The 260,408-nt window shown below is 37.1% G+C and overlaps 3 protein-coding genes across 4 annotated transcripts in view; 2 read left to right on the top strand and 1 right to left on the bottom strand.

Annotated features, from left to right (window-relative positions):
- The window catches only part of ATP13A4 (ATPase 13A4), a 112,259-nt gene extending 18,286 nt beyond the window's left edge, over positions 1-93,973 (top strand). Inside the window, exons 2-30 of the mRNA XM_039850710.1 lie at positions 14,639-14,812; positions 26,251-26,397; positions 30,322-30,392; positions 30,486-30,566; positions 31,769-31,838; positions 32,928-33,062; positions 35,941-36,010; positions 43,104-43,238; positions 43,932-44,102; positions 44,966-45,123; positions 45,723-45,911; positions 48,384-48,445; positions 52,112-52,262; positions 53,854-53,940; positions 54,170-54,323; positions 55,478-55,589; positions 60,297-60,421; positions 64,690-64,853; positions 65,681-65,800; positions 67,004-67,083; positions 68,556-68,598; positions 69,000-69,109; positions 71,015-71,111; positions 72,781-72,853; positions 82,803-82,974; positions 83,675-83,865; positions 84,963-85,051; positions 88,407-88,487; positions 93,720-93,973. Coding sequence (XP_039706644.1) covers positions 14,639-14,812; positions 26,251-26,397; positions 30,322-30,392; positions 30,486-30,566; positions 31,769-31,838; positions 32,928-33,062; positions 35,941-36,010; positions 43,104-43,238; positions 43,932-44,102; positions 44,966-45,123; positions 45,723-45,911; positions 48,384-48,445; positions 52,112-52,262; positions 53,854-53,940; positions 54,170-54,323; positions 55,478-55,589; positions 60,297-60,421; positions 64,690-64,853; positions 65,681-65,800; positions 67,004-67,083; positions 68,556-68,598; positions 69,000-69,109; positions 71,015-71,111; positions 72,781-72,853; positions 82,803-82,974; positions 83,675-83,865; positions 84,963-85,051; positions 88,407-88,487; positions 93,720-93,932 — 3,525 coding nt within the window. The 3' untranslated portion in view covers positions 93,933-93,973. The remainder of the gene's footprint in view (positions 1-14,638; positions 14,813-26,250; positions 26,398-30,321; positions 30,393-30,485; positions 30,567-31,768; positions 31,839-32,927; positions 33,063-35,940; positions 36,011-43,103; positions 43,239-43,931; positions 44,103-44,965; positions 45,124-45,722; positions 45,912-48,383; positions 48,446-52,111; positions 52,263-53,853; positions 53,941-54,169; positions 54,324-55,477; positions 55,590-60,296; positions 60,422-64,689; positions 64,854-65,680; positions 65,801-67,003; positions 67,084-68,555; positions 68,599-68,999; positions 69,110-71,014; positions 71,112-72,780; positions 72,854-82,802; positions 82,975-83,674; positions 83,866-84,962; positions 85,052-88,406; positions 88,488-93,719) is intronic.
- Positions 93,974-108,234: 14,261 nt separating this feature from the next.
- On the top strand, positions 108,235-205,615 carry ATP13A5 (ATPase 13A5). The gene is made up of 30 exons (XM_039850642.1): positions 108,235-108,383; positions 122,062-122,235; positions 122,937-123,083; positions 123,305-123,375; positions 123,481-123,561; positions 137,445-137,514; positions 140,278-140,412; positions 145,159-145,231; positions 146,121-146,249; positions 151,881-152,051; positions 154,289-154,446; positions 157,291-157,479; positions 162,321-162,382; positions 164,366-164,516; positions 166,803-166,889; positions 167,544-167,700; positions 169,690-169,807; positions 171,441-171,565; positions 172,353-172,513; positions 174,533-174,658; positions 175,718-175,797; positions 178,202-178,244; positions 181,170-181,279; positions 184,466-184,562; positions 186,578-186,650; positions 193,030-193,204; positions 195,639-195,841; positions 201,154-201,242; positions 203,534-203,614; positions 205,142-205,615. The coding sequence occupies exons 1-30, from the start codon at positions 108,321-108,323 to the stop codon at positions 205,400-205,402; spliced, it is 3,660 nt and encodes a 1,219-aa protein (XP_039706576.1). The 5' UTR covers positions 108,235-108,320; the 3' UTR covers positions 205,403-205,615.
- A 3,236-nt stretch (positions 205,616-208,851) lies between these two features.
- PLAAT1 (phospholipase A and acyltransferase 1) lies at positions 208,852-225,931 on the bottom strand. Of its 2 annotated transcripts, none has more exons than XM_039850677.1 (4): positions 225,722-225,931; positions 218,957-219,095; positions 215,076-215,344; positions 208,852-209,253 (listed from the first exon to the last, which is right to left on the bottom strand). In XM_039850677.1, the coding sequence occupies exons 2-4, from the start codon at positions 219,093-219,095 to the stop codon at positions 209,152-209,154; spliced, it is 510 nt and encodes a 169-aa protein (XP_039706611.1). In that variant the 5' UTR covers positions 225,722-225,931; the 3' UTR covers positions 208,852-209,151. The 2 variants fall into 2 exon arrangements, with proteins under 2 accessions (XP_039706611.1, XP_039706612.1); XM_039850678.1 differs by having other exon boundaries at positions 225,750-225,931.
- Positions 225,932-260,408: the final 34,477 nt, after the last annotated feature.

Below are 260,408 nucleotides of genomic sequence, written 5' to 3'. Positions count from 1 at the left end.
CTTCCTTCCTTCTTTCCTTCCTTCCTTCCTCCCTTCTTTCCTCATTTATTGAGCATTTATTATGTGTGACTCCTTGTGCTTGTATTCTTAAGTATACAAAGAAAAGTTCTATTGCTCAATATCTGGTGGAGAATAGGGTTCATTTGGCTGATGCTATGTCAGCAGTGTATGCAAGGTGTTGTGAAAACACAGGAAGCTACAGTCAATTTCTGGATGACTTTAGTGAAAAAGTACAAATTGAAAAGAACTGAGATGGATAAATAGGGGATTGCTAAAATCTAGATAAGACGAAAGACATTATAAGTCAAGGAGACACAATGTACAAAGGTACTGAAATGTAAAGGAACAAAGTACATTCCATTTAGAGAACTGAATGTAGCTTGGCAAGGCTGGTGTGCAGGGTGTTTGTGTGCGTGTGGTGGAGTGCGACGGGGAGAACAGAGAGTTGAGGCTTAAAAAATAGTGTGAGGAAGATTAGTAAGAACTTTGCTTTTCATTCTACAGGGATTTAGGGGTTTTAAGTACGTGATCAACCATTCTGGTTTGCCTTGACTTTCTGGGCATTAGTACTGACGGCCCACATCCTGGGAAATTCCTTAGTCCTAGACAAACTGGGAGGGTTGGTAGCTCTAGAAAGGAATTGAAATTGGATGCCATTCTATGAAAGTAACTCCGTAGCAGTATGAACAACAGTCCAGACAAAGATAGAAATAGAAACAGCAACTCTTGAAGTGAGTCCAGAGAGAATACAGTTTGAACCAGGAAGGCAGTAAGTAGTACAGGAATGTAGCAGAGGAGACCAAATTGAGGAATGTTAAGAAAACACAGTCAATAGACTTTAGACTAATTAAATGTTTAGAAGGAAGGAAGAGGAGGATATTAAAGGGAATTTTTAGATTTTTGAGTCATATAACTGGATGTATAGAGGTTGTGGTGATTCGGAGAGAAAAGAGAGTGTGGGTAAATGAGTTTGGTTTTAAAACTGACATTAATTCTCATTGAAGAGACTTCACAGAGAAGATATTAAGATATTAATTGAATAATGCTTTTAGAAATTAGTAGGATAGGTTTTGGTTTGTTTGTTTGTTTGTTTTGTTTTGTTTGTTTTCCGGGAAAGGAAACAATGAGGTTGAGGCAGGCATTTGCAAAACAAAGACAAATTTAAAAAACTCTGCTTGAATAAGTACTGGTGGGTAAGGTAGAGCATTTTTAGGAATGCTGAGTAGTTATAGCACGTATTCATTTTAGGTGCAACATTGCTAGATATGACTCTGATTAGACTGAAGGAAATAAGAGAAAGGTATTATTTTCCTATAAATATAAGATAAGGCAAGGCTACCCAATTGGGGCACCATGGATGGCACTGGGATGCTGCCGATGGATTATAGGGATCTTTAGAGGAGTGTTGAGCTATTGATTCCTTTTGAATTTAAACCTGATCAGCATTGTGCAAATATTGCTATAATATGGGTATCATATGAAAACCATTTGGAAGCACTGTGCTAAGAAAAACCCTTTAACTGGTTTGGAGTCAAACTTAAATTGACATGAAATTACATTTTCATTTTTATTAGAATGAAAAATAAAACAAAAATTAAGTTTTTTTTTTGTTTATAGCTTTATTTTTTCCAGCTTTACTGAGATATAATTGACATATAACATTGTGTAAGTTTAAGGTATACATGTAATAACCTGATATACAAATATATAGAGAAATGATTAAGTTCTTTATAAATAAAAATTAAATTTTTTAAAAAAATTTCTTTGTGGGATATTATTATTTAAAAAAAACATGAAAATAAAAGTAGCTGGAGATTAGGTTGTTTGTTGTTTTTGTATAACTTCTGAAATCAGCGGGGGTGTAGCTATCAGCATATGGACTCTCGCAGAATGACTGACCCTTCAGTAAGTCATTATCATGAAATAGGGAAAGAACCAGCAAAAGTACAATGATATTAAAAGAACCAGCAAAAGTACAATAAAAATCATATGAGTGTGTGACATTTCTTCTTTCTTTTATTGTGAAAAATATTATTGTATATATTGATTTATACATTATAGCTACATAAAAGTGCACAAAGTATTTCTGTACATCTTAATGGATAATTATAGGATGGACATTCATTAACCATCATCTTAACCATCTAGGTTAAGAAAGAGAATAATACCAAGCTAGTTTAAAAACATAGTGAATATTAGTGAGTCCATTGGTGAAATTTGAATACAGTTGGGTATTAGTTGAGATAAAAACTCATTGACTTGGAAAAATGAAGCTATTAAATAAAAAAACACATTGTAAAATAGCATTTACCGATTGGTTTCCTTTTAGTAAAAGAAAAAACATATATGCAATAAATTGTTAATTGTGGCAGTCTCTGGGTTGTGGGAATATAAAGTTTTTATTTGTATTTTATTTTATTTTTTTTGTTTTAAAATGTACATGTATTACTTCTGTAATAACAAATTATAAAAAACTCGGAGATGATGTGATCACTATCTGGCCTAGCATTTAATGTCCTGAATTACCCTGTATCAGTTGAGTATGGCATTCCAGATATTTGAAAAAGGTAGAAATTCTGGTCTTCCTTATAGCCCAAAACAATTTTCCATTCTTAACAAGTCACCATTTCCCTATTACCAATTCTAATTTAACCATCTTCCACTTTTGTACATTTGCTTGAAATTCTCCAGCAGATTAGGGGACTCCTGTCAATGAAAATCAGAATCATGAATGATAGCTTAATGATGTCATCTTACAGATTATGAGAAACCTTCTCCAAGGCTGTGCTCAAGACTGAATATCAGTTATGGAAATGAATCAAGTAGTCTTGTCACACTGGGGGATTCTGATGCTCAGTTGACGAACTGATGAACGGTGGCCAGAGAGTCACACAATGACAAGCTAGCGACCATTCTTGGGGCCAACCATGGGGATTTCTGCATGAGGCATTCTCCGTTTTCCAGAGGGGGCTGTATATGGTAGTTTTCAAGCAGGTGGTGTGCACATTATGCTGACACCAGTTTACAGAAGTGGTGCAATAAAAACCACCCTTTATTTTTCCTTAAAAGAATACTCAAGCTTGAGTAAAGGCCATGTAGACATGGCTTATGAAGTGGAGGCAGACATCTCCATGGGAGGGATTTATGACCCTAGATATGCACCCATGAGGGGACTGCAGGCTGGCACATAGTTGATATTCAGGAGGTTTCTATTGTTACAAGAACTATAGGTATCATAATTTAGGAGGACTCAAGAGATCACATAATTTAAACTTCTCTGTTACACATGGAGAAACTGAGGCCCAGAAAGGCAAAAGAGACTGTTTAATAAGATCAGAGTTTACACTAGAAACCAGGCTTTCCCATCTCCAAGCCAATGCTTTCCCCTCATCCGCCTCCATACCCATGTTTGCAAACCTGTGGGCCATGACACTTCTGGTAAATCTTAGGGTTATTGCTATGGGTTCAAGGATTTATATGCCCATCAAGCATTGATATAGCTTCCATAAGCAGTAGAGGTCCATCATTGGAGAATACGTGGCATTATTTTTGAAATGTCATATAAATGTGCAAAAAACATACACAAACAATTTAATAATGAATCAAAGCCGATATGATCATTGCCTAAGTCAGAAGATAAAACACTGTTAACATTCCAGAGGTTCTCCTGAGCTCTACTTACCTATAACCCATTGCCGTTGTCCTCTACCACCTCAGAGGTAACCTCACACCTGACTTTTGTTATTATTTTGCCTTTAAAAGATATTTTTTCCTAAATTCGTGTGTATCCCATAATATTTTTGAAGTTTATATAATTGAAGTACACTGATTATATTCTTTCATGTTTTACTTTTTTGCTTATTATGTTTTGTGAGATGTATGCATATTATTGCATAAAATTATAATTTATTCATTTTCATTATTTTAGAATATATCAATATAAGACTACTTTTTAAAAAATTTTTTTTATTTTTTATGGTGGCATTTGTTGAGGAAATCCAATAAGTTTCAGCTGTACGCTTTAACAATAAGGTATATATATTTACATTGTGTGTTCACCTCCCACAGTTAGATTTCTTTCTGTCATCACATATTTGACTCCCTTTACCCCGTCTGCCTCCCTTCTCCCCACCTATACCCTCTGGTAACCACTAGTCTATTGTACATGTCCATGAGTCTCTGTTTGTTTGTCCTGTTCATTTGTTGCTTTTAGGTTTATATCCCACATGTAAGTGATATCATGTGATTTTCAACTTTTTCTGTCTGGTTTATTTCACTTAGCATGATTATCTCGAGGTCCAGCCATGTTGTCTCAAATGGCAGTATTTCATCTCTTCTTATGGCTGAGTAATATTCCATCGTATATATGTACCACAGCTTCTATAGCCAATCATCTATTGTAGTATATTTTGGTTGCTTCCATGTCCTGGCCACCGTGAATAATGCTGCTATGAACATCGGTGTGCAAATATCTTTTCAGATATTAGTTTTCAAGTCTTTGAGGTAAATACCCAGTAGAAGGATTGCTGGATCATATGGTAGATTAATTCTTAGTTCTTTGAGGAACCACCATACTGTTTACTTTTAAAAAGTCATTTTAATTGTTGATGGACTTTTAGATTGTTTCTGGCTTTGGATTTTTCTTGTTTGCATTTCCTGGTACATATGTAGAGAAGATACAAGTAAAATCCTGGATCACACAGTATTGCATATCTTTAGCCTTATTATATAATGCTTTCCAAAGTGGTTTTAACAATTTATCTTTCACCAACGATATTAAGAAAGGGCTCCTCATTCTAAAAAAGCAGGGTAACCATTGTTTTAAAGCATGCTTTTCATCTACTTCCATTATATAGAAAAGATTTCAGGCCATCGCAACAAGAGAGATTGGTAAGATAATGATTTTCTAATAATTTTATATACACAGGCCTTTGTTTAGGCATAAACTTGTAATGGAAGATCAATCTATTTCTATTGATTTTCTGTTGTTTAACAGATAAAAATAGAGTTGTCATGGTAGAAAGGGAAGTGTTTGTGTGTGGGCATGTATGTGGTGAGTGGGAAGGAGCTCTAGCCCAATGTCTGGCACATGGTGTAATTATTAATAAGGCTATCTGAAAATGGAACAGGCTTCCCCAGGAAGTAGAGTTTGCTTCATCAGAGGTTTGAGAGTTTCATGTTGTGAAAGAAATAAAGGACCAGATCATCTTTGATCCTTCCCTCCCACAGAGTTCATGATAGCATCCTTCTCCCTCTTTCATTTTTTAAAATCCTATGATAAGTGACAAATCCTATGGTAAGGGGATAAAGACAAATAATACTTGGGGATACAATTTATTGTCAAAATAAATTCCCCATTGATCAAAGAGTGGAAGTATGACTTTGAAATGAGGTCATTGCTTTTCCTATGCTTTCTCTCTATGTGTTCTTGTTTGAGAATTCTTTTACGATCTCAACTTTCTTCTCTGCAAAATGATGTTTGACTGTTTGTATGTTTGTTGTTTCATCAGAAGCTAACAGTCTATGCTTGTCATTATTAGCTTCTCTGTTTACCAGTCTAATAATATTCTGATCTACTTCCTTAGATTGGAATCCCTATGATGTAATCTGAGCCATTTGTTCACTCGAAAAATATTCGTGAGCCTACTATGTGCCAGAATCCAGCAAGGAACAAGACAGATGAAAGCTCTGCTTTTGTGAAAATTAGGTTCTGGTAACAGATCATACAAAACAAACAAGAATAGTATTAGATAGATATAACGGTTTATAGAGAATTAAAATAACATGACATGCTAGAGAGTGACTGGGTAGCTACTTTAGACTGTGTAATCAGGGAAGCTGAGGTCTGAAGGAGGGGCCAGACATATCAAGGCATCACTGAGGGCTTACCAATCACCTTTTAGTCTAATTTCCTTCATAATAAGAACAGTTTATATTAGAGTAACACTTTCACCACTGTTATTCCATTTCATTGTCATAACAGTTTTGTGAAGTAGGTATTTGTATTATTTTTTAAGTGGGATAATGTTTTCCAGATAAGAAAATTCATAAGTGACAGAACCAGGTCTTGAACCAAAGTGTTTCATCTTAAACATGGCCTTTTGTCTTTCTGCGCCCTATCTTGGGTCTTTATCCTGTGCAGTGAGTAAGGTCCCAGACAGGATAGTAGTTCCAAATACTGCCCTGTCTGTTCTTTGACTGTGTTACACAACTCAGACATCACTAGCAAAAGAGGTTTTAATTTCAGCATTACATGAGAACCTAGAAAGTGCCTCTTGCCCAAGATTGCCTGATCAGAAAGTTAAACATTGCTTGTAGAAACCTCCATCTGGTTGCTGGGTGGAGTCCCTCTTGCCTATTTCCTCTTGCTCTGAAGTTTGCAGCTTGTGAAAACGTGTTTAAAGGGAATCTAAGAATTTGTCTGAGCAGTAAATCCATTTGTTCAAAAGTGAGTAATCAGCAAAAGTTCAAGTACGGTCCCCTGTGACATCTACCAAATGAGGATATCGGAGAGCTAAGGAGGAAGTGTCTGCATGAAAGGCAGCCTTCTTGGGCACAAAGAGATAAGTGAGAAGGACCCAGCTCTGTTACATACCAGCTGCATAGCTCTGGGTACATCTTTTAAACCCCCTTGAACCTCATCTTCCTTATTCCTCACCAACAGCTAATAGTACTTTCCTTATAGGTTGTGAGAATTAAAGCAGAATATGGAAAAATACATATTTAGGGTGACTGGGACATAATAAGAAGTTATTCACATGTACTTTGTGTTGTCATGTGGACAATTATCCACAGGACATAGTGTTGCTAGCCTCCCGCCATGGAGAGATGAGAGAGGTCGCTTTTCTGCCAGACGACCCATGTGACAATGAGGAGTTTTCACAGCTCAGGCTGGCAGCTTCCTGGGCTGAGAAAACAAAACCCTGGTTAGTCAAAGGACACTAAAGTCCCAGACAAGTCTGTAGTCTTGCTTCCGTAATCAGACTGCTGCCTAGTCAGAATAGCTTGAGTCAGCGGCCTCTGCCCCTGATTTCACATGAGGACGCCAGCTTTTGGGAAGCCAGGTGGATCCACCGGCTGATAGTGGAGATGGAAAGATGGAGGTACAATTTTTAAGGGTTCAGCAAAGTCTCTTTTGACTAATGCCTAGTTGGAGTAGAGTACATATTCTAATATCCCAAAGTGCCACCAAAGGTTCATTATTTGGCCATACATGATTGGGTTAATTGTAAAACCACAGCACACTGACATGTAATACCTTAAAGTGACATTTTGTCCTTAAATACGTTCCATATTTTCAGACTCTGTGTCTTTGCTCAAGGCTAATTCTTCCACTTGGAGCACCACCTCTCCTACCCACATTTGCAACTATTGAAATTTTGACAATTCTTTCCAAGTTCACCTGAAGTAATAGTTCTCCTAAAAAGCTTTTCCTTATCATCTCAGTAGGATATCTTCATCATTTGAAATTAACAACATCCCTCCGTACCCTCAGTACTTTTCATATGACACAATGTTTTCTGCTCTGAATTATAGTTATTTTAAAATTCATCATCTCTCCTGTCAGACCCTTGAGGCTGAGAAATTTATCTCTAGTAGACCTACTTTACCCATGGCCTCAGACACTGTAGCAATTTGCATTGAACTGAAGCATTGACATCTTGAAGACTTCATGCTGGGGATGCAGCACCTAAACATTTTCATTATGAGTTCCTTAGTTTGGGGACTGGATACCTGACACAGGTATCATTTCACTGTTTCCCATAGCAACCATGTGAGGTAATACTATGGCAAGAGAACCAAGACTCAATGGTGAGAGAGGCGGGATTCTAAAGCTAGGAATGAAGAGAAGTGAAATGCCAATGCTAGGAATGAAATTGAGCTAAATGACATTCTAATTGTCTGTCATGGGACAGAGAATGATGGCCAGGCCACTTGACTCCTAAGGATCCCTCCAAGGCTCACCACTCAACAGATGTCAACATTTTTAATGAAAGATGGGACACAGCTGTTAAGTAGTCATCCTTGAAGAACATTTCTTTTTCTTTTAATAATTTTGCTTTTGAAGTACTTTGGAAGACTGGGAAATTAGATTACCCTAAGGCAATTGTGAACACAACTTTCAATACAGCACAGGAGCCTGGGCGGCAGATATCCAAATTAGTTTGTCCCTTCTAGCCCAGACCTTGATTTGTCTCTGTTGAAAGTAAGAAGTTTGTGAAACTCAGTCTTATCTCTAGCAAGTTTTGAACTTCTGGAGACAGACTATAAGGAGGAAGGAAAAACATCTGTTCAAGAAACCTAGCCTTAGAGGTTAATGAGTATGATTCAAATGATAAGACTAGTTAACATTTTCTAATTACCAAAGGCACAGAGCTGTATCTGGGGATTGCTTCCGTTTCCTTACTTGTCACCCCACCGTAGACTGATTTAATTTTTAGAGTGTTCGAGAACAGGACATAGTTAAACTTATTGAGCTAGGAACAAGGAGAGTAAGGGTTTATTAATTTCTATTCCTTCTCTCCCTCTGTCCTTTCTTCCTTCTTTCTTCCTTCTTTCCCTTAGTACAGTCATTCATTTATTTATTCATTCATTTAGTAAATATTTGCTGAGTGCCAACTACATGCAAATAATGTACTAGACGCTGGGTAAACAGTATTGGAGGAAACAAACTTGAGCGGATCCTAAACTGACAAAACTTAAAGTCTTGTTGTTGGCGGGGGGCGGGGGTGGCAGAAAGGAGTAACAGTTAGAAAAGCAAGAAAAATACTAATTGTAAATTGTGAAAATACTAAAACTGTATTTGCAAAGGGTGAGATCAGGGGCTTATAATTAAAATATAGGAGATTAGCTGAAACCTCTCTGAGAAGGGAACAGTTAAAGGAGACTTGAAAGGATGTGATGGGAAGACCCTGAGGCAGGATAGGGCTCCCTGAGTTTAAGCAAATGTCCTCATGGCTGGGGCAGAATGAGATATAGTGGCTCAGGTCAGGGAAAGAAGTGGGTGCGGACAATGTGGGGAATTTGCTTTGTTTCTTAGCAACTCAGTTTCCTCATCTGCAAAATGAGTTGCTGTGACTACTGTTGACTTTAGTGGTCATTTGGCATTAAATGTGAATCCTTTTAAGCCTTAGATTTCCATATCCAAACTTTCTAGTTCTCTGGGTGCTGAGGATGACATCCTAGGCACTAGGACCAAGAGACCTGCTTAATTTAGGTGGGGGAAATTCAAATGCCTACAGCAAGTTTATCAACCTGGGCACTATTTTGGGCTAGAAATTTTTTGTTGTGGAGTTTGGGGGCAACTGTTCTCTGCACCGCAGGATGCTTAGCAGCATTCCTGGCCTCTACCTGTCAGTGAATGGCATCTTTCACGCAGTCGAGGGTGAACAAAAATGTCTCCATTTTTGCAAATATCCCCTGAGGGGCAAAATCACCCTTGGCTGAGAACCAGTGGCCTACAGGATGAGGCCGTAACTCCAAGGAGCGGGTCTGATCTAAGATAAGAAATGGAATCTGACATATGGCCTCAGTGTAGGGGAAAAAAGAGAGCACGGCAGAGGCCCTGGGACATGAGAGAGCACCTGATCTTTCAAAGAGGAGCATCTCTTACTCGCTTTGGTTGATTCTTCCTTTCTTTTCCCCTTAGACTTCAGTGCTTACAATTAGACTGTTCAAAATTCTTGGTTCATGACACACTGTTATTATTTGCCTATGCCATGTTGCATTAATTTCGTTAGTTATTTAATTAGATCTTTATAATAATATGATGACTCTATCTCCCCAAACAAAAATTAGAACCTTGACAAAATTTACATTTGATAGTGAAGCCCCTCATTTCCCTGCCTTCCTCCAAGAGAGGTAACCATTGCCCCGAGTTATATGTCCGTCATTCCCTTGCTCTCCTTGCTATAGAGATTTCTCTGACCGAAGTGTAACCTAAAATATGTATTTTAAATTTTAGTTGTTTTTAACCTTATGAAAAAGCATGTTTTGGGCCAGAGAGCCATTTATTCTCTTTATGACAATTTTGCATTTCTCTACCGGCTTTATTAAATATTTGAAAGTTTAAACGATTCATATTTTAAAAGTTCTAAAGATGTGATCCTTCACACTGACTTTTTTCACTTACTATTTATTATATTACTAAGAGTCATCCATATTATTGGGTGTTGCTGGAGCTGATTTGTTTGCAGTGCTGTTTAAGATCTTCCTGCGTGAACGTACCTCATCCTCCTGTCACTGGATGCTGTTGGGTTAGTTCCTGGGTAATTTTGTACATGTCTCTTACTGGTTTCCAGTTCATTCTTACAGTGAAAGAAAGTGGGTACAGTGTTGTCATAATTTCTGATTTATTCTAAAGAAAAGGTAGCAATCAGAATTTTCATATGAAAATAGCTAGAGGGCCAATTTAAAGTTTTAAGAAATACATCTGAGGCCATCAAGAAACCAATGCAGGCCATTATTTTTGAGCCTCCAATCTAAGATTTCTGGGTTAGGTCATGCATGTTGAAAATTTCTCACCCAGTTCTAGAAGTCAAATTAACTTACAGAATTCTTAGGAAATCATCTTTTAGCAGAAAAGAGTAGAAAACAAGAAACTACTAAGGCAGAAATTTGATTAGGGCTTGGGATTGGGCTAAACAGTGAGGTAAATTGTATTCCTTCGGCATAATTTGTTGTAGTGTATGGAAATTATAGTAAAACATTTTCTTCATATACAAAATAAGGGAAAATAGATTATCTTTTAAAAAAATGAATTATTTAAACTTTCAAATATTTAATGAATCCAGTAGAGAAATGCAAAATTGTCACGAAGAGAATAAATGGCTCTCAGATCAACAGGATTTGACTGTAATTTGATTGAATATATTACCATGTTTAAAGAAAGCATGTCAGTCAGGGTAGAAGATGGTCAGAGAAGGTTCCAGAGCCAATTTGCAGCACTATGGTTGCATATTGGCTCCATGGCAGGACAGTCACAACTGTGAAGATGGTACCATTGGGGAGAGAATAAATTCTTAATGCCTACTCTTAATATTTATTTGGATGGTGTGACAGTCACACACATCTCACTCTCTCATTATAACCTGGTCTGTGAGACCTGGTTAACTTGTGTTTTCTTTGCTGGCTTTGGGATGAAAAGGTTGATAGCCTCTCTCAGGACCTGATGAGTCCCAGGTGATGACATCACCTTAGGAAGCTTCTTGCAGTAGGCCATTGTCCTGCTCTTGTTATCACCCTCTTACCCTTACCTGCATGAGCCCCTATCTTCATATTTCTACATGCACTAAGTGCTTATCTAGTGTCATATCCTAAGTTAAAGAGTGTAAACTCTGAAAGATCAGTGTTGATTCACCTTAGGAACTCACTAAGGCAGGGTCTTAGCTAGGCTCTGGAAACCCCCTGAATCTCTATGGAGAAGTTTATGTGTATGTGTCTCTGTATTTTTCTGGGGAGAGAGTTTATAGATTCTTAAGGGATTTTTGGCTTTAGCAACAAAGTTTAAACAATTGTTTTGGGGAGCATAATTTGACTTCTTGAGTATAGGGGTTCTGCAAGGGAGAAGGCTTCAATATCTAGAAGCCAAAGTTTAAGCCCTTAGTGATGCAAAAAATCTAGATGCCCAGGGACAGAAGGAAGACTGGTAAGAGGGAGATAAAGGGACAGTGGGCTATTTCAGAACACATGTAGACTACCATGAGTGTAATATTCATTTGATATTTTCTCAATATTCTTTTTCTTTTTTTGACTGATTGATTCCTTTTTAGGAGAAATAAGGATGGATAGAGTGCAGAGTAGCTGGGATAGTACTTCAAGCCTATTTGAGGACATGGAAGGCACTCCATAAAGTATAAGTAAATTGGTATGGGGTGATAAACAGTATATGCTAACTTTTATAATTTTAAACCCAGTATCTATTAATGTCCTTGCAATGCAATTCATTTCAAGTTTAGTATAATTCAACTCACTTCAACAAGCAATAATTGAACATTTCTTTTCCACATTATTCCAGCATTTTTACTGAAAACTTGGCAATGGATTATGGGTCATGGACTAGTAACTGGTGTCATGGTGTCCACAGGAATGAGAGCAGGCAAACTTTTAGATACCACTCTGTTATAACTAGGGCAGTAGACATCTGGCAGGCCCAGGATGGTTCTGGTCTACCCCTGTCGTTCCAGTGTCACTAATAGCATCCCATTCAGATGACAACTTATATAGTCAGCCCTCTACATAACCCTTTTATTGCTCTAACCTTGTTTAATCTTATCTGTTTATGTGTTTCTCTTCCCACTAATGAGCTTCTTGAGACTAGAAATGTGGTCTCATTCACCTCTGTGTCTAACACATGCCTGTTGTTTGATGGCCACTTAAAAAAAACATTTGTTAAATTGAACCAAAATTCAAGACGGAACAAAGAGCCTTAGAGTAGAAGTGGCCAGCTCACATTATCTTTCATGCGCTGCAAAGGTCTAGACTGGAAGCCCGGTTTTGAGTTACTGGTGAGCTTTTGCCTTGGGGAACTTATTTAATCTTTTTCAACTAAATGGGAAAGTGTGTGTAAAGTGATTGGTGAAGAGCTTTTTTAAGTGCGCAATAACTGCTAGCTGTTCTCATTGTTACCAAACAGTTGCTAATAATAACTATTACACCAACATCTCTATCTTTCTTGATAAAGACTACATTACCAGAAAAACTTCAGTTTTCTTAGCTGGAAAGTGAAGACAATAAGTTCTACCAAATTTGTTTTGATAATAAACATGAAGACATTTTGGAAACTACAGAGGGCTTTCATTGTATAGCTTGTAAAAGAACATATGGTGACAGGGAGGTTTGTGCTAAAGAACTGGCATAACTCAGGCAGATCGCATGAGGCACAATGGCAAGAAAAGGAAGTTTTTAAATATAACATGTCGTAAAAGGTGATAAAAGGCGTTAGTTGTATGGGAGAAGTTGATCTATTCCAAAGTGTTGGAACATAAAAAAACACATGGTAAAAGATGGTGGGATGGACTCAAGACAGGTATGAAATTTAGGATTGGGACCCTGCTCAATGTGGGATCAATAAAGCATTGCAACAGAGCCATTCCAGGCTTGACATCTGTAGAGTAATGGCTTGGGCTTGGGACAGAAGAGTTTTCATGTCAAATTAGACATTCTACTTTGCAACTTTAGTCAAAAGCTTGTGTTTCTGAGTTAATGTGAACTTTTTATCACAGGCATGCCAATATCTATGGAAGCCATTCAGCACCTGCATGTGTTGTTAATGAAAGGAGGAGCCTGATAATTACACTTGAGAGCCGCTTTCATCCAAGGATCACAGAACCTTTTCTGATAATGTAATCTTATCAAGAAAGATAGAGATGTTGGTGGATTTAAAGTTGCATGTCCCTGCTCCTTATTATCTTAACAGGCAATTCTAATAAGAGCAGAACTATTGACACTAGGAATTCTGAGATTTAAACTCCAATAAACAAGGCGATAGAATTTCAGGTCTATGTTTGGGGAAATGGTAAAATATTAGTGATAGCAGCAGCAGCAGTAGCAGCAGTAAATGCTTACATCGCATTTACCTATTATTAGCTAATTTAGACTTTACAGCAACCCTGTGAGGTGGGTACTATCATCACCCTCATTTTGTGGATGACAAACTGAGGAATAAAGAGGTTAAATAATTTGCTCAAGGTCAAATTTGCTCACCCAGTGAGTGGCATAGCTAAGTTTTGAACCCAAAGTGTCTTAGTCCAGTGAATGGGCTTTTAACCAGAACTCTCTACGTCTTCTCAGTTTGAGCCATTATAACCAGTGTAAAGTATACCTATGGCTTTGTAGGATATAGCTGTGGAATTAAGGCACATAGCAGGAACTCAATAGGCATGCATCGAAGTAAACCAAATAGTCTCTATGATTTTTTTTTCTCCTGCTGTAAAATTATTTCTGTAACTGAACAAGAAGGAGGAGGAGAATGCATAATTCTACTTCAAACTCCTAAAGACAAGTTGGCAGTTAGTCGTTCATCCTCTTGTGGCCAAACACTTTCACTAAATCTTGACTCCAAACTCAAGGCCAGGCTCTAGTCCTTCCTGTCCATGAGGCTGCTGGTCCTAGTTAAGGGAATCATTGGTTGCTACCATCACCTAGTCCCATCACATGTCTTATGATCATGTCTATGAAAGCTGTGAATCAAGCTCGAGACTTGGAGGCTGACAGACCTGAGTTTAAATTTCGAAGGCCAAACTTCCTAGCTATGTGGCCTTGGATAAGTCATTCCATTCAGTCTTTCTGAGCTCAGTTTCATTATTTATGAAGTGGGGGTAATATCTTATTCAGGGGATGACTGTGAGAGTTAAGCGAGATAACACATCATCCAGCACAGTGCTTGGCACAGGGTAGCTGATGCTCAAATTGCAGCAACTAAATTTCCTAGTTAGATTGTGACTTTTCGGAGGCCTGGGAGTATGTCTTACACTTTGTCAGGGATCCTTCTCCATTCTCTCAACCCCTCGGTTTGTCTTCCCTTCATCCTGTTCAACTTCTTTACTTTCTGCTCTGTTTTATCATCAAAATCCCAATTTGTTCATTTGTTGTTTATTATGCTTAACTGATATTTGGGGTCATTTTGGTTCTGTTTCAGGAGATATTTGGCTACCAGACTCACCGCTGCCGGAAAACCCTCTGCCTTGCTGGATCTATCCTCTCATTTGGGGTCCTCCCTTTGGTGTTTTACTGGAGACCTGCTTGGCACGTGTGGGCAAATTGTGTCCCGTGTTCCTTGCAAGAAGCGGATGTTGTGTTGCTGAGGACAACAGTAAGTGCGTTTTGATTTTGTACCTGGAGGCACTTTCTCCTGGACATCATGTTATGGGATGGCTGTGGGCGATGTGCACAAAGCAGGTGATGGAAGGAGGCTCTAGCCTCAGGTTCTGTCACAGCCTTGACTTTACGTATTTACTAAGAATTCAATCATTTGCATAGGTTAGGATTTGATTAAGAAGACCAATTTCACAGGGTATTCCTTTTAAATTTGTGAGCTTTGTGAATATTAGAACAGAGAATAACAATGTTAACAGTTGAAAATAATAGGTAGTGGGAAGAAAAGTCAGGCTACAGCTACAAAATCCACACCAATCCTTCCCCTTGCATCCTGACATATCTATGCCTATCCCAGGCCCACTCCACTGAAGCAACTCTGTCGGGAGGAAAAAGGCAAGGAGGAGATGGGGACCACTCCTCTGAAGAGGATGTTGTCTTCTCTTTTTCATTTGAGAGAGCCACAGTTATTGATGGGGCATGTTGCACCCTGCATATGTGCTAGGATAAGAAATGCAGCCATCTTATCCTAGGTCATTGCCTCTCTTTGCTAATGCAAGGTCCTGGCATAGGATGGCTTTCCCTGACTTTGCTCCCATAACACTTCTTCCTAGCACTCATTGCACTTAGGCCAAGGGATCCCCAAACCCTAGCTGCAGACCAGTACCGATCCATGGCCTGTTAGGAACCAGGCCGCACAGAAGGAGGTGAGCGACAGGTGAGCCAGCAAAGCTTCATCTGTATTTGCAGCCGCTCCCCAGCACTAGCATCACCACTTCAGCTCCACCTCAGATCATTAGTCATTAGAGTGTCATAGGAGCATCGGTCCCTAGTGCCAAAAAGGTTGGGGACCACTGACTTAGACAATGTGCTTTCTGCCTGCCAGATTGTCAGTTCTACAGGGAAGGGACCATTTCTAACTCAGTTGCTATATCCTTGGTTCCTGCGCATGGTAGGGATTCTATAAACAAGTGCTGGCTAAAGGCTGAAGTAGACACTCCTATTGATGGGTGTCAAAAGACAGTCTCATAGACTGTCTTTTTAATGCCTGATTTTTACTGAGTGTTTCTAACAATGCATCAGCCCAAATGACCCAGAATGACAACCAGATTTTTGATAAATCAATCTCTACTGGGCTGTTAGCTTCTTTTTATGTATAGCGATCTCTCTATTAAACATTTTATTTAATGTGGCAAGGAGGAGAGATAGCAACTAGTCTTATAACTGGCACCCCACAAAAATTTCACATTTCAGTTTAACAGAATCGGGAGCTAGACCTTAATGAAATTGCAAATTGGATGAAATTTGTCTTTGTTGTTTTAGTCCACTAGTGTCAGCCCCATCTCTTGTTTTAAGATCTTGGTTACTTCAAGAACCACCTGTTGTATGTCCTAGCTTAGTTGACATGTGAACCATGATGCAGGTGATAGCTGAGGCACCTCCTCTCAAGTTCAACTATATTTTAACTCAAGATTCTTTAAGAATAAACTTCAAGACTTCAAGAAATCAAGATTATTGTGGAGTAAGAGCAAGTTGTATTGATGATTTGGGCTGTGAGCCGAACTCCACGCTGCATCAAACCATACTTCATAAAGGCTCACAGGCAGTGCATGAGAGAAGAGTGCCTGGCACTTACCAAGGAGGACTTCACCAGAGAGCTAAGGAGGAAGTGTCTTCATGAGAGGCAGCTTTCCTGGGCAGAAAGAGTTAAGTGATAAGGACCCAGCTCTGTTGTCTACCAGCTGCATGACTCTGGGTACATTCTTTAAACCTCCTTGAAACTCACCTTCCTTATTTCTCACCTACAGCTGATATTACTTTCCTTACAGGGTTGTGAGGATTAAAGTAGAATATGTAAAAGTTTCTACTTAGAGAGACATACTTCATCCACACACTTAGGTGTGTGAGGGACCTAACCAGGGCTAAGTCCCAAGTCCTAGCACTGTTCCCATGCAACTGTACTTAGACTAGTGGTTATCAAACTTCAACCATATCAGAATCAGCTGGAGGGCTTTATAACAGAGATTGCTAGGCCCCACCCCAGAATTTCTAATTCAGTATATATGAATTGGGACCCAAGAATTTGCATTTTTAACGAGTCCTCAGTTAATACTAATGCTTCTGGTAAGGGACATTGCTTTGAGAAAAACTGCTGTGTATAGTTATCACCTCCATTTATGAGCTCACTTGGTCTTTGAGAGAGGACTAAAGCCCTGGATATATGCATTATGGTTCAGCCATTATATATTTTTATAGTCTCAAGTGAATGACCCAGATTTAGCAAAGTGTTATAAGTGGTCTTTCCATACAAAGCCTGAGTGTCTTGCTGGATCAAGAGTAGAGAGAGGTTTGCTTCCTAGGGTTCAGAGTAGGGACATAAGAACATACGGGATCCTTTCATAGATCAATCTCTTCCATGTGAACTTAACGACCTATGAGATCCTTATTTTCCGGCATAACAGGAGGATTTGGGAAAGTACTTAAATTTATCCTGCAGGTACTTCCATTTCCCCAAACTAGTTCTCTAAGGCTAATGCTTTTGCTGCAGCAGAAACATCCTCAGAAACGGAAAAACTTTATGCATCACCAGACTCTCCAGATCTGAGAACATCTGGTTGGCTGAGCTATACTCTCTGAGGTTGTTGGCAAAGTCAAAGCACAGATAGGAATAATAGGAAATGAGCTGGAAATGGCAGGAGAATGGAGAAAAATGAAAGAAATAGAGAGGGAAGTAGGTTAGAGGGAAATGAAGAGGGAGAAAAGAGAAAGATCTAGTAAAAGTGAAGGAAATAAAAAGTGTTACCAACAGAGAGATGGTGTATTTTGGGATTTGGAGTCAAAAATTTTGACTTATAGTCCTAGCACCTTACGTTACACCTTAGGTTTGTAATCTAATCTTTCAGAACCTCAATTTTTCCACTTAAAAAATGGATCTAGTAAAAGTACTTGTTCTTTCCTCGGCTGGTCCAACGATGAAGTGAGGTTATGTATGTAAAAGCCATTTGCAAACCGTAAAGTGAATTATCAAAGATCATTTGTGTGTGTGTGTGTGTGCGCGTGCGTATGTATGGGTGAGTGTGTGTGTTATTGTTCAAGCAACTTAACAAGCTTGCTCTACCAAAGAGCTTGCTAGAGATAGACTAGGTGCACCCATGTGTAATGACCCTGCTCATTGGATGCTGCACCTTCCCCTTATTAGCCAGGAGGACTGGCAATCCCTTCCAGGACAGGAGACATGCGGTTTCCTGTGGCTGGGACCCCAGCACTCATTCATATTCAATCAGGTCACCCCTCCTGGGTACAGGTGGTCAGCTTTGCAACTGGACATATACTAGAAAGATTTAAAGAAAAAGCACTGTGTTCCACAGATATCTGCATTCCATCATCCTGCCTCTTTCTTTGCCTCTTTGAAAATCTATCACTCTCCTGTTTCACTGCCCTTCTCAGCTAGCTAGAGTGATTGAAACCAGTTTCAGTCTTGCCTTTTCTGTCTTGATTTCAACTTTAATTTTTAATTACTTTCTCTTGTGTGTCATTTTAAATGGATTTACTATGGCAGAGACTCTCCAAATAAATGAGGTTCTAAATTAGTCGTTATGTAATTAGACAAGAACTCAACTATTTCAAACACTCTTGCTATCTGAACCTTAGATAAAAATAAGCTTTAGGCACCAAGAGTTTAAAAGTCTGCTGATATATTATTTGCATTAAAATGACATCTTAAAATATTTTATTTGAATTATATTACAATAGCTGGGCTGTGAAGACTTCCCATTAAGGAGGACTGGATGACCCCTACTTGAAAATATGTTGTATATCTGTTTTTTATGTTATTAAAAATCAGTACTTCGTATTTATCATTAATCTCACAGTGGTAAGATTATAGATCATTAACACAGATACTGATTAGGCAGTAATTTCTTAACATTTTTTAAAAAGGCCATGATGTACTGACTGAAAGTCTTTAGCACCCAGTTTACTTTCAGTTTTCCTTCTGTCATTAAGCGCTTTTAGGAGCGAGATTTTTCCAAAAGGGAAGAGCAATTACATTTTATTTAATAATTTTCAAAGTGGAATTTTATCCATTATTCATCTACTTCTGAATTTTAACCAATGTCTATAGTGATGCCACATTTCTATGCAAATAACATGATTTATATTCATTGCCGTTTTGAATTCAGATGCTCCTGATGATTTCTAGTTTTCATCTTTATTGTAATTACAAACACATTCTTTCCTTCATTGCCATCGTATGTCACATGTTGTCAAAGACCTATGTTGTATAGAGGACGACTCTGTGATGATTGATTATGAGGCCTGATTCAGGGCATATCATTTCAATGATTTAAGGAGGAGCATTTTCTCTTCAGTTTCACCTAAAGATGCCAGTACTGGGGACTTTAGTTTGAAAACTCAGAAATTCTGCAAATCAGCCATGCAAATGGGCTCTAAAGTCCATGAGCCTACCATGATATTCACCAGCCATCAGTGTTTATGTTCATGTTTTCTGGATCTCGTAACTCCTCTCTACCTTCCTCCTCTGCAAACTGGTCAATCCAAGCCCAGGCTCCCCAGCAACACCATTTTTTCTTTGTTTTGTCTATGCTTTTACTTATAAAATTTCATCTGATATTCCCAGTCTCCTCTATTCATTTTATTATTATCGATTCATTATTATTTATTCATTCAATAAATATTTACTGAACTTCAATCATGTCCCAGACATTATTATAAATACTGAGACTATAGTTATGAACAAAACAGGCAGAAATCCTTGTCCTTACAGAATGACATTCTGGTGAAGAGTCAAATCAAAAACACACAGAAACGTACACATGCACACATATATCCATGCACACATGCACACACTCAAACACGCGTTCTCTATAAAGTAAATATAGAAATATGTTCTGTATTTACTTATTAAAACCTACTCATTCCTCAGGCACATACAACCTTCTCTATTAAGTTTTTGTTGATATATTTTCTGCCTCAATTCTGGAGGGAATTAATGACCATTCCTTCATTCTTTTTAGCTCTGTATTTTCATCTCTGACTGCTATCATGCCTTTAGCAGTCTACCTTGTATTAAAATGTTATTCATTTAATATTTTATAAAATAGCATCTCATTGATTATTTAATTCTCATAATAACCTTAGAAAATGGGTGTTATCTCCATTTTACAGGTGAGTGGACAAGTAACTTTACAACCTAGTAAATGTCACCCATGTCCCTCCCTCCCTCCCATTTTCCTTCTTTCCCTTCCTTCCTCTTTCATAAATTTGATGAGCATAGGTTGTGTGCTAACCACAGTGGTAGCTCATGGGCAGGGGGCAGAGAGTATAACCATTAATAAAATCAGGGTTCTTGACATCATGGAGTTCATTAGACCATTACACAGATAAATGTAAAAGTCCAATTGTTGTAAATGCTACTTAGGAAAGGTTCGTGGTTATGGGAGGATTATAGAATAGAGATTTGACCGAGTCAAGAAAACCAAGATAGGCTTTCCTGAGCTTCACTGGATAATAAAAAAGAGTTAAAAGATGATGGTGGCTGGTGGGGAGGAGCACATGGAAACCACCTAGGTAAAGGGAATAGGTGGGCAAAGAACTTAAATCTGTCTTTTGACTCCGTAAATCCAGAGTTCCCCCTCCCACTCCCCAAGAAGGGCACATTTCTTTTTGTAGCTTTTTCTTCTGTTAGATCATAAACCTTTTGAAGACAGCAATTGTGGCTTATTTTTCATTTCCCATAGCATCTAGCACATGGCTGCAGTTGGCGCTCAATATTTATTTAATTCAATTAAGTACATTGAATGAAATCTGCAATAAATGGTCTCAAGGTTTGTACCAGTATTTTATTACAAAGCCACTAAAGTGAAGCGTCATGATTGAGAAAGTAAGAGAAGATTGTGTTATGTTTCTTTTAAGTACAGTTTCCCTCTTCTGGATCCTGGCCCTCCACCCCACATTCCAACCTGGTTTTTCCTTAGATATCCAGCTAAGAATCTCTGAGATCTTTTGGTCTGACCTCTCAGAAATGATTCTATGTTAAGGCAAATAGTTTGAGGCCATTATTCTTTATAACACAGGGCTATTCGTATTGTGATTTACAGTTTTCAAAGTATTTGCATGTATGTTACCTCATTTGGTCTTTACTGGTAGAGATTATTTTTCACCCATTTTATGGATGTGGGCATAGAGAAACTGAAAGAAATGTTCAGGGTCCCTAGCTATGAGGAGAGAAAGCAAAACTACCAAGAGTTGAACTAAAGTCTAAAGTGAAGATCTTCTTGCTCCCTGTCCAGTGACCAGACTCTGCAGAGACATATTTTGAAGTGGTTTAAGAATAAAGAATCTGGAGCCTGACTGCTCGAGTTTGATTCCCAGTGTTGTGTTTGACCTACCTTGGACAATGTATTAGCTTGGGCTGTGGCAGGGTTGGTTTCTAGTGGAACCTTCCTTTGTGGCTTGCAAACTGCCAGCTGCCTTCTCTCTGTATTCTCTCATGACAGAGAGAGAGAAAGTGTGGGGAATGGGAAGAGGGGAGAAGGAGTGAGAGAGAGAGAGAGGGAAGGAGAGAGAGACTATCTCTACCTCTTCTTATTAGGGCACTAGCCCTATTGGATTAGGCAATACTCTTATGACCTCACTTAACCTCAATTGCCTCCTTAAAAGCCCTATCTCCAAATGCAGGAACATCGGGGAAATAGGCTTCAATATATGAATTTGGGGAAATTCAGTCTATGATAGACAAATTACTTACCCCACATCTGCCTAAATGAGGTGGTATATGTGTAAGTGCCGAGGCGAAACTATGCCTGGCACGCAGGCGTTCCGTGGGCATTGGTTACTACACACATTTTAAAACCAATTTTATCTTTTTATTCATTCCTTCTTAACTACACATCGCGTCTCCGGATATTTCAGACAATGAGCCAGCCAATTCACTACTCCCTCTCTCTTCAGAAAACAGCTATAAAAACAAACAAAAATACAAGTCTCCTCAGAAACATACACTGAGTTGTTCAGGATTTTCTTTCTTTTTTCTTTTTTTGCCTACAAACATAGACATACCTTTTCTTTGTCACATAACTTCCAGATCACCTTGTTTTCGCCCCCCCCTTTTTTTTCGTCAACATGTCCCAGTAGTACTGAGAAAACAATTAGTGTGAGATTTTTTCTGATGCTTAGAACTTTATATAATTTATAACTAAATCCTGTGTTCTAGCCAACGTCAACTCTTTGCAGCTAAGCAGCTTTGGGAATATGAAGTCAAGGTGTCTGGAGTATCAATGGGTCTGGCCAACAGAGGGAAAGAGAAAGAAAAAAGTGATAATTAAATACAGAAAGAAGAGTACTTTGCCAGAGTTAGGAGTCTGAACAGGTAGTGCAGTGTTTTTAAAAGAGCCGGAGAAATGTAAGTTACTACGTTATTGGTAATTCTCTAAGTACTTCAACTCAGAGTCCAACTTTTTAGCATTGCAATGTATCCATCTCCAAGTGAAAAGTACTGATTTTCTAATGTCTCTTAAGAACTTTGCCATGGGTTACTTTTTTCTTTTTAAGGCAAACTCAAAAGTACATGGTGATGGAGTGAACTTCTACACAAGAGGATGTCACAGCACGGCCTTAACTTAAAGTGACCATTACACTGCTTTTAAGTTCTGAGAGATGAGGTGCTTATAGCAAAAGGTTGGAAGAAGATGAGTAAGGTCATTCACTTCACTCAAATATAAAAGTCTGTCATTTTCAGGTTCAGGAAGTGCAAGGCCGCAGGAAATAAAAAATGCCCAGGTTTTCTTCTCTATCTTTCTGTTCAGGTCAAACATGGGTCCTCTGTGTGCATTCAATTCTTTGAAATGCACTCTTGAATTATTTTAAATCCTACTCTTAAGAGTTCAAGGACTGATCTGGTTAATTCTCTTGGGAAAGAGGAGGTAAATCTGCTAAATGAGACATGAGGTGTTCAAAGTCTAGCTTTACCAGGCACACAGTTTGGATTATTTGTACTACAAAGCAATTATTTAAAATGGTAGCTCCTCTGGTACGTGTAAGTATTTTACAGATCATTAACTGCTTGAGAGAGCTGGGAAATAGACTGAAGTGGAAATAGCCATTTCCAGGTAAAGATGTTTCTTTTCCAAAAAGGAAAAACAAATAAAAAGACTCGCAGAGATTCTAAAGTTTCCTCAAAGGGAAAGTAAGTTCCTGTTTACAGAAAGATCTCAGGAACACTATACTGTGATAAATGAGGGACAAGGCTATACCCAACTAGTGTTTGTTGCACTCAGCTATAGGCCAGACCTGGGACCAGGGGCATCATGCATTATTGTGTTTAATCCTTCAAACATCAATGAAATGTGGCATTATCATCTCCACTTGTCATATAAAGAAAATTAGGTTTAGAGAGTTACAATGATTTTTCAAGACTCTTTGGAGCTGAGATTTGAACTCAGGAAGGCGTCGTGCTCTTTCCATACTGGACCAAACTGAAAACTGAGAGAAGTTAATTTTGTTACTTGGAGTGACCACTTCACATTGACATACTTTAAACACTTTTTCTTAATTTCTTTGCCCTTTTTCTCCCCTTAAAGAGTTGGGTGAATTCCTTTAAAAATATAGATGATTTTATAGAGTTTTTAATAGGATAGTAAGCAAGAAAAAAGTCTTCATCACTACCTTACTCTAAGAAAAATGGTTGCCTCATGTATTATCTTTATTTAGTCTATAGAATTCTACTTTGAATTATGCAGAATTATGAGTTATAGGGCCCAAGGCTCAAGGGGATGACAGAAAATAAGCTTAAAGGCAAATATATCCAAGCATCGTCATTTTAATATGCTATAGGCTATAATTAAATGGAGGCATACTGATGAATTTCAGTCTTTAATACTCACCTAGACTAAGACATACAGTTGGTGCATTGGATTAATATTGGCTTGTGAGAGCTTGGGAGTTCCAATGCTTAGCTTTGCTTTTCCCTTTTTAGGCATTACAATCTAGACATGTATTTTCTGTCACTCAGGAAGAGTAGTGACAGCTTGATTTAGAGAATCAGATTTTCTGTGGCCAAGAGAGCAGAGATTCTAAGAATTGGGTATTATTTGTTACAAAGTATGGAATTCAAGGTGATTTTTATACATGAGCCACAAACTTCATGGAGAACTTGTCAAAACAAGTTGAAGGAGTCAAGATTGGAAGTAGGAAGACCTGACTTCAGATCTCAGTTGTCCCTTGCTACCCATACCAGACTGGCTTGAACAGGTCTTGGTCTTGCTGATGGAGAGTTTTTTCACCTGAAAAATGGAGATAATAATACTAACTTTGGAGAACTGTGACTAAAATGAGATAACTGACACAAAATTTTTTTATAAAATGCTAAATAATGATGAATATTAGTAGTTATTATTTTATTTCACTTAAGAGGACCAAGAGTAGCGGTTTTCCTACCTGCCTTCACTTGGTGGCCAGTAGTTCTCAAAATCTTTCTCATAACAAAGCCCCCTTTGATGTGCTCAAAGGCAAAGCCCTATAATGATGAATTATGTCAAGGTGTGTTCAAGGTCTTTGGTTCCACAACACCTAGAACATGTCCACCAGTTAAATGAGTCAGTCATTGGAAATTTAGCCATCTTCAGTCATTCTTAGGCTTGGAAGGTAATTCCATACAAATTTGATTTGATTTGATTTAGTAATTGTTTTTTTTTTTTTTTTTTTTACAATGGGGTAATAGCCAATTTTACTCATTTAAAAATTAATTTATTAACTTTCAGATTTCTACTGAGGTTTTTTTCTCTCTTCCTCTCCTCTCTCTCTTCCTTTCCCCTCTCCTTCCCTTCTCTTCTCTATCTTTTCCTCCTTTCTCTTCCTTCCCTTCCTTTCTCTTCCCCTCCACGTTTCCTTTGCTTTGCTTTCTCCCCTCCTCCCATCTCCTTCTCTCTCTCTCTCTCATGCGTGTGAATGTGCATGCGTGCGCACGCGCACACACACACACACACACACACACACAATCAGCACTAGACCTGGCTGGAGTACAGACATACATCAGACACATGTCCACCCACAGTCCAAGAAGAGTGATAAAATGAAAGGTAATACAATGGGTAGAATGTGATTAGAATCTCCATATCCTGATGGTTTAGAGGAAAGGTCCCCCAGAGAAATTAGGGGTCCCAAGATATAAACTTTAAGATAGACCCTGAAGGATGCTCAGGATCTAGCCATATGAAAACCTAAAGAGAGGAATGGAGGATGTGAATCCCAGGTTAAGGAAGCAGCAGGAGCAAAGTTATGGAGATGGGCTTCTCTTGAGAATCAGTGTAAGAGATTTAGCTACAACAACTAAATATCTTCTCTCTGACTTTTGCAGAGTCAGCTCAGTCTTTATAGCAAAAGTGGGTGTGGTAAAGACAATTCCCAGCTCTGACTTATATCCCCCAGGCATCAAATTGTTTCCTAGGTTTGACTTCACCTGCTATTCTTCCTAGCTCCTGAGGTTTACCAAGCATTCAAGTGGGTTTTATGTGTAGTCATATTTACCCATTTAACCACTGTTAATTATCACTGTTATTGTATAGATCTCTAAGGAACCCTTGTGGCATCTATTACTCAATCCAGTACTGCTCTCTTAGTTTGATCCTGTGATGAAGTCATCAGTGAACTGCAAAGAGAAGCAGCTTCAGTTAGGGTCAGGAAAGAAGGTACTTTCTTTAATTCTACCTGCGCTAACAGCTTGACAGTTACCTTTGGGCATGTTCAGTCCATACATTCAATCTTTTTTCCATCAATTCATTAGACTCTCACTGAGCAGATTGCAGTTGTCCACATGGATGGGATATAAAGGTCACTACCTTCAAAATAGTCTAAAAGAACCAAGATAATATTAGTCAGAAAGGAGTTAGGAGCATAGGAGAGGGACAGTAAGAATCTTTTGAAGTTAATATAATGGCAGTTCCCCCCGCCCCACACCCAGTGAGAGGTATTCTGGAAGAAGTGGAATTGAAGTCAAGCTATTAATCCTGGAAATGGGATGGTTTAGTTAACCAGGTTTCCTCACCCTCAGAGACCTACATAAATCTTTGAAAAACTTTTTTTTTTTTTCCTGTGGAATTCTGCTTCTGGCTGTAGCCACATGTTTGAGGAATACTCAAATAGGGAAAACTAGCTCTTACCTGCGAATCTGCCTCTCGACTCGAGCTTTGCTGCTTGTGTCAGTGCCTCATATTCACATCCAGATTGCTCAATAAGTGATAATGAGACTTTCCCTTCAAGGCTCTGTATCTACCAGCTTTCAAAGTTATATAATTCTGTATAGAATATTTGTTAACTCCATAAACTTATCGAATTATGTTAAAATGATGTTTTTCAGGTTGAATTTTAGCCTAATGACTTCACTTAATTTCACTGGGGTTGTGGTGTCTATTTCCTCAGGATGAATTCCAAACTTACTCTTGGAAAAAAGTAATGTGGATCTACCTGTCAGCAGTAAACAGCGCATTTGGTCTCACTCCTGACCACCCTCTCATTACAGATGAGGAGTATATCATAAATAGAGCCATCAGAAAGCCAGACCTAAAGGTAAGTACATTTATGGCTACTGCTGATGCTAGATAAATTTATTTTTCTCTAAAAAACTATAAAGTTAAATTCAGATTCTCCACTGTGTCATCCTTCAATTGACAGTGTGGAACATTATAAATGACTATGTGCAACCTCGATGACAACCTTAAATCAATTATTAAACTCTGCTGAGCCTCAGTTTTTTCATGTGTAAAATGATGAGCATGCCTACCTGTAATATTAATTGATGAAATTTAATAAATTCAGGAAAACAAGATCAATATGGTACCAAATATGTAGTAAATGGTCATAGATATTAGCTCTTAGTAGCATCAGGCCCTGCATCATAATCTATATAACAGGGTTTATCTTACAGTAAAGGTAATCACTCAGGAATATCCCAGGGAGTTTGCTATGCCTGCAAGATGACTTTATTTTGAATCTGTCATTCAAATGTATTTGAGTTACTCCCTCTTCTCCATAGTAAATGGGTACTACTTAGATTATGATTAGTTAACATTCACATAAGAACATATTTATAGGACAGACTGTTTTCTCTTAAATTTATATATGTGTAGTCAGTTGTTTAAATTAGTTTTAGGAGCTCAAGGTCAATTTAAAACAATAATAATAGTCAATTGCAGAACAGTTTTTGTATTGTCAGTTGTTATTACTCAATCATCTTAACTGTCAAAACAAACAAAACCAAAAGAGGTCAAGCACCTGCAACTAACAGATTGCTTAATCTGTTAGGTGGCCATTCAACAGCCTCATTGACATGGCCTCAGAGTATTACTAATTTCCAGTATCTTTAATTGCATCATACAAATAAGTGGACAGAGAAATGAAGAAATGTTCAAGTAAACAAAGAAAACGTGAGAAAAGGGCAGAAGTCTCGAAGTGCAACATTCTCGCATCCAAGCTTGATATCTTCATTTACTAGCATATGGTATGGGGAGTTTGGCTAGTTATAGCCTGTCTGGGCCTTGAATTTCTTATTTATAAAATTAGAGCAATAACTCCATCTTTGCCTGTTTCTCAGGGCTGTTTGAACCTAAAATGAGAAAATGGATATTAGGGTGATTTGTGAACTGTAACAAACTATATTCATAAAGGACTGAAACCTTCATTAAAATTGGAGATCTCACAGCCATGACAACAAATAACAATAATAACAATACCAAAATGATAACCATTCAGAGCCATTTAGGGGGAGTGTAGAGACAGCAGCAAACAACCTTGTCAAGTTAGCAAGCACAGACTAAGAGGAGACTCTAAGTACCATCTTGTAGGATTACATGCAATACTGAAACCCAGTGGCTAACCTGTTAAACATGTTCCAATTAGAAATGAAGAGCAGGAAGCCTGGGGAGGGGGAAGCTTCCTGGTTCTGAGCGGAAAGATGAAATTCACTCTACAGCGGATCTCTGGTTTCCTAATTATTGTTTCTTGGTCTGAAGTTCTGGGAAATGGGCAAATAAACTTCATCTCTTGCAAATATTATGTTGAATATCCTCTTACCAGTTTCTAGAGCCTCTGAAGGGGCTAAGGTAAGCAGAGAAACTCTGTGAGGAATTTGTCAGGAGTTAATGAGATTTTCAATTTTCTGACCTAAGGTAAAACTTATCAGTAACCTCTTTATTCCTTATTATCGCTGCCTTCATCTGCTGGTGTTTTGTTTCTATTATATTCTATAATTTTGTCAATCTCAGCTTGTGGTTTCACAGCCTCTTGATCTAGGTTCTCTAACTTGGCACTGGCTTCATATTTTATCCTCATTTGTCCTGTAAATTTTTTCCAACATGAATTTTGAACTTATAGACTTAATAATGTAAGAAACCCTCCCTTTATACAACTTGATTCGTGGAAGTTATAGGATTTTTAGGCCTTCTTCTCAGTCTAGGTTGACTATTAGTTCCTCGGAGACACTGGACTTTGGAACCAGATGAGTTTGAGTTTGAATTCCAGCCCTGCTTTTTAATAGATATAATCTTGGGCAAGTTATTTAGTCAAAGAGAACGTGAGGGGTGAAGTGAAGATGAAAATAATAGCTGTCCTACCACAGGGTGATGAAAAAGACTAATGATAAGGTGTGAAAAGCTCCCACATACTCAAAAAACAATAGTTGTAATTATAGTTCAGCTCTATTTGCAGAATTGCTGGGAATACTGGAAAGGAAAGAAAGATATGAGCAAAAAACTTGAGTTTCCAAGGTGGGCTGTGACAATTAACACACCCCAGGCTGATTACTTTCAAACACTCTTCCTCACTCTTAATCGCAGCTTGTGAAGGAAGAAGAATCATTCCCACTGGCAATTAACTCCAATTTAATACTGAAAATCAATTGGAACATAGAATTTATTTTTATAAAATTTATTATGCAACCAATCTCATTGAAATAAATTCATTCTGTAAAAGAAAAATACAGGATTTAACACTCTTACTTGGTGACTATGAATGTGTGCATGGGAGTGCACTGTGTACACACACACACACATACATATATTTATTAAACAGGATTAAGATTCATTTAAGGTAACCCAGATCTTGAAGCTGAGGAATTTAGGCTCTATTTCTAGCTGACCTGTGGTCATACAAAACAATTTTTCATTTAATAAAAAATGTATTGAGCGCTTATTATGTATCAGCTATATGTTCTTCCCAGTTTTAGCATTTTATCTAATGGTTATACCAACTATAATATTTATAGGTAGAGAACATATTCAGAGAAGTTGCAGTGGAAGTTAGAAATAATCTGGCCAGTTGCCTCAACTTATTCATTGAGAAACTGATTTGCAAAGAGATTTAATTTCTAAAGGACACAATCATCACAGTAGCTGTAAAATGAAGTGTTGACTGCTGTTTCTCAACTTTGGCTGCACGTTAGAATTACTTGAGAAAATTTAAAAATATTTATACTCAGGCTGCACCTCAGACAAATGAAATCAGAACCTCTTAGAGGTGGATATTTTTTTAAAGCTCCCCAGTTGTTTCCAATAGGCAAAATGATGTTATAACCATAGCAATATGACAGTCTCACTGTTTTTCTTTGTGCTTAATTAGATCACTAGTTACTGAAGATTCAGATTCTTATATAAAGTTGCTTTAAAAGATCAAAAACAAAGCCATAAATGTCATAAGTATTAACATTTCCTTTCTATTCCATGGCCACTACCCTCAAACTCTCACTTCCTAGAGCACATTTTCTTGCAAAAACCTCTTAGCTCTCTCCTAGTACCTACTACCAGCCTAATCTTTTCTGGTGTCTCTTTTATAGGTTACTCTAAGTTTATTGCCTACAAGATAAAGTCCTAAGTACCTCATCTTAGCATCTAAATCAGTATAGTCTGATCCTTAGTTATCTTTCTAGCCTCATTCACCATTCCTCAAACAGGCCCACTCACTCGCCCCTTGCCGCAACTAACTAGTGCATCATTTCTCTGAAATGCCCTCTTCCCTTTTCATCTGAGCAAAATTATTGCAGTCCTTCAAGGCTGCAGCTCAGATCTTCTCCACGAAGCCTTCTGTCATCAACCCTCTCCATATATCTATAGCATTTCAATACTATACTTTTTATTTTATTATATTTTTATTTCTTTGACATGTACATATTTGCTGTATGCTACGGTTTTCTTTTTTCTTTTTTGTAATGCATTTTTTCCATTGGTAAGTTATAAAGCAGTAGAATGCAGAGACCGAGTTTTATTCATATACTTACTCATATAGTAAGCCCACGATACAGGCTACTGAATGATGACTTCTAATAAAGAATGCCATTTATGTAGTAGAAAAGAATAAGATAAGTAAAGAAAAGATAAAATTTTAAATAAGTATAGTAGGGCTTTATCTTTACTTCTTCCACAAATGCTTCTTTAGCCACTGAATTGCTATATATTTGCCGATCCTCAAACTAGAGACTTCCTTAGTACTTTTCTTTTGTAGGTGAGATGTATAAAAGTGCAGAAAATAAGATATGTCTGGAACAACTTAGAAGGACAGTTCCAGAAAATTGGGTAAGTTGTTTCAGCAATTGCATCCAAAGAAAAAAATATATCATCTCCAAAATATTATGGCTAAATATGTCTTTCTCATTATTATTATTTTAGATCTTTGGAAGACCAGCTCAGTTCTGCCAAGATACACCTAAAATTTGGATCAGGTCTGACAAGAGAAGAACAAGAAATTAGGTACCATGCATATTGTTATCTATATCACCTCAAAAGAACACTTACAAGTTAGCCAAATAGAGAGCCCAGTTAATAGTTATCTTAACTGATCAATATCAGAAAACATTGTAATACTTAGTATTATTAAATAAAATGTCTTCACATATATTTTTATCTCACTTCTTCAGAGCAACCTTCTGGGAGAAGTAGAACAGACACCCTCTTCATCCCAATATAACATCCTAAGAAATCTGAGGCTCAGAAAGGTTTAATGGCCTGGACAAGGTCACACAGATGGGAAATGATAGAGAAAGAACTAAGTCTCACATTCCTTACTCTAAGTTCAGTGCTCTTTCTACTCTATACAAGGCTCCTCAAAGTTGTTGTAATAATAAGGTTGAGCCAGTTTTGATTGTAATCAGGAAGTATATATTATACTAATATAACAGAGTTAAATGATAATTATGGAGCAGCAGAAGAATATCATGCAAGACCTGTAGTTCCACAATGCCAAATCAGTTACTGATTAAAGTTTGAGAAGCACTTCTCTAATACATTTGGCCAAGCTATTGTATTTGAATGTCTAGAAGGCACAGAGAGAGTGGTTAGTGTTCTCAATAGCAAAATAACTCATAAAAGGTCATTGCTGTACATTATCAAACAACAACAGCAACAACAACAACAACAACAACAAACACACCTCTTGGTTTTCAATTAAAGGGCTTTATAACTCTGTGTATAGAGCTATTTTTAAAAACCCAACACCTTTCACTCACATTGAAACACATTTTGCAGCTTTCAAGAACAGAACAGGAGTAGGAAGGTGAGTACAGTATTCATTATCAGTAGCATTATTCTCTCCTGTTGACTTCTCTTTCCCACTTCTATGGAGCCAGAGTAGGGGAGAATCAGAATTGAGAGAGTGTCAATCCTGAAACACTCGAATGAGACAATTGCTAATAATAAATACCCAAGTTACCAGGAGGGGGATATTTAGATCTCAGAAAGTGTTCAGTAGATGTAATATGATTATGTTTATTGCTTTTGCACCCTGATAATCCTCCCCAGTTATTTTGAGGACGGAGGTGTTACGTGGCAAGAGAGGTTTATGCCGATCTCATAAGTAAGACAGTGAACATGAAATAGAGCCTTTTTTGAATGGGTAAGAAATGAGTTTCATTTTTGTTTTCAGTAATTGAGTGATCTGTGATCTCTCCCTGTAGGAGGTTAATATGTGGACCTAATACTATTGATGTTGAAATCACGCCAATTTGGAAACTGCTCATCAAGGAGGTAATCAGTACTTTCTTTTGGTGCTGGATAGAAAATAGAGAAGCTTGGTTCTAGTCAAATGGTCAAGAATGCTACTTGTTAATAAGTAATTGTAATTTGAGATAGTTTTAAAAGAATGCCAAGCATATTGTCTTCATATATCTTCACTCTTCTTTCTTGAAGTCAGTCTTTTGTACACATTGCCTGACAGTATGGGATAAGATGCTCACGTGCCCGTGTATCGTCTAATGACTGGATAAGCTCAAATTCTCTTTCTTTTTTAATCTTTTGCCTCTTAGTCTGCCTCAACTTCATGAAACTAAAATAATAATAAAAATTTGAATCTACATTCTTTTCTTACAGGAAACATATACATTTCTCAGCATCCAAAATTCTAGGAAGAAAATCGTGTGTTCAGACTTATTAGTTAGTTCTATTGATCTCTCCCACAGTGTTCTACATGTTCAGTTATAGCTTATCACTTTCAGCTTGGCTCTTATAAGTAAATGTAGCCTTCAACTCATCTACTAGTCTAAAAAGCACTTTAATGGCTTCAAATATGGCAGATGTGTCATAGAGAACAATAGACCAGAAAGCATTTAACTTTGAAAACCTGAACTAATACGTCAGGCTGCCAAAAGTCCATAAATTAGAAATGTTAGTCATGTAAATATCTACTCTTTACATACTGTTGTGATGGTCAACATGAGGATACATGAGATGTTACTTTTTAAATTATAAGGTGTAGCAGTGATTTAAATTAGGTGCTCTGAGGCTAGGTTGCTTGGGTTCAAGTTCTGGTCTGTAAGTCACAGCTGTGTGATCCTAGGGAAGTTTCTCAAGATCTAAGGTTCAGTTTCTTTATCTTTAAAATGGAGATAAGTAATGACATGTGGTTAATAAAGTAACTTTTGGAATAAAATGAGCAAATTCAGGTGAAGTTGCTTAGTGCAGTGTCTGGCACAAGGCAATTGCTGAATAAATGTAACAACAGTATTGTGTGGGATGATTTGTGTCATAGAGATGATTATGAAAACAAATAAGTCAATGAATAGCTAAGTGTAAAGCCTAAATATCACCCTTGCTTCCTGTTTTTATGTCTACCAACAGGTTTTAAATCCATTTTACATATTTCAACTCTTCAGTGTCTGTTTGTGGTTTAGTGAAGATTACAAGGAATATGCTTTTGCCATCATACTCATGTCCGTCATTTCCATAGCTTTGACAGTATATGATCTCAGAGAGGTAAGTTTTCCCACCAATCCAATGGTCTCAGAAAGAGAGCAGTAGGAACTTTATTGAAATTTTGTTAGGAGAATCAGGAAATAGCCATTGTCTACTCCATAATAAATGAGACCAAGTTTGTAAATACTTAGCACAATAGTTGATGCTCAACTGTAAGTCTTTTTCCTTCTCACATCCCAGGTCTTAACTTTTAAAGTTACTTTTTCCCTCTCTTTATCTTACTCACACTGATTAGCCAGAAAAAAATGCACATATTTATGAATCGTGATTAAGTGAAAAAAATATATCCAGAGAATACTGTTGGATTTTGAAGATGGTGGAAGGGAAGTGGAAGGCGAAGGAGTCTCTGTATAATATTAACTCCTTTGTCCTTTATGTTTGATTGATACTTATTTGTAAAATCCAACTCTTGGCTTTCTGTAGCCTACATAGGGTTCTAGGTGCTCTTGGGGAAAAACCACATAGAACGGATTGTTTGATTTCACGAGAAACCATGAATGCCAGCCTCATCTGAGGAAGCTTTCTATATGTCTCTGGCCAATGTGCTTTCCTAGTCTTTGAAATTAAGGTTTACAAACACATCTCTCTTTAAGTTTCTGAGATGGCCAACTGCCCATGTTCCACTTTTCCTCTAATTAAGCAGATAATCTCACTGCTTGTTTCACAAAGATAAAAGCCATGAGACAGAAATTTGTTCAACTGATTTCTGACTTGTTCAGAAATTTGTTCAAAATTTCTGACTGCCAAATGACCCATGTCTTCATCTCCCTGCTGCCCTGACATCTCATTACAGAGAAGGAAGTGTCCTTGGCCTGTCTTGGGAGCATACTCTCTTGCCTTCTTAGAGTGTTTATTCAGTTAATGGATGACCCCTTCTTGCTCCCTCTCCACAAGAAGCTTCTCATCAGCACTTAAATATGCTTGAGCTTCTCTCAGCTTAAAAAAACCAAATGAATGAAACAATCCCTTCTCTTGACCATGCTCCTACCTTTAGCTGCTACTTTACCTTTCTTCTCCCTTTTACAGTAAAACTTCAGTTCTTTATGCACATTGTCATCATTTACTCATCTCCCTCTCACTTCTCACCTATACTGATCTGGATTCTTCTCATGACTCCATTTTAACAGCTCTTTTTAAGGTCACCACTATGCTCTTAAGGCCCATAGATAGTTTGAAATTATTTTTTAAATTAACTAGTTATTTTTCTTAATAAAAGGAGCAATATATGGATAAAAGAAAAGAATTTCAAACAGAATAAAACTGTGTAAATGAAAAGTAAATAATCCTCCTACTTTAGTGCTCCCAGTGTCCAGGTTGTCTTTCAAGAAGCATCTACTGGTACTAGATGTTCTATGTACTTTCAGAAATATTAAACTCATACATGTTAATTTATTTTACACAAATGGAAGTACACTATGTACACTGTTGGCATTTGCACTTTCACCTAATATGTCTTGAATTTCTTTCCATAGCTGCATAAGTATTTTTTTCTCTAGGTGTACCATAATTTTTAAGCCAGGCTTATATTGATAATATTAAGTTGTTTCTGGTCTTTTCTACTATTAAAACCATCTATCTTTTCACACATCCACATAGATGTGTGTTTATAAATATATATAAATTACAAGTATATCCAAATGTCTCATATATTTCATGTATTCGAATAATTAATACTATGAGGAAACAGCAAGAACCACCAAACTTCTTAAAAAGTTATAGATTAAGAACTTTCATATAGGATATCCCAAAACTCAAATAATGCTTAGTTTTTGAAGCTATTTAGGTATAAACACATATAGTATTTAAAAAGTTTAGTATTTAGTATTTAAAAAGTCCTTTTATTTTAGTATTTTAAAAGTCCTTAAAAATTTCTTGAAACATGCTACAAAAATTGGATAGATGTAGTGGCATTGTGTTTTGAGAGAATTTTTCTTCTAGTTTGCTATTGTTTTCAATTTTTTTAAAACAATGAAACTTTATTACTTTTATAGTGAAGAAAATGCCTATTAGAGAAAGTATATAGCAATATCTTTGGCAATCTTTATTTGATAGCTGTAAATCATTTATCTGCAATCAAAATAAATTTAGCAGGTGTGATGTGCTGTATGTACCCTAGGTGGGGTACTTTCTTTCTATGACTTATATTTTTCCTTTCCCCTATTACTTATTCACTTAATTGATTTTTTATTTTTTATTTTTAATTACAGTTGACTTTCAATATTTTTTATATAAGTTTCAGGTGTACAACTTGGTGTTTAGACATTTATGTAATTTGTTATAAAGTACTGCCTTCCCATTAGTCTGGAAGCCATCTGACACTATATATAGTTATTGCAATATTTCTGACTATATTCCTTATGCTGTATTTTTTCGTAACAAAAACAATTTGTACTTTTTAATCTCTTCACCTTTTTATCCATCCCCCTAACCCTCTTCCCATCTGGCAACCATCAGTTTGTTCTCTGTATCTATGAGTCTGTTTTGGTTTTGTTTATCCATTTATTTTGTTATTTAGATTGCACATATAAGTAAGATTATATGGTATTTGCTTTTCTCTGTATAAATACATATTTTGAATGATCAAAGTCCTTGATGTAATTTAAGAATTAAACACAAATTTATGGTTATCAAAAACTCTTGAGTGGAAGAGCATGCTGGGAAATTCGTTTCTCCTGAAAAACATATACACCTTATTGCTGGGTGAACAGCACAAGTTAGATGCTTTTATAATTGAGCAAGAAGCTGTTCAGTCTTGTCTTTAGCAAGTACATTCAGTTAGCAATAAGACGTCATTAAAGAAGGCTAGCAATTTACTGAGTAATACCTGGTACCTAACCTCAATTAGATAAGACTTTTTCTATGTTCCCTTCTTTTTCAGCAATCTGTAAAACTCCACCATCTAGTTGAGTCACATAATAACATTACAGTTTCTGTATGTGAGAGAAAAGGTAAGTCTCATTATTTTAGATTTATATATTGTCCATATGGAATCAGAAAAGGATTTAAAATTATATTTCTAATTGTTCCTAATTGTACTCTCATCTTTATTTGCATCTTTTCCTTTATTTGCATCTTTTACATTTACTTAGAGATGAGAAATTTGAGATCTCACCTTAAAAAAAAAAACTTTATTGAGGTAAAATTGTCATAGAATAAACAAAACGTATTTAAAGTATGCATTTTGATAGTTTTGACATACGTACACACCTGTGAAATTATTACTGAGATAATGATAATGACAATTATCCCCAATAGTTGCCTTGTGCCTGTTTATAATCTTCCCTCTTAAGTTCTTTCTACTCATCCCCATCCTCAGGTAACAAGTGTGCATGTTTAGAATTTTATATAAATGGTATTGTACAGTGTGTGTTTTTTTGTCTTTTATAATACAGTAAAGTTTATAAACTTTTGAAATCTATACACTTTGTTAAATATATCAGTGGTTCATTTCTTTTTATTCCTGAGAAGAATCCCATTGTATGGATTTGTCCATCCATTCACCTGTTGATGAAAACTTGGGTTATTTCCAGTTTTCGACTGTTACAAATAACGCCACTGTGGGATTTCAGTCTTTGTATGGACATGCACTTTAATTTCTTATGGGAAAATATCTAACTGTGGGACGGCTGGATTATGTGATAGAAAAATGTTTAACTCTTAAAGAAATGGCCAACTGTTTCCACTTTACATTCATACCAGCAGATGAAAGCTCCAGTGACTCCACATTTTTGTCAACATTCAACATGTCAATCTTTTAAATTTTAGCCATTTTAACAGATGTATGGTTATAACTCATCGTTGTTTTAATTTGCACTTTTCTAATGACTAATGGCATTAAACATATTTTCAAGCACTTATTTGTTATTTCTATATCTTCTTTGGTGAAATCACTGTTCAAATCTCTTCCTTATCAGATTGTTTTCTCATTAAATTTTTAGATTTCTTACTATATCCTGGATACAAGTCCTTTATCAGATATAATTTGCAAATATTTTCTCTCAGTCTATAACATCTTTTCATTCTCTTCACAGTGTCTTTCAAAGGGCAGATGTTTTACCTTTGTTAAAGGCCAGTTTATCAATTTTTTCTTTGTGGATCATGCTTTTTGTGTCATATCTAAGACATCTTTGTCTAATCCAAGGCTATCAAGATTTCCTACATTGTCTTCTAGAAGTTTCATAGTTTTAGGTGTGTGCGTTTTTTTGTTTTTTGTTTTTTGTTTTCTGAAACAGATCTTCCAAATGTTTTAATTCCATTTGTTGAAAAAAACCATTCTTTTTCCATTGAATTGCCTTTGCAGCTTTGTCAAAGATCAGTTATCTATACATGGGTGGATCTATTTCTGGTCTCTCCATTCTATTCTACTGATCTATTTGCCTGCGTTTATACCAATGCCACACAATATAGTTTTATAATTAGTCTTGAAATAAAATAATGTTAGGCCTCCAGCTTTGTTCTTCTTTTTCAGTATTGTTTTGGCAATTTGGGGCCCTTTGCATTTCCTTATGACTTTTAGAATCAATTTGTCAATTTCTACCAAAAATCATGCTGAGATTTTGATTGGAATTATGTTGAATCTATAAATCATTTTGTGGAAAATTGACATATTAACAAATTTGGGTCTTGTGACCCATATATATAGTATATTTCTCCATGTATTTAGGTCTTCATTGATTTCCTTCAGTAATGTTTTACAGGTTTCAATGTATGAGTCTTTTACATTCTTTCTCCAATTTACTACTAAATATTTCATATTTTTAATGCTATTGTAAATGATATTTTTGAATATAAGTGTCCAATTGTTCATTTGCTAGTAGTTCCCTCACATTCATGTGCTGATTATTAGTCTGCTCAGTACTAAAGAGAGGCCTCTGCCGGTCTTTGTGGCTTTACTTCTGGGCAGTTGTCTTCTCTCCAGTACTCTGTTCTGTGAACTCAAGCCATCTTAATCTCCACAGACTCTCATCTCTGTACTGAATTCAGGGAGTCCTCTGGACTTTATTTGGGTCCCCCCGTCCTCCATAGTGGCCTGAAAAAACTCTAAAGGCAGTAAGCTGAGCAACTGTAAGACATCTTCGTTTGTTCCCCATTTCTTTTGTCACTTATGTTCAGTGTCTAAAACCCATTGTTTCCTATATTTTGTATGGCTTTTGGTTGTTTCAGATGGAAAGATAAATCTGGTCCTTTTTGTTACATCTTAGCTGGAAGTGAATCTTCAGTTTTTATAAATGTTCTAGTCATCTTTTTGTCTTAACTTTTTACTATGAAACATTTCAAACATATACAACAATGGAGAGAATACAATAATTAAACCCAATGTAACTATCACCCAGATTTAATGATATCACCTCATCGAATCTTTTTTTCACTTCTTATACTTCCTCCCTTACTTTGGATTATTTTTGAAGTATTCCAGATGCCATAGCATTATATTAAAAAACATTTCAGTATATATTTAAAAAATAAAGATTCCTTTTTAATTCCTTTATCTCATCTATAAAAAACTTCTCATAATTTAAAAAAATCAACTATACAGGCAGCATTAAAAATTTATCAACTAAATCACAAGTGTGTATGTGAGTGTGTATATACATATATTTACATATATACTTATGATATATATGGTATATAATATACAAATTTTCAAATCAGGATCCAAATAAACTCCAAATACTGCAATTGGTTGATGTTTCAAGTTTATTTCATTATACCATTCAAGTTTATTTTAATTGACACATCCTCTCCTCTGTATCTTATTTCTTTCCTTGCAAATTTTTTGTTAAAGAAAGTAAATGGTTCGTCCTGTGGTTTCCATAGTTCAGATGATAATAATTGTATACTCAAAGAGTTGTCTTACGTAATTTCTATTCCTTTTAGTTCTCCCAAATTGGTAGTTAGATCTGAGGCTTAAATTTTGGCAAGAATACTTGTTAGTTGGTATTGTGTATTTCTAATGAGAGGTACATAATATCTGATTGTCTTTTTTTTTGTACGTGATATTAGCAGACATAAACGCTCATGATCTAAATTTATTATTTCATTAAGAATTTAAAATTTCGATTTCTACCATGCCATCTTCAGATATGAAGTGGAATATTTCTGTAAATAGAAATACCACTTCTCAACTATTTCATTATCTTTAGGTTCATTTTGTTTAAGAAAAGGATAAAAAATCAGATTATTTCCTTTTATGTGCCAGCTTTCAAAATAATGGATTGATCCTCTAGCATTTTCCCAAAGATTTTTTAAATGTCATTATGGATGTATAATGTTAAACATTGTTGGTACATTTCTATTCATTGCAATTTTTATTCTTATTCTTGCTCATGTTGTCCCATCTTCGGCCTTTCAGAGCCTCTTCAGGTTGGCTTCTGGGCTCTTTTGACATGACCCCAATAGTTTTTGAATGTTTTAATGCTTTCTGGTATGGCAAGGTATTCCAAACTCATCTTGGACAATTCCTTCTCCAAACTGAGAAAAATACCTTTTTTTCCAAAGAGCTCTTTGATATAGTACTGAGAGCCATCAATCACAAAATGGAGTGCTCATGTCCGTGGTGTTACTACTTGATTCTAGGCCTTTTCAGAAGACATGCCTGGGAAAAAACATTTTTAAAATAAAATACTTGATGAAATTATACTGACATTTCCAATTCAAGCTTAAAACTATGAGCTTTTTACTTTGTTGATTGTACTTCTATCTCTCTTTTATCCATACCAAAAGTTCCAGTTCTCAATGACAGCAATAAATTACTCATTTGCTTTATCCTGTTATACGTGATAATCTCAGAATAATGAACCAACACACCCAGCAACAATATGATTCCTAAAAACAATTTAAGATTTCTTTTAGAGTTCTTTTCCTGTTTATGATGTACCATTAGGAATGTATAGTCAAATTATACTTAAGGAAAAAAACATGTTTTAAGATCACCCAAAGTAGTTCTGTGTATGGTTACTAACAACAGGATCTTATTCATTTTGCTTTAGACTTTAATGTTAGTTTTTAAATGTATTTTTGTATTGATTTGTGTAAATATTATATAAAATATCTACCTGGTTTGAAAAGTAAATTTGTAAGACAGAGATGTTCAGGCAATTCTAATTTCTCTCCCTCTTCTATCTTGTGTAATCATTCTCTCTATAGTTATTTTTGTTTGTTTATGATTTATTCTTACATATAAAAAATAAAAAATATATAATATTCATAGCTATGTTGTATATTTGCATAATAGGATATATATTAATGTTCTCTTTTTAAGACAACAGGGGTATAACGTACACACTTAACTAATATTTTCTGGTGTGTATGCTTTATATACTCTACATATAGGGGTCCTTTCATAGCAGGATATGTAGATATTCTTTATTTATTATTTCAGCACTATAGTACCATCTTGCATGGAAGAACCATTATTTAGTTAATCAGTTTTCTATTGAAGGATTTAAAAAATATTTTTAAAAATAGTGCTATAATTAAAAAAAATCTTGTTCACATGTCTTTTCACATTTTTACTAGTCTATCTTTGGTATAGATTTTGAGAAGTAAAATTGCTGAGTTAAAGAATAAATGCATTTGCACTTTTGAAAGGTAGATATTTCTAAATTTCTTTCCTTTGACACTGTACCTGTTTGCATTTGCACCAGAAATGTGTGAAAGTATCTGTTTCCTCATGGCCTTGCCAACAGGATATGCTGGCAAACATTTTTTTTTTTTTTCTATTCAGATAAGTGAGCAAGTTATCTCATGTATATTTGTCTTTTCTTCCTTTTTTTATAGAAAATAATTTAAAACTTACGTAGTTGTTACACAAATAGGTCAAATAACTTTTTTTCCTGGGCCATTGAGAATAAGTTGCTGATATGTGGCTCCACAATCCTCATATATTTTAGTAGACATCTCTTAAAGACAAGGGTATTCTCCTATATAGATGACAATGCAAACATTAATATCAAGAGGTAGATATTGATATATTAATACCAACTAATGCTCAGACCCATTCATATTTTACCAATTGTCTTAAACATGTTTTTTACAGGCAAGTATCCAGGATCATATCATTCTGTTATTTGCCATGTCTCTTTGATCTTCTTTGATCTTTCGCTGGCTTGCATGACCTCACCTCTTTTGACTCTGGTTATTTTATAGAGTGTTTCGCAATTTAAATTTGTGTAATGTTCCCTCATAGTTAAATTCAGGTTAGGCATTTCTGGCTAAAATATCACACAGATGTGTCTGTGTTCTCACTACCTCCTCTCAGGTGGTACATAATTTAAATTTGTCCTATTACTGGTGATGTTAACTTGAATTACTTAATTAAATGGTGCCTGCCAAGTTTCTCCATTGTAAATTTACTTTTTCTCTGTAATTAGTAGTTATTTTGTTAAGAGATACTTTGAGACTATATAAATAAATCATCCTCATGAAAATTTCACCCACTGGTTTTAGTATCCATTGATGTTTCTTGGTTAGATTAATTCTTGTTTTGATAGTTGCCAAATGGTGATTTTCTAATTTTATCTTTCCTTCTACATTAATGAATTGCTATTTTACTATAAAGAAAAGCTATCTTTTCTCCTCATTTATTTATTCATTTACTTATATCATTATGGACTCATGAATTCTTATTTTATTTGATGGATTATAGTTCATTATTATCATTATTTACTATGATGTTCAAATCGTTATAGATTTATGCAGCAAGAGACTTTTAAGTTGCCTTTGATATCATCTTGATTTTTTCCCATCATTCTTTGGGCACTTTCTTAATGGCATAGCTGAATATATTAGCTTACATTGTACTTTTCTTGGCCCAGCCATTTAACCACTATTTCTTTAGGAACTCTGATTCTTTTCTGAGGGGAAATGAAATGTAGAAATCAAAATTTGGACACTGGATATGCACATTTTTGTTGGGGTTACACTGTTCCCAGGCTTTCTCAGAAAAGAGAATTAGAGAATATATGTATAAAAAAAACAGACAAGCAAACATATAAACACATGCACACACATATATATATATATACACATTCTTTTATACATATATATTCTTTTATACATATATATTTACATCTATATTATTTGTCTATCTGTTTATTGAAAACCATCAGTTTACACTGTTGTCTCTAATTCTAATCCAATACTATGGAGTTCATTCCAGTTTTATTTTTATCTATACTTGTAACTTCCTTTCTTCAGTAAGAAACCTAACTCTCACTAGCCTCATTATACCTACTTATTGTATCAGTCCTGCCTGGATGTAACCCATCATCCAGCACTGCTCACGCCCCCCTCATACCCTCACCCCACTCCCATGAAGGCACCTTTCACCTTTTTACCCCACTCGGACTCCAACATTCTAAACCAGGCCACTGCCACCATGGGTTCCCTTCTCTCCTTCCTCGAGCGGTGATACCCTGCACCCAGCCCGGTTCTATACCTGTCCATCCTTCTTAGGCTCTGATATCCACAGCAGGCTACAACCCTCATTCCTGCCTCACCCAGGCCCCTGCATAGATGACTATCTTGCTTAACTCCTTATAGCTTTCAGACTGAATAAGGAAGATAAGAATTAAAAGAAAGCAAGAAGGAAAGAAGGAAGAAATTTTTATTTTTCTTATTATGAATAAGAATGAACATCTTTTTAGGTGTTTAACATGCCACTTGCAATTTGTGTACGCATGTGTGCGTGTGGATGTGTGAACTATCTATTAACATCTAGCAATCTTTTATAAGGTCATTTGCTACACACCTCTTTTTTTATTAACTCTCTATATTAGGAATATTAATCTCTTGTCTATAATGTAAGTTTTAAACATGTTTTCTAATCTTATCATTAGTTTTTTCTTTGCTTATTTATATTTTATCACACAGTTTTCTTTTTTTGTAATTGAATTTATTACTCTTTTTCCTTATTGTTTTTGGATTTTGAATCAATGTTGTGCCCTGTTTGCTTCTTCATTGATTTTTAATTTAGGTCGCTATTGGACTGTGTTTTTATGGGGAAAAAACTGACTCAACCTTGTTTTCTAACACTTTCAGCTGGAGTCCAAGAACTGGAATCACGCTTCCTGGTCCCTGGAGATTTATTAATTTTAACAGGGAACAAAGTGCAAATGCCATGTGATGCCATTCTGATTGATGGCAGCTGTGTGGTAGATGAAGGCATGCTGACAGGTGTGGTTCTATCTCACAGTTTTGTGGCTTTTTACTATCCTATTTCTCAGATTGAGCACTTCCATTCTACTCCCACTGCCAGCTGCCGTAGTTCAGACTTCGTCTTCTCCAACGAGGACTCTTGTGATCAGTTTCCAGTGTGATGTCGAGCCTCTGACTTCACCAGAGTACACTCGCTTATACATAAATATGATATACTCTCCTGAATAAAACAGTTAAACATTCGCCCATCCCCCTTGTGCCACTCGTGCCCGTAGAAAAATATTTAAACACTTTAAAACATGTGCGCTTAGGGCCCCACATGCTTTGGCTCCAGCATAGCTCCTATGGTCTTTTATTTCCAACACACCACATTCTAGACAGCACAACTTGCTATTCCCCACATGGTTATTTTCAGCCTATTTTAGCATACATGTTTGACTTTATAGCACTCACAGTATTGGTAATATAGTGTTATACTTATTTGTTTACATATCTGTGTCCATCTCTGGACTATGAACCTCTTCAAAACAAGAACTATGTTTCTCGTTTTTGTGGCTTCTTACTATCCTTTTTGTATCCCCAACACCTAGGGTTGTCCCTGCCGCATGGCAGGCTAACAGCGAATGTCTACCATATGATGAGTGAGCGTACCCATGATTTAAATGAATAAAGTCATCCAACCTCAAAAAATGAGATATTTGTTTTCTGTAGGAGAAAGTATTCCAGTCACTAAAACTCCATTACCCAAGATGAATGGCTCTGTGCCCTGGAAAACACAGAGTGAAGCAGATTACAAACGGCACGTCCTCTTCTGCGGAACGGAGGTTATCCAGACCAAGGGAGCTTGCTCCGGGACTGCGAGAGCCGTGGTACTGCAGACTGGTTAGTTAGCATCTCTTTCTTCCTTTTGTTATTTTAATGAAATGCTTTTGTTCATTTTGTCTAGTGTCTTAAATTTAGATAATTTAAGATAAGGAGCAGTCTTTAGATAACAAATTAAATTTATTAACTCTATATACTTTAAATATGGATTGGACTATGACATATACTTTTTAAAAATAATAATATTGATGATAGTAATTACTATTTATGTGCTCTGTCACTTATAAACTATTTGCACATTTCTTACCAGCAGAATAAAAGATGCCTAGTGTCTCTCCCTTGTACATTAATAGACTAGGGCCCACACAATTCTAGTGAACTTTAGCAAATCATACAGCCAGTAACTGAAAGAGCTGGATCTAAAATTCAGGTCTTTTAACCCCCAAACCCAAGTTCTTTCTAGGCAAGAATAGAAACTGAAAACTCCACACTGAAAAGTATTAGAAACTGAGCCCGTAAGCATTTACTGGGCCATTTAGTTTAAATTCAAATGACTTCTGTATGTGTGAGTGTATGTGTCTGTGTGTGTCTGTATGTGCATACACACTCATGACATTTCCTTAAAATGAAGCTGTATTTGGAAAAGCTGTGCTCTGCCTCCAGTACAGTGCTTTTCTATCTCTGGGATGCACTGGAATTGAAAGTAGAGGGAAGGAAGGCCAAAGAGTAATGGGCTCTGAAATAGCTAAGATATTTCCATTCTAATGCTTAGATATTTTCCCAATGATCTTTTAATTGTATTTGGCTTTAAACACCATTTAAATATCTCTAAAGAAAACAAAGGTAATGTTGAGGTTTAGAAGAGCACCAGTGGTGTAGGACTTATCATCTTGAAAGGGTGGGGTGTGTGTTTGCTGCTTCAGGAATCAACACTGCAAAGGGGGACCTTGTGAGATCCATTCTCTATCCCAAGCCGATGAATTTTAAGCTCTACAGGGATGCCATTAGGTTCCTCCTGTGCCTCATAGGGACAGCCACCATTGGGATGATCTATACTTTGTGTGTCTACGTGCTCAGTGGGGTAAGCTGCTTTTGTTCCTTTATTACATGCACACATACACTCATCTATATATATTTTATACTCTATGTGTTGACCTTAATCTCGGGCGTGGTTTACAAAACTGGAAAACAAAGCCAAACCCTGAAACTTGCCTGTATATGCCCAGCTCTCCAATATAAGCAACTGATCACCAAGTTCCATAATAACAATTAGATCTAGAGAGATAAAAGTTTATTTATTGAGATATCAACATGCCTCTACTCTTACACACTTTTACCTACACTCTTTTTCTTATTTTCAGTCTGAGATATATTTGTAGGTATGCAATAAGGAATTTTAATTAAAATTCTGATACCAAATGCTGGTGAAGGTACATGGCAAACTGGCACACTGTTCTCTGCTGATAATGTATGAATTGTTACAATCCTTTTCATTGCACTTTGGCAAAATGTATTGCGAGCTATAAACATGTTCATACCCTTTGACTCATATTTGATCTGCTCATATCATTTCTAAGAATTTGACCTAAAGAACTAAACAAAAAGAAGGAAAAAGTCATATGCACGAAGCTGTTCACGACTTATTTATCTGTAATAGTGAGAAAGAGACGTATCTTCCAGGAGTCTCCTGAGGAGGTGGTAAGAAAGGCCCTGGATGTCATCACAATTGCAGTTCCCCCTGCTCTACCTGCCGCCCTAACCACAGGCATTATCTATGCCCAGAGGAGGCTGAAGAAGAGAGGCATCTTTTGCATCAGCCCCCAGAGGATCAATGTATGTGGACAATTAAACCTTGTCTGCTTTGACAAGGTATGTGTGTTTCATACTCATTCTCATGCCCATTTTTATCATCATTGTCATCATATACAGGTGCTTTATACTCTTGTAAGGTAGGAAACATAGAATATGGATACCTGACTTCATTTTATATCTAGTTGGCTGTGTGATATATGAGATATGTCTCTTGAGCTCTCAGATTCCAGGGTTAAGAGAAGAGAGAGTAGAGAAGGGTAAATCTTTTAGGGTCCTGTCAGCTCCAACAGTCCATAAAACACAATTAATTAAAATATCAAAACCTTTATACAAAGAACAAAATTTAAACCTTTTATTATAGTTACTGCATACCCCTAACGTTAAGAATATTGCCTGACATAGTCAGGACTCAATAAGTCTTTATTGAATGAATGAATGAATGAATGAATATAAAAGGGAAGAGATTTAGGTATGCCCTGCTATGAGACTTGATTACAAGAAAGCCTCAATCAAACTATGATGTATTTTTTCATCTGCAGTGTATTGCTTAAAATTATCCTTGTTTATATGCCATATACCCCCAACCAGCCTTTTAATCTACCTTCTCCTGAATGTATTTTTTTAGTTTGTAAACATATATACTGGAGTGAAAGTGGGAGCTGTGACAGGGTAAGATAGAAATAAAAGACTGTTTTGTGCCTGGGTCTTAATTTAAAAAGGCGACAGGGAGAGGTGACTGTTAAAAGGTGACTGTTGAAAGAAAAATTTAATGTGATTTATAGTCCTTCTACAAAGAAGAGGCACAGCTCACCGTGCAGGGCCACAGGAGGAATGCCAAGTTTTGATCAGGAAGAAAAGCAGGAGAAGGAAATGCTTAGACCATGGCCCTTATTGGGGTTTCTGCAGGAAAGACAAGACAGGGCAGAGTAAACAGCTGATGATTGTAGATGATTTGAATGATTATGATGAGCATCAGTCTATGAGGACGGTTTCTAGTTGTCCTTTTTCTGGCCTTGGGATGATTAAGGCAGAGGAATATTGTTTCCTGGGGAGCATGAGATAGAGAAGGCGTGGTTCCCCACTGGTCAGTTTGCATATCAGAGGCATGCTTTGGGCTGAGTCCCTTGCTATCTCCAAGAACTGGCTAGCCCTGAAGAGTCAGTGTCTCTCCAGTTGGAAAGGTTTTTCAAGATGTCAAAACATCACAATATAAAGAAAATTAAAAAACATATGTGCAGTATAAGGGCATCGCTGGCAGTTAAACACAGGCAAAGGCATAGAGACAAGAGAGCAACAGAATGTGGTTTTGATAAGAGCAGGACAAGAGGTGTTTGTAGACCTTGAATATCTGGCTAAAAAATTGTTACATACTCTTTAGGCAGTGGGAAGCCACTGAAGGTTTTTATTTTTATTTTTTATTGTTGCCTTTCTTTCCAAAAATTTTTCAGTATAGTAAAATATACATAACATAAAATTTATCATTTTAACCATTTTAAATGATTTAAGTACATTCACATTGTTGTGCAACCACATCACCACCATCCATCTCCAGAACTTTTTTCATCTTCCCAAACATAAAATCCGTATCCATTAAACAGTACATTGAAGAGTTTTGATAGCAGAGAATTAAAGAGATCAGAGCTGTATTTTGGAATATCAGTGTCATCCACCAAGAACAGAAGGCTAGCATGGCTCTTGCCACCATTTCAATACTATATTGTGATCGAACTAGCATCATAAGGAAGGACATTTTATTTATGAGATCATTTCATCCTTGGGCTTGGAAAAAGAAACAGGGTGAGAGAGATAATTGTGACAAGAATTTGAATACAAAATAAATAATAATTATAAGTAATTATCATTATTATCAGTTCCTAGTCTATGCCAGATAGTAAATTAAGCACTTTATTTGTATTATCTCATTTAATCTTTACAACAACCCTGTATGATTATAACCATGTTACAGATAAGGTCTCTGAAGATTAGAGGAGTTAAATAATTTGCCCAGGTCACACAGCTGGGTGTTTTTACCAGTTCTAGTTCATTATTATACTGCACTGAGAGAAATACCAACAAGCACTTTTTAACCAAATATGTGTCACACACATAGCAAACCATTTCTTTAGAAGAGTAAAAAACTCTTCTACACCCATTACTTATTTCTGATGACATTCTTTTAGCTTCTATAAAAACTGAAACTCACCTATTTTATAGTTTTTACAGGTTTACCAAGGACTTTCCCATCCATTTAGTCTGCCCTTAGGTCCTCAAAACAAGCCTCTGAAACATGTAAGGCAGATATGGTTTTCTTCCTTTTATCACTGTGAACACTAAAGTACAGAGGGATTAAGTGCCAGCATGTCATACAACTGGTATGAGCTCATCAAATCTTCCCCCGGGACTCCAGATACCCACCTGACCGTGTCCTTGCTTGAAGTGCTGATCTTGATAAAATTTTGTGACGTATGTTTTCCTATTGAAATGGGAAGCGAGATCTTCAGAGTGAACTGAGCACTCCTTTCTATTTAGACAGGCACCTTAACAAGGGATGGCTTGGATCTCTGGGGAGTCGTGCCCTGCAATAAGAATGGGTGAGTACTGTTGACAGAAAAGTGTCCAAACCTGTATAGAATTTTTATGAGTTTATTTGAGCCCAAACTGAGAACTGGCAGAAAGCAAGATCTCAAATGCTCCAGAGAATAACAATTTTTCAGCTTCTTTTATGCATATAAAATTAAGGAGGGAACATAGGGAAGAGTTCATGGAGGTGGGAGAAAGCAAGGTGGGGATTGGATTATAGAATAGTTAACACGATTATGTGCTCCCTTGAAGGTATTTATATTTATTTCAAAGGCGTGTTAACCTAGTTGTACAAAAACAATGGACAGGGCTTGCTTAAGGCAAATATAAATCTTTTAGTAAAGAAGTTATATGCCTGGGGTGTGACTACCCATCATGCCCAGCCCAGTTAAGATTTTATGATCAGATCACCCTATGAGGTTACTTTCTGTAGACCGCTCCTCTTTTTTTTTTTTTCTACAGTACTTTGGACTAAACACAGTTTCTCTTTTTCCAGAACTCTGTGTTTTCTTTTGAAAACTAATAATGGAGACATTTTAGCTTTGGCTTAGCAGTGGTTGCTACAGTAGTTTCGTTTAATTTCTGCTCTTGAATACTTCCACTAATACTCTGCATTAAAATGTGTGTTTTCCCCACCCCAGGCCCTGTCCCGTGCCATTCACAAAACCAGGAGGTGAAGGAGATGTTTTGACACTGCATTCAAATCCTTGCTAAAATGTAATTTGCAGTCACTATATTAGTCAGAGGCCCGAGGTTGGCTCAGTGTACCCAATTTGGACAACACCAGTACCTGTCCTTCAGGGAGGCAACATTCCTGGTACAAACCGAAGCCTTTCAGTGCACTAGAGGAAGGACACTGTTCTCACCTGTGTACACTGACTTTCAGTAAAAGGAACATCTGTGGAACTGGAGCCAGTGTACTCCTTTTCCTTGGTATTCTAGTTCTTTGAACTCCACTTTTCGGCTGTTGCAAAGTCCTCAGTTTGGGCAGTTTTCAGCTTCATGGTAGTGAAGATTTGCACATCCCTCTCCTGGCCCTCTTGTGGCCATGGCTGAGTTTACTTCTCTGCCTGCTTTTCCTCTCTACTACAATTTCCAGTGTGATCAGACCAGAAAACGTTTGACATTTTTTAATGAAGATATTTTCCTCTCACACAAATTAAATCACAAAGAATTTTGTTTATAAAAGGTGTATTGTAGTTCCTCTGCATTATACAGATGACATACAATTTATTCATAAAATATTTTAATTACAGGTGCTTAATGTATTCTCATACTAAAACATGATTAGAACATATTTAAAAAGAAATCTATTTTCTGGGTTAAAAAAATTAATCCTGGTGTTTCAAATCGCTTTAGTCTACAAAAGAGGACTTTTAAAAATTTTAAACTTTCTAAGATTCTCTTCATTTTTCCCTCGAATATAGATTTGGATATATATCTGGTCCCCTTATTCATTAATATTTTTTTTTGTTTCAACATATACAAAAAGTATAATATATTTATTCAAATATCTGAACAGCATCTTGAGAACAGTCTTTTTCTTATTTATATTTGTGTCCCTAATGCTGTAGCACTGCATCAGGCACACACACTGTACCAATCGATGCACAGTAAATATTTGTTCATCTAAATTGAACTAAATGTGTTCTGTCTTTCAAATGTTCTTCTACTTATTGAACTGATATCAACTTATTTACCAAACTTTCTATTTCTAAAAGTAACTTGCCAAGTTTAAATAGAAACATTTGATATAATATTTAGGTTATTGATTAATTAGGCCCACTGCTCTCTCCTGTTTTTCTTCAAAAAGGTCAAAGTCGTCTTCAAATGATTATAAGAACAATTTAAAAAATTTAAAAAGTTGCTGAATTTAATTCACAATATGAGAGACAATAGATTCAATGATACGAAGTCAGCACCTGAATTATCGGCTATTAAATATCTTTTTGTAAAAGATAAACTCATCTCTAGTTATTCTTATCTTTTCAAAAAAGGACCAGCCCAATGCGCCAGATATTTCAAGAACCATTGGAACAATACCTGGGCAACCTGAGCTTGATAAATCATAAGCATTCAAATAAAAACACAAGGACAGGAATTACAGAGTTCTGTTTCTTTGTTGTGCAAACCAGAGTCTAGCCCAATCCTTAGGAACTCAGAATTACGTATTTAGAACTACATACAGATGACAGTGTGTGTGTCATCTTAAAAATAAGATTACTTTTTCCCTGGTCTGTGTTTGCTTTTAGCTGTGAGCTTAAGCTTCTGTGTTAATTGCACTGCTGATGACCTCTTCCTTTTAGATGTTTACTAAAATACCAGAGACATATTGTGAACCACTAAGATAATTCTATCCTTTGATATATGTAATAAATATGATCAACAGGGTCAGTAATCACCAAGAGGTTTTGAGCTCTTAGAGAAGCTTGAATGAGGAAGCCAGGAACAAATATGGCTAAATTATGAGTTAACACTGTGACGTGAATGCTTTCAAGAAAAAAAAGCTAGAGCAACCTAAGGCAGTATTTAATTGCAGTGTCTATATCATGAGAAATAACAGTCTGATCCTAGAGACCACATTTTAAGACAAATTATGATGAAAAAAAAACTTTTTAAAGAAAGAATAGCCAGAAAGATGAGTGGTCTGAAAATTACACATTGAAAGCATAGCTGGAGGTTCCTATGTAATCCCAGAGGAAGGGAGGGTAAGAGGGGATATAGCTGAGCTGGTCCACAAAAGTTGACATGTGGACGAGGGAGAACAAATAGAATCTAACTGGCTCCAAGAAACAGATATTGCCTTGACGCAGGAAATACCTTCTGCCATCAGAAGTCCTCCTGGGATAGACTGCTTTGTGAACCATCTCCTGTGCTATACATTTAAGAAGGAACTGACAAGGTTGCCGAGGACTCTAATGGACCAGAGGCTAAACTTTATGGTTTCAACCCTGAATTAATGAAAGCACTGTGCTTGTGACATTTGAGTAGTATCTCAGTAGGTTTTAAGTGAAGCCACTTCTATAAGAAATGATGGTGATGATGGCTGCAATGTTGACACTAGGTGCCAGGATAGAAACGGGGGTTGCAGTGTCCTTTTGAAAAATATTTTTTTAGGATTTATTTCTTTACCATTATGGTCTTTCAGATTTCCAGGATGAATTCATTCATTTATTCACTCATATTTGTTGACTGTCTAATTTGACCAAACATTAAATATGTTGGGGGGAGACGTACAGTAGACACAGCCTTGTCCTGAAGGATTGATCGAAGGAGCTAACGTACTCAAATAGCCATAGCATGAGTGAGGCTGTTCTGACTCACAGAAGTGGAAATAAAGTGGTCTGGTAGTTGGAGTGGGAGTGGATGCTTAGAATTAAGGGCGATACTTCTAGTTCCTTCCATATCTCTGGTATTAAATCAGTACCAGAGAAAGCATAAGGAAAAGAGGGAAGAAGGAGCTTGAAAAAACCTCAGAAATCTTTCTCATACCCATTCAACTCATGTAGAGATGAAGGCTGAATGAAGCACTATTAATTTGAAGGGGAGGCTGTTAGAGAGTGGGTACATAAAGTACCAAAGTATATTAAATTACTTTTACAAAGATAGTCACCTCCAGAAGCTCTATTTTTTGCATGGAGGAATACGACTGAAGTCCTTTCCCTTATCTCTTTTAGCTTCCAGGAAGTCCACAGCTTTGTCCACGGCAGGGCTTTGCCATGGGGCCCACTGTGTGCAGCCATGGCTAGCTGCCACTCTCTGATACTTCTCGATGAGACGATCCAGGGAGACCCTTTGGACCTCAAAATGTTTGAAGCTACCACTTGGGTAAGTCTCTGATCTGTAGAGAATCTAAGAAGCTTTTTCAATGCCAGAGCAACACAGGCTTTATCACTGCTATTCAATACTTATAAAATATGAGGTCTCCAATATAGAGTACATATAGCAGTGAGAGGCAAACCAATCTAAGTCTGGTTTCCTCCTCTGTACGTCATATCTCCATTGTAGGATTATTGGACTAAATGGAATGGGACACTTAAAAAATTCCTGATACTGTGCCTGGCACATGTTACAGGCTCGATAGTATGAATATAATTATAATTGTTATATAACTATTTTCCAAATCTTCAGATTGTAGTATGAACAATGTCTGGTTTCAAAGTTTTCTAGAACGTGAGGATTAGGAAACATCACTGTCCTCTGTGCTTAGGATAACTTATTATTACCAGGAGTTTTATCCTCATTGATTTCGTACTGATTTTGTTTCTAAAACTGAAAACAATAAATAGGCAAACACGAGAGCTTTTGTTGAGACTTTGAAGTAGATTTAAGAACAAATGGTGTCATATAGCAAGAAGAATCTGGCTCTCCTGGTTCTGGTTTTAGCTCTGTTCTGCTTGAACTCTTGACCCTGTAAAGTCATCTCTTGTTGAGGCTTGGCTCCTATGACCTTAAAATGAGGAGACTGAAATAGTCCAGCAGTGCTCACATGAAATGAAACAAGAAAGCTGGAATCTCTTTTTAAAAAGAAACCTTATTGAGAATCACCTTATAAAAAACAAATAGTTGGAGTTACTCTGGACTGGGAAGAAGATGGGGAGTGAAGGTAAAAAGCTTCGGGAACACACATCCCCACCTACTTAGCCACATCCCACCTCCACTCCTTGCAGCTTGGTACAGCTCTGGGCTCCACTGAAGGAGACAGTCTTTAGGATACCTTTCGACTTTAACAGGGCACAGTTCTGTAGCAGGCTGATGTGACTTTGCCAAGCCTCCATTTTTTCTGGGTGACTGTGTTTGAATCTTTAAGTAGGAATTGCAATTTCCTCTCTGAGATTTTCTCAGCCACTCAATGAGACAATTACAAAGCATTTTGACATCTTTGGGCAAAAGGTTCTTTTGACTATAATTTAGGGTCATTATTATAGCAATTACTGGGTGTTTACTGAACATCAACCATGTACATCAATAGTCCCTGCCATGCCTCACCCTGAGGATCATCGGTCCAAATTAGACAGAGAGGGAAGAGCAGGAACAGCAGTGAACTCCAGGTAAAGAAAGACAGTAAGGTGCTTGCCTCACACACAGTAAGTCTGGCTATTCATGCTCACTATTTTCAAGTTTAGCTCTTTAGAAATGGAGACTGAACCCTTTATACAGCACATTCCAACAGAGAAAGCAGGATAAATTGCATGAATAATTCAAAGGCGTCTGCCCTTCAAGTTCCGCAGCATTTTCAATGCTTTATTTTTCTCTGTGGCAAGATAAGACTGGTTCACCTCCATCCAGCTAAGGGAAGAGACACTGAGCATACATTGAGGTGCTCCGAGGATTTTTCTCAAGGGGAGGGTTTGAGAATAGTATCAGAGGATAAATAAGAAATAAATCTCTACAATAAAGTATCCCATTTGTGAAATAGGAAATGGCTATTTCTGGGGACGATTTCCACATCAAGGGAGTGCCGGCAGATGCTATGGTAGTTAAACCCTGCAAAACAGCCAGCCAGGTAAGCCTCCAGGTCATGCACCCCACGACACCCAAACTCAAACAGAAAGTCCCTTTGGGCCCACAATTTCTAGAGGTCACAGATGTGTCTTCTTTGAATTCCACATATGAAAATTGAGGAGACCTTGTTTCCTTTATCTGCTAAAACAAGGATTGAGCGGGGAGCAGTTAATCCCCAGTAGCTAGAAGCTATGTTGGTGTGCCCTCTCCCTTCCCCATCCATCAACCAGGTCCCCGTGGAAGGAATTGCAATCTTGCATCAGTTCCCATTCTCATCAGCACTACAAAGGATGACAGTCATTGTCCAAGAGATGGGAGGTGACCGTCTGGCATTCATGAAAGGCGCACCAGAGAAGGTGGTCAGCTTTTGCCAACCTGAGACAGGTAAGTGAATAGACTTGTAGTACAATTTGTATTTCCAGCCCAAATATGTCCCCTCAGCACTTGATCTATGAATCTAATTGCCCACTGACCAATTAGATGTCTCATTGGCATCCCAAACTCAATACCAAAATCAAGCTTATCTTTCTCATTTTCTATATTTCCCACCTTGGAGAATGATATTACCTTTCTCTCTCTCCCCTCAATTTAGGGTTTTTCCCAGATCGATCCCTCTCCCTCAATGCCTCTATTGTGTCAATTGCTAATCTATGCCTCTGTCACTCCATCACCTCAGGCCCTCCTCTTCACTTCTACTGGATCACTTCAGTAGTTGCCGACCCCAGTCTTCCCTGCCCTGGCTCATCCATGATACTCTGAGCAAACTGGTTTTTTCATCACATAGTATAACTGTTGTCACTTTCCTGCTTTTTTTCTTTTTGTTGCTTCCCACGGGCTCCGGGATAATCTCATAGTCCTTCAGGATCTTATATAAGACCTGTGTGATCTGACTCCTGTCAAACTTTCCAGATATGCCTTACCACAGCTGTCCTCATATTCTGTGCTTCCCCTGAGCTGAACTAACTACTCAAGGCTTGCTGTCCCATGTATCCATGCCTGAGTACATGGCTCTCCGCCAAAATGCCCTTTTCTTTCCTTCATCTAACCACTTCCTCCCAGTCTGATATATGCACCACAATTTCTAAAGGTCACAGATGTGTCTTCTTTGAATTCCACATATGAAAATTGCATAGATCATTGTAATGATCTCTTTCAATTGTATTGTTAGTCTACTGGCTATTACCCTACTAAACAGAGATCCTTAGAATAGGGCCTGCAGTTTAATCTTTGCAGAGTCAATGCTTAAAACATAGTAGATTGTCAATAAATATTTGTTGGTTAAACTAGAGAAAAATTATGTACTTTTTAAATTCTTTTTTTCTTTTTTTTTATTTAAAAATGCATTCTTCTCATTTCAGTTTCACAGGATCACAAGAAGTCAACCCTGATAATGTAGTTATATTTAGGGTGGGTTCCCACTGACTTGTGTACTTTTTTAGAGGTGGGTGCTGTGGACAAGAATTGAATCTCTAAGGACTTTCTCCACCAGTACAACTGAGTAAATATTGCATATTAATCTTCTGTTATTTTCTAAACAGTACCAACTAGTTTTATTAGTGAACTTCAGATTTACACAACCCAGGGCTTCCGGGTCATAGCGCTGGCCTACAAAAAGCTGGAAATGGACCACCACACCACTGCCTTGATGAGGTAAATGGGGAGGATTTTGACAAAGTGGACTGGCTTGGTGGGAAAATGCACCAGACTGAGCAGTGGACTCAGCAACATCCCTGCCCTGCCTAAATCGCAAAGCTGATGTGAACACTGACTGGGAGAATGTATGAGAAATGGCTGTATAAACTGTGAAATATGATGTTGTTGTATAACTTTGTGAAAACAGATATATGAATATAACCAATGTTTCAGAGAGTTTGAAATTATGGCCATGCTCTCATTTTGAACCAAATACAGGGAGCTAATTTTTTAATTCTAGTTGGTGATTAGTTGAAGGTTAGAAAATACAACATTTGTCTGAAAAAACAATTCTTGATAAGAAATATAGTTAATGAGAAAAAAATGTAGCTTGGACTTAACACATATCTAGATAATGTTTGTAGAAAAACAAGAAGAGCTTTAGAGGGGCCATTCTAGAGAACGTTTTGATATGTATAGATTAAAATGGGAATGCTTAAAAGCTAAAATGGATAGGAGTATTTATTAGCACGAATTTATTTGTTGTTTTACTTTCCACTGTTTTTAGGCTATTGTGTTTATTTCACCTTCAATGCCATGTCCAATACTCTGTCAGTCATTATTGGTAACACTGCTGCAAATAATGAAGACTTATTTTGTTATTTAGGGTTTGAAATTTGGGAGGTCTTACCTATTTGTGCTCTACCCTGTCAGACTCAACATTTTATTATTGTAACTATATTTTGTACCACTTCCTTTAATACAGTAAAGTAAAATCCATATGTAATATGATCTGCATGTACTCTTTGTAAAAATAAATACAATGCCACTATGTAAAGTCAAAATAAGAGCAAAATATATATTGCATTATAAGAAGTAATAGATAGGTCAGTAAACACTCAGCCCACTCCACAAAATGAAGCAATCCATTGCTTGCACCTGTGAGTGGGAAAATTAGGGCTGCAACAGCTAGGAATGCAGACTGATACAGGTGTGTAAACACTGAGATCTCAAATACCATTAGCAGTCTTGCTGTCAATGAAGTGACTCTGTGAAATAGTTTAAAACTGTTGGTAAAACTGAATAAAACAATACGATCTCTTTTTAATTTACACAACAGTCACATTCCTGGAAAATTCAACAGCATATTAAAAATGTGCAAAAAATACTTTGTGTTTAAATATAAAACAGAGCTACAGGAAGGAAACAATTTTATATTTGTTAATTTAATATAGTAGTATTATATATACTATAATAATACAGTATATTATATAGTATACTGTATATTATATAGTATAATTATAGTAGAATATAAACAGTATAAGCCTATATTGACTTAGAAAAGTATAAACAATCTTTTAATGTCCATAACTGTCTCATAAAATATTCAAAAGTCACGTGGGATGCAGTGTGATTTTTTATTGTGCACCAGTCATTGCAAAAAATCTTACATAGATGTCTAAAAAGTTTCCAAAATGTCCTCTAGAGCCAGTACCCCTCCTGCTGAGAATCACAGATGTGTCCCAACCTTGTCACTTTATGAATGAGCAGTGAAGCCCAGAGGCAGAAGTGGCTCATCTAAGGTCATTGAGTATTGGATTACTGGATATATTGGGCCACTCCCCCTGGGGCCAGTTTAATATGACCTTTAAAAAGGTCACTTTGGCTAATACAACCCTGCGTGTTTGTTGTAATTTAATCAACTCAGGTTACTCAAGTCAGATTCCTAAATGTAAACTTTGATATTAGATCTCACATTTTAAAGAAGAGGAAATTTGGGACCAGGATGTAGCAGAATTGGAAATGAAACTTTGTTTTCCAAGAGCCTCTTGACAGATATAAATCAAGATTGTGGCTACTATCCTGCTGCTTCTGACTATATTTGCATATCCACAAGTTTCAAACTCATGGCTTTGAGTCTTGTGCATGTAACAAAGTACTGATAGAGGCACATGAGCAATAGGGGATGATGAGGGCTGTGGTATACAGGAGAGTACATGCCCTGGCCAATAGCATTGAAATTTCAACTTTTCAAATTCTGGTAAGGTCCAAGATCTGATTTTGGGTCATTGATTTGCCCCTCCTGTGTTAAAGCCACATCACCACTGTATCTATTCCTAGCTAAGTTAGTTCACCTAACCTTTGCTAATCTCTCATTAGAACAGAACATTCGTTCTGTGGCATGCACGTGTGTGTACTAGTGTGTTTACTCAGAGTGCTTCCAGCACAGATATAAATTCTTTGAGGATTCTTGGCTCACTTAATGCATATTTCATCCATTAAAAATCACATGGATTTTAAGAACATGAAGTATAGTTACAAGGACGACAATGCTCCCTTTGTATTATGCTCCCCACTCTTTATTATTTATAGATGCTTCAGGAAGAGGTATAATGTCTATGCGGGAAGCAGAAAAAGACAGCATGCTATTTCAAGTTGCAGAGCTTGAGACCTCTTAAGGGACTCTTTTCTTCTTTATTTCTTGATTCAGATTGAACACTCATGAAAAGAAGAAGCATATAATGTTATAGATAGAAAAGACTTTGGAAATACATTAGTTTTGCCCCCCCCTTCTTTTTTTTTAACAAAAGAAGAAATAAATTACCAGATAAAGAAAATAATTTACCCTTGGTCACACAGTAAGGTAGCACCAGAGCTGGGATTAGAACTCTGGTATCCTGATTACTGTGCATTGAACCAAACAAAGGCTCTGTGCCAGAGGAACCAGATATGACTGCCAGGATTGGTCACAGTCTGTGTAAAAAGGTGATCCGGCAGCTATTTTCTTGGTCTGATCAAGTGCCTTGTGGTTGGCTCATGTCATATTATCTTTGAAACTATCTAAAGCCTGAGGCCTCGTATCAAAGGTACGAGAGCCACTGGCAAGATTGGAGAACCTCAGTCAGGCATCAACTAAGTTATCCTTCAATGACTCAAATATAAAACACCTTCAAGAAGGCTTCTCCAATCACGCCACCCCAAAGTGATTATACCTTCCTCTCTGACTCCATAGGACTCTTGTTCGTACATCATGATGATACTTTTCCAAGCCTTCTGTATAACCAAGGCGGTCAAGTCTACTTTTGTTCTCCTGATTGAATGTGGAATCTCTGGAGTCAGGGCCTACTATAGTCTCTGCAGATTCTCCTCCTATTTCCTCAGCCCTGGTTTTTGTACTTATTTAGGTGTTCGGTAAATGGTCATTGACTTAATAGATGAATTTTGGTTCCCATGAGAACTCTCTGGCAGTAGAATTTCTGAAAGAGGAAAGGAATTTTCATGGGTTATCTGGCAAAAAGCAGTCACATCAAGCACCAGAACATTTCAACTAGGCAAACATTTGTCAAGCACCTTCTCTGTGTTGAGAGCCGCATGGGTGTGTTGAATTTGTCACTAAAGCAGGTAGGCTTACCCTCAAGAAGTTTAGACAGAGAGACAGATCTGATAGCAAAGAATAATAATATATGGACAAATAAAATAAAAGCTAATCCGAGGTAGAAGTAATATGCTTAGAGAGCAAGTATTTCTATCTGGGGGAGCATTTATGGAGAGTTGCAAGGGTGTTTGGGCCTCAAAATATAGGATGAATTTCAATGGCACATCAGGTGGAACTTATAACCTTTTCCATGAAATAAGAATGTCTTACGGCAGTCCAGAGCAGATGGTTGAATACAGAACATATCCATGGTGAGCAGTCCAACTTGGCTGGAGCTTAGGGTGGTTGAAGAGTTTAGTGATAGATGAGCCTGAAAAGATAGTTTGGAATCAGATTATGGAGAGACTTAAATGCCAGGTTCAGAAAAATAGGACATGTCATCCTCCTGAACCTGCTTCGAGGTGAATAATTTAAACTGTGTCCACTTTCTGCCACTGTGTTGGAGGTGTTAGCAGTGTCCTGGGAGCATCCTGCCCCCAAACCATGTGAGGCACATACGGCAAGCAAGAGCAGGTGGTTTTTTGGGTACTGCTTTTGTCTATATTTCACCCAGGTATAGGCAGTGCTAATGTCTTACTCTTGTCTCTGCTAGAGGTGTCCGAGTTTCAGATAAATGAATCATGGAAGAATCTTTGAGCCCCCAACCCCCTCCACGTAGTCCTGTAGAATATCTTGGAAATGACTTCGTGGTGGACAGAAGCCTCGGACACCTCGCTTGCTACAAAAACAGGCACGCTTTATGTAGAAGAGCAATGTCACCAGCTGAGAAAGAGATGGGGGAGGTTGCCTCTAAAGAGGGATAGTATCTCCTGGAACGAAAATCGTATCAATTATAGCTTTGGTTTCTAGAGAAACAGACACTTTATTTGATTTTTCTGGTATCTCACTTATATTTCATGATGTTTTATACCAGAGGTAGAACTCCTCTCTGTTGATTGTCTAAAGGTGAGGTGATGAAAATCACCATAGCAGATGAAAGAGACCTTTGCAGTCATTTAGTTCATTCTATATAAAGGTTAAAGCAAGTCTTTTGCTTAATAAATATTCTCTCTTCCTTTTGATTCAGTCAAAGTAAATGTTTTAGTGTCTTTTGTGTCCTCTTCCTGTCTAGATGGTTCTTGGCACATATTCAGGAATGATGCTTGAATGAGTGAGTGGGAACCACTCTGATAAGAATATATTTGCCTTTATTTTGGTTTTGCTACCTATGAGAAAGCCTATGATGTGCTATTTCTGTTCAAATATGCATATATATATATGCATACACACACACACACATATAATTCCAGGGACAAGATAGAATCAGACCTGATATTTCTGGGATTGCTGATCTTGGAAAATCGATTGAAAGAAGAGACAAAACTTGTCCTGGAAGAGCTCATCTCAGCCCGGATAAGGACGGTAATGATCACAGGTATAAAACAAAGTAGAAAACAGTAAGGATTTGATATGGAAACAGAGATTTACTCATTTAGCAAATATTGTTGACTATCTACTATGGGCCAGACACCATTCTAGGTGCTGGCGATAAGCAACAAAAAGACAAAATTACCATTCTCGCTGAGCTTCCATTCAGGAGGGATGAGATAGAAAATCAATCATCAACCAATCAGATAATCAAATAAGTAGGTAGTAATAAGCGTTACGATGTACATAAAACAAAACAGATGATGAGATGTCCTCTCTCAGAGAGGACATTTGAGATATTACCTAAATGAGAAGATGATATGACCCATGCAAATATTATGATTTTTATTATTAAATGTTAGAAGAAGAATGCCTAGTCAGCATGGTCTGTAAACTACACTGAAGGCCCATCAATAATAAGATCTGCGATTCTGGAGATAAAATAATGCTGTCATTTCTACTCTTACTCTCAAACTCTAATTAATGCAATAATGGAACAGTGAGAAAGGCTCACCCAAAAGAAATGTGTGAAATTTCTTAATGAATGCTTGTGAATAGAGAATAAATGATTTTTTAATGCATTCATAGTTTCTGAGAGAATGTCTTCCCTTTCTCTACACTTATAGTCAAATGCTTTCAACTCTATTGTGTTACCAAGTAACAATATTTCCTCACCAAAGCCTGTATTCCCACTCCATGTCCCTTGAACCCAGTTCTACTGCTGAGAACTCTAGAATACTTTTAATTTTCTTTCTGAACTTTTCTATTTCCTTATTCTTGCCTCCACAATTCAAGAGACTTTTGAATCACTTTTACTCTCGCCCTTCCTAGACTCTCAACCCAACTTCTAGATGTTGCTCAGTTAATTGACTACTTATTAAAATTTCCCCTACATTGTGACCCTCTGTTTCGAATATCTTTATCAAGCACTTGTATTACACATTCGCATAATCTATCCTTCACCATTTAGATTTATGTAGAAATAAGAGTTGATCACACTTGACCCTCCATCTTTAATTCTTCATTCCTCATATTGAAATTTCTGTTCTTTTGCTTTCCTTGCTTGGTTATAATTTCTTGTCATGAATTGTCCTTGAAAGGGATAGAAAGGTGATATGCTCTATGACTTCTCACATAGACTGGACTATCCTTGTTTGCTCTGACAAGTGAATAAGTATATGATTTGGGGTTAAAGTCTTCTTACTTAATAATCTGTACATGTTTTTCCTTTGTCTTCTGATTTTTGGTCTATATTACACGTTCGATGAAAGCCCACTGTAGATAACTTGCTTTTTCCTGCATATAATTATTTTTCTTTAACTTTGGATTTTAAAAACATTACCAGAATATGCCTATGTATTTATCTTTTTTCATCATTTTGGTCTGAACGTAGTAAGACCTTCTAATCTGTCTTCCTCCTCTCAGAAAATTTTCTTCTATTGTTCACTTAATTATTGCCTTTGTTCTCTGTCTTTCCTTTTTCTCTCTTGTAATTTCTATTATTCATATGACAGGCTGTCTCGATCCATCCTTGCAGTTTCTTATCTTTTTTCTTGTGACCATCATATTTTTATAACTTTACTTTGTGCTTTAAGATTTTTTTTGCACCCAGTTTTTTCAAACCACAAACTCAAGTTTCAAAAATGATCATTCTTTTCTTCAAATCACCTATTAAATTATTGAGTTCTTAAAACATGTTTTGGGTTGGGAGTGACTCTAGAAAACCTTCCTCCCTCCTCGCTCCCCACTCCCCCTTTTAATGCAAGTTTTATCTGTCTCCAGCAGCTACTCTACTTTACCAGTTATGTGTTCTGGTTTTCCTGCCTGATCTTTTCCTATCTAGCTACTGGGGTTTCTTAAATAGGTTGTTCTATTTCTCTGTCAGATAACTGAGGTTTAGGCCTTGGCTGCATATACTAAATAGTATAACTCTCATGGGTGATACATGCAAAATGGGCCTATGTTGTAAAGCAAACTGACTGCTGGTGTCCTGCTGAGGCAGGTAGAGGAAGTCTCTTAGCTCTCAGGACTCCTTGTACTCTTCCAATCTCAGGGTAGAGCAGCTCCTTCCCACCAGTTAACTCTTTTGATAATCCTCATGAATATTTCAGTAGAAACCTAGGGGAAGCCATGTTAGGGATAGCTAGATAGATGTTATACTATTTATATTTTAGGAGCTGTTCTAAGAATTACAATATTCATACCTACAAATTTAAGAAGGCTTAAAACCATAAACATCTCTTACCTTCTGTTTTTAAGTTATAGTTATCATGTATATGACAATGAAAACCCCACTAAACAATGTTAAAGTTTTCACTTTCAACAATCAAGAGTTAAAGAATATAAGTAAAAAAAAAAACAAATGGACTTTTATATTTACCCAGATCTTTATTATTTCTGTTGCTATGTTTTCATTCCTCATGTTCTAAATTTCCCCCTGATGTCGTTTCCTTTTAGCCTAAACAACTTTTAGCATTTCTTTTTGAGAATGTCTGCTGGCAAAAAAAATTATCTTTGTTTCCCTTTATCTAAGAATGCCTTTATTTCTACCTTAGTCCTGAAAGATTTTTTCATTAGCTATAGGATTCTGAGTTGACAAAATTTTTCTTTTTGCACTTTAAAGATGTTATTCCATTATTATTTTTCTTCTACAGTTTTTGATGAAAAATTTGTGATAATTTTCATTATTATTCTCTTACATGTAATGTATTGTTTTCTCTAGCTGCTTCTAAGATATTTTCTTCGTTTTTGGTTTTTAGCAGCAATTTGATTATGTGTCTGGATGTGGTTCTCACTAAGTTGTTAGGGATTTGCTGAGTTTCTTGAATCTGTAAATTCCACTTTTTATCATATTTAGGAAGTTTTCTGCTATTTTTTCTTTAAGAAAATATTTTCCTGTTCAAGTCTCTTTCTCTTCTTTTTCTTGGACTCTAATGACATAAATATAAATCTTTTTCATATTTTTGAATAACTGTTATTTCATTTTTAAAAATTTCTCTCTGTTCTTCAGATTATAAAATTTCTATTGATCTATCTAAAAATTCATTGGCTCTTTCTCCTGTCATCTTCATTCTGCTATTGAGTACATTGAGTAAATCTTTTTTATTTCAGTTTTGATATTGTTCAGTTCTAAAGTAGCCATTTGGTTCTTTCGTATAGAGTATATTTTTTTCCCGTTGAGAACTTCTATTTTGTCATTTATTTCAAGAGTATTAACCTTTATCACATGGAGGATGTTTATAATAGCTTCTTTAAAACCATAGTGTGATAATTCCAAAATCTGGGTCATTCTGAGACAGACAATTGTTGATTTTTTTTTTTTTTTTTTTTTTGCAAATTGGCCAGACTCTCCAGGTTTTTTTATATGTTCAGTATCCTAAGTATTTCGAATATGATGTTATGAGACTTTGGATCCTGTTAATGTTAGAATGTTGAAATTTTGTTTGTTTGTTTTAGCAAACAAAACTCTGGGCCATAGAGGTGATTTCTTGAAGCTTTTTCTATCCTTCTTCGAATTTGTTCTACACATACCCAGCTCTGGCTTGGGCCCAAGACTTACATAGTTTATATATTAAATTAGGACCCAGGACTTACACAGTTTATATATTAAATTAGTCTCTTTTCTTTTCAGGATTTCTCCAATAACTCTTTGGCCTTCAGGCACACCTTTTCCTTGTTCCTCTGGACAGAATGAGTAGATTTCTCAAAGTTTTAGCAACCACTATAACTCTGGTACTGGGGCTCACCCTCAGGTCAAACATGTGAGAGGAAAGAGAAAAGAAGCTGAGAATCTCTCCTTGCAGATTGTTTCTCCAGATTTGACTCTCTTCCACATTCTGCCTGCTTATGTTTACTTTTTAAAATTCTTGGGTAGTTGTTTTTAGTATCTCATCCAAAGATTTCCATTGTAGTCAGTGGGAGAGAGAGATTGTAGTAAGCTTATTTCATCTTAGTTGAAAGTGGAACCACCAGATACTATATTAAACCAGTAGGTTCTTGCTAAACATTTACCAAGCTGTTAACAAATGACAGAAATAGATTTAAATTTTGCCTTTTCATTTTTCCTTTCCAGTCTTTGATAAAAGTAACCAGATGAAAAACAGCAAGAACCAGAAAAGGGATTATAGAACCATGGAGTCAGGGCTGAGAGAGACCTTAGATATTATTCTCTTCACTCCTAAATAAAGTCTTAATTCATTACCCTAGTTTTCTAGGTCCTATATGAATTGGTCTATCTCTTGAACCTCATCTTAGGATACTCTTCCTTTCTTCTAGGTGACAATCTTCAGACTGCGATAACAGTGGCCAGAAAGTCTGGAATGGTTTCGGAAGGCCAAAAAATCATTCTCATTGAAACGAATGAACCCACTGGATCCTCATCGGCATCTATATCTTGGAAATTAGTAGAAGAGAAGAAACACATTGCATATGGAAATCAGGTATATCTAAAAACAGACCTTCTACTATATTATCTTACTTGTCTCACAGTGTTGACGACTTAACAGCTTTGACTAGCAGAGGTATACAGGTGACCTAGGGTCAACATATTTCTCCAAATGTTTTACACATATGCAGCGGGAAGCACTCAATTATATCAGTTTCCCAGATTTTTCTAACTGAGCTTTAAGGTACAGTGCTTTTCTGGTTCCTGGAAATAATCCATTCTTTTAAACTTAAAAAAGTTGTGGGCTCTGTATGAGAAAGAATATAATAAGAAGGGCTGTGAATCTAATTTCCCATTTTTCCCTTGCTTGCCAGCTACGCTTTGGGTTCAAAAGGGGTTTAGTCCCTAGGAAAGATATTGCTTTGAGAATTGGAAATCAGACTATATATTCAGGATAGAAGGGAAAAAAAATTATTCATTTATCTCCAGTCATGTCAATATCCTATCTCTATTGCATCCTTGTGGAACAATATTAATTTTATAAGGAAAAAAAATTGTAAGTTCTCACCTCAAGGTGTGATTTGTTAAATTGCAATGCTTTTGTATTTTACACTTAAAATGTGTGAAATGTGCTCTTCTTTGGGACTCACTGAGATCAAATCAGGATGAGAAGAGAACATGAGTAAATGTTATTCTCCTCTTCACTAGAGGCTGTGATGTACAAAGATTGATCTAGCAAAAAGAAAGTGCTTCTCTGAAGAATCAGGGCTGGATTGTGACTTTTAAATAGAGGCTCCAGATTGATGTCATTGTCTTCTCTCAGATACGTTTGTGGTCCTAATCACTCTATCAAGTCTAAAATAACTGTGTCTTGATTTGCAGGACAATTACATTAACATTAGGGAAGAAGTCTCTAACAGCAAAGAAGAAAGTTACCATTTTGCCCTAAGTGGTAAATCCTTTCAGGTTATAAGTCAACATTTCAGCAGCCTACTGCCAAAAGTAAGTTCTAATAGGGTACCAGTCTTTCAGTAAAGATGCTCACAATGTCATTTATAGAACATGATCCTCAGTAAGTAAAATTTTTCAATAGCTAAGATATACCTATTGAATATATCATAAGAGAAACAGATATTTGTGCAGAGTTTACTTTGTCTCATGTCCTACTAGTTTTAAAATAAGTAAACTCATTAGCCAATTTTCCATCATCTAGAAGATTAAAGTATTAGTGACTTCTCAAGTCATAAGGATTACATTTGGGTAGCTATCACAATACTTCTTTGATTAGGAGACTCACAGTATAGTGGAAATCCAGCAATTATACATGAAGGCAGGCCAAGAATAAAGGAATTCCATTAAATTTTTGATAGAGGACTTTTATATAGAAGAAGGTCAAACTTAAAACTTTGCTGATGAAGGACAAACCCGTACTTAGGGGCAGATAAGTTATATATACAGTGTGTGAACAAACTAGAGAAAAATTGTGTCCAGTGTAACCCAGAGATAAATTATTTATATTCAAGTGCTCATCATCTTAGGTACTGTTTAAGAACAAAAGAATAGAGACTTTGAGGCTGAGTGAACACTAAGTGGAATTTACTGCCAAGAAGAGCAGGGAACACACAAATCTAACACAAAAGAGTTTAGATTCTGTAGAATGGAGCTCAAGTTTTTATACCACCAACCATCAATATCCCCTAGTCCAAATTAGACTTGGGATATTAGCTGTGTTTCACAATTGGTCAAGCCCAGATGGTATGGTTGAGTCAAAGACCACAAATAGTCACTATTTCACCATTAGGCTATTTTTCTCCTAGTTTCTAAGAAACAGTTGCCTCCTTTTTTTCCCTTGAGATCTTGATCTTTTGTTGTCTTGCAATTTCTGATACTCTATTGGTTTAAGATTCCATTAAGCTCAGAATTTTTTAGATTTACATTTTTCATGGCAGCTGAGCTAAATTTTTATAAGTCATTTTCATCAAATATTTTTATTAAGTAGTCATCTTTACTGATTTTGGTCTCCCTGGTCACTTATCTGATAACCAATGTCTCAACGGTTGGTCTTAAAATACAAAGAAAAACTTAGAAAACAATTTTTTTTCTCATTTATAGGTATCATTAACCAGCCAATGTTCTGAATGTTATCAATTATTTCATGTATGACCAGCTAACATAATAAAAAATTCTCTTTGGGGTTCCTTTCAGATATTGATGAATGGGACCATCTTTGCAAGAATGTCTCCTGGGCAGAAATCCAGTCTGGTAGAAGAATTTCAGAAACTGGAGTAGGTTCTTTCCCAATTCAGGTGGTGGGAAGTGCATGGAAGCATGGCAGTCAGGAGGAGTATAAGAAGTTCAGGAAATCACTGTGTTTGGCTAGGGTAGTGATTCTTAAACTGGCTGCACATGACAGTCACCTCAGGAGCTTTGAAAATTAGCAATACCAGGACACTGCCATCCAGTGCATCTGATTCAATTGCTACATGGGGCTTGGGCATCAGCATTTTTTCAAAGCTTCTCACATAAGTCAGTTTTGCATACAGAGCTGAGAAACAGTGAACTAGAATATAAAGGGAATGAAAGAGTATGGTGAGAAATAAGCCTGGAAGGGTAATTTGAGCCCAGCTCCTGAAGAACAATGAATATTTGGACTCATTTTTGCAAATTATTGTCACAATTATAATATAAGGAGATTCATGTGACAAGACATTCACATAACCTTCAAAATATTAAGACCTTCTTATGTCAATGGATCCTCTCCATCCTAAATCAGAAAAATATGTTTCTTCTAACACAAAGGGTCTCCACTGATAGAATGGGTGGTCCAAATGAAGTGCCCATCATTTGGAACCCTTTATTTTTTGTTAATAGAACCTGTGGAGTCCTGGAAGCTTCCTCTACTTCCGGTGCTAGATCACACAGATATGAATCCTACTCATTGCTACTCCATCCTCCTACTCACTTGATTCAGTTACTAGGCTAGCTTTTCAATTCAGAAAACCCTGTCTTCTCAACATAGTCGAAAACCTAGACAGTAAACTAGTTGCCTTCATGTAGCAGTATGTAAAAGACGCATAGAAAATTCTGTGAATGCTGTCAGAGTGCTCTTACCTTAAAAAACAAAACAAAACAGCTATTTATAATCTTGGTCAATAATTTAATTTAAGAGAACAGTATTCACCCAGCCTCAAAAAGCAATCCTGAAGTAGAGATGTATTTTCTTTCTTGTGTCTGGACCTGGCACTGCATTTTTAGTTGAGTGACTGCTAACATGGCAGATTTCCTCTCATATTACTATTAACAACACAAATAATTCTTGTTTATCATTTTAAAATTTATAAGTCACTTTCCCATATAACACCTCACTGACTACTCATAGAACTTGGTAGGGGATAAAAGCGATAGTTAAAATAGTAAACCGATCAAGTCAAAGATATAGATCTTCGGTTTTAATCCTGTTCCCTCTCTACTATGGCATGCTTTCTCATCATAAAATTGTGAACATCCCATTTACAGCTACCAAAGCTGCTTTGTAAACAGCGAGGTGCAGGGTCTCCCCGAAACACTTGGAGCTAGGAATGATATCCTGGATTTCTTATTCCATTATAGGAAATGCTGAGTCAAACTTTACTTTTTAGTCAAACCAGACTGTTAGGGAAACTCCCTAAATTTGAAGCTCATTTTATCTTTTTAATTAGAGAAATTTTCAGGTAAGATTACTTTGATTTCCTCTATAATTGACTTGGTTCCCCTTTAGTTACTTTGTAGGTATGTGCGGTGATGGAGCCAATGACTGTGGGGTAAGTAGTTGTCAGTGTGTGGGACCAAAATCTCACACCCAATTGTACTTGCCTGGAGCCCTGTAGAGATAGTATCTCCTGGAATATACACCATCTGCATTCCTCTTGATGGAGAAACTAATGCTGAGGGTTTGGGAGGGTTTTGACCAAAGCTACACAATGACTCAGTGGTCACTATAGCCCAAATGGGGTAGAATTTGGTTCTGAAGTCCCCACTTCTTGGCTAGGTATCCCAGTACTTTCTCTTTCTTATGAGGCAGGCAGAGTAAAATCTGGTCATCTCCCAGCTAGTGGTTGGGCCTGTAAGCCACCTTGTGATCCCTTCACTGGCCTTTCTTATGAGGCCTCAGAAGAGATGTATGTAAGTGTGCATAGACAGTAAGTTGACTCTTTGTTTTTAGGCTTTGAAAATGGCTCACGTGGGCATCTCTTTATCAGAGCAGGAGGCATCTGTGGCCTCACCTTTCACTTCCAAAACTCCAAATATTGAGTGTGTACCTCACCTTATCAAGTAAGTAGGCACTTTCCAGCATTGTTTTAATCTCTCCTGACTTTTAGGTGCAGATCTCATTGTTCTGCCAGGCAAAGACCAGGAAAACTTTGTGTCCTTGGGTGGGAAGGGTGCTTTTTGGGAGAACACAGACATTCTACTCCCAAGTGGACTTACCAGGAGTTAAAAATAACCCTGGGAGAGCAGTAACATTTCTAATGAAAATCACAGAATAGATTATTTTTAGAAAATTAGAATTTGGAACTTGTCACTGCTTTGAAAGTGTTAATCACACTATTTATTATTATTATTATTATTATTATTTTAAATGTATCTCTTTAGACACTTTATAATGGAGGATTAAGAGAAACTTTCTTTTTTCCATTTGTCTTCCTCTCCTCTTGCCTATTTATGCTTCCTTGCAAAATCCTACCCATCCCTAGTTTTCAAAATATTTATTTATCTCTGCTGCTCCAACTATAATTTCCCATGGTGCTTTATTACCCCAGTCCCATTCCTGAATGTTTACTTCTGCTGCCTTTTATTTAAATGATAGAGATAGTTAGCATCGTGGCTGCTTTCGGTTATTATAACTAGTATGTAGTTACCGTTTATAAAGCGCTTTAATGCTTAGTATTTTATATTTCGAAAAGCCTGGAGATGTAGGAATGGTCACTATTTCTTTTATAAATAAAGAAATTGAGGCTCAGAGAACTTAAACCGATATGCCCAAGCTCACACAACCATATAGGATTGGAGATTTTATTAGAATTAATCTTGTATAAATGTGTTTTATCTACAAGTATCATACTCTTTCTACCACATTAAAATAATGATTTTGCTAGCTCTTCCCAATGTTTTTTTTTTAAATTTATTCATTGATTCTACAAATATTTATAATGTAGGCATGTAGTGCCAGAAGCAGTGGGAGGCACTGGGGACCCAGAGCAAGTAAATCAGACATCCCCTGATTTTGTTAAGTTTTTCTCCAGTTAAGAAGTCAGGCAATAAATTAAGGGTAATGTGAAAAGTAATAAGGTGGCTGGGGAGGGGGAAATGGCTGGCTCAAATGGGATGGTATGGGGAAGCCTTTCTATGGAGGTGAAGGATGAAGAGACTCTACCTTCTAGGCAGAGTGAATGGCAGCAGCAAAGCCAAGTACAGGAAAATGCCTGCTGTGAGGATCAGACTTTGGCATCCTGGAAAACCATTAGGACCAGAAGTAAATTTAAACTCTATTTTTTCCAAAAAGAAAGGGAGAAAAGTGGCATTTCACCAGTAATTTATTTCATCCTTTAAATATATACTATGTACTCAAAGTCAAAAAATAGTAACATAAATAAACATGCTCATTGTTTCCAGTTTATATAAATTTGACATATGACAAATTTGAGTGTGCATATAATTTTAGTCTACTTTTAGAAAAAGTTGGGATGGCCAAATGAAAATTTGAATAAAATGTTTGCCTGATTCCTCAAGCCCCTGCATCAAAATTGTCCCCAAACCTGCAATCTTATTTATTAAATTCCTCAGTTCACAGATAAAAAAAAAAACTGTGACCAAGAGAAGGAAAATGACTTTCCAAATCACATTAGTGAGTAGATATGAGATCTGGTGCCAGGTCCCCTGACTCTGAGCTGAAATAATGCCTGTAGAAAGTCCAAGACTAACTCTAAATCTGACTCCATGACTGGATCAAAGCCTTTGGACTTTGGACTGGAATTGGCCTTTCTTGAAAATATAGTCATTTAGCATGCTGACAGTCAGCTCCCACTGGTTCAAGGCTGTCCAGTCCATCAGGCAAACAATCGAATAATCAGGCTTTTGATCTTTTCTCCTGAGTTCAACTGAATAGCACAGAATAACTGACCTCATTTCTTTCCATTACTTTCATTTCATTACTTTTCCCTTTCTTTTCTCACACAGGGAAGGACGTGCAGCACTAGTCACCTCATTCTGCATGTTCAAGTACATGGCTTTGTACAGCATGATTCAGTATGTTGGTGTTCTGCTGCTCTACTGGGTATGACTTGGGACCTAGCCTCTTGGTTAGTGAGAACTGAAACAAGGGATGGTGCTCGCTCAACTTGAAATGCCTCTTAAAGTGCAAATAGGATGGATATTTGAGCACCAATAGCGCCTCTAAAATTTTCTTTCAAGTTTTTGAAAATAAGTCAGACATAGACAAATGTACACAGGAAAAGTTGTTTATGTCAATTCTCTGACTCTGACAGAGAAGCTGTCTAGTGGTAGATGAGAATCAGAATGGAACAAATGAATTTCTCTCTCATTGTTGCTTTCACCTCTTTGGACCAGGTCCCTTTCTTCCCAATTCCAGGGTGGCTCTTCCCTAGCTTACATTCATTAAAGATGAGTTTCTCATTGGGGTGCTGGTAAATGTTTCATAATTGGCTCTCCGTGGAAAAACAAGCCCTGATTATTAATGTTTGCCAATTTCAGTGGTGTAAAAACACTAAGCTGGTTTCAAGTTATCTACCTGATGTCACTGAACATGTGTAGTGGGGAGAGATATACTGTAGCCTATCATTCTGTAGTATTTGCACCATATAGACACAAAATAGGCAAATAACCTCAGAAGCATGGATTATAGTAAAATGTAGGAAAATGATTAGGAAGTGCTAAGGTTTGAGTATTTAAGTTTTTATATTGGCTCTGTTTAACAATCAGTTTACAAAATTCCTAAAAATCTAACAGTGGACTTTCATGAGCTAGTACAAGCCAGCATATCACTGATTCCTAAATATAGATAGAGATTTAAAAGTTGGCATGTCATACCACAAATATACATAGGTCTTGTGATGGCTTTTCCTATTTGAAACATAAAAAGAGAAAATACATGACTACTGCATGTGGACTCAACATGTGTGGGATTTTTCTGTTAGCTAACACTGAGAAAGGAAATTCCATTTGTGCTGGAGATATCTAGATTCATCTCTATGTCTTGCTCCCTTGCTCCTGGGCTGAAAGTTTAGTTCTGTTATTTTCAGATAATCTATGTCCTTTCCCACTCACCAGTGAATGAACTGGAGAAGAAGAGGCTATTGATAAAAATTTGGCCCTATTTTAGAGTCACAATAACGCTTGCTCAAAAGTACAGTTAAACATGTGTCATCATTATCTCCTTTCTCCAAGGAGTTGGGGACAAGAAAATAAGTTACTTAAAACCAATAAGACCTAAACATTTTTTCCTCAAGAATATCAAGGTGCTGTATCAGGATTTTCTAACAATACCCAAGAATGCAAACGGTTAGTTCAATTATTGTCATTTTTCATCAGTAAAATATAGAGAAGATCACCACACATTTGTCACTTGTTACTATTAGAAATGCACTGTGTTACTGTGCCAGAACAAATCTCAACTTTTCTGCTAACAAGTAGAAAAGAGAGCAGAGATGAATCTAGTAGTGTGAGATGTTTCCCTCAGTGAGGGGTGATAGTGATTCACAAAGGACCCAGCCCAGAAAACACATATTGGTGACCATCCTGGTTAAACAGGATTTCACAGCCTTGACTTTGTCACTCCAACCAACACCAACAGGACCCTGACCACACCATCTCTTTGGTAATTTACTTGACATTTCTACGTTATGGAGAGAAAATGAATTCATTTGACGTCAAATTTCATCCAGAAGGTCATAAGTTTTTTGAGCCACTTTTCTTTTTATTTTCAGGAGACCAACAGCCTATCAAATTATCAGTTTCTGTTCCAGGATCTGGCCATTACAACTCTCATTGGTATAACAAGTAAGCCATTTTTAAAACTTTCTTCCCAGAAGTTCACCCCTCAGATTGCCTCTTTCTGTCACAGAGGGCTTGGTCTACCATAAAAAGAAGGACAGCAGCTGCAGCAGAAGCATCATGTGACTTATTCCCAGTGATGTATACAGAAAGGGAAAAAGAAATAGATCCTCATTTTTGAGTGTTGAAAGAAATCGTTAGCAAAGGAAAAGCTGGCTAGTTGTTTTGCTGTCTTCCATAAAATACAGTGCTTCCATAAAGGGTCACTAAACATTTCAAATGAAAAAAGCACCTTGAAAATAGGGAACGCTGACTTCAGTGTGCTTTTAGGTATAGTTGTGGTTGAAATGTGCCCAATTTATAGAAGCTAAATGGCTTTTATGTTTCTGATTTCCAAATCCTAGCCTCTCAGGATTTAGAGCAAAGATTAAAGGTCATTTTACAATTATACTACTCACCCCCTGCTGCCCCCTAATATATGAACTGACTCCCTAGTTGCTTTGCTATGGGATTTTTTTCCCTCTCCACCTCACCCATTAATCATTATCTTTACTATATTCTATGCTTTCCTCTCCATTACATATAAATGCTAACAGCTCCACTTGTACTTTTAATCTTGTCTCCTCTTACCTTCTCAAGGACTTCGTTGCTATAAAAATCCCTTCTTCCATCATTGTGAACTTTTCTCTGGTCTACTGAATCATGCCCACCAGCATATAAATATATTTTCATATTTTCTTTCTTTAAAAGCTTTTCCTTTACCAAAATCCACCACTAGCTGCCATCCTTCCTATTCTCAAATATCCCAAACGGTTGTGTATAACTACTTTCTCCACTGTCCATCTCTAATTCTATTGTTTCATTCCAATCAGCCAGATCCTAACATTCAAGGGCTTGAATTCAGATATTGGGCCTGAACTGGGGGTTAGGGGTAGGCAGTGGTATGTTTAACAACTCATTTTCCAAAAAAAAAAAATATGTTTGCACATATATGCACATAAGTTTATTATTAACTATTGAAAAGAAAAATGTGTAGTGAGCAATTTTCAAATAATAATAAAATATACAGTACCCTTCCTTGCCAATTCCATTTAGCTAATTTTGATTCTTACAGAATACTTTCACTGAGTTTTGTATCCATAGTCAATTTATGGTTGCTATTGATGACTGAATTAGTTTCAATGTGAACTTTTGTTGACATTTTTCTTTACCTGAATGAGCAAAACAACAAAGATCTATGTTGAAACTTCACCATTCATTAGTGGTGTGAGCAACTTTTTTGCTGAATTGGATGATAGTTTTCAAATGCTGGAAAAATATTTTTTGGTAAAAAAAAAATTGTTCATGATGTAATGGCTACAGACATGACACACTTTTGAGTTTAATTTCCATTATGAACTTCAAATACAGAAATAATACTAAACTATATTAAAATAATTAAGAAATTATCAGTTTTAAGTATTCATTATCTTTGTTTTTACCATATTTAATTGTAAGTTTATATAATTTACTTTTAACAATGGCTGTGTTTAATAATTGGCTTGCAAATTTAGCAGCGTTTGGCTCTGGAGAGCCAGTGTGAGACAGCTCTAGCCACCACTGAAGGAAGATACACATTACTGACACATGAAAAAGTACCAGTCTTAGACTGCCCCTTCTATATGCCTCATGGTCTTGCTTTCACACTATTTCTTCTTATATCTTCTCTTCATAATCTTAACAGCCATTATGTCAACTTATCGTTTTTAAAACTTGTTCAAAAGCTCTGTTTTTGAAGAATGAGCTCAAGGCAAGCAAATACTATCTATGCTCCAGCTGCCACCACCCCGATGCTGCTCCTGTCAAGTCCATGAGTGACTTCCATTGATAGCAACGGCCACTTCTCTTTCCTCATTGTCCTTGAATCTCTCAACAGCATTATCTCTCCTCAAAAGGTTTCTTCTCTTGTGTTTTGTGATACCACACACCCCCATATTATCTATCACTTTCATGAATACAAGTTCTCCATCTCTTTTGATGGCCTCTGCTCCTTTACCTTAAGTGATTTTAATCAATCGTATAACTTTAATGTCATCTACATGCTGATGAATCCCAAATTTGTATCTCTTACCTTGATGTCTATCCTGAGCTCTGGAAATACAGCTACTCCGCATCTGATATTGGATGTTTAACAGGATGCAGACTTTACATGCCCAAAAGAAACTCTTTATTATACCAGATCTGATATTCAACAAAGTCATTAAATATTTACTTAGTGTCTAGTTTGTACTACTTGCTGTATAGGAGTGAAAGAAAAACAACAAAATGAAGTTAATATTGTCAAGAGAGCAATGTAAATGGAGCTCGGAGGCCTCTGGGAAGCTAAGCTAACTCACCCCTCTCCTGGTGAGAAGTGTGCTAAACCATAGATGGCTATATCCTGAACTGGCTTCGCATCATTGAACTCCCTATTAAGAAATAAAATCTTTGCTAGCAACAGGCATAAGCAATTAATCAAGTATGGCACAGTGTAAGTCAGCTTGCCAGCACCAATCATAGCTCCTTCAAAATAACTTGTGTAACCCCTCTGAGAGCTCTTCTTTTTCTGTCTTTATAAACTCTGTCTCTTTCTTTTCCCCTTGGAACACAGTTAGATTTCTATCCAAATCTATATGTCCTAAAATGTAATTCCTAAGGCCCCAAATAAAGGTATTATTTGCTTTGCAGTTCTTGGTCAAAATTAATTGATTGGCACTTGGAATATGTCAGTAAAAAAAAACAAAATGAAAACAAAATTTCTTAAAATAACATCACTGTCTACCTAGTTGTTCAAAGACCTGAAGACATCCTTAATTTCTCTCTTTTCTTTACCCTTCACATCCAGTACATATGAAATTCCTATTGGCTCTACTTCCAAAACATATCCTGCATCTCTTCTCTCCATCTCTACTATAGCCACTGTCACAAAGCAATGTCACTTCTTCTTTGGATTACTGCAATAACCTTACAACTGATCTTGCTTCTACTTTTACTTTTCAACCAGTGATAAGAATGCTATTTTTAAAATTTAAATTTTATTGTTATAGTCTGGCTTAAAATGTTCCAGTGGCTTCCCATTACCACTAAATCCAAAACTCTACATGATTTGTTTCTGCCTAATTTTCCAGCTTCACCTCTAACCACATTGCTACTCATTTACTCTTCCAGGCACCCCAGTTTTTCTGTCTCTTGAGCATTGCCAAGCTTGTGGTCTCCTCAGCACCTTTAATTTTGCTATTTCCTTTGGCTAAAATACTCTCCTTTTAAATCTTCGTATGACTTTACTTTTTCTTATTATTCAGATCTAAGCTCACCACCTCAGAAAGGTCACTTTAAATAATGACTAAGCCAATTATTCTCTGTCACAAAATTCTGCTTTATTTTTTTCACAGTACTTTTCACAATCTGGAATTATGATATTTATCTATGTTTTCATTTGCTTTTGCCTGCATCCTCTCGCTCAGGTTGTGTTCTCCATGAGAGTGGCGGGCCTCTCTTCTGTCTTGATGACTGCTATATTCCCAATACTTCTAACAGTACCTGACATATCAAAGAAGTTCATTAAATATGTGTTAAATCTATTGAAAAAAACACCCTGGGACAGTCCTTATTGTTAACAGAATTCTCTTTTACATCAAAGCCAAATCTATTTCTCTGAGACTTTTACCCATCACAGTTCTGCCATTTGGGGTATCACAGAACGGTCTGATTTTTCTTACCAGAGCAGTCCTTCAGATATTTGAAAACAGTTCTCATTTTTTTCCTGTGATTATTCTCTTCTATATAATAAGCATCTCCAGGGCTTTCTCTATTTTTTTTGCAAAAATAACTTGGCTCTTTTCTATTTTCATAATTGATTAACATATATTCACTGTGAAAAGAAGATAAAACAAAGAAAAAAACATCTTTATCCTACTATCCAGAGCTAACCAACTTAAGTATTTTGATGCATTTCTTTCCAGTCTTTTTTATTTATATAAATGAAGAAATTTGAATTGTGTTCTCTGTATCCTGTTTTTTTTTAATTTAACTTTATAACTAATATTTGTTATTAAATATTTTAATTCTTTTTTATACTGTGGTGAAAAATATGTATTATAAAATTTGCCATTTTTACCATTTTTAAGTGTGTTGTTTAGAGGCATTAATTATATTAACAATGTTGTGTAACCATCACCACTATATGGTTCCAAAATTTTTTCATCACCCCAAACAGAAACTTTGTACTCATTAAAAAATAACTCCCTATTGCCTTTCCTCTAGCCTCTGGTAACCTCTAATGTACTTTTTGTCTCTATAAATTTGTCCATTCAAAATATTTTGAATAATGGGCATATTTCAGTAAGTCAAATAATACAATATTTGTGCCTTTGTGCCTGGTTTATTTCAATTAGCATAATGTTTTCAAAGTTCATCTATGTCATAGCATGTATCAGAACTTCATTGCCTTTTTATGGCTGAATAATATTTCATAAATATGTGCATGCCACATTCTTTTTATCCATTTATCTGTTGATGAACTTTGGTTGCTTCCACTTTTTGGCTGTTGTGAATAATGCTGTAATGTATATTTGCATTAAATATCTGTTCGAGTCCCTGTTTTTAATTCTTTTGGTATAGGTGTAGAATTGCTGGGTTGTATGGTACTCATATATTTAACTTTTTTGAGAAGCTATCAAATTATTTTCATAGCGACTGCATCATTTTACATTCTCACCAGCAATGTATGAGAGTTTCAACTTCTCAATCTTATCAATACTTGTTATTTAAATTTAAAAAATTTCTTTAGTTATTCTAAAAGGTATGGGGTGATGTCTTACTGTGGTTTTGCTATTCATTTACCTAGTGACTAACAATGTCGAGTATATTTTCATGTGCTTATTGCCTATTTGTTTGTCTTGTTCAGAGAAATCCTTATTCAAGTTATTTGCCCATTTCTTAACTGAATTTTAATATTTTAGTTCTTGAGTTCTTCATATATAAAACCTTCACAGGTATGTGATTGTATTTTCTCCCATTCTATATGCTGTCTTTTCACTTTCTTGATAATGCCCTTTGTTTTACAAAAGTTTTTAATTTTGATTAAGTCCAATTTATTTATTTATTTTTCTTTTATCGCTCAAGGTTTTGGTGTCATATCTAAGAATCCATTGCCAAATCCAAGGTCATAAAGATCTATTCTATGTTTTCTTCTAAAAATTTATGGTGTTTAACTCTTAATTTAGGTCATGGATCCATTTGCTGTATATGGTACGAGGTTGGTGTTCAACTTCATTTTTTTTCCATGTAGAAATTCAGTTGTTCCAGCATCATTTGTTAAAGAGACTGTTCTTTCCCCTACTGAATAGACTTGACAGGCATGTTGAAAATTAATTGGCCATAGACGTATGAGTTTAATTTTAGATCCTCACTGGTCTATGTCTATTCTTGTTCCAGCAGCACACTTTTAATTATTGTTTTTATAGTAAGTTTGAAATCAGGATGTGTAAGTCTTCAAACATTATTCTTCTTTTTCAAGACTTGTTTGACTCTTTAGGGCTCTTTACAATTCCACATGAATTTGAGGGTCAGCTTTCCCATTCAGAAAAAAAAGCCATTTGAATTTTGATAGGAATTGCATTGAATCTGTAGACCACTTTGGGTAGTACTGACATGTTAACAATATTTAGTCTTCCAATCCATAAACATTAAATATATTTCAATATATTTATGTATTTTTAAATTTCTTTCAGCAAAATTTTATAGTTTTCAGTGTACAAGTCTTTCTTCTCTTTGGTTAAATTTATTTCTAGGTATTATATTCTTTTGGGTGCTATTGAAATGGAATTGTTTTCTTAATTTCCTTTCTAAATTGTTCATTGCAAATGTATAGAAACACGAGTAATTTTTATGTGTTGGTCTTATACTCTACAACATAGCTGAATTTGTTTATTAACTCTAGTAGCTTTCTTGTGGATTCTTTGAGATTTCCAATATACAGAATCCTGTCACTTGTGAATAGAGATAGCTTTACTTTTTCCTTCCAATTTGGATGACTTTTATTTTTTCTCTGATTGCTCTGGATAGAACTTCCAGTCCAATGTTAAACAACAGTGGTGAAAGTGGGCATGCTTTTCTTTTTCCTGATTATAGTGGGAAAGCTTTCAGTCTTTCACCTCAAGTATAAGGTTAGCTATAGGTTTTTCATTATAAAGTATATAATCATGGGGATTACATGTAACATCCCAAATTTATAAAAATTTAGTTTCAATTGATACCTTACTTTCAATAGCATGCCAAAACTCTACTATTTTATAGCTCTGTCTCCCTCTTTTATGTTGTCACAAATTATATTTTTATCGATTATGTGTCTAATAATCTAGGTATATACTTTTTAAATACATTTATCTTTTAAAATCTGTTGGAATAAGTGGAATTAAAAACTAAATTGAAATAATACATATTTTTATATTTGTTCAAATAGTTACCTTAACTAGACAAAATGAGAATGTCAATAAAAAAATGGAAATTATAAAAAAGATTCTTTAAAAAGAATTTCTTTTGGCTTCTTTTTTTATAATTTCCATCTATTGACATTCTCATTTTGTCCATGCATTATTTTCCTGATTTAATTCAGTTCTTTGAGCATATTTCAGATACTTTTAAAGTCTATGTTCAGTAAGTCCAATGTCTGGGCTTCCTTAGAGAAAATTTTTATCCATTCGTTTTTTTTCATTGAATTTTATAATGTCTTAACTCTGAGAATCAGCTTCTCTCCTTTCTCTAGGGCTTTTTGTTTTATGTCTTGCTGTTTTCTGAAGGCTGTAGTAGTCCATTTGCTCAGTGACTTTCCTAAACTATTTTTGTAAAGACCATATCACTTGTCATGTGTGGTCACTGTTTAGTTAGTGTTTCAATAGAGATTTCCTTGATCTCCATGAGTTTAAAAATATGAACAGCGAAATAAGCCAGACAGCAAAAGTTGAAAATCACATGATTTCACTTATATGTGGGATATAAACCTAAAAGCTACAAAAAAACAGAGGCACATGGACATGGGCTATAGACTAGTGGTTACCAGAGGGTAGCGGGGATGGGGGAAGGGGAAGGTAGATGGGGTAAAGGGGGTCAAATATGTGGTGATGGAAAGAAATCTAACTATGAGAGGTGAACACACCGTGTAAATATATATATATACACACACACACACACATACACATATATAGGCTTTACTGTTAAAATGTACAGCTGAAACTTATTGGATTCCGCTAACCAATGTCACCATTAAAAAAATTTAAAAATTAAAAAATAAAAATTAAAAAAATAAATTTGAAATAAAAAAATTAAAATGAGAAAAAAATAGATAAAAATATAAACAAAAGAATACCTCTTTTAATCTTTGCAGATGAGTTCTATGCTGGGGCACTTCGACACTTAGCCAGGCTTGTGCTGAGTCTAGAGGCCATCCAGAGATGAAAGCATAGGGATTTTCTGGTCTTTTCTGAGCATCCATCTTGCCCTGGGCATGTATACGGCTTTCTACATTCTCCATTATACACAGGTGATTGTGAACACCATAATTTCCAAAAGAAAAAATTTTAAGCTTTTCTTTCCAGGCTTTAGGCTGTTATTTTTTGAATCAGCTATAATCTTTTACCCCCAGGTGATTGCAGATAGTTTGTTAGCCCTACAATGCTTTTGAGCAAGATATGCTGCTTTTCTACCCCAAATAAGTTTTGTAGGTGAACAAGTTAGAACATACATACAGAATAATTTGTGGATAAAATCTGCTCTTCCCCTCTGTAACCAGGGACCAGTGTTCCCCACTGGGAATGTGTCTTTACGACTGTCACTGAGGTGAGGAGGGAATGAGATAAGGGCACGTAAAAATGCACAAAACCAACCTTCCATTTTTAAGTTCCCTTTTTCTTCATTCAGCATTTGTTTGGATGCTGTAAATATTTGTTTTTCAGAGTTGTGATAAATTTTTTTTTATCATTGGTTGTTCAAGAGTATATAATTTAAATTCCACATATTTATAATTTTTCTATTTTTCTCCTGTTAATGTTTTCTGGTTTCATAACATTGTGAATGAAAAAGATATGGTGTGTAAATTTATCTTCTTATATTTTATAAAACTTATTTTGTGGCCTAATATTTGATCTGTCCTGGAAAGTGGTCTGCATGCACTTGGGAAGTGTATTTTCTGCTACTGTTGAATGAAATGTTCTGTATATGTCTGTTAGGCTCAATAAATGTATAGTTTTGTTCATGGCTGCTGTTTATTTTTTGATTTTCTGTCTGGAATATCTATCCTATGTTCAATGTGGAGTTATCATCTCCTATTATCATTGCTTTGCTGTCTGTTTTTCTTCAGTTCTGTTTATATTTGCTTTATATATTTCATTATCTTAATATTTGGTGCATATATATTTACAATTCTTATATTCTTTTGATGAATTAATCTCTTTGCTATTATACAATTATTTGATTTTGTATCTTGTGACAATACTTAACTTAAAATCTATTTTATCTGATATGATTATTACCACCCATGCTTTATTTTGTTTACCATTTGCGTGGAATACATTTTTTCATGCAAATAATAAACAAAATTTGCTTCACTTTCAGCCAATATGTGCTCTTAATGCTAAAATAAGCCTTTTATAGACAACATATAGCTGATGCTTTTTTTTTTATTATTTTAAGCCACTCTGTGTTCAATTGGAGAATTTAATCTATTATGCTTAAAGTAAATTATTAATATGTAAGTGCATGCTAATGTTATTTAATTTTTTTTCTGTTTTGGTGTGTCTTTTTTTCTTTCTTCCTCTTTTGCTATGTTCCTTTGTGATTTTATGATGTTTTTGGTGGGGGCTTTAATTTCTTCATCTTAACTTTTATGTATTTATATAGCCATATATTAAACTAATAAATTAATTTCAATTGCAATGAAAACTATATTTTTACTTCTTTTCTATATTTTGTGTTAATGTCAGCATTTACAACTTTTTATAATGTTTAAACATTAATGAATTTCATAACTAATTATTTTAATATTTTTCTATTTTAACTTATACTTTGTTAAAAGTGATTTAATCATCACTCTCATAGTATTAGAGCATTCTAAATTTGACTACATATTCACCTTACCAGTAAGTTTTATACTTTCATATGTTTTCATGTTGCTATTTAGTGTCCCTTTTTTTCAACTTGAAGAACTGCCTTTAGCATTTCTTCTAGAGCAGGTCTAGTGGTGATACAATCTCTCAGTTTTTGTCTGGGAGAACATCTCTCCTTCATTTCTGAATTACAGGTTCATCTAGTAAAATATTCTTGGTTTGCAGGTGTCTTTTGTTTCCTTTCAGTACTTTGAATAAATTTGGTTCTTATAGTTTTTGCTTGTTTTTAGAAGTTTTTGTGGAGGAATCGGATCTTGAAGCTGTTTACTCTGCCATTTTGCTGATGTGACTTATTATATATAGATGTGCCATAATTTATTATAAATTATGCTGTAATAAACATCTTTCTATATTTCTGATTTTTTAGCATAGGATAAATTTCCCAAAGTGGAATAACAATGTGAAAAGTTATGAATATTTTTCAATCTCTTCATATTCATTGCCAAATTACCCTTCAGAATTTTAGTTAATTTACATTCCCACAATCAATATATGAAAAGTGTGAATTTCAATACTCCCTCACCTATAATTTAAGGTTTTGCCCATTTAATAGACACATAAAAAAAGCATCTTGTGATTGAACTATCTACTCTCTTAAGAATTCCTCATATAACTTCAGTTTGAATCCATTTATTATTTTGTTCCCTCAGTTTATAATGTACTTTAATTTACCAATTTCCTCAGATGTGTGGGTCCAAGAAGTTACATCATTCTTCTGATGAAGAATACCACATTTTCATGCTCTCTTACATATAAAACTTGAATTTATTTTGTAGTGAATTTGAATGGTGTCTATCCCAAGCTGGTGCCTTTCAGACCTGCAGGACGACTGATCTCCCCACCTTTGCTGCTCTCTGTGATTTTCAACATTCTTCTGAGCCTGGCCATGCACATTGTGGGCTTCATTCTGGTTCAGAGGCAGCCTTGGTATTCCATGGAGATGCATAGGTATGATCATAGCCTTGATTCCAGCTTCCCACATTATAATTTCTATGAAAAATAATCTGGCCCATATAATGGGAGGCAAATGGGTCTTCATTCTGCCAAAGGCTTTGGCTTCTTTAAATCCCTTGGGAAATTTTCCAGTGACTTTCTCTTTTCTGTAGTACAGTTTGATAGTAACATTCATTGGCACTTATCTTTGCCTGTCTTGGATAATGATCTATGATCAGCTTTTCTATCTAGGGTGACAATGCATTGCAGTTTGCCTGGGCAGCCCCAATTTAAGCCTGATATCCCAATGAAATTATTAATATTTTTTTCACATTCAAATCTGTTCCTATTGAATAATAAAATATATGGTCACTTTACTTACAAACGTTCAGAGATCTTAAGCCACTAGAGGGAAGAATTATGACTTACTAAACTCTTTCTTTCTAACATACACACATTTGGTGCCCAAATTATTGAATAAATAACTTTTTTTGTTTGTCTTTCTGTCTGTCTGTCTATCTATCATCTATCTATCCATCCATCTATTCGAAATATAAATCTATCTGTTCTGGTTTCTGTCTCCTTATTTTTTGATATATTCTTTCCCAAAGTGTAGGCAATTATAGAAGTATTGAGGACATGGAGTCTTGTAGATATAAATGCTCCATAGGAGCCTATCATCTTAATTCATTAGCTTCTTTGGTTTCCTTTTTAGTGACTGCACAGTGCAAAATGAAAACATCTCAAAGTTAACTCCTCCACTTGTTCCAGAAAAAGTGGGAAATAATGGTGCCTTCACAAGTTTTGAGAACACTACTATATGGTTCTTGGGAACAATGAACTGTATCATTGTGGCTTTTATCTTCTCTAAAGGAAGACCATTTAGGCAGCCAACCTATAAAAACTGTGAGTAGAATTGTACCAGATCAGAGGTGAGAGGTCATCAGAGAGAAAGGCAAACATGCCTGGGTCATTCAGGGAGCAGCTGCAAAGTTGGCACTTATTCCAGGTTTCCTGCTTTCCACTCTGGGTCTCTGTAAACACATTGCACAACCTTATTTTGGGGTCTTTTACTCCTTCCCTCAAAGCTGCATTAAATACTAAAGTTTCTGTATCCTTCACCAGAAGTTTGTCTCTAGGGTATTTTCATGGGATCGCTCCAAATTGAGAATACTCATTTATTTCTCTACTTGTCAGAATTCATCTTGCAGGAGATGGGGAAAAGGGTCACAGCACTCAGTTGAAACATGTCTCATGCAATGAAGACAGTGGTCAGGATGATATCATGTGGTTGGCAGGCTGGGAGTGGGTCCAGCCTAGAAAAACCAGGCTGCAGACAATTGTGGAGGCTCTTGGCCAAAGCACTTCTCACTTCCTTACATTCTGGGCTGGGAGTAGGTTTGTGTTAGCAGAAGTGGGTGAGTGACTTGGTTTTCCTTTGGGGCATTTATTTGGACACCATTGCTACTCCTCTAATTGGGAAAATTTAGAAGCCCAAGATGAAGAATCAATATCCTCATAAAAATTCGTTCAGAGAAAATTGTTTTCCCTTCTTCTTCTTGAAGTACATGATTACAATTTAAATAGTTGTTTATTTACAACCCTCTTTTTTCTCCAGAAAAGAATTTAAGGTAGAAAATTTGCATTAAAGAAACTCAGATAGTTGGATGCTTTTAAGACACTTATTTTATAATAACTAAAAAAAAATTTTAGTAATAATATAAATATATTTTGTTAATGTTATCCTATATATATTTCTCACTTTTATTAATTGAAACTCATAACATGGATGTTAAAATTTCCACTTGCCTCAAGGACATGCACAGAAATTATAGAGGTGAGATCCATTGCATAGAAATGAGTACTTTCCATCTATTATGCTATGTTTGGATGTAGGAATCAAGTAAATTTAATCAGCATTAATCTAGAATATGTCTTTCAATAGATGTGACACTTTATATTCTGATTTCTCTAAATGATAGCTTGTGTTCTTATTTCCTCAGATATATTTGTCCTTGTGCTGGTCATACAGCTGGCTGTGTGTCTATTCATTCTATTTGCTGATATTCCAGATTTATATAGGCGTTTGGATGTAAGTCTTAACATAGAAATATTATGATGTTTTATAGTTATTTAACACCCTGACTTCAAAAAGCAAGTCACAATTGCAATTGACATGAACCCTTGACACCAATTATTCTTTTGGGATGGTACAGTTTTTAAAAATGCCGAATTTACTTATATTTTTTTATTTAAGCTGGTCATGAATTAAAATTCTTTCTAGTTTTAATTTTAAGTATTCAAAAGCGTTGAATGTTTTTCTTTTAAAAGATCCCTTTAAGATTAGAAAATCTATTTATACATTTCTTTTTCAAATGTGAAAGAATTTTTCCCTAAATGCTTCTGTTTAGAAGCTGTTTAAAACAGTTTTGTCCACAACATTTTTTCAATTAATTGTTAAATCTGTATTTACATCTTTTTTTTTACCTCTTTAGAAATGTGTTTTTCGGATATTCATACTTAATTGTCTGTAAAACTTACTTTTAAAGAGTCATGCCTTACCTTGTGAACTCCCTTATTTTGTAAATATGAGATAACTTTGAAGCTCTACAAGAAAAAAAAAATTTACATATTCACACAAGGGAAAGATATGCATTTTTATTTTTCTAACCTATCCTACTTTTGAATTACTAAAAGTCCTTTAGACAAGTAAATAGAAATCAGAAGAGTAGACAAAAGGAACTGAGCTTTTTTCACTTAGTACTTTGTAAACCTGCCTCCTTAGCTCTCCATCTCCATCAAAGACAAGTTTCATGAGGGCTAAGATTCTATATTACTCATTCTTGGACAGCCAGCGCCTTGCGTGGTGAATGGCACAAAATGGCAATGACTGACTGACTGATTGATTGTTGTATATCGGGATCCTAAATATAGACAAGCACTTAAAGCACAGTGTATTCTAAACCAACAATACCTTCATGAACCCAGTGTGACATATAAACTAATCTACATTCAGTTTTCATTTTCAAAATTGCATTACTGTGTTTAACAAATTGTCACTGTTGTTAAATGTGTTCATAAATTAAATATTACACATTCACAGAGAAAAATAATGTTTGTCCACTAGTCTTCTAAGTGAGTTAAAACTTCTTAATTCTGCAGAAATTAAAGTTACAACATGTTGGGTTAAGTCACACCCTTTAATAGTGAAGACCCTTACAAGAGTCTGGGTCCTCTGCTATAACAAAATAGAAGACATGTGGTTTGGAGGGAACCTGTGTGAAGTTGTTACCAGCATGACTGCAAAGAATTCTGCAAAGAATTATTGTTTATCTTAAAAATAATTGCTTTTCTTATTACATAAAATTTATGCATACATTTTAGAAATGTGAATATGCAGACATGGAAAATTATAACATTGTTCACTATATCTTTCCATCTTTGAAAATTTATATATTACAAATGTGCATTGACTGATTTTTGAAGTTGATTTTATTTTAAATGGAATCATTTAAAATGGAATAATTTAAAATAAAATTTTGCAACATAGCTATTGCTCATTTTTTTAAAAAAATCGTGCGAAATTTTTTTTAACAGAGAATACATTCACATGACTTAAAATTCAAAAGTTATAAAGGTTATACAGTGAAAATCTCCCTCTATTTATCGTTCCCTAGCTACCAGTTCCCCTCTGTGGAAGCAGTTGATGACACCAATTTATTACACATACTCGAAGACATATTTTTTACATATATATGCAAATATACATATATTTTTATGTGTATATTCTCTCACATTTTCACACAAATAGCAGCAAACTATTACCTTTGTCCAGGTCTTCTGAGCTGGAGAAGTCAGATGAGATAAGATGTGTAAGAAAGATTTTTGAAGAATTGCCTATGGGAGAAAAAATTAAGAAGCCAGAGAGGTTGGGGAAGGCACCATACTGTGTGGGTTTGCCCCTGTGAAGGAGATAGGAAAGAAGGAGGGTGAGATGAATTGAGTTTCAGATTGCAGCACAGTTCTAAGACAGTCAAGTCCAAGTTGCCCATTAGAGGCATCCAGTGTCTCACAAGAATGACTCTGATTAGAAGCCCTGCTGTCTTCAGTTATTAACTATGAACGGTCTATGGGAAGTGTGGCATTAGGGTGACTTTGGTGGTAGATTCTAAGCATAGCAGCTGGAGTATATGCCATTTATCCTGTCAACAGCAGATCTGGGTGGAGCATTTTCATGACTGCCACAATCACATAAACAATCCTGCACCTTGTTCTTCCATGTTAGAGTGTATTTTGGTCATTGTTCCATATTGGTGCATAAAAGTTCCTCATCCTTTTTTTAATGCTAAAATACTATTTCATTTTATATATATAGTATTTCATTATATATAGTATTATGAAATATATGAACTGTATATGAAATAATATAGTATTTTATTATTTACATATATATACGATAATTTATATGTAGTTCCCTATTGATAGATATTCAGATGGTGTCCAATTTTTCTATTTCAAACAAAGCTGCAATAAAAGAACCATATACATATATCATTTCAGCCATGTACAAGTACATCTCTAGGATAAATTCCTAGAAATGAATCTGAACTTTTAATTTTAACAGCATTGCCCTCCAGAGGTTTGTACCTGTCTTTATTCTCACCAGTGTACAAGGCAATGTAAGAGGCGGTGCTGGGTACAATACAGTGTACTTGGCTTTGTTTCACTCATTCATTCATTCATTCAATCAATCATTCATTTAATATATGTATATAACATATATGTCATCCACCCAAAGATGGGTTAGGGAAGATACAGAGGAAGAGGGGAAATAAACAGATAGAGCCAGCTTGCTTTCAGCCCCACTGGCTCTGTCGGAGAGTTCCCTTGAGACACTGCTGCCTGTGCAGCTATATGCTGAGAGTAAAGCCTTGACCCAGGCCACAGAAGCAGGGCTCAGTTGAGGAGACGTGGCACCAGAGAGAAAAGGGCAATGCTGCCCACGTGGAGGTTTGACACATGTACCCTCAGAGCCTCTTGGGAGTAGAGCCACGTTCCTGTATTCCCTCACAAAAACAAAATAACGCAAGCAAACGAAAGATACTTTTATTATCGGTTTTGGTGGTAAAGTGACCAGATTTATTTTAGAAAAAATTAAGTTACAGAGAATAAAAAGAAGAAAGATAAAAGAAAGAAAGCAACTATCATAGTTCCCAAATCACTGGAATCACTGGACATAATCTTTCCACCCTGTTTTCTGTGCATACAGGCATAGAAATACTTACATATATAAAAAAATATATGCACATAATATATATACACGCATATATGTATCTATCTATTACATATGTAATTTATAACCTATGGAAACATGCACTGTGAACACACAAACATTTTCCAGCACATATTTGCCTTCAGACTAACGGTGCTTCTTCTTCTCCTGCCAGTTGCTCTGCACTCCTCTTCTGTGGAGGGTCTACATTATCATTATGCTCAGCTGCAATTTCACTGTGTCCCTTGTGGTGGAGGTAAGTGCCCTCAGGCTACCCATTACTAGGAGGGGGGCATTTGGGGAGGAGTCTGAGAAAAGAACAGCTTTAGCTGACTAGGCTCAATAGGGCAGCATGAGCAATGCTGTTTCCTCTGATGAGTTCCAAACAAGGCATTTGTTGTCCTATCTGAAAGTAGAGCTGGGGAGAATGGAATGATCCTAAAATCCTATTCATTTCTAAAATTCACAAATCAAGACCCAACTCGATTCATTTTTGGAAATTGAGGCGTAATTCATACACTATGAAATTTACCTTTTAAAGTATACAATTCAATTTTAGTATATTTATTGAGTTGTTTAACCATCACCACTATCTAGTTCTAGAATGTTCTCATCACCCCAAAAGAAATCCTGTACCCATTAGCAGTCACTCCTCATTCCCCCTTCTTCCTTCTCCATCCCCTGGCAACCACTAATCTTTCTGCCTCTATGGACGTGCCTATTCTGGACATTTCATATAAAGGAAATCATATAATATGTGGCCTTCTGTGTCTAGCTTCTTTCACTTAACAATTTGTATCATTTTTACTTGGTAATGGGAAGTGAGATTCATAGTGAGCTTTTCCCAGCTTTTATTCTTCAACTTCCACTTGCTGCATTTCTTCAGTAAAATGAGCTTATGCTCCCCATTTCTTTGCTACATGGTTTACTTTCTCTTTTTGCAGTGCTGTTAGACACAAACTCCACTCTTCAAAGCTTACTGTTAGGGGGTACCCCCCAGAAGGCATCCATTTCGAAGGAGAGGTGAGCCGCAGGTTACTATCTGTCCCTATTCTCACTCGCAGTTACAAATCCAGGCTTGTTCCAGGGGAGGGAGATCCATGGTGGGCTGAGAGGACCTGGAGCCTGACTTCCCTGCAGTGCTTTTTAGGCAGGAGCTCAACAAACCTTCCTTACTAAGCAGAGTGAGGACTGCACTGGTGCTGGTAGCAGAACAAGACATAGAATAGAGTACTTGAACTTCTCTCTGGATGCTAAACCAGGGCTTCTCAAACTTGAGTGAGCATCAGAATCACCTGGAGGATGTGTTAAAACAAAGATTGTCCAGCCCTGCCCCCAGCATTTCTGATTCAGTAGATCTGGAGTAGGCACATATTTTTGTTTCTAACAGGCTGCTAGGTGACTCTGGTGCTGCTGGTTTAGAGATCACACTGAGAAGCACTATACTAAACCATATGGTTTCCAAACCCACCACATTAATAAAAGAACATCATCATGAGTATCCTCACACTAAGTAGCAGAAAGATGGTCTTTGCCCTTTAAGGGACTATGTATCTTTTCCCCAACCACAATCACATTATTTCCTCTGTCTAGTATATCTTTCCCACTTTTGTCTGTTGAAATGCTATCCCATCCTCTATGGCACAGCTGTAATACTATCCTCTTCATGAATCTTTCCTGATGCCTGGATTTGTTAGGGAAGTAACAAAACTTGACTAACGGTGGCTTAAACAATAAAGATGATATTTATTGACTCTCTTAACAAGGACATCAGAGTAAGTGGCTTCAGTGGTGGTATAATGACTTGATGTCATTGAGGAGTACTGTCACCTTTTCTGTCCCACCATGCTTAGATGTTGGTCTTTCATGTTTGTGCTTGTTGCTGACAGTGCCCAGATAGCTTCCAAATAGCTGGAGGTATCAGCAAGTTTTTCCCCCTCAGGAATGAACCTTTTATCAGGAAACAAAAAAAATTTCCTATAGCCCATCTGCGGACTCCCTCTTATGCTTCATTGGTTAGAACTTTGTCTCATTGATGTACTGAATAGAATTGGATTCTGGGAAAGTGAATTTATGCTAAAAAGTTAGACGGGCATAGACTGTGTATGTGTATAGGTGAGCAGAGAAGATTTGGGAGGAGTGGGCTATAGGGTAATTAAGCAACAAAGTCTTCCATAGTCTTGTAGCAGGAAATCATTCTGCAGTCAGTGTATTTGCAGTTAAGAACGTAAGCTGGGGGTATTTTCCCTTGGTTTGAATTCTGGCTCCACCCTTCTTGCTGCCTGAGTTTGGACAGCACTTGCTACTTTACTTTTCTGTGTTTCCTCATCTGTAAAATAGTGATGATAACAGTACCTACCTCAAGGGTTACTCTGAGAATGAAATAGGAACAGTGAAAAGCACATAGTAAGATTAATAAATATATTATTGTATTTTTTCTGTGATAATTATGTTAACTCTTGTGGTACTTACCATTTTTGTATCTTTCGATCATTTGGGGATTTATTTATTCATTCACTTTCCTCAAGTCTTTGTTGACTATGTTCTATGTCCTAGGGCACGATGCGAGGAGAATAAAAATGACAAAGAAGTAGAGCTCACAATCTACCGAGAGAGAGGACAAACGCTATAGTTATTTGTGTATAAATGTCTTCTCTCACCTGCCATTAAACTACAGAAGTACCTCAGAGATATTGTGGGTTCGGTTTCAAACCACCACAGTAAATCCAATTGTAATCTTTTTGCTGGGGGTGAGGGGCACTGCCTTCAATTTGTAAAAAAAAAAATGCAACATCTATGAAGCACAATAAAGTGAAACAATAAAACAAAGTAGGCCTGCATGCTGGTGAGAACTCATCTCAGTAGCTGCAGCACCTAAAATGCTGCTTTATTTTAATAGAAGCTGGGTAAATGTTTATTCAATTCTTAAGTGTAAAAAGTGACCCTGCTCATCCCCAGCAGATGGAGTAGGCAATTTGATACTTATAAAAAAGAATGTTTCTCTTTTGTTTCTTATGTTGAGAGAAATCAAGACACTTGTGGATATTTAGTGTAGGTTCCCAGAAGCTTCTACCATGGGAAATAACATTGCAGGGTTCCAGTTCCTACCCCCCAGGCTCCTCCATGAAGTTACCATTTTCCCTGCTGTCAGTAACAAATCAGGAACAAACCAGACTCATTTGAGTCTTTGCTAATGGCAGTCATAATGGGGAATCATGAACTCTAAGATTTCCTGCCTCAAGAAGCAAGCCTAGCAAAGTCAGTAAAGATCCCAGACTATCATGGATGCAGCCAGATGTTTTCCTCAGGGAACTCTAGATATGCCTGACAGAAGATATTAAGCATTCCTTGGATGGGCTGTACTAACTGCATAATACCTTGCCAGCCTGTGGTAGAGATAGTTCAGAGAGGTTTTGAAGGACAGGCATAGGGGATGGCTGGCTTCCTTTTGCACAGTCCTGAATATCGTCTGGTCTGTTCAGAGGTCTAACCCTAACCTTAATCTTAGAGCAGCCCCAGCAAGCAAACCGGTTTGAATGAGGCCTTGTTCTTACTTTGCCAAGTTCCATGATCTAACCTTCAGCTGAAAGGCACAAGAGCTGACATTCATAGCTTTATTTCCTCTCCCTTTTTAAAAATTGTTTGTGTGTTTGTGCATATATGTGTATGTGTGTGTATATATATATATACATATATATACATGTACATATGCACTCATGCATATATATACACATAATATACATATGTATATATACACCTATATGTATACATATGTATATATATGCATATGTGTGTATATATGTATATATATGCATGTGTGTGTATATAGATATGTGTACATATATGAATTATTTGAGGAGCCAGATTTTGGGGCTTTTTTTTGAGAAATGGAATCTTATCAAGGCATTCCTTTTGTTTGTAGTTCTATTATGCATTTAATTTGCAATGTAAAGTGACAGGACAAATTATCTGTCAGGGCTTTAGTCTCCTTTTCCAGAGCAACAAAGTGATACAGGTCATCATATTTCTAGAATTGTAAAAAAGCTCAAGGCATGGCATAGAGCACTAAAGTGTTGCGTGTGAGTGTGCGTGTGTGTGTGTGTGTTGTTTTGTTTCATTGTTTTATTTAAAGCCTGCTAAGATTTCCTGCAGGCAAACTAGATTTTAAAACCAGTAATTGGTTACCTATGATCCTGGCTTATCCCAGCTTCAAGGAGAAATATTGCTCTTGTGTTAAATTAAGGAGGACAAAAACCTTGCTGTAGGAAAGTAGAATAACAGATCTGGCTAGGTGAGCCCTGAGGTTTGAAAGATGCTGATAAAATCGTTACATGGATCTCTAAGAGCCTGCAGGTGGAGGATCAGTTTTTATAGGAAGATTCAGACCAGCTGTCCTCTATTATTTCCATGAACAATGGGACTCAACTGTCAAAGATGGGTGGATTTCAAGAAAACTACAATCTCCGGTAAAGTTCTAATTCTGTGGGACGGCTTGGCTTCTCATATTTTTTTCTTTCATGATAACTTTTAGGATGGTCAACCTTTGTGACTAAACATGATAAAAATGAAAAACTAACATGATAACCTCTCATACACTCTGTATTGTAACCTAAAACTTGGGCTCTATTCAAGGCTCGGTCTAAATCATGAAATAAAATGGAATTCCAAAATGTTTCCAAAAGACGTATCTTTTGTAATCTTAAAAAAATGCATTGTAATGAATATCATCCACGAAGGTTAGAGGTATATATGAATATGGCCATAGTGCATAGCCATTTATTAAATGAATAGTTCAGAAGGGTGAGAAAGGAGGTAGCTAGGCCATGCCACGCCCTGCATTATTAAAAGATTTATATAATCCTTATAACAAATCTAAGAGGAAAGAATTATTATTTCCAATCACTGAGGCTCACATAGGGTAATTAATTTGCCCATAGTAGGTATCAGAGCAGAAACTCGAATTTAGATCTTTCCGACTCCAAGACTGTGGCTCATATTACAACTTTACTAACCTCTGTTCATGACTGTGCAGTGTTGTGCCAAGGTACACCAAAGCCACATCATACACGTGGCCCATCTTTCTATTGGATCAATTCCATTTGGTGGTAATTTTAAATGTCATTTTATATTAATTAAAATATGGATGCGGTAAGGAGTGAACTGTGGAATTTGAATGACTTTAAATTTAATTCATATACGGGATTTGGAAGAAATTTTATTCTTGAAGCAGACTATTTCAAGCTATGTTTCCAGGTTCTTGAAACTATGCACTTCTGTCTTCTTCCAGAAGAGCACCTTACATGGAAAAGTTTGAGAGGCTGAGACCTATTGTGTGTAACCACCCTGGATTTGTTTGTCCAGGGTTGAAGTCCTTGGTCAGGCTGGATTTGAGCAGTCAATGTAGTGATATCTTATTGGGATCTATGGAAGGTCGAAACCTGGAAACACTTGACCTCTGATTGTAAAGAGTAACTCTTTTATTTTGCAGGAGGCCATTATTGAAAACCGAGCCCTGTGGATGATAATCAAAAGGTGTTTTGGCTATCGATCAAAAAGCCAATATCGAATATGGCAGAGGACTTTGGCAAATGACCCCAGTTGGCCCCCATTACACCAAACCTCCTACTCTGACCTGCCAGCGTGTGGCAGGGGAGTGTCTTACAGCAATCCAGTGTTTGAGAGCAACGAGGAACAACTTTGAGGGCAATGGATAGCCACGTTGATAAAATATAAAAGCAATGACGAAAGGGACCAGTTTCAGTGATTTTTAAGCAATGAGACTCTTACAATATCAGCGGGAGTTTTTGGAATCAAAAACCTGTTCAATCATGGTGACAAATTAAAGTCTGTTTGATAAAATACTTTCTGCAAAGCAGAACACTGCCCTGGAAGAGTGCTTTCCTCTTGGCTTCTGAAAGTGTTAGAAGTGTTTGGTGAATCAAGAATGGACCAAGGATGGCGAAGGGCCAAGAGATTGGAGGGTAAAGATGTACTCTTTCTTCTTAAATGATATATTTTTTAAATAAGTTGAGGGAAGGTAGCACTATGTATAGTCATAGAATTGTAATATGTTAAACATCATTTTTGAATTCTTATTTCATTAATAGAAAAAGGAAAGCGTGGGAATCATCACACCAATCTTTACTGTCTAATTTCCTTTCTCTTGTAGTGCTTTTCAGATTTGAGACTTTTTTTCTACTTCCCGCCTTCCCCTATGTATTAGTAAGTTCAGGCTAAGCTGATGCTGCAGTAACAAACAACCCCCATATCTCTGTGGCTTAACACACTAGAACTTTCTTGGCCCAGGTGTCTCTTTAGAATAGCTCTCCTCAGAGTGGTGACTGCTTCAATCTGATGACTCCACTGACTCAACAGAAGGACTCCATGTTTACTGTGATAGGAGAAGGAAGAGACTGAAGATGATAACACAAAGGCTATATACTGCTTCACTCCAAAAGCAACACACATCTTTTCTACCACTTGCATCTCATTAACCGGGGATTAGCAAAGGACCTGGGGAGTATAGTCTCCTGTATTTATGGCTGACTTCGAGGGCATGTGACCTGTATAGTCAGTCACACAGGGCTTATGCTTCAAAGTGCCTCACATATGGTTTAATGCTCTGCTGTTGCCATCTTGAAATTTTTAATTTTTGAATGAAGGTGCCACGTTTTCATTTTGCACTGGGCCCCACAAATTATGTCATTCGTTCTGCTTGTATTCCTGGGAAAGGAAAGAAAGTGGCACATATCAAAGAGCCCTGGTAGGGTCCATTACACTGATCTCCTGACCCTATGAACTTATTCTGTGTTTTAAGAAACCTTCATCTCACCTGCTAACTCCAGGAATTTTCACTCCTCTGCTCTATCTCTTCTGAGAAAAGTTACTCTTGTGCTACAATGTAATACATTATCGGATAACCTACACATTTCTTAAGATTGAGGCTTCAGTATTCAGAAAATGAAAATTTCCCTTATTTCATCACTATTACAGTTTGGTTATATTGGATTCATTCAGCATAGAAAATACCCACATTATTGTTAGTTTAGCAGGCAACACTGAATTATAAGAGGACATCCACAAATACTATTTTAAAGCAAATGCAAAATTTTCGTTATGAACATCAAATCCTAGGTGAATGTTCTGGGCAGGGGTGAGTGTCCTGGCCCAGGATAAGTAGCTGGCTTTTCTTCTTATCAATAGCATCTGCGGTCATTCTCTTCCCTAGCTGAACTCTTGAGCACTGTTTGTGGCTCTGTGACCGCGAGTAATTCTGGGAACATGGTGTTTCCCATCCATGAAGGTACCTAGGTGCTTTGGGTTTTAAAGTAGAGTATGAAGAATCATTAAAATAGGCTGCAGAATCATTGTCTTCCTTGGTACAGAAAGAAATATTTCCTTTTACAAAGTCAGCCTCAGCAGTTACGTGACAACTCTGGAAAAGTTTTTCTAAAACTTATAGTTTTTCTCATTTTTCAAAAGTGGAGGGCTGTGGACAGGGCAAGCTGGAGATGGTCTACAATCTAGTGATGAGCAAGAACAGCGTGCACAGTTCGTAATTAGGAGAGCTCTTGCCAAGTGTTGTCACCTTCACTAGCTCATTTGAATTATGCAATTCTCCCATACTCACACAAAGAAGGGCTTATTATCTCCACCTTACAGATGAGAAAACTGAGACCTGGGCCTCAGACATAATCTACTGAGCAAATCTTCTGTGGCTTCCAAATGCTTCCTTATTACAAAGCTCCAGCAGGGCGGGGGTGCTTAGTGTGATCTCACAGGTAAACAAAGAATGAGTTTCTTATTTGTTAGATGGAAGGAAGCAACCCTGTGTTAATATAAGAGCCTTTTATTCAAATGAATTCCAGGCATCCTGCCAGGCTTGGGCTAGAGGTATGTTAAAAAAAAAACAAACAAAAAACAAACCACAAAGCCTGAGTGTCTGTCTTTCTGGGATTGAGTTGCTTTTGCCTTGATTCTAAGTAATTCCATCCTCAGCAATTTGCACGTGGCTGATGGGGAACAGGGATGGAGGACTCTGGTTCTCCACCAGCCAAACAGTCCTAAAATCTTTGCCAAAAGGAACTGATTCTGAAGACTGTACTTAAGACTAATTATATTTTAGAGGCAGTAACTGAAGGAGCAGGAAGTGCTTAGTCTGGAAAAATGGGGTATTGAAATGTGAGAATTGTATTTAAATCCTTGAAGGGTTGTTGTGGGAAAGGTTCTGACCTGTGCCAGGTGGCATGACCAGTGGATAAACAGCATAATGGAAATGGCTTCAGGCTGACACAAAGACCACTGCCCTAATAGCACGATGGAAGTGGAAGCTAGTGACCTCATGAGGTGTGCACTCTGTGACACTGGAAATGTAAGTAGATATTCAAAGACCAATTGCAGAAGGAAGTCTAGTGTCAGATGAAACTCAACTACCCTCAAGATGCCTTTCAGGCTAGATACGTGTCTCAGTCTTATGCTGTAATGTAAACCATTTATTGCTGCTTCCCACAAAGAGTATCAGAATGATACTTGTGGGGAGATGGGCTGGGAAGAGGGCTCCCAGCCCTGTGAGATCCTATGGTGTGGACAAATAGATTTGACTGCTCTGTAGCTTGGAAGGTGGCTTCTAATGGGAATAAAAGCCTAGAAAACAGGTGTACAGTGAGGGGTCCTAACTGCCAAATTGACAGCTGTGGAATTCTAATGTGTGCATTTTCTTAGAAAAAGGAGTTTCAAAAAATTGAAGAAAAGGACATCGGAGAATGTCCCAACCCAAAGGCAGAGCTACCTGTGCCAAATATGTTTTTCTGAGCAGAACTAGAAGAAGAAAAGAACACAGAAATCTGATTCAAATAATTTGAGAGGGTCCCTTGTATGTGCATCCCAAGGTAAACAGCTGTTACCCACAGAGAAGAACCTTGACTCCAGGCTCTCCTCACTAAATATGCAATGATCTGAGGATAGAAATATGCCTGTGCCACGTGTCCTTATGTGCTCACAGAAGTGTACATATATCCACTTGCAGATGTGGTGACTAGGGAAAGTGATTATTTATTCAGAGCCATGTATTTAGTTTATGCTATATAAATTATTCTGTACAAAAAAAGCAAGTAGAATCTATAATTCTGTTGTTCTAAAATTAGCCTCTCTCTTTTTCTGTAGTGATTTTACTCTAGCCAATAAAATGGTGTGTCCACTCTAGTAGCGTTGAATCAAAGCCACATCTTTACAAAGTTCTAGTCAGTTTTACAAAGTTTTTAACACTGCAGATGCCATTATTCCTTGCTTTGTATAGAGGGTATTACAGTACGCAAAATATTTTTATATACTCTCTCTCTCATTTAAACATCATAACGATCTTAGGAGGAAGGCAAGGCTAAGACTGCTAACTTCTTGCTTTCGATGAGGTATCAGATCTTCCAAAAAGCTCAGTAACTTGTCCAAGCGCACATAATGACTAAGTGGAGCTGGATTCAGAGGCAGGACCTCTGTCTGCAAGTTCCCTGCTGTATCCCTCTCCCTCATTGTTTGCCCTGGATGAAATATTTGTAGCACTGAAAAACAAGAAGGTAAGCAAGACAACCATCCAAGGAATTGCCACCATAAGCATAATTTCCTCCAGAAAGAGTGTTCACTTTCATATACATTCTCTTGAATCTGACCATCAATCAAAGAAGAGATCAACTCCCACAGTGGAGAGAGTAAAATCGTAAAATCAGAGCCCTATGAGCCTATTTCATGTGGTCAGATAAAGTTGTGGGTTCTGACTTCAGTCTCCAGAAGTAGAAAACTATATCCCTGCTTGGACTTTGCTCAGCTCCTGTTTGTACAATTTTTTTAGGGTCATATAGAGTCTCTCTTGGTCTGAACTATGCTCACTCCTTTATGCATAAAAAACTTGAAAACTTTAGTAGCCACACAATGTTCTGTCTGCCCTTTGGTTTCCAATAGACTTGTTAAAATGACTCTCTAAACTTTATCAACAAAATGACTTTTTTCAAAATTGAACAAACATACAAATAACAACAACAAAACATACTTCTCCTGGACTAGTTTAGAGAGCATTGGCCTCCAATACACCCAGCTTGTTCTTTCCTCAGGAAGACCGCATTTGCCGTTCTTTCTGCCTTGAATGCTCTCCCCAGCCCTACCACTCCACCAATCCCCCACCCTCATGGCTGACTTCCTCTCCTTCAGGTTTTAGCTCATTTGTCCCTTCTTCAAAGAAAACTTCCCTGACTACTTTACCTAATTGTGTCTTTGCCCCACTAGCTGGGTTTATTTTCTACATAGCACTTGGCCTCCACTTCAGGTGGTTGAGTTTGAAAAAATACTACTCGTTCAAGATCACAAATCTAGAAATGGGAGGCCCGAGTCTAACATCCAAGTCCACTGACTTCCAAATCAAAGTCCTTCATGTTCTTTGTACCTAGCCATATATTGCTAATCAAATTAGCTAATCCACTGAGGAGAAGAATGTAGGACGTTGTGGAACAATGTCCATGGTTGATTGAAGAGCACTCAAAGGGTTGTCCAGATCCTTCCAGTCTATTTCCTTGCTGTCTCATCTCGACTCTCTTTACTGAGAGTTTCAACTCTGTGAAGAGTCTGACAAAGCACTGGCCTCTGGTAAAGGCTTCACACTCTGTTGAGTCTGAAGTTGTGGATGAGGGTGACTATGCTGCTGAAAACTCTCACATATGTCGCATGTAATATCCACTGCACAGCTCAAAGGGGCATCATTCACATTATGTTGCAAGCCAAAAATGATGGCTCTGCGTGATATCAAGAAGGCATTGCGGGTGAGGACTTTTACTTTTGTAGCCACAACCACGTTTATGCAAGAAGAGTCCCCCCTGTTCCCCCTCCAATCAGTTTCTAAGTCCCTGCACTCTTTCTTGGCAGTGTCTCTCATGCAGACCCTCCTCTCCAGGACCCTTAGCCACCACTTGTATGACTAAAGAGCCTCTTAATTGCTCTCCCTGACTGAGCTCTTTCTTCTATCTTTGCTTCTCAAAGTCCTTATGAATTCTGTTATCCAACTCTGATCATTTCACATCTGTGGTCAGAAACTCTTCACAGTCTAAATTATCTACCAAATAAAGCAGAGATTGCTTAGTAAGAAATTCAAGGCCCTTTGCACTGGCCACATCTGACCTCCTTTCAGACATTTCTCCTTGTACTTAGTAATGCAACTATTATTTCTAGCATTCAGTAACTACTTCTTCCCAGCATATAGTAACTTACGTTCTCACATCGATACCTTTGTTCGTGCTGTTTTCTCTTTGGGGGCATCAATAATTCTTATTCTTATCTCCACACATCAAAACCCCACCCATTTCTCAAGATCCAATTAGGATGTCACCTGATCTGCCAAGCCAGAAGGGAGATTGCTTTACTGCACACGCATCACACTCTACATACCCAGTCTCTGTGTGGCACACGGCTTTTTTTATCTTATATTATGATCCCGTGCTATTTCACCTTCTTCCAACTCCTATGCAACCCCACTTTAACTAGAAAGCACATTCTCAGGGTAGAGACCAAGCCTGATTCATTTTATCTTCCCACTCTGCACCTAGCACAAGGCCACAGTTGGGGCTCAGCAAGCAGCTGTGGCATGATTGAATAAAAAAAATATGTAATCACTGGGACATTTTGTTGATTTATTTCTCCTGCTTTGTCTGTGAACATCTGTTTTCCACCCAGTACAAAGAGTTTAACTAAAACAATAGGACTATGAATAAAAACAACCCAAAGTACAAAGTATAGTGATTCCAATGTTGTGCTTAATGAGTTTGGTTGTCCATTTACACAGTGGGCGTGTAGAGGTGGGCTGTGATAATTGGAGGGTTTGGGTATATACTACAAAGACTATCACAATATGTAGAGGGCTTTGATGCTTATTTGCACATGAATGCACAGACTCTTCCAGGAGGATACTCAACCCAAGGGAAGAGAGAAACTAGACAAACAAACTTGTTTAAAACCAAACAGTTAATTTTAAGGAACAGAGACAAAATTTGAATATGTATTTTTTGAACTGTTCTCTGATTTCACCCTTTAGGAACTTTTGCAAGGGCCTGAGAAAGAGAAACCCATGATAAAAGGATAGAGAGAGAGAGAGAGAGAGAGAGAGAGAGAGAAACACTGTGTGGTCTGTGTCAGAGTGTAATAAAAGCAGAGCAGAGAGAACCTACCTGTGGGCTCTGTCGTCTGGCAGTGGGGTAACTGTGGGAGCACAGTTAGAAGATGCATGTTGGTAGTGGCTGGTGGTATCACACAAAGACACATAGATGACATAAAAAGTCTGAGCATGTCTCCAAATGGCTAAAGGAGATAAAAGGTGGTTAAAAGAGATTGAGAATAACCAGGAATGACACATAGTGACATGCAATTATAGAGGCCTGGAGTACCCTGCAACCAATTTCAAGCTCAGGCAAGAAGACCCAAAGAACGCATGACAGCAGTAGAAATCATCTCAGAGTGACTTGTACAGCTAGCACAGGTTGCAGAAGGGAAGAGCATGCTGTAACCAGGAGTCCTGCATGCAGCATTCTGCGGACCTTCTTAATGACTCAAGAGGGACTTCAGAGTGGAGAGGCTTCTGTGATCCTGTTTTTGACCACTGTCTCAGGTTTATGTGAACAGGGAAGCATAAGTTATAAAGATAAGAAAGATATCTCCCCATTAGGCGAATATCCATTTGATGAAAGTTCATGCAGAAACACTTAGTGGGACAACACTCTGAGAAAGCAGCACAGAGCCCCAAGGCCACTCTATGTTCTCGATCTGCTCGGGAACTGAGCAAAGCCAGTACAAGATAAGGTGACACCACAGCTGGCTGGATGCTCTTTCCTGAAAGCTCAGCCAGTTTTCTTTTGACTCAGCCAAAGGGTTAGCCTTGAGAATTTGATAAAAGCTTGAAGAGCCTCAAGAATTCAGTCATAATTCATGCTAATTAGAAACTGGTTAGATCTGGTGACAATTTTGTAGGTTTGGATCCTCCCTATGTGGATGCTGGAATCTGATTTAGTCTGGATGCCAAGAGTCATATTTGAGAAAGGACAAATCTTTGTATCTGCCCACATCTCACCTTAGCACAGCAGACGGGATGTTTCACAGGTGTCAGCGTGGGTGGCTCAGGCCAGCAGGAAATCGGGCCTGCACCTGGAGCCTGAGTGAGGGCAAATACAAAGTGACATTTGTGGGCAAAGGAACAGCCACACTAGTTAAAGTCATAGGCTCTTGATCGGTACCCCATGCCTGACCACATACATCATCAGGAGTCATACAGCACTTTGTTAGATAAAGTCAATCTCAAAATTGTCTCTTCTGGTCAATGGCATATGGCAGTTAAGAGTACACATTTAGGAGTCAGGTAGGTCTGAGCTCTAATCCAGACTTCTCTGATTTGAGATTTTGAGTAAATTAGTCACTACGTTTATATCTTAGTTTCCTTGGCTATTATTTATTACCTCATGCACAACTGCAAAAATCAAAGGAGAATAAATGTGGCACATAATTTCTTTTCCTACAGCTCTCAAGGTTTAAGGAGGATTCTTAAATCTTGGCCTTGCACATAGCATAGCTATTTAATGTGTTGTGTGAATCAGTAAAGTAGTAAATAAATGAATGCATACATGAAGAATGAATGAACTAATGAACGTAGTGCACACTTCTAGAAATTGAATAAATATAATTCTATTTTAATTAAAATGTAATTATCTATGATTTGTTTATTATTTAAAATTATTCTTTATTTAGTTAATCTGTATATTCTTATTTATTTAAAATAAGATACAGAGTGACTTACCGCCAGCCCGCGTTTACAGAATCAATTAGTGGCACTTAGAATGAATCTACTTTCTTCTTAGACTTCTTTTTGCAGCCTTTCTTGTCTCATTTGCCTATCATGAAGAATTGCTTTATAAATTGGCCCTTCTTGAATGATTTCCAAGAGGTAGTGTTTAGCAGGTCTTTTTGCTGTCACATCACGTTAGCCCATCTCCATGGGGAATAGTCCACAGCACTTCATAGGCGTCTTTCTGGAATGATTCTCAAAGCTGACCAATCATGAAAATCCCTAAGGAGTTTATTAGAAATAAAGTCCAGAATCAAACCTCAGGCATAATTGGAATCTCTGGGGTAGGTCCTGGGAAGCTGTAACTTTTCAAGCTCTCCAGGCAATTCTGATGATAAATCAGGTTTAGGAACTGTAATCCCAAAAGAATAACAGATTATTATCCTAAATGTGTTATCTTGCACTTGTTCCTATAAAGACTCTTCTACCAACTACTGCAGTGTTGACAGAACATTTTGTGGTATATTTCCTTTGGAAGTCCTATGCATTCTCTACCTCATATTATAAAAGCTATCCCTGGTGGAAAGAAACTCAGGTGGGAAGAAATCTTTTTACAATAATATAGTCTTCTATTCCTTCACGTGAGCCCATTTATACCTATTCTTTGTTAGAGCTCTAAGTACTGCATTCTTGACAAAACAATCACCTGCTGGCTAAGTTCAATGGGGAAAATATTGCCACCAGCCAAAGGGAAAAATATAGAATGGTGCTTAACATCTTGTATTCTTGAAGCTAGTTGAAAATTTATGCAAAACAAAGCAAAGCAAAACAAAACAAAACAAAAACACCACTCCTTATGATATTCAATCTAGTTCATCCTTCAGATTAAAAAAAAAAGAAAGAAAAACTGATTCTGGACCATGTTCAGGTCTGAATTTCTTAAAAGAATCCCCATCTCTCCAACTGGGTTAGATCATCTGGAATTGATTAGTAAGAAATCAACTAGCTTCAGGACATCAATTTAGAGGTTTATATTCTTCTTAGGATAGATCTTGGGATCCAGCTCACTCTGGAATACCTAAATCCATTCCTTATTTTTGTAATCATCCCACCTCACCCCAGTTTTTTTCTTCCTGGGGAGGCCTCTTGAGTTGACAAATGAAATTGAACCCCTGTTCTTAGAGCAGAAGCAACATCAATTTCAGAAATGCCTTTCCTTTTCTGTTCAGCATCCTTTACTGGGCTCAACGGTCATCAGCATTTTCAATAGCAGTGAGGAGAGCAGAGATGTGAGTTTAGTGTTCACCAATGTATTGATCTGATAGTACCAGGCATTTTTTTTTCTTTTTCCTTTTTTTGGCCATTAGTCAGACTCCAGTTGATTACTTACCTGACGCACATAGTTAACACCTGAGTCATTCTTGCTGGCATTTACTAAGTGCTCAGCCCAAAAGCCTAAGGTTGACAGTCTATGTAGATTTGTTCTTGTGGCCAGTCCCTCAGATATACTCCTCCTTAGTTTGCCATCATCCAGGCCTTCCTCTTTTCCATCCTGTAGTCACCTCTGCGTGGTTTTGCCTTTTTCACCAGACTCTGATCCTCTAAGGAAAAGGATCTAATCTGATCCATCTCTTTACCCCTCACTGAGATCATAGGGCCTATGTGGAGAGACTGCTAGATGAGCACAAAATTCATTTCCTCTTCCTCCTAACACATAAGTGGACCACATTTCCTAGTAACCTTTGCAGCTAGATGTGATCATCTGACTGAGTTCTAGCCTATCTTCTAGCGCAAGTACATAGTATCTCTTCTAGGATTGGTCCATAAAAATTTTCCTTGCTTATCCTTCATGTGATCCCCTTTTCATACAGTCATAGCAGCTCCAAAGCCACATGTTGAAGATAATGGAGACACAAAATGGAAGGACCCTGGGCCTCTGAATCACTGCTTAAAGGAGGCCTCCCTCCCCTTGTAAAAGGTATTCAAAAAGAGTCAGGAGGCTTTGGCTAGAAATAGATGATGAAAATTTATTCAAGGATCTTAGGATTTGCAAACCATAAACACAACAGGGTAATTTTCTGAAGGAGGAAGAAAAGTACATTCTTGAGAAGAATCAGTTCTGCATTCTTAGCCCCTAGATTGGTCCAAGATGGTTTTCATCAGATGTCCAATAGTATTCATCAGATGTTCAGTGGTGTAGACAATGGACCATTTTCTTTTTGAGGTCATTCAGATGGTTAATTGATGGTTTGATGTATGTCCAGACATTAACACATAACACAGTGATGTACATCCAGGTATTAATGTAGGACTGGAAAGTTCAAAAGTTTAAGTTTTCAGTATTAGTTAAAACAAAAAATAAACATTGTTTTGTGTCTCAGCCCACTTGATGTTAATAATTTAGCAGCTTGACCACAGTGACTCAGTTTTATTTTTCACTCTACTTTTCACCTTCTTCTGCTGCTCCACCAATGCCCTGCCAACAATCACAGCTTAGACCCACATTTCTACTATGTTAAATCTCTGAAAATTGTTATCGTTTATTGTTGGTATAGCAGTCAGCTTACCTTAACAGTCTTGCCCATGTAGATGTTCAGCAATATTTTTGAAATGGAAATCTCTAGTAAGGCTCCAGTGGTCAATAAAGAAAACACCAAGAGAGCTTTGAAATCTAGATAGACATGCAAATCTGAATTAGTTTCTCCTTTATGTCAAGGGGAAGTGGGAATAGGGAATCTTTCCCTGCCAAGTAGGAGAGTTAGGCATGGTTCAAATACACTCCACCAAGTCTCTTGCCTGTTTATTTATTAGTCTCTTGGACTAGAGGTAGAGACATGCCCCTTTTTCCTAATCTACATAATCCCCACCCACCCACCCCTCTGCTTCCCATTCTTTACCTCTCCAGGATCAGAGCAGAGTTCTAGAGAAATTATAGCAGGAGAAGAAGTCATATTTCCTGGTGAAAATAAGCTAGACTAGAGATGGGAAACCCAGCTCTGAGTCCTGGATCTGCCATTATTTTGCTGTGCAGCTTTGAGCAAACCTCTTTTCTATCTTTGCGTTTCTTTTTCGTTTTCTGGAAATTGTGTTTTGAGTCAGAGATTGTGGGCTTTGATGAGATGCTCTCTCAACCATTTACTTCCTCTAGCTCACTCTAGATGGAAAAGGCCTTTAAAGTTCTAAGACTTGGTTTGTGGAGGGATTATAAATTCTTCAGAATCCTGGTGGGCGTTAGCAGGTTTAGGGATGCAGGAAGGAGTGAATCAGACATTAATCCTGTCTTTAGTGAGTTCACAGCCTGGAGGAAGCTACTCCCACCAAAAGGCTGAGGCTGCTTCTCCCACAAGACACCCTTTCATCTTCCTCCCCCACTCCTGCTCCTACTTTACTCCCTTGCTACATACATAAATACTATAGGTGACTCTTCTATAGGGGGCCGGGGATGGGGGTGCCTTCAAGGGCCTGGCTAAGGCAGAGATAGACTGGCTCTATCTTACTTATGGGCATCTGACACTAGATCCTTTAAGCTTTAGAATCTGTTGCAGATCCTCCAAGAGGTAGGCTTTAAAATAGAAGTGATTATTTTCTCCAGGAAACATGTCCTCTGGTGGCTAAAGCAAGTGTTCAGCATTTACAGACCCTCAAGATTATCTAATACAAACTTTGAAATGATGACTTAATTATCTCTATGGCGAATAGGCCAAATGTCAGTATACACACTTCTGGCGTCCGAAAGCTCATTATCTGGACGGCATTTGTGAACAGTTGCGATTATTAGAAGATTTTATGTTGAACTGAAGGAATGTTTATTAGTAGGAAGAAGCTGAGGTCTCAGATCTTGGCTAGTAGAGAGTCCTTTTGCCACATACAAAGAAAATATACATATCAGCCAAAGAATGGATCAACCAGTTTGACTTGGTTTACAAGCTCGTTATGGCTGGGCACATCAGTTTATATTCCAACTCATGGCTCAACATTCCTCCTCCTTCTTCTATCCTATTCTTTTTAATTTCTCTTGAAACCCCCAATACTCCTAAATTTCTCACCCTTCTTGAGCCTTTTCATATATTCCATTCTCTTCTCTGGCCTAGAGTGTGCTCACCATTCCTTCCACCTGGTTAACTTCTCATCTTTGGGATGTCAGCATAAATGTCACTTCTTTTAGGAAGCTCTTCTTATCCCATTAAGTCTGAGTTCGATGTCCTTCTATTTAAGAAGCTGTTTACTTGTCTGTCTCTCCCAGATAACTGTAAACTCCCCTGGGTAGTGACTCTCCTTTTCACTCCTAAATCCAAAGGGCCTAGCATAGTATCTGGAACATCTGCTGTTCGAGATATGATTGCTGAATAAAAAGTTAAGCAAAGTTGCTGTGAATGTTATATTTTGTATCTTTGGGCTATAAGTAATAGAAACTGCAAATGACAGTGGCTTTATTAAGAGCAATTATTATATACTTAATAAAATGTGTAGAGCTAGATAGTCCCAGGCTTAGGTCCATGGCTCAGTGGTGTCAGAATCTAAGCTCTTTTATCTTTTTCTCTACGAACATGGTGATTTTCATCCCCCTCAAGATCTAAAGATGACTGTCATGCTCCAAGCATTTCATCACCACACATCACTCTTAAAGAAAGGAACAAAAGATAGAATAGGAAAAAAGTTCTCTCTTTCATCAACAGGATAATCTTTCTCAGAAGACCCCTACCCCAGCTATCTTTCCTTTGTATTTTATTGTTGAGAACTGAATAACATGCCCACTCTTAGTCAAATCATGACTCATCCTTGGTGCTTTTATCTTAAGTCATTCTGCCTAGACAAAATAAGTATTCTTTTAGCAAAAATATTAGCGAGTAGTTGATTGTTAAGAAGTGAATGATGACAGCCTCTCAAGTCTTTAATTAGACTTTGCTAAAATCCAAGACTCTTATCTCCGAATCTGAGCTCTGCTTTCGATTGGTGCTACTTAAAATGAACATTTGTGATGGCATATATTTCTTTAGTTACGGGCACCTCAGTAGCCTCTCTGGCATGAAAAGCTATTATTGTTTGTTTTTTTCTCATCAAATACTTCCTTCTGGGCCGGAGAGCAAGTTGACCTGTCCTGAACTTTAAGGTGGGCACGGGCTCACCTTCAAGGCAAACAATGACTGTGTCAGGCAGTTGAAAAAGACAGGTATTATCCTCTAGTAACTCAATTCCTAGTAAATTTTCCTCCATGGTCAAAGTGGCAAGATTTTTTTTTTTTCAATTTTATTTTATTTGTTTCAAGTATACAGTACATTGGTTTCAAAGTGGCAAGAATTTTGTTCAGTGAACTGGATGCAATAACATTGAACAAATTAACCAGCTCCTGAATGGACCACAGTATACCCATTTTTTGATAAAAATATCAAATTAAATATCCAGTATAATGATGATTATACAATTGTGGAAATTTAGATGACATCTTCAATCTTTAGCCTTCTTAGCTGTACCTCCCTCTACATACTTTACTTGTCTGAAAACTTTTTGTAAATTAAAAAAGAAAAGTGAAAGGAATCAAATTATTATTATTATAGTTTACTATTTAAAACTTGTCTCTTCTTGATTAGTGTTATGATTATGATGATAATGATTATCCATCTCTTATCGAGTGTGAAGGGAGCTGTAGTTGATCTTTTACAAATATCATCTTAGATCCTCATGTCAACTCTATAATTATTATTGACATAAAAAAACCTAAAATTCAGATTTTAAGTTTTTTGTCCAAGGTCATCAGTAGAGCAGGGATTAGAATTTAGATTTTTCTCATTCCAAAATGATTCCTATATTCTCAGTCATGATACAACCTTTCTTCTTTCAATTCTCATTGTCACCCCCACTATGCCCATTACTTTTTCAAAGTCTACGGTGTTTTCATTAATTTCTCTCTAGTTAATCCTATTGTCACAGGGTTTTAGCAAACTAGTCATTACTATTTATTGGCTGAGATATTTACAGACGGCAAAGAAATGATCTGTCTTTCTAGTTCAAAAACTTAAGTCTAGAGGTACTCACATCTAGCTCAGCAAATAAATAGTAGAAAGAAAGAAAAAAAAGAAAACAATAAGCAGATAGATTAACAGACCAATCCGGTGGCTGGGGAGAGTATTTCCTCTCTTTTCTTTGTTAGCCTAATAGGCGAGGGAGGTGCTGAGAGAGTTTAAACACCTAAGAACTGCAGTGACAAGCAGTGACTATTCTGAGTGTACATAAGCCTCAGTGGTTTTGACATTTTCCCCAAGGAAATAGGCAGGAGGTCCAGTTTAGATGAAGGAGAAAAGTAAGAAAGACCATCAGGCTTTGCTCAACCAAGGAGAAGAGAATGAACTGGTGAGTCTTCCCTTGTTTTTATTAATTCTCAAAATTAACAGAAGCTGTGAGCAGGGACTACTGAGGTGTTGCTGACTTTAGGACCTGGAGAAGTTTTAGTCTGATAAGGCTCCTTGAGGTCCCGGGGCACAGTTTTATAGTGGGGGAACTGTAGGGGCTGAGGAAGTGTGTCTTCTAGGCGATGGAGTTTTTGCCATCCTCATATGCACTGTACTGCGTGAAGCTTCCTCCTCAGACATTTTTCAGAGTAATCAGGTACATTCCCATCTGGTGCTCGTTGAGGTGGTCTCCTTATCATCTGGGTCTCCATGTAATTGGACAAACTCAGGTGAAAACTGAAACTTTTTTTTTCCTAATGTCTTTGGTGTGTCTGTATGACTTAGACTCAGTGTACTTTGGGCTGAAGTCATGCTAGGAGTATAGAGAGGTTTTAAGCACCAAGTACTGAAGAAGGAATAGAATGTGGCCTGAGATTGAGCACATTTTTTTTTAAGTTCTTATTTCTCCAATTTTTTCCCTGCTGCCTCTTCCATTAAACATATATAAATCTTGAAAAATAATCATTGAGATCTTGAAAACTTCTACAGTGTCTATTTGGTGTTGACGAGTTTACCTTTATGATTTTATTTGATCCTCAGAGAACTCAGTGAAGAAATTAATCCTATTTCATAGAAAAGAAATCTGAAACCAGAGAGGTTAAGTAACAGACTGGGAATCCAACTCATTCCTTCAGCCTTCACACCTCAAGCTGTTTACACTGTAATAGTGTCTGTAGTTAGGCAATGAGAAAGTGAGACGGAGAGAGGGGGGTTGGGACAGAGAAGGTGTCCTGGAGGGCAGAAAGGAATTCACAGAATAGGGTTCACATATCAGAAGGGTGTCAGTTTCCTGCCTGGCCTCCCCAGTTCCTTATGAATTCTGTGGGAAATCCATACCTGTCCTCTCTCCACCTACCTTTGTTTGTTAAACTAAGGAAAATAATTGATTTCATCTACAGCTGCATTGTCCAATGTGGCAGCCCAGGTCGCATGTGGGTTTTGAGCACTAGGAAACTAGCTAGCTCGAAATAAAATGCATTGTAGGATAAAATACACACAGGATTTTGAAGATTTAGTAAACAGAAGGGTAAACTATTTCAATAATTTTTATATTGGTTACATTTCAAAACATTGAAATGGCAATGTTTTGGATTTGTCGGGTTAAATAAAATATATTATGAAAATTAATTTCACTTGCATTACTTCCTTAATGTGGCTGCTGGGAAATTTAAATTACAAATGTGGCTTACAGCAGTGGCTTGCATTATTGTATCACACTGATCTTGACAATGGTGAGGTGCTTTAAAATCTTCAGACTGAAGGGATTCAAAGAATGAAAATCTACTCACTTGTGTTCACTGCCAAACGACATTGTGCCAGTTCTGATGTTTTTTTCAACATGTAGATGGGTGTTCATAAAAATCTTTGGTTACTCTTTGTTTTTCTCTGATTAAGTGCTGGATTTATAAAGTTTATAGCCTAGTATTTTAATTCTTTTAATCACAGAGGGGGCTTGGATATCAAAGCATTAAATAATAGGCCAGGCATCCTAGTTTTCTTTTTTTGTTGGTGATCAAACACTTCTAGACACATCCACCAAAAGAACTCTATTAGGATTCCACTTTGCTTCTATCATGTTGTCAGTGTTGTCAGGGCATGCTGGGGAAGGGGAGACGGCTGTAGATTTCTCCTTCATAAATCTTATTCAGGAGCTCGGGCAGAGCACAGATACAGATTCTATTCAGATGGATTTGAATATTCAGGGAGTTAGGCAGGCCTGGAGGGAACAGGGGTCACCTATATGCACAAACTAAGAGGAAGCTCCAGGCAACTGCTATCTTGCAAGTCAACAGGCCCAGTTGCTCTCAGGTCTTTAGAGTTTGAAAAGGAAGTGAAGCCAGATATCTATATGCTTATGTAAAATATCCTTATTACACATTTTGGAAACAATTTTTTTTTTTTTTTTAATAATCAGTAGGCCAAACTAAACCTGGGCATGGTCTTTTGGGGGCTGTCAGTCTGTGACTTTTACAACTCTTTCCTACTTGTTTTTACTTTCCCAAAGGTTCTCCATGGCCCAATCTGATTTCTACCAGCATTCATCATTTCAAGTGAACAATCATTTGTGATTATGCGAGATAGTTTGAAGTGAAAGCTATGCAGTATTTGAGTAAATAATAAATTCGTTCCATCAAATACCCACAAAGAACCTAAGCAGATGGAGTGTATTATTTAAGTGTAGCTCAGGTCATTTTGCTGAGCTCGACATGGATATAAGGCATTGAACTAGCCTCCAGAGTTGAAGCTAGTTGTTATTCTTGTCTCTTGGGCTCTGGATCTAACTCCTCTAGGAGGGGTAACAGCTAATACTATGCCAGGCATGGTACTAGGCACTTGACAAACAGTATTTCATGTCACTCTCACAGCCTGTGTGATATATACTCTCACTGTTCCGGTCTTTATTGTCTTTCCTCACTCACACCCCCTAGCCCCATTCCCCCCACCCCCGCCCCCACGCCCCTACTACCTAGCTCCAATAGTTTCCTTTTCATTACGTGTCTTTTTCCTAAAATTTTGCCCTGCCTACACATTTCATCATCTTGTCCAATCACAGTCAGCTTTTCTTATCTTTTCCTGAGGTCTTCTCAGGACCCACAGCTTCACTAATATCAAAAGATTCTTTACATCACCAGACCTTAAATGAGCATGGAGCCTTCGGGGTGTGTAGCTCAGTGCCTAAGGGAACATCATTTGGCTTGGGTGGACTTGAGTTTGAATTGTGGTCTTCTTAGGCATGTTATTTAACCTCTCAGAGTCACTTGTGAAATGTGAATATTAATACCTACCATTAAGAATTGTGGTGAGAATTAAATGAGATAATACAAACTTTCCAAAAAATATCTTCCATAAGATAATATTAATAAGTATTGTATGAAAACATCTCCTTTTATTCCTAACAATTAGGTTTGAGAAACACTAGGTGATAATAGCAAGGCCTCTTAGAATCTTTAATATAGTATTATAGTTCTTTCTGAATCTCTAAAAGGAGCAAGACAGTGTGCTCCACTTATGTATGCATGAAATCTTTCACGTTTGTGTGTGTGAAGATTTTTTTCATGGCTACTATTCTAGGGAAACACCATAAGAAAGCATGAGAAGTTCCCAATGTTTTCAATGAATGAAAGTTATTGTTATCATTATTACCCTTCTGGAAAAGAAAAAGAAGTCATATCTCTCAGCACATCTGAAGGCACACTGTGCTCATATCAGCCCCTGTTTCGAGGTCATATCTGGCCACACTTGCTGTATTTATTTTCCAGAGATGTTCTCGATTCTGCCTCTGAGATAGAAGTGCTGCTTTATTCATATCAGTTGCAAAGCCCAAGCATTCCTTTCTTTGATTAAACTTGGATAATAATAATTGTTTGAAGTTTACCATTATAAAAACAAATAATATGTGAAGAGTTGGTAAGAAAAGTCAGGAACTTTGAATATCTGAATTATTTTAAACAATTTATATACTCCTCATCTTCCATTAAAAGACAAATAAAAAAAAAACACTCAAAAGATTAAAATCAAAAATGAAAAAGTAAATCCTTGGCTTTCTCCTGTCTTCAGTCAAATTTATATTAATAGCTTAGATGGAAGCAAAATAGCTAATCTTCAAATGACACCTCACTATGAAGGAGAAATAACAATACAGGTGACAGAATCAAGATTCAAAATGTTCTCTAGGCGGAACTATAAAAGGGAAATTGGCAAAATGCAATGCATTGGGCCTCGGTACATTAGTACTCCTAATCTGTGTATTAGGCCTCGAGTTTTTAAGTTTTTATCAAAATACAAGGTAAGGGTATCAATGACTTGGGCTTAGTAGATATTCATGAAAAAGCAATTGAAGTGTTTTATTTAGTTATGACTGCATTTTAGTTGCCAATATGATATCACTGTAAAAAATTAGTCCTTGGATGTCTTAATAGAAGTCTGTTTTGCAAAACAAAAGAAATAATAGTTCTGCTATAATCTGTATTATTTAGAAAATCTCTTGGAAGTTTTATTTAATTACAGGATTCATACAAGAAGTGTAGTGTTTTTGAAAGGATATCTAGATATCACAAACGAGAGCTTGTTTAAAAGATGCTGGGAACAGTTTCCCAAAGAACAATCATGACGGTTGTCTTCCAATAGTTGAGTAGCTGATATGAAGAAGAGAGTAGAGTTTGGAAGATTCCAGCCTAATTTATTTTCTTTATGGAAGAACTTTCTAACCATCTGTGGTGGCAGAATCTTAACATGACACTTTGTCCTTGTATGATTCCCACCAGTTGAGGGGGGGGGGACTATATGAGCTATAAGTCCTGTGATTATATTCTGTTATATGACAAGAAGGGTTTTTACAAATATAATCAATGGATTCAGATGAGTTCAACAAAAAGACGACTATCTGGGTGAGCCTGACCTAATCAGGTGATCCTAGACTGGGCCCTTCCTCAAGTCAGAGAGGTTCAAAGAATGAGAGGGATTTGGTGCAAGGGAGATTGTCCATTACATCTTTGGAGATGGAAGGTTCAATGTGCAAGGAACTCTGAGCAGTCTCTGAGCACTGAGAACTGAGAGCAGCTTCTGGCTGACAACTAGCAAGAGAATGGGGGCCTATGTCCTAAAGCTATGAGCAATGGAATCCTACCAAAAACCATGAGACCTTGAAAGAGGTCCTTGATCTCCAGAAGGAGCATAGCCAAGGTGACACTCTGATTTCAGTCTTGTGAGACGTTGAGTAGAGAACCCAGCTAATGAGACTTCTAACCCACAGATACTGTGAGATAATTAATTTGTGTTATTTTAAGCCTCTAAATTTATTATGAAATAATAGCAAACTAATACACTATCATCACAGCTGTCCAACAAGGGAAGGCACAGCCCCGTAAGTAATGAGCAGCCTGTCTTAATCATACAAGAAATGCTCATCTGTGAAATATGGCATACAGATATTTTTTCAGAGAAGGTTTCGAACAAAACAATCTCTGAGACATCACTCTTGTGTAATTATGCTTTTATTTCATGAATAAACTTCAACAGAATATACATGTGTTCCCATGTCTTTGGTCTAGGGCAAATTCTAGTACCAGAAATTGTCTTTGCTAATCAAACCATGCATCTCATTGTTTTGAGATGCATGCATCATCCATATTTACTGCTCTCCCTCCATTAGCCTCATCAAACAAGCATCCTTAGTTTCACTTTTACTTCTAGGAAGATCACATTTTAATACTCTTGTTATAGTCCATTTGACTTTATGGGAATGCCTATAGCCGAGAGTGATAATATGTTTATCTTATTGGTATTAGGTTTAGATTCACACTGCTAAAGAATGAAAGGCCTTTCTTACTACAGAAAGAAAGCATAAGGGGAAAATTTAATAGGTTGGATTATTTCAATAATTATTTTGAATATGTCCAAGACTCAATTTTTTGACCTACAAATAGTAATTTATAAACGTAATTAATAATACCTATTTTAATAAATAATAATGCTTATTTTATAGGGTTGTTGTGAAAACTAAATGGCACCTAAATATGCACTCAAGAAAGATTAGGGTTTTTTTTATTGAGATATAACTACATATAACTTTATACTGGTTTCAAGTGTACAATATAATTCAACATTTGTATATTTTGTAAAATGTTCACCAGAATAAGTCTAGTTATCATCCATAACCACACATAGTTACAATATTCTTTTGCTTTGTGATGAAAAATTTTAAGATCTATTCTCTTAGCAATTTTCAATGATAAAACACAGTGTTATTAACTATAGTCACTGTGATATTATGATTCATAAAAAGAAATATATATTTGATCTTCATCCCCATTTCTGGTATAGAGCTCCTAAAATCCTTCAAATTTCTTAAGTGATGAGAACAACAAAGGTGTCTTTTGTTATGTTCATAAGGTGACTTTTGGGCTGCACCTAAAAATGGAGACTGGTTTCCAGGAGAGCGAATCACATGATTGGAGGGTCGGAATTTTCAGTCCCATTGCTCTGAACTCCAGGGAGGAGAGAAGGGCTGGAAGTTGAATCAGTAGCCATAGGTTAATTATTGATCAATCATGCCTATGTACTGAAGCCTCCATAAAAACTCAAAAGGATGAGGTTCGAAGAGCTTTCTGGTTGGTGAAAGTGTGGAGGTGCTGAGAGCATAGTGCTCCCGGAGAGGGCACAGAAGCTCCATGCTTTTTACCATACTTTGCCCTATGCATCTCTTCCATCTGGCTTTTGCTGAGTTATATTCTTTTATAATAAACCAGTAATCTAGTAAATGAAATGGTTCTCTGAGTTCTGTGAGCTGTTCTAGCAAATTAATCAAACCGAAGGAGGGGGTCGTGGGAAACTCCAATGTATAGCCACATGGTCAGAAGTATAGGTGACAACCTGGACTTGTGTCTGGTGTCTGGAGTTGGGAAGAAGGTAGTCTTATAGGACTGAGCCTTCGACCTGTGGAATCTGATGCTATCTTCAATAAGACAGTGTCAGAATTGAGTTGAATTATAGAACATCCAGCTGGTATCCAAGAATTGTATGGTGTTGGGTGGGAAGCACCCTCCCTCCCCAACACACACATATGTAGTTGGAATTGGTTCTAGGAACCCACAAGAATCACCATGCTAGAAAAGTTAGTTCTTATTGTCAAACGTAGACAAAAATAGAAGTGACTTAAAACATTTTATTCAATTCAAAGGGCACTCCATGGTATGAATGCAGGGCAAAATATAGAAAACTAATTAACAGTGCTTGGTAGTCAGTGATAACTAGCATAAATTACCACATGTGGCCAAATCAAACCAGTGATAGAGGGTGAAGAACAGTGACCACCACATTAACACAATCTATCAATAGAGACAATATTATTTTCACATTAAAGAACAGAACCTTGAAACACAGCAGAGTTAGAGATAAGAGATCAGAGTTTTAAGAATGCCCTCCTATCTCACACATAAAGGAACACAATTTGGCATGTCCAGATAAAGACAACAATGAGTAGATTGTGAATAATGAATAGAAACTTGGAGCTGTGATTGTTGTTTGAAAAAAAGGAAGATAAAACATGATGAATTCTAGTCTCATGAATGGATACAGAGAGAGCTCCTTGGCCATGATTCAAGGAACTGAAATTTGTTGCTTACATAGAAAAAGCTAACTTTCTAAGGTTATTGGAACTTCTCACCCATGGACAAGACTAACATGTCATAGCAAAAAACTGGCATTGCCATTCACAGAAGGTAATTGTAATTCTGAAAGTTATTTATGTTACGTCTTGGTTGAGTAAATAAATGTATAACTTTGTACTGTGAGAATCTTTGTTTGAGTAAATAAAAGTGTTATGAACTATAACCCAGTATACTCATTCCAAGGATTTGACACATACACAATACTGTGTCTGTGCATGGTGGGTACACAACAAATATTTCCAATGGATAAAAACATGAACGATGAACATAAGAATAAAAAGATTTACAAAAACTAAAAAAGACCTTTTCACAAGACCAGTTGTGCATAAGCACTAGTCCTCCAGATGCAATGAAAATTCAGGAACTGGGACAGGTGGAGACCTCAGGGATGGTTCCATATGACTAAGAGGATCCCCAAAAGAGAATTTGGGGAAGAAACCATGTTTAGATGAAGATGTATCCTTTAATTCTTTTTTCCTGAGGAATTTAACCTATTGGTGCTATTTTTAATGACAACCGTGAGAGCTACTTAAAAAGAAAAGAAAGAAAGGAAAATAATTTAAAAGGTGCCATTTACGTGCTAAAACTTCATATATGTTCTCACTTAATCTCTATGAGCTAGTCACTCAGATATTCACTTAGCTGAGGAAATTGCGACTTAGTTAAGTAACATATACAAGGTTACATTACGTAACATCAGAGGGAGGTTTTCTTACACTGTTTTCCTCTTGTACAAGTGAAGAATGACTGTGCCGGGTTGTGTGTGTGTGCACATGTGTGTGTGTGCGTGTGTGCATGCACTCATATACATATATATAATATATATGTTATATATATATATAATATATATATAGTTACTACATCTAGTTAATCTTTGAATCAATTTCATGTTTATCTTAAAGTCTCTCAGTTTCACAAAGGTGAGCAGCTTTCTTTTGGCCTGTTTGACTTCAATTTTGAAAATCTGTGCACTTTGGAAAAATCAAAAATTCCATTTAACCCATTGGATCAATCACTTTTAGAAATAGAATTTATGGTTTTAATAAATAACATTTGGTTCTAAATATTGCCAGTTGTCAAATCATTTCATAATGATTCCAATTGGACTAGCCTCTTATAAGTTACTGAAATTTTGCTGAACTATACATTACTCAAGCTAATATTAACTGTTAGTACATATTGGGTGCTCAAAATGTTTCAGGAACTGAGTTAAATGCTTTGCATGTATTATCTCATTTATTTCTCCTGTAACCCTAGAAGATCGCTATTGTTATTCTTATTTATAGAGGAGGAAATTGAGTCATCAGAAGTAAAGTGGATTGCCCAAGGTAATCTTTGTGTTTAAGTGGTTGAGGTGTGATTTAAACTTGGTTTTCTCATGCCACTTTCCCGGCTTTTAATTGCTACGCCAGACTATTTCAGTTTTAAAACCAACCACAGTTTTCTCAGGAGGAATCTAAAGTTCAGTGAATTTAAATCATTTACTGTGATCATGTTAACTAGTAAGTGATGGGATAAGAAACAGAAAGGAGAGCTTCCAGAAGGCAATGGGATGGGGTATAAAAAACAGAGGCTCTGTTGATAGACATGCATAGGACTCTAAGTTGTGACCTTAAGCAACAACCCCTGCCATAAGGCCTATGCATATTTCGTTGTTACTCCTAATGTAAGCTCTGTGCTCTGGGGCTAGAAAAAGACCATTAGGGCTGTGGTACCTCTCCTGGTAACTAGAACATAGAATTCTGTAGGAAACAAAAAAGTGAGAGAACATCACTGCTTAGAGAGAATACAATTCAAGTTTCAGTGAAGTTGGGCACATCCTTTGTGCTATTCAACTCAACTCTCCGATGGTGGCAGATCTGGGTTCTTCACCTGTTTCCATTATCGACCTTGACTCAGTATATTGCAATTCAAAACTAGAACAGTTACCTCTCTCCTCCTTTGACTGACCTATTATCAAACCACCTGCTGACATTGACTGAGAGCTCACTTTGTACTTAACACCTTACACTTCTCATTTAATCTTTACAACTATTCTTCCAGGTGTGTGTTATTAATATCTCTTAAGTACGGAGATAGAAACTGAGAGAAGTTCAATCCAGAGGTCACATAGATAATAGGTGACAAAACTCACTTCATTACAAGAAACATGTATGATGGATTTGAGATTCTGATCCTCTCACTTCTGTTCCCAGTATCTTTACATTTATAGGACCTCTCGATTCTACTTACCTTCCTCTTATGATACAAATATTGTTCCTGGCTCCCTCCTCTACTCTGCATTTCTTAGTGGATTTCACCAGCCATATGTAAATAGGAGAAATCTCTGTGACTCTTACTGCATAAGAAGACCAATCACTTAGAACAATCAAATACTTGAGATTAACTGGTCAAAATGGAAACACACACTGTGATAAACTTCAATCACACAAACTTTGGAAAGTCAGTTGAAAGTAGTGATTCTTTCAGCCAAAACCTCAAGTCCCATACCTGGCAACAATAACATCTGGGAACACTGAGAAATGATCTAGAAAGGAATTTTACCAAGGTTAATGAGGCCGGTTTACCAAGGAAGTAAAAACAGTGCTTTCATTCATCTTTGCTCAAGGAGCTACACATTTCTGAAAGTTATGCTGACATTTACAAGTTCTTTCTTATTTATTTATTTATTTATTTATTTATTTATTTATTTATTTATTAATTACTTACTTAATTTTTTAACAGGCAGGAAAAAAAAATCTCACATTTTGATTGAGGTGCACTCAGCCATAAGCAAAGTCGTTCCCAGAAAACTCTTCCCCTATCTCGGTTCTTAGGGATGCGATTTTACCTCTAATCTAATAGAAGTCAGTTCTTCTTTATATCCTGGCCAGGAAGCAGCCACAATCTTCTTGGGTAACCAAACCTCCCTTTTCCCATAGAAATCTTCTCTTGCTTTAAAAAAAATTCATTTCTAATATCATACTGCCATTTATTCTTTCTCAATCTAATCTTGCTAAAGTAATTAAAATCCATTCTACCTGCTTAGAGCAAAGTGTTTAATAAACAAATTGACTCTACTTGTTAAAACTTTTTACTGACATACATAAATATAGTGGGTGTATTTATAAAAGTTTATATAAATAAAGAGCACTGATCTTAGCTGTGCAATTTAATGACTTCTATCATTAATTAGTTTTGCTCACTTTTGGACTTCATGTAAGTAGAATTGTGCATTGCTTTATGGTACTTCATTTCCTCAGTATAAAGTCTGTGAAATTCATCTATGTTGAGTGCATCATTCTTTTTTATTGTTTTATGGTATTCCATTGTATGAAAACATGAAATTTATCTCTTTCCTGTCAGTGTACATTTGGTTGTCTCCAGTTTGGGGTTCTTACTGTAATTAGGGCAACTTAGTTAATGGGTTGGTTCAAATTTTCTGAATTTTTACTGATTTTTTGGGGGGAGGGGTCTGCTTGTCTTATCGGTTAGTGAGAAGGGTATGTTAAAATCTCCAAAGAAGAGAATGCACCTAAGTTCTATCAATTTTGCTTTACAAATTTTGAAACTACGTTTATAAGTTTAGAACAATTTAGGATTGGTATGTCTCCTGTTGATCTTTTAGTTTATAAAATGTCCTTTTTCTCGTAATATTTTTTAAAGTCTATTTTGTCTGATAGTAATATAGCCATGCTGATTTTCTTTTATTGGTCTTTGTGTGGTATATTTTCCCCTTCTTTCTCCTTTTAATATAGTTACTTCTTTTAATTAATTAATTAATTTCTGCTTCTTAAATATGTAAAATGTGTCTCTCATAAACAACATGTAGTGAGTCTTTTATTACCTAGTTTGAAAATCTTGGTTTTGAATCATAGTATTAAGGTCAATTACATTTAATGTAATTATTGATATAGTTGGGTTAAAGTTCATAATGTTTTCCATCTATTCTATATGTTCTTTGTTCTTTATTTAACATTATATCACAGAATGTCCCATGTGTCTACATTGATTTCATACATTTTGTTTTTAATGGATTCTCAGTAGCCCATTGTTTTGATGTTTCACATCTTATGGAACCATTAGCTATCATTTTGTTCAATAACGTTGTTATTATAGATTATGCTTTCTACTTTATGTCTTATTTCCTTAGAGTGTACTTCCAAGTGTGGAATTAATGATTCAAGAGATAGAAACATCTTTATAATTCTTGATATAGTTTGTCCCTTTGCTTTCCCTAAAGAATTATTTCAATTTATAAGGTTATTTGTAGTATATGTCTGTAGTTATTTCATTGCAGCCTTGCCAGCATTGTGAGTTCTTTTTTTAATTAAAAAAAAAATTGTATAGAAAAGAACTGAAGGGAATCAGAATTATAATTACCAATATTATTGTTGTGTGTAAGTAAACAGAAAAAGAGAAAATTGTTTACAAATGTCATTTTAGCTATAAGTCGGATTGAAATTCCTAACTGTTCTGCTTCTATTTTGCACACACTTGGGCTTTGTCAATAAGCCCCCATAAATAACTTAGTTAAAGAATAAATATTTATGACATAATATGTGAACTAGCATATCCTTTGTTTGAGTCTAATAAAACTATAAATAAGTGAATTTACAAATAAATAAACAAATAAAAGCAAAACAGGTTTATAGAATCAGAGTAAATAGAAAGGAGACCCAACTGAAAATATGCTTGAAAGAAGAATAAACATGTTTCTAAGTTACATTTAAACTTCAGCATGAATAACTTCAAAATACAGTGGCTGCATTACTAAACTTAACGACCATTCCCTCTCAGGTGGGTGATATGTTGGGGAGCTTTGGAAAGGAACTCTTACAACTGTAATTACTTTGCAGAGCACTTAAAGAGACATTGTCACATTTGAGCATAACTACCCTGTAATTTCTTTGTAGAAGAGTGAATTGGGATTCCCTAGAGGTGAAATGACTTACGTAAGGTCACATAGCTGATAACTAGCAGAGCGGTGACTCAAATTTACATGTTTTCTTCTTAAGACTGTGACCTTTCTACAATGTTTAAGGATTACTTTCAACAACTGTTATTAAAATCTTGATCTACCACAGAGTTCTTTATTAGAAAAACATAATGAAAATAACCATATTGAAGGTGAAAACTTTTCCAGAAAATTAAGCCAAGAGATTTCTTATAATATAATCTAAACTGGCATAAAATTTAGAAGATTCTATCATTTGAAAGTGCCATAGAAACTCAATAAAAGCCTATTTTCTTACAGAGTATATAGCTCTGTGATCTGGACACAGGAGTTTAGAATAATAGAAAAAAAAAAACTAAAACAATAACAGAAAAACATAAAAAATATAGTATGGTAATGATGTCATAATCAGCATCCCTCTGGGTCTTCCAAATACACAAAAAATCTAGTTTTTTCTTTTTTAATTGGAAAATCTGACATGTAACATTCTGTGAATTTAAGGTATGTTACTTTGAAATATTTATATATTGTAATACAGTTACTGATGAAGAGATTTATCACATTACTTATAATACATGTTATTATCTAGGTTCAATATACTGTATATTAAGTCTCTAAGGCTATTTTAGTATTTGTTACAAGTTTGTACCCTTAGATATCGTCAATCTTATTCCCCACCTCCCATCCCCTGGTTACTACCATTTTATTTTTTAAAAGAATTTAGTGTTTGAAATTTAAAAAACAATATTGTGAAACTTCATTGTAGAAGATGGGAACTAGAAACTGGCTTTAAATAAACAAATATTTTTTTTTGGCTATTTGTTTTCCCTTAAAACCACATCTCAAGTTTGTATTTAATTTATGACAAATATTAACTAACCCGTATTAAAAGTAGAACTATTTCAGCATGTTACTCTCTGGGTAAATACCTTTAAGCTGTCTTTGAAAGTTTTCATGTCCACAAATAATCTCTTAATTTATATCATCCTACTTATTTAGAAAGCAGTACACTTATTTATACTTTCAATCCTTCTCAATCATGTTATTATAAAACAAAGCTGAATGTGAATAAAGCCAGATATATGTGTGAATCATAACTGTCATGATTTTATCATCTTCTTCCAATAATTTCATATTAACAACTTTTAAAAAACCTTATACCTACAGAAAGTAAATCTGGTCGAAAATTTGAAGCATTTTATAAAATTCTGAGATGACTCTTAAGACTATTTAGAATCAAATAAGTCTGCTCATTCCTTGCTCCTCCTGTCTAATGTTTTATTTCCATATGCCAGAGTAGTAAAATGAGTCCTTTTTTTATTCCATCAGCTGACAGCTGTAAGCAATTAATCTGATTCAACCAGCCAAAACCAGATTTCTCTCCCAAAACCCCTGCATCTAAAGACTGTGCTTTTTGGAGCAAAATGATATATTTATGAAAAAAAAAAAAGAGCGATATTTTATTTTCTTTCCAGGAGGTGTTTGGTTACCGGACTCAGAATCTACGCAGAGCCTTGTGCCTTACAGCATCTGTGCTGACCTGTGGAGTCCTTCTGCTGGTGTTCTACTGGAGGCCCCAGTGGAGGGTGTGGGCCAACTGTACTCCATGCCCCTTGCAAGAAGCAGATACTGTTTTGCTAAGGACAACGGTGCGTGCCCTTTTGTGTTGCATTCGTGACACAACCAACAACTGGCCAGTATTTCAGAGGGGAGACTTTCCTTTATTTAAAGAGTTCTCTTGTCCTCACATAGGAGATAGCAAAAACTATCCCTGCGATCTATTTGTTATCTTTTATTTTGACCTAGGGATAAAGGACATTTCCTCTATATCAGCCTGGGGAAATTTGTACTATGTCAAATTAATTGGCTTTGCCCTTGACCGTTACACGAACAGTGGTTGTCGGTGTTATAACCCTTAGAGATGTAACATGGAAATGACTGTTCAATTTTTAAGGAATATGTATTTTAAGGGGAATTGGACATTTCAAACATCTAGATGTCATTTTTAAAATAAACAAAAATGATTTTCTGAAAATAAAGTTTTCCTGCAAAGCCTATCTTTCTCTTTATTCCCTAGCACAGTGGTTCTCAAATTTCAGTGCAAATCAGAATCATTTGGAGAGCTTTTTAAAAAACAGACTGCTGGCCCTACTTTCAGAATTTCTGTTTCAGTAGGTTTGGACTGGGGCTGAGAATTTAAATTTTTAGCAAGTTCTACTATAACGCTGATATTCTTGTCTGCCGCCCAAACTTTGAGAACCGCTGGTTAAGACCTTGGCACGTATTTGGTTGATAGAGTGGCTTATTAAATAAAATTTCAGAATTTCAGGAGTTGGATTGTCTTTTCTAGGATGAGTTTCAAAGATACATGAGGAAGAAAGTGATCTGCCTGTACTTATCGACACTAAAGTGTCTCGTAAGCAAGAACTTGGAAGAATCCCTTGTAGCTGACCACCACTCTGTCATAAACCACGCCGTATTGAAACCAGAATTAAAAGTAAGTGATTTTAAGGGTGCATTGTTATGGTATGTTTTTGCTAAAAAAGAGTAATGTGTTTATTTGACGGCAGTTTGAATATCACACTGCTGGGCTGGGAATTACAGCTATGAATTACAGAAAGCGAGGGCTGCAAGGGGACCTGCATTAAACAACCTTCACCTCCCCTGATAGGCTTTATTACATGAATGACATATGTCCTATTATTTCCATCATTGCAGGTACGATATATCCAAGTGCAGAAAATAAGGTATGTTTGGGACAACTTGGAGAAGAGATTTCAGAAAGTTGGGTAAGTCCAACGTTTTCTCAACACTACATCAGGCTATAAGAGAAGAACACTGATTTGTTGAGTGCCATGAACTGAAGTGTGTTTCTTGTCCTGACCACATCCTAGGTTGCTGGAAGACAGCCACTCCTGCTATGACATCCATCATACATTTGGACTGGGTCTGACCGGTGAAGAGCAGGAGGTCAGGTAGGGTTCACAGTATCCCTGAGTGAATTCTGCTAGTAGAAATTGAAATATCAAATGGCTTGTGATCAGTGAATGTTGGCATAATGCTTCATCAACTTCACATAATCCCAGTTCATTTACTGGCATCAAAGAGATATTATGAATTATTCACATTACAGGCAAACTTATTAAAAAGACTAAAAGAACAATGCAATCAAATAACATTTGATCTTTTCTTTTAGGATTGTAGAACAGTCTTCTCTGTGTTGTCTTTTTTATTTTTTCCTAAAAAAAAAAAACTTGAGTCATTTCATGAATGTCAACTTCTTAATCCTCCAAATCCTCAGAGACAAAGACATATTATGATTGCATTTTACTTTACAGAACAGCCCTGGATATGAGCAGTTTTTTAAATTAAATTTATTGGGTTGACATTGGTTAATAAAATTATATTGGTTTCAAGTGTACAATTCAATAATATACCATTTGTATATTGCATTGTGTATTCACCACCCAAAGTCAAATCTTCTGTCACCATGTATTTAACCCTCTTTACCCTTAACTACCTCCTCTTCTTCTCCCTTTTCCTCTGGTAACCACTAAGTTATGCCTATGTCTATGAATTTTTATTTGCTTGTCTTGTTCATTCATTGCTTTCAGTTTTATATCCCATGTATGAGTGAAACTTTGGTTCTCAACCTTTTCTGACTTATTTCACTTAGCATGATTATTATCTCAAGATTCATCCATGTTGCCACAAATGGCAGTATTTCATCTTTTCTTATGACTGAGTAATATTCCATTGTATATATGTATCACATCTTCCTTATCCAATCATCTGTCGAAGGACACTTTGGTTGTTTTTATGTCTTGGCTACCATAAATAATGCTGCAATGAACATCGGGGTGCATATATCTTTACGGATAAATGTCTTTAAATCTTTTGGATAGATGCCCAGAAGAGTGATTGCTGGGTTACATGGTAATTCTATACTTAATTTTTTGAGGAAACTTTATCCTGTTTTCCATAGTGGCTGTACCAGTTTACAATCTCATCAGCAGTGTATGAGGGTTCCTTTTCCTCCACAACCTCTCCGACATTTGTTATTGTCTTGTTGATAATAGCCATTCTTACAGGTAATGTGGTATCTCATTGTGGTTTTGATTTGCATTTTCCTAATAACTAGTGAAATTGAGCATCTTTTCATATTTCCGTTGGCCATTTATATGTCTTTTTGGGAGAATTTTCTGTTCGGGTCCTCTGCCATTTTTTATTTGGATTGTTTGATTTTTTGTTGTTGAGTTGTATGAGTTCTTTATATATTTTGGATATTAGCCTCTTATCGAAGGTATTGTTTGCAAATATCTTCTCTTATTCAGTTGTTTGCCTCTTTGTTTTGCTGATTTTTTTTTCTGTACAGCTTTTTAGTTTGATACAATCCTATTTTTTTCTGAAGCTTTTTAGTTTGATATAATCCTATTCATTTATTTTTGCTTTTACTTTCCTTGCTTTTGAGGTCAAATTCATAAAATTCTCTCTAAATCCAAGGTCCGTGAGTTCAGTATCCATGTTTTCTTCTTTGCAATTTATTGTTTCAGATCTTATGTTTAGGTCTTTGATCTATTTTGAACTAATTTTGATTTATGGTGACAGACGGCAGTCTAGTTTAATTCTTTTGCATGTGGCTTTCTAATTTCCCAGAGCCATTTATTGAAGAGGTTTTCTTTTTTTCTATTATATGTTTTTGGCTCCTTTGTTGAAAATTATCTGCCAATATATGTACGGATTTATTTCTGGACTCTTCATTCTGTTCTATGGATCTTTATGTCTGTTTTACTTCCAATACCATGCTGTTTTGATTATTGTTGCCTTGTGGTATAAAGTCAGGCAGAGTGCTACCCCGGTCTTGTTCTTTTTTCTCAGGATTACTATGGCTATTTGAAGTCTTTTGTGATTCCATACAAATCTGATGACTTTTTGTTCTTTAAAAAATACCACTGAGATTTTGATGGGGTTTGCATTAAATCTGTAGATTGCTTTGGGTAATATGGCTGTTTTAACTATGTTGATTCTTCCAATCAATGAACATGGAATATATTTCTGTTTCTTTGTGTCTTCTTCAATTTATTTTAAAAATATCTTGTAGTTTTCAGTTTATAGGTTCTTCACATGCTTCGTTAAATCTAGATATTTTATTCCTAGATATTTTATTATTTTTGTTGCAATTGCAGAAGAAATTGTTTTTTTATTATTATTTCTTTGTCTGAAATTTCATTTTTTGTATATAGGAATATAATGGACTTTTGTATGTTGATTTTTGTATCCTGCAACTTTACTGTATTTGTTATTGCTTCTAATAGCTTTTTGGTGGAGTTTATAGGGTTTTCTACATAAAGAATCATGTCATCTGCAAAAAGTGACAATTTGTCTTCTTCATTCCCAATTTGGATGCCTTTTATTTCTTTCTCTTGCCTGATTGTGTTACCAGCACTTAAATATCTGTGTTATATGAGCCCAGGTTCTTAGATCCCCCATGAAAGATTTTCATAGAGGTCCGATGCTCAGAGAAGAAAGACAGCAGGTAGAGAGTAGCAGGCAGAAGCGATTTTATTAAGTAAAGCAAGCAAAGTAAAGTAAACTTGGGATAAGTCCAAGTGGGCAGCTCGATAGAGAATCGAATGCACTGAGAAGTTGAGGGTCAGGGGTTTATGTGGGCAATGGGGTTGTTCTCCTTTGTCCCTCCAACCACAAATGACATGAATTCCTTGTGCCTCTCTCTTAACCTTCCAACTCCTGGCTTGGGAAAACAAGGGAGTCTCTTGAAGTCATCAGATCTCTTATTTTGTACATTTTATTGTCCTTCTCCCTCTGGCTCTTATCTACCTATCCTCCTACCCTGCCAATTGCTTTAGCTAGGACTTCCAGTACTATATTGAATACTAATAAAGAGAGCGGGCATCCTTCTCTTGTTCCTGATCTTAGAGAAAAAGCTTTCAGTGTTTCAAAATTAAGTATATTAGCTGAGAGCTTGTTGTATATGGCCTTTTTTATATTGAGGTACTTCCCTTCTACATCTATTTTATGAAGTGTTTTAATCACAAATGGATGCTGTATCTTGTCAAATGTTTTATCTGCATCTAATGATATGATTTTATGATTTTTATCCTTTGTTTTGTTTCTGTGGTATATCACATCGACCCATTTGTATATGTTGGACCATCCTTGTGCCTCTGAATGAACCTCACTTAATGATGATGCATGATCATTTTAATGTATTATTGTATTCAATTTGCTAGAATGTTGTTTAGGATTTTTGCATCTGCATTTATCAGATATATTGGTCTGTAGTTTTCTTTTTTTGTGTTATTCTTACCAGATATTGCTATCAGGATAATGTTGGCTTCATAAAATGTGTTAAAAAGTATTGCTTCTTCTTCAATTTTTTGGAAGAGTTTGAGAAGGAAGATATTAAATCATCTTTGAATGTTTGGTAGAATTCACTACTAAAGCTATCTAGTCCTGGACTTCTACTTTTTGGAAGGTTTATGATAATTGTTTCAATTCCTTACTGTTGATCAGTCAATTTAGATTTTTCAGTTCTCCATGATTCAGTCTAGGAAGATTGTATATTTCTAAGAACTCGTCTATTTCTTCTAGGTTATCGAATTTGGTGGCATATAGTCTTTCGTAGTATTTTTGCATGATACTTTGTATTTCTGTGGTATCCTTCTTAACTTCTCTTTCACTTCTGATTTTGTGTATTTGTGTCTTTTCTCTTCTTTCTTTTGTGATTCTAGCCAGGTGTTTGTCAACTTTATTGATCCTCAAAGAACCAGCTCTTTGTCGCGTTAATTTTTTCTATTGTCTTTTTGTTCTCAATTTTATTTAATTCTGCTCTAATTTTTATCTCCTTCCTTTTGCTGACTTTGGGCTTCATTTTTTCTTCTCTTTTCAGTTCTTTAAGTTGAATATTAGGTTGTTTATTTGGGATTTTTCTTGTTTCTTGAGAGAGGCCTGTAATCATATCAACTTTCCTCTTATTACCACTTCGCTGTATCCAAAAAGTTTTGTATTGTTATTCTCATTTGTTTCTATGTATTTTTTAATCTTCCCTTTTATTTCTCCTTTGACCCAGTCTTTCTTTAGTAGCATTTTGGTTAATCTCTACACATTTGTTTTCCCCACTTTCTTTTTGCAGTTGATTTCTAATTTCAAAGCATGTGGTCAGATAATATGCTTGGGATTATTTAAATCTTCTTAAATATGTCGAGGCTAGTTTTGTCTCCTAACATAACTATCCTTGAGAATGTTTTATGTGTACTAGAGAAGAATGTATAATCTGGTGTTTGGGGATGAAAGGTCTGTAAGTGTTGATTATTTCCAATTGATCTAATGCATCATTTAAGACTGATATTTCCTATAGATGTCAATGAAACGTTTAGGTCCCCTACTATAATTGTGTTTTTGTCAGTTTCTCCCTTTAGTTCTATTAGTAGTTGCTTTATGTATTTTGGTGCTTCCTGATTGAGAGCATATATATTGATACATGTTATGTCTTCTTGCTGTATTATCTTCTTTATCATTATGAAATGTTTACCTTTGTCTCTTGTAACTCTTTTATGTTGAAGTCTATTTTATCAGATACAAGTATGGCTACACCTGTTTATCTCTGGATGCCATTTACTTGGAGTATCATTTTTCCACTCTTTCACTTTAAGTCTAAATTTGTCCTTGAAGCTGGGATGCCTCTTGAAGATAGCATAGGGTTGAATTTTGTTTTTTGATCCAATGCGCAATTCTGTGCCTTTTTATTGGTGAGTTTAGTTTATTTATATTTAAGGTGATTATTGATGAGATTTTCCTATAGCCATTTTATCTTTTGTTTTCTGGTAGCTCGGTATCTCCATTATTTCTTTGCCCTTGTGTTTCCATCTGTTATTTCAGTTTGGTAGTATTTTATGATTTTTCCTTCTATTCCCTTTTGTTATATGTTTCAGCTCTGAACTTTTTTTTGTCTGGTTACCATTGAGTTTATATAAAAGAAAGTTTCTTATCTCCATTTCCCTTTGCAGATTCAGATCTTTTTCCCTCTCCTTTTCTGTTTTTGTTATATCAAATTTTCCTTATTTATGCTGTGAGTTCATTTCTGAATTGCAGTAGCTATTTTTTTCTTCTCTTTTAAAAACGTTTTTATTTTGACCTTTAATCATTATATAATATTTAAATTCATTATACCTTGTTTTTAATAAGGGTTGCAATTTCATGTTTCTGTCTGTACGGTAGTCAATTTACTCATAGTTTTGTGTTTTTTTTTTTTTTTTTCCTTTTTTATCAGATAGAATGCTCCCCTTCAGTATTTCCTGTAATGCAAGTCTTGTGGTGGAAAATTCCTTTGGCTTCTGCATGTCTGAAATGATCTTTATGTCTAAAGGAGAACTTTGCTGGATATATTATTCTTGGCTGGTAATTTCCCTCTTTCAATAGTTCAAACATTTGATTTCCCTCCTTCCCAGCTTGTAAAGTTTCTGCTGAAAAGTCCAATGATAATCTGATGGGTTTTCCTTTACAGGCTACAGTCTTCTTTTCCCTGGCTGCCTTGAAAATTCTTTCTTTGTCATTAATTTTTGACAGTTTTAATATAATGTATCTTGGAGAAAGCCTTTTTGGATTGAGATAATTAGATGTTCTGTTTGATTCTTGGATTCGAGGATCCAGTTCTTTCCATGGGCTTAGAAAATTCTCACTGACTATTTCAATAGCCTCTCTGTTCCCTTCCTTCTCTCTCTTCCCTGGTTATACTCATTCTTATATTGCTTTTTCTAATGGTGTCAGATAGTTCTTGTAAAGTTCTTCTTTTTTTTTTTTTTTTCCACTCTCAAATCTCTCTCTTCTTCTGTTTGTGTTATTTCCAGGTTTCTGTCTTTGACATCACTAATTCTTTCCTCCATCTGATAAGCTCTGTTTCCTAAGCTTACTATCTTATTCTTCATCTCTTTTATCAAGTTCGTCAGCTCTAGAATTCCTATTTGGTTCTTTTTTAAAGTTTTAATCTCTTTTGTAAAACATTCCTTTTGTTCATCGATTTTTACTTCTGAGTTCATTAAACTGCCTGAGTTTTCTTAAATCGTGTTGAGTTTTTTCAGAACTGCAATCTTGACTTCTCTGTCATTTAAATCACATATTCCCATGACTTTAAGTTTAGTTTCGGGAGATATTTCATTTTCTTTCTGAGCCGCTTTCTTACCTTCGTTGTTCATAGCATTTGATGGATTATTTCTCCTCCTAGGCATTTATGGGAATTAACTCTGCTTTTTAAAACTTTTTATTATCGAGTCATGCCTCTTTGGATAAAAAGTTGAAGAGAGCACAAGCCTCTTGCACTATCCGAGCCTCCTGGACCTCTGCTGGGCAAAAAAAAATCCCTTTAGTCCCCTGACGGGGGCGGGGAGTGAGGGGAGGTATCCTTTGTGACCAGGTCGCCTCGGTGCCGGGACTCCACCATCGTGAGAAAATGTGGTGGGCAATGGAGTTCTGAGCACCTGAAGTCCTGGTGCTTCTCCAGAGGCCAGATGCAGTACTGTGCTGCCTGAGGTGTCCCAGGTACCTGTGCTGGGATCAGCCTCCATGGATGGGGGCAGGGTCGACTGGGAGAGGCTGCAGGTGTGTTTGTGGCTTGCTCCCCTCTCAGTAATAGCAACCGCCAGACCTCTACTGCCTCACCTCTGTACCTCTACCCCTGTCACTGGGATTAGCCACAGTGTGTTCCTTCCTCTAAGGAGCTGTCTCTTCAGTTCTAGGGGCTGTAGATATTCTGCCTCTACAAGTGTTGCTACAGTTTCTTCTGGGGACCACTGCTAGCTCTAGAAGGGTATGGGGAAGAGAGCTTTGGGAGGGTAGGTGGAGACGGACAAGCTTCTTTTTTTGCCTGGCAGTGATGGCTGCTAGAACACAGCTGTCGTATTTCTGTATTCTAGTCTCTGCCCTGATAGATTGCTGGATTCAGTAGTGTTATATGCTGATCACTAAGGCAGGAATGTCCTGCACACAGAGAATGCATGCAGTAACCTCATACTTCCCCAATCTCCTAGTCCTGTGAGCTCCAGGCAGCATTCCTGGCACCCGTCTCTGCTCTTTGCCCTTCCTTCCTCCCTTGTTTGCCCCAATTTGCCCTCTTTCAGATATTTCAATGCACAAGTCTTTCAGAAGTCTTTATGTGTTAGGCTGAGAATCCTTCGTTGGATTATGGCTGTTCAACTTGTTGTCCTTTCAAGAGTAGAGATCAAGGGGACCCCTCATGCTGCCATGCTTCTGATGTCACTGAGATGAGGGCTTTGTTTGTTCACCACTGTATTTCCAGCACCTAGGACAGTGAATGATTCATGGTAGAAGCTCAACAGCTATTTGTGGAATGCATAAATAAATAAATGCATTTATGGATTTATTAACTAAATGCTTTTAATATGCCGGGCACTTTGCAAGACACTAGGGATCTCAGGATAAATAACTTATTCATTATCCATAAATAAGACATTCTGACTAGAGGGAAAAAGACACAATTATGAGAATGATGTCTTTAGAGGCACATAGGTTAGAAAATAATAATATAATACTAGAACCATAGGAAATGCTTATGCTGCTCATGAAATCACAGTGATCAAGAGTCCCTGCTTTCCTCATCCATAATTTGAAGTGGTGAATTCTGGTGAATCTTAAAGAAAACCACTGCAAACTGTTCCTAGTCTTAATAAGAAGCCTCATTTATCACCCAATTTTAGGGACACTATCTGCTTGATCTTCCTCATGATCAGGCAGAAAACACTAATTCTCAAGCTAAGAAACAAACTGATACCTAAAATACAGATTCTTGGGCTTCACTCCCACAATTCTGATTTAGTAGGTAGAAGATAGTGATGACGGTGAAAGAAGAAATTGCATTTTTGCAAGCACTCTTACAATTCTTATGCACGCTGTCTGAAAATTACTGATCTGTTGTTATTTTTAAATTTTCTCTCTGCCTGAACACTATGAAAAATAAAGCAGTCATCTAGACTATAATATTGCAAAATGCCTTAGAAATGGTATTATATAAGATTTCAGATGCAACGACTTAATATATTGAAATACAAAAAGTTTTCAAAGTCATTAAAAACATATTGGTTTAATATCATCAAATAAAAGACTTTAAAAGATCTAGGGCATTTAGGAAATCTAGTTGATAAATGGAGATAAACTCTGTCTAGGAAAGATTTCCCATCAGTGTAGCCACCTCACGTTTGTCCTTATTTATCAAGTGCCAGACTTTAATAAGCATCATACATAATTGAATTTAAATATAGTCCACACAATAAAGAACTTGACAATCTAATAAGCAAGACAGAGTATAGTTTCCTAAATATGAAGAATAGAGGAGATAATCTACTTATAAACATGTAGACATATTTTATTATATGAGCTTATCTATTTGGAGGGTAAAGACAGGAAATAGAATGTGGAACATTTTCTCCCTTAATTTTTTCCCTCATTTTTTTTTTTTTTTTTAGTGAAAGACTAAGACTTTTATAAAAATGTGATTGATTGACTGGTTGAGTGATATTAACTTTGTTGAGCTTGCTTGCATGAAAAGCAAGAGCACAATATGAGAAGTAAAGAAAGGAGATACACAAAAGTCACTGATGATGAAAAGTCACAGAGTTTAAATACGACCTTCTCTTTAGGCTTCCTAGCGGCAGCCAAAGAGGGAAAATACTCAGGTTTATATAGTTTTCGCTTTTCCACAGCAAAAAGCAAATTAGGACATCAGGAGAGAAAACTTTGCCCTGGACAGAAGTGTCAGGGGGCATCAAGAAGAAAGGAAGAAAATTATTCCAGGAGGTTCTCTGCTTCTAGCTTCACTCATTCATGAACTCAATGCAATTTTCTCTCTTAGAACTTGTCTCAAACAGGTCTGTGGACACTTGAGGTAATTATCTTATCTGATAGAAACAGGACCATATGGAAAAAGCAAACCTACCTTAACCCTACCCATCCAATAGTCTTCTTATTACAACAGCTTTTAAATTGAGCATCTCTTCATCTTCTTTTTACTCAGCCCATCTTCTTCTTGCCTCCTTGGTTTAGCCTCCTGAAAACAGAAGGGTAACTTTCTGGCAGCAGCCATAACAGTCACCTCAAACCAGAGTTAGGTCCAGACCAATTACTTTGTTGATAATCCAGCTCTCTGGAAGAAAAAAAAAAACTTTGATGGGGAGAATTTGCCAATGTCTATAATGAGACTACTTCAACCATGGCTGGTTTCAAGCCACTGATGTGAAATCGCTGAACATGGAGCTGAGAAAAGATGTTCACAATCGGCTCAGTGATTATACAGGTCCAGTCTTACGTCTAAACACTTTTCATACTGTTGAGCAAAAAGGCATGCCTGTTAGTACCAGAGGAAAGAAATTCTATCATTGCTCATCTCCAAGCTGGTAGATGCTGTTCCAGGAGAAGAGAGACTATTTAAAGAGAGAGGAAGAAGAAGCAAGAAAGAGGCAGGAGAGAAAGAGAGATTAGGGCTGCTAAGAGACTCTATTCTCTTACTCCTAGGTCTTGGGAGCTAAAGTCAGAAAAGAAAGCATGCTTATATACTTTGACCTTTATCCGTTTTGAAAGCCCCATCCCCAAAATATAGCCCAAATATAGACACTTGCCCATCAGGTCAGTTCTTTGGGAAGTAGCAAGGAAGTATTGGTTGAAGTACAGGGGAGAGGCTTCCTCATTTTTTTGGAGGCCAGTAAGATTGTCTCAATTGTTACTATTTAGTTTCAAATTAATGTCACTTAAAAATTTGACAGTTTGCAAAGAGAACTTAATAAAAATTGAACAAACCACTGAGAAAATGTTCAACATTCTCTTTTTAATAAATTGGATTTCTCAGACCCAATGGTTTATAGGTCTGGGTCCGTTTTAATTATAAGGTCTCTTAACTTCAATACCTTGTTTTAGAACGAAGCCCTATGGTGACACCAGTTAACCTAAGTCCTGGTCTTCCTGGTGAAATCCTGGCAGGGATTTCTCCACCCCTACCTTTACCCTATGCCCTCCTAGTTCTCTGCTTTCCAGAGCTGCATTCCTGAGAATGCTCCGGGCGCTTGCTCAAAAATGCTGACCAGAAGCTCCTCACTTGAGCCTGACTTTCTCTGAGGCATCTGGAAACAAGCTTTAGAAAGTAACAGAAATGTATAGGTCACAGATAAGAACTAATGTAAAAAACTAAAATGACCTTTATGTCATTTGTAAAATGGGGCTTCTCTGTGTAAATGTTTTATTAAAATATAGAAGCAGGTTTAAGCACTACTCAAATAGAGGTTCCCCCTGCTCCCAGAAAGCAATTTCCCAAAACATGTTATCTTATTATTATTATTTTTCTAATGGGAGGACTCTAAGACCGACATAATTGTTATACTATACAACCATACCCAATCAAAACAATTGGATGCTATATGCTATACATCTATGATTTCTTGGGTCTTCTTTCCTTTATAAAGCAGGAGAGTCATGAGAGTGAGGACTAGCTAGTGGAAATGCCTGGGAACTTTTTAAAACTCTGTAAGTCTGCTCCCTAAAATATCCAAAGTTCACAGAAGCGGGTCCTGCCAGATTCCTTGGCTTAGCTGTTTGGAAAGACTAGAAGTCTCCCTCCCACTCTATTGGTGGCTTATCAGAATAGAAGCAGAATGGTCATGTATAGTTTGAAATAGCTCACCGGTGGTTCTGACATGGTCTTCCCGGCTCCTTGAGCATCATTCTAGTCTTCATCATCTGGAGCCTAAAGTGCACACAACATATTCTCAACAATTACTTGGTGAATAAATTGATAAATGAATGAATGAATGAATGAATGAATGATCAAATTGAAAAAAACATAGAACATCTCCAAAAGAAAGTATTACTAGTCATTTATATTTAATTTTTCAGAAATAAATACATTCCAGTAGATTTACTAGTTACAGGCAACTTCAGTTATCTTTCAAGTCTAGCTCACAGTCAGTACAAAAATTCTCTCCACAACTTCCCTGTTAAAAATTCTTCAGTCTGTATTGGAGCGGGACTTTCTACCTCCAAAGCAACTATTCCCGTAAATAATAATTCTGAATATTAAACAAGTCTACTTAGTTTTATTCAGTCTATTTAGTTCTACGAGGCCACCTGAAATAATTCTATGGCCGTCTTCTCCTACCAGCTCATCAGATGTTTAAAGTCAGGACATGTAATCTCCTTTGTTCCTTGAAACTTTCCTCAGGGGACCCAGCTTCAAGTCTCATATTCCTTCTGGTTGCTTAGCCATTTATCAAAGTCCCTGAAAGTTCTGCTTGGCTTGTGCTGAGATTGAGATGAGTACACAATCCCTAAACACACAATATTTTTGGCAGGAGATACTGAAAAAGATGAGGCAGCAAGGGACATACTCGGCTGTGAGTCAAACATGGCCCAGATGAGCCCTAAAGAGGATCATCACTGGGCAAGTATTAATTAGCTGGGTCTCAGTCCTCAGGGGCGCTGAGCTCCTCCCCCTTGCCAAGTATCAGAAACCATCTCACTACACAGGGAAAGTGGAAGAACATCAGACACTTGGCTTGCTCCTGTCTCAACTGATTTTCTATGGCCTGCGTGGTGTTGTAGTTCTGTAAACTGAACTACAGGGGAAGTAGTAGTCTAGACATGGGTCACAAAAGGCTTCACTGATTAAGTCCAATTGTTAGGGGAAGGAGTATTCTAGACATGGGTCACAAAAGGCTTCACTGATTAAGTCCAATATTTAGGAAACATTCACCGTATCTGACACTGTGACTCTAGATGCTAGAAAAACAGAGTTGAAAAGCTCGCTCCATCTCTGACCATTAAAGAGGGGCTAGGAAATTTGAGGAGAAAGATGTGTCTATATGTAACAATTCAAGGATGTACATGCCATTACTAAGAAAAAAAAAACGTTGTTTAGAGGAGAGAAAAATATAGTTAATTGTGCCTACGGGAGTAGGAAAGACTTCAAAGATAGTTGCTACTTATTGAGAACTTGTCATGTCTTAGGCACTTGTGCTAAATGCTTTACATATTTATCTCGAATGTTACTGATAGCATTTTTATTAGGCATGTATTATCAAACCCATTTCATAGATAAGGAACCAAGCTTTACTCCTCATTCACCTATTTATTCATTCAACAAGTAATTCTTGAATGTATTACATGTATTGGGCCCTGTTTTATGCATGCAGGACCTGTTGGTGTCCTCTAGAAGCTTATGTTATAGTAGAGGATACAGTCTATCGTTTGCATGCTTATTAGCCGGTAACAAGATGTAATTTTTAGATTATCAAACACACTTTAAAGAAAAACAAAATAGTTAAGGAGGTAAAGAGAATCTGAGTTGGGAGCTGAGATAGCTATTTTAAACAGAATTATTAGTGAAGGCTCCAATAAGGTGATATTTGAACAGAGACCTGAATGAAATGGAATGAGCCACACAAAGATGTGGGGCTTAGCTGGATTCAAACTCAGGTCTGTTAGATCTCAGATTTTTCAAACCATCATCTCTATCGTCAAATTGGCTCTCAAAGGATGAGAAGGTATTTACAAAGTGAGGAATATGGGAAGGGCATTCTAAGCAGAGAGAGAAAGGGGAGAGAGATGTGACCAAGTTCTGATCCTTGGCTAATAACAAGTTATTTCTGTGGATCTTGGAAAAGAGTCTTGAGCAACCAAAATGACTTGAGTTATAGTCCCTTCTCAGTATGAGGTTTAGGGACATGCTGTTTGACATCTCTGCTTCCAAATATCCCTGAATTTCAGTGTTTTCGTGGCATGGAGTCAGAAAACCTTGGTTGGAGTTCTCTCTGACCATTGCAAGTAATATTGTACTTGGAAAGGAAAAGCATGGCTTAGAAATCAGATAAACTTTGGCTCACTCCTTCTTTTACCTTAGATCAGATTTTCACCACTGGTGCTAACTGGAGCAGAATAAGAAGTGGAGCCACAGAGACATTGGTATGGAGCCTGGCTCTGCTCTTTCTAGCTGAGACTGAAAAATTACTTAGTTTTTCTGAACTTCAATCATCTTTACAATAAAGATGATAATATGAAATCTCAAAGGAATAATTTAATGATTAAAGGAGATAATGTGTATAAAAAGGCTAACCAGTTTCCGACATTGTTATCTCTGCTTAAAAGTTATGTTGTCATGATTAATATTAGATTCAAGCACCTTTGGCAAAACATGCATACTGAATGTTTTTTCCCTTTGGCAAAATAGGCATATTAGCCTTTCTCTTTGGATTATTTTGAGGATCAAATGAGAGAATCTTTTGTAAGAATTTGATAGATTGTAAAATGCTATACAAACATGAGAGCTTCTTTTTTTGTAATGGACATGTGTGTGGATTTACAGGGTGTTAGCCACAAAGACCATATGAGATCCTTTAGTTTGTTGGCTCATTCATTCTTGTGTTCATTGAGTTCATACACTAAGGGCCTATTCTTGGTGCTGGAGATACTAAGGTAAGATAGAAATGACCTCTAACATTAAGATCGAAGTAGAATGTGTGAGCAATCTAGGAATATCTTCATATCTGTGCCTTTTTAGCTATTCTTAGCTAAATTATTTTTCAAATAACTCAGAATGCCTAACTTTATTTTGGCTCTTGAGTTATACTATACTTAGAATCTTTTTTAACCAGAATAACAGCTTTGTGTATCATGCACTGACTTTCATTTAAAAAATGTATTAGTATTTTAGGATTTGCACATTAATTTTTAATCAAAAGCACAAAATCCCTAAAGGGTAGAGAATTGACTTCTGCTTAGTTTGGCCTATATTCACTTGTTAATGAGTTTGGAGGTATGACACTAATAGATGATCAATCTCCTACAGAAGATTAGTGTGCGGGCCCAATGCCATTGAGGTTGAAATCCAGCCCATATGGAAGCTGCTTGTTAAACAGGTAACTAATTGTTTGCTTTTCTTTTTGGAAAAAAAAATAATAATAACTCCCATCTTTTACTTTCTACCAGTCAGGGGAATCTTAAACACCACATGGACACTTGATGTGAACAAAATCTGTGTTTCATGCAGCTTCTTTTTGTTTTTTCCCTGCTGCCTTTAGTTTATGCTTTTCCTATCTATTGAGGTTTTCTTTTTAAAAATATTTTAATAAATATATATATTTTTGTTTCAGGATTTCTAACTGCTCTTTTTCAATAACCACTTGTTTTAAATTCAAATCCACTTTAAAGATATCTTCTCAGTGTGAAGGCAGAGTCCTGTTTCCTAATCTCTTGTTTGTTTCTAAATTTTTGATGGCGGTTGTGGTGGGAGGTCAATGTTATGATTTCTATGATTTCTTTGAGGAATTTAGATATATTATTTTGAGTTTTTTTATACTTCTCTACTATTGCCATTTCCTTGAAAGTGATTTCTTTGTTAGCAGAGTTTTTTGTTTTGTTTTAGAATATTTTGCTTATGTGCTTTGAAGTTTATTTTGGTAAACTTGCCTACAGTGGAATCCTCCCCCACCCCCGCCATTTTTCTCTGTCCTTCTGTGCTCACTTTTTTCTCTTTGATGGCTCTGCATTTGCCTCTTACTGGTCCCCTTGGGTCCCCAGTTCAGAACTAAGAACTAAGAACTATACTGGAAGTTTGGGCTCTGCATTTGCCTCTTACTGGTCCCCTTGGGTCCCCAGTTCAGAATTAAGAACTAAGAACTATACTGGAAGTTTGGGCTCTCTCCCTTGGGGATCTGTCAGATGCAGGTCCTGAGTCAGCTTCGGGCTTGGCCAAGTTTACAGGTGTACTATGGGCTCTGTTCTCTCTTACTCCACCCTCCGCCCTCACACTGATTGTCCTCTCTTACAGAGCCTTCCACCCTCACACTGATTGTTGTGACTTTTCTTAGCCTCTGCTCTTGGGTAGGGAAACCTCACTGCTACCCCTATCTTCCTTTGCAAGCTTGAGTTTTGTTCTCTGCCATTTATGGGGCACTTGTGTCTTACTCCCCCTAGAAATGAACTTCTAACTGTCTCTCTTCAGTCCTCATCTGGGACCCAGCAGGCTGATCGTGTTAGTCTCCACTCAATGCTGCATGTTTCTAGTCTATTTGTAGTCTGCAAAGATGTTAATTTCATTTTTTGAACATAATCATATCTTTTATAAAATAAAATTTTTATTAGAATTTTTTTCTTAGATTCACAGGAAAATTGAAAGGTGCAGAGATTTCCCATATATCCCGTGTTTCCACATATGCACAGTATCTGCCACTATGGAAAAGTAGGATGCTTTTTAAACCTCTTATTCAAGTACATTTTCAAATTGCCACCTCTCCCAGGTGTCATTGGTCTATTCTGAAAGAAGTGCTAATATTTTCTGGCACCTATATACTAGGCTTTTAGCAGGAGAAAAGCAAGTAAAACTATTTTTTCACATTTGGTTTCAAAAATTATTGAATAAGGCAACCTTATTAATTATAATAGTGTTGTTTCTTCTACAAAAAGTTTTTAACCAATTTTCTACCGAGATTGTAGAAATTGAAAATCATATTATCATTAGCGCTTAATATACAATTAAAGTATTTTATGCCAAGCCAACAGAAGAGCTATAATTTTTAAGAAAAGCATGGTTCAATGGAAATAATAAGAAATGTGTGTTAAGGAACAAAACCTTTTTAATGTACAGCATATATCTAAGGGTTTAAAAAACTCTTAGGATATAGCCTATTAGCTTATTAACCAAATGTTAGTTTATTTTTAGGACCAAAGTAGAAGTTTATTTAATATATTAGAAACTTATAGAAAGTAGAAGTAAGAAAGAATGGCACTGGTTTTAGGTAACAGTTTATCTAATTTATAATCATCATAAAGAGTATTTCACCAAGAAAAAAAATCCTTGCTTTTTTCAGACGGGCTCTTTAATTCTTGCTATCATGTACATACACCACATGACCTTCTCTAGCTCCACTCCCTCAAGTTGCCCTCTGTGCTATCATTGTTAATAGTGAAGTCAGCAGGGCCATCATGGGGGAAATGAGGGAATAAAAACAGTTGAAGATATTACCAAGTGTATATCTGTATGGATGACCAGCTTTGGGGCTGGTGATACATTCTACTGTGATTTTCACTGAAGACTTGGGTAAGACCTTTCTCTTCACTATTTCTCCTTACTCAAGGGAAGGCCTATGCTGACTTGACTGGCTCTCAGAGGATCTTGCTAAGACCTGTGGCATAAGAGTATGTTATTTTTAAATAACCTGGATTAAAGAATCTTTAATTTCCATTGTATAACTTGACTAATTCTATAGCACGTGATTACATGAAAAAAAAAAAAACCTGCAATAAAAATGTTCAAAGTTTGATCGAAGTTTTTTTGAAAAGAGACTGAATCATATTTCTTTTCCATGAATAAATCTATTTGAAAGGATAAATTGTTGGATTTTGTTATTGGTAACAAATTTTTGAAAATTCATAATAAATAAAATTAGTCAATTTATGGCCATGGCTCTGAGTGCTTAAAATAATTTTGCTTCCACAATATGACATTTTATGTGCTTGACATTGTCTCCACCCAGATTAATGGAGTTCTAAGTGCATTCTTAAATATTAAAGGTTGTTGCATGTTGTAAAAAATGGAAAATGCCATTCTATAAAGAAATGACATCTTCTTGACAGCTACTAAGGTCCATGCAAGTGACCTAGATGCTCTTTTGTACTTGCAGGTTTTAAATCCATTCTACGTGTTCCAAGCCTTTACCTTAACATTGTGGCTGTCTCAAGGTTACATAGACTACTCTGTGGCCATCATCGTTTTGTCTGTTATCTCCATTATCTTAAGTGTGTATGATTTGCGACAGGTAAGAGCTAAAGTCACAGTTGAATTCTGTTTAGTTCCTGACTGCATAAGAAGCAAAATCTATGGAATTTTCATTGACAACAAGGAGTTGCTTTATTAGGCATATGTCATAACAAAGAAAAAAGCTAGGGCTTACTAAACGTGGGATCTCAGGAGGAGGCCTTCAGGAATACTAGGTAGATTTCAATGTCTTTGCAAACTCTGATTATCAACTGAAGGCTATGTTGAATACTATATTTAGAAGCTTTTTGAGGCTGTGTCTGAACATAATGGGCAAGAATGTTGTGATGGATTAATGATGCCAGACATAGATTTTAGGAGAATGAGTGGCAGCATCTTAACCATGTGTTTTATTAGTCAAGACTGCAGTGACAGAAACTCACCTGAGCATAATCAAGCCACTCAGATAAGCCATTTCAGGGCCATTTTTACTATAGGTATAGATAGATCTAGGTACAGAACTCAAACAATGATTAGGAATTTATTTCTCTTTTTCTCTTAACCCTGCTTTACCAGAGTGCTACTCAAAGTATGGTCTGTGGACTTGTGCTAGTCTTCAAACTATTCATTATCTGTCTGATTCAATAATTATGACTGAACTTAGAAGTAGACATTTAAAATTTTTTAAAATAATTTAATATTTTAATATTTTTTAAATAATTTAATAATTTTAATAATTTAATAATTTAATATTGCCCTAACGTTCAAGCATGTGTTCATTTTTCTAGAAATTATAGTTTGAGATAGAAGTATTCCATATAGAGGCAAAGATGGTCACAGCAGTCTCCGGTATATATTCCTTTCAGGGCCTATGATCTCAGGTGAAGAGAGAGAATTTCCCTTTACTAATGTCTATATCGATATCTCAAAAAAAAAAAAAAAACCCTGGTTGGGCCAACTGGAAGGAGAAGGTGGCAGTGCCCACATGCTTTCATCTGCCTCCAAACCCTCTTTCTTTGAGCTCTTCAAATTCATTATTTCAACCTATGTTCTTTCATATTGCACAATCAGAAATGGTTTTTAAGAGTGTCACATCTCCCTTTATTTCTGAGGCCTCTCTTAGGCTGTCCTACTAATTCCTAGACTCCTGTGTGATGCAAACCCTTCTCATTGGTGATAGAAAGTTCATTGTTTATAACCTTTCCTTCTCTCTTACCATCATCGTTCATCTTATAGCCATTTAAAATCTTCCTTGATTAAAAAAATTGTCTTATAAATGGCATAACAATAATTCCGAAAGAGTATTTAGCTGAATATTACTTATAACTTCATAGCCCTGCTAAGTCTTAGATTCCTATAGCATCTTTCTAGAAAATGTTCTACTACTTCACTTAAGATTCATCTGACTGAATCATTGAATCATGAGGCAACCTGAAAAAGAACATCTAACTGTATTTGTTGTATGTTTTTGAAAACTTGACTGTAGAATTAGCTTTTTAGACGTGGTAAATGATGGTACTTGTGTCAATCTGTCATCTCTGTTGAACTATTGAAACCACCTAGTCTGAAACTTCAGTCTTCATCTAGAGAAAAGGAAACTAAGATAGAGGGAGCTTGTTCCAGATTATAAAGTGGATTTGTGACAGAGTCAGGGCTTCTGGCTCCTCATAAAAAGAAATTCTACTGCATGTACAATATTTCCTTAGCAGAAGCCCTTTCCAAAGTAGCACCATAGGTAGGGATGAAGTCAAACATAAGATAAGTTCTAGCTGTCGTCAGAGTCATGCTGCACAGAGACAACTAACCTTGCCTAAGCCAAGAAACACCCTGTGCAGTCCCTTCCTAGTAAGTTTGACGCAGGTTCGAGTGCAAACCTTGACACTCAACTATATTTCCATTGAACTGTATTGCACACTCCATTGCTGGCTCCACCGGTGGCTGCTAGAAATAGCACTGAGAGTATCTGGCTCACAGTGCTTCATTCATGACTGAACCAGGCTCAAGAGACACCTGAGTTAATGCCCTCATTACTCATCTCTGGAGAAAATCCAGCCACAGCAAACATAAGAATTCACAGCAACAGATGCAGAATAATAACACTATGCAAATTAGTCTTGGAAACTGATTCTGGTCTCACTAAACAGGGACTGGAGAACCAGAGGGTGCCTAATGAAAATCAGGCTGCGAGCTTCAAAATCATGGCAAACAACACAGCACTTGCTTTCTCCTCGCTAGTTGGTTGTCATAGAAACCTGTGTTTGTAGAGTTTCTGAGTACATTAGCTCAGAAAGGATGCTTAAATTATCCTATTCCAGTGTTGTGGGGAGAAGTAGAATAATTCAGTTCTATTAAATAAATATTTGCTGAGGGCCTACTATGTGATAGACTTCAGAGGATACATGGATAGATTCGTGGTCCTTTCTTTGAACCACTTGACTTGCAAGGGAGATCTGACAAGAAAACAGATAGCTATAATGGAATGTGATCAGTGCACTAATACAAGTGGGAACACAGAGAGCAGAACAATTCATTCCTTTTGGGGATGTTAGAGACTTATGCAGTAGAAGTGACATTTGAGCAGAGCTTTATGTGAAGGATTAGAAAGAATTTGCTAGTAAAAAAACTGCAGTGAACATTCTAAGGAATAGTGAGAGCAAAGGCATGGAAGCATGGCAGGTTACCAGAATTCTAAGTCTGATAATCAAATCCATAATGAGTTTTAAGAATTACAGTCAAGCATTATTAACTCATACTTCACCACTTCCAAATGTGTTGATTATCGTCCTCTTCAGCCAGGTTGAAGTTATCGTGGCATTGACTAAAAGAGTTTGCTAAGCAAGAAAATAAAGACATTTGTAAGGAAAGATGTTTGCCTTCTTAAAGAAAAAGCTGTTTTCAAGCACTTCGGGAGATCATGTTCATCAACAGAAAAGGCTTTAGAGTCAAATAAACCTAGGTTTGATTGTCGATCTTAATACTCAGTAACTAAATGATTGTGGGCAAGTTGCTTTAACATTTTCAAGCTCTGGTTGTTTGTTTGTTTGTTTGTTATGTTATATATACATTGGAGATAATAACATTTCATTATAGGATCACTTTAAGGGTTAAAAAAATTAAGCAGTATATTCTAAGTGCCTACAATAGTGCTTGACACATAGTAGTTGCTTAATATTCTAAACTGTTTGAAAAAAAAGAATAATAATTTGAGTCATTTATATACCCTGAGTATTTCTTCTTTGAAGCCTTGGGGGTTTTGAATAAATCTCTGATATGCAAAATAAATCAGTGTAATGCCATTTTAGAGTTTGAAGAGAACTTGAAAGTGATCCAATTCAATGTCATCTTTTTACAGAGGAAACAACTTATAAGGTGAAATTTCTTATGTAAGGGTACATAAGAAATGGCTAGTGGATAAACCTGACTCACACCTCGGGAATCCTGATGGCATCTAGTGTACTGGCCATCGAATACTGCTGACTTTCTCACTGTTATCCATCATTAAAATGGATCCCCCAACAGGCAAGCCTCAGGGAGTCAAGTTAGGGCAATGAATATACGCCTAACAGTAATATCACTTCTTCCACTCAATTGGTCCAAATGATTGAAAATTAGCTTTTCGTGCAAAACTGAAGTAAACAATAAATTCTTCTGTATAAATATTAACACAGAATTCATCATGTTCTCTCAAGAGGAAAGTTGCATAATTGTGTGTAGTGCTTGTCTTAGCCTGGTGACATTTGTACCGTTAAAAATCATTCACAGAATAGATAAAAATAACCTACTCTAACATCTAAAAGGAAACGTTTTACATTTGAATTAGGTTAAGCTCTGTTTAAATACTGTTGACAGCATTCAGACCTCTTCTACTTAGACGTATCTAAGTAACTGACATGGTATAAAGATGGATAGTGCTTTCCAGGATGCCTTCCAACATCCCACTCTCTCCAGCTTATGGTGCCCCCTACGGTTGGTATGGAGAACTGTGTGGACAACATCCCCTTTCACTTCTGCCTTTCTGTCTCCTGAGTTATCCTAGGAAATGCTGCCTTCCCTTCACCAGGCTGTTTCCATTTCCTCTGCTTTACACAGGATGATATCTCAGTGAATTTTTCCTCGAGCAAATCTTTCCAGCTTATTTACTCAGACAATTGTTATCCTAACCACAGCTTTCTTATTAATCATTAACACTCTTTGAGCTCTTACCATAGTAATGAGTACTATCTAAAGGAATAACTAAGGTTAGAATTAACTAAAACAACCTTATAAAGCAGATAGGGTTATTATCTCCACTTTAAGATGAGGAAAATGGAGTTAAACAGACTAAATATCTCATAAAGGAGGGGATGGTTGTTCTACATGTAATCAAAACACAACCCAAATATTCACAGGTTCTTACAGCAAAAAGCCACTTACAAATCACATTCAGCTTTGTTGTTTTACAGGCAGGGAAACAGAGGCACAGAAGGGGAAGTAACCAGTTGGTGATCTCATTCTTCTCCAATCTAACTATACATCCTCCAGAAGTGAAGTTTCCATGCTTTAGTTTAGGTCCTTGGGGAAAGTGGCTGTGTATTATTTTCCCTGGGACTGAAATACTGTTAAACTAAAGAACATATTTGCTGCTGCAAATAGGGGGTTGAATGGAGTAGGGGTTGCGCAGGGAAGAAGAAACATCAAAAGTTGAACTTGGGTCTTTGCCTAGGATCAGTTTGGCTATGACAGCAGACTCGGCATTTATTGTATTGAGATCATGTGGTTTTCGGGTTCTAAACTATCTAATATTTAAACATTGACTTTCAATTGGTAGCAATCAGTTAAGCTGCACAACCTTGTGGAGGATCACAACAAAGTCCAGGTTGCAATCATCGTAAAAGGCAAAGGTAAGTGATATGTGTTCTGCTGTCTTCGACATCCTGATATTTCAGGGTGGAATTGGTCTCGTTTGTTATTAATTACTAGTCAAGGAGGAAAATGTCTCTGATTGAACCCAGGACTGGGGCTAACGTGAGGCAAACAAGGCATCTGAGATGAAGAATTTAAGAAGGCAAGGTCATGCAAATGCTGACCCACACCTGTAGGACCCTGAGAGAGAGTGCCCTGTTGAATTTTGTACCCTGGGTACCACACATGCCCTACCCTCTTTCCAGCCCTGATTAAATCATTTCTATCTGATGTCTGGGTTACTTCACATTTCCACTGCCCTCCACGTTTTACTCATGTGAATGTTACTGGGTAAGCCCTCTTAAGGCTTTTTGATTTCCCTAACTAACCATCAGACCCTGCATCATACATTTTGATCTGTTATCCAGAACCTAGGCCTGAATGAGGCTTGTAAATGGCTGACTGGACACTCGATATTTGTTCTGACTTAGCCTGGGAGGTGGGAGGCGGCCACGGCTCTCTGCGAGGGGTGAGGGGCTGCACCCCAGGTGTCTGGAGGATTTACAGCAGGCCCCAATCCAAGGACAGAGTGTGCTACAAGGGGTCGAGAACCCAGCCAAAGACAGAAAGCAGCGGCAAAGGGGAAATCCTCTGTGGACCAACGCCCTTGAGTATCTTCTGTGGGCTCAGCTAATCCTTTGCTATGACCCAGGAATCCATGATCTAATCCTGGTTCCTAGGAATTTGTGATTCAGTGGAAAGGGGCTGGAGCGGGTGAGTACGCAGGGTAGTTCTTGCCAACTGGTTGACATGAGCTTTCAGTCTCTTTCATTTTTAAATAAAAACAGGAAAAGTTCAGCCAGTCATGGAAATTTTGTTGTTGTGTAGGTTTACAGGAGCTGGAGTCCTATCTCTTGGTTCCTGGAGATATCCTCATTCTTCCAGGAAAACTGTCATTGCCATGTGATGCTGTTCTGATTGATGGAAGCTGTGTGGTGAATGAAGGCATGCTCACAGGTATGCAGCTGTCATAGAGCTTCTTCTTTCCTGTCCAACATCTAGGACAATTGTTAGCAAAGCAGATCAACATATACTTACCTGCCCTATACCAGGCCTATGCTAAGGTATTGAGAGCCCCAGGTTTCATTGGGAAAGAGACTGAGTTGAACTTTTGGGAAAGGCAGTATTACAGTTCTGTTCTTTAGAATCACATAGATAATCTCACTGAGCAGAAAGCCAGTTTTCTAGTTATGGTTTAAACTGTTCTTGTTCTCACTTGTGTTTTGTAAAGTTCACTTGAATTTGTGTAATTAATAAGACATTATTTGCAAAATATTCCTTAGGTAAAAAAAAAAATACACAGGACATGATGAGAGAAGAAGAGACTATACAGCAACACCAAAATAGAAACTGTCTTTTATGCTTACGAATTGTTGCATTTTTCTGTTTCCAAATTGGTAAAGACAGGAAAACATACACACACATACACACACACTCTCACACATATACACGCGATCTTCTTAACATCATCTAAATGTAAAGAGAGTCATTATCTATTCCTAAATCATTCAACACAAGCAGATTTCATGTTAAAAATGGGTCTTCTTAATTTCAAAATGAGGTAAGAATATGTGGTAAACATAAATATGTCCAGTATAATTTCAAAATACCCTTTTAATGTGCAAAAATCTTGCTTCCTTATAATGGTAGTGATGAGGATTTGTGTCCTGATCATATTTTTCATGCTGAATGTTGCCATAGTACCCAGTGTACAACCCTCAAGCTCAAGAACTGTCCTTCTCACTCAAAGGCAATGACTGTCTCACGTTTCCCAGCAGCCTGCCAATGAAGAATGGCTTCTCTCATTGGTGACAGAGAGCATGGCCGTGAGAAGACAAGGGAGGACAAACAGTGGTACTGACTTCCCTGGGTCTACTGACTCGGCTGCACAGTGCTTGCCTTGATTCCAAGGAAATCTCAGAGAGTACCAGAGAAGTAGAAATGGTAAACAATGCTGCCTTCAAACAAGCGTGCAAAACTGAACTAAAATAACCTTAAATGGTAAATGATTTTTCTTAGGGTCTGTTTTTGAAAAAATACAGTCATCAGCATTAATATCTGTATAACCCAAGTACTGATAAAAGTCAATTTTAAGGACAGATGCATAAAACAGAAATACATATATTTTTTTCTCATTAATTTCTTCAAAAAGACCTAACTACCACCATTCCCTACTTTATTACACAGTTTACATAGATCCTCCCACCCAGGAGATATTTACGGAAATCATCCTGGTGGAACAATCTGATTAAGGTTAGATTCCTGAAACTGCAAATGTATTCCTAGAGCATTTGTCCACAAATATCATTTAGATATTTTTCCTCATGTGCAAAATAGACATTTACATATATACAAGTCTTTATTTATGTCAGAAGAAAGACAGCAAATAGTCCTAGCATCGCTATAGTAATTTACGTTTTATACATAACTTTTATATTTCATTTCATCATGGCATAAAACAAATTAGACTAGGAGCTATTATAATACTCAACTGACAAATGAGGAGACTGAGATGAAAAGAGACCAGAGCTGCTCAGCTAGCAAGTGGAAGAATCAAAATTGGAGGTGGCATTTTTTTCCCAGACCTGAGGAACTATAAGAGTGAGGGGGATGATTCTATGGTAGGTAAAGCTACTGTCTTCATTTTTTGTGCCTCATCCCTTTTTGCCTCTCTTGGGTATTTCTGTCCCATTGTAGCACATGCCTATTGTGAGATCTTCCTTCTTCTCATCTCTTTAGCCTCATCTTATTGCCAAAAGCTCAGCTATGCAAGAAGCTTCACTCTGTTTTATAACTACGCTTAACTTTTATTTTGGCTCCACATTTTGCCATCGTTGGAAGTCTGCAGTGTGAAGTATCTGGTGTAAGTCAGACGGTTATATCCATAAGTTAGCAGGTCCTCCAGATCCTAATCTGGCTGCCTGACATTGTATAAGGATTGGGGGAGGGAAATCTAGTCCAGGGCAGCTCTTCTTTCTGGTGCCTCCACTTCACTCTGGGCCTGAGAAATGTCCCAGGCCTATCTACCTGGAAAAGGAGGCTGACCCAGGTGCCTTCAGTACTCATTTTCACAAATTTCCAGGATGCTTCTATACCTCCTTTGGCACAGGCCTCTTCTCATAGGGACACACAATATCTAAGTTTCCTTTGGATTTTCTTCCACTTCTCAATCCAGGGAATTTTGTTTAGTTAGAAAAGTTGTAGAGGCAAAGCACGGTGAATAGAAAGCTTTGTTCTTACTCTCAAGTAGTCTCTAAAATTTATGATCTAACTTATGAATGATTTTTGAACCACAAAAGCCAGTTATCAACTCTTCTGTCTTTCTTTGTTTCTGTCTCCTGAGGCAATGATCCTCTTCAAGGTCTAGCTCCTCACAAATCAGCCAAGAGACCAAAGGAATACTATGGGGGAAATTCTAAGAATATTTTGAAAATTTCCCTTGGCACGGCTAATTTTTCTTAGTTCTTATATGTCTTGGGCACTGTGCCGACATTTTACATGTGTTAGTTCGTTCGATCTACAGCTTTATATGGTGGGAGAATGTAAGGCCCAGAAAGGGTAAGTAACTTGCTTAAGTTTATACAGCTTAAAAGTAGTGGAGCTGAGATATGGATTCATTTGTTTATCCATTCATACATTTATTCCACAAATGTTTTTTAGCCCTTACTACAGAGTAGACACTCTGCTAGATGCTGAGGATAAAGCAGTGAAAAAGGCAAATAAAATCTCTGACCTCATGGGGCCAACATTTTAGTGGAGAGACAGAAAACAGGAAAATAGGTGAAAAGATGTAAATGTCCAATAATTGTAAGTTTTATGAAGAGAATAAAACACTTAAACCCAGGCGTTTCGACCTCGGAGCCTGTGCTTGTAGCTATTGCCTTCTCATTCTCTTAGGAATAATTGTGGGGAGAGGAGATAGTATTCACTCTGACACAGTCCCCTTCTCTCTCCCTCTATTCATTAAAATTACTGATTTATTTGAAATGCAGTGATCTGAGTTGGACACCCAGGAATTTTCTTAAGTGCTTATTTCACATTTATATCTTGGCATATAAGTTTATAATCAATCGATAGGTCAGATCTTTTCTTCTCTTCCTGTTTTCCTTCTCTCACTTATCCCCTTCTCCCTTTCTTTCATTTATTTATTCGTTCATTCATTCATTTATTCAGTAAAGGTTCAGAAATGTCCACTATGTGTCAGGCACTGTATCGTGTGCTGGAGTCACCAAGACAAATGAGGAATAGTCCCTACCCTCAAACAGTTTATAGTCTAATGGTCCTAGAAATGTAAACAAACAAGGACATGGCATTTCAAACAGTGTCACTATGGGGAGGCATCTGGCTACTGGGGACAAAGGAGAAGACAATCTCCCTTTCACATCAGCCAGGATCTCCAGTTCCTGGAAGCCAACTGAGCAGTTGATGGATGATAAGTGTACTTCCTTCTGAAACCCTCTCCATACTACTTAGACCTTCAGACTTTCGGAAATGAATCCCTTCTTTCGCGGGATTCCAAGAGAGGCCAAGCATGAGACTCCTTATTAATATGTGAATAGGGAAAAAAAGACTTGAAAATCATCTCTGAAAAAATCACCTGATTTGAACTTTATGTCTAGAGCCCCAACTCCAATGACTTCCATCTCTACTGATTGAATAGCTTCCTCTTCCAGATGCTGTTGGTTGTGTGTGCAGAAACTGTTCACTAATATTAGTCTAATCATAGGTTGTGGATTAATATGCTGTGATCCAAAGTCAGAAAAACATTTAAAAATGTAAGTATCTGCTTTTACAAAGGCTGATTTCAAAACAATGTGGTACAGTAATTTGGAGATTTGTCAAAAGATTCTATCCTTTTTTATAAGGACATTTAGAATGCAACTGATAAATCCACACAATGAGTTGCTATCATCATTTTTTAAGGAAAATGACTCAAGGATAGTGTTTGGTTAAATGAATTTCCTGAAGAATATTCAAGACCACTAATAAAAATTTTATACCTTCTTGTACCTTGGAAATAAAAAAATGTACCATGGTAGAAAACTAATTTTGAAAAAAACAATCATAGAAAAACCTGGATAATTGTTTTTCTTTAATCCAGGTATTCAGCAAAAATATGTAATTTGAACCTATTACATACCAGTAGGGAAAACAAATAATATAAAAAGTTGTACATGTCAAAGTCCTTGCCTCCAAAGTTATTATCTAGAAAGAGGGATAGAACCTAAATTTGCCATTGAAGTCATTGAGACCCAGATGCAAGAGTTCAAGAATGATTCGGTGAAGCACAGTAACGAGGAACAAGCAGCAGGACTTGGAGAATCATTCCATGTGAGAGCGGAGTATGGAAAGAGGAAGAATCAAAGATGTTTGTGAGATTATAAAACTATGACTTAGCAAAAGAGTGGTACCATAAAGAAATAGGAAAGTCAGGAAGAAGTTTAGAGATAAAAATATTGACATGGATTTTAGATATGTTACATTGGAGGAGCTAGTAGGATGTCCAGGTTGAACTGAACAGCTCACACTTGGGAGATACAGAACAAGAGCCCAGGACAGAGGGAAGATGAAGGCAGACATTACTTATATATCACTTTAGAGGTGCTGGTTAATAAGAGTGGAGCTGAGATCATCCATAAAGAGAAACGAGAGGTCCCATCTTGTCATACTGATTTCTGTCTTTCACTGCCAGCTCTAAAAAGATCATGAAGAATATTTTGTAGATTTTATAACGGCATCATTTCTCATTCACCTTTATTCTTCCAGAACTGCTTACCTCTACCCTCACACTCAGCATCCCAAATATCCTCAACTTATCTAGTGCCCAGAGCACATCATGCTTTTTCTCTCACTTTGTCCAAGAACACTTTCCTCTCCTCCTTGTTTTGGTTGGACTTACTCTCCCTTCAAAATGTCATTTATTAATTGCCCGGAAAATCTCCCCTGATCCTCAGTTTGGGTTAGATTTTCGGATTATCCGGTACTATCAACATACTTAACCTATTATACTTTAAATATTTACTGCTTTAATTATCAATTAATTAATTACTAACCTGGCTCCCTAGGCTTTATGAGGGCGAGATTTCTGTCTGTCTGGTTCATTGTTATATTCCCAGCACCTAGGGCAGTGTCTGGAACAGAATAAGCACTTAAAAAATATTTATTGAATGAATGGATCAATGGGTAGATAACTGAGTGAATGACAGGCAAATAACAATAAATATACACATGCTTTATTGCTCCTTCATTGTCTAGAGTCTTGCTGGGCTTAAAGAACACTAGCGGGAAAATTAAGCGACAACTCTTTTTGCTAATTTTTTTGCTAATTTTTTGTTTTAAAAATTATAACAGCAAACTATGTAGGTCATGTGTGGAAAAGATAGGCAGATCTTAAGTAAATATTTGAAATACAATCAAGTGTACCACACCTTGCCTCACCAGCATCCCTAAGAACTGTCATCTCACTCAAAGGATGGGCATTAAGAGTGGAATAGCTGCGGTTTGTATATTTTCTTGAAAATGGCAAGCACCAGCTCTTAATAACTACCTGAGTTCACACATAATCAACAAAATGCAACCTTTTTTTAGGAGAAAGTATACCTGTTACAAAGACGCCATTGCCCCATACGGATACAACCATGCCGTGGAAATCCCACAGCTCTGAGGACTATCGGAAACATGTCCTTTTCTGCGGAACTGAAGTGATCCAGGTCAAGCCCTCTGGGCAGGGGCCAGTAAAAGCAGTTGTTTTGCAAACAGGTTAGTCAATTCCACTTTTGTAAATTTAGCCCATGACTGGAGGTGGGGAATTTGGATTAGGGAAATTTTATTTAGGATTATGGAGTTGGCCACATTCTGGTACTAACAGCCACACTAGTTTCCAATCAGACCCTTGTTATTCTAAGTTGCTACCATTCCCAACTGAATGGTTCATTGTTAAAACGCTGGTAGATGATGAAGCAAATACAGGGATAAAGGACACTTCTTCAAAAGCAAAACTAAGTTTCTTATTTTTCCTTGTGTCCATAGGCTTCTTTTCTTTTCTTTTCTACATCCCCTCTAACTAATTACCAAGAAAGTAGTTTCAACCACTACTACTTGAAAACAACTTTTTTTCAAAGAGTTGCTTGCTGGGCTGTTAGGTCACTAAATACCCCTACCTGGGATCCCCACAGACACTTCAAAGTTAAGGAATCTAAAAGTGAACTCATCCTCCTCTATGGCCTCTTTCTGTCGACAACATAACCATCTGACTAGTGTCTTCACATCATCCTAACTTCTAACTTTCTCCCATACCAAATAGGGCTCCACATCCTATCAACTATATAAATACCTCATAAGTTCTTGTCACCCTTTCCTTTATCCTCATGATTTGTGTTTTTCTTCAGGCTTTCATCATTTCCTGTGTAAACTATTACAGTAGAAATATTCTTTTGACTGTTCCCTTTCAATTTTCACCCCAAATACCCTCTTTATTTTATTCAACCTTTCTCTAAGCTATTTCTCAATCTGTTAGTAAATCACATTCATAAAACATAGTTTGAAGCAGTTTACACACATCATGCTCAAAAACTTTTCAAGATGACCAATATTAGTCCCAATCTTTCACATGATGTTATATGGCCGACACCTTCTGTGATCTGTCCCAGCTCTTGTATTCACCCATGGCTTGTGTTTCACCACCCCACATATTCACAGATCTAAAACACATCTTGCAGTTTGCTATCTCTCTGCTTTACTTTAGTCTATGATCCAGTTGTTCTACCTGATTTTTTTCAAATTAAAAAATCAAGTTTTGTTTTATGTTTAAAGGAGTCAGCAGGCAAGAGAACATCTCAGCCTACTGATAAGCAGAAGCTAATGGGTAGAGATGAGGGAAACAGCCTAGTCTGAACTTATAAAATATTAGGGCAACAGTTTGGAGGAAACTGTTCCTTTTCTCCAAAACCTGCAAAGCTATGTTTGAAGAGATCAGGTGCTCATCGAGCAGTAGGATTAAGACATGTTTTATACTTACAGTACTGATTCGTATCAAGAATATATTGTAGTCATTTTTTTTTTTTGCCAGTAACTTAGATATTAATGAGGAACTACTAAGTGCAACGCATTGAGGGAGGGCTAAAGAAAAAAAAAACTCAAGGTGCTCCTTGCTTTTAAAGAATATTGTGGTCTGGTGCATGAGACAGCTGGATTTATAGCTAACTAAAACACAGAGCAGTGATAGCTGTCCTATGACCAAGTGTTACGGGAACTCCAAAGAATGGGAAAATTATTTTAGATATGAAGTATAAGAGTAGAATTCTAGGAACGTTTATTTGATGAGGCATTTCGAGGCCTGAAAGGATGGGAAGTATTTACCCAATCATATCAGAGAGATGGAAAGACTGCTAATTGTGTCTTCAAAACACAAAGTGAAGGTGCCCAAGGGCTTCCTGGGACCAGTGAACAGTTAAAAGATAAGTCTGGCAAGGAAGGGGTAGATCACATTGAATTGGACCTCAAATGCCATGCCTAGAAATTTGAACTTTATACTAAAAGTCAGGGTCTCTGGAAGGACATGACCAGTGGCATATATATATTTAAGAAATTGCTTGCCTTGTGCTTGTCTTGTCTCTTAATTTTCTATTATTTTCAACACATTTTTGCACTTTCAAGTCTTCTCTCAGCAGCTCAGCTTCTCTGGTCTCAGCATTCCTCAGCTCCTTAGTCCTCTTTTTCTCAAGCCCACATGTGAGTGGGGAGCTGCAATGTGGGCCTCTGAAGCACTGACACCCAGAGCAAGAGAAACTGAGCAGGGCTAAGTGAACACCTTCATTGCCCACGGCAACTTATAAGAACAATAAATATTAATACACTGTAAGGTCACAGCAATGTTGTTTTTATTCTGTATTCAAATGACTCTCTTAATCAAGGCTTAATTCAATACAAACCATTTTTGGTTTGGAGAAAAAAATGTATGAAAATACCTTATTCCACTTATGATTATCTTCATGTAGGTTACAATACAGCCAAAGGGGACTTGGTGAGATCCATCCTCTACCCCCGGCCTCTGAACTTCAAACTATACAGTGATGCCTTCAAGTTCATAGTGTTCCTGGGCTGCCTTGGAGTTGTGGGTTTTTTCTATGCCCTTGGTATATATATAAACCATGGAGTAAGTACTAGGGGTAAGATTTTTTTAATAGAATTGTTTTCTCAAGGAGCTTGACTTAACACACAAGGATTGATAAGTTTACCTCTTAGTCTCATCATTCTGTGAATCAATGCTGTCCCATAGAACTTGTTTAGATGATGGTAATATTCTATACGGTATCTACACCTCTTAGTCTCATCATTCTCTTAGTCTCATCATTCTGTGAATCAATGCTGTCCCATAGAACTTGTTTAGATGATGGTAATATTCTATACGGTATCTACACTGCCTAGTTTGGTAGCCCTTAACCATATGTACTTATTGAGTACGTGAAGTGCGGCTAGTATAACTGAGGAAATAAATTTTCAATTCTACTTTATTTTAATTAGTTATTTTTGAGTAATTATTTAATTAATTTAAATTTAAATAGCCATGTGTGGTTAGTGAAAATTGTATTGGATGGTGCAGCTATAAAGGGTTGCAAAGTTCACTGCTTCTTTCACCACTGGAATAGGAATGAGAGGTTACTGCATGTGTGGCATTGGTGATACCCAAGACCAAATACATGTTTTTTAAGCATGATAGGATATGAGGATTTGGTTAATCAAATGAGAGAGCAGGGAGAGCATACTAATTTGAACAAACAAACACAAGGAAGAAATGCACATGAGTCTTCTGAAACCAGCAAGCAATTAAGATGTTAAATCTAGCAAGGTAGAGAGAGATCAGATTGAAGGAGATCTTGAATGCCACACCTAGAAGTTTAGATTATTTGAAAGTGTTGACATTTTTGAGTGTGTACATTGTTCAAGACATACCCAACACACCATTTAGTCAATGAGTTGCCCTGTGTTTTGTTAAGTTCTGAAATAAAATTAAATATCTACTTTTACAGAGCGGCCTGATGCATGAATCTCCACCTCCTTTTAAGCTTCAGGGTGTCTGGTTTCATTTAGATGTCTCTCTTAATAGTTGTGATGGCTGGAGAGGGGAGGGTTGTCACAGCTGACCTCTGAGGTCCTTTCTGGTCCTGAGGGTCTGATTGTGTTATGAACTGCGCAGTCTCTTCTGTGAGACGTGCTGGGCTCTTAGCAGTATAGGCTCATAGGGAAGAAGAAAAAAAAGTGTGAATGAAAGGATCCAAACATACGTATGAAACTGGAAACTGGGTGTGGGTGGCCTGATTACAATGCCCCAACTGGTAGAATCAGTACATTCTATGTGTGTGTTGGGGGGGCAGAAGGGTGAATGTTGGTGGGCAAAGACACAGTCACATAAATTTCTAGGCAATGTTCATGCTCGCACTTGAGCTCCAAGTAGTCACTTCAATCTGAAATAAATCCGCAGGGAGCAAATTGAGGGCAGGCAAAGACAGAGGAGGCTAAGACATACTGGTACCAATATAATGGACCCTGGAAAGAGCTAGGCAGACTGTCAAAGCCAGTGGGAATGGAATTCGAGGTGGTGTATTTGATGCCAGTTGCATCTGGAGAGCAGAAAAACAAGAAGAACCCCCTCTCCTGTGCACCAGGAAGCCTTGGAAGTGACTGGGAAGGAAGGTTTCCTGGGCAGAACTCAACATCCAATATGCACCAAAGCAGCAGTGTTAATCACAGATCCCATCTTTTTGTGGGTCAAAACCTGTGACCTGTCGGTTGCCTCTGTCTGCACTGGCTCAAGATTAGACAGAGTCCGAGTCCTCAGAGTCAAAACTCTTCTGTGGCTATGGATGGGAAAAATAGGGAATGATATATTTTGCAATAAACTGAGATTGGACCAAAGATGTACTAAACTTGAATCTGCTTCCAGTAATCAAAAGAGGATTTTATGGCCAAAATTAAAGTCGGTTTCATAAAAATTTAGGCAACGTTTAGAAGGTAGAGCCATTGATACCTAGAGCACGTGAAAAAAATAAAAGAAGCTGCCCTGTGATTTTTTCTTGGCCCTACCTTTATCGGCTCTGTGAACTTCTTCAGAATCACCTGGGATCTTGACTCTGTGAGAACTGACTTGATAGCATAAAACACTGGTCACACATTTGTGCCCTGGAGTCAGACAGACTAGAGTTCAAATATCACTATTTAACTAGCATGTGGCTTGGGGAAGTTTTTAATTTGTTTAAGCCTTGGTTTCCTTATCTGCTAAGTGGAGAAAACATGAGTATTTATATCATAACGTTGTTGTGGGGAGTAACTAAATGATGAATGTAGCCTAACACAGCGACTGCCCCAGAGCATGTGTCCAACGAGAGCAAGCTATTTTTATTATTGGCTTCCCTATAGCGGATAATATATGCTGAGATCTTGGCAGAATCTTGGTTATAGTTTTTATCAAGTTGTCACTCATTTGGTATGCCTGCTGAGCACCTCCTCTGTGTCAAAAACTGTGCGAGGCTCTCTATCTAGAGATAAAGAAGATGAATTCAAAGATGACTTTAAACATGAAGAAGTCACATCTGCTGTGCTCAAGGAGTTTGGAGGCTAGAGGTATATAATCCAAGAATCAAGCCACTGTGTGAAATGTTACAACTCAAGACTAATCCCAGTGCCTTGGGAGTCCAGAGGGCAGGTGGGTGGACAGAGAAGGGGTGGGCACTCTGGGTGGAAGGCATGCTGAGTGGAGGGAAACAGTCAGGAAGGGACATGGTGGGCAAGGAATAGGAATCAGAGTCTCCTTTGTTCTGCAGTGGGAGACACTTTGTTCATTCCTTAGCGACAGCCGAGAGAATACTCAGCCCCATTAAGAGAGCTAACTCACTATGAATATTCTGAGCTTCTGGAGCTCCCGTGGTGTCGCAAGAGCTAGTGCCAGGAAGGGTGCCAGCCTGCTCTGCTGGGCTAACCTGTATGTCTCTCTCCTCCCCAGACTTCTCCAAAAGACACTGCAACCATGGCCCTGATCCTCTTCACTGTGACTGTCCCTCCTGTGCTGCCAGCTGCCTTGACCATAGGCATCGTGTATGCACAAAAGAGGCTGATGAAAAAGAAAATCTTCTGTATTTCCCCACAGAGAATCAATATGTGCGGACAAATAAACCTCGTGTGCTTTGACAAAGTAAGATCTAAACTTCCCAGGTTGGAGGTTAATGATTTTGAGGCACAGCACAGCCAGGAGGGGCCTCAGGGAATATCCGGTCCAGTGCCCTCATTTTACAGATGAGAACGCTGAGGCCAGAGAAGGACACATAGTGAGCTAGTGTGAGATCCCATTCTAGAAGCCTGCTTTACTGAGTCCTAAGGAACTGGGTTAGCCATCATATCATGAATTTCTTCTCTGTAAAATTTAATATTTTTTGTTCCTGTTTTGAGCATCAAAACAATCTCTTATTGTAATAATTTCTGTGACTAACTGGCTTTTTTGGGCAAAAATTATGAGGAAGAATACTTCAGTTGCCTGAAGTGCTTTATCTTGAGCTTAAATAAACATATTTTTTCTCCCCCTCTGGTTCGTTTAAGGAAGGAGAGGGAGTGGGCAATGGCCCGTGTTTATGCACTATGGCCCTTCTTTTCTCCTTTGCTCCCCAGACTATCAGGACTCAGGACTAGGGAAGGTTGTCTCTGTGCTTAGGGCCCTGGAAAGTTGGCAGAGGAGGAATATGTTCAGATGGGAAAGACCGCTTGTTGCAAGCAAGAAAAGCGGCTACCGAAGTAACACTCTTGAACGCATTTGTGTCTTTCCACAATGCCAGGTTTATTGAGTGAAACCTTCTCAGATAAACCAATCAGATACCCACGCAGGTAAACACACAATGCATAGAGAGGAAGGTACAGTGGCTTATGCGACAGAGCAGAGGGATGAAAGTTCTTAGTGTCTCCCAACTGAGCTGTGTTGACTGGCGGTGCAGGGAGCTGCATATCAGTTCCAAGCCGGTGGCTATGATGGGTCAGAAGGTCAGAGTCTTCAGCTCTAGTGCAGTCATCCGTGATGCCATCAGGTCAGGCTTGAGCATCGTCTGTCTAAGGTGTTCAGCTTATAGGTACCTTACAAAGTGGGATCCTCATGCTTATCTGCTCCTGCAGATGGGGGCTGATGTCTGTAGTTTTGGGTGGTCTGGTTATGCCCTAAGGGTGTTCCCCTTATGTGCAAGTTGACATTACTGTCATGGCTCTCACAGAATCCACTTTGTAAAATCTCAAAAGCCCTCGTTTCTTTATGCTCTGTACACTGCTGCTGTGAGACAGGTCCTGAGACCCCTTCCTTCTTCTATGGGGGGCCTGGTGAGACTTCAGTGTCAGCTGTCAGCTGGTCAGATCATGCACGCAGCCAGGCAGGCCAGTATGACTGCTGTAATGCAATGAGCCTGGTTTATTCTCTCTAAGTCTTTAGTTCATTCGCATTGGAATAATCGATAAAGGCTTTGCCACTTTTTGATTAACCCACATTCGCAGAGAGCCCCATTAATGAGATGTTTCCAGCTCTTGAGAAGTTCATGGTCAAGCTGAGGAAGCAGATAAATGGAAGTGTAGACAACGATAATGCAATGAGATGCGTGCTTAATAGAGGTATGAACAAGGCATCGAGATGCAGCTACTGCCACAGGTGGGAGGTCACCTTTGAACTGTGGCTTTGATTGTTAGACAGAATGGGCCCCAGGCTCAGCTGAACAGCTCAGAAGCATAGGGATGTGAGGGCCTGCAGCATGTGGGGATCAGGTTCAGTCGGGGCATGGCTGGGATATGGACTGTTTGTTAGAGAATGTAGCTGGAGAGGAGGAGCCCAATTGCTTAGGGCCTGACATGCCAAGCTAAGGAGTGGGGCCTTGTCATGAAGGAGCATGGGAGCCCTTTTGATTTTTTAAGAAAGACCAGTGACTTTTTTATAGGTGTGTTTTAGTTATTTCATCTGGAGGAATTGGTGAGAAGGGACAAAATTTAGACAGGACTGAAGAAGGAGGCTATCTGGAAGCAACTGAAGAACTTGTCATTGTCCTAGACGATAGAGGCAAGAATGGAGAGTAAAGGACAAGCTGGAGAGACACCATGAGCAGACTTGACAAGTCTTAGTCCTCAAGTAGAAGTGGCACATCTTTTAGATTATTTCAGTTCTATTCTTGCCACCAGTGAGGAACCAGTAGGTTAACTTAACAGCAGCTTCCTTTCAGATTCAGGGCCAGATATCAGCCCTTTGGAATTTTTCTGATTTACCCAGCAGCCTCATTAGTGTCTAGAATATAAGAGAAGATTTAGAAAATATAGGCTGTTTCTAAAACTAATTTTTCAGAGAGTGTTTTTATTACTTCCCATATAAAGCTTTCCTCCCCATCCTCATGTGCTCCTTTGCTAGTCTGTGTTAGGGACCGGCCCTCAGCATGCTTGGCCAAACGCCAGAAGGCATGATGGGAATGTTATCCCAATCAAGAGCGCAAAGAACTCTTGATTGAGAATGAGCAAAATGAGAACTCTAATCTTGAATTTGATGCTAAGTTTTTGTCTGAATTTTTTAAGATAAGGAAGTTGAGCTACAATCGTTTCTAAGTTTCTTTCTAACTTTCACATTATAAAGCTCTACAAGCAAAATGTTGGAATAAAGCAGTATACAACTGGATTTCCATCTAGTGTTATTTCAATTTAGAAGATATCCACCACTGGGCTTCTGAGTATATTTGTTTCCATATATATTTCTCGTTGATGTTGATTTGTTATAAGTTCTCTAAAACAATTCAATTCAGACCAAGCCTGGGCTAGTATTTATGCTAACAAGTTTTCTTTATTTATTTTATTCTCTTTAGAACCTCAACTATAATTTAGTTTTCTGTTTATGGTCAGTTTTATCGTATAAGGGTCACTTTCATGTAGAGAAATAACATGGTTCTATTTCTGTTTTGCTGCGGTATCTTCTCTGTTTTCATGTTCAAAATATTGATGTTTAAAAACGTAAGCTAATCACCAGGAAACCATCTCAGTTTGGATTAAGTTGCTAACTCTATTTGAAATGGAACAACTCAATGGGATTTGGAAACACACAGGTTGGAGTCCTTACAAAATGCAGGAGGAAAGTGAAAGGAGTAGGATTTTTTTGTTGTTGTTCTTCAAAGAATATCTCACACAGGCATGTTAGCTCTCTATGAAGTCCAAATAAATAAAACAAAGATTTCTTAATTCTTCAGGAAATCAGTATGGGCTTTGTCCTTTTACATGCTTTGTCAAATTCATTTAACATTTGTGGTCTCGCGGAAGACCCCAGACAGTTGGATTCTGGTTCTTTCTCTCCATCCTACAGGGCATTGTGCCATGGGGCTGATTCATGAAAATGTCTCTGCCCTGTTTACTCAGTTGTAAGAATTGAAAGCATCGTTGGAGTGATTGGAGTTCTGGTAACACACACCTCTAGGTCCTTTTCACTGCTGACGAAATGAATTTCAGCTCAGCGAATATGACAAATATTTGTTTGTTAAAAGCACTTTAGAAGGTGCAAGACAGTTCAAGCCTAAAACTGGCTAATCACATGGAAATAAGGATACATATCCCTGGTGGGGAGGTATGGATTACAGCTAGAGAAGATGGAGAGCTGTAAATCCCGGGGAGGGAGAGGTCTGCTTACATTTAGGGCCTTGATAGGTGGTTACAAAGGCGTTCTTAAGTGATTGGCAAGTGAGGTTATTTTGATTGACACTTGGCTGCTACATAACTCTGCCTAGTGTGCATGTGCTTACCCAGAATTCAGTGCTATAATTAGATTCATGAACTTTCAGGCGTAAACATAATATTATAATGAGGCTTAAACTGTAGGCAAATTAGGGTAGTACCTACTGCGCAGGTGTCTGTAGCCAGATTAGGCCAGCTAAGACTATGACCCTCCGTCCTTTGTCTCTGGGGATGCAGGAAGGATTCTCTAACTACCAATAGGATGTTCTTTGGGCTGTCTCTGGACTAGTCCCCTATTCTTTTATTTGCCCTGTCGCTCATGTCTGACCAGCTACCTAACATGTGAGCCCTTCACTGTAAAGCACTATGTTAATGTTATGTGCTGTAATGACAGATGTCATTTGATAGAAAACTAGAAAATTCAATGTCTTATACAGAAATGACCTTTAAAAAGTAGTGTCAGAGACCTGAGTGTCAGTGTTGATATTTCGCAACACTTGGTAACGTTCTGCTCTGGCTTGACAGTGCTGACCCAGTTGTAGCCAATTCTTTACTCTGAGTGGATGTTAAGCAGGCCGAAAGCTGTTAGCCTACCTAGCAAAGACAGTGGAGTCTGTAATTAATGATCAACTGAGAAACAATGAGCAAATTAAAAGTTCTATGATATTACTCAGTTCTATTTTGCTTTCTCTGTTAGATTATCTAACAAATAACCCCACAATATAGCAAATCAAATCTCCCCATCATTTTCCTCTTGATCTAACAACAAAACCCATTTATGGATTTTAATTAGTATTTATTTAGCACTTTGTTGCTCTTTTTTTCGTCTCAAAGCTCTTTATCAAACTTTCATTATCAATCTGGACAGTCAACGTGTTATCCATATTTTAGAAAATAGTGTGAACTAGATGCTGGCTGTGAACTAAATAGTCTTAAAAAGGAAGAAAAAAATTCTGAGTTCTGCTCTAGAAAGACACCAAGTGCCAACTGAAACTCAAAGCTGGTTCTTGTTCGATATCCACTCACTGAACTTCTCTCATTTAACAAGTCGCAATCTAACAAATGAAAACAAAACACTTGCATTTTATTGTAATGGCTAGTAACTATAATTATCTAATTATCAACATGGTCTTTTGGGAATCACTTGCCCTTCTCTGATTTAAAATTTGATGCTTATAAAGAAGGGCTTTGAACAACTAGATCTACCTTATTTTCTTGGGATCTTAGGTTTTGTGTAAATCATAATGCTAATTCTAATTTTTTAGAATTAAAAACTCTAAATCTTATGCTAATTCTAATTTTTTTCCCCAGACTGGCACTCTTACAGAAGATGGGCTGGACCTCTGGGGGACTGTCCCTACTGCTGACAACTGGTAGGCACCTTAGTGAAGAATGAATGCATGATTGGTGAGGCTGCCTTGGTGCTACTCAAATCCATCCTTCCATAGTTGAGGGATAATGTCGTGTGCAATAATTGGCTGGAGCCAGCTCTCAATTATTCTTTTTTTTTTTTAATTAAATGAGTTCTAATTTCAGAATCAGAGAGGAAAAGTAGGCCTTCGAACTCCACGTGAAAAATGGAATAGAATGAGGTGGATGATTAAGGAGCTGAATGAATAAAACAGAGAAACAAAGAGTGAAAGAAATCAAGACTGTGCTTAATTAAAAACTGCAAAGACCTCCTAGGTGGCTAGTGTGGTGGGGAATCCAGAAAGGAAGAGCTCCATCTCTTCCCTTAAATTTCACACTCTGATGGGGTAAAAGGGTGCAAATGCACTCACCTTCAATGTAAAACACAGGCTGTGAAAAGGGTTATCATTAAGGCACAGAAGAGAGAGGTAGAAATAATAATGAGTACTTGAGATAATATACAGTCTTGAATTTTTACAATAACATAGTGAATAAAGGTAGAAAATAATTTTGAAAATAAATGGATCTAGGAAACCTATCTGGATGAGGTAGCATTTGAGATAGCTTTTGAGGGGTGTATGGCTAGAATCTTTACAGACATGGGCTGAAAGCTGGCACTAGTCGGGGGAGAAGGCAATCACAGAGATGTTATCCCAGAACAGAGCTAAAGGGAGGGAGTGCTCCTTCCCAGAGAGTGCCCCTGAGCTCCTGGCTCCCTTCGTTTCCAGGCTGAGACCGGCCTTCTCAGTCTGAGCGGAGAGGCCTCAGCTCCTAAGCTCTGGGTACTCCACCTTGGCTCCCAACAGTGGCTGAGGCTGCTGTCATTGAAGGAGTCGCACTGGGTACCCCTAAGATGATGGTAGGTTCAGGCGCAGCACTGGGACAGAGTCACAACAGATGACAGGCAGTGCAATGTTGCAGCAGTTCCCTGGTCTGGGCGTCAACAAACTACCAGGGCTCTAGCTCTACTCATGTGACTCTGCTCCTGGCTGCTCAGATGCAAAGGCCAGGCCTTTGTCCAGCAGGCAAGGCTTCTATTGGTCTGAGCCATGAGAAGCAAAAAAGATATTTGCACATGCCCCTCCTCTCTCTCCCTCGCCAACAGTACTATTCAGCTCTCAGATTAGAGGAGAGGAAGGAAACCAAGCCAGTGTACTATCAAAGAGGAAAACGGACGAGATGCTGGACGTCCATGCCAAGGGTTTCAGGAAATAGGGGCAAAGGCCAAAGGGCTGAGTAGAGAGAAGTACTTTAGAGTCTATGCCTGCTTATACTTGAAGGAAAAAGGAATCACCAGGCAGGTTTCCTTCTCATTCCCGTTACCTCATTGGCCTAGAGACATCTTGCCTTGAGGTGTGCGTCTTTCTAGAGCCAGCTCTGCCAAGTTTGCAAGTATCAGCACTGAGCCTTCCCACAATGTGCTTTCCTGCAATACTGCCACCATGTGGGCTGGTTGCAAGTAACCCCTGACAAAAGTCGTGATTCTATCGAAGGCCTCTGAAATTACATGTATTCATTGACCAGTGGCTAATTTCTTTTTGTCGAGAAGGAAATTCACATTCATCTCAAAGAAGAGTTTTATGAAGAGCAGTCTGCAGATAGATTACTCCGGTTAGAAAATGAGGAAACCAAGTTAGCTAGGGTTCAAGGGCAGGACAATACGCAAACAAATATAGAAATATCATGAAGTTTAATGTGACTTGGAAAAACTGTGCATAAAAGACCCTAGTAGGAGTAGAATCTATAAGATAACATAGAACTGGAGCAGACAGGGCCTTGAATACCAGGCTCAGGAATTAGGACTTTAGCATAGAGGGCATGAGGAGTTATTGAAGGTTTTCAGCATAAGGGTTAGGTATTGAAACTTTGTTAGTAAGATTTAAGGGACACGGTGTGCAAAATGATTTTGTTGAAGACCTTAGCTTACTGATCATCTTCTCTACCAGTTTTCAGGAAGTCCACAGCTTTGCCCTGGGCAAGCCTTTGCCATGGGGCCCACTGTGTGCCGCAATGGCCAGCTGCCACTCTCTGATCCTTCTGGATGGGACCATCCAGGGAGATCCACTGGACCTCAAAATGTTTGAGGGCACTGCCTGGGTAAGGTGATAGTTTTTTGCTTCACCTGAATGAGGAAAACTTGAAGAAATCTTTCCTGGGAATGATAAAGCTTTTCTAAGTTTGGTTAAAGTCCAGTGAAGATCCATAATAATGTGTGAATGAAAGTCTGAATTTCCTAACCTCCACTCCAAATAACTCTATTAGTGAGTGCAACAGCAAATAGGGTTCCATAGTCAAATGAATTTGAAAACTGCTGTTTAAACCAAATTAAATAGATTTCTCATCTGCAAGGTTTTTTCAGTATACTGTGGTACATTGTGAATATTCAAGAGGAACTATGTTATGCAGCATTTACCAAACCTATTTGACCACAGAAACCTTACTGACAGGTCAAAACATGTTTCAGAGAAAACAAATATTCTTCAAAACACCATCAGAGAAACAATAGACTGAAGCAGTACTGTCCATCATAGTAGCCATTAACTACTTGTGGCTAATGGACATGTGAAATGTGGCAACTGAGGAACTAAATTTTTATTTTATTTACTTTAATTAAGTAAAGTAAAGTATTTAAGTTTGAATAGCTATAAGTGGCTGGAAGCTACTGTATCAGGCAGCATAGGTACAGATACCAAACTGGAAGATTCTAGGTCCAACTGGTTCAATTTTCTGAGATAAGTGTGAATGACAGTTGAGGGTTATAAACTCATCCTAGCAACTATCAAGACATGGCGGGAAGACCTCTCAACTCCACCACTCTCTAGTTGTGTGACTCCAAATCCAGAACAAGACATCGAGTCTGTCCCTTATCTGTGCATTTGGCTTAACACCGCCCCACTCACGGCATGTGGTGAGAGTTGAAACTATGAGCTAATAGGGCTGTACATATTGTAAAGTGTCCCAAATGGAGGGTATTCATTCATTAATTAATTAGTCAGCTAATTACATTCTGCTGCCCTCCAAAAAAAAGTTCTAAAGCTACTGAAAATAATATATCAAGTACAGTATATTATTTTAAACAGAGTTATAAAGGAATGGAAGCAAATGATTGTAGGGACTTAAAATACAGCTTACAAAAAGGCTAAAGATGTATAGTGGGAAAATTTTGGCTTTCTAGAGGCCAAAGTAGTAAATGAGGACTGGTAAACAGAAAAACTTCCGATATCAGTAAGTAAAAATTAGAGCATTTGTTGTTTAGAAATTTTTGACCGCAAGACAAGACAGTACTCACATTCCCGGATTTTAATGAAGAATCAGTGTAAGTACAAGCAACGTCCTTATCAGCATCGCTAGAGTTGACATGATAATGAGTTGTGCAGGGTCATTATTACTATACGTGACTTTGATCCTGGTTCTAACAGTGCTCCCTTCTCCATCAGAGGAGGGCTGATATATCTGTACAAATGACAGACAAGTTAAAGTCTTGGGTGGGAACATAAATGGTTTCGGCTCTGTAAACTATTTTTAAGAACAGTTATATCCACCCCAAACAAAGCATAAAAGTGCAAGTTTATTATTCATTGAGTTTAAAGTTGAGTGAGAAGCAGCCTTGAGTTAAACACCTTTGGATAGTTAGAAACCTCTCACTAAACATAAAGGAGAGGGAAAATGTCCTTATAGAGTGTAAGAATTTTAGCACAAAAGAGATATTAGAATATTTTTCAGAAGAAACTGAGATTTGGAGAAATGAAATGATGTCCCCAAGGTTAAATAAATAAGTGACAATGGAGGCCAGTGTTGTCTCCTTTTTTCTGACCTCTCCTATTTATTAATCTGCTTTTCTCATATATTATATTAATATCAGTTTCTCAGACGGTATAACTTATATACTGTTGTAATATTTGAAGAACACAAACCATTTTTAAATATGCTTTCTAATTTACTAGCAGCTAAGTTGCTAACTCTCTAGCTAACCAATTAGGCTAGTAGCGTAGATTTAGCATAAGAAATAGTTCTACATTTACCTCAAGACCCAACCCTAACTCATCTGAAAGCTAATGTGCTCAGCTGTATTGGCGAGTAGATCTCCACTTGAACCCTCCTCCAATTACTAGATATACCTTGGCTTGTAGCTGGCACTTCTTCCATTATTTACTACTTAAAATGCAGTCACAATATTCCGGCTTTTTGACATTCTATAATGAGGTCCTTTAATGTAAATCAACACGACAGAAATTTGACAATGACGATATTAAGATAATTGGCCTAGAAGAGAAAGTATGGGAAAAGGGCTTTGAAAAGATTAAAGTGCTATGCAAATGAGAGAAATTTCTTTTTTATTATTTTTCTCTAAGGAATCTTATGAATGTTCTCATTTTAAAACAGATAATGGAAGATTGCAATGTAGACAACGGTGAATTTGGGATGTCATTCTCAAACATAATAATAAAACCGGGACCGAAAGCCAGTTGGGTATGATTTGCATCTTGAAATCATAGAGCTCTTTCCCCTCAAAACTGGTGAAATGCCCCTTACTTTCACATATTTTTATGTTCCTATTATTTTGCCTTATCTCAATAGTGTCCATAGTTTGTTTGTTCATTTCTTCATTCTTGAATTTATCCATTAAGTTATTCAACACTCACTGAACACCTATGTATGCTAGAGCACTGTGCCAGGTGCTAAGAAATACAGTGATTTCAAAGCTAGAAATGTTGCGTTCTTTGTTGGAGAAGCACATGAGCTGGTAGAAAAATCAACAGAGGTGCAAATACATGTAATACAATGTGCCAAGTGTTATAATAAAGGCTGAAGAGAGAGCCTCAGGAGTACAGAGGTGAGAGTGAGTGCTGTTTCCAGGGGAGAGAAGCACCACAAAGGAGGCGACCTGTGAGCTTGGACTGGAAGATGATTAGGATTTCTCCAAACAGCCAAGTAGAAGGGCTTTGCAGAAAACTTCATGAGGGAATCACCTTAGATGCAGCCAGAAAAATATCAATGTTCTCATATGTATACTACTTCATGATGTCCCTGGGCTTACTGCAGAGAAAACCCTATTTGTGGGTGTGCATTCTCTAAATCTCACTTAAAAGCTTCTTAAGTGCCCCTTTCTTGGTCCACTTGTAGAGTCCCGTGGAAGCCATCACCATCTTGCGCCAGTTTCCATTTTCCTCGAGTCTGCAGAGGATGTCTGTGGTCGCTCAGCTGGCAGGGGAGGATCACTTCCATGTTTACATGAAGGGTGCCCCAGAGATGTTGGCCAAGTTCTGCAGATCTGAAACAGGTAGTAACTGACACATTTCTCTTTCAGTAGATAAAGTTATTTTAAAAGCCCAAACACATCCAGCAAACAAGTCTAAATCAATGAGCATGGAGATGGTTGCTTTTTCCGTGGGTGGCAAGTGGGACCAATAGATTTGAAAAGACAGAGGGGATAATTTCAAGTCAGAGAGACAGAGAGTAAATATCCCACTGTGGTTCAGCCAGAAAAGCCTAACCACAATGGGGTATCAGGGAAGGAGATGTGAAGCGATCATCAGGAGGCAGGATAGGAAGCTACACAGGGCTCAGAGAACCAAGGTGGGTGAGAATGAGAAGCATTCAGAAGAAGGAACCAAAGAGACAGGTCAGGACACTAGATTAATTTTTCAGACAGGACGCTCTGTCACCTCCAAAGAGTTAGCACCACTTAAGGAGCCTAAGAAATATCGAGAAAAGAAGAATGTAGAAAATATAAACCTTTCAGAAAAAAAAGTGATTAGAGTAAATTAGATGGTATTAGAGCAAGGTAATTGGTCATCTTCACAACAATTTCATCTTTCTGGGCCAGATTGTGAGCTGATTGATATTGTTTCTTGATCTTATGAATATATGCACTCTGTATGCAGCAGTAGCCCAGATTTATAAGAATATTGTTGCATTCAAATGAGTTAATTTGGATAAAATTAGCCTTTTTCTTCTTATTTTCATCTATATTCTTCTTATGATTGCTGATATCCATCAAATTGTGCACAGAATTTTTGATTTGGCAAATGATTGCTTTAACTTCTCTCTCTACTTGGAGTCTTTTGTACCTTAGAAGCGCCCTTTTTCTGACCTTGATCTTCTTCACAGCTCCCATTAACTCTATCCTTCACAGACTGATGAACTATTTTTGGTTTTTGTTTGTTTGTTTGTTTTTCCCAGCCACACAGATTATGAGTGTCTTATTGAAATTTTAACTGGTAATCATTGTTCCTGCTCTATCGATAAAGGTTTGGGCCTATCACTTGACGCTTTTCATTCTTCCGGTAGCCCTTCTAATTATTCTTTCTAATTATTCTTATGATTCTAAACACTGATCCTTGATATGTGATAATATCTTCAGTGAAACCTCTGACCTTCATACTTAAGAAATGAGAGCTAGGAGTTTCTTAGAAATTAGATCCCCATCTCCAACATTATCTTTGAATTACAGAAAGTCTGAGCTGAATGGGTACATAGAAATCCATAGTCCCCTCCTTTTATGGGGAATAAAACTGAGATGCAGAAGAAAGACTTAACATGCTGAAAGTCAGAGAGCTAGTTGGCAGTAGAGGAGACTAGAACTCAGGTGTTTTGCTATGTAAGCCATCACACTTCCAATTATTCTGTGCTTCCTTCTAATACCTTTATAGGCATACTATAAAGATTTTATAAATATACTAACATTAGTTATCATCGTCACATCAAAATACACAACAGTTGGCATTGTGTTGTCCATTATCTAAAGTGGGGATTAGAAAACTTTTTTGCAAAGAGCCAGATAATAAATAATTTAGGCTCTGCAGGCCAAGTGGTATCTATTTCGGCTGCTCAACCTTGCCATTGTAGCCCCAATGCAGCCATAGACAATAAGCAAATAGGTGCGACTGTGTTCCAATAAAACTTTATTTACAAAAACAAGCAACGGGCCAGATTTGGCCTGTAGTTTGTTAACCCATGGTCTAGAGGATCGGCTGTTTTCCTCATTTCATCCAGGTAGACATAGTCCTGAGATCTGTCTTTACCGAACCTGGCCAGTGTATTTGACATCCAGTTGAGGACCAGAATATCTTTAGCATTCATTTCTGTCAGAGTAATAAAAAATACTCATGAAGTTGTTTGTAACCTTTAACTGAAGCTGAAGTTTTCTAGTAAAGTATTTTTAATAGAGTGAGTTAAAATAAGTATAGTGCCTGCATCTCAGAGTTTTGCTTAGAAGTTGTGCAACCTTCAGTGTGACCTTACATTTAACTCTCTTTTCTCCTGGCAGTGCCCAAGAATTTCCCACAAGAGCTGAGGAATTACACAATGCAAGGCTTCCGTGTCATTGCCCTTGCTCATAAAACCTTGAAAATAAAGAAGCTTTCAGAAGTAGAAAGTTTATCCAGGTAAGAAACTCAGAAATTGGCACTAGAGCAGGCTCTGTGTGCATGAAGTGAAGGAGCCCTGGAGATGGGTGGATAGACAGCTCAAATCACTGGGAAGACTCTTAGAGATGAAGAATCTATCTCATCCAGTCCCCTAATTCAGAGATGGGAAACTGTAAGCCACTCTGGGAAGGACTTGATCAGGTCACCATGCGGGTAAGGGGCAGAACAAGGATGGCAGTTGATATCTCCTGACACCCAGATGCCAGTGAGTTATCTCTGCCTTGAGTTCCATCATCTCACCAAAAGATGACCAACTTCCTTCAACCTCACAACATTCTGTGGCTGACTGAGTTGGGTGACCTACCTACAAAGGGGTTGAGGGAAGGAGACAGTTGGCACTTTGAAAGTCATCTAGAATCCTTTGGACTTGGCTTCTTTCAGGGCTCAATAATATATATATCTCTCATATCTGGAGAAGACTGAATACAAACTGTACCTATATGAAATAAAATTCAGTCTTCTTAATTACATTAAAAGAATGACGTCCTCATTAAAAAATAATTTGTAGATTATTTTTTCTTTTAATATTTCTGTTTTTAAAAGTTGTTTTTTGAATTGTCTATGACAAAGTCGAGAAATATTGTGAAAATTGAATAACAAATCATCTATGCATTACTTATCTTTGATTTTGTGCTACTGATAGTCATTTATGTAAAATTAGCTCCTCTGCATAAGATATAAATATTCTTGGTTCAACACTGTTATGTACAACCTAAGTCCACCTACTCTAATATAATCAGTAATTATTGTCCTTTTCTTCCACTGTGTCTATTTTTCCTATCTATAAAATGTAGGACTGGAAGGCTCTCTAAAGAGCCTTTCATCCACGACATTTTAATCTTCTATATAGAATCAAAAAGCTCAATTTGAAATATATGAATGGCCCTCTCAGATTTAACATTCATGGTGTTAGTTGTTCTTGAGCAAGCATAAAGACCTATTGCACACAGGATTTTATAATTTTTCAAGACATAAATTTTAATAACAAATGTTAAGGTCACGTGTGAAGAAAAAATGTATGTAACTTGACATGGAGTGTAGCCACCACTCAGCTGCCACATACAAATGCAGCTGTGATGTTCTCATTTAAAAGCCACTAGTGAGATAGATGTTATTATATAACAAAATAAGAAAATGAGGATAAACGTGTTAGATTTACTGGAGATTACAGATGGAAACTGAAATGGATGGCTCTGTATTCAACTATTACTATAGTATCTTGTATGCTGTATGTAGTTAATAAATATCTAATCAATTAAGATTATTACAAGATCAAAGAAGGTCTTGGAAATTAAAAATAGGTTAATAATTAATAAAAAAATTTAAAATCAAAAGAATAGTTGAAAGATAAGCACATTGTTTTTAAAAAGTGGAGGTGAGAACCAGAAGGAGCAGCTAAAAGATATAGGAGCTGTTGCCTCTGGGAAGGAGAAAGGGACTTGGTTTCATGATAAGCTTTTGGGTTCTTTTTGATTTATTAAACATGTGCATATATTACATTGATGGAACTTAAATTTTAAAAAGAAGAAATAAATCCAACTCTTGAGACTATATAAATAGCTTTAATATTGACATTTTCCTGAATCCAAAGAGAGACGGTGGAGTCAGAGTTAACATTTCTGGGCCTTCTCATTATGGAGAACCGCTTGAAAAAGGAAACCAAACCAGTCTTGAAGGAACTAAGTGAGGCCCGCATCAGGACTGTAATGATTACCGGTACGTGTTTCTGGAGGCCTGACGAGTTGAACGTATCCCAGGCATTTGAAAAAGATCACGTGAGTTGAGTGAGTTCGTGTGACTGAGGCAGAAAGAAAAATGCTTTGATGCCAAATTTGTTACCCTGTGGTCCAGTTACCTGGGCACGTGGGCACCTCCCCCATGAGCTTTGGAGGTGGGGACCATTCTCCCTGTCTAATGCCCACACTTTCTACTCAGGACCACCGCAGTGCTGATGGGCTCACAGTTAAATGTTTAAATGTAAGAATGAGTGTGTTTTCATCAAGAACTCCCATAAGACCTCTGCGTAAAGGGTGCAAGACTCTGCTGGACTGTGCTCCGGGGCAGTGGGCCCGGGCACAGCATGCAATGATCAAATCCAAGCATGGCCCCGCATGGTGTTCTTTTCTCCACTTAACTGGAATCCAGTACCCAAGGGTGGTTTTATGTTATCAGATTGGGCCATATTATCTTCACCACAAAGAACTGCCAGTCTCCTAAAGATTAGTCATAAAATGCTAAACATTTATTTACTCATTTGTGCATGTTTGAAAAATATGCAATGGTCAGGACACGATGCTATCAGGAGGCAAATGCAGACATAGTGTTTGGCCACTAGGGGCAGGCAGCTTGGGCAACGGGGAAAATAGTTATGAAATAGGGCGGAAAGTGATAAATGCCCTCCAAAAAATACCAGCAAAGTGGTATGGATACTCAGAGGAGGGGGAGCTCATTCTGGTTAGTGAGCGTTCATACATAAAGCAAACCGACTTTCTTTGTCATCTAGGTGACAACCTGCAAACAGCCGTTACTGTGGCGAAGAATTCTGAAATGATTCCTCGAGGGAGCCAAGTGATCCTCATCGAAGCCAGTGAACCAGGAGAGTTTGTTCCTGCCTCTGTGACCTGGCAGCTTGTCGACAACCAAGAGAATGGACCTGGGAAGAATGTGAGCAAATGTTAGAAGGCCCCTTTGCGGCTTGGTCTGATGGTATACAGCCCTGGCCCCGGGCAGACTTCTCTCAGTATCACAAGTCATCACAGCAATAATCCCTCAGTTTGTCCAGAGCTTAACAGTTTGCAAAGCATTTAGCATTTCCACCAGCACTTCTCAGCCCTGACTGCACACAGAAATCACCTGGAGGATGATTAAACTTCCAATGCCAAGCTCTACTGATTAAATCAGAATTTCTGGGCTGGGAGCTGGCATCAGCCCTTCCTCCCGGTGATTCCAATGGGCGACCATGGTTGAGAACCACCTATTTACATTCATAATTCCCATTTAATCCTCATAGTTACCCGGTACAGTTGAGCAAACTATTCATTTTATGAATGAGAAAACTGAAGCCTAGGGAATTAAGCTTGTCCAAAACACACAACTGGCAAGTTGCAGAGCAAGGAATCGAATTCAAGTCAGTTTGATTCCACCCAAATCCATAGGCATTTAGATTGTGCTCTACCTTTAACATGCAGTTAACAGATGTCAGCTTCTCTAGAGAGTAAGTTCCCTGTATACTTGTGAATAGACAGCTCTTTCATATGAGGGGAATGGCTGGAGCCTGACATTCCATCACTAAATGCAGCACCTCTGTCTTTTGAATTCACAGAGATGGTCCGCCAGCTGATAAGTTAGACAAATGCTCCCTTCCTCTAGGTTGAACAGCCCTTTGGATTGTTAAGTGTAGAGTAGGTCTTTGTTCAGTATATAAACAGCATGACTGTACAGAGTGGCTCTGCCTAACCCTTGTGAATGGGTACATTAACTTGGCTCAAACCCTGTTGCGCGGGCTGTGAACAATGGTAGCTCTCTATACTTTCAGCAGATTTCTGGTGCTTATTTCCTCACAAACCCACTTACTTCTACATCAATACATATTGCCTCGATTTCACTGTGTGGTGAAACCTGGGTCCTTACTAATCTTTAATAGTCCACTGACACTACCCATTCATGAACTTAATACCCATACTGAAGTTTTGGTAGTTGCTGGGAGATGTGACATCACAGTCATAGGCTTTCCTCCTCCTCTCTTGCTCCCTCCCACCACACTTTCTCTCTCTCATTTCTAGTAACAGCAAAAGGAATCCTGTCCCTGCCTTACAAGGAATGCTAGAGCAAGTCTTTTGTTGGCCATTTCACAATGGGGGTCGGAAGGGGAAGGGGTATATCTCCTTGTCTTCCAATTCAATACATCAAAATATGTTTTCTTTCAAATGCAATGATTTCCCTAAGATGAATTCCTCTAATGAATAAATTTTTCTCACCTTTTTACTATTTAAATTTAGAGTCCTACACAGATGTAAGGCCTTCTGAGAAATGTTGCATGAAAAACCATTATCACCTATCGACATTACGAGTGCTTATGCATTCATCAGATGCTTTCCTTAGGGCTGAGCCAGGTGGGACTGAGCCAGTGATGAGGGACATTGACAGGTGAAAGACAGGAAGAAAGGATTTCAGAAAAGGAGTGGTGCTGCTGCATTTGAGCAGAGATATCTGGGCACCATAAAGGAACAGGTTACCTTTGGGAGGGGGAGAAGGCAGGGGCTAATAGGAGTTAGGTTCTGAAAAGAGTGCCTATTTTACAGTGAAGACATTAGGGCATGATTCTTGAAGGAATTAATCTCAAGCAATCTTAGGGATTAAAAGTTTGCATGATGGGCAGCAGAAAGAGGAGGGAAGAATGTTCCTGTTCTTCTTGAAATCACTAATTGGTACCTGGGAACATATTACCTCCCAGGATAGAATCTAGAGCATCATGTTGCCAATAGTATCATATGTTCATATAATTTTGGGAGACGTTTTGAGTGTCTTCTTCATGTAAGTCTAAGTTCCACGGGTAAATTATACATTATGTGTTTGCTGGCCCTCACATGGATATGAAACATGACTATGAGTCTACCCATAACACATAGGGAAGAAGAGACGTTCTTAAAGAGCTGATGTGGAAATGATACCTTTCGATTTTAGGAAACCTACATTAACATTGGAAACGGTTCAGTGCCTCCTGGAGAAAAAGGGAGCTGTTATCATTTCGCAATGAGTGGGAAATCATTCCAAGTGCTATTTCAGCATTTCAACAGCTTGCTTCCAAAAGTAAGTGCTGGAAAAATGAAGTGTTTTGTTTTTCTCCTCAAATCAGTGAGACAAAAAAAGGGGAAGAGAATAGTGAAGGTGATGATCACTGAGGTTGCCTCAGAGTTAAAAAAATCAACACCCTGACAGCGGTACCGCCCCTTATGAGGTTTCCTGGCCCTGCCCACCCCACCTGATCGTGCACATGCTCATGGCCTCCTCTTTAGAGTGTGAGTTCTGGTACTGTCTCTCACCCTTGCCCAGGAAGGAGAACCTCCAGACAGTTCCAAACATGCTGCCTGTTTTATGGGTCAGCTTCTCCCTGAAAGCCACCATCTCATGTCAGGATGAGCTTTATTCCCCTTCCTGTCTGGATTCTTGATTTAGAGCAGAGGAAAGAAAAACCCCATGGTTTATTTTCAAAATCATTTGTTATCGTGTCCTCTGTGTGTCTACTTTAAAATAGCGCTGTGCAGGGTTTTGCTGTCAGTGTGAAGGAGATAAGTGGAGCGGGAGCCCAGGGCAGCAACCATCTGTTAGCTGTGTCTTGAGAATTCTGTTGTCTTATCCATCAAGGACCATAGAATCTAGACCCCAACTGCTTGCAGAAAGCTGTTAGTCTAATTTCTCATTGTAGAGATGGGAAAGCTGATACTCATTGAGGTTAAGTCACTTGAAGGATTGAGCAGCTAGTTGGGACAGAAGCTTATTTCTCAACTCCCTATCTATTGCTCCTTTCTCTGTCCTTTCTCTGCAATTGTAGAGACAAGGCTTAGTAAAAAGAACTGTATTTCCTTAAGCATTTTTATCCCATTTGCTCTGTTGTTTTTTAGTTATTATTATTAATTAGAGGTTATCCCATCTTGGAAAAAAATGGCCTAGAAAGTAATGATGGAGTGCTGAAAGCAAAAGTTAAATATTAACGGATTAAATCCCCTTATTCCCTTTTCTGAAATTTCTTCTATGACATACTACCCAATACTATTTTAAAATGGCAGCCAGAAATGATTTCTCAGGGCCATTCTTTTATTTAAAAGTGTTCTTTCTAATTTTATTGCAATAGTTGTTTTTTCCCTTTAGATTCTGGTAAATGGAACTGTTTTTGCAAGAATGTCTCCTGGGCAGAAATCAAACCTTGTTGAAGAATTTCAGAAATTAAAGTAGGTGTTGTTGCATGAAAGGATAGTGTATTTATTATCTACTATGTAACAAATTACCCCCAAACTTAATGACTTGGAATGACATCATTTATTATTTTACAATTCTGTGGGTCAGGAATCCAGTTGTGCGTAGCTGACTCTTCTGATTCTGGGTCTTTCACAAGGCTGTGATCAGGTGTCAGTCAGTACTGTGGTCATCTCAGCATTTGAGGGCGAAGGATCTGCCAACAGCCTCGTTTGCATGTTGTTGGTAGGATTCAGTTCCTTGTGGGTGGTTGGAGTAAGAGTTTCAGTTTTGCACTGGCTGTTGGACAGAAGCTGCCCTCAGTTCCTTGCCACATACATGGGTCATTTCATAAGGAAGCTTACGAAAGGTCTGCTGGCTTCCATAAGAGTGACAGGGAAGAAAAACCAGAGAGAGGTCACCATTTTTATATCCTCAGTTCAGAGTGACATCCCATCACTTTTGCTATATTTTCTTCATTAAAAGCAGGTTACTAACTTGGTCTGGCCCACAGTCAAGGAAGGGCATTATATAACATCATGACTACCAGGAGATGGGGATCACTGGAGACCATTTCAGAAGCTTCCTACCCCAGACAGCATTTGTTCTGTGGCCCATAAGGCATATCTTAGAGGAAGATAGCCTGCTTGGATGTAGAGAATAAAAACAGTAGGGGTTTATATAGCTCAGAATGACAGCAATGAGAAAGTGTGTGAGTTATCACCTAAAATTATTTGAGGTGGGTTCATTAGAAGATATGTGAATAATTTCAGGTCTTCTAGGAAAGGTGGAATGGCATTCTCACTGTGCTTGACCTTGGCAGGGGATGGGTATAGGGGCCAAAGTGGGGAAAAAAGGTCTTTTCTTAGCTCCTTCAAAAATACAGATGACCAAGTCACATCAAAGTGAAACAGTTCTTCTTGAGACAAGACCTATCTATTACTTGCAATATGTTACAATTTCTGGGCTGCAGATTTCTGAAAAGTGAAAAAGAATAGAGAATAGTGAAACTTCAGATAATTGTTGATAAGTAGTAGGTAAAATCAACAGACTGCCTTTTACTATTATTTTTTGTTGTCCAACCATTCTCAGGGGAGTTTCAAATAGCTGCCTATTAACTCCCATAATGCCTCAAGTCTGGGTTAGTAATCAGTGTCTAAAATGACTATTTCACTTACTTGGTCATTATATGATATTGCCTGACAAAAGTAATTTTACCCTTCTCAAATGCATGAGAAATTTTGCCAACTTAAATGCTTAAATTTGAAAAGCTATATTTCCCTAAGGACAAATCAGTTCAGGAAGATATACGCTGTCTCAGAATGAGCTGTCTTCTTAATTTCCCAATTTTCTTCTTCATGCCTTTATCATTGGCAATGTACATAAGGTTGTCTTAATTCTCTTTCTGAATTGAGGGGACACTGGAACACGTAAGACTCCTTGTGTGACATAGAGACTAGAGATGTGCTTTAAGCCTGGAGAAAGGAAACTGTTTTCAGGGACTGTGCATAGTTATGACATGGACATGAATGTATACAAGTGTTTATAAGGTGATTTTCATATGCATTAGCCAGATATTAGGTTGAACTATGTGAATTGTTTTCATTTGACCATTTCAACCTATAACAATGTCCTTTTCTTTCTCAACTAATAATAAGAAAAATGTCTAAAAACTTCATTTTTTCCTATATTGACTTTGTTATTTCATGCACTTTTGGCAAATTGCAGCTGAGCTTTTAATAGTATTGTCATTAATCAATACGCATAATGTATTATTTACTTATACTAGAAAACAGAATGTGTCTCGAATTGGCAAATCCTTTTTCTTTGGCAGCAGCTTTAATATTTACTCTTTTATTTATGTCACCGTGTTTGCACATCAAACTGGTATAATGGAAGCATATTATCTCATTTTCATTCAGAGATGTGTCAAGAATATGTGTATATATCTCCAGTCATATCTGTTAAACTATTTCCCAAACGTTTTCATCCTGGTGTCTGAACTCTAAACTCTCAGCAGCTGTCAACAGCCAAAACACGGATGAATTAGGTTATGAATCTGTATATTAGGTTCTGTGGAAAGTGCTATTGTTATGACTGTGCACCCTTAGGCTTGGCCTGGGTGGATATAATCCAACAGGTTTCTTTTGAAAGTGTGCGATCATCTTTGTAGAGGACATTGTAGTATCACTAACATTTCATGTGATCGATTGAAACAATTTAAATAATACAATTCCTCTGGGAATATTTATCTTAAAGTTATTTTCCTTAAGCCCGATTCCACATGTGTTCAGGACTCTCTCTCACACACACGCAGCACATTGCATGTAAGTTAGTTATGACGGGAATTATTCAAGTGAGGCGTGAAGCTATTAATTTTTCTTATCTTTTCCCCTGCAGTTATTATGTGGGCATGTGTGGAGATGGAGCTAATGACTGTGGGGTAAGTAGAAATTACTTCTACTAATGAAGGCAGTTCACTAATATCTCTCTTGAGAGATCCCAGTTTCTTGGGGTCTCTTCACCTTCTGCAAGCAATCACTTGATCATTTTGCTATTTTTTTTCCTCCCTTTTTAATTCCCCGCTCCCCGCGACTTCTACCCCTGACCTCCCGCGACTTCTACCCCTGACCTACGGATGTTGCCGGCTCCCCTTAAGAACCGGATCTCTGAAGCGGGGAGCCTCCTCCCATGTGCTCGCACCGGGCCTCTGGGGCCTGGCACCGAGGGGGAAGCCAGCGAATGGTCTGTGGCTCCACCTGGGGTGCGAACCCAGGACCTTCTACGTGTAAAGCAGATGTGCTAACCACTACACTATGGAGCCACTCCTCATTTTGCTGTTTATATTCAACTCTACCTGACTGTGGGTTGCAAGTGGAGAGGAGTAAAATGAGATGAGTTACTTCAGCTGTTTTCTGGCAATGCCTAGAATAACAAAGACAAGGGAGGGCTACTAAGACTCCCCTATTTTAGACCCAGAGTGACTTTACAAGACTAGCTGATTTAAATCTCTCATGTTACCGATAAAAAAAAAATTACCACAGGAAGTAAATTCTTTTTTTGCCCGAAGTCACACAGCTGATAAACTCTTAGTGAAGGAAAAGTTTAAAATTGATGATTAAAATTTCGAATTATGTATAAATTGTATTATTCCTGCCAAACTCCTATTCCAGGGTTAGTTTTTTACAGTTAGCTTTACTCCAAAAGTCTTATGCTCAGTGAAATCATGTATGTTACCTGCCATTGACTCCGTTCCAACTCCTGGTGACCCTATGAATAGGTAATGTTCAGACATCCTGTCTTTAGTAGTTCTGCTCAACTCCTATAGAGTCATGCTTGTGGCTTCTTTTATGGAGTCAATCCATCTCATAATTGCTCTTCCTCTTTTCCTGCTGCTATTTTCCAAGCACTATTGTCTTTTCCAAAGAACTTTGCTTTCTCATGATGTGCCTGAAGTGGGACAGCTTCAGTTTTGTCATTTTTACCTAGTGAAATTTGCCTAGTGAAAATTGCCAGTGATGTTTCATGCTTAATTAGCTCTAGGACCCACTTGTTTGTCCTTCTGGGGGTTCAGGGTATCTGCAGGGCTCTCCTCCAATGCCATATTTTAAATGAAAATGAAATTTTTTCTATCAGCTTTCTTCACTGTCCAATTTTTGTATCTGTACATAGTAATTGGGAATATGAGGGTGTGGATGACCTTAACCTTGATCTCCAATGACATGTCTATGCTCTTGGTGACCTTTCCTAATTCTTCCATTGCTGCCCTTCTGAGTTTTAGTCTTCTCTTGATTTCTTGTCTGCCTCTTCATTTAAATTAATGACTGAAACAAGGTAAGCAAAATCGGTAATAATTTTAATGTGTTTATAGACCTAAGTATTCAGTTATTATATGCTATAGGAAAATCTAAATTAAATGTTTTCAACAGATTATTTCTCATACACAATAGAAAGCAGTGCATGTATTATAATTTGAATTTCAAAGATATGGCTGAAACAATTGTCTACCTTGAAGATTTATGGACATAAAAAAATATTTCAGTAGCTAATGTGTAGAACAAGAAGTTAAAGAGGATTGCTTTGTATTTCCAAAGTCTATTAGATACTTAAGATCTGGATATTTGTTTTACTTCATTCTTAAATGTTTCCTTCAAAGTTCTGTGAAAAACCGTGTTTACTTATTAGATACTTAAGATCTGGGTATTTGTTTTACTTCATTCTTAAATGTTTTCTTCATTCTTAAATGTTTTCTTCAAATTTCTGTGAAAAACTGTGTTTATACTTAGAGATCCATTATGAATTTTTCTGCCTTATGCTCATGAAGAGAAGCAAGTTGTTATTCTGCTCTTCAAAATCTAGAATGAGTACTCATGCCCATTAATTATGTGGAATTTGGCACAAAACAAAGAAATCGAGTGCTAAAAAGGATATAGTCTCTGCCCCTAAAGAGTTTATCATCTGGTGGGGAAAGATTCATGCATAAAAATAACCCTAACATAAAGTAGATGGTCCTAAATTATATAATAGAGATACAGATATTAAGAGAGAAAAGAAGAAGAAGGAAATATTCTAATATTTATTGATCACAAATTTAGTATGTACTGGCTGTGGTACACAGGTACTTTGTAGTTCTACAGAGCTGCAGAAATACAAAATCTTATTTTATGCCCACACAATTCTTATAGGATTAAAAGCTTGCCAGCTTCCTGTTGGTCCCTATCTGCTATTTACACTCTTTGAATAGTCTTCAGTCTTCTCGAGAAATGAATTAGCCCTCATTTCAGTGCAGCAACACATGTCCTAGAATGTGTCGTTGATGAGTGTGATAAAGTCCCTGTTTCCAGTGAAGATGCTGTACGCCCCAAATTTTATCCCAGCAGTTAGCCGGTTGGCTGGATTTGGCAGCCCAGGGAAAGGTTGGTATTGGATAACTTTTCCTATTGTTCATGAAGATGGCCTTCCAAGTGTAAGAACTGTGATGGTGAAGGTCCCCGACAAATGTCCATCCAAATGCTGTCATTTTTTTAAATAGATTTCTTGACTTACTATTTCCATTTTCTTTTTACATCGATACCTCACAACAAATACACACACTGCATGCATGTGTGTGTGTGCGCGCACACACACACACATACACGCACCACTCCTCTATCTCTGGATCATTGTTTAGTACACACCTCTTTAGTTGGTGACTTTTTGGATCAGGAGAGGGAGAGTATTCCAGGTAGAGGAACAACATAAACAGAGACCTAGGGGTGGAAGTGCATAATGTTATAAGCTCTAAAATGTGAGGAATAACCTCATGGTGTTTAAATAGTTAGAGCCTGACCTGAAGAGTCGTGGGTATAATGTGGATTTATTGTTCCAGGCTTTGAAAATGGCTCATGCGGGTATTTCCCTGTCAGAGCAGGAGGCATCTGTGGCATCCCCTTTCACCTCAAAAACAGCCAACATCGAGTGTGTGCCTCATCTCATCAAGTAAGCTACTTCCTCTTCCAAATGTCACACAGAGGTATGGGGAAAGTGCTATTGGAGCACCAATTAAGAGAGCCATTAGTGCTGCTTGAGAATGCTGGTAAAACCACAAAAAAGTGACTTGCTGAGCGTTAAAGGATAAATGGCTGTGGCATGTGGACAGCTTAAAGGTAGAGTTGATATTTTGAAAGTAATTGGTTTTCTTACTTCTCTTCTTTATTTTATACTTTGGGTGCTTACTGGAACCTTTCTCTCAAGAGTTGAGGATGGGTGAAGAAGCAGAAAGGGAATATTCCACCAGATATCTTTCTCAAATAATGTTATGTCTGCAAAATACAAATTAATAAACATCCAAAATGATTGCAAAAAAAACACTTTTACAACTGATTGGCAACAGTTAGGGAACAGGAGGGAATTAAAAACTTTATTACAGCTCCTTTACCTCCACTTCACTCTCTTTTCTGATGTTGTCTTTGCTAATATTTTAAATGCAGTTAAGAATAAAACAATAGGTTCTATATTTTGTTCAAAATCTTATTCTCCTGTTGTTATCTGTGAGCTAACTTTGAATCATCTACATGGTCAGTGGTCTAGAAGATATCACCAAATCTTGGGTTTATACAAAAAAGACAACCATGAAGTTCTCCGGTATGTTCCTTGGGCAGCTGTTGACAGGAATCACTGACCTAAATGTTTCACACTTGAAATTCCATGCCTCTGTCTGGCTGTATAGACAGCTTGACACATCTCCCTGAACACTGGGTGGCTGCACCTGTGTCCTTCCACACCCTCCAGCATCATCATCATCTCCTTTGCCTCCAAAGCACTCCCCTTCTTAGCTCCCAGGTTCCTTGCTTCTAAGGATGGTCCTTAGAGTTGTTCATCTGGGCTCAGAAACTCAGAGTGCTTTGAACTCTTTCCTCATTTCCACTTCTAGCCAACTATCCATTATGTTTTGCTGATTTGTCTTTCAGAAACTCTTTACAAGCCCTTCTCCTACTATCTCTGTTACCTAACCCTGGTTCATGTCAAAGTGACTACAAAACAAGAGTGCTCAGGACCCTCACCCTAGTCCATGCTTTCCATCATCAACACAACTCCTGGAGCTCTTTTTAAATATTGTGCTTGGAAATGTGGTAGATTAAGAATGAGACAGAACCTTGCCCCGGAGGACTTAACATTCTGATAAATAACATAGATAGATATAGATATAAACACAAAACAGAAAGTTCTGCCCAATAAGTGAGAGGTGCACAATAAATTAGCTTTAAATACATTAACATCTAAACAATACAGTAATCGTTCCAGTTATCCAGCATGATACTCTAGCCAGAGAGGAGGCTTCAGCAGAGGAGTTGCAACTTGAAGGCTAGATAGGACATTTGTAAACAGAAAGAATGTGAGAGGGATTTCCGGATAAGGAAAAGGGAAAGCCTCATTTAGAAATGGGGTTTTAATTAGAGGGCGCAGGGGCCCAACAGCCCACTGGGCTAGAAGACTTTTCAGATGGGAATTGTGGAAGTTAAGCTGGAGCGCTGAGTGTAGAGGCCTTGCATAGGGAGTTTAAACTCTTGGATGGTTGCACAAAGTGCTTGCTTGGTCCATCCAAAAGGCAGTGGCATCTGAACTTAAGATGCTCTTTCTCACGCATGTGCCCTGATGCATTTATAAATGCAATGTACTGTTTTAAAATACAAGTCATGATGTAAAATTTTTCTAGTGGCAGATGGTTTAATAAGACTTCAGGGTAGAAACTCTTTGCTTTTTTATTTCATAGATTTATAAAATTAGATGTGGTTCAGCTCTGTTAGGCTCATTGTACCCTTGCTCTCCTTGATGCACGCTTATTCCAGAGAAAACATCCTCCAGAGGGGTGATGAGTTTTAGAAGCATAGGTTCAGATCCATAGGTTTTCATTTTTATCCTTTGAAACACTTGTTATGATTCGAGTCCTTTAGGGCAAGAACTGTACCTTATTCATTTCTGTGTCATTGTGCCTAGCACTAAGCTGCATACATTAGAGTACTCAATGAATGTTTGTAGAATGAATAAATAAATAAGTGAGCTGCTTAAAATTCATAATCATGTACACAACTGCAGAAAAGGATGAAATCACAAAGTTTATGTCATAAAATTATTCAGGCTTCATATGCTCTTCTCTTCCCAGCTTGTCTTTTGCTCCACTCTCTGTGCTGAAAATAAATGGTGGTGCTTCGTAGCCTGGCCCATCTCCCACCCGAACCTTCTCATCTTGCCTAGAGCAAAGTGGTCCTTAGTTTGGCTTTTTAGGTTTTCTTTCTCATGCCTCTGTTCTGTTAACAAAGTCATCGAGCAGTGCAGGTGTCCATGTCACTGAGGACTGGAAACAAAGAGGATGTGGGCTATCTCCCTTGTGCATCCTCTTCTGCCTGGACAAGAGGAGACTGCAAGAGGGGTTGTTTGCCCAGTTCCCCACACCCCCATCACACTACTACCTCACCTCATCTCCTTTGGCCTATCATAATCCCTCAACCAACTGAACCTTAGCAAAAGGAATAATAGCTCAAACATAATTTTTTAAATGGGGAAATATTTACTTTTTATTGTGGTCTTTACCTCTTTTGATCTCCACATTGAATCAGATAATTACCCTGGGTTCTTCCTGAAGTATTGAAGCCAACAAAATCCATTTCATCTCAAATATTAGAGTCATATCCATACTTCCTAAAATGCAAGGGCACCCATCTTTTTCTTCTATGTCTCAAATAGACTCTAAGATACACCATTCAATTCTCAGGAAGCAAGTGTTGTTAGTATGTAATGAGTCACAGTCAAGGCAATGCTTTACATTTTGCACCTTATCATAATGTATTGTGTTTATAATGTATGTGTTAGTCTCTTAATTCACTGAAAGCGTGTTGAAAATAAAGACTGGGCCTGAATTATTTATATCCTCCATGACTCTTAGCATGATGCTGGTACCTCATAAGCACTAAATAAAGGTGAGTGCATAAATTAACGAGTGAGGTAATAATTGAAGGTGAGAAAAAATGAATGAGTGAGAAATTAAATAAATAATTGAGAGGACGAATAAGTGGTTAAGTGAATGCATATGAACAGACTATTAAAAATTAAACTCTTTTTGAAATATAAAGGAGACTGAGAAATGTGCATCATACATAACCAGTTATTTTTATTTTTCTTAAACAGAGAAGGCCGAGCTGCTCTGGTTTCATCCTTTGGGATATTTAAATACTTGACCATGTATGGCATAATCCAGTTTATTGGTACATCACTGCTCTATTGGGTATGAAGTAAAATAATTTCTTTCTAGTTCTAATTGTATTTACATCCCTCGTTTATTCTTTTGGGTGCAGCTCCGACACAGGATTTAATGTTTTATAAATAAATGACATTTCTCAAAATAGATGCCTATAAATTGGGAACTTGGTACAACTGTGCATGAAACATAGAGCTAGAAATAAATAGATGTGGCTCAGTTTTCTAGGAGTGTTGTTTTTCTCTAGATAACCTGAGACATTTGACCTCTTCAAGTCTCTATTTCTTCACTTGGATTATAAAGAGAGCTTTAGAGCAGCCTAAATATAACTCAGCAGGAAATGGATCAGTTGCCAACTGTGAAATATTTTTGACCAAAGACCTAGAAGGGATACAAAGAGAAGGAAGTTGTTGAATTTGACTTTGAAGGATTCGAAAGCTATGAAAACTCCCATACTGAAGCTTTACTTCTGAAGCTGCCCTGAACTTACATACTTAAGACACATCATTAGTAAAGGATTAGCAATTTTTTTTTAAATCAAAAATGAAGGCTTTTGAAATTAAATGATAAAAATAAACATGTAAGAACTAATTAGCTGTATGGAAGAAATATGTTTCCATTGAAAGTACTCTTCATTAGTTCAGTCATAACTTGCTCTACAGTAAAATGTTCAAATAGGCACGGGGACCACTTCTGGGAGGAAATTAGTTTACTGCTTTTCTGAGACAATTGAGAGGTGAATGAGAGGACTATTGGACTCCAATGTCTAACAGGCTGGTGATTGCAAGGATCACACACACAAAGGGTTAAGGTGCTACCAGGTAGACAGAAACAAAACCTGGACTGGGAATCAGGAAACCTGGATTCAAGTTCTGCCTTTAGCACTGAAAGCAAATTAGATCTTGCCCTTTGCCAAGCCTTTATCTGCTTCTGGGAAGTTAGACTGGCTTGTTCCAAAGCCTCCAGAGTTTTATGAATGCTGCTCCTAGAATGAAAACTAAAGCTGCCTTTGAAAATTTCTCTCTGTTCCATCACACCCTGAATCTAAATCATTTTACTATTTTGAGCCGAAAATGAGAGAAGAGGATATAAGAGAGGAATGTAAAAAAGACAGGATGAGAAGGACACTGAGGAACCATTTGCATCCTCCCAAAAATAGGAAAGTAGAACTGTAGTTTCAAAGTCTTCATGGATAGAATTGAGCTACATTCTACACAGAAGCCATTCACTCTGAGGGTCTTGATGTAAATAAGAGTGTTCCTCAAAGACCTTCACCCAGAAACTTCTGGGCCTTGGGTTCACCCTCAAAGAGGCCAGAAATATTTTTCATTTGCATAAATCTGGTCTGTAATGTGTTCAGGACCGTATTATAATTTAGTGCTCAATCAACAGCTTGCAGCAGATAAACAGATCTGGCTGCAAAAGGTATTGCAAGGTAAGTTCCTAGAAACTAACAGGTTGACTTTTATATTGAAACACTTCAACTCGATAAATGTGAACTTAAAAGAAGTTCTATGTCTATACAAGCCTTAGAAAGGCAGGATTACCAGACTGAAGTCTTCAGGGGGTTTACTTAGGGTAGAGGCACTTGTTTAATTTGTGAAAGTGAATAATGCCAAGAGAACTCTGGTGTGAACTCAATCCATGAATAAGGATGGAGAGAAACACCTGTTGAATGATTCTAGTCCTTAATTCAAATGTTGTTTAAAGTTCCCAGAGGAACTTTTAGGCTTTAGTATCTTATGTTAAGAATTCAACTATCCAGGCTAAGACTATAGCTGTCAGAACTACTGTGGCCAATAGGAGGATGTTTCTCAATTGACTGACCCTCGTTGGTGATATGGGATTAAGTTAAACCCTGGGAAAATAGTGATCTGGTTTCATTTTCTCCAGTGAGATGTTAAAATCCTAAGTCACTTTCTTCTTAAAGAGGAGAGAAAAATAGCGGTTGCTTCTGACTACTTTCAAAAAGAATGTTGGCAATGATAAAAATGATACAATGGCAGAAGCAACACTTAAAGTTACTTTTCTTTTCTTTTCAGCAACTGCAGCTTTTTGGGAATTACCAATATTTGATGCAAGATGTAGCCATTACCTTGATGGTCTGTTTAACAAGTAAGGTCTTTAGCAAAGTAAACTGTATTGTCTGTATTTATCCCTGAAATTCTAGAAATATTCACACAAACAAGAGGTTCTGAGAAAAATGTAACTTAACTACTAAAACCTCATTACCTATGAATTTTTTGGAAGTTCAAAAAAGTTTTGGTGTTGAGGGTAAATTAAAGCTTCAAGTCCTCAGATTTGGCATTAAAATATCCTGAGAGCAAATAGGTTTGAAACATAAAATTGTCAGTATACTCTGAGTTCTCTCTAGGTTTGTGCCTTGTACACAGAAAAATGTACAAGAAATCTAGAAAGAGAAATCTTTAAAACCCAAAGGTCACTTTCCATTATTCAGCTATGCTTCATGTTGACGTGAAACCAGATTTTTACTAAGTCTTTTATGTATGAGAACAAATGCTAGCATTATATTCTGGTGGGATTCATTCAAAAGCAAGGTGTGGCTCACAGCAGCTATGGCTCATTTCCTTCCTTGCAGATGACACTGATAAAGTATTTCCTATCAAAGAACTCAGAGCTCGATACTAACTCTTAATAAGTGAGAAAGGTGACTCAACAGAGAGCAAAGAAAAAGAATGACATTGTCATTTCTTTTTCTTCGTTCAACAGTGAAAGTGTTATGAAAAATAACAGATAAAATATCAAGCAATGCAGGATATTAATAACCGTGAGAATTTCATGTAGTATTTTAAAACATGAAACCAATATTAAAGTCATCTATTGTATCACTCCAAGACAAAATTTATCAGTATAAGAGATGTAAGTAATATCAATTTTAATTCTTAGAGTTGAAATGTCTACTCATAGCCCATTAACATATTTTTCTATGTATTGGTAGTCACATGATTGGATAATTTTGAATCAATGATATTTTTTCTATAATATTGTATATTTTTAAGTAATTTCCATGAGTTACTTGTGAACTTGGTCAATGATGCTAAAAAGAAAAAAGAACTCTGGGAAGTTCCAAGAGCTAAACTAGCAGTCAGTAGAATGAAGGTGAAGGCCATGGCCATCCTCCACCACTCCATATCTCTGCAAATTTTGGCAAATTATTTATGAAATAGATAACTTCCTCCTATGAACCATCCTCATAGTGTTGTGAAGATCAGATAAAATAATGCATGTAAAGTGTATAATGGTGCCCTATACACCATCAGAACTGATTGCAAAATGAATATCATGCTGTACCTATCCTCTATCTTCTTTTGAGATGACTAAGTCAGTGAGCTCTTTAAAAAAATTAGACTGTGTACAAGTAGATTGTCATCCTGCTTCGCCTCAGGATTGCTAGATGAACTTGAGCAAGTTGTTTTGAGCTTTTACACACTTAATTCCATGATATTGGTTATGAATTTGACTGCCATTGTGATAAGCATACTTTACTCTTTCCCACTGAAATAGCCTGTTGATCTTCATGCCTGTTGGTCACCTTATGAAATTTAGCCTCTCATCTCAGGGTAGGCTCAGTGGGAGACTTGGGATAACTCAAGGCGGGATAATTATTATCAGTGGGAGAAAAAGTGTTAAAAGGGTAATAGATCAGAAGCATAATGCTCTATGAGGATAATAGCACTTTCTCCAAATATTATTCAAGTATGTAGCTGGTTCAGTAAATGGGCTGGACTCAGGGTAGATCGGTCAAATGAGAAACAGAGTTAGGAAACAGCTGTTTTTTTATCCTCTGCCTTCAAACGCTAGTGCTTTCCCATCCCTACAAGCTCAGTCATCCCACCGGCATATCGTTTCCTGGTCAATTTTAAATATTAAAATGATCTCATCTTCAGATATGAAAACTCCAGGTATTGTAAATTAACATTTTGTATTTCCTTTCATTCAAAGCTTTGCTTCCTTTATATCAAACCTGACTTATGGCTTGGAGTGAGCAGTAGGCAAGAAGTTCTCTACTTTCCTTGCAATGGTCTCTACTTTTCCATTGTCTCTACTTACCTCCACTCCAACACTGCTTCAGGAAATATGAGAGAACTTTTTACTTAAGCTTGTCAAGTGCCCTCTGACAAGCATCTTAAATTCAGGCAATTTGCATGGAGCTCATTGGTGAGTTCTTGGGTTCTTCAGAAAATCCCTGTGGTTTGGTCTGGACTAGACCTCTCCCTGACAACAGTGGTGCTCTCTCTCTCTGACTCCTCAGGATTCCTTTCAGCAACTGCCTTCTAGTGCTACACACCACAAAGCCTTTTTCTACTGCTGGAACCTCTAGCCCCAGGGGACTGCCCTACTGGGCAGAGTCCTCTCAAGGACCCTCTAGCTGGGCTAATTCCCATAGCTTCTACTTGACCTATCAGATTGTGGATGTATATATAGCTTGTTCTCACTGCCGCAGTATCTTATTCGCAAATATTTTGGAGAGAAAATTTATTTACCTAACTTGAATCCGATGCCCACCACTAAGCCAATTATTTCTGTGAATGAAGGTGGGGTTGTGTAATTCAGCTCTATTTAGGCCAACCGCTCCATATGGGAGGAGGCAGTGTCCAGAAAAGGAGACAGTAGGAGAGGATTCATGCATTATATAAATACTTCCCTTACATAAACTCTATCAGGATTTCAATAACTCCTAACATTTTGGGGGGGGGTCTTGGTTCCCTTGGAGAATCAGATGGAAGATATAGATCTTTTCACCTTAAGAATCTCATGATGCACGCTCAAATTTTGCATGTAGTTTAGGTAAGTTCACAAGCCTCCTGAAATTTGACTTCTGTGACTTTAAGTGTCCATAATATAAATTAAGCCAACTATTTAAGAGAAGTACACCTACATTATGTCCAAATGAGGCTATACTTTGAGAATAGGATGTGCAACTGCTAAGTCCTCCCATACAGCGGGCCTTGCACTACATTCAGTAAAGGAGCAAACATGGAATGAGACAGGTTGTCTTCCCTCAGGGAGCTCGCAGTCCCCTGAGTGCTTGTGAAAACAACTAGATTTAATGCAAGACTCTAGCAGCAATCTGAGTAATGTGCTATGGAAACTCAGAGGAGGTAATTATTTTATTCGGGAGTTAATACTGAAGAAAATGTAACACGTCACATGTTCCTCCGCTTGCAGTCTGATAGCATATATCACCATCATCATTTTAAGGAAACCCGGACAATTCAGAAAAGCTTTTCTGGCTGCTGAGAAAAAATACTTCTATCCAAGCTTGTATTTCAGGACTCCTCATTTTATCCTTTTTAATGCATGAGATCCATACCACTGCAATATGCCATAGAGCAGAGAATATGGGGCTTTACAATCAGCCAGACTTGAGTTTACATCACCACCCTGTCGTTTACTCACTGTGGGTCTTTAAACTAAGGACTCTACTTCACTGAACCTCTGTTTCTTCACCTGTGAAATAGGAGATAAAATATCTATTTTGCATTCCTTTTGAGGAAATAAATATAACATTTAAGAAACACTAACATGACCTCTGAACCCTCATAGGGGCCCTAAAATGGTAGTCATTATTTTTATTTTTATCTATAGTCAGATACACAGATTGGATGTTGTAAAGTGTTAGAAATTTCTAATATGGAAAAAGTTAAAATATCCTTTATGTAAGGACTCTGTAACAATCAGCTATTGCCACAATAATGCTGCATAACAAACCATCCCCAAAACTCAGTGGCTCGTAACACTAATTCATAGGTCTATAGTTTGTCATTCAGCTGATCTAGGTGGTCTTAATTGAGCCACTCTGCTTTAGGATGTAGATCAGTTGGTCTTGGTCTGGACTATAGGTTTGATTCAGGTCTGCTCCATATTTTCCATTATAAAGCTAGGCTTAATGAACAGACCTGGGCATCTTCTCACTGCAGATCTCAAAAAGCAGAGCAGAGAGCAAGCCCAGCTGTGCAAGCAGGCCTCAAACCTTTCTTAACATCCCTTTGACCAGAAAAAAAACACATGGTAAAACCAAAATTAAGGGGTGGTAAAGTCCACTCTGCCATGATGAGTCCAATACTTCAATCTACCATAGTCCTTGTATAAAAGAAAAACCCAAAACTCAATGAGCATCTGAGAGACAGACGGCCGAAATGAGAGAAGCCAGATACACAGATGTAATTACATCTCTTCACTACCCACAGCCTCTTTAGGAACTTTATAGCCACCTTCTACTTTGAATAGTGGAGTATAGAGAGAACTTCAAGCACTACAGCCTCTGTCTGTCTCTTTGAACACCAAACAGTCTCCTTGTACCCTTCCTCAGCACTGACCACAGCCCACATCCTGTGCCCCTCAGTGACTTCTCACACCACTACCCAGGGTAGGACCAAATTTCACAGGCCTCACTACACTGTCCTCACTTCAGATACCACTGTAAGTTTGGGAGTCTCCATGCCATCCACACTTTGACTGGCTGGCTACAAATATGGGGTTTCTCACTACTTCAGTTTCAGTAATTCACATCAACAACTCTCAGAACTTAAGAAAGTGCTATAAATATGATCACATTTTTATTATAGCAAAAGGATACAAATCAGAACCAGCCAAAAGGAGAGACATATAGAGCAAGCACTGGAAGGGTCTCAAACATGACACTTCTATTGTCCTCTCCTTGGGGAATCTGTTTGCCTCACCCTCTGGCACATTGATGTGTGACAATATGCAGAATACTACCAAATAGAGAAGGAAGCTCACCAGAGCTTTGGTGTCTGGAGTTTTTATTGGGCTTCCATTACATAGGCATAATTGATTGAATTATTGTCTATAAGGTCGAACTCAGTCTCCAGCACCCCTCCTCTCCCCGAAGATCAAGCTGATATCATCTGGCTAGAAGCCCCAACTCTCCAATTACATGGTTGATCTTTTTGCCCTGACCAGCCTCCATCCTGAATCATCTCCCTAGCATAAACTCTCTCAGGCCCACCATGAGTTGTCTCGTTAGCATAAACTGTCAGGGCCCACCATGAATAGCAAAGACACTCCTATCAACTAAAGAAATCTCAATGATTTAGAGGATATATCCCAGGAAGGCCAGCCGAATTCTTTATTCTAAGAGTTAAGAGGTAACCTCCCGAAAACCTGGGACAAAAGTCAGACAAATCCTTTATTACACAACCCATTTGTGTCTTCATTGGACTTCGAGCTCTTTGAGAGCAGATGAGATGTCCTTCTCTTCTCTGCATAGCCCACATCCTCTAGCCCAGCACCCTCCTGGGGAAACATTGCTTAAACTGGTAAAAGTAAAGGCTTAGTCATAGAGTTTTAGAATGAATGAGCTGGAAGAGCCTTTGGAGACCACTTAAATTCCAGTGCATTTACTTTATTCATTAGAAAATGAAAGACCAGAGAGTTTATGTGATCACCCAGCACACACAGTGAACAAACTGAAGGTATACTTCAGAGTTTTATTTTCCCAAACTGGACACCCATTTACCACTGACCGCTCCCTACATGCATGAACACAAATTTAAGTATACATACCCTACTTTCTTTCTTACATCAAAGAAACCAGTGATAAGCTATGAAAACAGAAGAGGTAGGTGATAGATATAAAGGCAAGAACTGAAACATGACTGTGATATAAACCGTTAAATGTCATGTATCTAATTTCTGACCTTTCCATGCTTCTTCTCATCTCTGCCCTCAAAAAGTACATTCTATTTTCATCAGCTTGTTAGAATGTATGGCTTCTAAGAAGGATGTAGTATTTTTTTGTTTTTTGGTAGTTGTTCTATTCAATGTCTGCCCATTGCCAACACCTTACATTAAAAAAAATCAATCATCGGATCAAAAATTCTATAAAATATTTTAATACTCTTATCTGGAAGCAAGATTTTTTTATGAGTTCTTTTTCCTAACCAAGTCTAATGTGCTCTAGCAGTTCTACATTTATACACTTATTCAGGAGGGAACAGAATACACCACTAACATCTATTCTGGTACACAGAAGTGCTCAGAGTATTATGGCCAAATGAATAATAGAGTGAGCATTTTAAAAAAAATTCCAGCATATGAAGATTAGTCGAGTGAGATGCCTTCTTATCCTTATCTTAACTCTCCACTTTCTCATCATCATTAAGAGATAGTGCTTACACACATGGAAGATCATCTTCTATGCTTACATACCATTCTTGGTCAGTCTGGTTATAGAAAAAAATATTTGCACTATGCAATATGGTAAATGTATTAATTACAGAACTTTTGAATCCATTACTTTTTGTTTCCGAAGGTGAAACCAAAGCATGAAAGAGACAAAGGCTGATAGCATTAAATATGCAACTAGGAAATGTACTTACCTAGATGTAAATTCTCAATTTATGTGTGCTGAATCTGGACCCTAAGGCAAGACTCAAGATAACATGCTTCTCAATTTTTTATTCTCAACAGTGAAATTGTAACAGGGAAAAATGCATTTGTCTTTCAGTGAGTTTAACCCATGCATACCCAAAGTTGGCTCCATACCGACCAGCAGGACAGCTTCTCTCTCCTTCTTTGCTGTTCTCAGTCTTTTTGAATACCTGTTTCACTTGCATTGTGCAAATCTATGCATTTCTGTCTGTGAAGCAGCAGCCCTGGTACTGTGAGGTCTACAAATACAGGTAATATTCAATTTCTTAGTTTTCCTTTCTGAAGGTAATACAATGAATACCCAATGACATTGTACAACTAAGTTTGAACATGTACCTTCAAATTTTAACTAACAAAATTTGTGTCTCCACACTGTAAAAAAATCAGTGGTGAGATGGAATACAGAACACAGTTAGCGGAGTCCTGGGGTGGGCCACATGGAATGAGTGGAAAAAGATCTTCTTATTGGTTGTTGACGTATAGATCTAATAGCTGGTTGATTGAATGAATTTTTTAACTCCCTGGTGATTTAGATATTATACAGACCAGGGGTCAGCAAACATTTCTTACAGAGGACCAAATAGTAAAGAGTTTGGGCTTTTTTAGACTAGATGGAATCTGTTACAACTACTCAACTACTCTGTTGCGAAAAGCACCTATAGACAACATGTAGACAAACCATAGACCACCTGCAGACAACAAGTGGGCGTGACTGTGTTCCATAAAACTTCCTTTACAAAAACAGTTGGTGAGTCAGATCTGGTCTATGGGTTATAGTTACTGGGTCTTGATATATAAGAGATTTGCTTAAATCGGTTTGGGTTTTTTAAATGAATCTTAAAATTAAGATTAGTTGATGGCATCATTGTTCTGATTGAATTGAACACTAGACTTTGGGCAAGTCTCTTCATCTCCCTGGGCTTTAGTTTCTTTAGCTATAAATTAAGGGTAAGATGAGGTGAACTATGCTATAGATATTTTAACTTTATTTTTCTGACAAAGCCTGCTAGGCCTCCAAAAGGAAAGACAAGAAAAGAGCTTCTCTTTTTGAAGCGGGGATTATACAAACTCCCCTTTATTCCACCTTGATCTCGAAGGCATCAGAGCCTCCGGAATCAGTAGATAACAGATTGAAAACTACCGAATGATGTCTAAGATTGTCATTTGACCCAAATTCAGAAATACAAGTATTACTTGAAATAGAAAATTCATTTTTATTCCAAAACCAGATTATCCTCCAAATTGGAGTGCATGTATTCGGAAAAGTAAAAGTCTGTTGAATCTAGGCAACAACACGTGTAGCCGAAAGGGTAGTAAATGGGTAGTGAATGGGTAGCCCTGCCTCAATCACTGAGTCGTTATGCCATACTAACCCTCAACTTTCTCATGTACGATGTAAGTATATTGGATTAGACACATTTGGTATTAAATCCTGTACTCAAGCCTTTTAGTCTATCTGTCCTCTTTGTGCAAGAATGCCTTATGACTACTGATTGTTTCATTAATATATTCAGCAAACATTAACTGGACATCTCCTAAATGCAAAGCACATTTTGGGACCTTAGGGAGCCAGGGATAATAAGACTTAAGTCTTGCATTTGAGGTCACAATTGGAAAATGAATTTTAACTATAAACAGTTATAATAATAGTAAAAAGTTTCAAGCCAAACAAGAATGTTAATGGAAACTAATTTGTATTTTGATTATTGAAAAAAAGAACATTGCAAATAGAGCAGCGAGAACTGGGAAAGCTCATATCTCAAACAAATATTTTTCTGAGAAAATATTATATAACGTCACTGTGTTATGTGCTATGGATTTGTTGTAAATTTAAGTAAACAACAACAAAAAATAAAATCAAAAGAAAAATTCCACATTCAGAGAACTTTTATCCCAGGGATGGAAAATAAAAATAAGTGAACAAATAATTGCAAAACAATAAGCTAAATTCAGCACTAGCAGGAAGAATGAGGACACTAGTTATATTTGCCAGAGAAAGTAAAATTTCAGATAGAGTGATGTTAGAGAGAATAGCATATCTGACCTCAGAGGTGTGCAAATAGTGATATTTTGGGAACACTCAGGGAAAATTCTTATATGCTTAGAGTATAAGGAACATGAGAGGACTGGCAAAGATAAGGCTGGAAAAGTACGTTGAGACCAGAATATAAAGATTTCTGGGCCTGCCTGAGATGTTTGAACTTAATTTATTAGCAATATAAAATCATAGACACTCATAAGCAGGAGAATGTTATGTTCAGATCCTAAGGAAGAGAGTGGATTAGAGTGGGCGGACTCAAACTCAGGATCCATTGAATGAGGTTTACATTAGTCCAGAAAAGAGAAGACAAGAAACACACGCACACGCACTCACATACACACACACACGCAAGGTTCTTTTACCCTGAATTGAAAGGAATTCCCTAGAAAATTGTCATTCAAGTCCTTTCAAGACAGATCACTTGTTCTAAATGGAATGTTAGACAAAGAACAGTCTTGACTTCCTCTGAATTTTATTTCTGCTTTGTCGTTGCAAGAGGTGAACAAAATATGTCTTGGTAGTTATTAGCTGGGCCGGTTTGAAAGCTGAGCTCCCATGGTAGTGATTAGCTAATTTTTTTTTTTTCTACCTGCTGGATAAAAACAAAATAAAAAGTTCCATAAATGCTGGTGATTCTTTTGTAGTGAATGCTTTCTGGACAACCAACATAATTTCTCAACAAATATGAGTTTGGAAAGAAACTGGACTGGAAATGCAACTCTGATCCCTGGTTCAATTTTAAGTTTTGAGAGTACCACGTTGTGGCCCATCGCCACCATCAACTGTATCACAGTAGCATTTATCTTTTCTAAGGGAAAGCCGTTTAGAAAACCCATCTACACAAACTGTAAGTATATGAAGTATATTTCTTTTAATGTTTTTTTCTACTTTCTCTTCCTCCTCAGAATTGAAACTCACTTGTGAAGTGATTGTCTGAGAAGGAAACAATTGCATTGCTCTAAAATTGAATACTGAATGCTAATTTTCATAGGTGATTGAGTCCATGGGCAGAAACCTGCTCATTTGCCAATAAGCACATGCATTATTAAATGGTCACATGAGTCCTGTCCTATTGTGAGTCATCAAGAATAATTTTAAGCACATCTATATGTGTCCAGATATTTTGATGTAAAGGCTTTCCAACCAATGCAAATACAACTTGACCTCTTAGTAACTATAACACTGAGCAAGTTACTTTAATCATTCTGTGCATCTCTTTGATCACCAGTGAGGATGAACATATATTCATGTTCTTAGCCATTCCTTCTCTGAATTGTCCATTTACACTTTTTACCATTTTTTTTCTATTGGGTTACTGTTGTACTTTTTATTTATTTGTATAAGCTATTTATTCCTTTATGATTCTTTTCCATTGTCCTCATGCACAATTTTTCTCATTGCAAAATCATATTATCATTTATTTAGTTTTTAAATTTTCTTTAATGCTTTTTAAATTTAATGGGATATAGTTTCTTTAATGCTTTTTAAATTTGGGATATAGTTTGAGATAGAGATCAAACTAGTTTATCTAACCAATTGTAAGTTTCTCCAGCAGATTTTACTATTTAATATTACTTTGGCCACTTATTTTTCAACTGAATGTAGTGTCACATTATTATACCTATTTATTATTTTCTCATATACATAATTTATATTATGTAAGTTTATATTTATATGTTATATACATATATTAATTTATATATAATTAATATTTTCTAGACTATCTTTTTTGTTTGATTGATGCCAGCCCATTCTTGATCTCCCACTAAACTTTAAAAATTATAGTTTTATAATAAGTTTTACTAAGTAGTAAGATTGGTATATCCTTATTACTCTTCATTTTTCAAAAATTTCTTACTTTTCTTTCTTGTTCATTCTTCCAGATAAACTCTAGAATAAATTGTCAGACTTTTAAAAAATCTCCTTTGAGAAAAATTTGTTATACACTTTAGAGTTCACTTTTAAGAAATCGTCACATCTCTCCATTTGTTTATTCATACTTCTTTTTATGTCTCTTAGTAAATATTTGTCATTTTCTTTATTATAGATCCTGCACATTTATTTAAGAAGCTAATCATATGTTTTTTGTATATTTGTTTATATTGTAAGTGACTTTTTCCCATTATATTTTATAATGAACTATCACTAATATATCTGAAAGGTATAGTGTTGTTCTATATTTATTTTCTCTCCCAAAATCTTTCTGAATTTTGCTATTAATCCTCAATTTTAGAGTGTTTAAAAAGATAATTATTATCATCTGCAAGTAATATTGTTTCTTCTTTCTTTCCAATAGCTAAAATGTTTATTTATATTTTCTTAGTGCACAGTTCAGAATTTCTAGTACAATGTTAAGTAATAATGGTAATAACAGATAGTTCTCCTTAATAAAAATGCTTCTAGTAGTTTTCACTTGTAAATATGATTTTGATATTGATTTGAGGTAAGCTACATCATGTAAAGAAAATATCCTTCTATATCCAGTAAATCAAAATATGTTTTAAAATCTAAAATGGGAGATGAATTTCATCAAATGCCTTTTCATCACCTACCGAGATGATTATACTTTTTTCTCCTTTGACCTGTTGCTATAATATATTAGTAATCTTACTAAACCTCCTTCATATTCTTGAGCAAATTCTACTTATTTGTGATAGATTATAAATTTTGGTGAATTATATTTTATAGTTTTTAAATATCTATGTTTTATATGGGATTGGTCTGATTTTGTGTGTGTATAGTGTTTTGTTAGATTTGGTATTAAACTTGAGAACTCTTCACATTTTTCTTCCCCTGAAAAATATTTTGTAGACAATTTGCAAAAACTCAGTAGAATCATCTGGTTTCAAATCCTTCCTTTGAAAGAATTATTATTAAAGATTAATTTAGATTAAACTGTTTTTAAAATAGCAACATTTTTTACCCAAATAATCCCTATTTCATTGAGAGTTATCAAGTTTTTACATAGGATTTTGGGTAGCGTTTTCTTATAACTTTTAATGCTTTTACAACTTTTTTACTGTCTTCTCACCCTAATAACATTTATATGTGTTATTTTTTATTTATTTTTACCAGACATGTATTTTTACTGATTGTCTTTAAAGAATCAGCTCTCAGATTTAATAATTCTGTATGCTTTTTAGTTGTTAATTTATTTTTTATTCTTTTCCCTCTTCTTTCTTTGAAAAAAAATTTTAATTTTTCAATTTACTTTAGAATTTATGTATTTTCTTTTATTCTTATAAAATTAGACAAGCATTCTAGATGCATGATTGTAATTTGGGTTGCATTTGTTACTTTTCATGTGTCTCTAATTGTGACTTAATTTCCTCTTTGACATAATAGTTTTCAGATTAGTGATTTTTAATTCTCAAGTGAAATAGGATTTTATTTTTATTCTCCTACTAGTTTTTCTCAATAGCTTATAAACGAACTTGATTTCCTTTTTGACCCAACAGAATTTTAGAATTTTGTTTTCAATATGTGTATCAGGAGAGAGTTTTAATTTAAAATTGGTTAATAATTTCTAATTTTATTGTCATTTCAGAGGATGTAGCCTGTAAAACTTCTGCTTCAGAAAATTTACTATAATTTTGTATATCGCATGGCATAAACTCTAACCTTTAATTTTCTAAATAAGTCATAGGTATTGGGAAATCAAGTCTCACTCCTATTCTTAAACTAAAAATGAACATTTACTATATTAAACCAGTTTTTAACAATTATATTATTTACATTTTTTCTGTTCTCATCTCCCAACTTTCCCTCCCCACCCTTTTTTTTGTATAGCTGTTTTGCCAAAGGTTTTGAGAGCCTGTTAAGATTTTTTCCTTTAAGGTTTGATTTTCTGTAAACTTCTTTCTGAATTTCTTATAATTTTTATTAATTTTAATACAATGTTTAATAATGTCCTTGGAGTCACAGCAAATCAAGATTCCTCTTTTTGTTTTAAAGTTCATCTCTTATAGTCTTTTTTTTATTGTAAATATATTTTACAAGAAGGATATATTATGTCAACTAGTACTTTAATTTAAATAGTAGCCACAAAGTCCTTTGCATAAATTGAGTTTATTAGAACTGGATTAGTTGCATCATAGCAATTTAAAGCTTTTGGCTAAACTCAAACCTCTATGTCAAACATAACTGATAATTTTAAATGAAAAAAGTTTTATAAACAAATATTCTAACCAATATAATCTTATAATAAATCATATTCTTTCAAAGTTACAAGTAAAAAGCCCTTGAAACTACTTTAAAATATACAAGCAATTTTATTTTAATATAACAGAAAAGTCTTTACCTTTCTTTTCAGCCTTTGACAGAAGATAAACTTGTGATGATGAGACATAGAAAAAGTACAGGTTAAATTTCTATTAAACAGGGGTGAATATGCAGTAACTTTTTCCTTATCTAAAAATAACCTGTAATGGCTTGCTCAGGACTTGTCTTCCCAAATCACCTGTATAAACAGAGTCCTATTCTTTCATCAATAGTAACTAACTAAGGAGGGCAACATGCACTTCAGTTCTTCATTATGTTTCCCAATCAAAGCTGAATTAAAGAAAAAAGCCTTGTCATTGTGCTTCCACACTACTCCTTTGTATACTAGCCTGGTCTGCTTTTCAGATCTTTAGTCTGAGGACAGTGGGATGTGCACAGCACTCAGCCCAGTTGTAATTTTGGAGCATCATCTTTCCAGCATCTGGATCCTTGGGCCTTAGAAACAATGAAGTAAATGAAAAATCCACATAGCCATCTCCTCGGGGCTTCTTAGCACCAAGATGTTCAAATTGCTTTATTTTGGAAGATGCAGCTCCAGCTTTTCTTCTCTCTGCCTCACACACTTGTCAAGCAAGCCTGGTTAATTCTTCTGGGAGATGCTACATCTAGTTGTATATATAAAGTGAGGCTTAGATGAATGCCAGGGTGGGTGTAGGTACATAAGGTGAAAACAAAGCTCTTGTTACTTCGAAAATTCATGTTTCTCGTAGAGGAGCAGTTGCCTCTGATTTGTGGTTGGTATCGACCTATATAGTTGGGGGCCAGGGGACCATCAACATTGGAATAAATGAGCATAAGACAAAACCTAGTTTGTTTATAAGTTTCAAGTTTGTTTATAAGTTTGTTTATAAGTATCGTTTATATCATGGCAACACTGATTATATGCTATTGTTTTGGCCTGGAGGTTCTGATCCTACCAAAAAGCATTTATAAAGTATCATCTATAAAGCACTTAAACGCTCTGATGGGCACAGGAGTGGATGGGGCTGGTGGGTAAGAACAGTGATGTTGGCATTTGGGGCAGGCTGGAGAGAGAGAGAACCAGCAGATGTGCATGCTAGGCTCTCACTCTTTCAATTCAGAGCCCACTTTCAAGTGGTTACAATCTAGTTAATACATAAATGAAGATCATAGAAAGCAGAGTGTGATATACACCATACTAAATTAAAAAAAAAAATTGTAAGGAAGGACGAGGGAGTCTTTAAAGAGAAGGTGGTATTTGAACTGGATTTTTAATGAAAAATTAGAATTCTCCAAGACAAGAAGAGTACGATCTACACAGGTATTTTGTGAACAGAGGCACAGAAGCTTAAAAGTGTTGAGCCTTTGTGGAAGCAGCAGGCTTTTGGCTTAACTTTCCTATGCACATAAGGATGATAATAAGAGGTCAGTTTGGAAAGACTGATTGAAACCATATTGTGGAAGGCCTTGAATGTCAATCGAAGACCCTTGGACTTTATTCTCTAGGCAGTGAAGAATGAGGTGGTGCCAAGAGAACTGACTTTTATCCATGCATGCACGACTCACTAGACACAGGGTGAGAAAGCATCAGGGCCTCTCTGGTGACCATTTACATGAACTGGTCACTGCAGGATGTCCCAGCCCCTCGGGACTCCTCAGTTGAGGTAACTCTTTTTATGGAATTCACTATAATACATTTATTAGCAGCTTTCTATACTCAGCTTTCAAAGAAAGATTTTAAGATATCACCTTTGTCTTGTAAGCATTAGAACATATTTTAAAACATATGAGAATATATCAAAACATCTGAAGATGTAACCTATATTTGCCCAACAAAGATAATTGATTCTGCAATGTGTGCCAAATTATGTGAAACATTCTTTTAGCATCTAAAAATAATGTTTGGTATTTCTTCAGATATATTCTCATTTCTGCTGATATCTGCCTTGAGCCTCACAGTTTTCATTCTGTTTTCTGATTTTCAAGATATATACCGTGGAATGGAGGTAAGTGGTATTCATTTGCACATCTGGCATGACTCCCATGTGCAATGGGACCATATTTGCATTGTAATTTGCAATTCAGTTATTACCATAGCCTCTCTGACTACTGAATATAGCGAGGCTATTCTCATTTACTAGAAGAGCAAATAACATATCTGGATCTCACATATGCTAGGCTCCGATTGTTTTTATAGTATTATCAATAGTATACATTTATCCTGTTCATATCTGAAATATTATGTTTAGATACTTCATTCTACTGTTTTTTGTACTAATGCAACAAAAAAATTATTAATACAATAATTTTTCAAGTTTAATTCTTTAAAACATATAGTAGAAATCCTTCAAAATGTAGTTGTGAAGAGTGAGAAAAAGATTTATAAACTAATCATGTCTGTCAGAAACTGACTATAGGAATTTTCTTTCAGTGGGCATCATTTGATCCAGGATACAGTGGGTTAAAATTAAATTGATTAAGAAGTTAGTGAACCCAATTTTGGACCTAGCATTGTGGGAGAAATGAAGAACGAAGAGAATTGATTCAACCTCCAATCTACAATTTTGTCATGAAGATGAGCAATAACCAAGTGAAATGATGGCATGGCCACCTGAGGCCATCTATGCTTGAAGAAAGTATATAGATAGACAGAAGTAGGAAGAACATAGGAAGGAGGAGCTCTCACTGTGGCCTGTGCTGTCATGGGAGGCTTCATAGAGGAGAATACGGCTTGACCTGGGTCTGGAAGGATAGGTTAGATTTTGCTAGGCAGGAGATAGGGGTATTCCCAACCAGGATAACAGCCTGGGCACAAGCAGAGAGGGCTGAAAGAATCTCTTTTGTCTTGGAAATGAAAAGAATGTAGGGTGGTAGAGACAAAAATCAAAAGCAAGGCTCGTTTCACAGAACACCTGCAAGCATGGCCAAGAATGAGACAGCAGGTTGCTGAATATGAGGAAGGCATGATGGATGAAGGTAGCCAGTGAAGTTTGGACTTAATCCTGACAAAAGCAAGGAATCATTGAAGATACCTGGGCAGGTTTTTTTAGCAGGGTATTTAAAACAGGTTAATTAGATGATGGCAGGAGAACTATACGTGAGAGCAGAGAGGTGTGGAGAGAAAAGCAGTTTGGAAATGAAAACCTGAGCCATTCAACCATTTAAGAAACAGTATGAAGCTTCAGAGTCTGCTTGGCACTGGGTTATGAAGATGAGTAAGGTATGGTTACCACTCAAGAAGCCCAGAAGCTAGGAGGGAAGACCATCCATCATATAAGCAAATAATTCCAAAACAGTATTATGTGTGCCTTCCAGGCCAAGGGATGGAGAAGAGACTTCACAGGTCAGGGCAGTGGCAGCAATGAGGGAAAGAGCCAGGTTCTTTGTTATTATCTGACCCATTGTCATATCTTACAGCTTTCTCCAGACAACTGTGCACCCAGTGTGCTGTATTTCACAACCCTGAGAAAGACTGTCTCCACTTGGGGAAAAAAATAGCAAAGTGTTACATTGAAAGAACTCATATCAGAATGGGGATGAAAATTAAAGATGAGCATTTAGACACTGTGGAGGGTCTGCGGTTTCAGTACGAAAGGCAGCTCAGTTCCTTTCACAATCAGCCATATTCCATTATTTCGGATCATAATGGGGGCCATATAACCATTTTTTTCCCCTATGAATGTAGCCATGGGAAGTTGTAGCTCTCACGCATGTTTAATAAGTGTATTTGGTAGTCAGTATGTATGCTTTAATCCTTAAAAGGAGATGGGTTGGGTAGGTTTGACTTTCATCAAGCCACTGGATTTAGGACTGGGAAGATTTGTTCAGAAAATATTACCTTCATTTCAGTTAAAATAAACTTGTACCTCTGTCTCTTGTGTTTACCCGTAGGTCAATTTTACTGAAAGAATAAACTCCAAGCAGATTTTGTTTGGGGTTAATTATAAGTAATACTCTTATTAGATAAATGATTTAGTCTTATGTCCTCTTCCCTCTATTTGAAAAGATAAAAATGAAGAGAGATACATAGGCTCCAAAGCATCCTATCTCCTGTCTGTCATCTGGCAATTGAGGGAGCACAGGCCAGGAGGCAGTCAGTTCTCATTTGAATTCTGGCTCTGCCATTTATTTATTGGCTTTGAATCCTTGGGCCAGGCACTATAAAGTGATAAAAGATGTACCTACCCTCCAAGTTCAGAGAGTTGTTACAAATATAAAAATTAAGTAAGATAATTAATATGCATTTTCAAAGGGTTAAGTATAAAAAAATTTAATAGTGGTATTCCTTTTGTAACAGTTAATCCCAACCATAACGTCATGGAGGGTTTCGATTTTGGTGGCAGCCCTCACCCAATTCTGTGTGGCCTTTTTTGTAGAGGTAAAGTAACTTCTATATGGCTCCTACTATTCTTCTGGGGAGATAAACAAATAAAGGGTCTCATTCTCAACAGATGCTCATTTTTTAGTGCAAACACTTTTGTCCCCAACAGTGCTAGTTATGAAGAGTTTATAAAAACTGTCCATGTTCTGTTTGGGGGAAATGTTGGCGGGGTGATGATTTAAAATTCTTTGAAGCCCGCATGGAAATGCCATCAGAATCAGTAGCAAAGAAAGCAAAACATCAAATTAACTCTAATTTTGCCTCACATGAAGGCATTGTATTATACGTTTCCTGGATTCTCAATAATCTAGTAAAGACCAGACCAGGTGACCTTCCAGCTCTAAAATTCAATGAGACCTTTAAGAGTAAAGAGCTGTCTTCAGTAGGGCTTCCTTAATTAAGAGAGAAGGGAAGCCACTACTCATTCTAGTCAATTCTTACACTTGAAAGTCTTCCCTATAGCATTTCTCTTCTATTCAGTGTCACTAAATCACTTTATATACTCAGTAAAAGTGATTTAAGAATACTATCCTATTTTTAAAGGACAGTATTTTTTTTAAAGATTCATATATTGTAAGTTCTTTGAGAAAAGGGATCAACCAAATTTAATACACACACTCACACATAAATATCTCATTATATACAATTAGCATAAAATTTCGCATACTTTTTAACTGAGGAATTCCATTTTTGAGATTATATTAAAAAAAAAATAACCCAAAAGGAGATTTTAAAAACCTTACATGTATGAAGGTATTCATCATGGTATTATCTACAGTGATAAAATATTAGACTTGACTCGAATCAAAAGTAGAGATGCTGCTTGTTTAAATAATTACACAGCAGCACAGTCAGCTTTATTTGTGAAACAAGGAAATAAAGGCTTACTTCTCTTAAAATAGTTATTCAGCAATTTGAAGAAATGTCATATGACCATTAAAATGATTGTTAAGAAGACTGTAGCTACAAATTGTATATGGCAGAAAGCCTAGTATAAATAAAGGTAGAATGCAAGATTTGACTAATTATTATAAATGTCTAAAAATCACATGCATGTGAACATAGAAAAAATAGAGGCTCTAAAATGGAAAACGAAATTGATTTGATTGCTAGAGTTCATCTGTTCATTCAACAAACCTTTATTTGGCACCTTCTACGTGGCATATGCCAGGTAGCAGTGATTTTTTTTTCTTGAGTTTTGAGTACATTATTGAGTACATTACCTAGTTATCATTTCAGTCTGGCAGTAAAATAATTCTAAGTGAATCATCAGCCAGGATTTAACTGGGAAATGAAAGGCTGTAAGCTTTCAGCAGATTTCTGTGAAGATCAGTATGCTCTCGCTTCTCAAGCAAATGAGCTGGGGAGCTGCTAGGCTTCATGGGAACTGCAGGAAGGAGAAGCTGCCACCTCAGCAGCAACGAGCACATCTCAGAGGAAGGCCTGGGGAGACAGGGGCAGTCAGGAGCAACCTGGCCTCAGATGAAGTGAATGATGGTTTGTTTTTTTCACCTTATTTTCCAGGATGCCATCCTTCAAAATCGAGAGTTCTGGCAATTGATCAAAAAAGTATTTGGATTCTATTCTAAAAGTCAGTATAGGAACTGGCAAAAAAAGCTGGCAGAAGACTCAACCTGGCCTCCCACAAACAGGACAGATTATTCAGACGATGGCAAAAATGGATTCTATATCAACCGAGGATATGAAAGCTCTGAACAGATTCGAAAGGAAAAACTCAAATGGGAAGGCCAAGCCACAGAACAGCATTTCTGGACCAGACTGTAATCAGAATTGTTGTTACGTGCTTACCAGCAACTCTTTTTTTCCCAGAAACTGTTGAGAGGCTATGATCACCTACCTTTATCTTTTCTCTCTCCATCTGAGCACATTTCTCAGTGTCTTGAGCTTTGCATCAAAGAATCTTAAATATGCTTATTTTGAACGTATCTTCTAACACTGAGAAAAAAATACATTGCCTAGATTATTGTCTTTTTTCTAATAAACTTAATTCACATTACATAGCATTATCCTGGTTAAAATGTACAACTTTTTACAATAGTGAAATTAATACTATGAACATGAATTTTAAAAAAGAAAAAATTGAATTTGAGCTTTGAAGGTTTAACACATATTTTTATTTTAATCTACAGAAATAATATGAAAAAAAAAAACCTTGTCTGTCGTCACAAGTATTTATTTAACCTTATATTTATTTGTGAAGAACATTTATGTACATATCTTTTTCCAAGGTCACAAAATTCTCATTTTGCTTCTTTCATATGGTTTTAACAGAGAAATAAGAATTGACATTTACTTTAGAAAATTCAACTCTGACTGTAGTAAGCCAGAGCTCGGTGGAAGTGGAGAATGATGGAGGTTTCTATTTATTGCCTACAATCTTGGCTCCAGTACAGCTAACTTCTAACTACACTCCACTGAAGCTGGCATCTCCCAAAGTATATTGCTTTTGGGCCAGTGAGCTACAAGGTCCAGAATAGATCACAAAAATAATGAGATAAATTTTACCTTTGTTAAAATGTACTTTTCATTTAAAGAACATAGCACTTTTAATTACTCTTTATTACTGACACGAAAAGCTCACATTCTATCTCCAAAAGTTGCCCCAAACAGAGCATTACTCATTTAAAAAAATAAAAAATCCTAGGGGAGGGACCCAGCATGGCAATTAATAGGCTACTAAACAATCTTAAGTTCCATCTCATGTTTTCATTATCTAAATCAATTATTAGATGTGCATTAACAACCATAGGAAAGGGTACATCCTTTACAAATATATTGTGTACACTTTTACCTTTAACATACATCAACCCCACTGTGAACTTGAGAGAATATTTATTCTTAGTGGATATTTTATATTACCCACAAGGCTTTCCTTGTAACGATAAATCTAATTTTGCTAACCTAACAGATCTTTAACAGTTCGTAGGCAATTAGGTAACCAGTCCCATTCCATGAATACTAAATATGTGCCTAACACTGATGTGGGAATTCAGTTCTGAAATCTTTAGAATTGAAAATGTTTTCAGCATTTCATCAATTCATTGCTATAACAAGTATTATGTACTTTGTTACACAAACCAGCAGCATAAATGCAAATTTTTATAAAAACAAACCCTCTATATTTACGTTTTATTTCCTTTTTAAGCTTTTTTTGGGGCACAGCTCTTGGAGAGTGAAAATTTTCAAAATGTTTCTAATTTAGTGGCTACTAATAAAAAATAAAAAGACAAAAAATATTTAGCTTATGATTAAGAAATGTATGCCAACATAAAAAATATGGTAACTCGGATTCTTGAGCTAACATCTGTATTTATTAACTTGACCTTTGTAGAGTGAGAAGATTCAATTGATACACTATAACATTTAGATAGTATAAAAAGTTTTTTTTTTTTAAATCTTAAATAAATGTACAATCTTTTTTCCCCCCAGTTTTCCCAAAAACCTGTTTGGTATCTGATAGGTGATAATCTTTATTTCATGGAACGTGATAAAGTTGAACTCTATACATGACTTCGTTAAAAATATGCTCAGAGAAATGTTTAAAGGTTTGGGAGGAAAAATATTTGATAAAAGCAAACTGAGTATGGTCACATACCAAATAATTAACTATAGGAAAAACAAACTGACTATCTTAAACTGCCCATCAACAACAGTGGCCGGTTTTATGGGAACACTGATGATTAACTTTGTGAGCTTTTCTCTAAGTGTGAAAACTAAGAGAGACTGGAATACTATGTAAATAATGAATCCATGAATTTAATTTAAAAGTGCATTTGTAACATTATCCAGCATAGCAAAGACTGTCTTCTGGAGTGGAGAAGTCCAGAGTTCTCTGTAAAGGTTTGACTTGAGAATCCTCAGAAGGCCTGTCCCCAATTCTGCTCCTTCCCCCGTTCACCAGTGTTGTAATTCCACTACACTCACGTCTCCTGCTTTGGGTTAAGATTTGCCTTCTGTAGTCATCCTTCATTAAAAGGTAAACACACTTTGGGAAAGGTCATGCATTAAATTTCCATCAATCTCACCCTAATTTGACAATACTAGAAAAGAGCTCTTTTTTTTTCACTGTTACTTGAGAGGAGGACATAAAAGAATCAGGAAACTAAATTTAGAATGAAAATGAAAGGGTATTTTTGAATTATGGTATCTGGTAGGAGACACTCATAACTCCCCAGAGGACTAGTGGAGGAAGAGAGAGTTTTGGGGTTTATCTGGAGACAGAATTGGAGCCATAGGAAAGGGAAGGGGTTAATCAGGGGATAGGGAAGAGACATAAGATCTCTACTGGCCCTGATTGTAGTACATGACCCCTTCCGTTATCATTCTTCTTAACCTCCTTCAATTAGACTGTAAAGTATTTGGGGGTCTAGGGTAAAATCTGAATCAGTTTAATAGGTCTAGGATTTTCACTGAGTCTTCCGTTTAGTTACTTTATCTACCATATTCCTAGTTTCCTCATTGTACACCCACATCAATATTTACTCGAACTTGTCTTTTATTTAATGCCATGCTTTTAATGATGTCACAAGAAGGATGTCATTGGCTACTAGTGTGTTTTGTAGGGTAATGTTATAAAGTCTGATATAATCCTAAAGGTACAGAGATCGGCAACTATTTTTCCCCAGCTGCTATCAACAAGAATTCCACTGGAAAGGTATTAAAAAGTAGTTTCTGTTAACACATTATCACTAAAATGAAAGAATAAAGTCATGACTCTCCTTGACTTATAGGAAAAGCCTTACAAAGTAACATGAGATATTGTTTTCTAAATATGGCACCTCAAACCTACCTTAATGATCTCTTTCTAAGGTTAAAATGGCCAAACCCTTGAAATACTTCAAAATCTAAAAGAAACAATGAGGGTAAAAGGAATAGCCCATTCTTGCTGTCACATACTCCTGACAAATGAGTCACTTCTGGGAAAATCACTGGATCTGAAACACCAGAGCAAAGCCAATCCCCTCCCCACCCGCACTCCACCCCCATCATCTACACAGGAGCAAAAAGATAGGTGTCCACCCTCAAATGACATGCTAATCAAAGTTCTTCAAACTGCCTAACCAAATGCTGAATTTCCCAGTTTCTCTCCTGACCAGAAAAGGAATATGAATTTAGATGTCAACTCTAACAATTTAGGGCTCTTATCATATTTTTCAAAATCATATATAAGCTGTCTTCTTTCTCCTGGCAAATACAAAATTGCTACCCTTGGGGAAAAAGAAAATAATATTTATTGTAGAAGATAAAATATAATGTGATTTTGTTAAGATCCTCTGCTGGTTCACTCAAAAGGCTACTGCTTCTTGTTCAAGCTTCCACAGCAAATCTATGCTAGTAGGGAGAAAAATTTCCTTGGCTCATAATGAGATAATATCAGTAAGCAATTTATTAAACAGCCTGCCATCCATTATTGGAATTTTGAACAGAAATGATGCCTTGAAAATAAGTATTCATCCCAGGTTTTTTTTCCCCCTTCTCACAAACTCCAGTTCCGATATCTCTTCAGTAAATTGTTAATAATATTTTGCTCTTTGTCTTTTTGGAAACAAGCCCAGGAATGAGAAGACACCAGCAACAGCTGTCACAAATCCAATAGTGCTTATTGCTCGGTTGGCCTGTAATGAAATGAGAAACAAAAAACAGATCTTATCTAAAGGCATCTCAGCATCGTAAACCCAAGCTTTAGCTCGTTTCTTAAACAAAAGACCCATCTTAATGTACAATGGATAAATTTAAAGCTCAATGCAAAGTTAAAATTTTGTATGAAGATGAATAAATGAATTTATAATTTTTATAATTATGACAGATATAAATACACACACGCAAATATATATATATATATATCTCCCTCGTATTTTTATAGCCCCTGACCATTCAGAAACTCATTAGGCCATAATTCTTACTAATCATCACAGTACACCTGGGAAGAGCGTTATTCCTGTTTTGCAAAATTTGATAAGTTAAAAGTGATTTATCTGAGGTTGTATTGCTGGGATATTTAGCTACAGGTTGAGTTTTGAACCATATGTTCTCCTCCTACACAACCCTACCCCCTAAACATACATTACTTTGGTCAGGTCTATACCGGGGTAAGTGTGTGTGTGTTTGTGTGTGTGTGTGTGTGTGTGTGTGTGTGTGTGTGTGTGTGCATCGTGCACCACGTGCACATTTTTTCTCTCTGACTCAAGAACCTCTGTTAGCAAAATAATTCAGGGATGGGATCTGAGCTAATTACTTATAAACTCTTATTTGGTAGATACGATTTGTATTCTAATAAACTTCAAGAAAAGTCAATACTAATGTTAACTATCATGTCAAAAATTAATTTCTTATGTCGACAAACTAAAATAAACCACTTTCAAGCTCAATCGTCCATAAAGGAGTTCAGACATTTATGGCTTTAAGAGTATTAATCATCACCATGATGAGGGATCTAATGAATATTCATGGATTTTTCATGTCACTCAACTAACATTGCCTTCTGTCTGCATGGGTTTGAGTGCAATTTTATGACCCGAAGGTCACATTCAGATACTTCAGTGGCAGGTATTCTGAAAACAACAGTTGTTCTCTGGGATTTAAGAATCAGGCTCTCAAAAAAGCAAAACATTTTTTCCCAAATGACTCTGGGGACCAGCCCAAATACTGGAAAGCCTGACCCAGCTCACATGCAAGCATGCCCTCTGTCTAACCCACAAGCCTCCTCCACTCCCTCATATTACTGGCACAAGGCTACCTCCCCGAATGAAACTTCCCTGTTGGGAACAGGCAGCAAGAGCCACAGTGACAGGAGTGTTCACTCTATTATACCATCCAGCGGTCTGCAGAGACAAAGCCTATGACTGCAACTCTCTGCTCTGCCATCTTCCCTGGTTGCCAGGGATAATGCGACGGGCGAACAACTAACAAATTCTATTTTAGTTTACAATTCTAATTTCAAGTATTTATTTGGTTGATTATTTATTTTATTTACAAGTTTTAATTAGTCTCTATCTAAGTTATTTCCCAGGAGAGAGTCAGAATTCACCGCAGCATAGAGCTGCCCACATAGTACATGGGGTGAAAAAAAGGGTCAGGGAGATACAATATACAGGACAAAATTCCAAAGATGAGTGGACTCGATAATCAGACGGGGATCAAGGATTAGACATCAAACCTAACCCTCACATAATTCCAGGCAGGTGCTGAGATCCCAAGAAGGTTTGATACAAGGAAGTGTAGCAAACAATGAAAAAATAGAAAGGTGCAATAGATATCTTTAACCAGACATGTCAAATGGCAGCAGGGCACATCCCTGGGAAAACTCAGGATCCTGTGGGTAGAAGGGCCCTAGCTAGATGCAGCTTTAACACACTGGCTATCTTTCAGCCACTAGAAACAGAAAATGTGAGAGAAATCCCATAAATCTAAGAGGCCTACGGAGGGGATGGACAACTGGATCCTAAAGCAAAATCCCCTGAGATCGAACAGGCCACATACAATAATAATAAAGCCACTTACGGCAGTACATGCAGTTTCCAAAATCCCAAATGCTTATTTCAAGTTGCATTCTAGACAGCAACACCCCGTGTAATTTGGGCGATCCTTTGGAGTTATGCGTAATGGGATCTAACCTGCAAGATTATAATATCCCAGGCTATTCTTGGTGAACCAGCATGAACAAGAACTTTTACTTTACGACTTACTTAGGATTATAAAATCACCAAATCCAACTCGGCACACTTCGGCCTTTCTAGGGCTTTCTGTCTGCAGCCCACAATAAAGGCCTCATTCTGAGAATCTGTACATGCCCAATGAAATGTTAGTTGAATCTGGAGTTCAGTGTCCAGACATAGTATAGTTGGGTCACAGATGACTGCAGGGTTGATCCAACTACACAGTCAGGGTGTATTGTGTGTCAGCTTGTCAAGGGTCCTGCCATCTTCCACAAAGGTAGACACATTTTAATAACTTGTTTAGACTATAACAGTGAAAATGTTGATTTTAGAAATTATTAAAAATACCGAAAAGATAAACCATAGATGAGAAAACATTTGCGAAAGACAAATCTGATAGATTGTTATCCAAAATATGCAAAGAACTCTTAAAACTCAACAGTAAGAAAACAAGCAAGCAACCTAATTAAAAAATGGGTAAACGATCTCAAATGACACATCACCAAATGTGATATGCAGATGGCAAATAAGCACATGAAAGATGCTCGACTTCAAATGTACATAGGCCATTGCAAATTGAAAGGAGAAACCACTACATATTTACTAGAATGTCTAAATTCCAAAATGCTGACAACACCAAATACTGATGAGAATGCTCCTGGAGCAACAGGAACTCTCACTAAAGATGAGAATGCAAAATTGTACAACCACTTTGGAGGGCAATTTGGTAGCTTCTTACAAACATAAACATATTCTTATCAGACAAACCAGCAATCATGCTCCTGAGTATTTACTCAGAGAAGTTAAAAACTTAGATCCATACGAAAACCTGCACAAATGTTTCCAGCAGCTTTATTCATAATTACCAAAACCTGAAGCAACCAAGAGGTCCTTCAGTAGGTGAGTGAACATCCAGACAATGGAATATTATTCAGTGATAAAAAGAAATGAGCTATCAAACCATGAAAAGACAGGGAGGAATTTTAAATGCATATTGCTTAGTATAATTTTAACTATATGACATTCTGGAAAGGAAAAACTATGGTGACAATAAAAAGATCTGTGGTTACCAGAAGTTTAAGTGGAGGGAGGGATGAATAGGCTTAAAGCAAAGAGGATTTTTAGGACAGGGAAACTATTCTGTAATGATACACTTGCCAAAACCTAAAGAATGTACAACAGAAAGAGTGACCCTAATGTAAACTAGCTTTAGGGGAAGAAAGTGTTTCCTTTACTCATCTTAGGTTTAGAGCTGAACCTCCATAATAAAAGAGATGAACAAGAGAAAAACCCATGGAAGTTTCTTAACATATACATCTCATATATATTTAGGGAAGAGTAACTCAAAGATGTGGTTTAGAATTCAGGCTTATACAGTGTTTTCAAAGAACAAAGAACAATGACAGGACAAAAGAAAGTGGTTTTAGGCTTCTAAGGGCATAAAACTGTGGGAAATTAAATATACAAGAACGGAAGGGCAGATAAAGGCTAGTTAGCAAAGTTATGCAGATTCCTCTGGTGCCTTCTCCAGGCTGATAAAGAAGGGTCTTGCCCTAACCGCAGGTTGTCTCCATGATTAGGTTTTGTATTTCCTGATAAAGAGGGGGAGAAGGGACACCTGTGAAAATTTATGTCTTGGTTTTAGGCAAATAGAGGGAGGGCAGGGAGCTTGTTGTGCATCTGCTTCTTCTCAATGCCTTCAGCTCAAAATAATCTTTACGCCAAAGTGATATATTTTGGGGTGACATATTCTGGTTTCTTTCACTATGTATTTTGGTTGATAATGATGTATCAATGTTGGTTCATCTTTTGTAACAAATATAGCACACTGATGTGGGATGTCGATGGTGGAGAAGGCTCTGTGTGTGTGGTGGGAAGGGAGTCTATAGGAAATGAATGCTTTTAGTTCAATTTTGCTGTGAACCTAAAACTGCTCTAAAAAATAAAGTCTATTAATTTTTGTAAAAATAAAGAAAAGAACAGAGAAGGAAAAGATGGGGTCACAATTCTTCCACCTTTCTCATCTTTTTAAAATGCATTTACAGGTTTTTTTTTTTTTAATTAAAGGAAATACACAGTCATTCTCCAAGAAAACCGTTCTAAGAGCAAGATCCCCAAACCTTTAAGGGAACCCAGAAAGTTAAGCTAAAACTACCTGTTACTGGTAGCAATACTATTAATTATTAATTGTAATAAAAAATTAATTCAAGTGCCATATTTACTCTTAGATCAGCAGCGATTTTATTGAAGAGTACCAACAAATATCTATAAAATTCCTAAAATAGTGCAATTAATAACAATATCTAAAGCACAGCATTTATTAAGATGGATAATACATAATACAGAATGTTAAGAGATTTCAAATATCCTCTATAATCTACAAAATAACCTCAGTTTATGAATTAGGAAACTGATAAACAATGTGCCTAAAGTTACTCAGCTAAGTGGTAAAGATGAAGTTCTAGCTCAAGTCAGCAGAATTCCAAAGCTTAAGTAGGTTCTTAAGGCTGTTACTGCACCGTCTTCATCAGAACCTGCTAGAGAACAGTTCTTAGTTGTTGAGGAATGATTAACTGTTTATGGCTCTTGATTCTGGGTATGAAAGATGAAAAGTAGACTGCAAGTGCAAACATAGTAAGAAGATGGCTCTAATTCCTTTTTATTTAGCCATAGTTTAAAAAATGCTTATTGAGTGCAATGGACAATTTTATCATTAACAACTTAGAAGAATAGACTTGATTTCTTGCTATACCACTAGTTTCTAAAGCAAAGGCAAAGATGAATTTGTGTGTATACACTCTGTGTTCTGGCTGAGAAGCAATTTATTGTTGTATGTGAATAGAACACTCATTATGTTAATGTAGTTCCCAATAAAAATGAATTTCCAATTAAATCATTTCTTAATGAAAACAAATGTATCCTTTCATTATATTTCATCTCCCATGTTCCCAAGCTTCCTTGAGAAGAATCGTAACCTCGTTCCTTAAAATAAATGTTTATATAACTGATCCATCATTTCAAGATACTGGAAGCCTTTATATATTAATTCTTTTGTACCATTTTAATAAATCTTTAGGTTAATATATCAGCAATAGAATTGAATTGGTAGGATGATAGGTAGGAAAAAGGCAATTGAATCAAGCATGCTTTTAGTTAGAAATCTGCCATACTGCAAATTAGTGTAGATAAATGACAAAATTGCAAAATCCTTTAAAACTGAGGTCAATTAATCCATTAAAAATCATCCAAAGCTCAATAAAAGAATCTACTTAAAAGTACAAAATTCATTTGAAACTACCATTGTGAGAAGATAGAAAACATTTACAAACCCATGAAGATATGTTATCAGTTGGCCTTTGCCAGCTAATGAAAAAGAATCTCAGGATTACCATCTGTTTTTGATAAGTGAACTACCACTCAAAAAAGTCAATGTTCTTTTCAACATATTCTTTTTAGTATATCTGATTGGAGACTGCTGTATGGTAGGGTAATAGGGAAAAAAATTGAAGGGCAGAGGGCAATAAGACTGACAGAAAGCTATGGTCTTGATTCTGCTTCAAGTCCCTTCTACCCCAAATTCATGATATTCATGTTCTAATCCCAGTTTGGTCATTAACTTGCTGCATGACCTTGGACAACTCAGTTCTCTTCTTTATTATTCAATATTCACATGTTTTCTCATTCTTATCATGTCATTTGAGGCTTGAGAACATGATCATAGTCAGTAGTTATTATTTCCTCAATGTAAGACACTTCTTACATGTCTCCTAAAGAAAACTCACCTGCTCTGAAACTCCTTCTCCATAGCGAAGCAAAGTCACAAAATGCTCGCAGTTGTTGACCAATATGTCATACTCCACCTCCTGTCCAATAACAAATTCTGACCGGTGTATGACTTCTTCCATGGGGAGAGGTGGGTATGTTTCATCATACTTATTGTTTATTCTGTATCTGTCATTTCCTGCAACATCCTTCAAGAGCTGCATCCTCACCAGGGCCTTTCTGCTGAATATAGACTTGGCGCTTGTAAATGATGCAGGGATATCATCCTCTGTAAGGAGAATTCTGGTTAGTGACCCAGCCCAGCGAACTCCTATGCCATCTAAAGACTTTCAAAGTGCTAAGATAACTAAACCTAGCTCCATTTCTAACTCATCATCAAACCAAAAAACAATCTTACCAGCCTTAAGCATTCACTGTAATTTATCAGTAACAGTTATTCAATACTGTATGAGTGAGAATGTAAGAAACTTTTGAAAAGCTGTATCTCCCTGTAGATCAAATTAGGTGAGAAAACTCTACCCCTTCTTGAGTAATAAGTTCTCTATCAATCGGTATAATTATTAGAGATCTTGGTATATGTTTTTAACATAGTACAGATAAGATCATTGCCCATGTTTTCTGTAAAGCAGTTTTTTCTTCAGCATGTGAACCCTTCCCAACTAACATTGTTGGGCTTTAGCAGTAGTTCGTTATGATTAATATTGTCTAAATTGTATTCTTTACCCTCACTTCCACTTTGTACACTTATTCTTTCAATGAGGCTTCAATTTGGGTCCAATTTGAAATCTGCATGATACTCCAGTCCTCTGAGGGATGAGCTGGGATCAGGCTGGGGCACTGATTTTGTTTCTCCAGGTTCTTTGACCAAGAAACTAAGTCCTGAACCTAACCTAATATACACTGTCTGCTAGATGTGGCTCCATGCTGTGGCTTATCCACCTGTTATAATGCCCTATGCCCCATGACTCGGTCCTAACTTCCTCTATGGGTAAGCATTTGCCTAAGGCTACCAGGGACCTTTCTACTCTGGTCTGTTACAGTCGGTGTCCGAGGGTGAACAGATGATTCCTCAGTGTTCAGTTCTAATGCCAGGCTCCAGTCCCTCTCCATCTGCCCAAGACTGCTATGCTTGCCATTGTTCTAATAAATTACAAGAAGAAGGGTCTCTAAATAACCAATGTTTAGACACATTCCCTTTTAGTAATGACTAAAAGCAAACTTTTTTTTCCATTCCTCTTTTTTTCTATCCTCCAAGTTCCTTTTCCTTGGAGCAGCATTTCCAGTTTTTTTTAAAGTTTTTACATATTTCAAGTTCTTAGCACACTTATAGCCTAGTTAGAATTATAAACTCTCTCTCTCTCTCTCTTTTTTTTTAACTAGTCCAATATAATCTATTTACAGATGAAGAAATTGAAGCTTGGAGAGGTTAATAGACTTACAAAGTATCACATGACTAATTAACAGAAACAGGAATTGAATTTCAGTCTATAGGATCAATGCTCAGTGCCTGAACCACATTAAATTAATATGGAGCTTAAGACATGAAAATAAAGAAACAGCACCAAGATCTCGTATTATTTTCCAGATGTGAAAAGTTCAGAGATAACAGAGAGAATTGCTAAGTGTTAATCACCAGACTGGCCAAAAACTGCCAACTCTGTACTATAAATGTCATCTTATTTGCTATTTCTATTTTCAGTATTCTGGAAAACAGACAAATATCTCAAAATATTGCAGAAACTACTTTATTAAAAATTCTCAGAAGTTCTCGAAATAATAAAACCTTGGCCTATAAACACTTCTGTTTAAAGGTATCTTGAGGAAAAAAAATACTCCAGGCTATTTGTTATTTGCACACATTTTTCTTAATAAATTTTTGCTCATTTCCAAACATTTAGAAAATACAGCAAAACATGTAAATATTAATTATGTGTTATTCTGCCACCCAGAAATAACTACTATTATTTTGATGGACTTTTATTATGTCTTTTATTAACAGGTATATAGATTGCATATATGTTTGTATATTTATGTGTCTATGTTATTTCTCTGCAAACTGGATATCATATTACATGTTGCATTTTAATTTGGAATTTTCAAATAAATATAATATAAGGATCATATCTCACATAATTAAATACATCCAAAAATGTGATTTTTAAAGGCTTTTATAGTGGCTATTGTTTTGCACCCCATCTGACTACCACCCTTATCTTTCTGGAAAAGACTGTTTAGGTTAATCAGTATCCCATTCTCCTGGGTACAGTGATGGTCTGGCGATGGGCATGGGATCCACACTGGACAAATTAGAGTCATTCTCCATGATTTTTCTAACCACAGCAAGCAGGGATTAGCTATAGCTCCTGCTGGGTCACAAAATTATCAGAAATGAGGGACTAAGGATGCTGGTGGCCATTAGTTCGGCTTCTTAGAGAAACATAGCCTAGGAGAATGACGACAGATAGAAAAAATGCAGGCGTGAGACAGAGTCAATAGTGTTAAAACCCCTTGATCTAGGCATCCCTGAGGCCAGCATCATCTCTAAACTTTCTGTAGTTTCTTTCAGTGAAGCAATAACTTGGCCTTTTTAAGCTAATTTTAGTTTGATTTATGTTACCTGCAGCTAAAGAATTCTGCCAAACACAGGTGCCTAATATTTTGTGGCTAAATCATTTATTCTCATATTAAACATTAAGCCATTGTCTATTTTTTTTATTTTAAATCAATTTTATTTAAAATATATATATATATTATTTTTCAAACCATTATAAATGAGATAAATATGAACAACCTTATACAAAAATATTAGTCTACATCTCTATAGATATGTTCTCAAGAATAGATTCATAGAAGTGCAATTACAGGGTCAGAGCATATGAACTCTTTTAAGTCTCTTAACTCATATTACTAAAATTTTTTCATAAATGATTCTATCAACTTATATTTCTATCAACAATATCCTTTATTCATTTCATTATACTCTTATCAACACTGATTGTTATCATTTTTTAGTCTTTGTTAAATGATAGGCATAAAATCTATCATTTTATTTTACTATTCTTAGATGACTAAAAAGTTGAAACTTTTAAAGATGGGCATTGGCTTTTGCTTTTCTCCTTCTACAAACTGATCACAACTCTCTACCCATTTGTTTTTTGGGATTTGGGTGTTTGCTGTTCCCTCAGCTTGAGAAACGCATACTCCAGATATTGTCTGCTTGGTTTCCTCATCTCTTTCGATTTGTTTTTCAAATGTTACTTTCTTATGAGATTTTCCTGACCATCCCCCAAACTTCCAGCACTTCCTATCCTGCTTTTATAATTTTTTTCTCCATATCACTTATCCCTATTCTAACATTGCTCTGTTTTCTTCACAGCCTGCTTCCTTCCCTCTCTCCCTCCCCTAGCCCTCCTTCTCTCTCCCTACTCCTCTTCCTCTTCCTTCTCCTCTTTCTCTTTCTCTCTGCTCTCTCTCTCATAAGCTTCACTGTGAAGGAAGAGGTTTATGTATCCTCAGCATCTAGAATATCAGTTGGTACATACTGTATAATCTATAAATAGATATTGAATAAATTGAAATAATATATTTGTGTGACATATAAAGACATTGACTCTTATCATATTTGTGGCAAATATTTTCCTCATCTAATTATTTACTTTTTAATTGTTTTTTAACCACAAATTTAAACTTTTAATGTGAATTGCCCTTGTGACTTCTTCAATGCCACTTTGGTCTTAAAATGTCCTTCCTTAAACGTAGATCAGCTATATTTATCTACTTTCTACATTTTATATCCACTTTGTTTAATTTTGTACTTTTGTTCATGATTCCTTCTGTAACAAGAAAACTAAAAAGCTGGAGTGCTGGAAACAAATCTTACCTAGAGGTGCTATGTTGATAACGTAACCATCACCCAAGTACAGGGCCCAGTGCTGATAGCCAGGGCGAAATACTTCAATTAAGTCCCCTGGCTGGGGGTTGCCAGGATATTTCAAACTAAAGCAATCATTAAACGCCATCTGTAATGACACACAAAGAAGATCCAGCTGATACAACTTGCCAAAAGGAAATAAGTTTTAGACTTTCACAGAAGCACAGGAAGAGAGAATTTATTGGGACTGCATTCCTTATTAAAGACTTAGACTCACACTTCATCCTCTTCTTTGAATGATTCCAACACTGAATTATTTGTGCACAAGTGAACAAGTGGAGAAAGAATTTGTCTGCTAGTGCTTAATTTTTTATAGCAATGTTTCTCATCCTGATCAACTCCAGAGTTTCTTTATTACAATAAGCATTTTATAATTCTGTTTTTAAATCCAGAAATTCACACATATTGTAATTTACCTAGACACAAAATTTCAAAGATATATTAATATGATGCCTTATTTGGAATAGAAAAAGGAAGGAAATTTATATCAACATCTATTTCACCATGTAAATATTCAGTCCATGACTATACGAAAACATATAATAAAGTATCTATATGCTCATACTTACAGAGCATGAAAAAGTCAGGATTCAGAAGCAGAAGAGAAGTCTTTTAGCCTTTTATATAGCAGCATAGTAAAATAAAAAAGCAGAGGTATAGCTGGACGCTAATATTCTGGCAAAAAAAAGTACTTTGTATTGCAAAACTTTGTGAGTTAATTTAAGCAGACTTAAGTTCCAGTCTCAGACGAGTGACCAGCCAGATATTCAGGCATCCCGAGGGATACAGGACATTTCTTCCTTGTGCTGAACCATGCTGTGCATGTCTAGGCACTCTGCCTCCACCTACTTAGCATCAGTAAATGCCCTTTGTCATTGTGACAACCACAAACAGCCCACAGATTTTCACCATGTACCTACTGCTCCGCATTCTCTCTTAGTCCTCACTTACTGATTCTAGAAATAGTGCAAAGTGGTCAGTGTAGAAGTGGAGCTATTTGGAAGGTCGGGGAATTCATCATATTGATGAGTATGTCTGAAAATTCTAAGTTTGGTGAGTTTTTCCTGTTAAATCAATGCTTTTCAGGGAAAAAACATAAAAATCTTTGACAGTTGATTTTTATGGAGGGTTACATTTTCTACATATGGCACAGAAGTAGAATGAGTCAGTAAGAGGAACTTATGTACAACGATCAATAATCAAAAAGAGATTCAATGCTACATCCATGTTGAATATCTAACTGTTCCTCAGCATTTCTCAAACTAATGTAGATAGGTAGAATCACTTACAAAATAAATCCAAGCACCAGAAAGGGAAACTTCCAAGTCATCTGAATTATAATTATAATAGCATAGGCTAATGACTTGGGGATACAAACTATCATTTTTCTGGCCCTCTAAAAGACTTTTTTACAACCATTAATATTGGGAGGGTGTTTTCCCCAGTATTTGTATGCCATCTGTTGAAAACTTGAATCATCATCACACTGGCACAGAAATGTGGCCAAATGTAAGCAGTCCATCTGTTGAAAAATAACTATTAAAACAACTTTATAGAAACCATTAAGTCTAACCACTCTCTCAAATATGTTTGGGTCTTATTAATATGGCAGTTCACAATTTGGCCACGTGGGTACTAAAAGGAAAAACAGATAATATACTATAATATAAACAAACACACTTTCTATGAATAGGAATCAGTGAACACACACAGCTGCATGCTAGCGTTCAAAGACCTAGTGAAGCTTACAATAATAACCACTATCTAAACAGAGAGCACTTTGTAATGTAACTGTTTATTTTCAAATGCAATATTCTCGATTAACCTTATTTAATTTTTTTTAAAAAACCTACAACTATTTGAGCCTATTATGTTATTAACCCATTTTACAGATAAAAAGTGACAGTAGAAAATACCAACTTTGGGGAAAATCCCACCGAAACCTTTACATTATAAACTACAGAGAGGAAAATAACTGGACCAGGTGTTAAAAATGTGACATCTTGTCTCTGGTCTTCTATTTGCTTGTCTTGTCAGTTTGGGAAAGTTATTCACATTGTCTGAGTCTCAATTTCTTCATTTTGAAGGCAGGTATTAGAGAACATAAGGCAGGCTGAATTGTTTATTTCAAAAAACTATTGCAAATAACCTTTCATGAACTGGCTAAAAGCTGTTGCAAGTGCTTTGTGAACTGTCAAGAGCTAGGCAGGTAGATAGTGAGAGAGGTGGCTGTTTGTAAAGATAGAGACATTAGTTGATGGTTTATGTGTGATTTTAGTTCCTTATCCTTTCTTTCAGCCATGGTAATTCTGTGGAATGGATGATTCCACTGCAAAATTTTAATATTTTAACACATTTTAAATTCTGACATATAGCTTGTAAAGCGATTTACGAAATGTAAGCTAATGTTTTCATGAAGCCCATCATATTTATAAAGAGGGATGACAGGATAACAAGAAAAACATTTCATATGTGCAAGCTCTCAAGAAACTAAGGGAGGATACTGGAAGCAAATATGTAAGGGGAAAGTGATTTCTGACACCAAACACTTGGAATCACGGCAATTTACTGGAGAAAGGTACTTCAGATATTATCTAACTCGCTGCTCTCCGAAATTGCTTTTAACAGTGGGGCCCTGTATCAAACCAAATACCAGATGGACCCACAATAATATAAAACATGAAAAGCAGCCCTTCCCTGGACAAAGCCAGGGAGAGGCATGAGAGCCCTATCTGTCCCTCAATGCTGCTGCTACTAAGTAAGGCTCCTGGGGCTCCAGACCTTCCAGGAATGGAGCATGAATGACACCCGTACAGTTCCAGTGCATCCACCTTATTTTTAAGACAGGAAACAGACCCAGGCAGGTAATTTGACTTGGTCAAGATCATGTGCTATTTTACAAAAAAGATTCTCAATAAATGGCACTGGAGCAATTGGACTTTCATTGAGGAAAAGAGAAAAAGAAAAAAACTTTGACCTAGTCTCGTAACTTACAGAAAAAATAATTCAGAATGGATCATGAACTTAACTGTAAAACATAAAACTATAGAACACTGGGGAAAAATCATGGAGGAGAAAACCCTCAGGTCCTACAGTAAACAAAGAGTTTTTAGACTTGTTACCAAAAGTACTATCCATAAAAGGAAAAACTGGCAATTGGATGTCCTCAAAATTAAAAACATTTGCACTGTAAAATATCTGTTAAAAAGACAAAAAGACAAGCTATGGAGTGGGAGAAAATATTTGCAAACCATATATTCAAGAAAGCACTAGTATGGAGAACGTATAAAGAACTCTCGAAACTCAGCAACAAAAAAGCAAAGAATACAATTAGAACTTGAGCAAAAGACACAAAGACATATTTTAACAAAGAAGAGATATAGATGTCAAGTAAGGCATGTTGAACAACACTAGCCATTATAGAAATGCAGATTAAAACCAAAATGAGATAGCACAACACATCTACCACAATAGTTAAAATAAAAAAATAGTGACCACAGAAAATGTTGGCAAGGATGCAAAATGACTGGATCGCTCATTATTAGTGAAAATATAAAACAATATAGCCACACTAGAAGAAGTCTGACAACTTCTTTAGAAACTGAACTTCTAACTTCCATATGATACAGCAATTGCACCTTAGCCACTTATCCCAGAGACTGAAGACAATGAAGATTTACATTAACACAAAAACCTATACACAAATGTTTATGGCAGCTTATTCATAATAACCAAAAACTGGAAACAATCTAGATGATCTTCAATAGGTGAAGAGTTAAACAAATGGGGTACAGCCATACTATGGAACACTACTACCAAGGAATAAAAAGGAAGAAGGAATTGATACCTGAAAGAATAATGACCTGGTTGAATCTCCAGAGAGTTATGCCGAGTGGAAAAAAAAAAAAATGACAAAAGGTTATATAACGTATGATTCTATTTACATCAACATTTTCAAAATGATAAAATTATAGAAATAGAGAATGAATGGTGATTGCCAGGGGTTCAGTTAGGATGGGATAGAAGGAAGTGGGTGTGGCTATAAAAAGGTAACATCTCTGTGGTGTCAACGTCAGTCTCCTGGTTGTGATATTGTACTGTAGTTTCGCAAGAGGTTACCATTGGGGGAAACTAGGTAAAGATACAAGGGATCGCTCTATACTATTTCCTAAAAACCACGTGTGAAAATATGATTATTTCAAAACAAAATCATTAATTTAAAAAAAAAGATCATTTTTTTAAAAACAAAGCATAGAAGAGGACCAATATGTGGAAATTACATTGAGGCAGTTTTGAGCTATATATAAGAAAATTTTTTCTTTTACTGAAGGTGACTCAACAATGGAATGGAGCACCTTGTACAGATAGCAGTTTCTGTCACTGGGAATATTTAAACACAGTCAGGGTTGAGAAAAATATGATTTCCAGGGTAAGGAGGTCCCTTTCAACTCTAATGTTCTCTCATTCTATTTCCCAAGAACTGTGCTAGGTGTAACCCTCAAATCAACACCACAAAATAGATATTATTACTTCCTCCATTTTAAAGATGAGGAACCTGATGTTCATAGTAGTTTAGGAACTGCTCAAAATCATGCAGCAGAAAAGAGCAGAACCCAAACCTGGATTCAGATTAGCCTACCTCCATGGTCGGCTCCTAATCCTAACTGCTTCTATCCATGTACTCTATACTGCCTCCCTTGCTAACGATTCCCGTAGCCCTTCTTGCACACTGTTAGACTGATTAACAACTGTGAGCTGATTATTATGATCACAATTTTATGGATGAGTTAAGTATCAGACCCAAAGTCACACAGGTCGTAAGTGAAAGAATTAGAATTCAATTCCAGCTGTGTCTTCTTATTCCAAACTGCATGCTCTTTCTTTATACCACTGATTAACATCGTTAAACAGAGGAATTTCTACTAAACAATATTTTGTCTTCTCCCTCTTCCCAAATATCCATTAGATAGAGAAGCTGCAAAACACACAGAATATATATTTCATATAACAACAAAGGAAGTTTTTAAATATTCATATGTGGAACCAGTGAGTAATGGGAAGTAGAGCCTTGGGGAACCTCTGCTCTTCTTCTGCAGGGGAGGTGTCAAGGTGGGGCTAGATGCATCGAGAAGATGCCGGGACTCAGACCTTAGCCTACCTGTTTGTGCAATTTGATTTACATTTATCACATCTACCCTCTTCATTAAGGCACAGGTATGTAGTGCTGCATAAATATGATAACACGAAACCAATTAATGATACATTTATAAAGTCCTCTACTGCGATCTGTGTGTGTCATCTTTTAGGTAAAAATATTTCATTTTAACAGTTCATCTGTACATAATTGTTTGCCTAGTTTATAATAAAGAGCGGCATAAAGATAAGTCTAAAATCTTTGTACAAGAAATTTCCTGTTTCAACTGCCAAAACAGGCTGTCCTGTTTATAGCTCCAGGTTGATCCCTGGGGATGCACCAAAAGAAATAACTGCCCCCTGCACAGACAGAAACAGGCTGATTAACTGTTGCTCACGTCCATGAGGCCAGCTGTGTTACAGGAATACTAAGAGCACTTTTCACAAACTACTCCCAAGAACGCTTCTGGAAGTTTGAAACAGGATCACAGGTTATCTCTACAGTCCAACAGTCTCCCAGTTCAGTTTGGGCCCTTTCCCACTCCATCTCCGTATTTTATCCACAGTCCTGCTACGCTGAGATGGCTCCACGAAACCTTGTGCTCTCACACTGGCAAATTCAGACCCTCAGAGCTATAAGGATCCGTGGTCCAACGTCCTTATGCTCCAGCTGAGGGTTCCACCTCCTAGCCAGATGAACCATCCACAGCCACTGCACTGTCATACTCTGTTTGGAATTCCTCCAGAGCTCCCCACTACCAATTCTCCATTTTATTCCCTCTATAATGGTGGCCTCCTCACTCCTACATTCTAGCAAACCAAACTATTCCTTATTTCTCACACTCATCTGGAGTTTAGTTGCTAACACTGAACGTTCTTACCTGGAATGTACTGTCCATGTCTAAATGCCCCACTTCCTCCCCCAGGTCTTCCTACAGACAGCCAGAAATGACATCTCCTTGTGAGTCTCCAGGGTGCCTTGTATCTGAGGCCCACTGAGTTTCCCACACCTGTGTCAGGTACTGGTGTCTGGGGAGTTTTCTCTTTTGCTCCACATGTAGGACTGGTTCTTGTTTATCTCTAGATCTCCGGTTTCCTGCGAAGTGCCTGGCACAAATAACTGCTGAGCAAATGTTTCATGAATGAAGAGCAACCCAAGCCCAAGGACAGAGTGGCTGAGTTTTTCCAGCACTAAATCATATTCATAGTCCTGAATACCAACCTAATATCACCACCTTTATTTTCCAAATCTAATATTTTATAATAATAATTACTTGTATTATTTTTCATCTCAATGAGGATTGCAAGTTTATAAAGCTGTGGTAAGCCAGACTTGGTTTCTAGTCCCAGTTCTGCCATTTAATAGCTGCGAAACTTGGGTGAGTGAGTCTCTTTCCCTGAGGACTCCGCTCTCTCATTTGTTATAAATAAACAAACAAACAAACAAATAAAATTTAAAAAGAGGGGTATGGGTTACATTATGTAGATGCTCTCTACTAGTCATCCGAGCTTTTTCCGTGACACTGGTTCAAAGAAGGTTCTTTAGGGGCCTGGAAGTCCTCCCTCCCTCTCCCAGCACACCTCTTAAGCCCGGGAAGTCTTCCCCCACCGGTGGCAGCTGCGGGGGTCCTGGGGTCGCCCTGGCCTCGCAGCTGCTGGCCTCCCGCTAGTGGCCGCGGGCCGACTCCATCTGTTCCGGGAGGAGGTCAAGGCGACAGCGGCGGATTACCAACCCACGGCGGCCACCACTGCCAACGCCAGCCCTGCCGCGCGGAAACGCCCCGGCGCCAGCGACACTGCAGCGCACGCGCTACCGCCGGGGGTGGGGTGGGAGTGGGGGTGGGTGCGGGCTTTCGCGCGTCTGCGCATCGCGCGTCTGCGCACCGCTGGCGTACCCCCTCGCACGCGCGGCACCCTCCTCACCCGGAGGAGCACCAATGCTAACCCCTGCCGTCTGCACGCAGACACCACAAACCTAGCGATTAAAACGCAGCCCTGGCGTGGTACCTAACCAGTGACGCCCCTCCCAGCTGCTGGGACACTCCGGCAGAAAACTTTTATGGCTGTATTAGGCGCTACAGTTATGAAGAGAACTCGTCCTGTTGAGTCCAGAAAATGTTCGTGTACACACACGAATACACACTGCACCCAATAGAAGTACGCGCCCCCTTCTAGCTCTACACACACTCCTTCATGCCAGCGGAAACAATCCTGGTCCCCGAGCCCCAGGATAGCATCTTTGACTGAGCAAAGGTGGGAGCAAGGCGTGGCCTTAAAAAACCTCTCTGCTTCTCATCATACAAACCCCTACATGATATGTGCTTGTGAGCCTGGTCCAGCGCCCAGAGGTTATGAGGACACACACCTACTGGACCTCACTCCCTGGACCCCTGCCTCCCACCACCCTCCAACCTAAGATCTACTTCAGAGTGGGAAGAGAGGAGAAAGAAGAAAGCCAAAAGGAGAAAGCTTAAGGAAGGGTATGCCGGCGCCTAGACCTCCGGACACCAGTTTTCCCTAGTGGGAAATTCACCTGGCTTCAGATGGGGCCTTCATTAAAGACAAGACTCTCAGGCAGCCCATTCCCTTCCTCGCCTCCCCTGCCTTGCCTTTCCTGCCCGGCCCTGCTGTGTCCCTAACAGAGGGCTGGTTCTGGATAAACAAGCAGAGCAAGTCCCTTCTTCAGCGTGACCTGGGTGCATGTGACAGAGCAGGGCCTAACAGGCTCTCTTTCAGGCCAGGTGGGCCAGCAGGGGCCTCCAGGAATACAGCCATGTGAGTTTAAAAATAAAGCTGAGCATGAAGAGGATCCTTTTTCTCATTGCTTAAAAAGGGAGGCCAGGAACACTAACCAGCTAAGTAAGGAAGCCTGCCAGACTGCTTGCTAAGTGAACTTTTTGGAGCACTGCACAGGACTTTCCTTCAAACAAGTCATAACCTAGATTTTTACTCTGATGTAAATGGAATCCCAGCTAAAAAGAAAGATTTTTTTTCCTACCGATTCAAAGGCCGAAATAGCTTGCTAATTTTATGTGTTTTGTCACCATGGGATAAGAACTGCCTAAAAATGCAGCAACATTTAGAAAAGAATCAGGTTCTGATGTGAAAGTTAAGGGTGAACCTGGCTTTGACATCTTCCAAAGACATTGAAAGCATGCGGGATCCACATATAATTATTGGTAAAGCGGAAACTAGAACACTTGAGAGGTTGTAGCTTTTTAAAATGAGTTTACTTTTTTTCACATGTTTCCTATTTATTTTTAGAGTTACAAACAATCAAACAGCTTTCACTACCCTTTAAATGTCTCAAAGAGAGAGCCATAAATATACATTTGCTTTATGTTCCCCAACTATTTCAATTTAGTCATCACTGAAGGAAGTGGTTCATGATTATATACAGAAGAGTTATTGTGAGCACTTATAAAGCCATCCTGCTTATGAGCTAAATTTGTTATGTTTGCCAGGTTAATCTGTTTTCTCTCATCAGACACTTAATCATCCAGTCTCCTCCCTACATTATGAATTCATGAATGTCAGCTGAGGAGGGTTGCTCAGTCAGGGCAAAATGATAAATTATATTTTCATTTTGGGGTATTTGTGATTAAATGCATCATAATAGAATTAAAATGAAATAAATCTTGTGTTTTTACTTCTAGATCCCTGTCAGGTGCAGATAAAATGTATTTGGTTAAGAAAATTCAATTCAGTGTCTGAATGGAATTTGCAGGAGAAAACAGAGGAAGCTTTGTAGTTCGGGAGAGCTCCGAGTTCTCGCAGGTACTCCATGGATGAACAGCACAGAATTAAAATTTCCATTCAGAAAGAATGGGGAATTTGTCTTGGGCTGTAATAATCAGTTTGTCTGAATCTAGAGCTGCAATCTTGGGATCTCAAGGGTGGTGGTACATGGTATATGATGGGAGGAAATGTTAGATTACAACCAAATAACCAGTTCCCATTATTTTGGCTATTATATGAAGAGAAGCATCACGTATATGCCACTCTCTTTTGCTGCCTAGTTGGGTTGAAAGGGTCGAAACATATTGAAATAATCATAATAGAGATGATTTAGTCATGTTGTTAAATGAATAAGGTCCACATTCCAGCAAAAGCCCTGTGAGGTCACAAGTCATTATTTGCTTTTTTAACACTTAGAAACTAAAACCAATAGTATTGGCATTGTATAATATTACACTAACCTCAAAAAAAAAAAAAAAAACCTTGTTTTTTGGTGCAAGTTTTACAATTACAAATTACTTTCATATCCTTTAATCACATTTGATCCTCACAACAAACCAGTGACTACTCAGTTCCTGGCAGTTGCTGTGAGGCCTGACCATGTTGCTCCCCACTTAAGGTCTGCAGAGAAGGACCCAGATCAGACCTCTTGGTCAGAAGCTCTTTCTCTACTCAGACTTCCTCTTTTATTGAACAGCAAAAGCTAAGTCCTTCTTTTAGTTGAAAACATACACACATATACACACACACAAGACCAGCACAAATACAAGGTGAATGAGACCCAGCGTAAAAAAATAAAATGGTATGATAAAGATCTTATGGCCTCAACTGAGATATTTGTTGAGATAATACAGAGCTTGTTGACTACATGAGCATACTAAATGAGAGTTGACATGGTCATTCACAATGTTCCAACGCTACCCCTTAAATCCATGCCGTTAAAGTAAAACCTTTTTTCGTGACTGGAATATCCAGGCAACATGTCTGTTCAAGATTAGATTTTTGTACAAATTGCTCCAGCCTCTCACTCAATCTGCTTTGTACATTCTTGGTCAATATGCTTGGAATTAGAAATCTATTTCCCTACAGAGTCCTCGTGCAGTGTACATTCAAGCTTTGTCATATCTCTGTGACTGCTGCTTCCCAGTGGTTACGTGCATTTAAAATTACTAAGCTTTGTAAGTTAGGCTGAGCCGTCTCTGGGGAAGTCAAGGGGACAGGTAGAGAAAAGAATGATTTAAAGAAGCCCAGGTCAGAGGCACAGAAACCTATCAGCATGTGGCAAGAAAGGAAGGATATGGGTATGCCTTCTATAGAAGAAGTTGCTTGCATTCTGCCCAGGAAAAAGGCGAAGGAAAAACCATAGAGGGTGGATCAGACGTCTTGGGTTCTAATCCTAGTTCTGCCACTTGCTAGCTGTCTGACATGGGACATGTGCCATGTATAAAATGGGGACGGTAATAAAATTGCCTGCCATTTTTACAGATTTGTAAAAAGGTCTTTTAAATACACAAAAAAAATCTTATTATGTATTAAAAAAAAGGGTAAATTCAAATCATGATTGATCGGTAGATATAACTCAACGGTATCTTTGAAAATGACACATTTCATCACATTCATGAAGAGAAATGACTAAATATGTACATAATATTCCCACTTTTCCTATTTGCCTCTTTCCATTTTAAATTCCAAACAAGTTGTTGTATTTATTAATTGTAACATTTACACAGCATAAATATCTGTCACTGAAAAGTGATACTGACTAGTAGTTAAAACTTTATTGTCTTTTATTAGTCTGAAAAAGAAAAGCGCATCACTAAACAGAGGCCGCAGATATGAGTGATTTCAGGGACTTTGCCTTAGGGGAAAAATCATACAATGCGGGACTTTGCCTTAAGGGAAAATCTATAATGCATTTGGGAAAAGGTAATTTTGACTCAGCCCTCTATAAAATGCTAAATTTCTGCACAAAATCTTAAAGCACAAGTGTTTACGGGACTCTTGGTGACAAGAAAAGCGATAGTAAATGTGCCTTAACACTAAAATTCCCGTATCCATGGAAACCCATGAAATTCTGTAAGTGCACACGCATGTGGCCTACAGTATTTATTGAAGGGCTGAGGCAGCCGTTGGGGATTACTGTGCTCTGAAAGCTGACAGATTGCAGGAGATGCTCATCACAGGCATGGATGTCCTTCTCTGCTAACTGTAATTACAGAGAAATATCTGAAATCAGAAATCTCAGATATTATGGTGAAAAGAATACGTTTATATGTTTACATGTACTTATACAGTGAGTTAAATCAGATTTTTATTCAGAAAAGTCTTGAGAAACCATCAGTGTTTCCCTGTCCTCCACATTTATAGCTATATTCAAAAACTCTCTATATTTTCTGTTTGTGCAAATCCAGATATTTCTTAAATGTTAGGAGAGAATGCCACAAATTTTTATTAAACTGTTTATTCCTGGTCAGTGTTTCCTAATGTATAATAGCTTTAAAAAGCAAAGTGCATAATAATATTGGAAGGAAAAAAATCAGCTACAGATATCTGAAGTGTTTATATAACCAAGGACCAATATTCGAATAAAATAAAATAAATACTATCTATAGAGTCATATTCACACAGTGCTCTAATTTTTAAAACATATATCATCTCATTTAGTCCTTACATCAATCTCGACAGGTATTATTATCATTCCCATTTTCCCTTCTACTGTCAAGTCTTTGATATTTTTTTAATATTCTTTCTCAAGTATTATTTTGGATTTTAAAGATATAGAAACAGTCTGTGTTTTGGTTGAAATACAATATATTGAAACAGGTAAAATTATAATGAGTTCTTTAAAATACTTTTTACTTTTTATACTCACTGAAGTTTTCTTTTTAACATTTTTTTATGTTTGGCTATCTGAAGATATGCTGCTTTATATAGTAGCCATTAGCCACATGTGGTTACTGAGCACTTGAAATGTGGCTTCTGTCATATGTTGAAATGATAACATTTGCATATTCAACTAAATAAAATATGTGACTTTTATTTCACCTGTTTCTTTCACTTTTTAATATGCTTATTAAATATTTAAAATTGTATATGTGGTTGTTACTATATTTCTTTTGGATAGCACTGCTCTAGTGAAATTCTACAAGCCTTCCAAAAGGGTCTATTTTTGATCTTTTAGTGTATGCCAGACTCATTCGGTCTTGTGCTTGACCCACCACACTTTTCACCAGAATAAGGAATGCAGATTGCATTCATCCAAAAGAAGTACTTTAAAATTATCCTTCTCTTTGTGAGCCAGATTTCTCTCCTTTTCTCCCATACAATTCTCCATGGCAGAATCCCAGCAAACAAATCGAACTTCTTCTCCTTTATCTTTGCTTCCAGAGAGGCAATGAGACTGATGTGCTGTCCCTGTGAAACTCAGAAAACCCCGTCTGCGCAGGACCCAGAGTTTGCTAGAAAAAGCACAGTCAGTGCCAGACAAAGCCTGATAAGCTCTGAGGAAGACAGTGCTGCCCTATGTTGAAACTGGTTCAGCCATCTCCATCTGCATTGAGAAAATAGTAGAAGCTATTTTGTATTATCATCTCGTATTATTATTATTATTGTAATCTGAACTCAGATTACACTTTGAGTTGTCATCTCAATGCTCATTAACTGGCTGTGTGACTTTTGTCGAATAGTTTCGGCCATCTGTGCCTCCGTTTTCTTTTATTCCATTGTATTTCAACGGAGTTTAACAATTAAGTAAATTTTATAGAAAAGCCCTTATATAAGAGTTTAGAATGATTCAACTCTAATGATTCAATTTGAACTCATAAAACTGAAAATAAAAGAATACATGAAGAAATAATAGTTTTGCTTCCAGCTATATCAAGACTACTTTCAGCTGCAAATAGGAGAATGCCACATTAATAGTGGATTAAACACGGAGTTTGTTTTTCTCATATATCAAGAAGTCTGAAGATAAGCCCTTGTTGGAAAGATACCTAATATAAAACCATTGCAAATCCTGGTGGTTTGACCTTCAAAATATATAGAATCTAACCTTTCTCTCTACCTCCACCATTCCCACCTATGGCCAGCAAATACCATCTCTTGCAGTATTATTCTAACTTTTCTCCCTGCTTCCTTTCTTAACATTTTCTATATCCAACAGCAAGAAAGTTTTTTTGAAGTATCAGAAAGTAAAATTTAAGTACTGTTTTGCTCCCCTACTCAAAATCCTGCAGTGATTTCTTATGTCCTTCAGAATGAAATCTAAAATCTTTATGACAGCATTCAAGCCTCTAAATGACCTGGACACCCATGATCTCTCTTATCTCATTCTCTTTATTTTCCCTGTTGCTCACTCTGTTCTGGCCTCTCTGGTCTCCCTGCGGCTCCTTGAACATGCCAAGCATGTTTTGCCTCAGGGCCTTTGCATGTGCTGTTTGCTCTTCCTGGAGCACTCCTTCCTACTGTCCAACCCCTACATGTCTTCATGACTTGCTCCCTCGCTTCCTTCAGCCCTCTCAGATGTCACTTTATCAGATAGACCCTCCTTTATCAACACATAAAATATCATCTCCATCACTCTCCAAATCCCTTATCTTTATTATTATTATTTATTTATTTATTTATTTTTTACCATACTTCTTAACTCTAATAGACATATAATTATTGGCTGTTTTTCCTCTCACTAAAAAGTAAACTCCCTATAAGCAGGGACATATGAATCCCTAGCACTAGTATAGTTCTACATAATAAACATTCAATAGATGGAGGTTGAATGAATACTTCTGCAACTGAATGATATCAAGTCCCTCCGTCAGTGTCTCTGCAACTCTCTTTGACCTTCTCCTCCTTGAGGCAAGAGGGCTGCAGCAGCCCCCACCATCATGTTCTCACGCAACCACCTTCAGAAGTGGGAAGCGGTGGGGCAGAGCCTTTTTCCTGCTACACTTCTATCTTAAGGAGAACAATACCTCTCCTAGAATCTCCTAACAGACTTTTCTTCATATTTTATTGACTACAACTGGGTCAGGGGTTTCCCCCATCTGCAAGAGAGACTGAATAAAATTTTGGCTTTTTTAGTCTTTAGAGAAGGAGACAAGCATGAAGAAATAGTGTGATTAATAAAACCGTCGTGCCAACAAAATGTCATGCTTAGTACACACCAATTACATCACATGGCTGGTGAGAAATTTGGTAAACCATGAGATCCTGAAGCTCTCAGTAGAGTGTTTTTATCCTGTAATGCTCCTGTTTGTCCCACCTTCACATCTTGAAAATGTAGCCATTTATATGACTTATCTTTTCAATTTAATTACTGTTCCATTAAATGAAAACATTTTCAAAAAATTTCTTATGTAATTCTATTAGAGATGGTTGATAGAAGGCTATATCAAAGGGAGAACTGGGTAGACAGATAAAAAAAAATGACCAAAGGCATACATGCTTCAGAATGAGACAAGAAAAGAAAAGCTGAGAGAAGGTCTGCTAAGAGATTAATGCAGCTGTGCTGGTGGGGAGGTGGGGAGAGTTGGGGGTACAGAAGGAAGGACAGGAGCCAGAGGTAAGACTTTCCTACTTGATTTTGCATCCTTATTCGTGCTTTGCAAAAGAACCAGGACCAGTTTTTTTATGTGACCTTTGTAAATCAGACACTCAGAATGTTGGACAGGAATTTATTTTTCCTTTTAAATAATTTACCAAAGCTCAGTTCTTGACAGGTTGATGCTGTGTGGCCCATGACAGTGTCTTCCAAGTTCTAAGAGAATCTGAAAAAGGTGTTAGGATTTGGATGCCCAATCAAGCTCTTCTCTTCACATCTTTCATGAACTATCATGGCTTCATATATCAACCATAGAGTGAAGATATATATTTCAGGTGTGAAATATGGGGCAGTAGATAAGAAAGCATGCTCTACAGGACTCCACGTATGGAGAGAAGAGGCGAGGAGAGACTCCTTACCTTCTAATTCAGGCATTCTGTATCCCATGCCTCCAATTCTTGGGCACAAATGAAAATAATGGCTTAGAATCCCAGAGCCCTAGAAACAGAAGGTCTCAAAGAAAGGACCTTAAGGTACCAGTACCTGCACCACTAGACTTTCAAGTAAGCCTTCCATGCAGACACTCTGCAACCACACTGTTTTCTCCTGTAGCCATTTAAAGAGTAAGGACAGATTTCCATGTTTTGTAATGACATTTAGGATGACATGTGAGGCAGACATTTTAAAACAAATGACATTTGACTACCCACCCACTCAGATATCTTTTGCAACAAAGCATGGTTGAGAAACAGGTAAAACAGAATTAATGAAAATTATCACTAGCTGTGAAATCTTTTTTGTCAAATGTGACATCTGTTGTCCTGGTTCACATATAGTGTTTCTTAATATCAAATTGGGAGATTCTCCAATCCATCAGAGAATGGATTTTAATTCTTTCTGTTGAATTATCAAAAAAATAGAAAATAAGAAGAGATCAGATATTTACCTTGAGAAAATTTTATTCTCCACCAAATTTTAGTGCTTGTTCTGCATGAACCCTTGACCAGGCTGTGCTCCGAGAAGTAAGAACAGATTGCCGGGTTGTATATTCTAGCTCTGCCATGCTTAGCAGTATGACCATGGCAAGTTACTTAACCAATTTTCTCATCTCCTGTGAAGACCTACCTTTTTAAGTTAATGTGAGGATTAAACAAATTAATAAATACTTAGAATAATGCCTGGAAATGTTATGTGAATGTCAGCAATTATTGTTATCGTTGCTACCCAAAGTACATACATGATTAGTGAGTGGATACTTGGAATAATATGGTGGAAATGAAACTTCGACTAAGTAGATTTAAGGACATAGAGGAAACAAATATTTTATTTCGAAGTAAAACAGAATTGCAAAGAAAATTATAGTGTTATATTTATTTCAAAAGATATAATAGACATTGCTTTGTATAAAATGGATCACAGATGTCCTTTTCTCTCTGCCTTGATTCTTCACTAAACTGACTGGAAAATTTAGTCAGAAACTAATCATTTAATCTAAGACACTAAATCATTGAAACCAAGTTTTTAGCTCAAGGGACCTTTTTTCTTTCTCTGACCACACTGTCTGATTGAACCTATTAAGATGGCAGAATCAGTTGAACAGGTATTTTCTAGGTTTTTAGGATGCCTGAAAAAGCCTTTATTTTTTTTTGTCAGATAACTAATCTTTATTCCTCCCAGGGCCACCTGAAGCTCAACTTCTTAAAGTTCAACTTCTAATAGTGATTCTCTTTGGATTATTACTAGATGAAATGTCAAAATCTTTGGCTTACTGATCCTCAATATCTATCTTATCCAGCTAGCGCTGTCATCTTTGAGGCCAGAACTTGGGATTTTGAATATAAAGAAGTACAGTGAGTTTATCTGTGGCAAACTGGCCTATGATGGACCCATGGGCGCAGACATACTTGAGAGTGCTGTGGCTTCGTGGCGTGGATGCTGCAAAGCAGTAGCCCCGTGTGTGTGAGAGCCTCTGAAGTGCTTGCCCCAGTACTCTTCAGACTGGTGTTTGATAACTCATGTTTAATGCTGTTATGGTCTGTCATGAATATCCAAGTTGACCATTGGAGATAACTCCTGGACTGGTTGAAAATAGTACTAATATCTCCGGAATGCCTGGAAACTCCTGGAAATATATATATACATAAAAGAATAGAAGCAAATTTAAGGAAAAGGAAATGCAAAAAGAGCTCTGCTACCACCTAAGCACCCGTTTTTTTTTGCTGGGTTTCTTTTTCTGCCCCTCCTATCCCACCCATCCCAGCTTAACCTCCACAGGGCCACCACAATTGTTTCTAATGCAGATCTGATCATGTCATTCCCCCGATTAAACCCCTCTCTTCCACCTGCAAGATAAAGTACGAATTCCTGAGCCCTTCGCTTCGGCCTTTATATCAGATCTCATTATCCCTTTCATCCCCCATTTCTCCCCACTTCTCCCACCCGACCACTCCCAGTCCCTACACTCTATGTCGTAGCCACATTCAACTACTTAAAATTCCCTGACCATGACAGATGTCATCTTATCTCCATGTTCATGCCCTTATGCCTCCTGCTTCAGTGGTAAAAGCTCCTCATCTTTCAAGGCCCAGTTCAAATGTTATCACACTCCAAAAACGAAGCAACATTTCCCTTCTCTTTCATTGCACTTTATTCATAACTCTCTGGAGCAGTGCTCGACATATGTGCTTTTCTCTCTCCCCTCCGTGGATTGTGAACTTCTCAGTATCAAAACCATTGATAATTTTGTGGCCTATTATTCACATTTGTGTCCTTAATACCTAACTCAGGACTCCAGTTGAATGGTGGTTAAATAAATCTTAGAGGAATCAAACTATGAATAAACTTACCTTTGTCTTATTTTCTGTCTCCCTTACTATCATTTGTCACTTCTCACCAAGGAGTCATTTTGCTAATCACAAATGTCAATTCTCACTGCTCTGATACTGTGCCCCTGAAAGACCTCAGGTAAGTTTCATCTCGCTAATGCCACAAGGGTAATGAAGGATATTCTGTGGAAGCTCCTAATGCAAAATTAAACTTGATAAAAAGAAAAAAACAGCTGCCCTGTCTCACCTGCTGTCATCGGTACTGTTTCAGAAGCCGCTTGCAAAGTCAGCTTTCCGACAACTCAGAAGGTGTTCAGCAGCCTCCCGTTGATTTGCTTTCTGGTGGAGCTGAAAAGGTACTGAAAAGGTATAGTCAGAGAGTCTAAATTCTGGTCTTGGCCCTGCAGCTAGAAATTTATATGACTTCATGTAGGACACTTAGAGCTGAGTCTCTATTTTCTCATGTGCAAATAAGGAAAATGATCATTTCCTCAGCCCTGCTGACCTTTCGGGATTCTTACACAATTCAGAGAATGTAAAGAATTTGAAATCACTTTACAAAATAGAAAATTCATCAGGGGAATGGAGGGTAGTAATACAGAATTATTTATACCATTGCCTTGGCCGTCTGAGGTTATAAAGATTGTTTTCTTCAGGAAGATAAAATTAAATACAATGTCTAAGATACGCTAATTTCAATAGGAAGATCAAACTAAATATAATGTCTGAGGCATATTTTATTATCCAGATGAAAAACCAGCCTCTACCACCAGTAACCTGGGACCTTTTCAAGTATTCCCCATTCAAAATGCATTAACTGATTGTCACAATTGGTACCATTTATATGTGAAACAACATATCCAGACTCAATTTAACCACATGAGACTTACTGGGCATTGATTACAGCCCAGATAAAAGCCACACCCTAGAAATATCTGTGTATTTATCAGAGAGGTGACATTTCTGGTTATATCCCTTGAACGATGAGATGGCTCTATGTCATTAGACATATAATAGGACACGTAGTCTTATTCCACTTAGAATAGGACTATAAGCTTATGTTAATTAAAATCATTAAAAGTCATGTCGGATAAATGAGAAGGAAAGCTACTGTAGAGAATAATAATAATAGTCAAGTCAACCCTTAAGGCATGGCCACTGTGTACTAGGCACGGCCTTCAGGGATGGTCTTACATTCTCCTAACCCACAACAGTCCTTTGAGGCAGATTCCTTTGATAGGTCTATTTTACAGTTAAGGAAAATTAAGTCCTACACCTAGGAAGTATAGAGCAAGGAGTCAAACCCAACTCTGCCTGACTCCATATCCTGGATACTTAACTCTCAGTGAGGTCCACTAGCTGCTAAAATTTCCCCGATAATTATTGAGCTGTTTGGGCAAAAAGTGTGAAGTGCTGACTAACTTCACAATGAATTAATCATTAGAGCAAAGCCCATTCAAAAGATGATATAAAATGTTTTGTTTTGGTTGTTTTCAAACAGTAGAAAAAATTAAATTTATTTAACTATTCAAAATAGAAGGTCATATAAAAATTTGTATGAAGAAAATCAACCAACTTTAATGTGCCCAAAACAATTATCTTTGTTTCATAAATATCAGCATCTTTTACAGGGGGTAAAACAGAAAGCACTTCATTGTTAAGCGTAATGAATGCTGTATTTTATTAAACTTAAACAGTGTACTAATGAGTAATATTATTCAGTTAGTTATAATTGAAGAGTAATGGCAAAGAAGTATCTCACATTAAGTAGTAATTTTTATTTCTTTAATACCCAAATATTATTAGATTTACCTTCAATTATGCTGTAGGAAGAGAGAAGACATTTTTCACCTTGTTTATATTTCTTATTGAAAAATGGAACTAGAACGTGGTAAGAGGAGTCAAATATGTGGTGATAGAAAGAAATCTAACTGTGGGAGGTGAACACACAGTGTAAATATATATATATGCCTTACTGTTAAAGTGTACAGCTGAAACTTATTGGATTTCATTAACCAGTGTCACCATAAAAAAATAATTAATTAATTAATTAGAAATATATCCTTACGAAAAACAAATAAAAATTAAAACACACATACAAATAAAAAAGAAAAGAGAAAAATCAAACTAGAGGTTATGTACCTTTACTTAACTTTAAAAGTTAAAGTGCTAAACTGAATCATCTAGGTGTTGTTTTATTATAATTTAACTACGAGTTAGCTGCTTTTCTCGAATAAATCAATTTAATGTACTACACTCTGGACTTTTACCTGAAAGTCTGAGACTAAACACGTTAAACAATCTTGCCAGATTGTTTTGAAAATTAGTAGCAATTCTAAACAGCTTTTTTTGGAATTGGAAGGATAGTAATGTTTGTTTGTTTTACCTCAACCACTTCTAACATTCTAGGAGAGCTGCAGAATTTATCATAGGGGAAAAATTGCTCTTTTATTTATAAAAACCACATTAATGGATCTTTAATTAAAAAAGAGGGCCCCACGCTCATCTTGGGACAAACAGCAGTGAATTATTCTGCATAATAAAGTAAGGTTTTCCAGTGGTGGGAATGGGATGGGGCAGGGATGGTATGAAAAAGTGATCCTTTTGAAAGACACAGCTGAAGAACTTTAGAACAACAATGACCAATAATCAAGTTTCACCAGAAATCATTCTAGTCAAACTTTCAATGAAAATTGATTGCATAGAAGAATATTTCATTTCTTCTTCTTTGAGGAGAGTGAAGGAGATGGGACTGTGATCACATTTTAGGAACAAAGGAAACCAAAGAAGGATGGAGAATCTGAAAGAAGACATTGAACAATACAGAACTGAACTAGGAACAGGGGTTTGGAGTAATGGATAATAGACAAATTCCAGGAATTCTTTGCAAAACTTCTTGCGTTTAAATAAATGAGATTGTGCACAAGTTTTCTTTTTTTCTTTTTTCTTTTTCTTTTTCTTTTTTTTTTTTTTGGAGGAATGGAGGTAGATGATGATGATGATGATGATGATGATGATGATAAATAGCAATGAGAACTACAACAACTAACATTTACTGAATGCTTGAAATGTGGCAGATGCCCTTCTAAGTTCTTTTAAGTATAATCTCATTGAATTCTCACAGCAATCTTATAATGAATTATAATCATCTTCCTTTCATAGATGCACAAATGTGCCCTTGGAAGCATTGGGAGATAAGTTTCCATGGGTCTGTCATGTTTCTGTACTTCTTATGAGCAGAGGCACCGGCTGCCGTTTTTCCAGATTATCATTTTAATGATTGTATAGAAACTAGCTTGGAAAATAGAGATAGTGTCTCCCTCAGGTGCAAAAGGTAGGTTTGTTTATTGTCCAGTATAATAAAGATAACAATTACTTTCAGGACAAAGGATTATTGCCTATTATAAAAGATTTGGGTTCCCTACACTTGAGGTTCCTCTCCTGTAACACAACCCACGGCAAGTGCAAATGTCTTTGCCCTCTTCACATAACTCTATAAGAACCGAGGCTCAGGGAACTGGCACAAAGCTGACACTTTGACTACTGATATTGCCATGAGTATAGAGGTCTTTGTCTCTGACTCACAAGTTTCCAGTCTTCTGTCAGTATGCATGAATCTGTGGTAGATTAACTTAATAGCTTGAAAGTAGGTGAATACCAAACTCCTCGCAATTCTGACAAGTGACAAGAGATTGATAACTTGTTCAAGGCCACTTAGCTAAAAAGTCATGGAACCAGGTATTGGACCAGATCAGGTAGTTCTATTCCCAGCACATGCTTCCCCCTACCATGCTATATTTTAAAAAATGGTGGCTCCAAGTGGCCAGAAGACAGGGGAATAATACTCAAACATGGGTTATATTATATAAAAGTTAATAAAACACATATGTATCCTTAATAAGTCAGTCCAGGTATATTTGATATATGCTTCCTCCATTATAATTATGGTCAAATTTAGAGTGGACAAAAAATGTATCCAAAATCAATAGCATAATTTATTGTCAGACAGAAATGCTTTCCATCCTGTCCTAACCCTTAAAAACCCCAATTCTTTACTTTCATACTTCTGCAAACATATGATTTAAAATACTGTATCTTGTATGCAACCCTTTCTATTCTCTCAGTAAAAAATAATGTTACATTTCTCTGAATTTAGGAGTATTTTGCATCTCTCTCTAGAATCAACACTGCAGAGTGATTAAGAGCATGGGTTCTGGAGCCAGATTGCTTTGATTCTAATCTTGGCTCTGCCACTTCTTAACTATGTAACCTTAAGCAATTCACTTAAACTCATTGGGCTGCAGTTTTCTCACCTGTAAAACAGCAGTAATGTATTTTTTAACAGCAATCACAGGTACAGTCATGATAAAATGAATATGTCTGTGTGTCACTACATTTCCATAATTTAAAAAGAAAAATACATATTTTCTATGAGAATATTTTAGCTTTTTTTTTTTTTTTTTGGCTTTGCAACCTACATCTTAAAAGCTTTGTGTTATGAGATTAAATGAGTTCATTCATTTAAGGCACACTGCATACTACTCAACACATCATAAAGTTCTCAATACATGTTTGCTATTATTATTCATCTCTTATGGTCCTTTTTAATTCTACCTGGCCTCATGGCTACTTGAATATGTTATCTGAATGTCTCAGGCTTCTGTAGCCAGTGAGTATAAATGGAGTCCCATCCATTCTACTCAATGTCAATGACTCTAACCCTCTTTTTGATTGTTTTAGATATGTAACAAAAAATCACAGTCCTGTCTCAATTATCCTCAAGGCTCTTTTCATCTTTTCATAATCAAGTCCTTTATAGAAGTCAGCCCTTCAATCATCCTGAGACCAAAAGTTCTTCTTGGAGTTGGAACTCTGCACCCATTAATGCCACTGCTACCTCATGAGACCTGGTGGAGCTGGGAAGCTACCGCACCCAGTATTGGTAGAATGAGAACAGCTGCATCCTTGCTATCACCTTATGAAGTGCAAAGAACAACACAACTTCTGTGTGATACTTGGACAGAAAAAAAGACCCTTAACAAGACTGATTGCACATTTCAAGTATTTCAGGCCTCAGGGATGTAACAACTCCCCCCCTATGCATGTGCCTAAGACCAGCAAAACAGAAGCAAGATCGTTCTGTTCTCGCCACCTCACAGTCTCAAGACAGCCAATCCCCTGTGGCTCCATTCCTAAGTCTGGTTCCCTGTGACATACTCCTTTTCTCTCATGGTAACTTTTTCCCGATGGTACATTTTGTCTCTGTCTATGGTGTCAGGAATGTATGTCCGAATGCAAATGGTAGATGGGTTTGTGATTTTTTCGAAAGAGGTTATCCGACTGTCTGCAAATCAGTGAGTATAAATGGATCTACAGGAAACTTTTGGAATGACTGAAATTTAAAAGACTGAGCATAGCAAGTGTTGGCAAGGATGTGAACCAACAGGAACTCTCTCACATTGCTGGTGAGAATGTGAAATGGTAGAGCCATTCTGGAAAACAGTTTGGTAGTTTCTTAAAAACTTAAAAATTTACTTACCATATGACCCAGTCATTCTACTCTTTGTTATTTAATTAAGATAAGTGAAAATTTATGTCCACATAAATAAAGACCTGCATGTGAACATTCACAGTTTTATTAATAGAAAAAAACTGAAAAACTGGAAACAACCTACATTTCTAACAATAGATAAATGGCTAAACAAATTCTGGTGTGTGTGTGTGTGTGTGTGTGTGTGTGTGTGTGTGTGTGTGTTTTCAGTGAAATATTACTTAGTGATAAAAAGGAGTGAAAAGTTGATACATACAACAATGTAGTATTATATACTTATGCTGAATGACAAAAGCCAAACAAAAAAGAGTTTGATGATTCCATTTACATAGGGAATACACCCTAATCTATAGTGACAGAGAGCAGTCAGTGTTTTCCTGGGGATTGGGGAGTAGAGTCAAGAAAGCGTGAGAAGGAGAGAAAAATAACAATAGTAGCAAATTTTGCAGGCCTGTGGATATGCTCATCATCTTGACTGTGGTGATGTTTTCATGGATGTCTACATATGTTAAAATTTATCAGACTGCTTCCTTTAAATATATGTGCCTTATATTTTTTTAAATGGATACATAGCTAACCTTTTCTTCCAGAAACATCTGAGGTTTCTCCCCTCCTACCCAATCAAAATACCCTATTTAATATCCATTACTTAGTTCTTCTTAGGATACCAGAAACTAACTCACTGAAGGCAAATGAGGTTCCCTGTGAATTTTAGCACAATATCTTGCAAACATCATAGGCACTAAATAAATACATATGAAATCACTGAAGAATAAGTTAACTAATTAATTTAATAGTTTTCAACTTTAACAGTCTTCATACAACTGTCATTTATGTGTAGCTCTACAATTGCTAACTTCCCCCTCTCCAAGATAAATTCCTTTTTTTGACAAGTCAATACATCTCACTCCAGACCATCAGGCAGCAAACCTTTGTTTGAGGAAGATCTATGAGTATAAAGGATGCAATTTGTAAAAGAATCAAAGGAGTATTATTTGTTTCTCTTCAAATAGAGCATTGAGGTTGTCTCTTATGTGTCTTTTCTGTAGTATTATAAATTTAAAATTGTAGTTTAATACCAATTGGATTCTATTGATAAAGCATCTACCAACATTCAGGAACCTGAATGTACATGGGAAAGTATCTATAAATAAAAGAAAAGCTCTGAACCAGGAAACAGGAGCCTAGGGTTCTAATCCTGAGTCTGATACTACCTGTTTGAACCTGGATAAATCGCTTCACCATTCTTGGGCTTAGTTTTCCCCCATTCAAGGGGATGGAATAAAATTGCTTATGGAGCTCTCTTATGCCAACATTCTGTGATTTTTGTGATTTCAGGAAGGATGTGTTTAGATCGGAGCAGAGTTTAAATGAACTCTTTTGGGGAAGAGACATAATGAGGTAGATGGTTGAGGGATTAAGTGGAGGATGAGAGGGTTAAATTTGCAGAAAGATCACCGGAATTTATATTTTTCCTGCATTAACCCGTGTGAGCAGCTGTCAACTTATTGGGAAAAAAAACTGCTTAGAAATTTAGGGGTGCTTAAATATCAATTAGCTTTCACTTCTTTATGTTGTCTTAAACAAGTACTTGGTTTTATCAAAAGGATTCCAGTAAAATATTTTAAAGCAAAAAAAAAAAAAATTGGGGAGAGTATTTCTATCTTAGAAAACTCTTGCACATGAGCGGGGATATTCAGCCCCCAGTTCTTTGTCACTGTCCACTGGAGTATGCTTTTCATATGGTATGATACCTCCTTGAGGGAACATTTTAGCTCTAGGTTTGTGTCCCATGCACTTTTAACAGATAAATTGTATAATGGAAAAAGCATGGTGGTTTTGTTCTGAAGGAAGGGTGAGCCACGCATTTGGCAACTTCTCTGTGCATGTTTTACATCCACAGACACCAGGCAAAGATTGGACATAATCTATGTTTAATCACTGTCAGAGACCAGAATTGCATTTTCTGCACCTGTTTCTACTTGGCTAGAGTTGTTTGTGTGTGTGTGTATGTGTGTGTGCACGCGCGTACGCGCGCCGATGCCTAATGGGATTCAGTCTCCAGAGAGTGATTGATTGCCAGGTGCAGGCGTGATTAAGCCAGTGCAACTTGGGTCACCCCGTCCTCATAGTGCAAGAAGACAAGCACCCATTTTCTACAAGGACGCTGTAGCTTTCTTTGGCTTTGCAGCTTATGACATAAATATCCTGAAGTTAAATATAAATAATTATAAACTATGTATATAGAAAACTAAATTCCTTCGTGGAAGCAGAATATGGAGTAAATAAATAAATTACTATCAAGACTCAGAGTCCAATCTTAATTGTAAGACATTAAAGCATAATGCTCATTTAAAAAGACTGCTTTACTAATGGTATCTTTCTTATGTAGTACTTATTTAGTCAAATAAACGTGATGTGTGTATAATCCAGTTTATCTCAGTTTGCTCTTGCCTTAAAACCTACCTTTATTTGGGGGAAAAATAAAAATAAATAACAAATCCATCTCTGAAAGCTTTGAAAAATATTCTAAGTGTTTGCTGAAGACATGAAGAGGAGAAAGAGGAAAACTGAATGAGACAATATAGAGCAAAACTTTCTAAAATCTTCTTTACCCATCTGTTCCCCAAAGTTCCACTTGCCTTCCTCCCAAAAGGCGACAATCCAAAATCCCATCTTATTATCTCTAAGGCCAGGATCTCTTGGTGATACGTGGTCCTTTTAATCCAGAATGGATTGAAAATATTCCTTGTGTTTGGAAATATAGAAACAAGTTCCTGCCACCCTACCATCTAGCTCAGTATACGGGGACAGATCTGAATATGGCATCCAAGTAAAAGCTCCCCTTTGGGATAAGGAGGAATGACTAACTCAGGAGTCGGTGGTCCATGGCACGAATGGGATACTGATGGATTGGTCTTGTGAAGAACTCTTGTTCTGCAGTGGAGGAAGTTCTTCATAAACCTTGGACCCGGTTTCTTGGAGGAACTCCCTAGTCTATTGTTTTTTATGGTCTCCAGCTCTCCCTTCTGGGAAGTTGGAGGCTCAAGGTTTTATGGTCAATAGTTTTTAAGTCCAGGCTTATATTTTCTTTTAGCAACACATTTCTCTCAAAAACAGTAAATTTCCTTACAATTTGTTTGTTGCCTGTGAATTCTATATGCCAATGATCATATAGAATATTCTGTATGCCAGAATACATGCTATTGTCCTTCCACGGTATCTCCATCCATGGTTGATAGAAGTGGATTATGTCCTTGCCTACTCCAATTCAACTAGCTACCTCTCGATATTGAAGTTCCGTTGGTTATTTTCCATTCTCCACCCCCATATTAATTCTCTGCTTTTTTCTGCCCTGGCACAAGCCCTAGGAAACTCTCACTGAATAATCTAAGCCACCTTGCAGACTGGCTTTTACTTGTGCAGTGAAAAGCACTAGCAGAAAGAAAAGAATTGAATATCAATTTCCCATGCCTCCTGCTTCCACAAAGCATTTCTGACATTTGCTGCATGTTTCCAAAACTCTAGTTTCTGGAGGGCAGCCTCTCTCCTCTAGGGTACCAATAAAAGTAATTCCTCCCCCTATCTGTCAGCTCTAGGGAGAAGTGGTGGTGGCAGTGGTGGTGATAGCTTGTCATCGTTGCTTGTCTCTGGGTGCCTCACCTCTACTAGACTGTTCCTTAACCCGGCCAACTTCTCTAGAAGGAATTTCTTCATTAAACTCTCTTCATTAGAAACATATGAATGAATTATGTTCCCTGACTCAAACAGGGCCTTCACAACCTACAACAGTGTGACAAGCCTGGTGAGAAAAAGAAAAACAGCTTCTGATGTGGGGACCTGGCCTAACACAGCGAGGTGTCCGTGTTGTTAGCAGCTGACCTGCTGTTCATAGCTAGGCAATGTGTTCTCTCATTGGACACAAACAATGGCACAGAAAGTCAACTTCATACAAGGTCACTGTGAGCATGATGAAGTGAGACTAAAGACCACTTAATAATTTTTTCTAGGCACAGACGAAAGCAAAGTCAAGTCACGCAAACCACAAAAACTAAACCTCCCCCTCTCCTAGCTAATAACGATGGCTGTTGCTCCTTTACCAATTACCGATTTAGCCTTGCTTTAGTTTTCCTTTCTTCTAGATAAAAATTGTTAAGATATCCAATCACAAAACTGTTCCTATGCCCAGACAGCACACAATCCAGAGCAAGCCTACGTCTCCTTGGACTCTCTCCAGAATTGCCTCCCAAATGCTATACGTCCCTTCTAACACCCTTGTACTGAGACACACGCATGGTGTTCCCCATGGTGGCAGTCCCCATACTTCGATAAGTGATATACCCATCTTGTTTAACTATAGGTGTGATCCTGGTGGTCTCTGACTAGAGGGCATTGACGCTGGAAATGATATGTACCAGATAGTTCGAGTTCTTTGATTCAAATTCTCCACTATCTTTGCTCTAAGCAAAACTGGTTGGCAGAAACCCTATTACAAAAGCTCGTAAACTGAGAGATGGCTGAGATTGCCTCATCTAGAGAAATCTGTTTTCTAGAAAACTCTGTAATCATCTAGCCCACCTCAGTTCTAAAAAGCAAAACAATTCAAACTAGACAAGTGCTAATGCAAATGCATAGCAATGCCTGACAGAAATGCACAGCCACTGGCAGTGGTTAACTCCAGTGCTGGGGTGCAGGTGAGACTGCCAATAAGGGATATTCCCACCTAGAAGCTATGACACTGCACCAACATGTGGGGATGACAAATCCCATTAAAAGCTCTACACATGATCTTGGGTTTTTCTGGTAGTTTGTATGGACATGTTTCAAAAACATATAAGTATTTGGAATAGTTACTCTTGGATTAGAGCTGGTCCTGGGAGACCTAAAGACTTGCATTGTTCCTAATCTCAAACATCCTAGGATACTATTAAAAAAAAAAAAGATATATTTTAGGCTTCTTGATGCCCAAGAAACTCTCCTGTGAAATGTTCTCACCAAAATGGAATGTTTTGCTGGTACCAACACCTCATTCCTACCCATCTGTATCGTCCATCACAACTCTCTTTATCAAAAAGATATTCTATTTTTATAGACCACCTAAGTATCTGATCTCTGACTATGTCCCTTGGTTTAAATTTTTATTTTTGGAAAGTGTTCTTCCAAGCTTAGACTTAACACATTGGTACTAACCAGCCATCACATACCTCCCCTAGACCAAGAACTTCCTAGAGTGGTCGATGGGGGACATTAGAATATTGCAAATAATTGGTTGATTGCCAATCAACCCAGACTTTCGAGCTTTGCCTACAATAACATGCCCTGCTCCTCTATACAGACCACCTTTTATCAAAATAAGTATTGATTCTGCCCCAAACTCCCTATGCCAAGAACTGCCATCTCCTCAGCAGCAAGAGGACTCCTCAGAGTATTTAAGAGAACACAGAAGATATTTGCCCTTGCACCAAAGAAAAGGGAATGTGTCAGCGAGGAATCTAGGGTGGGAGAAGATGCACAAGAAGCCCTTGTACCCGCTACAAACCGGAGACCTGTGACTTCAAGTCTTTGAAATTAATATGTTTAATCAACCCTGTGGTTTTACAGTTTGCAACCCCAGCCATCCTCCTTTATTATTTTTGTCCATCCTGTTCTCACCACTTTCTGTTCCATCTGGCGAGGAAAGATTCTGTTCTGCATATCTCTTGGATCCCAAAATTTAAAACGATGACCTGAACATGTTGTCAAAGACCTTCTGGACTTCTACAAAAACCATGTTTGGCCTCAAGATTTTAAAGTCCTAGACAGTAAGAATGTATGGGATGGGACATGTACTCTGGAACTGGGTGTCTTCCCCCACTCCCCCACCACCAACAACTGCTGGGATGGATCTGAGGGAAGGTTCTGGGAGTGAGAGTGCCTTCTCTCATGCCTGACTCTGTACAAAAGAGCCAGTCCTCTTATAAGCCCACCTAAAAGAGACACATCAAACTGATGAGATAACAATATGTTTCCAGTAAGTACCCTGAACTGTCGTCCACTTTTCTTCAAGCTACTGCCTCCAATTCCAGATTTAGATCTTTCTTCTGGTTCCCAGGTGATGATATATTTGGCCTTCTCTCTATATCATACTAGACTTGAATTTCTTTTTCTTTTTTCTTTTACTCTATTTGAGGCAAAGAATAATTCTGGTCATAAAACAAGTATCCATGATAACTTTATATAAATTTCTGATGCTGTTTATATTAAGCGGATAGATTTAAGTGATTTCTATCACTGAAAATGAACATAGCCCTGCAAGTACCACATGTTCTCATTCGCTACCAGAAGCTTCTATTTTAGCAAAATACATTTTTAGGTGTTGAGCATGCAGAGATGTTCTGCTGAAAAGGTTATTTCTCCATAGTACACATATTAGCAATTGGGATAGTAATGCTACCCGGCCTAAGGATATCAGGTCCTTGAATAACGTCGTTTCATTTAGCATCATTTTATTATAATATTGATGAGATGCTATAGGAACTTAACTCTTGTTTGTATTAATTAATCTGTGGAAAAATTGGTTTCTTTATATTTTGTTTGGCTTAAAGTTGCTGAATCTATTAACGATGTTAAGTGAGAACTTGTTATATTTCACAAGGTTGTGATGATTAAACGTGATGAAGTATGTGAAAATCTTTGTAGAATAGAATTATTAATTGTTATCTGAAATAAAAGAGGTATCTCTAATTTAATTTAAATTATTCTACCATGATTTATTGTTTTATAGTATAACAATATTCTCTGGTCTTGGAAAAATATAATGATTTTTGTCTTTCCTTTACCTCATATTAGACTTGAACTTCTGACTGAAAATTATCCTTCCCTTCATCCCTTAGTCCAAACCCAAGTGGGCTCTGCCTCTAGGGCAACCCTAGGAAGTGCTAGGGGTATTAGATACTTGGATAGCTCTTATTTAACTATTTTTACTCTTCTCCCTTCTTTCTTATATTCTGGCTATTTATCCATCCATCCACCCACTTAGTCAATCACCCATTCATAATTTTTAAGAATTACTATATGCCAGAGGCTATATTAGACTCTTGGAATAAGACAGGATCTACATCATCGAGTCTACAATACAGTGATGGAAAACAACTTTTAAAAAACTTGCATAAAATATGGTGCATGCTATAATAAGAAGTATGAACAGCATGTTGTGGGAGCTTACTGGTGACTAGCTGCCTTTCTGCCCACCTCCTTCATTTCTGTGTCTTCTCTCTGATCCTCTGCATCATCCTCTTCGAACACAGTCGTCAGCTGCTGAGCCTGAAATTTGCACCACCACTGACGTGTCTCCTTCTATTCACTCATTTTTTCTCTCTTTTCCTTGCATTTGAAGTAAGACCCCACAAGAGATATATTAAAACTCTTGTTAGTTATTCCACGGGAATGGCATTAAATCAGATTCTGAGTGCCTGAATCTCAGTATGGAAAATGAGTCAGGGTAATGAGTTGTCTGTGTACATATACTATCTATTATGGAAGAGCAAATAAGTGAAATGTCTGCTGTAATTGCTCTCTTTGGGAAATTATATGGAAAATAGGACAAAGTGATATTACTACTCTATTGGCCCAGCACCATGAATTTAAAAATGTTTGTGTGAAAATATCAAACAGGAATACATGTTACACTCCCACACACATATAAAAAAAGACTTGGACCAAAGTAGTGGAAATTGTAATAAAAAACAGGTACATGTGCCTTCATAACTAGAGCCATATAATATGAATGTTCAGGCCTGTGTCAGAGTCCCTGGCCAAACCAGGCAGGACCAGGGCCTTTTACCTTGAGGAGCCTTAATATTTGGTGACTGCATGACCCTCTTTCATAGGGACCAAAGAGGGCTGTCCAAGGGTTCTGATCCAAAATTTTTTAATTTGTTTATTTATTTATTTACTCAATAAATATTCATGAAGTGCTTGCCATATGCCAGGCACTGTGATAAGCTGAAGATACAATTGTGAACCTAAAGGACAAGATCTGTGCTTTCTTAGAATTTATTCTAGTACCTACTAAGAATTGCTGGAAACTGGCAAAGCTAGAGGGCGGTAAGATGCAATTGTAGTAGTTCTAATGTTTAACTTTGATGTGCCAGGTACCAGGTGCTTTATGTGCATTCATCCATTTAATACTCATAAATGAATAATGAGTATTCATTTAATACTCATTAAGGTTAAGGTTATTGTCCTCACCTCTTTTATTTTTATTAACTATATTATCCTCATCTTACAGAGAAGGAGATTGACGTTTAGAGGAATGAAGCAACTCATCCTAGTTTATACTTAGTAACTATCTGTATTTGCCAAAGTCTGTGCCCAGCCACTGTACTCTAGGAAAGTGCCACAATGAGAAAGCAGAACCCAAGTGCCCAGCAAGGGGAAAGCACTCTGTTTCTCATCCTTCTTGGGTTAGATCCAAGTTTCCTTTTCCCCTTCATGGACTTACCTTACCTCTCAGCCTTAAGCTTCCTGCAGCATTACCACCTGTGACCCCACTCCCGTGTCTAAATTACCCTCTGGTAGTGCTCTCCACAGCTCTTGGTAAATGTATTACCTAAGGAAATTCAGTCCCAGACACTACAACTGCAACTCTCTAGGTTCACCTGACCGTCAAGCAGGACTAGAATACAAACCAACCTATGTGTGTCCACATATAATGCTCCTACAGATAGATATACTATTAGATGCGTTTAAGGCTCCAGGGAAAACAAAGGCTTTAATTTTTCATTCTTTCCTTCTGCTATAATCTAAACCAATAATGCAACTGAAGATAATGCAGAGCCGTATTAGGAAATTCCTTTTCACTTTGTGCTGAGATTGGCTTATAAAGAAGTAACATAGCCACTGATTTTTTCTTTCTTTGCCTTTGTTAGCAACAAAAACCAGAATGCCTTATTTTGTTGTTGTTGTTTTTTTTTTCCCCCTACTGGTTTCATTTAGGGATCGAAATACATTTTGTTCTGGTTCTCTGAAAAATTCTGTTGTATCTCAGGAGAGAAATTCTCTCTTCTCCTTTATAATCTTCTGTCAGTAGGAATCTATCATGGAATAAAGTTCCAGGAGAAAAAAACATCACCTTTGCCACTAGACAAGAACTAAAATGTGAGGTTTTGACAGGTGACAAATTGGTTGTGATTAGGGGAATTATTTAAGGCATGAAGGCCAAACTTGAAGGGTAAGAATTTTTTTGTTTGCAGGAGTAAGGCTAAAATAAACCTATAAATTGTTTGACAGCGAAAATTTCCATTGTTTTTCAGAGCACATCTGTCCTACTCCCAGTCAGAGAGGCAATGCTTTATAAAAGTGACATTCTTAGCACTTTTTAGTCAAAATAGTGTTATTCAACAAGATCCGTAGAATATAAGAGCTAGGAGGAAACTCTGAAACTACCTACTCCAAAAAACTCATTGCCTTGTGGAGAAACTGAGGTCCAGAGAGGGGAACTGCTTGGCAGAGGTTAATGGAAGAATCTCATGCAGTCCATTGTTCTTACATCTGTTACCTCTATGCAATTCTTAGACATACGGTAGCGAGGAGTTGCCCCAACCAGCTGTACCCAGAGCTTTGTGTGACTGTGTTGGAGGCGGAGAATTGCTCTGTAAGAAAGACTTATAATGATTTAATTATTAATGGCAAAGAAGAGACCCAAGAGCTGCTGCTGCTGCTGCTGCTGCTGCTGCTGGCTCACCCATTCTCGTATCGTTAGTGACACCTCATTTATCAAACGGCGTGATAAGATGATAACTTCACAGAATGAAAAATGCTGACTTGATTTAATAGTGTCTGAAAAATGACTTTTTCTTTTGAGGAAAAAATGTCAAAATGAAATACGTGTTTTCATAATGTAAAATTGCACTTCTCCCTTTAAAGCTCCCCTATTTCCGTGATACACAAGATGTTGAAAGGGCTCAACTGCAAACTTATAATTGAGAATCTACATATGTGTACACGTATATCTCCACACGTTTCTTGAGGACTTTCTTAAATAATTTTGGAAAGGTATTAGAAAGAGGAAGAAAAATCTAAGCTTGCTTTCTATCTAAAACTAATTTAAAAAGTTGATTTTTAATTAGCCATATAAATTTTTAATTAAATTAATAAACAGCAACCACAGAGCAGCGTTAATCAAAAGTTTAAAAAAATTCAGAGGCAACAAGCATTTATTTGGGATCAAAGAATTGCAATTCTAGATGCTCAGATTAAGGCAGAAACCCAAATGTCCTGAGTACAGGCTGAAAGCCAGGGGTTTTCATGAGAAAAAGGAAAAGAATAACTACATAAAAAGAAGATAAAGAATCCTATTGGTGCCAGAAAGCCGAGTTACTCTTGGCTACACATGATTGGTTATTGATTCTCTTTTCGGATGGACGGTCCATAATCAGTCGGTCCTTGTGATCAGGCTGTTCACTTTCCTCCAGTTTGGCCCAGTTCGGAGGTTAGAGGAACAAGAGCAGCAAAGCGGTTCCTCTGCAAAGGCTGCCTGAACTCCATTTTCAAATGGCTCCATTCATGTCATTCTTCACAGCAGCATTACCCCAAAAGTAGTCTGTTGTCTAGTACTCCCACAAGACAACCTGTTAAAAATGAATTCTGTGATCATATGAATTTGAAAAATGCAAATAACATAGTTCCTTGATAATTTACAATCCATATTAGCTTTTCGTGGCTCTGAGGTGTCCCGCTGTCAAGAAAAATGCTATTAAAAAAAAAGCTATTTTAACGCAGTCGTTTTAACTTTTTATGGAATGTATTTTAGAAAATAATGCCACAGATAATGCTTCTTAAAAGGTCAATAAGAAATATTTTAAAAATTGTGAGTACATTTAAAACAGTGAAGTAAAAGCAAGAAAACATCTTCAGCTTCTGGTGCTGACAGGTCTAGACTCATGCTTTAAATAAATACAGAAGTGAATATAATATATGAAGTAACTGTTTTCAGACGTTGGACAATAGATAGCTCAGGAATATGACTCCTAGGAGAAGAAAAATGCATTCAGTGGACCTCGAGGTGGCTGACCTTTAGCCTGGGGTACTGTCTGGGTGGCCGGCAGGGAGGGAAGCCCAAGCAGAGAAGTTTCACTCAACGGAGGAGCAGAGATCAGAATCAGGGTGCCTAGGCAGCTGGAACCTGTGGACCAGGAAACCAGGAGGGAGTTGCACAGAGAAGGAACTCCAGAAATCCACATAGCAGTTTTCTTATCTTTAGCCAAATACAATACTTATGCACAAGGTTGCTCAGTGGAGCCTGACAGAAAAGAGCTACTGGGATGCTACAAGTTTGTGGTATGTTTTGGACTTTCCACTGTGCAGGGAGACAGTGAGCTTGACCATCCCAAGTGAGGAGACCTTGCTGGATGCTGTGGGCTTTCCATGGAAAGCCAGCAAGACTAGGCTCTCAACTGAGGGCTGCACTAGATCTCATCCAACAAAGCTTTGTAAAAAGCCCTAAAGAGATCCCACTGATCAGCCAGTCAGTTACTTCCCGCCACAACAAAATCGACATTCCTTCCAGGAAGAACAATATCCAGACTCTTAAAAATGGAGCATTTCCAATGTCTAGCATACAATTTAAAAATTATTAGATATTTACCTTTAAAAAGTCAAAAAGATGTTACCCATAATAGGCAGTGATGACAGTAAATAGGTACAGACCCAGAGATAACTGAGGTGCTGGTGTTACCAAAAAAAAAAGTGCTTAAAACATCTCTTAATCGTATGCTTATGGATTTAAAGAAAGAGGGGCATGATAAGTAAACAAATGGAAATAAAATGAAAAACATGATACCTGAGATAAAGCCAAGAAACCCGAATAAGCATGCAAATACACATTATTCTTTTTGAAGAATATTTTTGAAGCATCCAGTTGTTACTTTCTATAATAAATTTTCAGTTTTATTTTTAGATTCTGCACTTGAATTTTTCAGATTATGAGGATTTTGAAGAACCCTAGAAAAGTAAAATAATAAAATAATAATAATAATAATAATCCTAAAAGCTACGACTGAAAAAGACATAGAAATTATATCCAGAGATAAAAATTAGAACTTGGCTGTTAATGAAAGTTACAAATGATTCAATCACTGGTTTAACTATGAGGAGTCAAAAAGAATAGTTTCCTTAGCAAGAAGCAATGAAAGAAAATATTTTAAAACTAAAATATGAAAGAGGAACAAGTCATAAAAATGGTCACCCACATAAAAGGAGTTTACATAATTTCATCTTTAGTTGAAACCAGTGCTTCAAATTTCCAGTAGACATTTGCCTCCCTAGATTTGATCTTTCCAATATTAAGCTGTAAGTCAGCACGCCAAGCCCCAAATTTTGTAGACTAGCTTCCGTCAGAAATCTTATAAGATCCTCTATCTTGTAGCCTGTGGATTCTCTTTGCAGGAATGAAGTTTTACCTGTATTTCTGAACACAGTGATACAATAAGAGGGGTTGAAGGGATGGGGGCAGAGCTGCGGTCCATCCTGAAAGGGACAGTATTTTACCACAGACATGGTTTACAATCAATCACCAGCGCATGAAAATAATAAAAAGCAGATTAACTTCTGGTTGGTTGTAATATTTTTTTAAAATTCTTCTACTGCCCACCCCCTGTCACATATACCACATACACACAACATCCACTACTGCCTAAATATTTTGCTTGTGACTTTCATAGACATTCCTTATTTAATCAGACACTAAATAGTCTATTAGAATAGTGTTCTTACACTCTTTGTTCTACAGCTGATTTTATTAAGGGATTGAATTTACCTTAGGGGCTTTAATCAGTATTATATGAACCTATTTTTTTATTGTCCTCAACAGATAAAATGTTCCATGTATAGACTCTAAGATGATTTTATAGGAAAAAAATATGTTAAATTTAATAATGTTACATTTATATAGCAATGAAATCATTTAAAAAATTTAATTCTCTTAGCACTCTTATATCCTTATTGGCATGGATAGATATTATTATCTTCATTAGATTCATGATGTCTAAAATGATAAAGTTCATTTGTGACAGTGAGGAGAGTAGACTTCACTCTCCTGTCATTCAACTCTGTTTTCCTTTGACCGAATTATGTTACATTTATATGTCAAGTTAATTACTTCTTTTAATAAGAGACTATCAAGAAAGGTATTTTGTTAATTTTGATTTTTATCTTTAATATTCTCATTTAACCAGTAGGAAAGCCAAAGCTCAAGAATGTTAACCAGTTTGTAGAAGATAGGTAGTTCAGTGACAGCACAAGGAGTGGAATATTTTGTTTATTGCACTATGGCCAGCCTGGGCTCTAGGCTCTAATGGAATTATTGGTTCCTATAAGTCCCAGTGAAAGAATTCTTCTCTCTAGAATAAAAGTAGCACAAAATACACATTATTTTAGATCTTCTGGTGTCTTCCTTTGCTGCTTTAAACAGATCAAACTGCAGTTAATTGCCTCAAGGCAGGAAGTTAAGCTCTATACCAAGATAAAAGGCTTAGCAACTAAGCCTGGAGTGTTTCTTGTGTGAATAAAAGATTCTGGCCCACCAAGAACGGCTAGCCTTGCAGCAGGAGTGGGAAAGTAGAAGGATGTGACTTGGAGGAAAGCCTGCTCTTCCCAGCCCAGAGAGATGGTGGGTAAAGAAAGGTATAACAGGGCAGAGAGACAGTTGGAAGCAGTGAGCAGACCCATATGTCTGACTCCTCAGCTCTGCTTCAGGCTGCAGAGAGGAGGTGCGTTAGATAAATAATAAACTATGACAGAGCCTAAGAACAAAGAGAATGTTGTCCCATTTCCATCTAAGATCTGGATAGAGATCTCCCAGTGGGCTGAATGACACATAGAAACGATGGCAAAATAAATGTAGCAACACAATTAGATAGAAAGAGGCTCTGATATTTAGTTTCTTTAAGCAGCTCTACATCATCATTTAGAATACACCTCATTATTTCTGTCTTGATGGTAAGTAAGCACTTTTAGACGATCTGAATAAGCCCATAGGACCATGAGGCCAGAGGCTCACATAGGTGTAGACCTGTATTACCTCTTAGAGAGAAGTCTTAGAGATGGCTGATTCATGAGGCTTGCTATAAAGCCATATAGCAAAGGGAAGGGAAACTTCACAGTAGAGGCTGAAGCTGGACTGCTTGTGCCATGGGGCCACATAGAGGACATGGCAAAGACTCAGAAGAGTCAAAAATGTAAGCAAGAGCTAAGATAAGGTCAATAAGAGGCAGCCTGGGAGCAGTACTAGCTTTAACCAAGACAAGAGGGCGAGAGACCATATGTCGGTTGACATTAGCTGCAACCAGTGACAAGAGACAGTGCCTCAGAGACCAGTGGAGCAGAAAGAAGGGAGACACAGGTAGAACATTTTGCCTTAAAGTGGAACGTTATCTGAAAAGATAACTGTTTAAATCATTGCATCAAAGTAGGATTTTTTTTTAATTTTGAAATAATCTCAAACTTACAGGAGAGTTGCACATATAGCATAAAAGCTCTTCCCTTGAACTATCTGAGAACAAATCACTGACATGATACTTTTTAACCTCCAAGTACTTTAACATGTCATACTTAAAAAAAAAAAAAATCTCCCTCATGACCACAACGCCACTATTAAAATCAGGAATTAAACATTGGTGAATTCCTACCTCTTCATCCTCAGGCTCCATTCACATTCCACCAATTGCCACAATGATGTCTTTTATCTCAAAAGGATATAGTTCAGAAGCACACAAAAAATATCCTCTTAATTATTTCTATTTGGAACATTTTCATGGCCTTGAAGCTTTCGAAGCTTAGTAATTTGGTAGACTGCCCCTTGGTCTAGGTTTTCTGATGTTTCCTCACAATTAGATCTAGGTTATTTATCTCTGGCAGGGATATCACAGAAGTGATGCTGTGTTCTCATTGCATCTGATCAGGTAGCACATGATTTTCAATTCGTTCCATTACTGATGATGTTTACTTCGATCACTCCATTAAAGTCTGCGAGACTTATCCACTGTAGTTATTCTTTTCTCCTTTTTATTAACAGGTATTTTGTGAGGAGGTGCTTTGAAACTATGTAAATATCCTGTTCTTCCCCACAGGTTCAGTTTATTTATTGACTCATGGTTATTGTTTATATAATGTGGATTATAATTCTTTACTATAATTGTTTGTTTTGACACCCTGTGTCCTTTCAACATGTCCCTATTGTTCCTTGAGCATTTCCTTAGTCTTCTGTCACAACCGGATAGATGCTCCAGGCTTTGACATCTACCTTGCTCAGCTCCACCAAATGGCTTCTGGACTGAATTGTTCAGGAGATGATGAGAAGGGAAGAGGATGAGCCGATGAAGTTTTAAGCTCAAGCAGACAAGTTCGTTTCTATCCTTACCTCCTATCCAATGTGTGAGACTTAAATGGAGACAAATTTAACTGCTTTCCCTTTGCTAATATGAGTAGATGAGGGAATTTAAAACCTCACTACATGTTTATTATCAGGGAGACGTGTTTGCAACTCTCTGAGGCTTTGTCAGTTCCCGGTTGGTTACTCATGTTACTCCACACTGCTTAGTAACAAATCTGTGCAACAGAGACGTAACATAAATCTGTTTTAGGATCTTCGGTAATGGGAAAACTGGTGACATTTTAATATTTTTCTAATGTCAGTTGGAGAGATGGGCACAAAAAGGAAAGTAGACTAGAGAAGTCGCCTGAAAGGTAAACAAGCCCAAACTGGAGTCTGGTGGAGAAGGCCAACCATAGAGCAAACCAAAACTTGTCCAGGACCAAAAAGAGACCTCTTAAAAGGCTTAAGAAGCAGGGGACAGTGTGGCCACAGATAGCAGCACTTCACTACTTCTCCCCTATTTCCTAGAAATTATTGAAAATACTTAACACTTCCATACTCTCAAAGGAGCTGCTCTTTCATAATAAAGGAGCTGTATTTTCATAGTACAATCTAGGTATATTACATTTTAACAATGTTTTTCCCTCCCTCTGGGGAAAGACTTTTTGAAAGATATTTATTTTCTAACTTTTTTACATTTCTGATATGTTGGAATTTTTACTAAATATGTCTTATTTTGTAATCAGAAAAATTGCAGACATGTGAGAAATAGAAATAGTAAAATAACAGATGAGAAAGTAGGTCATTTCATAAAAATTTTGCATTTAGCTCTTTTCTTTTTTTTCTGAAGTATAATGTTATATCCAATAAATATACAAATATTAAGTCCACACTTAAGATTTGTATAGACCTGTGTGTACATTCTACCAACCATCATTCAGTTCAAGATGGAGAATATGTCTACTATCTAAGAGTTTCCTTGCACCTCCTCACAGTGAATCCCCCGCCAATGTAACCACCGCTTTGACTTGTATCACATAGATTAGGGGCAGGGAGCAGGCTCCTACTTTGACTTGACCATTAATGTACAATGCCAACCTACACAAGTCCCTCTGTATCTGTATATCTCAGGAAACAGACCAAACGATCTTTTACGGACCCTTTCAGTTCTACTCTTCCCGGGAATTGATAACTAAGGTATTTTCCCCCAAGGGCCCTTAGTAAATGAGCAGTAAGAATTATCTCCAGCTACTGAGCCAGAGGGCTTCGGTATAAATTAGTTCCTAAAGCAGAATCAAATAGAGTTTATTTAAATGAAAAGGTAATCTTTAATTCTGAAGTATTAGATTAATGTTTCATTCCTCCACTTTTTACTATTTACTACATGCCGACATCTCTTTGGCAGTCATGGGTTCTGCAATTATAGTCACAGCAGTGCCTGATCCTTAGTCTAATGGAAGAATGATAACTCAGGGCCAAGTGACTGTAACAGAAGGAAGATATTCTCAGGGCCATAATAGAGAAGCACAGTTTCAACAAGAGAGAAAACTCACTTTAAGCTGGGAGATCAGGGCAGGCTTCATGGAGGGGGTTTACCAGAGAGCTGGACTTTGAATGACAGGCAGCAGTTGGATACACAGAAATAGTTTATTCCAAAAATGTGCTACTCTTACACGAGGATGATATCCTGATATCCTCCATCTATAGAACATGCACAGGGCACTCTTTATTTAGCAAGACTAATGGTTTTATGCCAAGGTCCTCACCAGATTCCATCTTATTTATGTCTGCAAGTGAGTATGTCATCATTAGGGAAATTATATTTGTATAACAGATTGATAGTAACATAATTTCCATGTCATATCAAGAAATCAAAATATATAAAGAAAATCATGTGTCCATGGAGGCACTGAAAGTTAGTGATTCTGTTCACAATCCTCTAGGCTATGTTGTGTCCACATAAGGGCTCAGAAGTTCTCTGGTTGGACTGGACAGCGAATGACTTTCACCAATGCTACAAGAGTTCTTCTCTCCAAGAAAAATAGTACATCATAAATTCTCTCTCTTATTTGTATTGTTGGTGTGAGAATTTTCTTGTTGATTTGACATTTGATTTGACTGAAAGCATCAAGCAACCTGAGACCTTACTTCCTCAATAATTTCCATGCTGGGAACCATGTCTTGAGATCATCAGGTTTGAGCTCACTTGGGGAGCTTCTCTGTATGAAAAGAAAATCCCCTTGTGAAGGCAATGAACCAGAAATCACATGGTTGGGCTCTCAAGCAAAGATCAGGAAAGGGCAAGTCAGAATTATTAATTTTCTTATATCTGCTTATTAGTTTTAAAAAATATATTTTAAAAATTTACTTTAGATTACCCACAATTTGAATTGTATTATCTTAAAGACTTTATTACTATTAAAAAATCATTCCCTTTTTAATAAACATGTACCTTGAGTTCCACATATGTGCCAGGAATTTATACTTCATGAAAATGCAAAAGACAGAAGATCATAGTTTCTCAGGATTACATTTCATAATTCTTTGAAGTTTCTAGGTGCTTGGGAAAGAGATAGGGAACTAGGTACCCTCAGGAGTCATCTCTTACTATTCTACCATTTCTTGATGAAGAAATCATAGCTCAAAAAGGTTAGGTATTTTGACCAAGGTCACATGACTTGTTGCAGAGCCCAACAAGAACAGTCTCTCCTGGACTAGTAAATTTTCAACAGATAGATAGAGAGAGAGATAGACAGAGTAAATAAATAGGTAGATAGATAGACAGATTAGATGATAGATAGATAGATAGATAGATAGATAGATAGATAGATAGATAGATAGATAGACAGACAGACAGACAGACAGATAGATAGATAGATAGATAGATAGATAGATAGATAGATAGATAGATGATAGATAAAATTTTAAAATAGCCTCTTTTATAGAAATAAAATCTGACAGATGTGTTCCTGAAATGGACCTATAGTTTTATAGGCCAGAAACTGTTAACTAAGGAAGTTATATTTTATCTTCTCAATAAAATAGTACAGATGATATTGGATCAATCCAGATTTTTCTCATTGAAATGTATTCAGAGTCAATTTGCACATGGTGGAATCTTATTTAGCCAGCTCGATCCATTAGGAAAGATTATATATTGCTGAGGGCAAGACATTTTGCTGTGGGGTCTAACTCATAAGAATTTATTTATAACAAATGAAAACTAAAAGAACCAAATTATGATTTACTTCTAAAAGGGACAG

This window comes from Pteropus medius, unplaced genomic scaffold (genome assembly GCF_902729225.1).
Source record: "Pteropus medius unplaced genomic scaffold, Ma_sr-lr_union100, whole genome shotgun sequence".
In the NCBI taxonomy this organism is placed as follows: Eukaryota; Metazoa; Chordata; class Mammalia; order Chiroptera; family Pteropodidae; genus Pteropus; species Pteropus medius.
This window is presented reverse-complemented; position numbering and strand designations above follow the sequence as displayed.

What these genes read in the sequence shown, in the direction of transcription:
- ATP13A5 (XM_039850642.1), top strand. Translation starts at nt 108,321, where the DNA reads ATGAAGGAGAAAAGTAAGAAAGACCATCAGGCTTTGCTCAACCAAGGA. An exon ending in GGAAGCTGCTTGTTAAACAG is followed by an intron (nt 137,515 to 140,277) that starts GTAACTAATTGT and finishes TTGTACTTGCAG; the next exon opens with GTTTTAAATCCATTCTACGT. An exon ending in GTTCTGCAGATCTGAAACAG is followed by an intron (nt 167,701 to 169,689) that starts GTAGTAACTGAC and finishes TTCTCCTGGCAG; the next exon opens with TGCCCAAGAATTTCCCACAA.
- PLAAT1 (XM_039850677.1), bottom strand. Translation starts at nt 219,095, where the DNA reads ATGGCGTTTAATGATTGCTTTAGTTTGAAATATCCTGGCAACCCCCAG. An exon ending in TATCAACATAGCACCTCTAG is followed by an intron (nt 215,345 to 218,956) that starts GTAAGATTTGTT and finishes TTCTCCTTACAG; the next exon opens with AGGATGATATCCCTGCATCA. An exon ending in GAGAAGGAGTTTCAGAGCAG is followed by an intron (nt 209,254 to 215,075) that starts GTGAGTTTTCTT and finishes ATTTCATTACAG; the next exon opens with GCCAACCGAGCAATAAGCAC.